The 270,757-nt window shown below is 42.3% G+C and overlaps 1 protein-coding gene across 1 annotated transcript; it reads left to right on the top strand.

The window, feature by feature from the left end:
* The first annotated feature begins 27,508 nt into the window (after nt 1–27,508).
* On the top strand, nt 27,509–247,197 carry CREB5 (cAMP responsive element binding protein 5). Its single transcript, XM_075143491.1, has 11 exons — nt 27,509–27,520; nt 31,817–31,888; nt 35,041–35,134; nt 44,180–44,301; nt 76,044–76,216; nt 178,039–178,165; nt 180,307–180,417; nt 237,340–237,663; nt 244,489–244,716; nt 245,738–245,846; nt 247,019–247,197. Exons 1-11 carry the CDS (start codon nt 27,509–27,511, stop codon nt 247,180–247,182), a joined length of 1,536 nt encoding a protein of 511 aa, XP_074999592.1. The 3' UTR covers nt 247,183–247,197.
* Nucleotides 247,198–270,757: the final 23,560 nt, after the last annotated feature.

Genomic DNA, 270,757 nt, shown 5'->3' with positions numbered 1-270,757 from the left:
GGGAAGATGCGGTGTTGGGAGTGCCGCTGAGCCACGCGGCCACGTTGCATGGTGTGGGAGCAAGCACTGCATGGCGGGTGCGAATGTGGCAGTGGAAGCCACCTTATGCCTTTCCCCACTAATAAAATTGCCAGGCACCAGGGTTCAAGTGCCTTCAGAAAGCCCAAGAAAGATTTCAAGCAAATCTCTTACTTGACTCCAGTGCTTAGAAAATACTGGTCTGTGACAGGAAAATGCCGATGTTTACGTTTACAGAGGTTTTAGTGCTATGTAGCCCCTGAAATGGGCAGGTATCACGTGGAGAATGCATTTTGTAAAATATCAATTGTTTGTAGTTCTGACATTGCAGAATTTTAACAGCAAAACCAAGGCTGCAATCAGGCAAACTGGTTTATGTGGAGGGACTCTTGCGTACAAAGTAAATGATACACAGCAATAAACTGTGCAGCTTATTGCTGGGGGAGAAAAAGGCAAAAGCAAATACTCAGTGCTATGGAAATAACAGGTCTTTGTTAAAAGCTGGTTGTGAAAGAGTGAAATGAAAATGCAGGAAGCGGTACTTTTTTAGCCTTTTATAATTCTGTGGATAGCATTTCCCTCATCTACGTAGTGCCTTCCTAATAGCCATCTTCAAAATATATGCTAAAAAAGTGTCATCCTTTTGGTTGCTGGTTATTTCTCCACGTAACGACCAACTCGGCTTAGAGCCGTTTGTGCTCTGAAGTATGGTGCATGTGAGATGGCCTCTAAAGTGGCAAGGTCCTGACAGGGCCTCCTCTCTCTTGCCAAGCCCCATATTTAGCACAGAGGGGATTTCCTTGCCGTTGTGCAGAGAAGACAGTTGGGCCACAGGGTTTCTCTGCAGCCCCATCCGATCCTGAGTTAAATCAAGTAGCAGTTGCCAGGGGTTAAGGTGGGCGTCCTGCGAGCAGTGGCTTTGCAGGGGAGTTGGTCTGTCCTATGCAGCCAAGCTGGTGACTTTTTTTGGAGGAAAAAAAAAAACCCCATACATCGAAGACTTTCACGAGAAATTCACTGAAAAATGCGGAGGCCTGAAAGTGTTCGCAGTTACAGATCAAATTCTGTGACTAGCTTCAGCCAAAATGGAAGGGGAGGAAAATATGTGAAGAAGTCAGAATAGTTGATTTCAACTTTTTTTCAAAATGAGATACATCTCCTTTGAAAATTGAGTTATATTAAGGAAGACACAAGGCACTAAATCATTCAGAGATTAATCTTTTTTTTTTTTTTTTTGGTGCTGAATAAAACCTTTCAGGTTGATGCAAACATTTTTATGTTTATCTCTCTTTATTTGTCTGTTCTCGGTTTAGGGAACTTGAGTTTCTTTACCTTTCTTGTCTGCACAATATAACATTGCACATATAAGACGGGGCAAGCTGCTGGAAAGCTGTGTTGGTTGAGAACTTCAAATGGCTGGGTAGAGGCTTTTTGTTGGCAGAAGTGCCAGATCTCCCAAATACTTCCTAAGATTTGGTCTGATCTGGTTTGATCTGACTGGGACAGAGAAGATGACTGCCTTCCCTGGAGGGCAGTGCAAAATTGGCTTCATCAACTGATGGGTTCAGAAAAAATTGGCTGAAAGAAACCAACTCTTTGTATGGCAACTTCACTGAGAATAAATTTAGTAGAGGCTGTCGTCTAAGAACACTGTCAGAAATATCTTGGAATTTTTTTCAATGAAATCATTGCATAATTGTTAAATTCAGAAATTGGAGTGAATGGAGAAATAGTCTTTCTTGGTTATGCTACTGGCTTAAGTTTTTAGGGTCTTTTAGAATTTATTTCTTCTTTAGGGGAGATGTGGATGTCTTAGATGGAAACCTATTATTGGGAATTATCTGGCGGAAGTTCTGATAAAAGGTTAGATTAATTTGAATATTCAAAAATGGATTAAGGGGGAGCTGAAGGAACAATTAGCATTTCATAGGTACAGATTTTTTGTTTGCCTTTGAGCAAATTAGTTATTCAATTTTTATCATGAGACATACTGGGTTTTGAGGGGGAAGAAATTCTTTCTTACTCTAGTTAAGTGTGGAACTGCATTTCTTGCAGCTTTTCTTAAATCATGTGGAGTCTTTTAATCTCCATGTGATGGCTCTTTAACTTGTCTTTTCAAGTGTGTTTTTTGGTGGCTTGATGGTATGTAGAACGTTTCCTTCCTGTACTTCAGCATTTCTAACCAAAATCTGAGTATGTTTGAAACCTTAGCTTATTCACACTTCCTAATCATAATCCCCTTGGTTTCCTTGTCAGCACCTTTTTGTGGTATTTCTCTGGACACCTCTATCTAATATCTCCAGAGGTTATTCTACAGAGTAACCTTTGACAAGATCTATTACTTACTACTTACTGCTTTTAACAAGGTGAAAAGAGGTCAGGCTCTGCAAAAGGCAGGCATTATTAGAAGACTGCTGTAGAGTCTCTCGGTGGCTTGTCCATCTCTTCTGGCAGCACCGTCTGCAAATCAGTTCAGAAGCCTCCTTTACAGCGCAAAGAAAATACATTTATGACTGGGTATGATCATATGTAGCTAACATACGTCCTTGGGAAAGTGGTTACTACGTGCGTTGCAAAGCTCCAGGTTGTTTCTCTGTCAAGGTCGTAGCCTACCAATGCACCCATTGCAATCTGTGAGATTTTTGCTGTCAGCTTCAAGTGTAACAGGATTCCAGGCTGTTAGTTTTTGTATGATCCATTTAATTGAGCTTCATGACCAATGCTAATGACTTTTGCTGCTGCAAGAATTGAATTGGTAATTTGGTTACCCCTCCTGTCAGAGTTCAGGATCTTCTCAATGAGAGATGGTGTTGTCTATTTCTTTAACCAACTTAAGATGCAAAAGCTACCTCTTCCTGATCTGAAAAAACAGATTGCAAAATCTCACTTTGTCGAAGAAGTAACTACACAATCCTTTTGGTTGACATACAAAATCTTAGAGATTAGACAAAACATATTTTCTCCCAAATTAATTAAAAAGCTGAGAAATTGTACAGGAGAGTTTAGGCAGATCCCAGAGATATCTAAAATGCAATTTAAAAAGAAGTCTAGTCAATTTATCTGCATGCATCCTCTGCATGCAACCATTCTAACTATGAATAAAAAAATCTTTCTAGGGAGCTTTGAAATATCTCAGTCTGGGGTTTTGTCAATGAAGGACGATGATTTTTTAGTCTGGTTCTATCAGTTACTTACCACAGCTTGCTCCTTCGTGATTTCTGTACATGTAGAACCTACAAAAACTGCTGGTCTATCTTTCAGATGCAAAGAGCTTTAGTACAGGGGGGAAAAAAAACACTATCTGAGGCTTAACAATAAATCATAAGGATTTTTCCTCTCATCCTCAAACATTGAAAACCAGACTAACCTGTTGCTAACATAGCTTTCACTTTTTGTCCAGAGTCTATCAATTAGTGACTGAAGTGCTCTGTCTTGGGGTAGAATTTAAATTTGATTTACCTAATGGGAACTAATTGCCACATGACTACCGTACGTGTATGGCATGGGCAGCTGGGGCTGGGCCCTTCGCCGAAATTAGGCATGGTAATTGTCCTCAGAATATCTAAAGGTATATAGGGAGAGCAGGGTGTCAATGTGAAATGTATATTACTTATTTTTGCTTCAAACAAGAAAATGAAAAATGAAGAGAAGTAATGCCTTTTTTCAGTATGATCACATAGAGGTTAAAATATATACTGCTAAGGCAAAAGAACTTTCTGCAAGATGAAAAAGAGGTTTCCTTGGTGTGTTATCATTCCTGATGTTCTATTTGTTTCCCATGTCAGCAACCTCCCAAAAATTCATTTACTAAGAATTTACATGTAGGAGTGTCCTGGCATATTCCTTTTTGCCAAACTCACTCTTTATTCTTCAGCATGCACAGAAGTACTTTTTTGAATTTTTTTGGGGTGTTTTTAATTTTGTTGTTAATTTTATTTTTTAATTGCATCTCCCCCTTCGGTTCAAACTGTTTGTAGCAGGACATTTAGTAATTTACCAAGTGAATTGGCCTTCAGCTTAAGCGTTAAAATTAAAAGCTGTATCCTGTGGGCAAAGTAAGGGCTCTGTCCTTGTTCAGAGGAGCAAGTGTTTGCGGAGTGTTTCTTTGAGACTGAACCCTGGAGAACGAGACCAAAATGTTGTAAGGTGCCTGGATGGACCAACATGGCAGCGCAGGAGAGGGATAAACAAATCCTTACTAATAGAGAGGTGGAAGAGCTGGGAGCCAGTTTTCTGGTCCGTTTTTGGAGCGAGAAAGGTGAAGACTATCTAGTGGGGGCTTCGGAGGCAGGAGGTGGAGTGGAGCCAGGGTCAGGCTAGCCAACAGCGGGGTGAAATCTGCTTCTTTCTCAAAGCCTTTGGGTTTTGTGGAGGCTCTGAAAAAAAGCCATGAAGTCAGCCTCCGCAGGTGGAATCCGTCCCTGCTAGAAACTGTTGACCTTTTACAGTAAACCTAAGTCTTAATACAAGTTCAGTACCACAATCCTAGTATTAGGATTTGTGCATTTTAAATTCCAGCCACCAAAGAAAGGTACTACCAGAATAGAAAGGAATTACGTTCCTCTCCCTACCCTGCTTTGACTATGATACGATGACTTACAGTTGATGAACAACATCTGATTTACATTCTGTCAGAGAAGCTTGTATATGTGCTTCTTTGTTTGTTTTATTTTTCCCCCAAACTAGCCACAAAAGCCCTACTGCCTACCAGTGTAAAACCTTGCACTGACTTAAAGGGGAATTCCATGTAGAATTGCAAAAAAGAAAGATGCAGAGCCTGTAGTGTGGGAGAAAAAAGGGTGATGCTATCTCTTTCTCTCTCTTCACATCTGCTTTCATGCTTCCTTTTACTCAAGATTTTCAAGTATTAGAGTGTTAGAAACAGTGTATGTCCCATTCTTGTTGCATTAATGCTGCAAGGTGGGTTTGCATGGATGTTACAGTTTGCCTCAGAAGAGACAGAAGACTCTGCACAATGGGCAAACGATCACTTAAAACCAAACTCCTGCTTGGCAGTTCCCTTAGCCAAGTTTTAGGTGGCACCCAGCTTTGCATCCAGCCCCCAGTCTGGTGGCTGGAAAGTCTCTCCACTGAACTACCAAACCCCTTATTAAGTGTAGAAGACTGTGAAGCTGTAAATATGGAGAGAGTGAGTACTTGGAGTGGTAGGTAAAGGTCAAAGGAGTTTAGAGGAGTTAAAAAAACACAAAAAAAAAAAAAAAAAAAAAAAGGAAAAGGCCCAGTGAATCCTTGTGGGTGCGGTGACTGAGCAGATGAATCCCCTTGGCTATTAACTTCTGTTTGTGCAGAACTTCTCTCTCTCTGGTTGGGAGAATTCAGTTCAATTTAAATTTCAGATTTTTTTATAAGATACCTGTGTGACGGTCAACTTTATGCAGATGAAATTACAGCTACAAATCTGTTAGCATTTGAGAAGCTCACAGCTCACTGCCTCCCCTCCACGTGTACCTATGATGAGACCAAAAAAAAAAGCAGCTGCAGGGCTTTCTGTTCAAAATCTTTGCTTTCATTGTAAGTTTTGCTTCAAACTTGGAAACGAGAGGTCTGCTTGGCCTAGCTGGGAGCTTGCTTGTCGCCCTGGGTATGGTTTTTTCAAGTGGTGGTTGACCACGCGCTCTGTTTGCATCAGGGGGAGCAGAAACCTGGGACCTGCTGGGAGCTGAGGATCTTCATTAAGTGTGAGGGCTGTGTTCGCTCTTGCCACTCACTTGACTCCTGCCAAGGGGGATGCGTCTGTCTTCCCTTCGCAGGTACCTGCTGGATAGGGGGAAGGCAAGTCCCCTGCCCTGCCTTTTCATGTAAGGTTCTCGGTAAGTGGTCTGCCTGGGCTCCCTGCGCGAGCACAAGCTGTGGCACGTATACCAGGGAATTCCCCCAAATCTAGGGTCATCAAAAATATGTCTAAACACGGTGCTCTACAGTGTTTCTAACAGGAAGCCCCAGCTTACCCAGAGCAGAAGGGGTGTTTGCAGGTTTCTGGAGGTATTCAGTGGTGGTAGGAGTTGCAGTAGGTGGGTGAATGTTCCTTCCCCATGAGCTGGACCCAGTTTGGAAGATGGGATTTTCCTTTCTAGCAGGCCATGCCTATGAGGAGGGAAGCTCTGTGCTCCTAGAGCAGCGTTCTGGTAGCCTCACGTGCTCAGTCTCTTCAGGCTGCTGAAAAAAATTTGGAGGAAACAGCCCCAGGTGAATTGGAAGAGGGGTGAAAGTGCGGAAATGTGATATTTCCCAATCAGTGATGTTCTCAGCCCCTCCCACATCTCCAGGATAAAGTTAATTTGCCATAAGATAAGGTAGGTTTCCTTATCATGAACAGAAGACTCCAAAACAACATTGGCTTTAATTTCAAAGCAAAGGGGAAATGTTAGTTCAGAGGAATCTGTAAGTCAGTGAAGGTGTTTTGTGTCAAAAGACAAGTTCTTTTCTGGCTGTAAACATTGTTACACTATTTACAATATAATACTGTTGTTTATACTTTAACTTTTTGCCTATTAGAACAAATTTACTTTCAAGATGATTAAATGCTTTTAATTTTTTAACATTCTTTTTACCAGATTGTGTAGTGATTATGATTTCTTATGGAATAAATGATTCAGATTAGGTGATTCTCCTGTGCCAGCTGGAATAAAATATCTTGCAGTAAATGGTATTAAATCAGATTGCTGCTGTTTCTGCTGTTGTGCTGGGACTCTGCTCTAAGATGCTTGTAATTTCTGCATTTCCAAAGGCTTGGAAAAATACTCTCATGAAAAACTAAACACAGTGGGTAATGAAGGCTACAATTATTTATACTTATCACATCAATTGGGAAATGGTCTTCACTCACTAACTCTTTTACCAGCAAATTAAGACAGCAAGTGAGTACGTCGGGGTTAGCGATTGGGTTTACTTTCCAGCAACTTCTAGTGGGCTCTAGTGCTGTTTTCTGCCTCAAACCAATGTGAGTGCATCGTCTCTCCCTCTGTGTGGGGGCTTTTCTTCTCAGTTATGTAGTTTGTGTTAAAAAAAAAAAAAAAGTAAAAAAAAAGTAAAAAAAAAAAAGTATGTGTTGTAATTTGTTGCGGTCTATCCAGTCAAAGTTCGGGTTTGTTGTCTTTGCTATCTAGGCTTTTTAAGAGTGACTGCAGGCTACGCGCATCTGCCCGCCCTTCACATCACTAAACATAGTTTTTGGTTACCTTTCACAGGTTTCTTTAGGTGAAAGTTTGAAAACCTAGAGGAACTCCTTGTCTTCTTTTCCAAACAATCAGAAGGAAGAAAATCATAGCACTTCGAAGCAAAACATCGCTCCTCGCCATGGCGAGCGTGCTGTTGCCGGTACTTAATGCTGGATACTCCCCCCCGACGCACAGATGCTCAGCTACGGTTCGCCTAAGCCGATTTAGCATTAAATAACCGGTTAAATTGCCTCCTCCCTGCGCCCGCTCACCAGCAGAGGCTGCTGCCAGCTCGCGCCTGCCGGCGGGGCGGGGCGGGGCGGGGTGGGGTGGGGCGGGGCGGGGCGGGGCGGGGCTGCGCCGCGCCGCGCCGCGCCGCGGAGCCGGCGCCGCCCCGCCCCGCCCCGCCCCGCCCCGCCCCGCCCCTCCTGGGAACGGAACATTTTTCTCCATTCCGTCTATGCTTTCTGCAGCAATATTTGGTCTAAAGCAAAATCTTTAATCAGTCAGATTGTTTCATGTATGCAAGCGTGCAATAATAACTCAAGGGACTCAAAAGTCAGACGTCTATAAATCTCTCTGAAGAGCAGGAGAGCTACCCAGAGAAGAGAGTGTTTGCAAGATCGAGATTAAAAGGCAATGAATTAATGTGTTTCTGCCATGGGGCATTAAAAACACTGTAGACATTAACAGGGATCCTAATATTTTTGTCATAGTACGCTACTCTTTAAAAAACCAGAGCATCATAGGTGTCAGTGATTATTTTGTATAGACAAACGAGCTGTGTTTTTTCCCCAGGAGTGCATGGAGTTTAATCAGCAAGATTTAGATCTTGGGCTTGTTCTCTCAGCATAGTAGTAAATCATTCCTAAATCTTAAGGAGATGCTCCACAAATTCTGCTGACTATCGGTGTAAGGCTTCACATCCAACAACATTGATTTATTTAAGTATAGGTCTCGTGCCTTTTGAGAGCATACCATCTGCTTAAATTGTATTTACTGTATGGAAGAAGTGAGCTTTTGCTGGTGAATTATAGAAAAATGATAGCCTGACTTACTCTTTAAGTGACACCTGCTTAGGAATAATTTGTTAATTGCTACTTTGAGGCCGATTCTTGTGTTCTTCAAATGAATAGGTTTAGTTAATATCACGTACTAATTTACTGAATAGCTGCTCACTCTAATGCAACAATAATAACTCGTAATTACCTGCTGCAGTTACTCCAGTCTGCTTGCAGGGTTCAGCTCTAGAGGAGAGGGAGGGAGGAATACGTGGGATAGAGAGGAGGTTATATTCTTTACCGTTGTGAAGTCACGTTATTAATTCACATCAAGAGATTGTAGTTTGTAAATCCACCACCCACTTGCTCGGTGTTGGAAGCCTTTCTCCGAAGGAGCTCTGGTGAGGTGCAGTCCTGGCTTCCTGCAGAGAGGGCTTGCCGGAGTCAGGCTACGACTCCAGTGCTGGCGTTTGCATAACTGCTGTTCTCAAGCATGTAACATCTACATTTTAGTCTAATTACAATCATAACAGCTGGCCCATGCTGAAAATGATTGAAAATTTTTCCTAGTGAGAGAAGGGGAGTTTAATTTTTTTTGGTGAAGTAATTCTGCATATTTTATTACTATGCCCAGTTTGAACATGAAATACGAATCTGACATTCTAGCAGACTACGTATATGTGTGTATATACTTTTGCTGATGTTATTTACTTAGTATACTGGAAATTTGTCAGCTCTGAATGTGGGACTTCCAGGTGAAGCCAGGCACATGACTGAAGATTGAAGGCACTGTGTTGGGCATACACCGCTCTCGCTGAGGTCAGCTGGAGCTGTCAGTGCTCAGTTGGTGAAAGGTATTTGCTTCAGACCTATGTACTGCTGCTGTAGGCCAGATTGCTGTCTATGAAAAACTATGCAACTGTAGTGAGTGCTTTTATTGGTGAATATTTAGTTGCGCTGCATAGTTTTCTTTTCATCAGTTTTCTTTTCATATACACCAGTAACACAGGCACTGCACAGTGATACCTCCCAGTTTAGTGAAGGACCCTTAAATTAACACGTGTAAGAAACGTTGCATTCTACCAATGCACAAGAAAAGGTGTAATTAGTCACTTTACTATAGGAAATAGACTTGTTTACATACAGAATTATGTAAACAAATGTATGGCAGCAAGTACAGTATGTAAACAAGTACATAGAGTACAGTACATACAGGAGAGTAATGATTGCAGTATTTGTCACTGATTTCCCAGTTGCTAGGTCTGTGATGGTAACACATTTGGCTACAAGGACAGTTGTTTTGTAGCTCTCCCCTTCTATACAAAACGTACTACTGGGAAACAGGAAAGAGACTCCTGCTGTGAAGGGGCAGTGGCCACTACAGAGCATGTGGGTATTTAATGTACAATATTCTGGGTATTAACATTGAGTGGACACCACGTTGCTAAGAGAAGCTACTTGTAGTGAGATAACTATTTACAGGAGTACCGCAGCTTTGGCTGTCATTAAATCCAGGTGCACGTAAACTGTATGCATGAGCTGTAGTCACTTGGGTGATCTCACAAGTGGGTTTGGGGTTTTTTTTTGTTTACCTGGGGGAGGCTGGGTTGTTGCTCGCTTATAACGGATGACCAGGTGCCCATTTATGGCTTAGGAGTGAACTGCTGGGATTGCTCTAGTTGTCTTAGCCGCTAGATCCTTCTCAATTTGACATACTTTTTTTTTTTTTTTTTTGTGTTTAGTTTTAAATATGACTGCTAGGCATTACTAACACAAGTCTGTGGGTGGCTAGCTTTGTTCCTGGGCTTCCCTCTTCATGTTTTTGCCCTGGCTGCTACTCATGCTTGTAGTGCCTTAGAGCTGGCATCTCACGGCTGCCTTTGCCTGTTTTCACTCTCTGGGCTTTGACTTCCAGGCTCCCCGCCACCCCCACCCCCCTGCGCATTGCTGGGTATTAACTGAGTACAAGCATCACATCGCTGATGCGTATCAAATCTGGAACGGTGGTCAAACACTCTATCCACTTGTGTCTGGGTGTTTCTTGGAGGTTTTGGATTTCTTAGGATTTAGCTTTGAGTCCCCATGTCCAAAGCAGGAAGTCATATTGCTTTTCCATTTCAGCTTACTGGTTTTCAGCCTCCTACTCCATTTGTGTTTAGGAACAATTGAAACCCGTTCTTACAGTCCTGAAATGCTTCTTCCTTAACATCTTCTTCTACAATAAGAGCAACGTTAAGACATGAGTCTCTTCTCATGTCTGGTCCAATTTACAGTAGGCAAGCTTGGTGCCCTTGGCGTTTATATTTGGTGGCCAATAGATGTGGCAATGTGCCAGATGTACTTTTATCACCATGAACAAAGATGCTCTGGATATATCTTGGTAGTGTTGCCTCAGCTGGTGCTAATGGGTTTTGACCTCCTTGCTGTGCCTTTTTTCTCAGCATTTTTGAATTACAGCCTCTGATTTTTTTTCCTCCTCTTTTTTGCTAAGGTGGCTGATCTAGTCTTTACTAGTTTCTGCCGGTACAGTGCCTTTTTGCAGGGTTGCTGGATTCAGCAGCTCTCCTACAGCATTAAAAATTCTGCATTTTAGCTTGTTTTTGCTTGGCTCTACCTTATTTTCTAGATGTTCTTGTCTTTGAAACTTAACCTACGAGTTCAGTCAGAACACTGCCTGACCCACAGTGACTATTCACCCTCAGGGTATTAGAAGAAGGAGTTGTGGTGTTGTATTGCATTCAAATCAGTGTCTTGCTCTGCCCCGTTGCCCAGCGGTGGGTGGTACTCCTGTGGATCATCTACTATAAATGCCAAATGATAGCATCTTTTGCTTCATGATGTTCTTATTGGCAGCGTCATGCATCACCAGCACTCGGTCACATTTCTCCCGCCTAATACTGCAGCTCATCACAATTGCAGTGATCATGTTGCAGCTGGCTCCACAACCCAGCTGGAATCTAGCTAGTTGTTTGATCCAGTGGCACAGTTGCAGATCTAGCTGATAGTATTTGTACATAGACGGTCTTTGCTTAAGTTACATGCCATATATTCTCCTCTTATAGGGAATTTTTCTGTCCTCAATCACTGCCCGTACAACTACATGAACTACTCACCCCCCTCCCCGGGATTACTGCACCATTAGTATATAAAGCAGTTCTGTTTCCCACAGTTGTCCATAGTCTGTGCATTTTTTTTTTCTTTCAGTCTTTCCTGATGCTTTCCAGATCCTGTGCACAGGATCAGGGTGCCAGCAATCTCAGTTAGTCTGTCTGCCCTCTAAATTCTTCAAACGTGTCTCTATGTACTTAATCTTCACTAGAACTTATCATTGTTTTGATCCTTACCCTGTGTAATTCAGCTGCCCGTGTTGTTTGCAGATATTTACCTTGGGTTAAATTTGCTTCCTTCTATTGATCGTTCTACAAATGCTCTTGCCCGAAATGATGATTTTTGTCTCTCTAAACTTAAAGCGGATGACCGCATTCTTAGGTCTCTAATGCAAGCATCCATTCGTTCTTAATGTCTCATGGTATCAGGTTGAATTTTTTTTTCTACAGTATCATTTTATTTGGAGTCATGGAACTCACTGTACACAATTTATCACTTTTCCCAATATTTCCAGTGTTTTAAACATCATTTTCTCATTTACTTTTTGTCCATTTTTTCCCTATACTCTTCGCTATTATGCTGGGGGAATGATGGAAAGTAAAGCTTTTAAAGTAAAGCTTTTAAAGTAGTAAAGCTTTTAAAAATTTGTACAAATTCAGGTCTTGCTTCTATGACTGTGCAATGCATTTTGTCTGAAAATCTAACTTTTCTGGTGGTCTGAATCCCTCTGTGTTGCCAGTACTTTCTGTTTCTAAAAGCCACATGTTGTTGTTTTTAACTGTCTCCCTCCCTTGCAACTACCCCACTAGGCTGGTTGCTGCCGTGTTTTAATGTGTAGGGTGCTGGTTGTTAATGCTAGAGAATTCTGTTTCAAGAGTGAAACTTTTAAAAAATAAAAAATAGCCTGCTACTTTTGTCAATGCAAAATGCTACGTATACCTCTTTAATTTTCTAAACCTGTGGGCAGTTTTAGTAAAGTCAGTGGGAATCAACTGCTCTTCATCTCCTGGCCTACAGGTGCCTGGGGATACCCTGCAGACCCAGTATGCCCTGGATGGGCTGGTGCAGGGATGCTGTCGTGATTTAGCGCAGGGCAGTTCAGGTCTGCGTGACCCACGGTGAACCACGCTGATGCAGACTTGGCTGCAGCAGAGCTACTCAGGCGTCTTTGGACTACCCTTTCCTGGTGCTCTGAGTCCCACAGGGGTGAATTTGATACGGCGCAAACTAGTCTGCATTGCTCTCATGATAATAGCTCAAGCAGGAGAGCGGCGTTTGAACCACCAGCCTGACCTCACAGCCCTGCCAGAGCCTCATGGGCTCCGTGTAGCACCAGGTCCAGAGTTTCTCGGTCTGTAGCATAGTTAATCCACTGAATCTGCTTCAACCACCCATGGATAATTGAGAGTTGAGAGTGCTTGTGTGTGCTGAAACTTAAGCATGCGATCGAGCGCTTTGATGAAGCGGGGCACTAATGATTACCCAAGGTGCAAACCAGTGGGGAACTGGAACCAGGATTGCTGGGACTTCAGTGGGAACGTGGCGAAAACAAAGCAAGTGACTGTCTTTAAAGCTGATTTACCGAAGCAGGTGTGCTAATCCTGCAACCCCCTTACTCACGTAGTTAGCTTGGGAAGACCAAAAATACTAATACTAATCTTGTCTTTTCTGCAAACTTGTCCCTCCTTAATTTTTTAACTTTGAAGCCTGTGTCATTTTTATCTGTTCTGAACACAAGACTTCATGGCCCATTGTCTCTTGTTTTAATTTGTTCTTGTACTGATGCCATCTCTCACCTGAAGTCCCTTTGCTCATGTGCCCTATCAGTAGAACAGAGAGAATACCACCTCCATACCTTCTGATGTTGAAAGTTTATTTATGCTAAGCTCTTTGCAACTGAAAAGTGCTTATTATGATTACAGCATTATTTTACTGTGGATCTCCTAAAAGTTCTTAACTTTTCCAAATTATTTCCAAACTTGTATTTCTCCTGCATTTGCCAAATCTTGAGACTCATTCCAGATTCAGAGCCAATAGCATTATCAGAACTGTTAGTCAGAACTTGCTTGGAAAGGGGATTTCTTCCATATTGGCCTATGCTCAGTCATGGCATCGAACACTTGGAAGGTCTTGGCCCCTTTTCTGAGCACCGTTTCAGACACATTCATGCCAAAGGAGGAAAAGTAATTGGCTAAAAACAAGTGATCATAGTATCTTTTTTAAAAGTCATTATGTTAATTTTCCTTGAGGGACTTCTCTTTGGATTGTTCTGTAACTTAATTTAAAAAAAAAAAGTAATGTTGGTTCAAAAGCTCTCTCGCTGGTTATGGAGAGGTTGGTACTTCGCTTATAATGAATTTAGCTCTTTTTTTTTTTTTTTTTTTTTTTTTGTGTGCACCAGAAGGCAATCAGTATTTTTATAAATTAAAGACAAATGAGGAAAATGCAAATATTCCCTTGTGCTGGAGGGATATATTTCCGGGGAGAAACCAGGCCAGGAGTGGCTTTCAAACTTCTAAATCTGTTTTATGTGGTGTATAAGAGATTGCTGTCATCACCCAGATGCAGGAAATACCAGTGCTGGGCTTAAGGGGGACAAAGTAAACTCGACAATGGACTGAAAAGAAAAATAAACAATCAACCAACCATTTTTACAGCTTGTTTTTTCTCTTGCTTTAACAGTAACATTCACCTTCATTTACCAGAGTTCTGTGAAACATCTGTATCAAGCCTTAAACTTGCTTGACCTTAGTTTAGGTTCAAGGTTCAATATATTCCATGTGCATGGATGGTTTTACAAATCCACGAGAGCCCTGATTCTATGCAAACCCTTTTCCCTGTCCTAGATTTGACCTGCTTCTTGCTAAATAAATCCAAGGACAACTTTCTCTCTCTGTCTTTCTTTCTCTGAAGATTGCTGCAGGGGTGCCCTTGGGGCTTGCAGGGTGTTACAGGGCTTAGGAATAAAGAGGGAAAGTTGCCTTAGAGCATGAAGTCAACCTACCATAACAACTGCCCTGGATGGAGCCTTTTATAACTTGAAGAATCAAATTTAAAGGCTTCGTTTTGCTAAATCTTCCAAAACAAATGGTTCAGCATTTGTATAATTTTAAAATCTGTACTTCTTATCTCATTTGTAAAATCAGGACAGATCTCTAAATGGCTCTGAGCAAGTCTCCGAGCTGAACAATTTCTCTCCTCCAGCTGCCTAGCTGTATTTCTTCCCAGGGCCCCCGCGGGTTACTTTAAAACTACATAACGAATGGCGGCATGTATAGCCTTCAAAATTTGGGTCTTACAGAACCTGGTGGCAGCCAAACCATGAGGCTGGAAACAGAAATTTTTACAGATTTTTTTCAGCTTCCCAACACAAGTTATATCAATAACAGTATCATTTAAATATATTTAAAAGTAACTTCTTTATGCAATAGCATACAAGCTCAATCGATATCTAAAGTGATATCTTTTACAGCTATTATCTGAACACAGATGGAGTTCGGGGAAAGAAGGATGAGAAAACACGCCTTGTTTTCCGTGGCTTAGGCAGTTTCTGCGCTGGGCTTCCCTCATAGCGTGAGATACCCCACCCTGCTCGGGGTTCTGCATCATGGTTGTTTTCCTCCTAAGGAAGGTCTGCACATACTCAGCTGGAGGGTTGTTCTTACGTGATCAGGCAGGTCACCGTGCGCAGGGTGAAGCACTCCTTTCCCCTTGGATGGTGAGGGATATTTCCTCTCGCTAATTCCTGCCAGTCCCGGGGGCGGGAGGTGCCACGTGCATGGAGGTGCGGAGATTGGAGCCAGCCTTCTGCTCTGGTGGCAGCAAAACACGATCTGGTTGCAAAAAAAAGTGATGCATCTCGGATACTTTCTTAACCTATCACTTTCTTTCTAATTTCTGCTTTAAGAATATGAATAGCAACAGTGTCATGCATTTTTTTTTTCAGTGTGCTGGCATCCGTAGGTTTAAAGGCGCTGTACAGAGAGGCAGACAGCGTTATCCTAGCTCAGACAGCTGCGGTAACTTCAGGTACGGAGGAATGGGTTTTTCTGACCACATACAGGCATCTACGTGGTGTCTGAGCTAATCCTCCAGGCTTCTTTCAGAGTTGGTAGAGAGAAATCGGCAATTCTAACTCATGATTCCTCTCTTCCCAAGTGGGTAGTGTTCATGTGCATATTTTTCTCCATTGATTATGGAGGAACTCTGGGATGATTGACTGAGGTGGAGATGCTGAGGATGCTTAAAGTCAAGTTGATTACGTGTGTGTCATACAACGCAGAAGCCTCCCAGACTAGTGTGGGTGGCAGATTTCTATCTGGAAGGGGCATATCCACGTCAGCGGAGTTTTGTGTGTGGATTAGTTAGCCCCACTGAAAGACGTGGCTGATTAGCTCAAGAGCAAGCTCTGCATCGTGCAGTGTAAACAGGCACGTTCCCTCAGAATCAGCTTGGGTATTTTGTGTGGCACAGCACAGTCATACCATTAGCCCAGGCATAACTTTTTGAGGCAACAGACTTAGAAGTTAGTTTGTGATTTTACATACCTATAGGCGTATTGTTAAATTGAAGGCTTTGCTCTCCGCAGGGCAGGAGTTTTGCTGCAGAAGCATGTAAGGCACTGGTATTTGTTCTTCTTACCCCCGAGTGGAAAATGCCTCCTTGCAGGCTGGTAGGAGGCAATTCTCCTTCTGTAATGATTTTGATGTCATGAGATGCAGGCCTTATTTATCAACACACCTCTGGGAAACTATAGATCCCTCCCGCCCTTTCATCCCCCCCCAATCAGTTCCATTTTTGCCTTGAAGTAAATAAACTTTTAAAACAAGTAGGGTTTATGGAAGAGGGTTCATGGAGCTGTGATAAAGCACTTCAGGCTGTAACTTACACTTGTTTCTGAGGCTTCACTTTTATTGCTTTAAAAAAATTCTCATATGATCTCATTTTAGAATTGGGTACTTCAAAGGTTGTTCAATCCATGTTCCTTCGAGGCTGCCTATGCAGCCCTATAATTTTTTTCCCATGTTCTGTTCTCTTTTTTTTTTTCTCCTTTCATCCTTATTAACTGGAAAACACCAAAGGGATTTTCACACACCAAAATGAGTAGTCTTGCAATATTCTGGCCATACTTCTTTAAAAGTTACTGTAAAATCACAGTCCGTGGTGGATATGCGTTTTCACGTTCATGCTCTACCGGCAAGTGTCTGAACTAGCCTTGCTATACAGGCTTGCTTACTGGAGATCTGCAGGCAGAACTGTTCTGGTGAAGCCCTCCAAAAGGGGTTTGATTTAAATTAGAAAGAATTGTTTTACCAACTATGTTTTATCACACGATTAAAGCCTTCCATCAAGAAGCACAGGTATACAGGCTTTGTGAAAAGGGATGAAGGAAAGAAGGGATCTTTGCCAGCATATATATAGTCTGATTTTTCTTTCCTTCCTCCTCCCTGTTCCCCAAGTATAGAGTCATATCCAGTAGCGAAATGGGCTGGACCTCTCTACCAGATCTTGAAATTGGGATCTTCACCGCTATGAGGTTTGACTGCTTGAGTCGCAGGACTGTGTTCTGTGTCTGAAAGTTGTGATGGCCGTACTAACGTTGCCCTGTCAACTCCTGCAAAATGGATTTTGTAGTCAATTGTGTCATGTGCGTGAACAGAAGAGCTGTTCTGGAATGATAAAATTCCCTAGAGACTGCATTGAGGATGAAACCCAAATATTTCCATAATTCTCCCCCGAACCCTGTCACACAAATGCCCTCCCCAAAATATTTTTTTTACTGTGGTTTCAGTTTCTTTTACCTTTTCTTTTTCAGTAGGAAAATAGGAGAATTGGAATGAGGTTTCCAGAGAAAGCCGTTAAGAAAAGAAGATAGGGAGAACTTGCTTGAAAAAATGAAGTGAATTCCTTAAGTTTCTTGTTATTGTGAAGGACCACAATGACTGCATTTATTTTTCTTTTCCTTTGCTCTGATACTTACCTACCAAAGTGATTCATTTGCTCCCTTGTACACCTAAGATTGAAATCTATAAAGAAAAATGTAGAGTCTACTTAAAGAGCTAAGTATTGGTGCTAGAAGCAAGACGACCTGTGAATACTTCTCACAATTAACTGGAACGAAATACTCTTTCGATGTATTTATCTCTGCTCTTCTATGTTTGTTACAGCCTAGGTAATGCTCAGGAAGTTTTTTTCCAGGTTAACTTCAAATAGAAGATGCAGCCTGTATCTCAACATATGTTTTTTGTTACTAGTGAAGTGACACCAGGAGAGATCCTTGTATTTTAGATTGGTTCGTTACTCCAGATGTTCTTTCATGAGTAGGGATATTTCGCTGCTTCTTTTCTTACCATTGCCTACATAAAGGAGCCAAGTTCTTAGGTCTACAGCCCAGCCAAGACAATACCAGAGGTGTTGGTGTAATATTAAAGTGCCTCAGAGAAGGACCTCATTTTTTTAAGCACTGTAACAACAAAATGTTCGTAACACATTGTGTACTACAGCCACATGCATGCTATGAAGTCATAGAAAAATGCATAAAATAAAATGTTATGTATGTAAATGCAAAATGAACAGTCCAAGATCAGAGGCTTCTTCACGTGAGGCCAAGACAGTATGTCAGAAAGGAGAACATGAGGGGAGAAGGAGGGAAGTGTGGCATAGGAGCCTGCTAGAGGAGGTGGATGGTGGTCCTTGGAAGGGGACTCACAATAGTCCCATTTGTTCTTGATACTCTCCAAACATTTTCTATTCTGCAGAATTTTGCAAAGAATCTTATTATTTTGATGATACAACCAAAATAGGTGTTAAGCGTTTTCTTTGTCCATTTTGACACGTGAGAAGAGAATGGAACCTATTTATAATGGCCGCTAACTGTCCTGAAAGAAAATCAAGTGGTATTAATATTCAAAAAGCTATTTGTGGCATTGATAAATGTAAAAGCATTAGTCAGTATCTGAAACTGTTCATACAAATAGCTCTCTCTGTGAAGAAAACCTAGCCTTACCTGTGAAAATATTGGATGGTATGTCATGCAAAGTTATGACAGCTAGAGTATACAGACCTAATGGCCTTCATATTGCTAGCATGTACCTGGAAAGAAGTATCCTGCAGTAATACAACTTTCAGAGAAGAACTCCTGACCCTCCTCAGGTGCCTGATCGGAGGCAGACGGTGCACCGAGAGGATCTATCAAACGCTTAGGATGAAAGTGTCTTCCAAAAAGTGCTCTGCAGTTCCAGACACTGAAGCCCGCATTTGTAATCCCTTTATCGGATGCAGTCGCTGGTATTACTAACCTGTAAAATCTGCTTTTGCAGGAATTCTGCCACCTCAGTTACGCCTTTATTTTGTGATTATGTTACCTCTCTGGCATAGGTACTCTGAAGTATAGATAGATCTGGTCTGTTGATGTAAGACACCCATAGCATGTTCGCTGTAGAGGCATATAGGTGGCAATAAGTTTAGTGATTCTGTATGCAAAGATCATGGCTCTGGGTTTTTTGGGTAGTGGGTTATATTACCTATATTATCAGGGAATGTTAGTGCTTACATTCTGATTACTTTTGAAATAAGGGTATTTTTTCACTGTCCTGGTACAAATCTCAGTGATCTTCTGTTCCTGCAAGGGGGACAAAGGAATTATGTATTCATATGCTTGCTAGACCATCAAAACAGCCTATATATGAAATCCTCTTTTTAGAAACTGAGGCAATTATATATTAAGATAGCTTTTTAGTTTTTTAAAATTCTATTTTAACTTCTCATACAAAGAATTCGTTATTCATAACTCTCTGCACCCTAGTTCAAAATGAGATAAATTATATTAATTAAAAATGCAGAAAGCCAGATCAGTCTACGCAGTCCAGTCCCAAAATAATGATCTTGTAGTTAAGCAGTACATTGTAACTATAAATATATATATATTTATTTCCTGGCTTTGCCATTAACTTTGCATGACTTGGGATAGACCATGTAAGCTAGGATTTTTCAGATGAAACTACTGATATAAGATACTTAAAGCTCCTTGCAGTTAATTACGATTTTGGGCATCTTTAAGCTCTGTTGGAAAAAAAAACCCCAGCCTTTAAATGTATGTTCTTTAGCCTCTTGTCTATAATTTTGGCACAGTATTGCGTCTTCATGTCAGAGAGAATATTGAGAGAAGAATGAACAAAATAATGTGTATGTGTCTGACCTTTCCTTATTTGCTTACTTTTTAAGATAAATATTCCCTAAAGGGATATGATTTGAAGAGGGTGTGTGCAGCATGAGTTGAAAATGAAGCCTTTTAAAGTATTTCTGATTGGACACCTAAAAACTGGAGGCACTCAGTATCACCACTTGCTCTTGAAAATCTCAGCCAAGATTTTTTCATTTTTCCCAGAAGAGCTATGGCCAGGATGGCTGAGGCTTGAAAGCTGTGTATTTACATAAGCGCAAGTTACAAATCTGTGGTTTTTAGAGATGTTTGAATTTCACCGCTTTACACTTGCAGCATGTTATAAGTTGCTGTGAGTTGTTCACAGATCGGGAATGTACAGCCTACGGAGGATTACTCCTTACGTTGCCTCCTTCTTTTTAGGAAAAGTAATATTTTTTTCACATGTGTCGTTTTTAATATTCTTGTTTGTAGTTATGGGTTGGTCACTGCCAGAAATTTGTGGCTAGTCACTGGCTGGGAATTGTTTCATTTTGATGTAGTGCCTCCTTAACGGAGGCAATAATCCATCAGCCAGGAAGGCTGCTTTTTTACTGCGATGTAGCAGTCTTCTGAGAAGAGTTCTGGGGAGTTTTGTATTACTGAAATGTACTTGCAGCCCTTTAGGAGGGAAAGAAATGTCCCTCTGCATGCTCACACCTACCCCACAGATTTGCATGCCCGTGCACACAGACAGGCACGCTGGCTCCTGCAGTGCGGGGCTCTCCTCAGCGCCCGCCAAGCAGATCTCTTTAAGGAAGAGATCCCATAGCTCATGGGAGGGTTTCATATAGTTTGCATGTGCATTTGCCTAATGATGGGCATGGCTCAGTTAATTCTGGAAAGCAGCCTCATCCCCCTGCCCAACCACTGGTAGCAGTTTGCTTTGCAGCAGCTGTATTAGTCGAGAGCAGAGTGGCAACCCATGTCAGATGTCCCCTGCCTGTCAACTGGCAGTGGAGCAATAACTGCGTTTATGTCCCTTTACCTCTGCATCCCAAGTCTCTCATTCCTTGAGGTAGGGCTTGAGATCTGTTTAGATCACAGAATCACAGAATCATAGAATCATTAAGGTTGGAACTCTAAGATCATCGAGTCCAACCATCAACCCAATACCACCATACCCACTAAACCATGTCCCTAAGCGCCTCATCTACACGTCTTTTAAATACTTCCAGGGTTGGTGACTCAACCCAGATGGAAGTACACAAGCTGTACCTGTCTGGGTTTGTGGCAGAGCCCTGGGTCCGACCCTAAGACTGCGTTGGCTTGGGAGTGCTCCCAAGGGACCAGCAGCTGAGCAGCCTCCCCGTAAGTGCCTTGGGCTGTTTAAGCCTCCAACAGGGACCACCAGGAAAGCTGTATGACAGGCATAGTGGGGGCTACGGGCTCCCTGGGGCTGGGACCACGGGGAGGCTCCTGGGGGTGTCAAGGCAGGACCTTGAGCAGGGCAGCCCCAGCCCCGGGCATCGGCACCTCCCTGCCTATCCTGGGGCTCCTCTGAGATGCTGATCTTTGAACTGCTGTTCTGGGGTACGGAGAGGGAGGCAGACTTTTGGTTCTCTCTCACACACATCAAACGTATTTGCAGGGTGTCGTTAGTGCTGGGGGCTGGAGGGGTGCCTCCGGCCCTCACAAGTACTTCTGGGGCACTCTCGCTTTTGCCCGAGTTGCGGGGAAGATAGAGATCACCGCTTTTGTGCTCAGAGCAGGCATATATTTGCACAAAAGTCTTTGAAGACCTGTGTTGGATTCTCATCAAAGTTAGCCCCTCTCTTGGGTCCAGTCCTTTAATGGTCGAGAAGCTTGACTCAAGGGTTGCGGACACATCCAGGGCAGAGGGGGACACCAGAGCCCAGCTGGGGGGTCTGTGGGAGGAGTGGGGGGAGCAGCACAAAATGGTTTGGTTTTTTTTGTTTTGTTTTGGATGTCTGCCAAGCAGTTTGTGGGCTGTCCTGTGCTCTTTCCAAGTCAGACACCTGAAAGACAGTCCTCAGCCTTTGCGCTGGCGCTAGCTGGAAGGGGTCCTTCGGTGTTGCGGGGGACTCTGTGCGGCTGGCCTTTGTCATGGGGGGAGAGGAGGGGGCTTCGGCGCTGAGCCTGCCGGCCCTAGGCATGGCTCGCCTCTCCTAGCGGTTTTGGCTCCAGGCCTTGGTAGTGGCTCCTGATTTTGGAGCCCTGGGGAGGACTCTGCATGCAGCAGGGCATCGTTTGTTGATGATACCTGCAGTGGACATGTGCCGTGATTACTGATGTTGCTGCAGGTACTCCAGGAGATTGAGGCTAAAATACCTGCCCCCACCAAAAAAGGCTTTCATTAATTTCTGTGAATTGTTCTTCCGGTCCATAGTTTTAACTATTTTGATAAGATGAAAGCCTCCAGTCGGACAAAAAATCTCCAGAAGGGCCTGGTTGTAATGTGTAAGTGGGCCACCAAAATACAGAAGCTCTTGTTTTAATATCTGCAGCTTCTCTGAGTGTATCTTTTCTTCTGAGTTACTAGTTAGTTCAAGGAAATCCTTGCTTACTGCTTTACTCGCGTACTGCCCTTTAAAGTCCAATTGCACTGTGCTATATTCAATGCAAATAGTAAGGATGATTTGGAAACAGCTTTTTAACCTGGTTCCAAAACCCAAACCCTCTTATTTTAATGAAGATATTTTAACAGTAGGATGACTCCATCTTTATATTCTTTTATATAAAAACATATGGACAAGCCTAAATCCAAATGGACAAGCCTAAATCCAAATGAAACTTGCCCAAAATAGGTTGTTATGGTGCTGTTAGTAAAACTTGTTACATGATGATGAAAAACTAAGTGACTGAAGATAAGGTGTATGTATTGGAGATTGCCGGTAGCTTTGCACATACAAAGTTTAAAGTGCTGCAAATCAGCCTGCCCTTGATTGTCAGGGCTGAAAAGAACAGTTTTTAGTTTTTTATGTCTAAGCCTCTCTAGTGCTAAGTACTGCCTGAAGGGACGTACAGGCTGCCAGTGTTCTCAGCAGAGATTTGTTACCCCAGAGGATTTTATCTTATACTAAGAATAGTGAATGTTGAAGGTTTGATTCAGGATTTTTTTGGTCATTTTGAAGAGAGAGAAGTTCCCAATAAAAAAAATTCTTTAAAAATTATAATTAAAAATTGGTGAAAGTTAATAATTAATGGCTTGTAGCTGAGTTATTAATGGCCTCATTTTTCTGTGTAATGAAAGTCTTAAGCTGTCTTGTATGTTAACTGTACAAAAAAAAAGTAAAAAGCGAGATTGGCCTTAATTTAAAATTATTTTAAATATACAGAGTTGCAGAGTTGTATCCATAAAATGTATAAAGTTGGTTTGCAGAGTTCTGGTTTAGGGATTATTTTATGTAATAAACCAGAAGGAAAATTTGGGCTGGCAGAATTTTCAAAGCTCGTGTTAAAGCCCCTAACTGCTTCTGGTATGAAAGTCAACTAAGCAGCCTTGTGTTGTTGTTTCCCCCAGGATATCTTTTATGCTTTCTTTTTTTTTCTTCCTTCCCTTTGGAAATCCAAGTGTTTATTTGCATGCAAGGTAGGTGAATTCTTTTATCTATTTGTGTATCGTAAACCAAAGCAATTAGCATACTGCAGTTACAGTACACTTAAAAAACAAAACAACCCTTCAAAACCTTCAGTCAATATTATTCCTGGAGGGAAAACTCTTAATTAAATTGTATGCAAACTACAACAATAGGCAAAGTTGTTTGGTGTTTAATAATAACTGTTGGGGGCGGGGGGAAGAGTGAAAAAAGTAAGTGTAGCAGAGAGCTTTGCATGCCATTAACCCAAGGATAGAAATGAGGTCAGCCTTTGAAGGGACGGACAACACGCTTATTTTCCAACATTGGAAAGTCCCAAAAGATTAGCTTATTTGCCAGATGTTACTGGGAGTTCATCATTGACACCCTCTGCTTCATGGGCTTCATCTCTCGCCACAGTCGCAGTTGCCTTTTCTGCCCTTTGCAGGCTTCCTGGAGATCTTCTCCAGTGCATAACACTTGAATTTTTTCCTTGAAGTAGGGTTTTTTTTTGTTTCACAGCAATAGGCATGATGAACCATCTCAACTTGTGAAGATGAGCTGAAGACTCTTTGTTTTTCTTTCTTACACCCACGATAATGCTCTTGGCATACGAACCACTGACACAAAGCATAGCGACTTCTGCAGCTCTGGGAATGGGGCTGTGGTTGTGAAGGGGTTTGTAGAAGACAGAGGACCCACCTCACTTAATAGTATTAACCTTTGGGAGATGAGTGAAAATTGGGGCAGGCTGTCTGACAGGCTAAGCATCTTCGGTTCTTTTTTTATCCTGGGTAACTAGGTAAAATTTAACTAGGTAAAATTTTTTAACTAGGTAAAATAACTAGGTAAAATTTTAAGCAGGCTGTTCTTATGTTATTAGCAACGTGGTAGTGCATCAAATATTGCACTGTGGTGGTGGTAAGTGTGTAACCCACTAAAAATTAGTAGTGAGAGAGAGAGCATGCTATCAGATCCATGTTAATAATGACTGTAAGAGCCTGGAGTAGCATTCTCTGCATGTATCTTCTCCTTTAAATCTTTCAAGAATTTGGTAGTAAATATTGATTTCAGATGATGGTGGTTTTAACTTCTGTGTATGCGTTCTGTGCCCCAAGGGACTGTGTCCCAAACAGGGAGAAGCCAAGACTTGCTCGTAAAGAACAGAGCAAATATGTTTTTCCTTTAAAATGCTGGCTGTTAGTGGTTGTCTCTTGAAGCAAGATTCCTGTCACTTGTGTTACTGCGGTTGTTTTGCAGTTTCCCCACCTTCCTTTGTGCAGAACAGTTTGTGAGATGGACAGTGACTTATGTAAAGGCAGATGTTATCACCACGTACCATAAGGAATCCGATCTAAGAAGTCTGAGGGTTCAAGCTCTTGAGATAGTTAGTAGAGAGTCCTTTTGGAGCAGACAATTGAGAGCATGTTTGAATCCTGCTCTAACATAGCCTTCATACTTTCTTTCCATTGACTATCCCAAGACCCTCAAGTCTAACTTAGCCTTCTAACATGAGCACTCAAGTTGAATGCCTGATGATACGAAGCGAGAATATTTGTTCATGTTGAGATAAACATGAAATTCTGATGCTGTTTGACTACCCATAGACGCCTGACATTCTCCCTAACATTTGACATGTTAAGTCCATAGCCCCAGATACTGGCTTTGCTTCAGTAGGTCTGGGTTAGCTATTGAATTTCCAGCACTGAAAAGCTAGCAGAAAAATTGCACGGGAATTTGGAAAATGGAGAAGTGATACAGGTGTTGTTTCTGTCTGCCGGTGTGCGAAATGTTCATTGTCGAATAGTGCCTTTTCCTTGCATTGCTTGACTTTGTGGTTATATTGCTACAGCTTGTGCTGCTGCTGCTGCATGTTCTGTTAAGCAAATCTCTGTGCTGTCAGCGAGGTTACAGTCTGGTCTCTCGTGTCGTTTCAGACTTGTAACGAGGGAGAGCAGGTATTAGGGTTGTTCTGCAAATGCCATCAGTGGGGGACAGTTGCAGAGCTACAAGCCTGGGACGCTTCCAGGTCAGGCCAGCCCTGTTTGGCCAATCGCAGAGTGCAAAATAACCACATTATTTCTCAAAGTGTTTTTCCAGAGTTGAAGTAATAGCCATCTTTCCCCTATAAAGATCTGATTTCTCCTATAGAATATTTCTGTGCTGAGATAACTTTCATGAACTGTTTTCAAAAGTGTTGGGTTTTTGTTTTTTGTTTTTTTGTTTTTGTTTTAAATTCACTATTCACCTCCATTCTCCTGTTTCCTTTTTTTGTCTTCTATTGCCTGTGCTTACTAACCCCATGGCCATTTCTGTAAAACAGCAAATCCTTTTGCTCTATACCAAGTAAATCCATGATGGGTTTCCTATACTGAAATGGAGGGCCCAAGAAATGTAATCATTTAGACTTCTGCATTTTCACTAGACTTGAGATACAGCTCATCCAGTGTAGAGGACAAATTGTGCCCTCTACCAAATACTCTGTCTTGCATGGATGATATACAGTGTTGAGCTCTCATGCTGCTGTTACGTGGGAAGGCAGGAGGTCATCTGCTTTCTATTTTGAGTTTCTTTTTCAGAGGTATCCTTTTACTCCCTTCCTCTTCCTCAGCCCAGTCCTCAGTGGTTTGCAGTCCTCACTTCCACTTTCTTTCTCTTTTCCATTTCCACTGGTGGCTCTTTGCCCCCAGCCCCTCTGGGGTTCTTCTTCCCCTTATTTCTCCCCCTCCTTAATTCCAGAGTTTTACAAACTTCATTTTTGTTCCCTTTTGAAATTTCCTATCTTTGCCACCTCTTTTTTTAGTTATCCCCAGTTCTGCTCTTTCTTTCTTGAGAAGAAAGCAGCTCTGCATAAGCAGGAGAAAGGCGGGAGGCAGCTATTTGGTTTTTCTTGATAACAGTGGTTTTTAGAAGCCAAACGCTGAGCGGGGGAGCAAAAACTCTTCTTCCTCAGCTGATTTGGAGGCAAATGGGTATAGCTGGAAGAGAGAGATGGGACAAAACCTTAGGACTGCTGGGGAGCCTTCCCAGCGCTGGATTTTTTTTCAGACAGGCAGTAAGCAAACTGAGTGGCCGTTTAAAAAGAACTGGGGTGTTTGGCAGCATGAAACAAAAATCTTTTTGGTAGTCCATTCGCAAATGATCCTGAAGCATGCCAGTGGCCAGCGACTTCCCAGGTGGCGAGGGACTAAGTCCCAGCGAGGCACCCCCCCCGTGCCTCACAGAGGGTGCTTGCTGCTGGGCGGCAGCGCTGCCAACCACGGGGAAAGGACCGAAGGCTGCTTGCTGTTGAGGCAATTCACACATCAACCGCTTTTTGAGAGCACTCGGCTCTGCCTAAAGATTTATGGGGCTCTCTTCTTTTAAAACAAATGAATAAAGGGCCAAGCTGAGTGTTTTTCCACATATAAATGTCAGAAATGCAATCACAAAAACTTCACTGGAGTACCAGTGAGGGCTCGAGCCCCAGCTCAAATGTGCATCACATTAAAGGCCTTCTTGGGGACTCCAGACACAAATTGCTTTCCAGCATCCAGAACCATTTGGAAATGCTTTAATCCTGAAATGAGGGGGTTTCTAATGGAAATGCTGACAGACCCTTCGTTGTAGCAGCCGAAGCAGGCAGGGCCGTGATAATGAGCCCTGTATGTGTGCATGTGGAAAGCATGATGCTAGTTTCAGAAAACAAGCACTTCCACTGAACAGCCCATGCCAATGAAAAACACCGTGCGCCGTTTCAGCGCAACGATACTTAAAATTGGCTTTGCTCATGCAAGGACATATTGGGAACAACCGTAGGCATTAACCCTGCATGTACTACACTTCCGAAACCAACAAGTCTTGATAACATTTGTAATAACACTGTGATTATCTGTAAATAGCACTGTACTGAATAGCCACAAGTGGCAGTTTAAAATGCTGCATACACCAATGGGGTTCTTTAATATTCACAAGTGTACCATAACCACGTCTCCTCTCACTTTTTATACGTTGTGGCCATGACCCTAAAAAATAGGTGATGCTTCATTTATTGCTCATGTCTCTGCATACTGCTGCTAATGCTAGCGACTGTGTATTTTGTACTTGTATTTGGAAATCTCTGTGACCTTGGTCACACCAGGCTGAAGAAACCTGTCTTGCAAGCCTGTGCCCAGGTGATTAATTTCAACAAACAGGTTGCTTATAAGAGTGTAATTACTCACTTGTGCAAATGGCAGGATGGGTGCACTGACCTGTATTAGACACATTGTAGTATACACCTCCCCATCGGTTCATTTTCACTGTTAATCAGAGGACTGAAAACCTTGCAACATTTAGACAGCTTGAGGTTGAAGGCTGAAATGTCACTTTTAAAAGAGGGTTAAAAAGGTCGCGCAGCTGCAAATAATAATAGCCCAATGAAAATCAGATTCTTACTGCAGCCCACTTCAAGAATAACATTGAAACAGGAAACAAGCCTGCTTGATGTTTTTACCAGTAAGGCAGTAAGATTACTGCTGAGTTTAAAAAGGGGGAGAGAGAGAGACAGAAAGGAGCTTTCTTGGTGTTAGTTGTTAGAACTATTTTTCTGATTCAGAAAGGATGATCATGGGGCTCTGCAAAATCTCCTTGAGGAGCCCGAGGACGTAGGGTACTTCCCTCTGGATGCTGCTGAGAGGGGATGTAGTTTGTCGCTGTGTTCTGAGGGTGGTTTGCTTTCTTTTGTTTGCTTTTTATTTCTTTGTTATGTTCTTGCATTCCTCACTGTGGGCTTCAGTTTTATTAATTATAATAAAAAATGTTTAGAAGTATCTTATGCAGAAATCAAGGAATAGAAGAAAATCTTGGCTTGCTGCAGAACTTTTTGTTTCTCTTCCATGTGACATGGCTTGGAGAAGTCTTTCTATGTTTCTTCTATATTTTTGCTTATTTATTTTTCTAATTAGAATACCTTAACTTCTGCTAAGCAGAGTGATATTTCAGGAGAATGGCAGGCTACAGCAGTGTAGCAGATTTCCTCACATGTATTCTGCCAATAAGGCTCTTTACATGGTCACAATAGGGCAATAAATGCTGACAGATGTTGTTAACATGTCTATTAAAATTCAGTCCCCTTTTCTGCTGCATAATGCACTCATGCCTATTGTTAATAATATCAGAACTAATGCTGACATATCAATATTAGTGCTTGCTTATATTTATAATCCTTGTTTGTTTCTTCGAAGGGGTCACAAAGTTGCAATAAATTAAGCTATTGGTAACAGAAATAAAAAATTCAGGCCTGAGCAATTTTTTAACTTTTCAGTCATCATAGATTTGCCTGATATTCTTCATGCACATTAATTGCGGCAGTCATATGTAGTACTATGAAAGGTGCATGAGTGTAACTTGAATTTTTAAGATCCCAAAGGTTAATAAGCACCTTAACTTAGATGGAAAGGTTGCTGTGATTTATTTTTATTAGGTGAAGTCGAAGTGTTGCCATTGGTTGCGTGATTTCCTTCACGTATGCTGAACCACCTGCACACACTGTGGAAAAAGGAGACTTGAGTTGTGTGGCCCAGCAACACGCATGAGCTGCGTGAAGTGAACTGTGTGCCAGAGGCTGTGTACGACTGAAGGATGGGAGATGCACGCCTGCATCTTGAAAAGGGTGCTGTGCAAACTGTGCTGTGCACAACCAAAAAACCTCTGTTGCTGAGAGCTCCCATCCTGCTGCAAACCTGGGGTGAGATTCTGCGTTGCTTGTGCGTCCGCGGCTCTTGCGGAGTTCAGCAGGAATGGGGGACGCAGGAGGTTTACACTCACAGCCCAGATTTTCAGCTGCTTGTTTCTAGTCAACGTTCAAGCATAAAGCTTGAATTACTGCCGTAAGATAGCCAGGCACCGGACACCCTCGCAAAAATTGTAGGCAGTAGGCAGCTTCTTTTACTCATTTACTATTGTGAGAGAGTCAATAGTAGTACAGTCTCAACTGCAGTGATAGCATCACACGTAAATACGAATTCTGCATGGTGCAATTTGTCTTGAGGGCATTGTACTATCTGGTAACATGTTATATGGGTCAAGTTATGCTAGACAGTATCCTGGAGGGCACACATGATATAGCTATTCTGAATTATTACTTTTTTTTTTTTTTTTTTAAGTTTAGCGTCTGCAAACGGTCTGCAAAGAGCGATTCTCGTGGGAACCAGCAGTTGCTTGTACATTTGTGGTAAACGACTAGACGTTGAATCTGAGACCTTTTCAAAGTACTGAGAATAAAACCCAAGTCCATGTTTTCCTGCAGTCGATCCCCACGCTCAGGGTTCTGGTCCTCATTGAGTATGTTACTTCGGTGTTTACTCCGTGCTTATTTATCTAGTAACCTTGAGAATCATTTAATTGTATCAGAGCATGTACTGATGGATTTAGGGACTAAAGCTCAAGCTCAGGGTGGGGAGGGCAGTTTCACACTTGCAATACTCAATAAGAAAACAAACTCCAAATAATTCCTGGTAATGTTTTGAAATTCACTTGGACACTTGGGACCAGAATTGTTACTCTCTTGTTTTCTTTAACTGAGTCTCATCCGTTGTTCTGCTGTTGAAAATGCAGTTGTCACTCTCCCCTGAGGAGGGGAGAAAGGGGTAAGAGAAACCTTTGGCAGCGCTTCAGTTGCAGGAGTAATTGAGATATCAGATAAAGCCTTTCATTATCCACACGTACCTTTTTTTTTTTTTTCTTCTTTTTTTCTTTCTGTGAAAAGGTCTTTAGGAAAGACAACATCCCGGGGTCACATCCCATAAATAGAGGTGGATTTAAAAATCAAACTTAGCTGGAGGTTTTTGTTTTGTTTTCGCGGGGGTTTGTTTGTTTAGTCAGTTACCTCTCTGCTGCTTGTTTCTTTCAGACAGGATAGCATAATTCAGAGCATTTTTATTGCTTCACCTCTGAAGAGCTTGTCTATGCACAGTCTGGAACCGAAATAACTGAAATTAGAAGTAATTTAACACCTTTAGTTATTTTAGTATAAGCCTTTATGCGAACATACTCTTTCATTTCTGATTATGAGTATCCTATTTCAGTTTAACATAGCTGTAAGTTAAATCAAAACAGGATATGAATAATCTTAAAGGAGTAAATTAGGTACAATTTTAGTTATTTCAGTTCTAGCCTAGCCTCGTGTAGATAGATAGGTTATTCCTGGGTTAGGGTCCTTCTTGACACCTGATTGTATTTGGTGCAATAAATCACTTGTCTCAGGCCAGATATTGGTAGAGATGTCCACATCAAGAAAATTGGTTGATGCTAATTATCACCTTTAGGGGGTAGTGTCCTTGTGGAGGTTAACAGGCAAATAAAAATACAAATTCTTCACTTCTGGGTGCTGCTTCTGGGAATGAGGGGAGTCAGGTAAAGGGTGCTCTGCTGCCTTTTTTTTTTCTTTTTTTTTTAGGTCACAAGTAGGAAAATATCCTGTCAGGCTAATGCTGTCCACCAGAATGAATTTTAGTTAAAAAAAAAAAGTTATCATCCAAAAGTTTTGGGTTTTTTTTTTTTTTTTGAGAACTTAGGGCACTGAAAATAATTGCTGTAAGTACAGGTCGATGGCTGATGTAAGTACTGGCTGATGTTCAGGTTAACGGTGTATTTATTGTTTGCAGAGGATGGTAGCAACTCTTCTGAAAATAAAGCTTTTCTAACAAGTGTAAGTGTGGTAAAGATATTCCTAATAATAGGAAGCAATGAACTGTAGGGTTGAGTAATTTTAGCACTTGTCCTTCTGCAGATTTTTGTAGTTTTAAAATAAAATTCTGCTTCTCCACCAAGATATTTCTCTTTGTTTTATGAAAAAATTACACAAACACAGCTCAGGTATTTGTCTAAGCGGGGCTGTGGTGAGGCTGAATTTTAAGGCATTTGAGGCATAATGTAAGCCGAAGTCATACGTTGTGCTTTAAGGTGGGTCAGCTACTATATTCTAGCTTGTAATGCCAGTTGTACCAACAGGCTCAAAACATTTCCGAAAGAAGGGACTTATTTATTTTACATCTTAGAATGTTACTGAAAAATGATGATGCTGGTCAGGGACACTGCCGTAACATTGACCCAAATTCAGCTGCGTTACTGCATTCTGAGGGCAAATGTTTCCTCCTTCAGTTTTATTCCAAACCCGGGAGCTCTCCCCCAGGCTTTAGTTCAAGGTTACAGGACTGGAACTGCTACGGGGAAGCTGCAGTTGTAGGCAAAACTTCACCTCTCAAACTCCTGAGTTGGCCTTTTAAAAGATTGGGATGCACAGTTATCTTGTGTGTATAGAGAGCGTGTACTAATGTATTTAAGATATTAATATCGAACAGTATGGATGAAGAACTTCAAAAAGTGGGTTCCTTCTCAGAGGTAACCTAGACGTCTGGTTTTAATGTTGTTCAGCAGGAACTGAAAAAGGAAAGGTAAAAACCCTTAATTCGAGATATTTCTGAGCAGACACGGTCTTATCTAATAACAACACTGAACATATGCTTTTTTCTGAGGCAGATTTCTACTGTGAAAGCTTAATGGTGGTTTTTTTTTTCCTTCCTTCAAAGTAATATGTGCTCAGGAAGGAATAATAAGAACTTAGACTGTAGGGAGCCTGCTGAATATTAGCAAATTTAGTACTCTGAGGAGGAAAACGTTGTTCTGGTCCGTTTTGGGAGTTTGAAATAAAAGCACAAACCGTGACGATTGTATGTTGCATGTATGTGTGAAGTTTAGAATGTATATATTCATAGGTTCCCTTTCTTTCCCCCTCCCCCTTTTAACATGTAGATTTATGAGGAATCAAAGATGAACTTGGAGCAGGAGAGGCCTTTTGTCTGCAGTGCCCCAGGCTGCTCACAGGTGAGTGGAGTCAGCGGTGATATTAATTGAGTCCTCAGCACTAGCTCTGGCTTGTATAATGCCTCCTGATATATTAACACATGTCTAATAATAATATGTGTGTTGGGTGTTTTTTTTTTTTCCAAGTCCTTCCTCCTCCTCAATTCCCTCCTTACCCCACAAGATATTATTACAAAATATTTAAAGCAAATACAACAGCCAGTCAAAAGTGAGTTGGTAAAAGTGCTTGTCAGGCTGCTTCTGTGCCTTCCCTCATCCCCAAGCCTAATGTTTCAAGCCAGGTACTGCAAATTCCTTTAGTGGCTAGCAAGAGAGGACACACTAGGCAGGACGCATTATTTGTCTGTCTTCTGCTTAGGTGTACGATGGAATATAATATGTTTCCTATTGGATGTGGTAACCCTTCTGATTTTTTTTTTTTTAATACTTAAATACCATGATATCTTACTAGTTTTTTTATTTTTTTTAAATCTTTGTGACAACTTCCTACTAAATATTCTCTATAGAAAATGCAGCCTGTAGATAAATTTTGCCCCAGGATGTACATTTGGGATTCCTGTTGATTGGTGATCTGCCATGTCTCTCTGAGGGTATGATCTGACCTGTAAGATTAGATGTTTAATGATCTTAAAAAACCTGAAGAGACAAGGATTTTACCTGCTGAGATTTGGAATTGGGATTTTTGTGTTTTTTTGATGATTTTGCAGTGGTGAGGGAAGTTCCCCCCCATGCAGCGATGAGGGAAGTTCCAGGTGTGGCACTTCCGACCCTAATTCGGTTTTAGTGACAAGGGTTTGTGAGTAAAATCTTCAGGCAAGGGCATCTTTTGGGCTTTTGCCACAGCCTTCCATTATGCATCTGTTTTAAGTGATTTAGCTTACCCATTTCCCAGAGTCCTCCTCTCTTATGAGGGTAATATTTCCCTGCTTTAAGTGTATGTTGGGAGTTTTCAGCTGGCTAATATTTTTACAACCCTTTAGGTTCTTCTGGTGGAACGATGGGTGGCTGTTGCTGGAGTGTAGGTGTTGATTTTGCCAAGAGCTGAAATAAGGAAAGGGAGAAGCCTGAGATCTGGTTAACAACTGGCCGAGCAGCTTTGCTGTTTCACTAAGTGGGAGCCTTTCTGTGGGTGTCAGAGTGCATCTTTTGGGTTGTCCCTCTGATCGAGGATTTGTCACTTCAGATCACCACATGCAGAGTTAAACTTCCAGCATTCTGTCACAGAGGTAGAATAAAAGTATCTGACTTTTATAGTCAAGTTTCATTTACCTTTTTGTTGACTCTTAAAACTAACTTCCACTCAGATCAGTGGACTTGAGTGTTTTCATGTCAGCTATTAATTAATTTCCTCAGTGGAGGGGAAGCTGATCCAAACAAGCTCATTTAGGTGTTCAGAGAACAGGTTTGGTTGTTGTGCTGTTACAATTTGGAAAGACAAGCAATGTAGGTGTGACTCCATCTTAAAAACCATTTAATTTCCCGTTTCAAAACATGACCTCCGTTCACTGTTCAAATGAGGACTTGACAGAAGTGCATAGCGTAGCGCTGCTATCCAGCTCAGCTGTCTGGGGACTGGCTTCTCTATCAGCCAGTGCAGATGTGTATTGAGGGCCGAGGGAGTTGACCTTCTGCCCAAGGAAGAAAGTAGACTTACAAAAAAGACAGAGAAGTCTGGGCTGGAGGAATAGCTTCTCCTCAGTTGCCCCATGCCCTCTTTAAGCTGGCTGATTTCACCCTGAAGACAGAGCGTGGCGTCCGTGAAGGAAAATCCATTTCCACGAGAACAAAACGTGTTTTTTTCCCCTCACAATTTCATTGAGCAAGGTCTTTTCACATATTCCCTTTGTTCTTAACATAAATTTCTAGTGCTGCATTTCTTCCAGATGAGTAAGCAATGAACCAGGATTTCACAGTGAGGAAAAGGTCTTTGGTTTTTGTTCTTTTTTTCTCAGAGAATTCATTCCCATTATTTATGCTGCTTTGTCTATGGGCTTAGAGAGATTCTCAGAAGGTGTAACATACTGCAACTATTTATACTATAGCCACAAGCAAAGTCACTTAGCCAAGAATATACTGTGTTGAAAGCAATAAGTCACTTTAACTCTGTTGTTGCCAGTTTTTTACAGTCTCCTATGTACCTGTTGCTTTAAAAAGCTGCTTTTAAAATTTATTTTTTTTCCTCAAGCTCTGGTGATACAACTTTTGGCCTTTGCTAGTCCTGAAATAAACCCTGTTAAAAGTGTGACAGTAGTTTGTAGCAAAGGTCTGTGTATGCACCTTCTGGTGAAGGAAACTTCACAGAAGCAGTCTGCTCTTAGAGCCCAAGTGTGCAAGTGCTTGAACATTTATTCAAGCTTGTCTCTTCTTTGTCTTGTTCAAAAGAAGCTATTTGTTGTAGAAGTCTGTTATCAGACTGTAAAACAAACTTAGCACACTGATTAGTTTCTTACAAAGCACATTTCTCCACCTTCTCTGCTTGACAAAGGAAAAGAATTTCGTTTAGTATCATAAAGGGTCATAAATAGTTGTTATATACTAAGCACCACTACATTGCCACTTTGAATCAAGCCAAAGTATTAGAGGTTTCCAGAATTAAAGATGCATTTTGCCTGAATACTTTTGGATAGGGAAAGGCTGGCTTAGTTGATTATTTTTATTGCCGTTCAGCAGATATAGGTTGCAGAAAGACACAAAAGCAGAAAAATCCAGTAAAGTGATTTAAGATATGCGGCATTACTTTGCGTTTGCCGTGGGCTAAGAGCATACACAACAGCAGTTATTGCAGATCCTCAGGCACGTGGTGACTTGTGAGGCTGTGGTAGCTGGAGCGGGTGTCTGAGACCCTTAGAATCCAAAACTTGGTCTGCAACTTTTTCAAGCAAATGCATGACACCTTGCGGTTTGCAACCCCAGAGAGCACTGCAGCAAATACGTTTCTAAGTAGAGTACAGCTATTTGTTACTCATACTCACTTGCATTTTCAAATATTCTATTTCCTGTGCCATTTGGACACATTTCTAGCTGGATACATTTCTTTCTCTCTCTTATTTTTGAAATTCTGTCCAATGCCAAAAGTTTATTAGAGAATTAAATTCTTCTTCTTTTTTTTTTTTCTCTCTCTTCCTCTCTCTCTCTCTGTGTTTGCCTGACAGCGTTTTCCAACAGAGGATCATCTGATGATTCACAGGCACAAACATGAAATGACTTTGAAGTTTCCTTCAATAAAAACAGATAATATGTTATCAGGTAAGAAGACACGAATTCAAGAGTCAAGATAACTATTCAGATGATGTTGAAAGCATGACTCCTGCTGGAAAGCTACTGGCAAAATACCTCCAAGATTGGTTTTAAAAAATTAAATAACAGCTCCAATTAAATAACAAGTAGAGATGTAATAAGCTAGAATGCATATCTTTGAACAAAAAGACAGTTGCCATTTTTATGCCTTCCCACAGGTTTGGCATGAGAGGGAGAGAAATTGTTGAACCTCAGCCATGCTGGCAGCTCTATCGCTGACTCCCGTGTCAACATGCCAGTGAAATATAGGCACTTAAGCGCATGTCACCTGGGAGCCCAGCAGTGAGCGTGTTAATGAAGTGCATTTGTACTGTTCCTATAAGACTCTCTATTTAAGTTTGACAGGCTCACTTCAGCGACTGTAACAGGCCACGTTGTATGAGTCACCTTTATGGTGGCTCAGGACCTGCCCACTGTAAATAGCCGTAACTGGAAAGGTAAACCAGCGCGTAATATCCAGTACTCTTTCCCCCTAAAGTTAACCATCTCTCTCTGCACTTCCCCTGTCATACACAGAAGTTATTTCGTATTATGTGCAATGACATCCTTTAGTTTCTTACGTAGTTTTTTCATACTCTTGTCTGAGTAACCACACATCGGTGGCTACCTGGCATTCAGTGAGTGCTGGGTAAGGTCAAGCTCGCCTTAATCTTACCACTTCTCTCCTCTCCTATTCCCTTTCCTATTGTGTATTCCTTGGGCTATAGTAATGGATTATTAAGAATAATATCACTGGGATTTTTCAGGTTGCAAAGTAATAGTAGAAGAAAACCTGTGATGCAAATGTGCGTGTGGATGTTAACCAGTGTTTGATATTTATCTTTTGAAATGGGCTTCTTCAAGGTAAATTGTGCCATTTTAGGTGCAAATATATCATGATTAAAGGGTCTCCAGCAGACTACGTCTTTTATGGATAAACCGTTTCCATTTTTATGAAAATCATAATTGGGTAGCAATTGCTTGCAAATATTTGATTTAGGCTTTTTTTTTTTTTGGTTGGGACTTTAGGCACCAGTGAGAAATCAGACAGACCTTGTCCCAAATAGAATTTATTTTTCTCTTACACTTGAAAATGCCATAGTGGACTAAGTTTAGAAAGGAACAGTACACAGCACGTTGAAGAGTAGAGCTTGTAAAGTGCCTGCACGCCAGCTATGCCTGCAGAATCCTGTGTTTGCAAGCACGAGTGAGAAAATGCTGCTCTTGCACTTGGCTGTGTCCTCTGGCAGTGAAACTGCTCGAAGACATCAGTACTATGGGCACATTCACCCTGTGAAAGTGCTGGCTTTTGTTAGAACTTTCTGTTTGGCAAGATTTTTGCTCGAGGGCAGTTTCTAAGGAGTATATTCTGTCATCAGGAGTCCCCTGAGTAGAGTAGCTCCGTTTATGTTTGGTAACTTCTATGAGATAGCTGTCCTGCTCCTTCAGTGGGTTGCTTTCCCAGGCAAAACGCTCTGACTGGCTTCCACCACTACCACCAGTAGTGGGGCCCCTAGACCTCCAGTTAGCCAACTAAGTAAATAGAAATGCAGAATTTTGTGGCCAGAAAGGCTCCAAGATTGCTTCTGAGGGACGTATTCTTTGTGCTTTGTGTATGACGATCCTCTGTAGGAATGAAAGTGTAAAAACCTGCACGTGTTCTCAAAGACTGCGGCAAACATGCCTGACCATAATGGCCTGGCAACCTGGTGCTGCTGTGTATGATTTTTCTTTTTGTGTTCATTTGGTGGATTTGTTTGGCATTTTGCAGTCCTTAGTTTGGAAGCATCATAGATCATCTACTCTCTGCAGAGAGACATTGAAAAATAGTTGTTTCATTACCCACCTAAACCCTGGGGAAATCTAAATACCTTAAAGTTTAAGATGTTTTATTCTTAGATTTCATAATGAAAAATTAATGATATATGGGGAAAAGAGACAGACTTTTCTCTTAGACATTTGTCTTCATGTCTTCCTTCTCGATTTTTGCTTATTTGACTTTTTTTTTTTTAAATTGTTGCTGTCATCAGTAGGTTCAAAGAATTGCAGCAGCAATTGCCCTATAATAAGCCAGGTGCAGTGTTAGTGTGTGGTGGAGTTTTTTTTGTCTTTTTATTAAGGTGCCTAGAAGTCAGACTTTCTCCTTTTTTCCAGTATGTTGTATACTACCTTTTAATGTGTTGTATTTGAATCCATTCATTATTGGTAATTAGTTATGCAAAATAATGGGCTGTATGCTTTCAGGTAGCCATTAGAATTATCTACGTTGTTTCCAGAGATAGCTAATACCCAGTCTGGGGTCAGTATAGTATCAGTAATATTTGACACACACTAAGCATGTCTTCTATAAACTATTATTGGAGGTGGGCGCTAAAATTGTAGGGCTGTTGGTCTTGGACCAATACAACATCTTAGAAACTGAGCAAAATATGACTTGGGAAGTAGGAACTTGTTTCTTGTGTGAAATCTGTGCTGAGTTCTGAAATACCAATTTGTAAGTGAGAGGTAAAGTTATGTTATGTGTTGTTACGTAGGTGGGGTCAGTGTTTAATAAACAAGGTTCTGACACCTGGCGGAAATTATGGGTGCTATGCTGGTTTATCATGCATGTCCAGCTAAGAGCTTCCTGGTTATCAACTAGCTCCACTATATTTGCTCAAATTTTTTTATGCTGGCTGAGGAAGAACAAGTCTTATTAAATCCAGTGACACCTAAACTAATTCAGAAACTCCAGGTACATACATGCACTAAATAGCTTTGTGTTCTCTGACTTATAATTGGAAGGGAAGTTCGCTAAAGGCATTGCATGAAAATGCAACTGATCCTTTTATTGGATAATTTGACATTCATTTAAAAAGACAGAAAAAAGACTGTAATGTTATTTGCTCCTTTTTGTGTATGTATTTTATTTTTGTTTGTTAGAAAGCCTTGTTGTGAGTACGGATAGAGAGTCATTGACGGTTTCCATTTCCATCTATCTTAGCCAAAAAAGAGCTGTTTGAGATAACACAGAATATCTTGTGTAAGTTTTGCATGCTGGTCATCACTGCAGGAAACTTTGCAGTTAGGTTGCCTGACATAGACGTCATCTCTGCTGTTGTGCTACCTAAACATTGCATTGCTTTGAAACTCTGTAGTTTGTTCTGTGTCAAAGCTTTTGTTACTTTAACACCGAAATATTAACGTCCATGGGACAGATTGTTCCCTCCAGGTAAGTACTAAAAGTGAACTGAACTTTGGGAGTTGGGGACACTGAGATTCCTGTGGTATCAAATTTGGGAAGGGAAAGAGTGACACCTTACCGTCGTCGGAGCAGGGGAAGTCCTTCCAAAAGTGCTGCTAGCAGATACAGGAGAGGCCAGGATTATCTGTATAAAAGACCTTGTTTCTTCCTGATTCTATTTACTGAAATTCGATCCTCTAGATTTTTGGTGGTAAAGCCCACTGTGGAGATACAGTCTCCTCTAGATGAAAAAGGGAATGTGCTAAAGGTAGTGCAAATGTGTTACTTTTCCCAGGTAATGCCTGTGTCAGTGAGGTACCTTACAGCATCCTTGGTTGGCTTGATTTTTTTTCTCCTTGTGGTTTACACAGGGAGGTTTATCTAGGCATGAATTTTGTGGAGTGCAAAATGATTGGATATATGGAAAAGTAATTTTGTTTGACTTCTTGTTCACTTCTGTGTCCCTTGCTTTACCAAATACCGAAATGAAAAAAGTCTTCTAAAATTCAACTGGTCAGGTTTTGAGTGACCACAAGAGATTATAGATGTGTTGTACCCAATATGTGTACCCCCACAGAAAGTCCAACCAGTGCTTTAAACAGTGAATCTTTAAGCAGTAAAGTTCTTGGGAGCCCTCCTCTGCGAGCCCCTGGGCGAGGGCAGTTCCACCGATATGACTGGGCGCACCGCTTCCTCCTCTTCTCTTCCATCACCTGCCTGAGGTGTCGTGACCTTGAGCTTGGTGCACGTGGGAAGTAACCTGCCAAATCAATGAAGAAACCTTCTTGAATTTCTCTGGACATTCCTCTTTCCTTGTGGCCGCTTGACGGGCAGCCCTTCAAATTTCAGTGCTAGGCCTATTACTCTGACTTTGTTATCATTGTGTGAAAGTATAACATGGGTAAGTATGTAACTTCAACAGAGCCCACAGCTGAACAAGCCAAATGCCTGTTATTACTGCACATCAGACTAAACTTTTTTTTTTTTTTAAAAAAGAAAGATGAAGAATCAAGTTACACACTTTGGAGCTGTGCTGTTAGATATCTCTTGCTGAATCTGAATTTTTTTTTTTTTTTCCAAAATGAAAGCTTGTTTCACATAACTGTCCTTTGGTTCTCCAGTTTTTTCTTAACTGGTGCCATGCTTTAAAGTTTTCATTCGTGCTTTGAAGGATGAAACTCTGGGATCCAAGGTAGTTTTACAAAATGCATTCAGATAAACTCTCCATATAGCAAGCTAATGTGGCACTTCCTGGGCTGTTGTTTTGAAAGCAATATATCGAGACTGAGTGTCCCTTCTGAGACTATTATTTCAGTAATTACAAAAAAAACCCCAAACCAAACAACAACAATATTTGCATAGCCAAACATAATGAATATATAATGGGATCTCTTTACTGAAGACTTCAAATTTCCCATTGCCTTATAGCATATATTTTTCAATTAGACTGGAGAATCAGGCATCATTTCAGACACTGAGGACAGGTTTTCAAAATGGTCAGCAGCAAAAATATATTCAGTATCTCAGGTTCTGGTCAGAATCTGATTGCTGAGTGCTTCTGAAGTCCTCTCCTGTAAAATACAGTAGGTTGACTTGGGATCTGCACAGGTGAGACCATCTGATCTTGCTCTGGGGCTTTTATGTTGTCCACTTTTGAAGTTTATTTAAACTTAATGTTTCTTGCAGCCTTTCTGGCATGATTATTCACCTGAGTAATAGGCTGAATGAAATATTTATTGCCTAGTTTGAAGCTTGACAGGTTCTGTGTTCAACCTGGTGGTGAAGGCGAGATAGAAATAACTTCCTAAGTAGTTGTCAGATGACACAGGTTCACCTGTGAAGTGACAGTTGGCCAGAGGTAGATGCCTCAAAGCATGGTAAACTACTTCTGGTAGAAGTTGGGGCTGGAAAGATTTTACATGCTGAGCAATGGGACTGGGTTGGGATGGCTGGTCAGTATAAAAGCCAGATACCTAGGGTTAACCCAGACAGACCTGTAGCCCAAGCTGCCCAGTTCAAAATGCAGCTTGGGCCATTATAGTCCTGGGTTGTGTGGCCAACAGCATGCTGACATGCTTCCTACAGTAACGCCTGTCCTCAGCAGGAATGCTGAGAGTGGTAATAGCTCTGTCTGAGTTTTGGTTCAGATGGGTCTGGCACATCCAGTTGCTGAAGTACAACAAATCAGAGCCCTGTTCTCAGTGAGCCTGCAATAGTTCTGGGTGCTGGTGATAGCAACAAAAGGTTTGTTTGTACCAACAGGGAACAGTGAGGTCAGGCACAAGCTGTTGGAACTATTAATGCATTTTTAAGTGCTGAGAATTAGGAATATTTTATTAATTCTGGGAGACCTGAATGTGTAACTTATGCTAGGGTCTCCTTTGTGATATCACTCTCAATTAAAACACAAGGGCTTGCCTAGTAAAAGGATTACTGTGGTGTTGAGAGTAACGTCTTCTAATAGTTTGCCCACTTCCTGAGGGAGAACTGGTGTTTTGCAGGGGCAAAATAGTTGGTTGCCTCAGGAGCAAAGAAAGCCCACTGGACTTGGTAGCCCTGAAGTCCTGAAACCAGTGGGTGCAGTGTCTGTGCTATGTAAAGTCTCAACGTTTTAAAGTCTGGATCTTTATCAGTTCTGCTCTCATCAAACACAGTGGTTTCGTGGACTTCTGGTTTCTATGAATGTTGAAGGATGAAGTATTATAAGGTAGAAAGGCAGCTCTTGGTTTACATCTGGCTGAACCGGCTTCCGCAAGGTATGTGGATGGAGTTTAGGCTGGGTGGTGGGTGGTGTTCCCTGCTCCCCCCTCCTGATTGGGAGGAGAGGAGGGCTGTCTGTTTTAACAAATTCTTATTCTGAATTCTTGCCAGTCCAATTTCTGGATTGTAGAAACTGCAGTAACCATATGGGGAGACTGAGGTAGTAATTTAAGATCACCATGTCAATATGTAGGTGTTGTAAATAGTGTCATGAATCTATATCAGCTTTGACGCTTCAGATAATGAAGTAGTTAATTGGAAGGATCCACTGTAGGCAACACAACACGTGATTATCTCAGACTGCTTGTGGTGCAGAAGATACACTTTCAGCACATGCAGAGAAAAGCCGATGAGGCCTTTGTGCATTTGAAGTTACATTCTTGCTTTGGGTTGCTTGTTTTCACTGTTAAAATGGATTTACTTCACTGAGAAAACTTTTTTTTTTGTGTGTGTGTCTGTCTAACATCCATGGAATAGATGCTGAACAGATCAGGAACTTCAGCTGCACGTGCCTGATCACCGCCTTGTTACCCATTAAGTTGCCTCTGACCTAATGTAGCCTGTTGTAGTAATGCCTGGTTTCTGGATCAGCTGTGTACCTTGATGAAAAATAACAAGACCTTATCTATGTTAGTGTATTCTCTTCTGCCCTACCCCTCAAATTCTGGGCTCAAGCAACTCTGAAAAAAAACAGGATTTTTTATTTTAGTGAAAGTGGTGCCACCAACTTCTTTATGAAACCCTAGTTTCTCATCTTGGTCATGAAATTGATACCTTGCTTATTTGATATGGATATACCACTTCTGAAAAGAAAACATTTCCTGTATTTGCCTCACATTCAAATACTAACGTGCCCTTTATGTCCAGGAAGGCTTGGCAACAATTATCTTTGTTTTTCTACAAAGCAACCGTGTTGTTCCCTAAAGTAGTATTTAATCCCTTTTGGAAATAAATTCTATTTCTCCTGCTTTTTAGTGCATTTAATTTCCAGCACAAATTCCAGTCCAGGGGCCAAAGACAAACTCTGGTGTAAAACTACTGAGTTCAGTGAGGTTACCCAAGAGATTAGTTTGGCACTACTTATTTAGGATATGGACCTGTAAAGTGCTGAGTGTCCTCAGCTCCCATCAATGTCAGCACCTCATTGACTCGGCTTCTTGTGCTGAGTTCTTGCAAGATTCTTGGAAGGTCTTCTGTTTCTGACTCTGGTAATACGGTAGTTAGCTGTGAAAACTAATAGATAAATATGTGTGCATTCCCAACACTTGAGTTTTGTTTCCTTTAAGCTCACAAGTATGATGCTCAAGCCAAAAGAAATAAAGCAGCATTTTAACATTAAGGACTTGCTTTTTATGTTACATCAATATGTTCCATCAGAAATATAAATGCAAGGGAGTGTGTTTGCCCTTAAATTACTTGAGAAGGTAAAGCCTGTAGGACCACACCTGATACAGGTGGAAATTGGCCTCAGCTGGTTTTATAATGGAAGAGGCTAATCCTCCCCCTTAATTTCCAAGTGGAAACTGTGTTTGCTTTTGTATGCATTCCTTTTATGCTGCCTCTTGTTTAGGGGTCGCTGTGTGTTTCTGTGCAGATCATGTAAAGTTGATTGTGTCTGGTAACTGTTCCCCATAAGGGGGAAATATTAGAACTTGACCCAGCTTAGCTAGGTGCAAGAAACCAAATTTTTCTTCCAGAACTCACTGAAGCGGGAAGCTGTTTTCTGAGGTCAGAATTGGCCCAATATGGGCAACTGAGATTAGTATGACAGAGTTTTCATTCTTTAAAGATGAATTTCAAACAATAGGATAGTTGTCAATGACTCTGCAGGAAATTATTTTTGAAGAGAGTGAGTCCAATCTTTCTATAAAATTAGGTACTACAAAGCAGCTTGAGCTGGAATGGGGGCTTGGGCAGAAGAAACTAACGTGCAAGAGAGGATTTTAAATTTTTTTTTTTTTTTAAATGTGTGTAGAGCTGATAGGACAGTATGGATTCTCCCTTGCTTTTGCTAATACAGTTCTGTACTGTAATTTTGGGGGCATGGGAAGCTGAGGTGGAATAGTTAAGAACATGCCTCAGAATGAATGGAGCTGCCTCAGAGCTGACTTTTGAGGAGTCCTTGGTTCCCAAGTTTGGGCTTGATTTTTCACTTCCTAAAGGAAGGCTAGGCAAGGTCATCACTGAAACAACTGAGTCCACAAGGCAATTGAGCTTGTCTCTCTTGCACGTTTTTGAAAAGAAGGCTGAAAACCTTGTACCTTCTTGAGTCCCCCCTGCCTGTGGCATTAAAGAGAATCCTGTCCTTTCCTGAATTATTTTTGAGAGGGCAAAAAATTCCTAGAGATGAACGCATGCATTAAAAATCTTTTGACTCAAAATCCCGTGGTTTATATGTATTATCAACACTTTTAGGTATAAAACACATGAGGATGCTTCTTTGTGGTCAAAGTTTAACATTTCGCATCTTTTCTCTATGTCGTTTTGCTCCTCCTTCAAAATTTGTGTTAGAAGCAGAACTTCTTGCCGTGGCTAACTTCATGCGTGTTGCAAAGTATGTGTGTTTGAGGTGGTTTTCAAAGTATCTTTGAGGTGGTTTTCAAGCACTTGAAGGCATTAATTAGTGCGTATCTGCAGCAGTTACCTGCGTGCCATGGTGTAAATGTGCATTATCATATGCACTGTGCATTGTTTTGCATGCACCTATTATTGGAGGTTTATAGACAGTGACAATGACCATTTGCACACGTTAAGGATATGCGCTTATGTTATGTGCCCTGTGAAAACCTGGCCTGTTGTCTTTCTGGTGGAATGATGACTGCTGCCTGTTTTCGGACACCGTTGGCAAGCACTGCCTGCCTGCAGCGCATAGTGTCAAAATTCAGTGCTGTGTGGTTTGTTTTTAATGATGGTGTGGTAGGGGTGGGAAGGCATGGAGAGGTTTGCTAGAACCTCTCTGTTCCTGGAAGACTATTTGTCTCCCTCTCCTTTTAATATTAAATACCAATGATAATTTCTTGTCATGTTCTCAGATCAGACTCCTACACCAACACGCTTTCTGAAGAACTGTGAGGAAGTGGGCCTCTTCAACGACATCGATTGCTCCCTAGAGCACGAATTTAGGAAGGCACAAGAAGAAGAGAACAACAAAAGGGTGAGTGTGAACATACTGAACCCTTCCTCCCCTTTTGGTTCCTTGAAACGTTAAAGGACACTGTGTGAAAGCAGACTACTACTACCTGGTAGTAACCTTTTGGTTAGAAACTAGGTGGCACTGTAAGTTGTGACATGCTTTTTAAACTATTGAAACAGTTGACAAAAATAAAACCTCCAAACCAACAAAAAACCAGCATTAAATTTCCAAAAGTGTGTAACTGTGTTTGCCAGGGTTTGATTCCAAGTCTCTGCTTTTAAGTAAACTGTAACACAAACCACACACCTCTTGAGGGAGAGGCTTGGGAAAATTATATCATCTTTGAAGTGAGGATTGCAAACTTGCTCAAATACATTACAGGGAAATGTGGATTACGAAGGGGCATTTACTTTAAAAAAAAAAAAAAGTTTAGCTCTTTCCTCCACAACACGATGGGCCCCTGGAATTATTTATCATCATTATCAGCTTTATCGTGTTTCTGTATTTCTCATAAAGTATTCATGTTGAAGGGGGAAACTTTAACTTTTAATACCTAGTAGATAATGTATCCCATTTCCAATTAGTATTCTTTTAGTCTCAGTATTTGTAGGTTTTGATTGAATTATATAGGCCACTTTGTATGGGGTTAAGTGTACTCCTGTGCCCAAAGGTTGTTAGAGGGTTTTGAGGGATCCTAAAGAGCTGTTAAAATTTTCAAGGAATTGTAAAAGAGCTTAATGCACTACAGAGGCCAGCAAGAGGTAATGCGTGAAATTTTAACTTTTCAAATAAGATCCAAGGTTCTGGTTACTTTTGAGAACTAAAACACATGAGTAATGTGGGGCTTCGTACAGGAGCATATCGCTCCCTGCAGCCCTCCAACAACCTGCCCAATGCCTCCCCTTCACAACGTTCCCTTTTGTGCCTCTCTTTTCCCCTCTCCCATTTCTGCAGCTCTTGGAAATTCTTGTGTAATGTGTCCTCTGCCATAGGAGTTCCCTAGTTATTGAACACTGTGTTATTTGGTGTAGTTCTCATGGTAATCTCTATTTGTCTGATTTGAACATTAACCGGGACCATAGACTAAAAGTAGGAAAAGGCGGCCACGAAGCAGCTACGGTGCTGAAGCCAGAGGGCACTTCTCCTTAGCTTGCCTCAGCATTATTTTGCCTTTCAGAGTGTCTGTGCCGCCAGTTGCAAGGGCTTCCTCTATAGGTACTCTTTCTTATAGCTGCTGTATTGTGTCATTTGCTTTGCCTGTTGGTGATTGCTGTCCCACTCAAAATTCATACATGCGAGGTATACGTGTGGGCCTGGGGCTCGTGAAATCCGGAGGTAGAATCATAGAATCGTAGAATCATACAGGTTGGAAAAGACCTCTAAGATCATCGTGTCCAACCGTCAACCCAACACACCATGTCCACTAAACCATGTCCCTAAGCGCCACATCTACACGTCTTTTAAATACTTCCAGGGATGGTGACTCCACCACTTCCCTGGGCAGCCTGGTCCAAGGCCTGACCACTCTTTCAGTAAAGAAGTTTCTCCTAATGTCCAATCTAAACCTCCCCTGGTGCAACTTGAGGCCATTTCCTCTCGTCCTATCGCTAGTTACTTGGCAGAAGAGACCAACACCCACCTCACTACAACCTCCTTCCAGGTAGTTGTAGAGCGCGATGAGGTCTCCCCTCAGCCTCCTCTTCTCCAGACTAAACAACCCCAGTTCCCTCAGCCGCTCCTCATAAGGCTTGTGCTCCAGGCCCTTCACCAGCTTCGTTGCCCTCCTCTGGACACGCTCCAGCACCTCCATGTCCTTCTTGTAGTGAGGGGCCCAAAACTGAACACAGGATTCGAGGTGCGGCCTCACCAGTGCCAAGTACAGGGGCATGATCACCTCCCTGCTCCTGCTGGCCACACTGCTTCTGATACAGGCCAGGATGCCGTTGGCCTTCTTGGCCACCTGGGCACACTGCCGGCTCATGTTCAGCCGGCTGTCAGTCAGCACCCCCAGGTCCTTTTCCTCTGGGCAGCTTTCCAGCCACTCTTCCCCAAGCCTGTAGCGTTGCCTGGGGTTGTTGTGGCCGAAGTGCAGGACCCGGCACTTGGCCTTGTTGAACCTCATACAGTTGGCCTCAGCCCATGGATCCAGCCTGTCCAGGTCCCTCTGCAGAGCCTTCCTACCCTCCAGCAGATCAACACTCCCGCCCAGCTTGGTGTCGTCTGCAAACTTACTGAGGGAGCACTCGATCCCCTCGTCCAGATCGTTGTTAAAGATATTGAACAGGACCGGCCCCAGTACTGAGCCCTGGGGAACACCGCTCGTGACCGGCCGCCAACGGGATTTAACTCCGTTCACCACAACTCTCTGGGCTCGGCCGTCCAGCCAGTTTTTTACCCAGCGAAGGTAGCAGCATTTAGGGATCCTGAGGTCTGCAAAATAAAGGCCCAAGAGGGCTTTTCAGAAAAAAGAGGTAAAGCTGATTGCTGAGGTGCAGAACGGGAGACGAGGCTTATAGAAAGAAGATGGGAAGGGAGTCTAGGAGTGGTTTGGTTTTGGCTTATAGGGAAGGGAGTCTGGGGATGGTTTATTTGTGGCTCATAAGAAAAGAGACTGGGACAGATAGAGGACAAGAGGAGAGAGGGTGCGGCATGGTATGCTGAGCAAGGAAAAAGAGTCCAAATGTGAGAGAGTCCAAGTTTTGGTCAGGGATTGGGAAAATAGCCCAGACTGACCCTCACAGCTTTGTGTGCAGGACAAATGCTAGGAAACAGCCACGTAATGAGGTATTTTGTCTAATAAATGTGTCTAATTTTACATTTAACGTGTTAAAACTTTGTGTCTTATGTGCTGCAGAGGGGAGTCTTAGCCAGAATCAAGGAGAACATTTCTGTGCATTCCTACTTCTTTGTGAATTAGAGGATTCCTAAGCGGTTCTTTCTGCATGATGTTTATTTTGCAGGAGTAGGAGATGAGGAGAAATCTACTGATGTGGACTTCTGTGCAGTTAACCACAGATTGCAACGCTTGATGTTGCAGAGTCCATTTCAGCTTACAAGGGGTAGTTGCACAATCTGATTAAAACCTAGACAAGGGCATCAAGTTACCTGATTATTCCAGTTGTTTAACGGCCTCTGGAAGTCTTATTCTGCCCTCCTCCTACCAACCCCTGCAGCTGCCATTGGTGATCTCCAGGGACCAAATGAGTGATTGGGGGGGAGGGAAATCATTAAAAAAAAAAAAAAAGGGGAGCGGGGGGTGAAAAAGGAAAAGAAAAAAGAAAAAAAAAAAAGGCAAAAGTCCCACTAGCTAGCTAACCTGTAACATTTGCTCTGTGTTTTCAATTAGTCTGCTGTATATTCATTCTTACATTACCGACTGACTGTCAGATAGGAATCTGAAGCGGGCCCCAGTAGGGCTTTACGCAAATGCAAGAGACAAAGGCCACGACAGAAAGGGACTCCTCGTGCGGCAGCTATCGCTAACGAAATGCTTCTAACAGCCTGTCCCTGGAATATGAGTGCAATGTAGCATTGTCTTAATGGACCTACCAACACTTGGAGACTAAGACTAGCTGCACGGAAATCTTACTCATGGCTTAGAAAAGTCTTCCAAAAATATTTTTGGTCATGCTAATTTCTCTGGACTCTGAAAGAAATAGTTTTGTTTATTTTAGTATATCACTGTGGCTTAGCACACAGCTTGACACTGAAATCTTGTAAAAGAAAAACACTTTGTCTTTTTTTTTTCCTCCTTTCGAGTCATCATTTGAAAGCTCAAAGAATAAAGTCAATTAGCTGTGTTCTTTTTTTTTTTTCTTTCTGAGTGGAAGCCCTTGGATAATCCGTGAGAATTTGTTGTGATTAAGCTGGTTATGTGGACTGGTGACATTCCAAATTAGCTGTGAAGCGCTGAGTGCACGGTTTTAGGAAGACTGTATGTACCCTTTTTGGAAAGGTAGTATTGAGGGGAAAGCATTTGCATTAATATCTCAGCTGTTTATCCAGGAACAAATCTTACTATCTTTCTGCCATAGTTGCTCATGTGTAAAGTGGGAATAGTGTCTCTTTCTGTATACCATACTTGATATGTCTTATGATTGTAAGTTCCTCTGTCAAGGACCATCTCTTAAAATACACATGGGTTAGCCTTTGCTTGGGGACCGAGTGGACTCAAGTAATAATAACGATGATGACCTCCAGGACCTGAACTGAAATGAGAAAACTAAAGTTATAAATGGAAGTGAGATTGCCAGTTTGTTTTGGCTTCTCTGTTGCTTATACCATCAAATATTAGCTGGACGTCCCTGCCTGAGGAAGGCCTGCTCCCTAAATGCAAAGGATGCTATAGATCAGCAATAAGCATATTGATAAGCATATGAGAAAGAGGCTCTTTGCATCCTCTTGACGGCACTCATCCTGACACAAGCATCCTACCTGTCAAATGCACCAGAATTAGCACAGGTAAAAGCATACCTATACTATATTTCTACTTGTAAAAGTGTAAATATTAAAGTTCTTAGGAGCTTAAGGCAGGCAGCAATTGACAGCTCAGCCCCAGCCAAAATTTGCCACCCAGATCGAGAAGGCAGGTAGTGCTGGTAGATCAGATGACCATCTTAGCCTACTAGCTGCAGGTTTTAGGTTTACACTGCTCAGAGCATTAGGAATCCAAAGCATTTGTAACGGGTTATACTTGCAAACACGTGACCTTTGCTGCTATTGGATAGGCCCTGCTGTCGCATCTTGTTTTGAGCATTAGGGTTGAGTCTGACGGAGAATAACGTCAAAGATGGGAAGAGTCAGGATCTGTTTCTGAACAACTAATTGGACCTGCTTCATTAAAATGCATCTTGTTTGACCTCCCTGCATGAAATGAGAAAGAGTGGAAATACGCTCAGTGTAGCATGTAGAGTACTACATCAAGTAGTATTTAGAAATAGTGAGTTGAATATTTTCAACATGAGGGTATTTTTAAAATCACATTCTGCTTATGCTAGAATTTGGATGTATCACTTCCTAAGGCTTGTCCTGCAATTTTGAAATCTTCTAACCAGTGCTCAATGCTGCAAGATGATATGTAAACTGTGCAAGTGAGGCAGGGAAACGGCTATTCTCAGTTACGGCTTGATTTTAATGTGGGTTGTTCAGCGTCAGCTCAGGAAGCTCATAGCCAGCAAGTCCTCTACATGGCTTAGTATTCCTGTTCTAAGTATACTATACCACTGCAGGGACCTCACTGCTAGAAAAACATCAGCAAATTGAAGTAGTCCAGTGAAGAAAAAAAAAAACCACCCACCAAAAAACAAATACAGAGCATTTAGTGGTTGAATAGGCTCAGTCTACAGAATGATTAAAAAATCTGAATATTCAGTTTAGTTATGTTAAGCAAGGGATGATGCTACAGTCTGATGCATATTTGAAAAGCATAAAGTTGGTTTGTACCTTGTAAGTTCTCCTTCTATGTTGTATGTACCAGGATAGATTTCTGTCTATCAGCATAAGAAGGTAAATAAAATGCACTTCTCTAATTTATACCACCTCACCATTTTGTGCTGAACTCGATGACTCTCTGATCTCCAGAAGAGAATGCTTGTAAATATTTTCTGAATATCATAGCTCTGTGCTGTAGCCTGTGAGTATGGGGAGGATGATCTAATTCAAGACAAGCTGGAAATGATAGAACGTGTCTTTTGAGCAGGTGTAGTTTAGTGGAAAATTTCACTTCATTTCCACACCTTGTTTAAATTTTATGCAGTGTGTACTGGTCCGCAGTTTTCTTCTTCTGAAAAGTATGCAGGCAGAAAAAACATGATGGGTTTTGCTTGATTTAAGTTTTTTTTTAAAGGAAACCTCTTACATTGCAACAAGGAGATGAAAGGTAAATACCAAATCAGTAGTCCTAACTTCGATGGAATAAGAATGTCTAATAAGCATTTCTTGTGTTGCACAAACTTGGTGGGGTTTGCTGCTGTTTTTCTTTTTCAGAGGCTTATTTTAATTTAAGGACCAAACCAACCAAAAAAGGGCCTGATCCTGTTTGCTCGTGTCATGGTGGGAGAAGCAGGCCCTGGGAGACATGCTGCTCGTTTGCAGCAGATGCCATTTTGAAATCTTCTGACTTTCCCAGTAGGATAAGCTGCAAGAGCTGTGTTGGTTGGATATAAGAAAACACTTCGTATCTTGTTTTAATCTGGTCCATCATTCCACGAAAGCAGAAAGTTCACTCCTGCATTTAATCATTGATGATACGGTAGCTGAAACTAGCAGCGCAGTAAATGGCACCCCTTACACAGGAAAGGGTGATGTTAAAATAACATGGTATCCATATATGACAAGAAAAGATATCTGTATGTTGATAAAGCATGTTGTATAAGTATTTGGGTTTTAGAGGCCTACATTGATGCATATAGTAATGTTGGCAGTGCACTGTGTTGGTGAAAGAGAAGAACAGTGATGAAAGGTTCATTATGGTGGCTGATGGACTACAAATTCAATACTGGCCATTTATGAAAAATAGCTACCCTCACTCACCTGACTCTTTCCCCCTCACATAATTAATGTGTAGCACAGAGCCATGTTTCAAGAATATGTATACATTTTTTGTCTAGTTTTCTAGGAATACAGGACAGGAGATCTGCAGATTCATTTGCTTTTAAGCATGGTCTTGTGGGAGGTGGTGTCGATGCTGCAGAGCACTGGTGCAGAACAGTATGACTTCTGAGTGTGTGCCCTACCTCTACACAATCACGTTAGCTCCAGTTTTCCCCTGTGAATACTCTGAAACCTCAGTGGGATTGTTGAGACGAATAGCGTGCTGGTAGACATTTCAGAGGCAAGTGCTCTGAAACAGCTGAATTTCGCTTGTGAAGTAATACAAACCAACAAACGCGTAAGCCTGTTCCTGGAGCACTTTTGACTTGTTGACTGACAGTCTGTACGGCAGAAGAAAGCAAAGACCTATGTTTAAATGCTTACTATTTTTATTTTTTTTAAATTACGCAATCATAAATGCACGTATATACATTCTCCCTGCATTTTTCTAAACATGATGTAAGAATGTCCGTATGTTTTCAAGTCGAAGGTCCCTCTGACTTCTTATTCTCCCACTGAGATTGAGTATCTTATGTGGTGAGTATGTTATAACAGATGCAAAATAAGACTAGGAATGATTCATGTTAATATAGTCTTAAGGGCCAGGGTACCGTTGTTGTAGGTATTGTAATAACTTCAAGCTGTTACTTTGTCAATTGGTTAAGGTGTTGAGGTGATGGCTCAAAACTCTTAAGTTCAAAGTCCAAAATATCATTCCACATTCAAAGATTTCAGTATGATAGTTCCTATACTCTAAATATGACATCTATATGTGTGAAGATGTGAGCATCTTCACAGCATAGCATTTCTTCTGGGGGATGCACTGAAGTACTGTAAAGATACATTATAACTCTGTACCAGAGTTTTTTCAATTGGTTATTCTGAGTTTTCGTATGCATTAGTTGCATCAGGTTATTGATCTGCTTTATGGGCTCACTGTTGGTTTATAAAAACCCCATTTTTCTTAATAATTAACTTTTACAGAATTCCTATGGAGAAGGGAAATGCTTTGTCTCTTATTTTCTAAGGAAAAACAGATTCCAGAGGATGTTGTTTTCCGAAGCTCCTTCGTAGTGAGACACCAAGCTCTTGAAGGAATCTCAGGCGTGGAGTGAGAATTGCAGGGGAGCTGGGTCCTCTCCACCGTTCTGCCAAGCAAGCAGCTTTCTGTCTCTTTTGGTTCCTAAATATCTTTAGCAGTGTGGCCCCAAAAGATTGATAGACATCTTCAAAGGCATTTTGGTGCCTTGCTCTCACTGAAATAAAGCAGGAGCAAATCAGTGAGCTACCAGAAAGGATCTGGGCTCAAGTGACGTGCTAAAAATTGCACAGGAAATCTGTGGCAGAGCCTCGGATTGATTCCATATCTCCTCGGTCTCCGCATAGGGCATCCCACAAACCATGTGTGTTAAAGATTTATCAGCTGTTGTTCAGTGTTGCTAAAGACAGGAAGAATGCTCTCCTCCTCTCTCCAGATGGGTAGGCTTGCTGGATTTTAACTGCTTTTCTTAACTCGCCGAGCTTTCATGGTAGACGTGGGGTGGTACATTATATTTTATATGGCAATTCTGCAGTTGGCACTTTAGTCCCCTGACTTTGTGAGTCCTGTTTCGAGCGTATGTCTATGTCCAGGCACTTATTCCGGGCACTTAATTATCACACTGAACTGTGTTACAAAAGGGACACTTTCTGCATAACGATGCAGAAAAGCTGTCAAGACAACATGACCTTGCAAAAATATTCAGAGGAATAGGCTTCAACTGAGGTTCATTGCTGCTTTACAACATCTTATCTTTTGCTGGCAGGCAGGTCTGTCTTACCTTCCTCTGTAGCAATGGACTGTGCTTGAATGGATTTATGGATTTAGATCCTCATATTCTAAGAGAAGACCTGAATGTTTTTCCAGCAGTAAGTGCCTGTATCATGCAGAAAGGCAATTCTTGAGGGCATACGTTTTTGATTGAGCTAAACCTCCCTAACCATAATCCTTCCATGTTCTTCTGAATTCCAGCTGATGAATCATCCTGCAGAGCTCAGTCAGGACGGTCCACTTTCCCTCTGCTTCTTATTGTCTCTGTCCCAAAGAAGTTGAGTCACCCTCTTGTAATGTTTGGGTTTTTGTTGTGTTTTGTATATTTTGGCTACCCCCAAAAAAAGGAGGCCTGCCTGATTTCATTCTGACATTTCTTTCACAACAACATGGCATAGTTGTGTGTTTTGCCTTGGTCTTCCTATGAATGTTTTTAATGGCACAGCTTTCTTGTTACCAGTTCAGATTTCAGCAGCATGGACCGGATGGCACATGATGAAGGGATAAACCTTCCCTGTAGTGGCGTTTTTATAAGTCTATCTCTTAGGTAAAGCCCCTAAATCTTGGCAATCTCTTTAGAACATACGCTCTGCTATTAAACACAAGCTCTTTGCTCCCCAGAGTGGACTGCAGCCTATATGGTTGGGTAGGTAATAAGATACTGCTGATATATTTCAGAGCAAGGTGCACTTTTACTTTATTTATGAAGATAGACATGCTAGTCGAGGGCTTAATCACAGCTGATAAATCATTTTAAGAAAGCCTATTAGAACCATATGCTGATTCTTTGTATTAATATGGTGTGTCTGTTTCTAGTCTAATAAGGCAGGGTCTCTTCCCCCTCTCCCTTCCCCCTGCCTGGTGTGCGAACTATTTATCTGTTTAAGTGATATCGCTTGCTTGGGGGCATTTCCCTTTTTAAGAGGTATCGTTAATAAAGCAAGGTGAAGAGAGGATAGAGGGATTCTCGCTCTCCAGAGCGAGCGAAGCTGCACATTTTCGGTCACCTTTGTTGAGGTAGAATTGCAGAGCAAAGGTCCAAAAGCTGAGATGAGGAAACCTATCGGTTAAAGGCTGGAGAACCACGGCATGGCCTTCACGGCAGCATAAGGTTGTCATTTTGGCCCAGGTGGTTACAATCCCGGAGCCCGAGAGTCGCGAGGGGGTGGGTGCGCTGACATTTTGGTTACCTCACCTTTCCCTCGCTCCGAGAGGGCTGCTGCGGGAACAGGTTCCATGGCCATCTAATGAGATCCACATTGGTGAGGTTATTCCGTGCCAAGTCCTATTTATCATTAATTGGTGGGTTCGCTTGCAGATCTTTCCTATTATTTGCTGATTATACCCCTCCACATTTTATTATCTTGCCAAAATTCAAATGCTAATAATTTCTTGATTTATTGTTTGTTTATAACTCTGTCTGCTGCCTAAATGGACGTAGTTAGAAGATTTCAAAACAGCAACAGCTCTTATGCTGACTGGGTTTCTTTCACGTTTTGCACATGGCAGTCGTCTATTTATAAACCTCCATAGGGACTCCTAAACCTTTACAGTTGGGTTCCTCCCACCACTTCAGCCCCTTTTCTCCCTTGCTCCCCCAAGGCAAGTCTTGTTTTTTTGGCATAAAAACAATGATGGTGATTGTTATGTGGAGAAAATGTCCACAAGCTATGAACCGTGGGTAAGGATCTTTAATTTGTACCTCAAGCAAAATAAATTGGAAATTAGAGACATCCGGGAGACTAAGGGTATTCTCACCATAAGGTAGGAGATCCTGATCTGAGTTGCTGGTATTCTTTAGTCTTACAAAATGTGAAACCGAAAAACTGAAAACTCGCTTTACGCCAGTTGTGTGCACTCTGTAGCATGACCCGTTTCCAGTACTGTACGAAATTACTGTATTTCTAAAAGCCCCCAAACTTGACTGTTAAATCTGAAGTACTTCGGAGTAACAAAAGGAATAGTGGAGAAGAGAAAGAAGCCAGAACAACTGAGCACGTGCCATGGCAGTAAATGAATGCTACAGTTGGATGTATAGCCTCATACATCTCTGGGGCAGTTCCATTGACTTTAATGGAATTTTAATTTTTAGCCTATTACAACTAGGCAAAGATCTGAAGGGAGAAAAGCCTTTGCTTAGAGACTAGAAAAAAAACCTGTGGTCATGAAGTGATGTGAAGTATCTGGGTACTTGTTGATGTCCTGATAATACGTAAAAATAGGGCCTTTTAAAAACCATACTGAGGAGCAAAAAAAAGAAAGTACATTTTAACTGTTTCCTTATTCTAGTCGCTCTCTCACATGCTCCTCTACAGAAGTTGCCAAGACCACTCTTATCAAATAAATATCAGCTTGCTTTCTTCCCTGAAATGTGAGTAAACTGTGTGTGGCTTGGTCTGGTCCCTGGGAAGGGAACAGACATCGGTTCGCCATGTGAATGTGCATGTCAAAGTGCAGCTCTGCCAGCCAGTCTGGGGCTGGGTGGGGGGAGTCACGGGGAGAATGAACTCAGTGTTACAAACCGTCTCTTTTGAATTTCTACAACCTATTAGTCACAGCAAGCTGCCCTTATTGATTTTGGTAAGAGAGGTCACTTTTAATCCTCTAAAGTGGAGAGAGCTGCATGCACTCTCCATAGCATGACATTAAAATTGACACAGCTCTGCATTAGTTCTATGAAAATGCCCTAAACCTAGATGGATTATTGCCTCGCCTTTCAATGGATACAAGTTGCTAACCAGAGCATGCTAACCTAGATTAGGTGTAAAAGCTTCAAAATGCTTGATAGGGAACGCACAGCCCCAAAAAGCTAGAAAATAATGTGAGCACGCTAAAAAAGCTGCCCCTGCAGAAATAGGCCATTAGTCTTAAGAGACTTTATTTTCTCCTTTTTTAAAAATTAAAAAATCAACACAGAGGAGTTGAGATTATCATATAAAAGAACAAACAAAAGCTGACCTTACTCTATGATTATGAGGAAAGCTTTACTCTGGCTGATGGCCCTTGCCGGTTTTGTTTATGTTCTTTAGAGAACTAAATCTTTGAATACAATTAGAATAGTCCGACTCGAATCTTAAGTGTGCCTCAAAATAAACAGCAGAGGTGAACTCTCAGCAGTTTTCTTTTCATCTTTGTTATCCCTGCCCTGACCCGTTTTTCCTGCCTAATGATCATTTGTGGCATACTATTACTAAGAGAAATCCTCTTGATGGAAAAATGTGCTTAATGGGGATAGGAAAATTGTTGTGAGCCTGGAGAAGTATTTTTTTTTATTATTTCTTTGGAATTCCAGAAAATGACTACTGCCTCTTTTGATTTTATGCTAGATTTTATTTGGAAATTTGTTTTTTCAAGTCTTGCTGATTTTTTGGTGAGTCTCAGTAAAAATCTAGAACGTAACGTTTAGGGAAATTTGTTGGCTTGTCATGTAAGCCTTGTGTTCTCCCTTTTCTTTAGTTGTAGCTTGCTCCAGTTACTTCTTATTAAAGGTTAGAAATTCCCTTTCTAAATAAAAGACATCTGCAAAAGGAACTGCATTAAAAAAAACATTAAGGCACAATGTTAAACTCTAAGCTGTGTAGCCTGTAAGTGTAATACGTGTGATGATGGAGGTGCTTGACTTCCATGCCATAGCACCTTTCAAAAAGCTGAAAGCACTCTACAGTTGTAGCTGAGTAGGTCTCACCTCCTTCTCAACAGAGATTAAAGTTTGTGTGTGTCTGTGTGGGCAGCGTGGCTTCCCCTCCTACGTTAAGAGAGATTTGCTCTTCCTCCTCTTCCTCCCTCACCTGAGGAGGGGGGGTATTTTCTCCCTGTTTGTGGACTTTTCAGGACACAGGGAAATTCAAAGCAGGCACAGAAAGGGAGCTGGCTTTTGGTGTCACCGCTCTCAGTAAGAAATGGCGCAGTCGTGGCACCTGGAAGAAAAGGTAAAAGCTGCCCCATCTGCGGATTGTGTGTGCTTCTGTCTGGCAGTTTATTTTTGCTCCAGTACTACTTTTTCTTTCCCTCTCAAGGCAGAAAGAGAAATAAGATATGTTGCCAGTCCCTCCTTCTTTGTGTTGGAAGAGTCCTCCCTGATGTCCAAACACTGTATGGGGTAGAGGGGAGAGAAAGGAGATGATGGGAAAGTATGGGCTGATGAAGGGAAGAAAGGAATGATAGGAAGAAAAGTACCTTTCACTTTTACTTATATGAAGAACTTATTCCTATCCCAGATCAGACTTGGTGGGGAAAATGGAAAGGAACATTCACCTGGAAGAAGAGGAAAAGCAATGTAAATCAGACGTGGAGAAAGCTGAGGGGTACCATGAGGCTGTACAAGGGAAAGAGAAAGATGAAAGAAAGAAAGAAAGAAAGAAAGAACAGCACTCATACGAGGCAGACATTAAAAAGGCAGTTCTTTGTTTTCTGAGAGTTGGGGTATTAAAATATTCCTGTGATGTATTTGTTAGCAGAATTGGATGAGCAGAGATAGAGGAGTGTGAAAAGTATAATTTCCTTTTCTCTCCCCCCTGCTCTTCCCAGAAAAAAATGAAGGGGGGGGGGGGGGGAAGAGGGAAACTTTGCTTCGAGGAAATTGAATTCGTTTCTCTGCTTAATGTTGAATTGAGATGTCAAGGGATGTGGCTGTACAAGAGAAGAGGAGAGATGGAGATGCTCATTTGATGTTGGGTATTAGAACAGTTTTTCCCTGAGAAAGAGGAAGGGAGAGTCAGCCTGGATGCTGTTCTTTCTGCTTTCACTGGTCTTTATAAAATATTCTTTCTCTCATCACACTCCTGTCTTATCTCTGAGATCTATGTGTATGTTCCTTGGGATGTATAGATCTATGTAAGGCCTGTTTCTCTAATGATAAGTAGTTACCATAGTTCTCTCCCATTCATGCTATTTTTTTTTCCCAATACAGTAAACTCAGGCAAGTGTAAATGCCAACGTATATGTTTCAGGAAAACCAGGAAAGCTATTAAGTGTATTACACCTCTGCACATAAGTTCTTATTTTGTGGATTATTGTTTGGCTGGAATCTTTTTCAGGTACAGTTCTCTTATCCCAATTTCTTTTCTTTGCTTCATCCATCTCAGCCCGTTAAATCTGTATATAACTGATTTTTCTGAAATGGGGCCAAAGTCCGTGTACTTCAATAGCTCTTAAACATGTGGTTAACTTCAAGCATGTGTGTAGGGGTTTGCTGAATAGAGATAGTTTGCTGAATCAGGACTTCCCAACACTAAGATTTTAAATTGCAAACAATCCTCTGTTTGAATGTATTTTAACTACTGCCTCCCATGGACTATAGGTAACTGTTGTTACTTGAGTCCTGCAGGTAAAGAAAGTTATAGTTGACTGAACAGCAATTTAAGGGTAAAAACAACCTTTCTGATACCCTGCTATGACAACTATTTTTTTAATTCCTCCTAATAACTAACTTAATTATGTTACATGAAAAAGAATAGTGATTGGAATTTCATGTTATAATTAAAAACTTATTTTTCTGGAGCAATAAAAATGATCTGCTACTTTAAAAAAAGTTAATTTGTTATAGCTTTTTTTTCATTTTTTCCCCCTGAGATTTCTGTACTTTCTAACAAAAAGTGGTACTGAGATGGTAGTATATGTATGCCATATTGACCAAATAAACATGAGGCACCTATCCAGTCTTCTGGATACATACATTTGTGTGACTTCTTGAGAAGGTACTTCTGAAGAATAGTAAAAGTGGAAGGAAAAAAACCCACCCAAACAAACAAAAAAAACACACCAAAAAACCCCAAACCAACCAACTCCTCCTTCCCCCCCCCAAAAAAAAGGGAGGAGGGAGAAAAAGAAAAGAAAAAAAAAGAAAAAAAAAGAAACAAAGAAAAAAAAATCCAGTTGCCTTTCTCATTCACTTCCATCCTTCTGTGTGCAGGGATAAATGTGATAGGGCTGCCTGCCCCGTGTTGTTTTGGTTTTCTCCATCCTGGATCACAGGTAGGTGGGGTGGAAAGTAGGTTCCACAGAGCAAATGCATCTATTGGAAGGTGCAGGCGAGGAGAAATCAGCAGTGAGGGAAATGTGCCTTTCAAAATACTTAATATGCTATTAGTGATGGAGTGCTCAAATTGCCTTCTTGATGACAGTCGGGGAAGAAAAAACCCCATATTTTACTATTGTAGTTGATACACTTAATACAGTGTTTTAAAACAAAGTGCTCTTCCCTTGTTTTTATGTAAGGTGGTAAGACTTAAAAATATAATTGGGCTTTCCCCTTCTTTTCTTACTACTTTTCAATATTCGCTTCCTCACATTCCATCTTCAAACCAGCTAATCTGTATCCCCTTCTTCTTGAATTGCATTATCCTGACAACACAGCAGTGAAAAGAGCCGAGACTGCAGGACTTCTAACAATGCCGGAGGGCCCCAGGAATAGGAATGCCCTGAAAAAAATGTGCTCCCATCCAGCTGCCCTTCATATTGTTGTCTCCCTATCCAATTTACTAGAGAATTTCCCACTGGCTCTTGGCTCATTCCCAAATGAGAATGTAATCTTTTAAAGATTACACTGCATAATGGAGGGACAAGGAGCTCTTTATTAACTGGGATGGGGAGTCACTTGCTGTTAGGCAAGGGAGAGGGATGGGCTGTAGTGGTGTTTTGTGAGCTCTGCTTTCTGCCCCTTCTTGTCTCCTCAGCGATAGGACGGCAGGTTGGGAGTGGGAAACCTCTGCAGCTGCACTGTAGCAAAAGAAATAACTGAATGTAGGTTATGATTATGGCAATTACTCTTATAATGTGAGGGATTATACCGTAACTATTATATTGCCAACAAGATTAAATTACTAACCTAATACCACAGCATGTTTTCCAAGAAAATAAAAAAATCTCTGCTTGTTCCAGAGTTGATGCATTCAAAGACTATTAATACAGTGTGAAAGAGCTGAGCAGCTAAGGAGCCTAACGTGCTAGCTGTACAGATACTGTCTGGATCAGATCCCTGTCACTTCGACTTCCATGAGCTGTGCCAGCTAGACACCCTCACCCCTTTTGGGATGTAAAGCAATGTGGTACTCTGGTAATTTTAAATGCTCCTTCTCTCTCCTGTCAAGCAGATAAGCTTCTGCCAGTAATAGTGTATAAAGAGATAATCAGAAGTTATTCTTGCAATGGAGAAATTTTAAAAACTTCACAAAGGGACCAGGGCTCATGTAAACCCGCTGAGCTGATCGGAAAGCTTAAGCTTCAAAATATTTTCATACTGTGCTCTCCTTTTGCTACATCTTTTGTTGCTTAATACAGAGGATATATGTATATAAAACAAGGTAATCTTAGGTCACTGATACTATGAGGTCAGTTTTGCTGAAGTTGTTGGGAGTCTGCAGTGTGGGTGTTGTTTGGTTTTTTTTTTTTTTTTTGCCTGCATGCATAGCAAGGTCATAGATGAGACTTTGTCATATAGATAGTACAGATATAGCCTTGTATAGACTGTTCATGATAGGAGTATAAGCTAAGTTAATTATGCAGGAAGAGCAGTTTCCTTTTGTTCATCAGCTGGAAAATGAGTAGAAAATTAAATTTTGGAGACTTCAGAAATATGTCATGTGTTGATCATCACCAGCAAATTAACTGGCTTTATGGAAGAGCCAATGTTCTGATTCTGAAGAGAAATGTAGGCGAACAATATAATTCTATAAATATTTTTATTAATTTTTTATATGCTATGTGCTGAATGATATCTTAAGCAGTTGATTTCATTTTTGTTGTATGTACATTTAAGTCTTCTCACACTGTTGTGCCTTATGAAAATACCTGTTATTACACAAAGCTGTTTGATACATTCAGAAAGACTGGACATGCATTTGGAAATCAAGCTTTTTTTCCTTCTTTTCTTTTCTAGCGAAGAACTGGAGTTATGGATAACAAATTGAAGTAAATGGGAACACTTTACTGTTTTTTTTGGCAAAATATAAAATCTCTGAATGGCAAGCTACACCTTATTTTATTCTTTTTTCTTCCTTCCTATCTTCTTTCTGAGTGTTTCATTTACAGAAAAAGAAGGGAATCTGATTTCATGGTGCTCTTATGCTGAATCTTTGTGTCTTACAGGTTGCAGGTCTGAGCGGTGCCACATAGGAACTGTTTGCCTCCATGACGTGGGTTCTTTGCTTTTTGACCTTGCTATTCGTTTGAGCTTGAAAGAGTCACCTTAGGCAAAAGGTGCTCTCAGTTACCTTCTGGTGTTGAGAGCACTGGGCACTGTTAAGAAGTTAGTTTCATAATTTCCTTGTGGTGTCTAACCAGGCTAACAAGGTTACATCTCTATTTGCTAACTGCAAAGTGTCTTTTTGTCAGGTGAGGGTATCTTTCCATTCCCTCCCTTGGCTTATATCACTTTCAGACACAGTCCCTATGTTCCCAGGGAAACATCCTGTATTAATCTCCTCCGAGGCTTTGTGGGTTTGTCCCTGGTTCATTAGAGTCTCGCTGGTAGGAACAGTTGCACAAGGAATCGACTTGTTTTCTTATGTCTGCTATGCCAGGGCATCTTACTAAGTCTTTGGTTGCTGCTTGCTTTTAGAAAGGAGGTCAGTAGGGGTTTATGGCACATCTGCCAGTAGGTTGCAAATGCTAGGTCCTCATGGCGACATATATGCCCACCAGGCAAGTGTTACCTTTCTCAGACTGCACGGAGGGAATCATAACCTATGGAAAGGGGCCAGCCAAACTCCCGAGGGCCATACCTCGAGCTGTCATAGATGCTTCACCAGTTCTTTCTGTTCGTTGGCTTTCCTGACCTCTGTGCATCATGTGCTTAAGCACCTTCTTAAAAGTCATAGACTATGGCTCAGGGCATTAACTGCAAGCAGTAGCGCAACGTGATCTGCTGGAAATTGTAAAGTCAGTGATACAGATTTGTGTGCACTTCTGTATGTGCCCTCTCACTGTTAATAGGTAATAAAATACTAACATTTCAGTGAGACGGGGGTTTTTTTGTTGTGACCCTGTGTTTAACTGCCATAAAGACACAGGTGTAAAATTTTTGAAGTTATATGAGAAGTACTGTAATACCACCTAGAGCTACTGGTATGTTCAGAAGCTCTTGCAGTAAAGTTTGGGTGGTTTTCTTGATGATGTTGATCCTAGAATATCATTTTTTCTTTCTCTCTTTCTTTTCTACAAACATCCCAGTGGAATTATTTTTAGAGCCAAGGGGAAATTTCTGTAAGACCTTCTCATAAGCCACGTTTTTGGATTTTTCTTGTTTTTCTGCTGAACTGTCATTTCCCTAACTGTCTTTTTAACACTTTGAAAACTGTCTGCATTTTTATGTCTGTTTCTATGTCAGTTGATGTTGAAATGAGTTTCAGAACCACAGCTGGAACTTTTATTTACGAAAATATTAACTTTCAGGTTAGCCTGGCCCAAGACCAAATCCATCTGAGTTAAAGTAGCCCAGCAAGTTAGCTTCTTTTTATCTCTTCTGACATGTGACTGGCCATGCGAATACTCTTAGCTTGCCCTAAATATTATGGAGGGAGGAGGAGAAGCATGTAAAGGTCATTACTATGGTTTACTTGATGGACAGTAGTTTATTATAAACTGCTGTGACTCAATTGTTTTTGATACTCTGTTTATCATATCTCAACTGAAAGATGTTATGGAAGCTTCTGATCTTTCCAGCAGTTTAGAAGAGCCACATCTCATGAGGTTTTTTTTTCATGATACAATATGGCCTGTAAACGGCTTGCATGAAGCATGCTATTTGCTACATGTGGGCAGAAGACCAATGTTTTGATCCCATCTTTAAGTAGTACTGTAGTGCACATAACTCCTAAATTATGAGCCTGATTTTTACATTGAATTTCTTCAGCTGGATGATTTTTTGTTGCTTTAAAACAATAGGTATTTTTGTAATACATGAGTATAACATAGAAAACGTATTGCAGTTCCTTTCGATGATTTTGTTGCTTGATATAGTGACATGGCACTAGCGTCTAGCAAGCGAATACATTCCTGTGGTGTTTTCAAAAGCATATGAGAAACCATATGTTTTCATAGGAAAACAGCTGTTACCAAGCATATGCTTTCTTAGATAGAGTGACAGTTATTAAAAGGGCAAGGTAGGACCACGGCTTGTCTTTTAAGTTCAGTAAAGCTGGCAATAACTGTCGCTTTGAATGTGCAGTGGCGCTGCGTGTAGATATTGCCGTGTAGAGTTGTAACTGGAAGGAGAGAGAGAGATTAACGTCCATAGTCTGCAGCTTGGAAGAGACAATATAAATCTCTGTCCTGCTTTGAGCTGTGAATGCCTCTGTAGGAGTTATAGTAACAGACAAATTAGCATAATGTAATTGGCTGGCAAGGTCAGCCCCTCTCCAGGAGCATTAGCAATGTTTACTGTAAGAAGAGACAGACCAAGTATTGTAGGGTAGTACGTTGTCTGTCCTTTTTGAAGGAAGAATAATCATTTTGGACTCCCTACATCACAGACTCTTTACCATATCTTATTAAAATTCAGACTATCATATTTCAGCCTTAAAGCAAATCATCTAAAAGACAACAAAAAATATTCTGTACTATCACATAAATCTGTATTCATTTTTTTTTTGCTTTGAACCTCATTATGTTTACATTTTTTTTTTTTTTTCTTTCTCTGTTGAATAGCTTTTCTCTGAATGCTAAACTTACATACGCATCCCTGCCAATACCTAGTAAATCTTGTTGGGAGGATTAAAATTCCTGGTCTTACTACATGGGTCACAATTAGTAAATGCAGACAAACTTATCAGCTTTCTTGTTTGGATCTTTTGAAAGTGTGAAACTCTGAGCAAAATTCTGGGCCAGCTCTAGCAATCCAGACTCACTGGGTTCAGCTTTGCAAACCCTTTCACAACTGTGTGTCAGAAATGTGAGATGGTGCCCCACGTTTTGAAGGAGACCTTGCACTGAGTCACAAACAGCACTGGCTTTTTAGCCTTTGATCTCAAATCTGACAATTTGTGCCAAGTATTTGAAATGAGTTCAAGCATTCAGTTATGAGATGTTTGGGAAATGGCTTTCAGAATATCACACAGGGGTTGCATTGCCTTTTCCTATATACTAATCACCAGAAATGCTGAAGGTTATGCTATTTAGAAACTATCTTCAACTTAAGTCTTTAAAATACTGTCTGTGACCAGGAATTGCCACAGTAATTTTCCTAGAGAACTGGCAGACAGACTAAAACATGCACAGAATCACCTTCAGAGCACTATCTTACTGGAAAACCTATTTCCTTGTGCTTAGATAGTGTGATCCAATGGATTTCCAAAGCACAGTCCTTTCCGTGGTCTTCTGATGATGAAGAAAAACCAGTCCAGCAATTCCTGGACTCCACAGCAGCTGTATTTTGAGTCTTGTGTAGTAATAACTTCCAACCTAACTGTAAGTTAGGTAGGTTTAAAATGAGCAGTGTTGTTATTGTGTTCAAGGGTAATTTGCTCTTGTTTAATGCTGATACCCTATTAGCTAGCTGCTTTTGAGAACGGGATCATGGTGCTTCTCGTGCCAGGCTGGCATTCCCAACCCTCTCCCTGTCCCTCAATTTTCAGGTACCAGGTTGCTTGGGTTGTAAACATCCCACTGACATCCACTTTGTAGGCAGAAGCTGCTGTGTGGAGGAGAGCACTCAGAATAGCAGTTCTTCATAGGTTGTTCCTCAAGGATGCACGCCTACCCTGTTTCATTTGTGGCTCAGCTGAAACTCCTGCTTTCCATTGCCTGAATTATGTTTTGCCTCCTTGCATGAAGTTGTCTGTCTGGCTGGGTCACACCATTACAAGAGGACCAATTGTTTATTACTTAGGAGAATGAGCGTTGTGGTTCCTCAGGTGGCGTGAGGCCTCACCGAGGCATTTCAGAAGCGTGTGGTACTCTAAAGGAACAATATGCAATTTCCCCAGGATGGCTCCACATCGCATTTAATTAGTGTGACTGGAAGCGTGTACATCTGGATGATTGTCTGGTAGCATTATCAAATACAGTGCAGCTTGTTTGTTGTTCTCTCCGTTTACTCCAGTCAGAAAAGAAGCTGAGCCAAATGTGCCCTGCTTTTATAATTGAGAATTCACCCCCTCCACCACCACCGCCATATAACCTCAGTAAGATTTTTAGCTTGACTCTTCTAAAATGGCTTGCAATTTTTAGTGCCCAGATTTGGATGTACAGCCAGGAATGCTTTAATTGGATCCGATTTTCTGCAGACAATGAGCTCCCCTCCTCTGAAGAATAGATCCTGCAATGCTATCTGGACTTGAGCGTGCAGTCATTCTTCGCTCTTACTAATTTACATGTCCTTCTCTGCTCTTCTGTTTCTAGTTTTGCTATTCCAATGGTATTCATCATATAACTCTTTTCTGTATTGGTTAAAGTATCTTGGTTATGATATTTTGTCATTTCTGTGAGGCTGAAATTCAAATGCATGCTACTCTAAAGTCCTGCGGAGTTGTTCTCTTACCAGAAAAACCCCTTCTGCTCTGTCACTGCTATATTATATTGCCTTCCTAGGTATACTGTGTTGTCTCTAAAAGCTATTCACTTCTTGTTACTTCCAAGCACTCTGTAGTTGTTGAAGATACTTGTTCTGTTTTAGAAGTAAGGCAGAAGAATGTGAAGTAATTTGCTCAAAGTCATGCAGTAGATCTGTAGCAGAGTGAGGAAAAGGACAGCTATGCAGTTCCCGGTGTACCTGACCTGCAGAACACCTTTGGAGTCCAAGGAATTATATTTCTGATCTCTTCCGCTATCCCAGTCCTGGGAAGCTGTATGTCCCAACTCCACACCAGCTTGCTTACTTGGTTTATTTCCTGTTAACAGTAGCTCTTCTTTCAGCGATCCCCAGCAATCTCTGCTTTAAGACCAAAGTTGCATGCCTTCATCAATGGATGGTCAACTCTGTTTTTTGCAGGAAGACCCCTATTGGTTTCTCCTTCTTCCAAGCGTGTTTGTTCTCCTAGTCTTGTTAGTGTTTTTTCCTGCCTGTCTGCCACTGCAGAAGGTAACTGCTGAAACCAAGGCAGAGATGGACAAGGGCAGCGTGTTTCCTCTTAACCAGACTGCAGAATGTCAGAAACATCTTTGAGGATTCAGAGAACACTTCCTTGTAATACCTGTTCGTCGGTAGCCCTTGCTGTACTCACTGAAAGTGAACTTTTCTTAGCTAGAACTGTATTTAACTTTTTTGCCTTCTGTGTAGACAGTCTGATTGCCTTCCTGAACCCTAACGTTTTAAACTCTTATGGCTACAAAGATGGTTAATTTTGTCTGAATGCTTCCAACTGATGAACCTAATTCTCTAAGTTCTTTCAGTCCAAGATCTAGACTAAACTAGCTCTCCTTTCCCAAAACATCGACCTAAAATTGACTGAAACAATTGCGGATGCTGCAAAACTGCATGCTTGCCTTTGTGATTACTTCCCAGGAGGTCTGGTGAATTAACTTGATCCCAGCTTGATGCTTCGGTGTTCCTTCTATGATTTTCACTGATCAAAACCATTTTCCTACCAGGTCACTTGTCAATTCACTCCACTGGTTAGACCTATGATCCCTTGTATGTAGCAGATGGTCGGTCTGGGTGTTTTTTGAGACCACCATTGGCCTTGACTCCTGGACCTTTCCCAGCAGTTTGTTTTAGTCCCCATGCAGTACTAGCCAGCCTGGCCCAACATAGCTGCTGCAGTGGATTGGGGTTAAAAGAATATTTAGGAGATGCATTTTATTACCAGGGTAGCAGCATTTACACTTGACGTCTTAGCAGAAAAGTTAAGCCTGCTGGTTTTCTGTTTGAAGCTGCCTGAATGGAAAATCACTGGCTGTTTTGTTGCTACCATCCTTGCTCTCCTTTACCAACTGCTCTGTCTAAAAAATGTTCTGGTCATTGAATGCAGTCAAGCAGCCATTGCTGTAACTCATGCATGATGCCAATAACTTATGCCAGTGAAATCAATGATGAGAATTTCAAGGAAGCTTTAAATAAAATATAACAAATTTAAATGCCAAAGTGCTGTCTCTGTGAATTTGCTATTAACAGATTATAAATGGTTTGCATAATGTTGAAAAGCCTAGTGCCTTCAGTTAGCGGTATCAAAGGCTTGTTTAAAGCAGTTCCTGGAGGATTGCCGCCCTCCCCCCCCAGCTTTCTGTTTCACGATGGATAAAAACAAAACTCCTTAGAATAAAGAAAGGAAAGCCAGGTTTTCAACTACCCTCTGACTGGCCTCCAGATCTGGCAGCTGCTTTTGGATGTCTAATTGCTTGTCCTGCAAAAGTTGACATGCACCTACTTTGAGAAGGTTCTTTGAGTACCCACTTTGTACGGGCATTCTGTCTGATTTACAGAAATGAAATGATAGTGCTGGAAGAAACTCAGAGTAGAGCTTACAATTTTGTTTTTTCTTCCTTTCCCCCCCCCCATGTATTTATTATTTATTTAAAGTTTCCTGGTTTTCTGAATTCATAGATAGGTATTCGATGCAGAGAAACAATGCAAAATAATGGGTAAGACACTGGACTGGGAGAACAGAGCCCTTCCATTGAGTCCTGATTTTTGGCTACACAAATCGCTTTCTCTCTTTCTTCCTTCCTTTTTCGTTGCTTTGTTTCTGGACTCTAAGGCTTGTGGGCAAGTGTAGTCCATCAATGTGTCTATACAGATTTTAGCACAATAAGGCCTTGATTTCAACTGAGGCCTCTAGGAATTACACCTAGTAAGTATACTGGCAAATCGCTTTTCTTCCTTTTCAAGTTTCTTACTAGCCCTTCTCCATTTGAAATTCATGGCAAGCTCCCTTGTTTACAGCAATCTAATGGGACCATAATTGGGTCCCCAAGATAACGTTACAGATATAAGCCAGTTTTTCCTTAGACAAAGTTCTATGGAGAATGTATTTTCTTATAAACATGCTTTTTATAGAAGGGTTTGTTGTTTTGTGTTTATTGGAGTTCCATCTGCTCTAGAGAATACATTTGAGAAAAACTCGCTCCAGCATGGCATATAATGTTTCATTAGCAGGCATAACCTTGTTTATTTGCTTTTTAAAATTGTATTTAGAAAAGGAAATCAGTTTGCACCATTGACATGCTGCCAGGTTCCTGTTTATAAATGTCACAATAGGCAACTTGGAAGAAACGAAATAGTCAGTTTATGGCTTTTGCATAAAGTATGACAGAACTGGGTAGAGCCAGGCAGCCAGTTGTGCTCCCCCTGTTCTGCAGCCTCCCGATTAGCAGGACATAGTGTGGTGTTAGCAGTGCAAAACACCCAGAGTGACCCGAACTGGGCTGTGCACACTTAGTGTTAGTGACGTTTATTTGAACAGAAGCAGCTCTTTGTGCTGTGTTGCTTAAATGGCTATCTTGGGCAAGTGATTGTGTATGAAACAAGCAACCCTGAGGAAAATGGGAGATATCTGTAGGAAACTTCAAGACATAAGCATGCAATCTGATGTCATCTTTTCCCATAGAGAAGCTATTTCCTTTCGAACTCTGGTGAGACCAGTCTTCCAAAATTTCCTTCTTTAAAATATGTTCATTGCATTTCCTTTATGTCATTTTTTTCCTTTCCCCTAGTAAATGGTTTATCGTGGGTACATCTGGTACACACCATATATTACTTACTACTATGTAAAGAAGGCTTCATATGTCAAAAGCATAGTCTGGACAGACATGCTGAAAAGGGCATGAGGAGGGTAGTGGGGGAAGAGGGGAGGGAATCGTGGAACACAAGGGTCATCTTTCAGTATTCATTTCTACTGGTAATTAGAGGGCACCACTGAATGTCTGTAATTAGATCATGTCACAAAAATTAAGATAAAAGACCAAAAATTCCAAATCTCCTGCATTTTGTTCATAATATCAGAGGAGTTGGCGCATTTGCTTAAACCAGCAGCCGAAGTGGAGGGCAGGCAGGGAGGCTTTACGTGCCCCTGGAAGAAGTTCATGTGCATTTTCCCCAGGAGGTGCGAGGAAGAGACCAGAGGAGGTGACTCTGCACTCCGGGCACCCAAGGGGCAGAGGCCAAGCTGAAAGGCACGTCAAAGGTTGGCCCGCAGCACGAGCTGTGTTGCGGAGATTTTGTGTAGGGCCGTCACCCTTCAGGCAGCAGCCTTAAGAGGATTAGTAGCGCTTAAACGGGCCCTTCGGACTTCGAGTTATGGTGGTGACTGCTGCAGCCTTGAGATGGCTTATACCTGGCTTAGCACTTCATGTCCCTGTCCATGTCTTGTGCCATGCTTTTTAGCAGCTCCACATAGTTCGCTGGAGATCAGCAGACTTGAGGTTTCATTTGCATTACTCGGTGTATCTCAGAAAGTCTTTCTGATAAGTGACAGCTATTGAAAGAAAACAGGATAAAAAGAAAAAAAAAGACTATTTTTTGTTTGTGCCTCTTTAGTAGCAGCCTGCATGGCTACGTTTAAGAATAATTCATCCTGACTTAAAACAAAAAGGAAGTGTCCCTGCATGTTCTACCATAGATATTTAGGATAAAAGTTTGCAAAACTCCTGCCAGCCCCAGTACACGAATCTGATCTATTAATTAACAGTAATTGTCCAGTAAGGCTCCAAAAGACTAAAGACATTTTAAAAAAAGGACTAGGGCTAGTTAAGTCTGTAGATACCTTTAGAAATGTTATCGTTATTGTCAAGAAATTCTAGTCACGGTGCTCTGAAGCAGTATTTGGGCGGCGGTTAAACGCTGGTCTGTGAACTGCTGGTGGTCGCAAAGCTGTGGTAAGTCATCTGCAGCTGGTCTGTGGAACCATCTTGCCTTAATTACACAATTTATGATAAGAGCACAGAGAGCTCTGTGAGATATTCAGAGGGTTGACAGAGGTCTGTGATCCAAAAAATTGGAAACCAGTGGCCGAGACTGATAAGTACAGATTCAAAGCTTTATGATTTCAGTGAGAGCTTTATGATTTCAGTGAGAGCAATTTCCCCCATCTGCCTATCATTACTTGTCATTTTTGAGTAAGGAGTTTGATTTTTCTTTACATTTTTACCCCTAAGGAGATCAGGTTGATAACATTTGACTGAGTGGCGGTTCCTGGGGTTCAAGAAGTCAGATATACTCGTATTGCTCCTGGCCTTTGAGTCTCCAGCATCGTGTGGATAGCGAGCTGTGTCCAGTTCAGGGGTGGCGCTTGGACAGGACCTGGAGGCAGGGAAGAGTCCTTCTGCATTCTGGGATATATCAGGCCTGCTTTTTTTTTTTTTTAATGTGCCATTTTTATCAGGTAGCTGTTAAGTGAGCATTTGTCTGTCTTTGAAATGTTTTGAGGAGTAGAACCTTTGGCATCAGTTCTGTATTTTTACGTGTCAGCCTCGTTCAGTGACTTCATACCTTTTGCTAAGTAAGGGAGTTAAGTGGATTTTAGCAGTCTGCAATAAGATCTTCCTAGTGCTTTGTCCCTGTGCTTAATGTTACTACACAGCATTTTCCAGCAGTTCTTTTCTGTGTCCTTTTTTCTGCTTTAGTGCTTTTTCTCATTTAAGCTATACAGATGTTACAGCTTTAAAAAAGAAAAAGTATTGCATTTCAGTCTCCACCAAGTTTACGCTCTCCCATCTCTTGCATAATGGAACTTTTTCCTTTTTTCTTTTTTTAAAATGTAAATCTTTGTAATAGACTTTCTTTTTCTTGTAATTCTTCAACTGCATTAGTAATATGATTCATTTTTTATCTCCGTTTTCTTCCCTAGTTCCTCTGCTGTGTTTGCTGGCATTGGGTGGACAGCGAGCTTAGTTCTGTGCTTATGGCAGTTCAGATATTGCGCACTAGTAACACATGAAGCAGTTGTGAGGGGCTGGTGTGAGGGTGTTTTCCTCACACATTGGTCTGAATAATGAGAAAATAAATGGGTTGGTGCTGTTTCTGGGGAGATTTGATAACTTTGGTTTTGTGATCTTTCTGTCAGGAGAGAATTCATAGAGGCTCAGTAATTTTGATGGAGATTGTATATGATTAAAATAATTTTGACGTGTGCCATTATTTGCCACATTTAGTCTATAATTTTCTTTACAACAATGTCTTCCAAGTCTCTAAGTTGTTTTTTTTTGAGGGGGTTGTGTGGGCAGCATGTGCAATGGAGGAGTGTGTCACCGGTGGCTTCCACTCATGTGTGTACTATATGTATTGTGGAGTCATGATCTCCATAATCAGGCAAGATGCTACTGTACACTCCTTAAAAATGCACAGGTAGCTGCCATTTAAATGTGTATCTTGGTTGCCCTGTGTGTCTGTAGAGCCTTCTAGAAGACTTTAGGGTAGAAAGACATGTTTTCTTTCCCCATAAATTGTAAAGTGCCTGAAAGTGAGACAGCTTAGAATATTTCTCCTTGTTAAAATTAATTCAATTTCTCCTTGTTAAAATTAATTGAGAGGCCAGGCTATATAAATTCTAAAATATTGCTGTTATTTGGTTTCTTCCCCCCCCCCCCCCCCCCCCCCCCGCTTTAGTTGGTGCTTTTTCTCTTGACTTATTTGAAAAATATTTAAAGTAGCTGCTTGGGAAAATACAGGTAATTATTTTTTGCAGAAAACAGGAAACATACAAAAAGGTGCTTTGGTCTTTGTTTAGATGAATTGGATTTTTCTCTCATTTTTTCATGGCAAATACCTTCTGACTTTAGAATCATATAATAGTCTGCAAAATATATGTACAATTGGTTGTAGGTGACAGCTCTATTGATCTAAAAGCTCACTCAGAACAATCCTGAATGAATCTTCAGTTTGTATAAAACTGGTATTTGCAATTTTCATTAAACAGTTAAAAAAAAAATAGGAAAAGGTAAGCTGGCTTCGGTTCAGAAACTAGCTCTGACAGTTTAAAACCACAAACAAATGTGGTCTGAAACTGAGAATATTACAATGGATAGTAAGGGATGGATCCATCTTCTTCATCCTTTGCCTTCAGTAGATGGGGATGTGTGATACAGGTGGTGACATGGAATGGGTGTTTCTCTGGAAGAACCGGGGTTTAGTGGAAATGGTGACTGCCTGGAGTCATGGGGTGTATTTCGGCTGTGGCTGCGGAGCCGTCATTTCTCTGCTGTGCTTGCCAACAGGGTGTGTGTTCTTGTGGAGCCGTGTGTAATCCTCTCCGCCAGAACATGGAAGCATGACTTCAAGAAGTTTTTAGCCTTTAGAAAAAAGAAGCATGTTGCCTATCCAGAGTTAAATGGTTGCATGTGGGAGAAAAATGCTCAAGTGTTTTCTTGAAAGTCTGATGCTAAAATGGGGAGTACAGTGTAACTGGGGAGAAGTCAAGCTGATGATGATCTATTCCCTTTCCTCTTGCAGCTGGAAAGGTTGAGAATGAGCACGTTGATTTAAAAGCGGTCTGTGGATATGGCTTGTTGTTTTTTCTTTTATTTATTCGAATGTTAAATACTGCTGGAGAGTACAGTATAAGCACGTAGGCGAGGGGAGCATTTCTATAAAAGTTTTTCAGTGTTATAATCCTAGTTTCTGCTTCGGTGGGAATGATTGGGAACTTTGGTGAGGATGAAACTTAGTCCTAGAGGAAATAAATTTCTCTTAATTTATTGGATCTTAATTAAGATCCATTAAATGAATCTTAAGGGCAGGGGATGTCTTTTGTATCTTTACAAGTCCTGACATGCAGGTAGCCTGTTCCCTGTATGAACATTTAGGTTCACTTTAATAAAATGAATAATAATAATAAGCTCATATGGCCTCTTCTAATGCTGAAGGACAGTTGTGAAGATCTCTAAGAAACCTCTGAGTGTGTGTCATACTCTCTCAGAGTATGGACAGGTCTTGGGAGTGTTAAAAGCAGAGGGAGAACTCTGTCTGTGTCATGACTCCTGTCGACTCATTCTCTGAGCTGGTGTGCTGGGAGCTCCCAGCACATAGCAGCAATTAATCTTAACCATTGGCTTAAGAGCTGGAGAAGAATGAAAAGGGGAGTCAAAATGAGATGTTCTTCATGGATGGTGGGAGAGCATGCAGAACTCCTTAAAAGGAGAGCTGGAAGCAGCCTAGCCAAATAACAATTCAATTATAAAGCGGAGGTCTCAGTTTCGGCCAACGTTGCTGAGTTTGTCCTGTTTCCGTAAGGGCCCAAAGTTGAGTCTGCAAGGAACTTGTTAATATCCTATGCAGATCTATTCAGAATCAGGTGCAGAGCTCAACACAGCAAGGCCATTTTGGGAAGACCGTCTGCATCACACGTGCAACGAGCCTAGTCTTGATGTGCTGGTGATATAGAGTCATTCTGCATGTCATGATGCATATGACTTGATCAGATAGGCTTAGTGTCAGATCTATTGTGCATTACCTTCCTGCCGCCTTTCAAAGCGTAGGCATTGTCATTTAAGTATGAACTTGCTTGAACTTCTCTGTAAATTCACAAGCATCTCACTGATGTAAATTATTCTGTTATTGCCAAATCCTTTTCTTATGAATGTGAGAGTCATGCTGAGTTTGACATTTTGTTGGGAAACCTTAGGCTTTCTCTTGGCAGCGTAGTATAAAGGTATAGTTCCTGCCCAACAACAGCGCTTGCATTACTGAGAAGAATGGATGCATTGACAGATTTTCATTCTGTTTTTGCTTTCCATGCATCACATATTCAGCCTACTTTCTGAAAAGATACAGTTTATTGGAAATAGTTAAAATTCTGAACCAGCATTACAAGTTTATGCATGTAAGCTAGCAATTACAAGCTCTTATGCGCAACCAAAATCTTTCATACCCATTATAACTCATATCATTTGTACCTTAGAGAGCTCTTGAATTTTAGGAGAAAAAAGGAAAGAGAAGGAGAAAAAAAGGGCAATACTGAATCTAGGAGCACAGGAATCTGATATTAAATCTTTAAGTTCTGCCCTGCCACGTTACAACAAAGTCCAGTCAAAATCTGGGCAAGTGCTGGGGTACCACTTGTCTAAAGCTCATGAAGGATTTGCATCCTGTCCCTTCCCAAGCCTCGTGGACTCGTGGCACCATCCATGTTTCCTTTAAAGATCCTTCCACGTAGCAGATCAGTGTTCCGTACCTCTTGGAAATCTGTGGTCTGGAGTCTGTAATCTAGAGAAAGGGTTTCTGAATCCTGGACCGTTTCATGCCAGTGCTCTGGCTTCGTGCAGACAGCCCTCTTTGGAAGCAAGGCACGCGTGTGCAGGCAGAAGACCTGTGCTGGCAATGGCAGGGGGCAGTTGTGCAGCACTGCGGAGTAAACTCATTGTGGGTGACTGATGCTTTTCTTTGTTGCTCCCCTATGGACCCAGAGGTACAAGTACTGTATACCTCTCTTGCAACTTAATATTTGCTCTAGTGAACGTACCACTGAAAGCAAACAGGAAAAACAGAAATATTTGGAAGGATTCAGAAACTGTGGAGGCGATGTAAAGGAGAAATTAAATGAGGGTGAACTTTGAAAAAAGTCGATATCACATATTGATAGGTTTTAATTGAAACACATGCATTTAATATAAAGGGGAAGCTTTAGGAAGTGATAGTGCTAAAAGATTTACTTGCAGGTGGATAGATTATTAGACCTGGTTTTGCAAAATCTTGTAATGATCAAAAAAGTCAGTGTGGTTTTGAATCCCGAACTAGATTTGGAGAGATTTTGCATCAGAAAACACTCATCCATTGAAGAAGCGACATTTTTGTAGGAATGTGGTAGGTGAGGGAGAACTTCTTTTGGAAAAGATTCCGTATATCTAAGGTTATTCTCTCTTTTTGCCCGATGGTCATGACATACTACTGGGCTATGAAAAATTACCGTTAAAGCCCTTGGTCTGGCTTCCTCTTGCAATCCATGCTCCTAAGTGAATACTGGCTGTTCTGCTGCCGGACCTGTGTAAATTATTTACCGGAACAGGAACTCAGAGGTGGGTCTTCTTCATACTGGGTGAGTGGTCTAACCATGTGTCTGTAGGCAGCACCTTTATATGATTATGAAGACTGGAACAACTTCTATAAAAGAAACGGAGAGATCCCTATGTCCACAGCAGCCTGAGAAATCACCTGAAATATATAAGAATTGGGAGATAGGGGAATGACAGCTAAAGCCTTTATGTGGGTCCTCTAGTTATTGGCTCCTTTTCCATGAGGAATGTCATCTAAAGGATTTATTCTTGTTTTGGTTCAGAATGCAATCTTTCTTTTAGGTCTGGGATTCAATACGTTGTCTGCCTCTCCTGTCCTCCACATTTGAGCAGAGTTCTGAGTTTCCTTTCTCACTAGCTTTATCTATCATTATCTTGTGTTTTTTATGTGTTTCCTAGCCAAATTGGCTCACAAATTGGAATTGTGAATGAAATTTAACTTCAGTTTTCAATCCTGAGTATTGCAGTGATCAGGAAGATGCTTTGCGTGAGTCCTGGTGGCAGAGTGTGCGTGTAAAGGTGGGGTTTTTCCCCCTTTTCCTCAGCCTAGCGTGAGGTGACAATGGAAGGTTTCTTTTAGTCTTACTGCTAACAATCCACATGTTGATGCCTGATAGGAAGAACAATGCTGTCAAGGTTACCATATTTTTCATATGTATACACTGTGGGTTATCTCTGGCTTGAGAGTTTTGTTTGTTTTTAAACGCGGGCCAAGTCAAACCCTGCGGTTTAGCAGCAGCGTGTATTGTGTGTGTAGGGATAATAGGAGAGAAGTTTTATTCCAGGGCTCCTTCCTCAGTAGTATCCTGGTCTCTCGTGGCTTGTTCGCTCTCGCTTGTTCTTGGATATGAGTTATCTGTGAACTCTTTTTTTTTTTTTTTTTTTAGAGAACTTTTTAAGGGCTCCAACTTACCTGAAGCAGAGTTTATATATGTGCAAATACAGTGCTATTATTCTAGGCCTCTGGGATATTATTGCTCTACAAAATATATGGAGGCTAATAGAAATGGCTGTTTCGTGACGTACCATGTACTGTTTGTTACTTTGGGACTATAAAACTTGATTTGCTTGTCAGTCTAAGCAGACCTAGTACACAGTAAACAACCCATGTAGTAAATCAAGGTGCTATGCACTCACCACAGAAGTCATTTTCAAACAAAATATATATCGCGTTCAGTTAGGAGAATATGTGCTAAATATCCCCATTATAAATCACGAGTCAGAATCACAGAAGAGTGATTAGTCAACTTGCGGGTATTTTTCCATTTATATTGCCCTGTAAAAGTAAATAGTTATTTTTCATTTCTTTATCGTTATTGGTTACAACAAGATCTATTGACTTGGGATTTACCAGGAGCCAGTACCTTTTAATATTGTTGATACTTTCAGATTTCTAATTGTATTCCTATAGAACACAAAAACAAGACAAGACATTTATTTCTTTTTCATTTTCTTCCACCATCCCCCATTTCCCTTCTTTTCCCAGAATATCTCCATGCATAACACAGTTGGAGGAGCAATGGCAGGACCTGGATCTCACCAGCTGACAAATACAAGGATGCCAAACCACGACACCAGCGTTGTGATTCAACAAGCCATGCCGTCTCCACAGTCCAGTTCGGTCATTACGCAAGCACCTTCCACAAATCGACAGATTGGGTAAATCCATTTCCATTTTCTCATTTCTCCAGTTTTCTGGCTCCAGCAGCTGCATGTAGGACCAGATGTTGTCCTCGTGGTTCCTGAGGTTCAGCTGCACGCAGGACCAGATGTTGTCCTCGTGGTTCTTGAGGTTATGGAGCTCGCACTTGATCCTGCCAGCATGTGGCAAGGACCCCTGCAACATGCGTTGCAGACTGGGGGGGAATGGCCAGGACACTACATCTACTCCAGACCTGGCGCTTCAGTTCAAAAGGGGCAGAGTGCTGTTCTTGCAGGAAAGTCCCACTTTCTCCTTCCATTTTTTTGTTTTTATCTGCTTTCATTCAAAGTTCATGTTCTTTCTATAGCTGCTCTGGGAAGAAAGACAGAGTATTTCTGAAGCTGATCCTTTCACTTCCTTAACGGGAATTCTGGGTGCTCACTGGGATTAGGCTATTGCCTAGGTACTCTGTTTAATTGCAGAATGCTAGAAGACAAAATAAAAAGACCATCAAGATAAATGGAGTTTGGCACAGCCACCTCTGTGAGCAGTTGCTCAATTTGTGATGACGGATTGATATTTATTCCCATAGATTGACAATATGGATGCTTATTGTATTGGCTTGAATGCCAATTGTGTGCTCACGTTTGGAGAACTGCATGTACAAAAACAGACGTGTCTTGTACACTTGGTTACTTCCAGCAAACATGAGGTCCTTATAAGTCACAATATCTTGTTTTTAATTATACAGAAACTGCCCAGATGGTTTGAGGGTACATTTTTTTTTCACACAAGTCTGAGAATTTGGGGGGCTTTATGCATGAAAACATGTGGACAAAAAGATAAATCAGTGGACTGAGAATGAAGCAGCGATCTAGATTCATTATCTGTCATTTATAATTTGGTCACATCAATTATATGATAAGTGCAAAAGCAGTTTCTGTCCCCAGTCATTGTCTAAATAATTGATGAGCAACTTGCAATCTCTTCAGAGTAAAACCAAAAAGTGAAATCCTGGCACTGAAAACTCAAAATCCAGTTATTCTTAAGTTTTCTTTCAATACTCCTGATGGGGCAGGATATAGACCACAGGCTCTCTGTCTGCCAGTGCCGTGGTGGCAGGGATGGCCCGAGGCACTGACCGCTCCGTAAGGGTTACCCAGCCACGCACAGGACATGGATTCCACGCGCTGCCCCAGTTTTGTGCTCCTGGCAAAGCTCCTCTACTTTCCTTGTTACTACTATTTTAGGATTTGGTTCTTTTAGCATAGAAATCTGATAGTATGGGTAAGGTAAACATATTTGATAGATGTGCCTTTGTATATGTTATGTATTGACAAAACACAGCGTTCACTGAGATTTCACGTGCAATACCGTCTGCCTGTGAATCCAAGCAAGTTGTTGTTATCAATGTCCCATTCTGTTCAAAGACAGGGGCCTGGGAGAGAGAGAGGGAGGAAGAAACACTTTCTTTTTCAGTTTTAGAAAGAAAAGCAGCTAATGTCATTATTTGGGTTAAGGATGATTAAGCTCCTGTTCAAATTCTGACTTAATAGGTCTAGTGGTAATTATGATCCTAATTAAAAACAAAAAAAACCCCAAACAACTTTTAATACTCAGTGGTGAGGTGTTTTATATGGGACTGTACTTGGCTTCCAAACAATTGTTTCTATATAATGAGAAAAAAACTGCATGTGGTTTTGCAAGACCCTGTCAGTCAGGTTTTAGGTTTGCGTTGGTTCAGGGCCATGGTGATTAGAATCTCCAAAGTTGGAGGGGTTGAGGATAAAAAGGCCTATTTCCTAGTCAGTGGTGAGCGTCTCATTTGGGAAACTTTGTCATGACAGATCTTAATTCTCCCCTGTGATTGAATCACACAAATGTTTCCTAAGTCTGAGTCTAAAGCTGCTCTATTGGGAGGCAATTGTCAGCATTTTAGTCTCTGTGTGAGTTGGTGTGTGAATGAGACTTATGGTGTGACCTCCAGCATACTCTGTTCCCCATTCTTCCCTCTTCCTAGGAGGTTTTGTTTTTTGTTCATGGTGTGTCCTAGGAGATAATTGCTGCATTTTGGACTTCATCTACTTGCCAAAGTGTTGAGCATCCTTGTTGTTTGTCTTCTTTTCCTTCGGTCTTTTCCCTGTGGTGCCTGTTTTATTTATTCAAAGAACATATCTTGTCATTTCCATTTATCTTCATCTTATCCTTCTAAACATGCTAAGAATTATATCCAAGACTCATTCACGAGGAATAGAGATTGGACAGTGGTTTCGATATTAGGCAACTGAAGAAAAATCCAGATGGATTTAGAAAATGAGTTCTGCACAGTTTGGTGGTTTTGGTTTGGCCTTACAAAGTTGAGATGGTTCAGTTTTTTAACAAGCGCATGTTCTGAGGTGCTCAAATCAGTGGTTTTGGGTTGGGTTCCCCCCCTTTTTTTTTTTTTAAACATCTGAAGCTGCCCCAAAGCATAGATGAGTCCTTACCATGGAGAATTGTGCCAGGGAATATGCCTTTTAATGAGCAATAAAACCAGCAGAGAGCAACTGGGTAAAACTCTGATTGAGTTAGTTCTGTAAGAGCAGAATCAAGCCCTAAAGGTTATATAGAACCATCTTGTAGCAATATTCAGATTTTTATCACAACCACAAATATTTTAGTGTCAGACTATGGCCAAGCCACCTGCAAATGTTTGTGATGGCCCTACTCCAATGAAAACAGGGAACAGCAATGAAAGTCTTCATTTAGACCCTGCTTGTAGGCTGTGCTCCAGTAACAGAGAATGGGACCCACCTGTGCCCGCACACAGCTTGTTTCATGGGGAGGAGTGGGCGAGTTCACAGCAGCTGACATTCCCGAGGGATGTAATTTTTCCCTACTTTCTTCTCTCCTTCTCTTCTCCCTCCCTCTCCCTCCATCCTTCTCCCTCCCTCTCTGCCTCTCTCTTTTTTCCTATCCCCTCCTCTGGCTCTGGGGGCTTGCATATGAAATGGGGTATTGACAGAAGGCATGGGAAAACATGACAGAATGAGCGTTGGGCAAGCCTTACTGGCACAGTGTGTACATACACATTGTTTCAGGTATTAAGCTTCAGCTACTACTGAACAGGCATCCAGCCAGATTAATCAGAAAAAGGGAAGAGCATGAAGGTTAATAACTTAAAAAATAAGGCAGGGTGCAGTCCCACTTTCCTCCCACCACGTACCTGGTTGAGAACAAACAGCAACATTATCGTTACAGCAAACTGGCAGGCTGGTATAAAGGTCCCAGCGAGTATTTCTGTGGTGAGGCAGTCTCTAACCTTCTTGCCATCCCTCCTCCCTCCCCCCCAAGCCTTTAGCATGTGGGAGGAATGCTGTAACTAGTAACTACTTGTGCTGATGAAAAATCAGTTGAGGAACACTTAGCAGTGAAGGGTGTCTTTGGCTGATTAATAGCACATCATTTGGAGATAAGATACATGGAGGAAAAGCAGTAAGGCATATGGAGGAAGGGGAGAAAAAATGATATAAGACATACATTTGTCAAAGGTAAAGGAAGGCAGATAAGCTGAATCAGCTCAAGATACGGGACTGAACTAGGCCGTACAATAGCAGTGTTTGTCTTCTTTTTTTAAATAACTCCGTTATTTCAGTGACTGAGTATTCAGCGATGTATGTGAAAATTATGGTCAGACAAATTGGTGACAGCACAGTACACTGCGTTGCTTTATCTGGGCACGTCTTTTGCTAGGTAAGATGTCTTTTTCAGACCAGCAAAGTCTGTAGGTGGCTGCAGCCTACCACCTCAGCGTTCCTGGAGAAAGTAACCTGCTGCTGTTTTTCCAGCTAGTGGCAGACATGGCTAGTAATTATTCCAGCTTGAAACTCACTGGTATAGCTCTGTAGCTGAAAGGGAACACAGGAGGATTCAGGGTTGTCACAGATCCAGCAAGTTGTTAACACTGTACTAAATGGAGAGGGAGACATGAGTCCAGTTTCAGTGAACTCAGGCTCCAAAGTGGACATAGACCACTAACCATGTGATGTAGATTATGTTTTCAAAATGTTGTAGAGCATTTTAATCAAGATAAGATGGTCTCCTGGCACAGCATCAGAAGGGAAAAATTGCAGCCACGTTTGGTGAAATGCAGGCAGGTAGGAGAAGGCAACAAGAGGGATTTGGAAGATGCCTCTGGTGCCTTTATGTATTGAAGAATCATGGTACCAGTGGGAGGACAGCCTTTCAATCCCCACGTGCATCATTCATTTTGACACTTATGTGTCTTCTTCCTGTTCCTCTCTCTTCCCTTTCATGATGCCATATGTCTCTCTCTGTTTCCAGTTTATCATCTTTGCGTGGGGTTAAACGCTGTCCAAACAGAGGGTCATGGAAAACGCAGTGGTCACAAAAACTGCCTGTAATGGGACTAACAGAGGTTCGGTGACACAATGAAGAGCAGACTCATTGTGACTGGCCTTGGGGATTTGGAAAATGAAAAAAAAACTTCTCAGCTCTAGTCTTGATCTGAGGGACCTGAGATGGCAGAAGGACAGGGCTCCTCTCTGGCAAGCACTGGAGTTTTACCATAGCAGCAAGCTACCTGAGGCTGCACCTGCTGGTTGACTTCTCGGAGTATCCTGCTATCATCCTTTATAGCTTGAGGAAACAGAAAAGTCTCCTGTAAAAGATGTTCACGGGCAGGAACCCTTCCATAATGCAGCTAGTTCTAGAAGGCACTTGGAATAGGCTGGTGACTCAGAGGGATCTTTGTACATGCCAGAGAAAGTCTCTCTTTAAGCTCCCAATAAGTTGGAGGAGTGTGTGGCATCAAAGAGGCCATGGAAAGATGTGCTTTTATTAAATTCAAAGACCAGTTTCCTTTCCAGGAAACCTGGGATAAAAGCCTCTGTTCCAACTCATGTATTTGAACTGAAGCACCACAGTATGTTGTGGGATGAGAAGAAATGTGCAGTGGGAGATGAAGTATCAAATGACCTCTTGGTTACTTGATCAGGTCCATTCCGTAGCCTCGGTTGTGCAGGATGTAAGAACATCCAGTTAGATCACTGGAAGGGGAGGAAGAGGGAGAGGTGGGAAAAGAGAGCATCTGACAGTGTTGTTCTGTCCAAATTTTTTTTTTCTGTCTTTGTACTCAAAGTTGGGCTTTATTCCCTGTTTAGTGCGCCTGTTTCTTTTTCTTCTGTTTATGCTAAGACATGTTTTCTGTAGCCCCTTCTACTACGCTGACCATGGCCAACCTTAACATGGAATCCCATCAAGCCACATCTGCGCAGCAGCCACAAGTCTCTGGGAAGCTCAGGTGAATTACTTAGGAAATTATTACAAGCAAGCCATTCACAGAAACAAGTTGTCTCATAGCTTACGGCTAATAGACAGAGTGATGTGGGAGAAAACGGAGTCTGATAGATGGATCCTTTCAAGCCGTCTCATCCCTTTTAGCTAGCAGCTGCCCAGGTCCACGTGTTGACCTGCAGACCGAACCGTGCCGCTCTGCGTGAGACGTTTGGAAGCTCTGTCTGCTCCCCAGCCTCCCCTGTTGTTGTTTGCAGCGGCATGTTCAGGAGCTGCTGACTCAATCTCTTCTGCCACTGCTGAGTCAGGAAGAAAAAGAGCGAACAGCACCGGTCCGTGTGTCAGACACAGCACAAAGGGGTGATTGTTCACAACATCTCGCTCCTATCCCCAACCACGTACTCCCGTGCCTTCTCAAAAACGCTTTCTTGCTGTAAGGTCTAGGGAGGGGTTGGAAAGTACTGACATATATCAAGATGACTTTCAGGAGACTGAAAGGAAGATCATTAGCCAGGTAACAAATAGCCTGTCAACCAGGAATGGAGATGGTTTAGTGTGTTTCTTATCTGACTTGAAGTCAACTGTTATCCTGAAAATTATGTGCTTGTTATACATGTTGGTTAAATTTATTAATGAATGCATTATCTTATGCCTCATACTTTCTACTTGACAAAAATCCTAAGCTTATTAGAAATGTTGCTTGCTCACAGCAACAACACCCAAAAAAAAGCATCAGGGATATTGTGTGACTTGCTGGCCACTGACTCTTATTAGGATTGTTGCCTGAAGTTACGAAGAGAAACCAGCCCTCTCCCTCTCCTGACGGCTGTTTCAGATAGGTAGCGAAACCACACTCAAGCCAATTCTTACATAAGGGGTTTCTAAGAAATGGATCGTGATGTTTCCGTTCTGGAAAGCTCATCCCACCCAAGAACTATAGGAAAGCAAAGTCAGAATAGTGTACTGCACCCAGAACTGTGAACAGAAATAGCGAGCTTTCATAGGCATAGGTTGGCTCTCACATCAGAGTAAGTCATAAGTAGAATTCAAATATGATATACAGAACTTGGAGAATACAGCATTGATTGCTTCATTTTAGTGGTTGGTATCTCTTATGTACCTCCCGTGTATATATATATAAAATACTCACTGTATAAATCTTCTTTAAAGGTGTCATCAAAATTTATAGTCAGAGCTTCTGATTTATATGATTCTTTGAACTGAAACAGATGTAAAATCATTTTCGGATGGAAGAGGATCTCAGAGTTGCTGTGGGTTTGATGCGACAGATCAAGCTTTCTTAGACCAGAAATTATCATTAGAGCTCTGCACAGCCGAATCACGTAGCTCTGCTCTTCATCACAGGGTTGCACTTAACACGCCCTGATGCATGGTTCCAGTGTGTGTTTTATCCAAGTGTCAGCCTGTTTGACAGGTAACTAAGCTGCAGTAAAACACTAACTCAAACAATATAGACTTTGTTTGGTGTAAGGCCTCTTTTTATTTCTTTCTTTTCTTTTTATTTAAGAGACTAATTTGTAGGTTCCAGAGAAAGAGCAACTTTTGGGATGCCGCCTCACATGTCAGTTCAGAGAAGGGCTTAAATGTTTGCTGGGGGTGGCACAATGGCTATAATGATGGAGTAGAAAGTGAAGACCTTTATGTGCAAAGAACTCTAATAAAAATTTAGTTGCTCGCTAAGAAGTTATGTTTGTATCTGTTTCAATAAGGGAATTGACATTGATGTGGTGAACAGAAACCACTTTGATTTTACATGGTTTGTTCTGCCAGTGTATTTTTTGAACACTTTCAAAGGGATATAAAAACATACTGTAAGTTAGTAAACTACTATAAGTTAGTAAACTACTATAAGTTAGTAAAGTATTAATGTGGTTTGGGTTTTTGGTGTTTTTTTTTTTTTTTTAAGCTGGTACCTGGCTGAAAACCAATGACAATAGTTCAGAGGAAAATCCCTGGGGGAAAACACAGAAATTATAGACTATGCGTAAAGTGTATGGATTCTATTTTACCACCTGTAAAAGTAGGCGTCCCTATTAATTGATGAATTGAGTTTTAGAAATCAGTGGTACGGTATGTTATACTTATGGACAGGCCAAATAGGCATTTGAAAAAAAAAAAACAAAACCCAAACCAAAAACCCAATACAATTTAAATCAAAAGTATAGATAAATCTAAGACGACAACATCACCAAAATGACTTATTTTAAACAATGAAATGATGCTTGATTTAGAGGGAAAAAATAATTTAAATAAATCGGTAATTTTGGAGACCTTCTAGCAAAGTTCCGCGGGGTAAATCATAGTTTTAAATTCTCTTAGCCATGTTTAGTAACAAATTGCAAGGAGCTAGTGCCTAGACAGAACCTGCAGGTAGATTGAGAAGAATTTATTTTGATGAGGGCATGAAGAGTGTTCCTTGGAAGAAGGAACAAATTAGAGAGTGTGTTTTAGAAACATTTGCTGCTATGAGCATCTGTATTCTGCCAAGAGACCTTTATTCTGAGCTCACATAAATGAAGTGGAATTTTGCCAGTAAAAGAAGGGGTTGTGTTACTCCAGTTGTAGGATCCAGGTCCTAATTGGTTTATGAAATGAAGGGGGCAATCTTTGAGCTATTACCAGCTTCCTCTGCTGCAAGTGAAGTGAATCGCAGCTGTTCTGATAGGGTCCATAAAAACTTGGCGAGGTAATAAAACGTTTTCAGTGGACAATTCTCCAAATGAGTGAAATCCAAATCCCTCGCTTATTTGACAGTCTTCAGAGAATTGTATATACTTCCTGGGGAATTCTGAGTTATATTATGTTACTTTTATCTAGTTCTTTAACCATAGCATCCAGGCTGACTGGTGCTGTAAATGTAAGGGCTCAAAGTAACATTCTTACTTCTTTTTAACCCTACAAATTGAAATACAGTGTGTACATATCAATCATTTGATGTAGAAAAAAGGTTGTGCCTGTTCTTCGTTTGCTACGTTTTTATGTTTTCTTGCTTGCGTCTTTATACTTTTTTGTCTCCCCCATCTCTCGCTCTTTTTTTGTGAGATTAAAAAAAAAAGGCACGGTTAGCATCAAATGATCCTAGACAGGAATTATTCTGGTGCTTCTAGTCCCACGATTTCTTTAATGAAAATAGTAGCTTTTGATCTTCCTAAGTTTTCTTCAAGCAACTTAAAATTTTCTAGACCTGATCAGAAGTCAGATATGTTAATCCTGACTTCTTAGCAGAGCAGTTGTTCTGAAACATTTGTTCCACTCATGGTGGTTTTGAGAGTGATTATGTACGTCTAACAGTCCCTAAAGATCCCTGGCGCGGGTTCAAGTACAACCTGACATTTTTGGTATCATTGTATATGTTGAGGAATTCACAATTTTCCGTGAAGACTGTTCAGTATTCATTTAGAATTCCATTCTTCTTCTCAGCATTCCTGGCATCAAGCATTTTTACTTAGGGCCTGGATGTCTTTAAACATATCTTCCTCCCCCCTCCCCAAATGTCTGTGATTTCGCAGGCAAAGATGGGATGACCCCACCTTTGAAAGTAAGATGACCTAAAAAGAATACAAATAGAGAACATAATGAGAAGTTTCTTAAAGAGTAATGAACTGTGTTTCCAGGTTGGTTAAATTTCAGCTGATTGGGCTTAAAGCTCACACTGCTGGGAGCATCTACTTTCACACCCGTAGCTGGGCGTTTATACAACATACCATCGAAGCTTCTCCCTTTATATTAGTCCTCGTATGGTGGATGTTGCTTGTCCTATCTTAGATAGGCTGCTGCCTCTGCTGTCTAGAGGGAGACCACGCCACTGCACTGCAGCTGCAAGGTGCAGTCTGGGCAGCCTCTGATCTTAAAGGAGTGCGACTAGGAAGCAAGTGCTAGCTACAGCTGAGTGTCTGGCTTCCTTTTCTGACAGGTGGTTTCTCATACCACATGTCACTGGCTTGTAACATGCAGTAGGGTTGTCCCACGTATTGCATAGGAAGATGTTTATGAGATGCACCGATCTGAATGGCGATGCTCTCCTGGAGCATCTGGGCAGAGCTGCATGCAGGAAGCTTCCCTGATGGACTCGTGGGTAAAGCTTGTCTTCTCAGCAAGTGTTTTTGCACTGTTACTGGAAACGGCCCCTGGGGAGATGAACTGCTGACTTAATGTGCCTGAAGGAATCTCTCTTTGGATATGCTGGACTTCATTAATTCGTTTTCCCCGCGAGTTGTTGATGCAGCTTTTTTGGGCAGCACATGAAAGTGGGCAAAAGGCAGCAATAATTTTTAGATACTCAGTCAAACAAGAAGGTCTGTCAAACTCAACAGGCTGTTAATAGATAGCTGATCATGGTTGAAATGTTGCACAACAATTGAAGAAATGAACTGGAGCTGGTAAACAAAGTAGACCAAATTTGAACCAATTTCCTATTATTTCTCTCAATTTATGCTTCTTTTGAGTGGTTTCCATTGTTTGAGGTTACATGGCACAGGTATTAAACTAAGTCCATACTGAAGATATGTGGTCAGTAGATGATAAAATCAGAGCTGGTTAATGCATACACCAAATGGAAGGGTTGTGTGGAAAACTTTACCTCCTTACAATTAATTTCCTTTTTAGCCTGTTTTAATTTCTTCTTTCTCTGCAGTCCATTTCAGGCCCACAGAGGAAAGAGACCTAGAGTGTCTTTGAATTGTTTCTGATCTGTGGGGAAATAAAATAGGAAGCAGGATAATATTTCTACTGTGAAGTAGCAAAGAAAGCTGGAAGAAAGCAACTAGTGAGTTCCCTTTGTGCCATACTAAATGGATGTGGAGAAAGATATGGATTCTGGGCTCCACGACAGGGAAGAAAATCCATACTTGCTTCCAAATTTTCCCCTGGCCTCTATATAGTTCTATTGTTCCAATAAGAAATTTGTGACTCAAAGGATTTATTCAAAATCTATATAAAACATAATAGGCAAAGTTCATTCCAGAAGCCATCAAGTGAAACTATATTTCTCTGTGGGGAAAGCTGGGGTCCCTTCCAGTCTGGTCTTTTTCTGTACACAGCCTAGTAGCATGGAGCTTTTTGTTGCACGTTAATGCAACATAAAGGGTTGTGGGGCCCTAACTCCTATAAAGCAAATGCTAGAAACAATATTGGACCCAAGCAGAACCCATAAATGCAGAGGGAAGCAAAACCCCGTATAAAAAAGAAAACAGGGTTTGAGAACAAAAGCAAAAAACCACATTTCAAACCTCAGAGGAAAAAAATCAATTTTTGTTTTGGAGGAAATGTCCTTGGAAATGTTCAATTTTCCTTATGACCAAGTTGGGAAGCTGTAAGATGTGTCCTTGAAGACAGTGTAAATGACTCCAAGCCAAAAACACTATTCCGTGTTGACAGTAAAAACCCACCACTGAGGTACACATTTCTTCTTACTCCTCCTGCTTGCCCATTGTACGAACAGGAAAATAGAGACACCCCTGCCTTGTTTACAGTCCCTGCCTTGTTATTTGTATGATGGACAGAGCGCTAAAAACTGTATTGCCAACACTGCTTGTTGGAAAAACCTGGAACTAATTAAGGGACCTCATTTGTTAGTGCTTATATGTTCACCGGTGGAAATTACTTGGGAGAACAGTTCTACCAGTAAAGAACAGTGCTCTGTAATAGAACTGTAGAAAAATGACAAAGGCAACAACAGCTTTGGGGGAATAGGATGAAAAATATTAACCTAAAAAAAATTTACTACATTGGCTTTGAAAGTCAGTTTTTCTTTTGTCTTCCAGTGGGGAAAAGAGAATGTAATTTGCCTGAACTAGATGATGACTTGTAGTGTTTCTACTTGTTAATGATTTACTTACTTGAATGAAACTTATGAATTGCAGTGGAAGTTTTAGTTGAGTAATTTTCAATATTGGGTTGTGTTATTTTACTACTGGGTCTGCTGAGTGTTCCTTTCTACGGTGTCTTCTTCCAAGACCTATGAGCACTGTGAATCTTTTTCATGGTATTTTTTCAAAACCTGTGCATTCCAAAATCAAGAAAACAAGCTACCCAGGCAAAGGGACTTTTAGCATTTCAGCACGCTGCTCCCTTTCTCTCTACATTTCTCCTGAGCTGTCTGCTTAATTCCAGATCTGCTCCCACAAGTTAATACGGGTCTTTGTTTACAAGTCAGGTCACAGGATACGAGGTGAGTATACCTGTTGTACAGTGCCTTCTTTGTTGTTGCTGTGATGCGATGTGCTGCTTTGGATGGGAAGCAGCAGTACTGTTGTTTCACCCCAGCAAGGCATATAGCACAACACGGTGCAACAGAGAGGAGAGTTGATAAGTAAATGATGAGTCATTGTCATTATGGCAACAGAGTGTATTGTCAAAAGAAAAAAAACATACAATCCGAAATCGGTTGAAGATCAATCTCTGAAGATGTCAGGCTTTGTTGTCATTTCTGTTTGCAGTCGCTTCTGTATCATGTAGTGTGTGTTGGATGCATTCTCTGTTTTGATATTTGCTGTGACAGTGTAAAGCATACATACGTACATATGCTCCTGCAGTTTTTTTAGGCTACGCGATCACTTGTGGTTGCACCTAGATGCTCCCTTTCCCTCCGGTTCTCTAGTTTCGCAGAGTTGCAAGGGGACGTGATCTTTTACTACAAGTTGTGACATTTCCATTCCCCGTTCAGTGGTGGCTCCAGGGTTCAAACTTGCAGCCTAAAAATGAACGAGGCTAAGGGGCCGTTACTGTCAAGAATAAAGCCATGTACTGTAACTGACTGTAATCAGTTTGGATCACATTCGCAGATTCTTTGTATTAGTTTTATCAGGTCGGGCCATCAGAGAGCAGATAGACAGGTAAGACCGAAAGACCTCTGAACCCAATTAAAGTTGTACCACAAAGAAATCAAATTCATGTGGTTTACATTTCAGAAAGTTACATTTGGTGGGCTGTACTTACTTTTATTCTGTAACCTAATGCAGACCATGTGAACATTTGAAACGCTTTTAACAGTTAAACCAGCTCAAATAACACAGAACCAGAGCAGCAATAAAGAGTGAATTAAGACTGATTGCAACTACAGCCAAATTTTTTTCCTCTTAAAGAAATATAAATGAGTGATATATTTAAAAACTACCATATATATAGTAATTTTGTCTTCAGCTTTTAGGGCTACAAGAGCCATTCTCTTATCTTTTAAAATAAATGTTTGGTTTAAAAAGCAATCCTAAACCCACAGTCTTTTATTTGCAGTGTTTCAGGGTGAGTTTGGATGTGCTGTGGAACACTGATATTCCCATCAATGCACATAGTTTGGGGATTGGTCATGAGCTCTGAGATAATCCTGAGGAGCTGACATTTAAAATACTTGGCACAATAAGAGCACCAGTATGTGAGGATAAGAAAATAGGTGTTTTATTGGCAGTCCCCTTTCTTAAAACCAATAGATGCGCGCGCAGCTTTTCGTTCACAAACAGTCCTCGCTCGCTGATGTTAGGCCTTATGTGTGGAGCAAATAGAGGTTCAGCTGGTGCAGACTGGTTTCTCTATTTGCTGAACGAAGAGACTGAATGAAAGTCCTGAAGCCTCCAGAAGATCTGGCTGGAGGTGGATGGTGCCAAATGTGCCTACGTCCTGCATCTAACTTCAGGAAAGTGATGTGGTTTACAACCAGAGGGAACAAAATGACTGGCTTAGTTAGCACCAGGATCATGGAGTGGATCAGTTTCCTCGTTTTTGCTCTGTAACAACGATTTTCCAGGACTTTGGGAGGTCTTTTGGGCCTTGGGGAAAGAGATCAGCCCACAGCTCTTGTCTGTGTTACATTGAAGGAAGAACTTCCTAGGGCCCCAACCCTTTCCTAGTATCTCCAAGACACCGAAATGCAAACCTCGTGCCATTCTGCTTTTTGGCACAGAGCCACTTGGCTATCAGCAACTGAGCCCAGCTTCCTGGCTCCGGAGCACGACTGCTAGCCTGAGTTGGATATAGCTCATTTCCCCCAACAGCTGTCCTGATGTGTCTGTGTGTGTAACAGCTTTCCTCGCTGCTCCTCGTGCAGAGCTGGCCGCTCTGTTGTCTTTGTCCCCCCCTCCCTTTCCCGTAAGCTTTTGGGGCCGATGTGGCAGGGAGCGTGTTCAGGCACGGGGCTCTCAATTTGGCATGATGGAAACCTAAGGTTGTGTATCACCGAGACTTTTTTGTGACTGATCTTCTTTCCACGGATCACAGGCAGCAATTCAGAAGCTCCCCTTCTCTCCCCAGGGTGAACAGCTTGAAGATCTGCTCTCATGCTTATTTTCCAGAAGCAGACAATTAGAGAGGAAAGATCTGTGTTGATTTTTTTTTTTTTTTTTTTTTTACATCTCAGTTGAAAATGCAGCAAAACACTTGTTTTCTGTAAAGGACTGCCCCTTGTATCACCATTCCCAAGCAGTGGCTGAGGTACTGCTCATGAAATGCAAGCTGCTTCAAAGTGTTAATGCAGGGAGCTGGGGCTGGCGTTGCTAATTCACAGAAGTGGTGGGACTGGAAGAAAATCTCCATCTGCACCAATGCACAGAGACTGTTCTGCTGTGTGGGGACCAGAACTGGTGGAGTGGAAGGAGACACACTCCCTGCTCTCTCTCACTTTTGTTGGATACTGGGCTTGGCAGGGGAGTTCAAGATGCTTGCATCTAACTAGTAAAAGAGGGGTATATCCTGGGAAGGTTAAAATGGAAAAATGGCTGCTACTTCTAACACTGCCCTCTATCACTAAGAAATGAAGAAAAACAGAAGACTTTGTCAAGTTCTTTGGAGAACAGACACTGTAAATGTGGAAAACACTTAAGTTCTGATTATAAGAACAACAGAAAGTCCATCAATGAATAGATCAAATCAAGTGGCTGTTGGATGATGGACAGAAAGCAATGTCAGAGATTATTAAAGTACTAGCTTGGACTTGGGAGAGTTCACTTTGGTTTCTTGTTCACCACTGATTTCTTTATGATCTTTGGCAAATTTCTCAGCCTTTCTCAGCCTCAGTTCACCAACTGTAAAATAAGGAAAAAAATACTCCCTCACCTTACAGGAATGTTAAAAGGAATTTAGGTATTACAGGAGCAGAAAGTAAATAGGTTCCTCTGATACAACGTCTTGAACATTTGATGTAATTAAGTATCAGGAATTTTTCTGGATATATAGTTTTTTGCCACAGAAATAAATAAGAATGATAGCATTATGTAATCATGTCTAAAATAATATACTATTAATTTCCTGGAAGTTAAAATGTACTGCGGAAGATGCTTTAAACAGAGTGAGAAAAATCAGAATGCTTATACTAGATTTTCTCCAGACAGCGAGATAATCTAGTCTCTGCCATGGCAGAGGGGTTGGACTAGATGATCTTTAAAGGTTCCCCCAACCCAAAACATTCTACGATTCTATGATTTGCAGAAAATAAATTGAAGTGGGAGTTAATTATCAGACATATTTTCTAAAGGCAATAGGATGCTAATACACACAAGAAACATAACTAAAAGTAATTTCCTCTAACTGTTCAAAATCAAGATAAAACAAGAGCTAATAAACATTAAGATTTGTTTCAAAGGAGTTGAACATACTCAAATGTAGGAAGACTTTCATTTTCTTTCTCTTTTTTTTTTTTCTGTTTCAATTAAAATAAATTTGTTAATGTCCTGTTGAATCAGACATTCACAAATCGTGCAAACACTGATTTTTCTTTTGAAAAAGTATTATGCTTCAGTTATTTTTTCTCATTCTGGTTAATTAATTCTATTATAGTAGCCCCCAAAGACTCTAAAACAGACTCCATTCTTTGCAAAATGCTAAAAAAAATGAGGTTTATGTCAAGAGAATTACAAGCCTACAATCCTCTTCCTTGTCTTCAATCTCTCTATTGCATGCTTTCTTCTCTCTCTTTAGAAGTTATCCATTCATTCATCATCTTTTGTGTGTGTGTGTTTTCCTTGTTTTCCCTAGACTGGACTATGCAAACTGTCTTAGTGGCAGACAGCCTCTGAGGAGGCTTTCCATCCTAATTCCTTTCCATTAATGAAAGTTATGAAGTACTGTCAGCGTGCATACTGCCTGTATAACAGAAGTAAAATGAAAGCAATACGCTTCCCTAACCCCTCTCCTTCCATGGGGCGAATCGGACGTGCAACAGATAAAAGTGACACTATGACAGAAAATGTTGGAGGCATATCCATTTGGACTATTTAAATCAAAGTGTTTTTAGAAAGGAAGGGAATTAAGTTTCCCCATACACCCTAAGGAACTCCTTTTGCTCCCCCGCGCTGGAAGGAGCACGCTGAACTCCACGAGAGTTCCTCCATGGCCTTCAGGGGACCGCCTGCAGCGGCCTCACAGGGCAGCGGGAAAGGTGATTAGAGACTGTAGAAAAGTGCTTGCATGCGCTCTCATACCAGCAACCTTGAGCTTCTCATTAGGGTATGAGAATACCAAGCTAAAGGTGTAGGAGAGGAAATTCATTATGCCATACCCTGGAAGTAGCCAGCTTCTATGAGCAGGGACGCACCAAACACAAACACTAGATTGTCCAGCAGCCCTTCAAAGTAAAAACCTTTCTCCAATAACTTCCACCTGGTGTGCTTTCTGGGCTCTTAGAACAGATTACTCCAAGAACACTTCATGTCTTTTGTTTTTTTCTAACAAGCTATTCACAACAGATGAAGAATAACACCCTCCAAACAATTAATGCAGCCTGGGGCCTAACCAGAAAATCATTATTTCCAAAAAGTCCTATTGACAGAACTGCTGCAGCAACCTTTCAAAGCTGCACCCACATCCCACGACAGCAACAATAAAACACTGTGCTATTTTTCTTACCTCGTAAAGTTGTCATCTCAGCATAGCTAAACATCTTAGTTGCCACCCAGCCCGTAAACATCCTTATGTGGGGAAGGTTATCAAATAGGTCATTGAGAAGCAGCTCTCAAATTATCTGGAGTATTATCTAGAGCCCTCAGATTTCCTGGAGCCCTTTCAATCTGGTTTAAGACATGGTTATGTTACAAAGACCCAGCTATTTCTTGGCCATTGCTAGTCTTCCTGATTTATTAGCTTCTGCTAATGGACAAAGACTAAGTGCTCAATCTAATCTGACCTTTCAGACATACTGGCTGTCAGAGTGCCTTTGCTGGTCACCCCGTCTATTTTACTGGTGTCCCTCTAGGAAAGTGTAGCAATCTAAGAGGGAGAGTACATTCCCTTTGGGTTACCAGCTTTAATTCTGTGCCCTTCATGACTTCTAGTATTCAATGTGGAATATGGGGCTGCTGCTTCTGGGAACAGGACCAAGCACTCTACTGTCCTAATCCCTTTCTAGCAGGCACCCTTTCAAAGATGCCCTTAGTGAGAGACAGGTAACAGTCTGCACGGCATTTACACCCGTTTGGAAACCTTCTCTAGCCTGCTGGCTGCCAGTCCCTCCTTCCTCTGCTTTCTTCAAGGCTACTAAAGCAAGGACACTGCACTGTCCTCTTCTGCAGATTCACTTTTAGAGGTTCTATAATCAAGTTTTGCTGACATTAACATTGAAATTACATAAAATATGGATGCCTTGAAGTATTAAAAAATGAAGTGGTGAGGGATACTATCTCTAAAGATCAGCTTTCCCCATTTAAAAGCAGTGTATTCCCAGATTCTGGGTCCCCTTAAAGACCTCTCTCTGCACAGCCAAGCGCCTGCACCTCATCAGCAAACAATGGAAAAGAATCACGTAGCAGGATCCTGCCCAGTTCACATTTATTTAACCCTTTGTCACCACTATATTCTTTTCACCAGGCATCCTCTTTCTGCCTAAAACAGATGCTGGGATTGCTGGTGCCAGAGAGTTAATCTTATTAATAGTTTCTGTGTTTATTGTCAGAGGGACTTGGTTGCACTCTCCTCTCTGGGCCAGTAGGTCAAGGGGTTCAAGTTCCCCACCGAGGCTTGGAGTGAATCTCGGTGCTGACTGTGCACATTGGCCTGGGAGCGAGGGAATATGCTGCACTGGTACGGACCCTGAATTTCCAGTAAGACATTAAAGTGAGGTCTCTCCTATCTTTTTCAAATATGCTCCAGGTAGAAATTACTGAACCGCTTCCGCATTAGGGTATTTGGGAGCTTTTTTTGTACCACAGGATATAGACCTGGTTCCCTGCCCATTTCCGAGGGACGCTAAACACCCGTATCTGCCTGTCTGTGAGTGCTGCACATACCACGACACCGTAGATTATAGTGATGCAATGTTGTTGTCCAGCATCTTGCTTTGTTAAGCACACTTTTTTCTTTAAAGTTGGGAGAAAGGACAACGCAAAAAAGAAACTCAAGAACAAAAAGGGAAAGGTTCACGTGAACACATTACCTGACAGCTTTGTTTGGGCTCTGTGAACTTGTAACCTCTGTAGTAAGATGAATGTATTGGGTATAAAAGCCAAATGTTGGCAGCTGCACTTCACTCCTTTCAAAGAACGGAAAGATGTGAGTTTGTATACCCCACACCAAGCACCAGCTCTGGAGAGGGGAGGGCAGTAAGGCTAATTCAGCACACTGCCACCCAGCAGGAACGTGTTCTCTTCCCTTATGTCCCTCAGAAGGGATGGTGGAAAGGCGCAGTAAGGCTAATTCAGCACACTGCCACCCAGCAGGAACGTGTTCTCTTCCCTTATGTCCCTCAGAAGGGATGGTGGAAAGGCGAAGTTTTAGGTGTCAGGGAGGTGAGCCCGTGCACTTGAGGTGCAGGGGACCGACACACTCGCTTCAGACTAGCAGTTAAGTACACAGATTTATGTTGGGAGCAGGCAAGAACGATGAGTCCAAACTCCTTTTCATAGGATGGCGTGATAATGAAGCTCAAAAAAGGAGAAAGGAAAGGAAGGGAAAAAAGCTGAGCAGAATGTTTTCTTTGGGCTTTCACTGGAACTCCCCCTTTGTCTTCACTAAGTAGAAACTTCAGGAGTTCATCTCAGCCTTTCACCCACCGCTCCTCTGCGCTGGGAGAAAGCAGCAGAGGGGGTAAGAACGGAAAAGTGCTTGTGCTCAAGTGTTTCCAAATGTTTCACAGCCATACACATTTATCGGTTCTCACCCTCCGCCCTATCACCACTCCCTTCGCATAAAATCAGACACTGAGCTCAGGCATCCAGGCAAGAAGGAAGCCTCCTTCTCCTTTCGTAGAAACCTGCGTGTCCCATTGCAGTGTTTCTAATGCACTAGGATTCAACTAGGACAACTTGCCAGAGAGGTGCTGAAAGAAATGCAGTTCAAAGATTTCCCAGAAAGCCAGGTCATTCGGTGTGGGAAGCAGGCAATGGTCCTTTCTGGGCTCATGGACATAGGGAGCTTCAGCTAGACTGAAATGAAGGATTAGCAAAACTATTCTCCCACCGTACCCCCTGCCTTCGCTACAAAAACAGCAGTTACTTTCCACTCCACTCTGTGTGCAAAACAAGGCTGAAATATGATATTTAAATTATTCCCAAGGATGCATCTGCTGAAAAGGAAGGCACGAGCCAGATCCTCCCTCGTGCTTGTTCTTTGTCACAGTCTTGAATTTTGGATCATTAAAAGGAGGGAGAGAACACACTAATTCCTAACACTGCTAGTGTTTCAATGAGCACTGCTATCAATCATTTAGGTTCTCACTCTTTCTTATTATATTTGGATAAGTAAAATTGCCAATAGTGCAACAAAATCAGCCAAAGTCAGCCCGCAGAAAAAAACAATAGGATTGAATGTGCTCCATTGTCTATTTCTGTACGGTACAGAAATAGTAAACCAGCATGAGCGTATGAGAAGAGCTCGTGCTTAGAAGGAGCCATGGCGCAACGGATGCGGGGCTTATAAATACAGGCGGCAATCCTGCAGTACTGCTTGGCTGTTGGCTGCTTGAACGGCTGGTTGTGTGGCCTGGTCATTTAAATGCTCTGTGCCTGAATCCGGCCGCACTGCCACTGTTCTGTCTGCTTTATACGGACACTGAGAAGAGCCGTTTGTTTATATATCAATACAAGCATAAAACAGACTTCAGAAACTTTCACTCACATCATTATTTTTAGAAAGAAAGTAACTGCCACAAACTGCTCTACAAAACATGTGTTTTCTTCTTTCAAAGTAAGCCTATTGCTGTTCCTAATATTGCCAATAAAGGGAACAATATTAGAATAGCTATTAAATTTTCATATGCAAGATCTCAAAAAAAACCTGAGACTTTAAGGGCTCAAGAAAGACACCAGAGCTGGGTGCCCAAACCAGGGTACTCCTTGTCACAGCATTGCCCACGAGTGATTTCCTCGCACATCTTGCAATTTGGGGTTCATTTAGTGAAGCCCCAGCTTCCACATTTCTGCACCTATAGGAGATGTTTATCTCCCATTTTCAAGACATTTCAAATCCTTACAATTGGAGAAAAATCTTGAAAACATGACCCAACAATTCTCTAAGAAGAGCAAAAAATGTTTGCTTGTTCTTAATCTTTCTGGCTCTAATCAAGAGTAAGGCACAAACATTAATAAAATTGATAATAAAGTAGGTGTTCCTTTTGCTTGACATCTTTTTCATCCTGTAGGGGTATGTTGAGACATGCTTTCAAGTCATGCTTTCAAGGTTTTCTCTGTGTCCATGAGGGCTAGTAATGGAAGTTTTCTTTTTAAACAGAGCATTAAAGTCTTTCAGAGCCAGTATTTGAAGAAAAGAAAGACACGGTGAGGCTCACGGTAATAATGCTGACATTCGAACTGGAGAGATAATAATGGAAGGCAAGAAAGGGTCTCTTATCATCTTGGCAGTACTCAGTTACCTCTTTTCTCAACATCTGTCTCGCTACTGTGATTACTTTCCAGCTCTACTTGTGTAGCTTTTCACATCTTTTTCACAAGTGGCAGAACCAAATGAACTCTTATAGATGAATGACAGAGAAAAATACATTGAATGGTTTGACCTAACTCTGAGATTTCACGATGCCACTCTACAGTTTCGGTGTGGGCCTTCCAGTGAAGTTTCTGGGTTCACTCTCCCGGTGGTGGCAGCCATCCCCACTAAGGGAGCCGTGCCTGGGCGAGGGGCTGCTGCCTGGATGTCTGTTTTCACCAGCAAGTACTTACACATGAAGAAAATCATGGAGGCTTTTGCTTGTGTTACAAATGCTGGTGCCTCTTAACTCCTGATATTTCTGTAAGTGCAGGATGTGTACATATTTTCTTTCTGTTTAACAGTGGTAAATTGCAGTTGCGGGGAGGGGGAAGTGTAAATGATGTTAACTAGCGTCAAGGTCTTCGGCACACTCCTGGAAGCCTGTCTGCTGTCCGCATCGGCGTGAAAGGTAGATGGCATTGAAATTGGGTGCTTGCTTTTCGTTGTTGCTGTTGCCTACCCCAGTTAAGGAGCTTTCCACCCACAGGAGATGACAGAATGGAAAAGATGGTGACCCTGCTTTAATACGTGCTCTTTCAAAGAAAAAGAACGAAAAAAAAAGCTGGTGAATAATCCTTGCCCTGGCGCAGGGATGCCTGGAGTGCTGCGGCTGAGCACAGCCTGCCCCTTTGGGCAGGGAGGGACGCGCTCTGGCTGACACGCTGGCACTGGCAGGCTGCTGAGGGACCCGTGTCCAACCTCCCTTGGCTGGAGGGGAATTGACTGGGAGAGTCATCAGGCCTTTGGAGATGGGTGGGAGGGAGGGAGGGAGGAACAGCCTGCTAGCGAACACATGGTAAAAGGCTTCCACCTCTCAGCTTTGGAAAAGTCTTGAAAAGCAAAGTCCCATGTGTGTGGCGTTCGCATAGTAATGCACTAAGAAAGTACAAAAACTTTGGCTGGGACATAAATTAATACTTCTTTTTTAATGAATGTATGTGTTAAAACTCCTGTGGAGAGTTTGGAGGATAACTAATGTAGATCTAATAAATATCTCAGTGTTTTATTGAAGAAATGATTTGGAAGTCAACTTCTTCAGCTGGTTCTTAGTCCCAGCGAAGCTATTGGCGAAACTTTTATTGGTTTCAGCGTAGCTAAGACTTCTCTGTTACACACTGCATCCTTTTTTGTCGAGCAGGTTGCCATAATCAAATTTACCAAGACTATCAATTTTTGTGAGAGCTGAGCACTGGCATCTGCATTTTAAAAGGCAATACACCTAGAAAGAACATTTTGTGCTGAATAAATAGATTTTTCTTTGGCAGCTTGGTTTAGCAGAATTACCACATACCGCTTCCTGGTCTTTTCTTCAGAATGTGCTCTGTGAAACACAAAATAGCACAGGACATAGGATTTTCTGGGCTATGTCACTGGTCGAGAGAATTGTTTATCAGTTCTGTTATAGGGGCATAGATAGTTTCTTATATTTCTTCATCTTGTCCTGGAAAGATTTCCCTGAACCTCCTCTGCTTTCCTTCTCCATTCATGTCTGCCCTTCCTCTGTAGCTGGAATCAGGATGTGGATTTCTTCCAAGTGCCTTTAATGTGCTTTTTTTTCCTTTGTTTTGTTCTTGTTGCTTCTTAAAAGGTTGATAAATCTGAAAGTTAGAAGAGAGGAAAATATGAGAATTAAACCATGTTATCCTGAGCAGAATGAAGCTAAATTATTGGTTTAAATTTTGGAAAATGGAAGATGAATGCTGGAAAATTTATTAAATGGTGACTTTGATAAATGCTGACAGATTTGGGAACAAAATAAAAGCGTGTTTTAAAGAACCAAAGTTCCTCCAAAGAATTACTTTTGGACTGCAACTGAGTTTGCCACAGCTGACTTCTTCCTCTCAAATCATACTTCAGACTTACTCTTTCGCTTCCCCAAAGCCCAAGTCAAGGACTGGCACGTGTGGTGCTTATTATAGCTTCAGGACCTATATCTGAAGATCGAGACGAAGCCAGTACAGCACTTCATTCTCCCCTGTTCACCACCACTGCCCACTGAACACCGTTTCTCTAACCTTAACCGTGCCCACTGTTTTGCCTTGAAATCTCTAACTGGACACATTGGTTTTGGTTTGTGTCTTGCTTGTGGAAAGCTGGGTGAAGGTTTCCAAAGAATTTTGTCATGGGCTGAAACTTGTCAGAAACAGGGGAGCAAGTGTAAAATGGTGTAAGATTTAAGTCAAAACTATTTTTGAGGCTGTAGCAAATTTGTGTTTCACAGGGGCTTTTTCTCTCCAGACTTTCCCAGAGCTAGGTCCATGTCCAGGTCCGATGCAGCTGAAATCGGCTCTTTTCAGTTTTAAGGACATCCCGCCAGGACACTGTAAAGACTTTGAGATGAGCAAACTTCACACATTCTGCTGACTTTGCAGCACTACTTACCTGCTTGCAATGAAGCCCAAGCTGAAATAACTTACTGCCTCAGAGCTATATCCTACTGTTTTGCAAGAACTTAAGATGTACAGACTTACTTGTGAGTAGTCTCACTGCCTGAGGTATGTCAAAGCACTGAATTGAAGGATATTCTTGAGACGTTTGACGGTGCTTTAAAGAAGTTTTTTAACGTCACTGAAAATTAATTGATTATATTCCGAAATAACTTCTGAAAATGAATTTACTTATGTCTACTGAGCCGTAACCCTAATCCTGCATTTACCTAATTTGATGTTCATGTAGTCACATCTACTTCCACATGAACAAACTTAATGCAGTTGAAATCACTGTGGCTAGAGAACTGAATTTAAATCAATCAGCTGCTTAACTACCCTCCTTAAGCAGGGTATCTGCAGTAAAGACGAAGAAAGCAAAATCTTCTGCCTCCCGTTGCAAGGGAACTCCCCCTGCCATGTCAGTGGGATTGGTACCTAAGCGTCCACGATGACAGCCAGCTGCTGCAGAGCACGTTGCCTGGTGCCGGCAGTGCTTTCCTCCCTCTCCACTGTCCTTGCTTTTGTGATAGCTGAGGCAGGCTATCACTGTGCAGCATACCTTATCTCGCTCTATCAGTGCCAGCTCCATAGTGCTCTCTGACCTTTTCCAGTCCTGATGTTTCTGAGCTGACAGCAGCTTAGGTCTAGCTTGTGCCAAGCTGGTGTTTTTTTTGTTCTGTGATGATGGACGAAACATGATGTAGCTCAGCCTCGCGCTGTGCTCCTCTGATCTGCACGGTGAATGACACTGAACTTGTCAGAGGTCTAAGAGTGTCGAATTGGTTTGTAAATAATGGGAACAGTTATTAATAGCAATTAAATACTTTCTTTCCTGCAGTTCTGTCATCTTCTTTTTTTTCCCCTTTTTTCTCTGCTCAAAGCCAGAAACTAGTAAACAAGTAAAACTGCAGGTTTCTGCAACATCACTTTGGTCAAATTAGAACCCAGTACCTGAATTTAACTATCTTTAAGGGCTTGGTTGCCATATGAGATATTTCAGTTTACGGAGTCTACTGAATTTCTTTAAGCAGAACCTGTCTTAAAATGAGACTTTTCCCCACTTACCCTGCCCTCTGTCAGGAGCCCGGCTGCGGAGCACCAGTGGTGGTTTAGTCTCCTGCAGGCAGCTATTACTGTTGCTCCGTACCCTACCGTACACATCGGCCCCAGCCCACAGCTGCTGTGTGCCCCAACCTGCTGCTGGGGAGTTAAAACTGGTGGGGTGGGACGGGGGTGCCGGGTTGGGTGCCGGTGGGTGGTGGCCATGGGCAGAGAGGAGCAGACCGGCGGGAGGACGCCACTGCCAGTTGCAGAAGAGCTCCGTCATACAGCAGGAATCTCTGCCCTGGGTGACGGACAACGCTGATTAGAAAAAGGCTAAATGTCAACATTGTTCTGAACTGGTAATTGGAAATTTTCCAAGAGCATTTTAGACACGAGACTTTGGAGGTTTTCTCCTCCCAGGCCGCTTTCCCTCCTCCTCCTCCTCCTCCTCCTCCTCCTCCTCCTTCCCCCGCTAACCGCTGTAACTCATTCTGTCAAGTACTGAGTGCTGTCCCTTCAGACCTTCAGATAAATCCTTTACAGCAACAATTTTAAAAGCTGCCGTAGTGTCTCTTTCTGTCTGTCTGTCTTTCCGTCTTGCCTTCCTCCTTACTAATTTATATAGTGGTGAGGGGAAGGTGGCACTATGAAGAAAATTAACTCTATGCCAGCCAAAACCAGCACAGGGGTGAAAGCCGTGTTTTGACACATGTGGCTTTCCATTTTTGCAGAGGTCGTTAGCACTCTGCTTAGTGACCGCAAGTTGATTACAAACACTACGTAGCAGTGATGCTTTGCCAAAACGCTTGGAGAGGAGACCTGTGTTTTTGCTCCCCTTGTCCAATTCGTTTTAAAATATATTATTACCAAAAAGATTTAAAGAAAAATTTATTGCTTGCAAAGAGGGACCCAAATCCCCAGGGCAGAATAAATAAAATAAAAACATGAGAAGTGCATTTACAGTCCTCCTGAAAATAAGAGTGCAGTCTTAAAAAGGTTTCCTTAAAATGAAAAATGGATGACTGAGTTGCCAACTGCTACTAATCTAAAAGTTAGTGCTTTTGATAGTGATGGCTGTGCTGCTAACTCTTCGTTAGCAAGGGTATTTAGTTGTAGGATAAGAGGGCTTTATAGAACATTTGCTCCCCTGTGGTTTAGAAACTAGCCTGTATATGGAATAAGTGAGCAAAGATGGAACGTATTTTCCATTGCCCTAGTTATTCCTATGCATGTGTGTGTGTTGGTGTGCTTTTGCATGTGTGTGTGCACGCACTAATAGCTTTATGGTGATGATGGAGATGATCAAGATGATACAGAATGGAAATACTGTGTGATTTTCTGGAGTCAGCCTTTTAGGACTCCCTTTAAATGGGAAAGGCAATGATTTCTGGAAAGCAGGTTTGCCAGCAGGCTGCAGTTAAGATCCTCAGTCGGTATTTACTGCAGAAACATACATTACTGTGATGTGTTTGAATCTGGAAATAATTTTTCCCACAAGGGAGAAACACCTTGTCATAAAATATATTTTATTTTACTTGTTTATTCAGTGTTATGTCTTTCTAATAAATTGTGGACTTAGCCTTGTTTGCATTTATGTCAGTGGAAGATTTTTGCTTCAATTCAATCTAGTCAGATCAACTGTACCTAGCTCTGATGCCCAGCGTGAGATTTGTCTTACAAAGCTTGTACTGGCACTTCTGAGAGTCAGAAGCTGCAGCTGTTCCTCAAGCCATCAGCAGCAATGTGAGTCCCAGCAGCAAACCTGTAAAACTCTTTCTCCTACATTAGTTGCTGCTTTTTCAGCCTGTATCATACTTTGCCTGAGAACTATATCCTCCACAGCAGGAGCAGAGACATCGAGGTAGGATTACACCAGAGTTTTCCTCCAAGACTTGCAGAGAAGCAATGCACGCCGGTGGGGGCAAGAGCCGGGAGAACTACACGGGCAGGACTTCAAGTTCAGCTGCCAGATCTGTTTTTTAAGAGTGGCTGGCAGTGGGGAAATGAGGCGTTCAAACTGATGAGGGTCTTGCTTGTACTCTAGAAAATGGGACTGTTTTTTTCTAACTATGCTCTACTGAATGGAGTATTGTTTTCTGCTCTTCCCTGGGAGAAGATCTAGAAGAAACCCCATTTTTCTGTATTGTTTGTTGAGCTGTCCTCTCTGCAGGTGAAGTCAAGTCTTTCCCTGTGCCACTGTACACTTAACTCACCTCACCCTCTTTTTGTCAATTGTTTACACAGTGTTGAACCGACGAATGGCTTGTGCCCTGGGGCAATTTCTTAATACTATTAAAAATAATCCTTTAAACAAAATTCATATTTTTTAAATTGAAAGTGCTGATAGCAATTAAGCAAACCTCTCATTAGGAACCGCAGTGGCGTATAGCCTTGGGAACAGAAGGAGGTCTCTTGGAGAGACTGTACTTACAGTATCATGCCAGCTCCATTTGCTGATTTCAGTTATTTTGTCTCAGAGTAACGCTGGACATCCTTGGCAGAGTGTCAGCGCAAGCCTTATTCGTTGAAACCCTTCCCAGCACTGCGGCCACGAGAACACCCCAAGTATTTTAAGTTAGCTACGTAGGTCCTATTCTTAACTTTCCATCTCATCAGATACTTTTCTTATTAGAACTTGAGAGCCTTCCCTCTAAGGTAATGATGATGTACATTAAACCTCCGTGATCAAGTCCTAGCTTGTGCGTTTCTAATGTGTTATGACTGTGATCTGTGCAATAGCTGTGCTCCAGCCTTGCTGGGCCATGTGACATAATGGCGTTTTTAATTTCCTCCTTCCAGTCCCATCGTCTGTTCACATGTAGGAAATTACTTTGTTTTTCATGTTAATTGATAGCACGACCTGTTTCAGCAATTCACCATCTCAAAGGTATGTCTGAGATCTCCAAATGACTCACTGACATAAAATGCAGATGAGCTAAAGCCACTTGTGTTACAGCAGGGCCGAAAGCCAACGCGGAGTATCTTGATATCCGAGATAGCCTTTTAGCCTGTCGGACCGTGAGCCCGTGGCCCGCTTTGTTAATGACCACATTGAAGTCTAGTGGCAAATGGTAGGTTGTAAGAGGCAGCTTGCAGGAATAGTCATGTTAAATTCATGGCCTCTAGCTCACTTGATCAATTGCGAGCTGGTAGACGTTTATTTAAAATTTATACCACATGAATGTCTGAGGTAATAGGTGAATACTGTAAAGGGTTTATTTAAAAGAATATTTGACCAGTAGGGTCTTTGGAGATCAAATATTTCATTTTCAAGGGTGTCCTGAGTATTCAAAGAGAAGGAGGGGGAAGTAAAGAGGGATTTGGATAATGCGAAATACCACAGAAAGCAAGATTTTCCAAGGAAAACACCAGGAAGCTTGGTATGAGCATTTAATGTATGCTGGAGTTTTTAAAAGGAAACATTAATGGTGAAACATGCCCTCAAAGGACAAGCCAGCAATAAATTTTGTGTCACAAAATTACCTGTCAGTGAGATTATGTTTAAATAACGTAGAATTGTTCCTGCTTCTTGAGGGGTTGGGAGAAACTTCACGGGAGAGTGTTCAAAGTATTCAGAATTATGTGCACAAATCCCATTAACAATAATGGGATTTGTGTGTTCAACCCTGCTCAAATGGCATTGAAAAATGCGGCTGTTGGTTGTTCTTCCCCAAAGCATAGACATGGCAAGGGAGCAATGAAATCCAAAATATTTTCTCTCAAGATTTTTTTTTTTTATTACCTTCCAGACACAGAGTATCTCACTAGCAGCCTGTGTGTACTGCATCATGATTAAAGCATACAGGCAATTCTCCTTTTCCCTCCGTCAGGGGTGGGGTGGGAAATAACAGCAACAACAAAAAATCCCACCAAACAGATTTGACGTGTCAGTGTTCCCATGATTTGTGACAATGGGAACATTATTGCATAAAAATTCAGCAGGACCGTGAGCATTTTGAATGAGTGGACTCCAGGTTTTGGTGTGGGTTTTGTTTTTTTTTCCCTACCGTCCTTGCTTAAAAAATCAAGGTCTGTGTTTTGATGTATTGCAGATGAGACTAAGTCCTTGTAAATTAGAGAATAGTATAGGGCAGAGAATGCTCTAAAGGTGGAAGGCAGAGGAAGAAAGGGGAAAAATACACAATTAAGACTTAAATATGACTGAACATGTTGCCATGGGATTTGATCTTATCCTATTTACAAGAGAAAACTTATGACTCATGGGTGCTAAATGATCGAGCCATTACTCATTTATGGAGTAAAAAAAATGGATACCTTTTATGGGATTTTTATAAATAATGATTACTTCCCCATATTTGTGAATACTGAGCAAAGACATGCTGCAGTCATAAAGCTCTCTGCATGCTCCGCTTCTGTGCAGACTTTTTGAGAAGTATTTAGTGTTAACTGATTGTTTCTCTCTTCAGAGTTTTATTCTCCATGGTGTTCTGCTCATTGCCCGTGCTGAGTTGTAACCCTTATTTCACAACATCACAGAGGGAAAGCAGGATAGGTTTTGCCAAAATCCAGATAGACGACACCTAAAGACCCTGTAGCGCAGTTCAGGATGGACATGTAAAAGGTATTTTTTCAACTATTTTCTTCCCATCTAAGCCTGAGGGCTCTGCAGGATTCCAGCACTGCCAGTTGCCAGTGGTCTGTTGTGGTGGTCATGGTGCTGCTTACCATGTACTTTTCCCTAGTGAAGACTTTTCAGCTTTGCCCGAGGAGCTTAAAAGACATTATCCTGGCCCTGCACCCTTTCGGGACACTCTTGACTTGTGGGTTATCACCCTGTGGCTATCTGGTCCAGCTTTAGTGCTGTTTTCTTCTGCTGGTCAGTGTTTGGTACAGTTAGTGCTTTCTTTTATCACTACCACTGCCCTCACTCACAGGGTTATTAAAGGGTAAACAGTGTAATCTGTTTTTGAACTCTGGCTTTTTGCCCTAGGAGGGATCCATGCTTTTATCATGGTGTAAGTAAAGTGTTAACCTTTTGTGCTGCTAACCTTGCTATATGGGTTTGAAGAAGTGCCTGTAACCATTAATAAGAAAGAGATATCTGCATATCAGATTAGAATCTGATTCGGGGAGAGAGAAATCTGTTTAAGAGCTTGGATAATGTAGACGGTCTCAGAAAAATTGATCTTTTTAAAAGTTTTGTTGTGTGACAGCTGGGCAGACATATTAGGAAGATGGATTTTTTGAGTGGAGCAATTGTATTTTTTGATTTTATTGTTTTATGCACAGCCTGTGCAGTAACATTTCTCCTTGGGTGGGTAGTAATTTTATGATGGCCCACAACTGGCTTCTGACTGAGTTCAAGATCAAGAGTGTTCAGGATCCTAGAGGTCAAGCCAAATTATAAACTTTGCATTTGAAGTTATGCATGTTTTCCTGGGGGGCATGTGTGAAGAGGAGAGGATGTGGGAGCAGTGAATGCTACATTCAAATCTTGGGTTACAGTCTACCTATGATATCTTTCCAGTTGTGTTTGCGTATCCATTTTCTTCATATCCATGAAAGTATCTCTCTCTGGAAATCAGAGAGACGTTCTACAAAGAATTCATGGATGTGAATTCTTGAAGCAGCTGGCCATAGTATGGAGATATGTTTCCAAGGCTTTACTTTATCCTCTGGAGAGGAGAAACAATTGGAAGAGATGTATAAAATCAGTACGCTTGTACCACAAAGACATCCCATGGATGTAGACATGAGAAAACCCTTGATCACATTAATTCTCACCACCCGCCTAGCTGTACAGAGATACACAGGGTGTATTTTTAGGTAAATTGACACTGGATGCCAGAAGAAAGCGGCCTCTACTTTCTTGTTAATTCTGTTTCTGTGCCAAACTGTGTAAGTGTTTGAGGGAGATTATGGCTTTTAACATACTGGGCAATAAAACCTAGTATTTGACTTGGTATGATTCTAGCTGGCCTATGACATCCTAAGTGTTACAATAACATTCACACATTTCAGGGGTTGCTCCAACTCCTACAGCCAGTCAAGGAGAGCTACATGCTGCCCTTGACACAGAGAAACTGTCCCAGCTAAAAATGAGAATTAGACATTTATATTTTTCCCTCTTTTCTGTATATATACTTGTATCATTGAATTGCAAGCTGTAGAGAATCCTTTGAAGGAAATCAAAATTACTACTTATGGGAAACGACGTACAAAATATAATACATTTGTAGAGAAAAAAGAGAGAGAATACTTGCCGCCTGTCTTGAATAGAAGACATACAAAACATTCACACAGACTTTGCTGCGATTTTACTCTCAGAAGCCTGTCAACATTGCGTTCTCTTCCATGGGACATATCTATTACCAGCTCTGTGGTTTTTGCCGCGCTAGGTCAGAAAATGGCCACTACTCAACTGGAGCTTGTCGCACTTAACGCTTGTAGCACTTACACGGTGTAGTGTCCTTACACATGTCGATGCTGCTGATAGCTCCCTGTTGGAGGTGTCATCCTGTTCTGTCACCATGGCAGGTCTGACCCATTTATCTTATGTGCAGCAGAGTGGTGCACATCGCTTTTCTGAACACCGGAGTCTAGGGGAGCTGCAGAGTCTGGGTTAGCTGTTCGGTGACAGGAGCCCATGGGATGGTTTTTAGGAAACAATATGGGAATCGGATGCAGTGTGGGAGCTGAGGGGGCGCAGCCTTTGCATGGAGGAGCTTCGCATTGTGCGAACTGTGGGATGTCTCCATTAGTGCGACTTGGAGATGACATAAAAAATCCATTTGAGCTCAAGGGGTTTTGTCAGGACAGAAAATATTGAGGGAGCCCCTTGTTTGTTGTTGGCAGAACATCACTATATCCATGTCGTCTGTCGATCACAGGCGCTGAGAAATTGTTCCTTAGCAAATGCTTTTTAGTTCTAGTATTCTTTTATTGGCACTACCCAGTGCTCAAAGAGCCTTTTTGTAAGTAAAAGAAGCATTAAAACTTCACACATGCTTTAACTTGAGGATGTGGAGAGAATTCTGGACGGCCGCATTGTTCCTGTGAGTGAAGCCAATAAACTATTACCCAAACCCTTCTTCTGCTTTGGTGTCATACAAGGAAATCAGCCAAACTGCTGGACTTATCTGGCCTGTATTGGGTGTCAGATATGAACAAAATCTTAATGCCAGCTACCAGAGTCATATCTCCTATCTGCTCTCAACAAGTTAGATCAAGAAAGCTGGGGTTTTTTTAATCATTCTGCTCTGTGCAAGTGAGCTAATGTTAATTGCGTTCTGGATGGCTGTTGGACATCACAGCTGTAACAACAAAAAGTAAGATTTTCTTTTTAACATCATACTTCAAAAGTTAAATTAAAAATTCTCTTGCAAAAATAAGTATAATAAATAGAGTATGCATCAATAAATGTATCAAGGAAGGGCAATCTGCACCTGATATAATAAAAGTATTTCTCACGAAACCTCTGTTCAAAGTAGTGTAGCATTTAATCATGATTGGTGACTTCTCTATAGAATTTTAGAATTCACCTACGGATGGAATTTCCGTTATATTAATGTCCCATTTACACCATTTTGGCTTCATAAAAGGTACTTAAATATATATGAAAATCTGGCCTACAGAACTGTTCTGACAAGAATTCTTTATTAAATTTTACAGGTTGCCACAGTTTTTGGGTCCCTTTCTGTAGAAGTTAGAAGTTTTAATAATTGTTAGTGTAAAATGGTAGGCACCTGTTGCTTTAATTCACAATGAAGCATTCAACACTTCCCGTTGTATAATTACACTTAAGTTTATTCTTAATTTATGCTTACAACAGCACAGAAAGATGCTGAATTATCCTGCAAACACTTGGCAGCATTCAAACTATATTAAACCAAAATCCTGCTGGCCTGACAGAGGTGATTCTTCTGGGTTGTAAATATTTAACATGCAGTAAAATACTTGAGAGGAAGGTATCTGACCTTGCACCAAGTTGGTGTTTTAAGCTAGCTTTTGCTTTCTCTCTCTCTTTTGGTTCCCCCCTTGTGGTTTTCTAAATACTTGTATATAGCTCTTCAACTACAGACAATAATATTCCAGTTTAGTCTTTGAAAAACACTCTGGGTTTAAACCTACAGGTCATATATATGAACAACTGGCTATGTTGCATGAAGTTTCCGATACCCTTATTTATTGAGAAATTGTATTTTTTTCTTGTAAGTGAACACGTTAAGTTATATTTTTTTTAATACAGTAATATATTAACTACTGTGCCAGCCTGCTGTGAACAAACTGCAGATGTTCATGTTATGTGATCTGAAAAATATCTGTGTGGAGTTAATGGGGTGTTCTGGATTTGGAAAGTACACACAATTCTGCAAACTGAACTAGAATGGTCTAGCACCTTTTAATCAAGAGTCACAGAGCAGTGACATGCAATAATCACTCTTTTCTGGTAATTATCAGGTGTACTATGTTGGCTCCTATAACAGTAATAAATACCATATCAGGATAAACCAAGATACAGTTTTGATGTGTTGTAGAAACAAGATGTGCCTTGATAACAGAAATGACTTCTCAAGTGTCACAAGATTTGGTTTCCACTTATTAAATTAACAAAGCTGAAGAACTATTGCCTCTTAATACAGGTATTGCCTGTGTAAGTGGTAAAAATGGAAATGCCTGATTTCTGCTGCTTATACAGGAACCATTGCTACAGGAAAGGTGTAAAAAGGTGTGAAGTTCTGCAAGCATGAACCAGGTTATACATCTTCTGCTAACCTCTTCATGTGCTTGAAATTCTGCTTACACACATTACTACCCATTTTGAACAGGGATTATTTAAGACAGGAGAGGCAAATCTTTCATAGTCAAACAGCCAAGAAATGAAGTAAAGGATAATGAGGAGCTATAGGCTAGTGTCAAAATTGGAGAAATTGCCCCCCCTGCATCTCCCATGGCTCCTACCTCTGTGCTTGCTATGTCCCGACTCCTGCCACAGCATCGCTTCTGTTTATCCTTGTATCTTCAGCTCTAACTGAATTTAAAGAACTTTTGATTTATTAGTTATTATTCTTATTTATCATTATTGTTACCTTTTTCTGCTATTGCTGCATTTTCTTCACAGAAGAGCAAGACATGGCTCAGAAGGTGCTGGTTTTCATCCCCTTGCTTAAGGATTTCTCTGTCCTTCCTCCCTCTCCTCTGTGTCCCCAAATTATTATGCTGAGAAAACTTGTCTGTTCTGTCTACAGAGATAGCCTTTAATTCAGGGTAAGGTTTACTTCATAGCCTAAAAATGGCTCTTACTCCTTGATCTGACTCACTGCGTTACAGTACAGTCACTTATAGATCAATTTATTTTTAGAATCTCAAAGAAACAGATTCTATGGGAAGCATTTGTTTCTGATCAAGAGATGGCTCCAAACTGAATTATGCTGCTGGAGGGAATACCCTTTCAACTTGACCCTTATTATAGGGACCCTCTGACTGTTGTTTCATGCCTTTTGAATGTCTGTTGCACCCTTCTGCAAACTTTTTGTGATCAGCTTAAGCAAAAAAATGGGCAAATGTAGACAATCCCATGTTCTGTGAGGCATGTGAGTTTGTTTCCTGCTTTTCTTCCTATATACAAGGTAATTTCATTGGGGGTGGAAGGTTTTGCTCCTACCTGCTCTCTGAATTTTCTTTTTCTAAGAGGAAAGATGGGTGTGTGGAGAAAGAATGTGGATCAAAACCCACATTGTCATGGAGTCGTCACTCAGCGTTTAGCAATTTTGAAGATGGTTTTCTTTGTTTTTCCACTCAAAAGTGGAAGGGTTGGGAGCACCACGGTGCACTCTGTGCTCGCTCAGTCCTACCTGACAGAAGTGGCTAATTAATGCTTCTTTGTACGTTACCTGACGTTTTCTTGGTTTTTGGAAGGACAGTAAATACTGCAGAGAGTTTGTATTGATGTATCATCACTACTGGCATATTCCCCTTAATATTCTTTTTTTTTCCTTTAATTTTTGTCTTTCGCATTTTTTAAGTAGTTACTAATGAGAAGATGTTAGCATGCATGGTAAAGTAACAGTATGCTGTTACTGTCGAAAAGGAGGGAGTCCCTGGACCTACCTACTGCAGACCTCTAACGTTCAGCCAAGCCCCATCCAGAGGCTGGTACGTGATTGGATGTTTCTGTCTGCTGGATCCCATACAGGCAATGAAACGATCATGCCGTGCAGTAGATCCACTGGGGAGAAAAGACATGTACACATCTAATTAAAAAAACCAACAACCCCTAATCCTGAGTACAGCCCTGTGACGCTCACTCTATTTTAGCTGAGGGTTTTGTGCTGTTGAAGGGTGTGAGGAATGCTGTAGCGGTGTTTAGGAGTATTGTTCTTCTGGAAGGGCACCTGCTTGCTGCAGGTGAAGTTGTTGTGATCCTAGGCTGTATTACTTACAACAAGAGTTACTACGAAAGTAAAATGTAAGGAAAACTTCTTGTATCCTGGCGGCGTATCTAATTATTATTCTCACAAGTTAATGTTAGATTTAAAATGTTATTCTCGATATGCTAAGAGGATAACAGCAAGACAATCTAATTTTACCCCTTCTTGTGGAAACTATTGCTTCAGCCTTGAGCTGTGAACACTTTTTTAATACCAGGGAGACACTCAAGGATCAACAGCCTGAGCTTGCTGTAACTGGTAAATAATTTTAAAATTTTTTTTAAAAAAAGGAACAAAAAAAGACAACAGTTTGTCTCTTCTTTTTTGAAGAAAGAAATAGAAAAGGAAGGAAAAGAAGGAAACAAAACCAGCCATGCCTTTTCCTCGTGAACAGAAGTGCAGAGAAACATTTGTCTGATAAATATGACTTTTGAAAGCAATTGTTTTCCTTAGAAAAGAAAGGGAACAAAACATCTACAGCAAGTTTGCCTACAGATTTTCCTTTAAGCATGTGAGGGAGAGCACATATGGATTTGCATTCTTGTATACTAGCCTTTTGCAGTCCCCCTGGCTCTCACAGAAACTATTCCCTTCTAGTTGTCCTGGTATTAAGTACCCGAATGTTTGGATTGAGGACCATGCCGGGAGCTGCTACATGCTGACAAGTGGTCGGTGAGGTTAGAATGAAGCACTTGGGCATCACGCAACACGTGCTCCGCAGATAACCCAGGAGGAATTTTGGCTGAGTTAGGATTGTCCTTAGGCTATCCCATAGCTTACTCCCTATGCTCTTTTCAGCTAATTGTAAGAGATAATGCTCTCTCCAGGCTTTTAGTCTTTTTGTGTATCCCCACAAGAGAATCTAATTAATGCCTATTATAGCATCGCCTCTGTGAGAAGTCATTTAAAAGAGGCTATCAATCTGCTGTCCAGCTGTTACTGATCCAAGCTGAATTTGAATTGACAGCAGAGCCTGAGAGGAGCTGTTTATCTCTTTACCAGTTTCTGAGGCATCACTTTAAAAGTGTGCATGGCGATACATAGGGTTCCCAAATCTATGTTCAGGAACTTGCTTCCAAAGGAGGTGAACACCTGAGGCTTTCACTGAGTTGCACTGAAATTGCAGATGATGCCTCTGCAGATCAGGCCCGCTGGAATTCTTGGAACGGGATTTCAGATGCGTGCTCTATGGGCAACTACATCCAGGGATCCTTCTTGATCACCATTGCCTCTCTCATATACCAGCAGGCTTACCACAACCACCTCTTTCCCTTCACACAATTAAAAATGGGAACTGAGATCCCTCAAGAAGCAATTCAGCTTCCCCTTCAGATGACTTAAGCTTCCTTGATGCAATGGTTGCCACTCGTAGAGTAGTGTGACCACCTTCCTTCCGGCCCACACTTCATTAAGGCCTCCTGTCACATACTACGCTAATTTTTGAGTTACAAGGAAAATCACAGAGGTTTAAGGAGGTCAGGGCTAGAAGCCAGCAACTGTAGTAAATTCAACTCTAAACAGGGGCAACGGAAAGGATATCCACTAGGATGTGAGAAATAACTGAGCAAGGGAATTTTGAAACAAGTTAATGTATTTACAAGGTTGCCTGTATTTTGGGCTGTAGGCAGTGGGAGATGGGAATGGAGGAGAGGGAAGAGTAGGAAGCTAGTGAATTTTTTAAAGAAGTTTTTGTTCTTTCCTAGACTGTGGTATTTTTCAATGGTCAAATTTCAGTTACCACCCATGTGCTAGTGCTTCAAGCGTATGGCATTTATCCTTATCCTTGTCTTTTGCAGTGATCCGTTTGATAATATTTGTGATCCTTTTCTGTCTGTGATGTACTTCTAGAGTACTGCTAATAAGCTTTGGGACTTGCTTAGGGAAAAAATCCTTTAACATCTTCAAACTATGGACAGCTTTTGAGGTGGTGGTGGTGGTTGAGTCTTGTTACTCTGGCTGTGATCTAAAGCCTGTTGAAGTGAATGGGAGTCTTTTCACTTACTTCAATAGGCTTTAGATCTGTATCCCTCCCTGTAAGTGGAGCTAAGTCTAAAACATTGAATATTTGGAAGAAGACAGCAACACAGCTTACATTTCCTGGCTCTGGAGTTTCCTTTGTGTTGTCCTCAGTTCAAAACCTGTCTTCAAATTCTGTCTCTGCAATGTTTATTCCCACAAAAGGAGATAAGGGTCTTTGTTCCTCTAGAAGTCCCTAGATGACTAGATTGAACAAACAGAGCAGTAATGTTCTCACTGTTTTCCATCACCTACTAAAGTGCAGAACCTTCTCCCTCCCCCAGCGTTTCCATTTCCTCTACTTCCTGTCTTTGCAGATTGGGTAACAAATGCTGAATATTTCCTGAAGTTGACTAATGACAGGACATTGATGTCTGCAGCTGAGCAGTCTGGCTAGTGCTGGGTTGAATTCTTGACTGAAAGGAGGTGCTACGGCTGTGTTTATGCAGCCACCCCTCAGTATGCTTCTGTCTTTTTAATACCTTTAGGGTATCGTATCAGCCCAGTCTAGGCACCCTGCAGCAAGCATACTTCAAATGACTTTTAATTTATTGCAGTATTATTATTGCCTTAACAAAAAGAAGATTATCGCAGGCCAAATCGAGATACAGTACTGTGATTATAAGTCCTTTTCCACATGTTCTGCTCAACAAAGACCATTAATGATTGGGAAAATCCATTATTTGAAATGAATGGTCTTTAAAAGTAAGAGGAAAAGAGGATAAGATCTTCCACAGGTGGAAATCACTTTGGGTTTGGTTTACACAAAGTTAGGTTATGCATCCCCAAAATTAAGAATGTTTAGAACTGGGTTTCTTAGGTCTCCCAGCTATCTTTTAGGAGAGTGTAACTGCCAAGAGGGGAAGGAATTTAATGAATTTTATTTTGTACCTTAGGCTTTTCTTCTGAAATGGCTAGACTGTCTCTCCTTTTGGCTGAGGGATTTCTTTCTCATTATGTCATTAAAACTTTAATTGCTCTATTCCTTTTGTGTTGACTGAGATGCATAGATCTGTGTTTCTGTATGTATCAAATTATAATGATGTTCTATGACAAAAAAGTCAAATATCCATGTATCCTCACTATATCTCCCTTGGCCTGATTAGTAATAGTATTGATGTGAGCAGAGTGTCCAGCAGCAAAGAAGAATAGACTTACAGATTATTTCCTTACCTGACATGCAATGGCTGTCGAGTCCAGTGTCCTGAGTGCTATCATATATGCTTGCTTTGGAGCTAGAAGCACCTCTTCAAAGTTGGACAAAGATCAGCAACCAAAACAGCGGGCAACAGGAAGAATTAAGCTTCTAAATAAGGAAGGTGGAAAGATGGGATAGAAATGAGTTGTGTAGTGATACGAGGGTCAAAAGGAACAAGGAGTCACTCCCATGTGGCAGCAATGCTACATGGATCTCCGATCTAGAACCAGATTATTCCTTTGTGGGTGAATCTAATTGATGTAATCCACACCTAAATACCTGCTGGGAAATAGATCTCTGAAAAAATCTTAAAACAAGTGGGTTCAACTCCTGACATACTACAAAAAGCTATTTCTTTAACACATATGCTTACTTTGATGGCATTGGCTTGTTCTTGGCTTAAATAGGATGTTAGCCTTGTTTGGTGAATTAAACTAGAAGACATATTTGAGTTTTTATATAAGTAGTGAAAGATTAAAGTCCTCTAAATTTGGGATACATATAGAACCCTTATGACTACTCCTGGGGCATGTTTTTGCTTCTATAACCACCCATTCTTTTTCAAATTGAATAATATCATTGCTTTTAAATATATTAAATTTCTGTATGTTGAATATTGCAAAATTAGAAAAAATGGGCATCAATAAAAAAAACACACAACACAAAATCCACAATCCCTTTCTCCATCTCTTCCCTTACTGTTATTGTCTTTCTCCTTCGCTGTATTCTGATTCTCCAGCGTGGAGACTTTCAAATGAAAGTTAACAGATGCTCTTCCACACAATCTGACTGCTCCTGAGGGGAGCTTGTTCCCACCAGACGTTTTACAACATCTGTTTGAAGCTGACTTCGCGCTCCTTCTGTTCCATCTCAAATTGGAAGCCCCAATGAGAAGAGATGAGAAGGTACATGTACCGAGGCAGGGCTTTGATCCGCAATGCCACACACTGACTGACATTTCCACTTACATTGAAACATGCTGCTCTCAGATATATGGTAATAAACAGGACCGTTCAGCTGGGTAACAGAGATGCTGTTGAGACAGCAGGAAAAAAAATTCACCTTTGTTCATAGAAAAGTCTTTTTTAAAATCAAAAACTCAGAAATATATTACATTGTTTATACAGTGTGTTTAATCTTCTGTATTTTATTCACCTACAGCATGAAACATCGTGATTTTACTGATATGCTAGCACTATTTTCCTGTTGGGCTTATTGGAGTTCCTAGGCAGAGCTTCAGGATTTTTCCCTATACCCAATTTTATCACTTCAAATTTATGCTGTTATAATGTGCAAATCTAAAATTTTCTTCATTAGAGCAATGCAAATCTTTCTGTTCATATTAAACTTTGTCATCCCAACAATTCTGTCTTTCTGTTCTTAATTAAAAACTCTTGCCTTTGAAATTACACCATTCAATGCTGTCTCTTTAAAAAAAATAGGGAAACAAAGATACGCATTTTTCAGAGGGGAGAGGATATTGCAAAATTGTTTTCACAATTGTTCAATACATCTAAAAATATAACACTGCAGAAACAAAGAAATGATTTCATTTCAGTGACATAATATTAGCAGATCTGAAGTTAACTCATAATTTTACTAATACTGATGAATAGAGTTCTCTAGAGCTCTGTCTCTTTTTTAACGTGTTATCTTTTGAATGCTGATCTGGGAGAGTAAAGACATTTTATGCAGCATTTAAAAAGCTTTGATAAGATGTAACTTATTTTCCTTTTTTGAAAACTGTATGTTTTGTTATTTTAATCTATAGGCTGAATGCCATAGAAAAATGGTGAAAGCCTTAATTTATTCTGGGCATTTTAAATAAAGGTACTGAAGGTATATAAAAGCTTATATACTTTGAAAATCAATACGAATTTTACCCCTAGACTTCTCCCTGCCCAGTGATCATGTCATCTCTCATTCTATTCTGGCTCCTCAAGGTTTCATAAGCTGTTGAATCTCTAGTCCTCTGAGATAGGAATTTAGGAATAAATCAGGTCATCTTTCAAAGTAGTAGTGTTGACCAAGTAATAATTTTGATAGATTTCAGTGATTCTTCATGAGACTCTCTATATCTATACTGAGATTTGACTTGTAATGCTTGAGACAAGATGGCCACACTCTGCAGGACAAGGAAAAGTTATTGGGTGGAGGGAAGAGCAAGAGTGTTGTTTCGTCAGAGTCCAAGAACAAGCTTCTGGGAGACTCAGTTAGATGTCATAACCAGATCAAATGTCTTATCTTTTTTAAAATGCTTCAGAAGGGAAAGGACCAGAGATTTTTCCTTCCTTGCTGAACTTGAAATATCTCCCTGGGATATAATTTGGAGTTTTCAGTAAACATAAAGAAAATATTCATATACTACTATGGACTCTATTCTAGTCCTCCTCCTTTTCTCAGATCAGTCATCTTCCTCACTTATTATCTACTTTGTTGTGTTGTGTTAGTGGCTGCTGGAAATAGGGCTTAGTCAATGAAATAGCAACCCTGCCATGCCTGTGAGGGTCACCATACTTTCCAGACTCAATATTTGAACTGCTTCTAGTTGAAACATCTCTTTTAAATTGTCTCCCAAAAGGTTTGAACACATCCTCAAGGCTTCCCAGTTGCTTATGTACTATATTGCATGCATCACGTAACAGTGATTGACTGAGTATCTACTTGAAGATCATCACTCGGTCTCACTATGATGGACACCGAGGGACACAGGAAATCCAGTGAACTCTCGTATTTTGTTCATCCACAAACTAAATAGATCGGCACAGTGGTATCTCACAAGATCAGTAGTGCCAAATCGCTGAGCCAGGCAGGGGAGGTTGCTCCCAAATGTGAGAACCTGATACAAGATTTTCTAATATTTTAGGCTATTTACATTTGTTTTCCATCTCTTGGGAAAGAGTCAGAAGTTGGGTTTTGAAAGCACCAAGCACCTTAGTAGAAGTATCTGACAGGATGAGGCCCAAGTGAATTTCCCCATCTTCTTGCAAACCTTTTGTGAATTACTGTATCATGGCAGAGAGAAAGTGTGGTATTATCTTCTCCTTGAGATTCAGCCTCCAAATCCACAGCTCCTTCCCATCCTAGATGGCTGACTCCAAGAAAGATTGGAGGTTTAGACAGTCTGGTCACATCGCTTCAGATTCATGGTGGTAGGTCTAGCGTCAGTGACACGGATGAATGACTTCAATAAAGAAGTACAGTGGAACAGCATCTTCCACAAACCTATTTGTACCATATGTTATGCCCCAAAATGCTGTTTTAGTAGAACCCCCAACCTTGGGGCCTTCTGTTTGTTATTAGTAACATTTGCTTTCAGTTCCTCACCAATTTTTGTGGGGGGGAACACGGAATATCTGAAAACAATAACTCTTGTTCATTGACATAAACCGGCTGTCAGTTCCTTGTGGGACCCGGGCTGATAAAAACCAGGGAAAAACTATTTTATTTGCAATGTAAGGAATTTTAGCCTGTGGAGATTTTTAGTTCAACAGCAGTAAAGGTAGGGACAGCAACCAGTGAGGCTGTTAAAGGTTACATTCTCTCCCGCCCTCTCTTTTTCCCAGTCCCTTGAGTCATAATTAAAACTCCAGAAAGTGAGAAGCTGTTACTAATGCTAACATACAGTTTGGCACAACAGAATCATGCATTTATTGACTTGTGTTTTTTATTTCATTTCATTTTTTATAGGTCAAGCTGAAATTTTACTTTACTATTTGGTTTACAAAGGGCTTTTCTGAATCTGAAACTTTTAATTCGATTCGAGAGTTTCCCAGGTATAACAATAATGGAAACAAACATCTTGTTCAGCAGGCTGACAATAATTATCTCCTAATGGAACAATCAGGCACTTTAATCAGATGTGAATTTAGTGCTCTCAAGTTGAAAATGCTGGAGATGGTCTCTTGTGCTTTGTACCGCTTAGGAATTCTCCAAAGAGAGTAGCTGGACACAGAGATGAGCTAATTACCCTTCATATCTTTTTGAGAGCTGTCCAGATTTGAAGGAGCAGTTACATAATAAAGATATTTATACACCATCTTTCCCAGGACTGAAACACTATACAGGGTTACTTAGAAGACCCCTACCCAGACAAGACTTAGTGAATTTGGTGGGTAAAGACTGAGAAGCAAGTTTAGGATTTTTGTAGTACTGCCACCAACCATGTCCTTAATGCTTAAAAAAGTTTTGCGACTTGTTTGTAAGAAGGACCCTCTGTCAACACAGGGCTCCTTTGAGTACCTGTTGGGGAGGTTTATTTACAAGTCTTTATATCCAGTCATGTCTTAAGTAACTACTCACAGGTCTTAGAGAGCCGTTCTTCATCAGAAGATGATTATTTTTTAAGACAAGTTGAGGTGGAAGGGTATTGCTCAGCCCCGAGACTCTAGTGTATGAGCTTATACTTCCCATGTACAAATACCAGCGAGGCAATTTAAACTGGTCAGCGAGATCCCTGGAAAATCTCTCAGTGAAGGAGAAAGAATTATTGGCACCTGTTGGATCGTCATTGCCATTTCTTAAAATACATAGCCCCTTTTAAGGTCATCTGTTAAACTACTGGCCACCCCTGACCTTGCAGTCTGGTGTGATTTCAGCCCAAGGTAATATGAACTAGTAGATTAAAAAAAAAGTCTCCCTCCTGCTGCAGATACGTTTCAGTGCTTAATAGCCATTTGTGTTGTCTTTTTTTTCCTTTCTTGTCGATGGGGTAAGCTGCGTGCGGTCTCAGAAAGCCTTGGACCTCTGTTCACCTGAGGGTATACTGTTCCCAACAGATCTCATTTTCTTCTTGCATACTGAGATCACAAAGTTTAGATCAGCCATTCCCTGTTTCCTGGTTTGGTGTTGCTGTGCAGGACATGGCTTACTGCGAGGCAGGAGTTTTCTTGGACTTACTGCAAGATCCCTTATCTGTGCAAGAACCCAGACGTATAGATGAAAAAACCAGCATCTTTTGAAATGCAGCTATAATCCTTCATCAGCTGCCATCCTCACAGTATTTCTTGGTGTTGCTATCTCTCCAGGACGATACCAGAAATGTGAATTGTGGAGAAAGCATACCTTGTTTTCATTCAACGGATAGCACATAAGGGCTAAGTCTTCTCCATAAATTGCAAGTAACCAAAGACTATTAGATCAAGCTGCTTGCAGAGAACAAGATGTAGCAAATTGTCAAATCGAAGAGTACTTCCCCTGTAGTTGTCTAGATAACATACCAAAGTGTATCTGTTGCCATATTTAATAAGGTAGAACTGAAATTTTGCATTCAATTATAAGATAGAAGCCCAAATATAAGTGCTTTTTATTAGCTTAGCCACTAAGATTAGAAAAGAGAATAGAATTACTTGAGAAATTTACCTGTGCTGTTGCTTGATGGAGTACTATTTTTTCATGTTCATTTTCTACAAATATCCATTCATCCATTTTTAATAAGAGCAAAACTCAGACCAGGATACCAACTTCCCAATGTATTTTTGCTATCCTGGGGAATGTTTATTTTCATTTTGAAACAAAGTGAACTTTACGATCACTGAATATTTTAAATTCAAACAAAAAATCTCAAACGATGTATTGACACAGTGCACTTGTTTCTAAAACCTCAGAAGAAGCCAAATAAGTATCCATACTGAGTAAACAGATTATTTACTTTTTAAGTATTTTTAGCCTCTGGTACTGCTCCCAGTTTGATCTCTGGCATCTTGATTATTGAATCCTGAGGGTAGGGTCAGAGAGCCAGATGTTCTCTCTCTTGCTTTAGGTCAGGAGCTGGGAATACTTCTTTCATGTCTTCATGGTTTGTGACCTGTAGACACCACCATAATATAAGTAATAATAAACACACTGATGTGCACCTGGTGGAACTTCTCTGAAGCCAATGGGGTTATGTTAGTATAAGGTAAAAATTAGGTGATTATTTGCCTTAGAGGCATCCTACACTTTTATATACCTGTAAATATTACTAACAATTAATATGTGGGTAGTATTCAAAGCTGTGGTGCCGCTATGGTCCCATGGTGCAGCTGCATGAGCTTTTTCTGATGGTTTTCATCTTTGTCCATGTCAAAATGATATTTAAATGTATGCCGTCATGGAGGATTCTTGGTGCATCCCCAATATTGCTGAGCACCTTCTTATTCTGTAATGCAGCAGCATTATACATGGCAGTCTCTAGTGCCATTTACAGTAGTACATCCCAGGCTCCCAGGGCTGTTCATCTACATGCCATGACGGGAGATGGTGCTTGGATTGACATTCCAACACCTTTCTTGCCCGTACAGCGAAGCTCCAGCATTGCCAGCTGACACTTTCTTTTCACACTGGAATTTAGTAGTTATAACTCAGTCTGTTTGCACGTCTCAGCTTCTATTTTTAAGCACCGCTAATCCTCAGCTAAGGGCCGGCCTCCATCCGGCCTTACAAGGGTGCGCGGTGGCCAGGGAGGTGTAAGGAGCCTTCCCAGACCTTGTGCCGTCCTCCTGAGAGCCAGGCGCAATGGTTGCCTTAAAAGTGGGGACAAGGCAAGATGCTCTGGCCTCATCTCCCCCTTGAACGCAGAGACGGCAGCGGCTGGAGGAGCTGTGCCCCACCACGTCCCACGTGCGCCAGAGGGAGAATGTTGCCTCTCTGAAGGACGCTCCTCAAATGGCAATGTGAATCTAGTGCTCTCTTGTATCACAAGCGTTGTCTGAAGCGCGCAGCTGGACTTCGAGGTGGTCAGATATGTTTTTTTAAAACTGTGAAGGCGCTCACTTTGTGTGCTTTCCCTCAGGCTAACAGTTGTCAGTTCACTCAACAAATTAGGGCTGTAGTCTGTGCAGACCTAGCCTTGCATTTGTTGCATGTTTCCCTAAACAACAGGAAAGTAGAGATAATAGAGTGGAAGTCATGGTGCAAGCTGAGCAAGCAGCCTGCGCGCTGCTGAAATGGGTGAGGAAACAGTCTTCTACCTGTCAGAGGGATGCTGTTTCTGCTAGAAAACTCTGTCGGGAAGGAGTCAGGGCACCGAGACGGGGGCACTTAAACAAACAAAGAGTTGTTCGCTTGAGAGGACCCGATTCTTATATTTCTTTTGTGTGGTTTTGCAATCCACCTCCTCCACCGACTCCGCGAGGACATGGAAGGAGACTTTCCTGCCACAGACTCTTTTGGCTGTCCAGCTGCTGTTGCATCCAAATAGACCGTGGAGACTGGAGGGCTGGTTTTATAGTCTTTTGAAATAGCAGCCTTATTGAAGAAAAGCAGGATCAAGCCTGCTTTCTTGTTGCTCCTGGGAACGTTAAGACCCTACAAATAGGGTCTTAACGTTACCCTTGCCAAAGAAGAGGGTCAGTACGTGCTGTTGCTTCCTGGTGAAGGCTCTTGTTTGCTAGGTAGCCAGCAGAAATCTAACTGCTAAAGCTTGAAGAAGACATGGTTTCAGTGTGCTTTTACAATCAAAGTAGCTGAGAATGATGTGGTCTTTTGGGGTTTTTATTCACCCTCTGTTTACTCGATATGCTTTAGTCAGGTGTTCAAATCTGTCTCCTGTTAGTCTTAAGCAGTCCATCTAGGTCCGGAGCAGTGTTATTTTGGTAGGGCAAGGCCTTTGGCTAATAGCAGTTGGAAGAAGGATGGTGGTTTGGAGGACATGCATAAAGAAGATCTAATCAGTAGTGGTATCAAAGGATGTCTGCCAAGCCGGTCTTGTAGGAGGTGTAGTGGCTATAAGACATCACGCTTACTGTGCTGAAGAGGCCTGACATTGCCATGCTTCTAGGTTTAAAAGCGTCTATCCATTAACATTAACCTTTTGTGCCAAAGTAAAACACATTCAATTAACTTTTTCTTTCAAGTTAGGATTCGCAATTAAATGGTTTTTCATCTCTCTTTCTATTTGTATATGTTAGGGCCCACTTTCCATCTTGTGCCTGGATCCTTGATATCTCTTAAGGCCAGCTGGGGAGGTCAGCCACAATGCAAATCCATGTGCCATGCGTTATATGCAAAGCCTAAGAAAGAGGGGCAGTACGTCCTGTGCAAGTTAAATAAGTTTATTTTCCAATAAATATCTTTCCACATGTGCCAAGCAAGTATCTTGAGAGACTCCAATTTTTCCATTACTCACTTGCACTGATACTTAGCGGGATGGTAAAGGTTGTCGTACTTGTTGCGCACTTGTATTGATATTGTTTGGCTTTATTCACTCACTTCAGTTATGGTATTTCCTTGAGTAATGTTAAGCTTGTATGAAATTGTCCAAGTTTGGACCTAAGTGAAACGTGCTCTTTAGTATCTGCATCAAATCACATTCGGTGGTGAGTAGCACACAATGTTCTGAAAGCACCAAGTATCGAAACTTTATTTTTTCATTTTTAACAGTAGAAATGAGAAAAGGAAATAATTGGCACTCTGTGTATGAAGAAGCTATTAACAATTTTTTGTTGTTTATTATTTTACTTTATTATTAGAGAAACAAAATATACTATACATTTTGTTTTGCATGAAATTATATAGGCAGTAAAAGTTTGTGAACGAAGAAACACATTTTGCACTAATTCCACAGCACTTCTATTTCATTTTATGATTTTTTTAATTTCACTTCTGAGAGTACTTCTACTGAATTCAGGGAACAGTAGGAAACCCACCCACCGGCTAATTTAACCTGTAAAAATTGTCTTTCTGCAAGTGGAAAAAAAAAAGAAGTAGCCTGCTGACTATTTTATATATCTCGTTTCTATTTCCAAGATTATTCATTCATATCCTGTTGAACTTTGATTTTGTTTTGGTTTTTTTCTCCGTTAATTTTGTAATGTATTTCTGCTACTACTCTAAACTAGGAAAAAAGGGCAAAATTATATATGTGTTTAGAAAATCAATCAACAACTTCGCAAAAAAGATGACCTGTACCTACAGATGTGGAATCTGTAAAAAAAAATAAGGAAAAAGGCCAGCTTTTTTACTGGTCAAATGAAATAAGACAAAACTAGACTGGGGGTGGGATTCTGTAAACCAAAGCATTCTAAAATAAAGGCATGCAATCGTTTAACCCTATTTTTGTATGGTTGGTCTCGATGTTTATATAGTGAGCCTTTATTGACATGCCTGCTTATCTAGGTAAGACATCTTTATATGGCTTAATTGCCCTTTTACCAGTTGTCTTTTAAACTCCCACGTGACATATTTTTGATCTTCTGTTATAATCCTGTTTGATGCTTATCTGAAAGCATTTCTTCTTTTCATGTAGAAGGTCTAATTGGAAGGTGACTGCAATCTTTATTTTACTTCACAATGATTTTACTCAAATGTTCGGGTTACTTCTTCAGAGCAGAGTTTTCTTGTAGCTGTTTTCTTCATTCAGTCACTGTAGATTATGCTAATTGGATAATCACAGCTATGGAGTTACAGAGTGAAGGGATATTTTCTTTGAATCCAGAAGAGAATAAGGGTTTGAGTTTTGCATTTAGTTGACATCTTTACACAGCCCTTTTCTATTACTGTGCTTTAGTCTGTGATTCCGATTCATTTAATTTATCATAAGAAAAAAAATGCTTCCTTGTTCTGCTCCTCTTACAGACACATGCGTTTATAAGGCTTTGAGCCATCATGTCCCTTCACATTATTTATGACCTGAAGAAAACATGCTTATTTAGAAAGTTATGCGACTTAGACAGCAAACGCTGTTCAGTATCCAAAAAATAAGCTGTGGAGACAAAAGCATTTTTATTTAAGAAAGAACATATTTGACAGGATATTTTACTGAATTCCTGAAAAATTCTTGTTGTTGGGCTGAGTTAAAATCAAAAAAGTTTGCGACTGCATACAGAAGAAATGTATGTGAAAATGCACAAGTAATTTACATACGCAGTTCCCTCAACCCTGCCTACTGGGCTCCATCTGTGCTTGCACTGAAATGGGGAATTATTGTGCCTGTATGTATTAGTGCATGTGCAACAGGTGGAGGTTTGACCCAATCAATTACACATGTGATATTAATACAAGTTGGGCTGTGTATTGCACTCCTTACAGGAGTAGGAGATTTATACTTCTGACAAAGATGTATTTTAGGGTGAATTATGGCATGGTTCCCGCCTAGGTTTTATTCTTTGCTTTTATTGTGTGTCAGACTTCTTCCTTTTGCACTCCAGGACAGCCGTGTAGCTGGCCCTGCTACTTTGCCTGTTCCTTTTTTCAACCGCACAGGTAAAAGTCGATGTTTTGTTGATGGTTGAGCGTCTGGCTTGGGGCATGAGGCTGAAAGGAATAGTGTTTCTCCTTTTTCTCAGCACTCTGCCCTGCGTTTGTGTCAAGGTAAGCTTAGCTTAATAGCAAAGGAGCCTTGCAGAAAAGCAGTCTGCCACTCTGGTATTCAAACACCATGGAGCAGTGGGAGGTTTCATGTGTAAGTTTTGGCTGTCCAAGAACTTATTTTGTTCCCCACCACTCACCTTCAGTCCTTTGAATTATTTAGTGTCATAAAGAGTAAGCCTTGTGTGACTACACTGTGGCACAGCAGATGGTAGGCCGGTCAACATCAACAGTTTAAACTCTGGGATTAGGGGATGTTGTACCTAATTTATCTACAGAAGGATTCTGTGAAGAGAAAAATATATCTGAACTAGTACTTAACATTGAGAATAAAGTGCTAATTGTTAGTCTTATGAAAAATGATGGTAGAAGAGCATAATTGCCACTCTAAGTGGTGTGGACTTCAAATGTAATCTTGCAAAGCCCTGCCAAAGAGCTCCTAATACCAATACAAGGATTTGACTTGTAGTCAGTTGACATTCAGCCAGTTTTGAGTCAGAGGGTAGAGTGCTACTGACTGAATTGTTAACACTGAGCAGTTGGGTTTTCCTAGGAGCCGCTAAGCCAAAAATGTGATCTTGCACAGCAATGCAGTACCTAATGAAACATGATGAAATCATAATTTCATATGCTGTGATTTCCTTGAGGCTGATAACTGTTAGGACTTAGTTGGCCATCAGATCTGGGCTAATTACCTAGACTTTCTAGACTATGAATTGTGATGACTGCAAGATTTGCTTTTCCACTATTCGCAGCTGTTGTCCAGCTATGACTGTTATCTGTGGGCTGGGAACATCGATTCTGTGGTTCATGTTACTTTCAGCAGGCTGGCTGAGCTCCTGTCATCTCTGCAGGCTGTGCCGCATGGAGGTCCAGGGGGTAGTCCATACTACCCGCTTTACTGTCGTGACTGTGTCGCTTACAGAGCCTGACCTACGTAGCATCAAACCGACTCAGCATACTCTGTGAGCTACAGTCAGTAGGGACTTAATCCAAGACTGTGGTGAGAACTACTTGAATCAATCCCAATCCCAAAAGAATCCAAGTCTGGCATCACTGTAGCTTTTTACCTTGAAATATTTACTTTTAAAACCAAGTTCTTTGCCATGTCTAAGCTATTTCTTTATGGTCATTTTATGACATGGCTTTTTAGCTATCAGTGCACGTGAAGCTCATGTTCGTGTTTTGTGTACTGACATATATTCAATATCTCTTTCTTTGCAAGGATTCCCCATCATTGCAGTGCAACCTGTTTGGCAGCTTAGGCTTTTTTCCATACGCTGCAGAATAAATGACTAGTATGAAGGATCAGCAGAACACTGATCTTCAAATATAGCTTGCCAGATTAATACATGAATGATCTAAAATAGAGCCTTGATTCATACCTTCTAGTATTTTACCCTTTCATCCGGAGGTCTGGTTCGGACTGTGCGTCTGTCTAATGTTATGGTGATGGTGGGATAGTTCATTGTCATTTGAGGCTCTGAGCTTTTGCTTGAATAATTCATTTTGCAAAATTCTAGCTGGCCAGTCTCCTGTGTAATATAGTGGAACCAATCAGCCATCTTAAACCGGCTGGTTGGATATATGCTGGCATAGCTGTTAGCGCAGTCACACGCTCATTCACTGAAATATTGTGGGAGATGGTTTTGTTGCTTTATTATGTTTGTAGATCTCTTTGCGCACACTGAACACTGATTGAGCAGAATGATCAACTGCTAGTTATAATTTCTGGGCTGTTTACTGAGCAGGCGTAATAGCCTGGCTTATGACTCTCTCATACTTTCAAATCAGCTACTCCTGATGACATCCACTCTGCATCTATCACCTCTTTAATGAATAGGCACAAAATAAGGTACGTGGACAGGCCTGTGTCATGTGCAGCTTGAGCACTGCCAGTGGTTACTTCTAATGAAATAACAGAGCGTGATGCCAATCTTCTGGCTGGACACCATCTCTGTAGGCAGTTGTCCAACTGCATGCTTCCCTGTACCGAGATATATTGATTATCTCAGGTACTAGGAGTCCAAAAGTAAGCCCAATTTCAAAGACTGCATCACAACATGGATAAGAGTGGCTGCCAATTTCTATACATAACGCTTTTGGAAGTACTTCTCAAATGTGCTCCCTTGTCATGCCTGGCCCCTGATTGCTTTTTGCTCTGCACCTAGTGCATGTGCATGCATGTGTATCTTTTCATGTATCTTTTCTTTTTTACCCGCTCTGTATCTTCTTTATAAAAGATCGTTCAGATCTCACAGCTGTGCTGGAGGACTTTGGCATGCACCAAAAAGAGCACGTCTGCACTGATTCACACAGAAATGTAGAAGACGGTATCAGATAGACAGCTAGATGAGGTCTAGCCCACTGGCCCACAAGCAGCTCATAGTGCTCCCAGGAGGACTTAGGCTGGGTTTCTCAGGCTCCAAGCTGATTAAAACAAGAGGTAATGTTAAGGCCATATCAAGTCTCGATTCTGGGGTTAAGGGAAGAAGCTGACAGCTGTCTTGCAACTGGAGGTAAAAGGGGCACAGATAGCAGCCGCAAGTATGGGAAAATCAACTTTAGGGAGAGATAGTAAAGAGCAAACTAAATTCCAGTATGCCTGTGTTTTTCTTCAGAGTATGCATATATTCACAAAATAGTCATTAAATTACTGAATAGACTTAGAAGGTCAAAATTAGGCACCAGAATGCTGTGCTTAATGTCTCTTAAATCAGGGCAGTTGCAGTAAGCAAATTTTAAGTATAAATAATACTAATGTACTGAACACCATGAGCACTTCATGTTGAAGAAGACACGTGATATAGACAGCCCCTGTCCTAAAGACCCTGTAACATAAGCAGCGTCTGACACAAAACAGGCAGAACTCAGTGGGAATAAGTAGGATACGTACTTACATGCGGTGGTGTTTATGTACTTTATAGTTGTGATTAGGATTGTCACAGAAGATCCTTTTGAAAAAAAGTAATCTGCGTGGTTTGTCCCTGGGCACCATGTAAAGGTATTGCGTCTTTCTGAGGGGCATGGGTAAAAAGAGGCAATGTGTTAGGGAGTGGAAAGCAGGTACTGGTTTGGGGAACTACAGACACGCTCATAGGGAAAGTAGGCTTGGATATTGGTGCTTTTGGCATATCATAAAAATAGAGATAACTGTCATTGTAGAAACAGAGGCATATCATCACAATAACATCTAGACCTCATCTCTTAAGTTTGCAAAATTCATATTTGAGATTGGTTGAGGTCTTTTTGCCTTACAAACGTAGAAGTCATAGAAAACTCAAATTCGAAAATTTACTATGACACGGGGTTTTTGTAATCGCATTTCTTCCCTACAGCTCTTCTCCTAAAATGTCATTGTTACATTGCTGAGTGCCTGATAGCATTTACCAAGGCTCTGGGCAGAATTTTAAGGCAGGTAGTGAGGCCTGTTGAAAATGTATGAATGAGATTTTTTGCTCAGTTTAGCTCATGTTAAGTCGTGTAAGGTGAGAATCTTTTTGAGAATTAGTAATGCTGAATCTGAGGAATGTATGAAGTTCAGAGGACTTTCAGAAAGGATTTTGATTCTATAATGCCTAGCATGTGAAGCTACTAAATCCTATTTGTCAGACTTTGCAATTATGTACTTTCTAAAAGTCTCATCAGTGACTTCAGTCAATAGGACTTACATAGAAAGTTAGGCATCTCTGAATTTGAACCCTTGGTTTTTTGTTTCTTTAAAAGTTGGTGCCTAACTTACTTTCTTATGATGGACCATATGATACAGCTCCTCCAAAAAGTACAATGAATTAACTGTAGTGATAGACAGCTTGCCAAAGACTTATTCATTTGCTGAAAGTATTCTTTCCTAAGTGATTTGCCAGTGTCCTTTAAATTTTCTGCTCTGAAGATTGTTTTTACAGGTAAATTCGAGATTGTGTGACTTCAGTGAGATTATTGTACAGTTTGTAGGTAAGGATGGGCTGAAGTCACTCGGGCTGTAGTCCTGGGCTTAACTCAGCACCCATATAGTCCAGATTTAACTGCCAGAAAATTAAGCAACGTATTGCATACCATCCCCTTAATTATCTTACCTGGCCCTTTAGCTGACTACATAATGGAAAAGAGGAAGAATATTGACTCTTTCCACTAACCTCTTGCTCCTTGGCCACTTATTCTTTATAAAATGAAGTGCCTTGAGCTGCTGAAAATGAACACAACAGCTTGAATGTCTTTCACAGCAGACAGATCAGTAGTTGCTCTGTCAGGTTACAGGGACTTAGGTCCATAAAACACTTCTTTCTCCATTCTATAGTTCACTAAAATCACAGTGAACTCTAGAATCATTCCACCAGTAATTAAGCAGGCTTCATGTCAGCTCTTTTAAAAATAAATGTATTTTTTTTTAAAAGAAATCCATAATCAAACATTGGATCTAAAGATTAGTTGCTAGTGTAATGGACTGTTGATATTAAAAGAAAAAGAAAATTATTTTGGCTGATTTGAGTGCAAATTTCTACTGTACTTTCCATGCACTTCTATTAAATCCTTCAGGTTCCAAAACCCTTTTCAAACTGCAGCTGAGCTTTGTATGCTTAATTTAAGATCCCTTTGACATTGAAATATGAGCAATTTGGTGCTGCAAACCCTGTAATAGGATCACTATTAGCATCACTAATACTCCGAAGTAGCATACATGACAGGTAATAGGTACCAAAGTAATAACTATTAGAAATTTTAAGAGAACTTATGCCAGAGAGTGTAGTTTCCTGAGCTGGATCTGAGCTGTGGTATCAACCAGGCTGTCTCAGCAGAGCGGTGTAACTGTGGGGTCTATTTCTATGAACTTTTTTTTTCTCAGGAATAAAATAAAGCCAAAAATTTCAGTGGGGAATATCTGATTTCTCATTCAACACCCAACAGTATTGCAGTGTCAATTTTCTGCTGGGCTGGGGAAATAAATCAGGACGTTCTTGTGGAAAGCAAACTTTTTCTGTGAAAATGAGAAACTACAAAAGTTCTAGTTTTTCAAAGGTTCCTCCCTCTCCCCAAATTTAGTAAAATATTTTTAACCATCCCTTACCCATTATTAATGTTGTAAATAACTGTTATTAACATTGGCGTGGGTTCTTTAGAGATCAGAGATAGACTCGGTGGTGTCTAGTGGACAATGTGGATGACATGCTTTTTTTCTAGCTTCATATCTTTTCTGATAACTTAGTATCTTTCCTGATACTGTGCTCTGAAAGCAAAACAAATGTTTTTGCCTAGTCTATGCATGTATGAGGCTGATTGATGTGGCTGGGATTTCTCTCAGAAGCAGATGTGCGGAATGGGAAACACTGCTGATGAGAACTGTTGCCCGCAGGGATGGGATGTACATATTCTGGGGATAAAGGAGTGGCTAAGCTCCTTCCTTAAAAGGGAAAATGTACCCTAAAGTGATTTTTACAAGCTGTCATCCTGAAAGGAGTCATGCCTCATTTAGGAAATAGATCTTTAAAAGCAAGGAAAATATATACACCTTGGACTTTACGGAGTATTAAAGAAGCTGAAACAGAGCTGAGAGACTGAATGTTGCTTTGAAGAGCTTGGCAGTTTTTGTCACCAGTGGAACTTTTCTGGAGGCTGAAATAAATCTTTCTCCTATGCGGTGCTACAAATGTGGTGTTATTTAGTTAGCAAATCTTTGAAAATAAGGAAGACCTTTCTCTTTTCCAAGTTGCACATTGACATGGTGTATGTTTGGGAGAAAGTAATTACAGTCACGTCATGCTCTGGGTGTAACTTCACTGCAGAGTGCAGTGGGAAAGGGTGGTACCTATTTCTTGAAAACCCAGCAAGTACAAGAGCAGTGGACTTTAAAAAAAAATGCTTCTTTTAACTGAGACATCATATATTGAAATGTGGAAGCATAGTCATTGATTTGTCAGTATATAGTTGGTCTCGTACATCTATGTTAGCCATTTCATACATGTGCAAGCAATTTAGGCATGCTGCCCTGTTCACTTTTGCAGGAGGAGAAGGCAGTGGCGTTCCCATGCATGGACGCCATCACTGCCTGCACAAGTGACTGTCCACAAATCCACTGCAGCACCAGGGGCATGCATGTTTACCTGACTGCCTTGGTGTCTTTAAAAATATGTCCGCAGGAGATTTAGTCTGACTTTCTACAAGGCGGTTCCCAAGGTTCATGTTCTGGTATTCTTTCTGCTTATTTTGAGGATTTTCTCCCCCCATTAGAAGGGTAAAGCTATTCTGCAGGACAAATTGCGTACATGTTGAGAGGGAGGAAATTAGTTCAAGGGCACATAAACAACAGAATATTACTGAAGTGAGTTTGAGTTTAAAAAAATAAGCAAGAATTTTTCTTGCACCTTTCTGGTTATTTTGTTTATATTAATAACCAACTAATTGATTTATATTTCCGATCATGTTTTATGCTGACTGGACTCTATTTTTCTCTAGCATGACAGCACAGGTCATATTTTTCTGTTGTCATTCTTGAATTGCTACCCATTTTATGTTATGAGCTTTCCAAAGCACGTTGTAAGATAAGCCATTTATATTAAAACCAAAGCAAGAATCCCACATGCCTATACGTGCATATAAAAAACACTGAAAAAAGGAAAGTTATGAGCAAATGATAGTTGCCCTTGAAACAACAGGCAAACCAGCCAGCTGTGAAGGAAACTAACATGATGTACTAAAGCAGAAACACAATATAATGGGGAAATGCGGTTCTTTGTTCAGATCCGTTTCCTATTAACACTTATAATGTTATGCTTGTGCATGCCATCCCCTGAGGACCACTTGGTCAGCCTTAAATGAATAACAGTGGAATATGTAAAAACTGCTAGATGCATAAAACTTCTGTGCACCCCTAGCCTGTTGTGTGTATGTGTTCCTTTTAAAGGAAATCTGAGCTATTTATTGCATGGAAGTTTGAGTTAAAATGCTGTTGTGTTGCCAGGGGCCAACCACTAACAGTGATTTTAAAAGGTGAGAGTAGAGTGAGATTAGGGCAATTTGAGTGTGATACTTAAGGTCTCTCTAGCTATTAGTGAAGGAGAAAACTTTTTAGTATCAAAGGAGGGGAAACAGACTTCGTAATGCCACTCGGCTGGGCTGATAGCAGTGAGAAAGGCTTCTGCGAGGGGCCGCAAATTCGATGTCATCTGTTTCTTTGCTCTGAAGGGTACTGAAGCAGATGCTAGTCAGGTGCGTGATGGAGGTTCACGGGGAAGGTTGCTGTGAAGCACTCTTTCCTGCTGATTCGAAGCTGAGGTGGAAGATTTAAAATAACAGTCCATATGTCAGATCTTATATCCTTTGCCTAATTTGGGGATAGCTGTTGAAGCCAGAGGAGCAAACATTTCTCATTTACGAAAATGTGTTCAGTTGAGGGAGTGTGGGCATGCACACAAAGAAGATAATGTGGATAAATGTAGGAAGAGCCGTTTTATTGACTACTTTAGGTGCAGAACTTCCCCCTGATATAAAGAGATCATAATTTCAGGTATTTAAGCATCTATCATACATCAGAAAATTAACACTGTATACACTGCAAAATAATTCTGAAAGAAGCTGAATGTAACAACCTAAACTATCATTGACACAAGAGCTGGCATTTATATTCCGGAAAAGTAATTGAGTTTGCTAACTGGTACATGGGTTGTTGCACTGGGAGGACATCCCCTGGCTGTGGACTGTCTCCTAAGCCCATGTGGTGTTTTTAGGACTGTCCCGCTCAGGGCATCACCGACGCTCCTTGATCCAGAGCTGTGGTCTTCCCTGAAGGGCTCTCTGATCACCGTGAGAGGATATAATACCCATGGTCTGGATGTAAATTGTTATTAAAAGAGGAGGATTTTTCTTTGTTAGACAGCTGCATGGCTTACTTAAAAAAGTAATCGCTGGCCTTCCTCCTGGGGAAAAAATGAATTTATAATATATTAAAATAATAAAATCTCATTTTGCTGTTCAGTCGTATCCTAATGAGGGAGGGAGCTGGGAGAGGAAGCTAGGTATTAAAAATAAAACAACGAACCCTTTTAAGTGTAACAAACTTGGGATCGCAGCGTCTGTAAGAGCAAAAGAAGTGCATTTTGTGTCTCAGCTTGTTAACTACCTTATTTATATCCCTCCCAAAAGCACAGCTTCAATATGGCTGTAATTAAGCAGAACTACTCCCCTAAACCTCTCTTACCACAAGACATTCTCTCAATGTCTCCCTGTGCAATATTTCTGAACACTCATCATGTCCATTTCTCCACCCTGAGGTCTGACTAGTTGAGACTGATGAAGTCTGAACACAGACTTCGAGGGATTTCTAATGGGATAATCAGGAGGTGGGTGTTGAGCTCCAGAACATAAGTCATTTTCAGGCTTCAGTGTTTGTTTTAAATCCTAAAGGGCACCTTAGGATTCCTAAAAGATTAGCGAACAGGGCCTCCCAAATCTGCGCTAATGCTCTTTTTTTGACAAAATTGACAGCACAGTCGAGAACCTGTCAGGTAAGGGAGATAAATACAATGGAAGAGCAAACAGCAGGAGAAAAGAGAACTTGTGTGATAACATATTCTCCCTGGGTGTCATAGACCATGTGCAAATAATGAGCACACTGAAAGAAAGGCAGAACCTGGTTAAGTATTGTGTCAGGAGAGCCTGTGATCTCAGGCTATTAAATACTACAGCGCTCTTTCAGAGCATCATAATTCAAAAGGAAGGTGACAGTGTGGTAACCGTGAGCTGCTGCCTAGCATCGGGCTGGAAGGGAGGGGGGGAGCAAGACCAGAGCCGGCTTTGGGATGAAAGGAGGTTATCTCATTTTCATAAGGAAGATCGCTCAAATACCTGCTTTGACCTCTGTGTCGGAGCATGAATTTCAATGAAGGGATAAATGGTGACGTCTCACCCGTTAGCTAGTTTTTGAGGATCAGGTTGTGTTATATTAAATCGTGCTTGGAAATCTCTGGTTAATACGTTTAGAGAAACAGCTCTCAGGAACATCTACCTCCCTTCCTTCCTCCTTAAAACAGTAATGAATCCAAATTGCTAGTAAAACATAAGAGCTCAAAGATGTTGTACACAGACCGTGTTTCTGGGCTGGGTATTTTTTTAATGTCAGTTTTCCCACAGCTGTTAAAATGTTACAGTCATTAAGGTATCACGACTGTCTAGCCAAGAAGAGGAGAGACTTTTCTTTCTTTAGGCTCTTGAATTGTTTGAATGTTTTGTTTAGAAGGGCTCCATTCTTTGTTTCTTTCTGTGGAGAAAGTAAAGCTTGTAATCTGTCTGTACTGTAAATCTCAGTTAAGAGCCATTCGTTGAAGAATAAACTATGCCTTCTCATGTGAGGCTATTTTTCTTACAAATCTGATTATGTGCCTGCCAACTAACAAAGGCAATTAGCAGATACATGTCGTCCTATCTACATTTTGAAACTGTTTTCCTAAATCGTAGGAAAAGCGCATTTTAAGGTTTATAAGAAATTTAATTTACTGACATTCAGGTTTTTTTCTGCTTTGACAGAGGTTGCCAAGGAAAACCTGAGGGGCTGTATTGTAGTTCCGAATTAGAAAAGGAATTGTTGAAGGGATCGGGAGTATTTTGAAGTATATATATTTACTGCAGGAAATGAGGTCCTTTTCTCGTGAGCGTGGGGAGCAATCAAAGGACCAAGGACGGCTTCCCCTCTGCAGCCCCAGACCCCTGTACTCGGCATCCTGACCCAAAAGCATGTTTTTTCTCAGGGCCACATGCCAGTGCTGCTTGGGCTGTGTTAAACCTTTCTTCTTCTTGTATTTATATGCTGCCTCTTCATCTCTCTCCAATGTGACAATGATCTGCCCACATGGCCTTCCCCAAAAAATAACTTGGCAAAAACCTCTTCCCCCAGATCATCCAAATTACTGAGTAGCTTTGTACCTTTTTGCCTTTGTTCAAAAGAGAAAAAAAAAATAGGGAAAGGAAGGGAAGTTTCAAGGGTGTATAAGCTGGACTTCAGCAATATATTCTCTGGGATTATGTTCATCTTCAGCTTTTTTAATGCAGGGTGCAAGAGGCCCCATCAGCTAAGAGGGTTATCAGGTAATACCAGCACTGTAACTTTTGCTCCAGCAGGGAAGACCCAAACTACCCTGAACTCAGCAGCTAAACAGGTACCCAACTGATGAGGAAGCCTCCAGGAAAAGTTGGTGTGTTTGTTGAGGTCATACTTATGCTTCAGGGAATGTCTTCCTTTTTCCCTTTTCCCCTATTTTTCCCCTTTTCTTCTTTAAATAAAAAATGATCTGATACTTCTCCAAGCGTTAGTAGATTCTTCATCGTTCATGGCATTGCTTGTTGACTCAGATGTGAAACTGGCTCTTCTCTGTGACTTTTCAAGGAAAGAATTGTGGAAAGCTCTGGTTATGTCCATATAAAAGAGCAAGATCAGAAGATTAATTTTGCATAAAATTTTTAAGAATGTGTAATTTTTGCTGTCATCCCCCTAAAATCATGGCACAGTTTTTAAGGCTATCAAATGTGATGTGTTTTAGGCTTCTTTTTTTGGTGGGGTGGAATTATTATTATTTTAAACTTAATATAAATAGGAAGAAATCTGTAATGCCAAAGCTATAAATCTTCTGCTTTCATAAAAATTATGGAATCATTGAGCTACATGGCTGGAGGGGACTTCAAATGTTCATCCAATCCTCTGTCCAAAGTAGGATTAAGTAACATCTACATCATTTCTGACAGAAATATCTCTAATGTGTTTTTGACAACCTCCAGAAATGCAGAGCACACATCCTATTGCTGTGCTTAACTGTATTCGCTTTGAGACAAGTTTTTCTTTCAGTGTAACCTGAACCCTCCTTGATGCAAATTTAAGTTCCTTTTATTTTTGGTTCTCCTCAATATAGATGGGGAGAAAGATACTATTTCTCCTTTCTGTCTTCAGCAGCCTCTTGTGTATTTGGAAATGTATTACGTCTTCCCTCTGTCTTGTCTTCTGTAGACTAACCAGCTTGCTCAGTCTGTCCTCAGTCCTCTTCTAGACTTCAGGGTGTTTCTCTAGCTCTCCAAAGGGTTCTCTTTGGCTGGCCCACCTTTAGCTAGGAACAGTACCTAAAAGTAGATGTGGTACTTCAGATGGGACCTAGCAATGCAAAGGAAAGGATTCACACACCTAACTGTGTAAGCACTATGTTTAAAAATGTGGGTAGGAGATAAAAAATTTGCTTGGTATTGGTGAGGACCAAGAAGCCGAGCAGCACTTACAGATGGTTCCCATTTGAAACAAAACGTTTGCAACTGAAAAAGCTAGAAAGAAATTCTTTCAACTTCTCCAAACTAAAGGAGCTCTGCAGAGGGAGAACTGCTCAGCAGCGACGACTTCTTTGTTTTTAATTGCAGAATCCATAGCATCACTAATAAATCATGACAGTGTGACAAATGACCAGTCTCAGCTGAGGGATCCTGCCCGAAATCCCATTTGGTTAATTGCGTTGCACCTACCAAGGTGTCCCTTGGAGTGGCTGGTTCAGTGCTGACTCCAGGGGAAGTGTGCCACCTACTGAATCACCAGCTCTGCTTCCTGAAGCACCCTGGGATTTCCTTGGAGGGCTCCCAAATGCACTTGGCCAAGACCAACCCTGTTTAGCTTATGAGAGCAGACCAGATCACAGCCTGAGGCTGTTATGGCTGCTAGCCATATTACTCATTGGGGATGTTTAGTCATGTATTTCTATGAAGGGAGACCATATTGCATTAAATGTCTCAAGTTAGTTCTGCGTATATTGTTTGTAAATTGCTTTGTGACCCTTTCTGAGTGGGAAGAGCTGCATATGTATAAAATATTAAGACTTAATGGAGTGTATATAACATGTATGCGTACTTTCAGGTAATTTTTATAATAACCTTTCATGTTATAGCTAGATGATTGAAAATGTAATAAAACAGATTGGGAAGGCAGCCTCTTTTTAAATTCTGCTGCTTTAGTACTGAATTATTCTGATTTCACTGCTGAAAGTCTGTTTCTGATACTTAAATATTGGTAAATCTTCACCAACATGGTTGTTTAACAGTAGTGAGTACTAGGATCAACACTATCCAGCTAACATTAATTGCAATGCAATTCCACTTGACTGCAATAAGTCCTAACTGATATTTTATTATTAATATATTTACAAATGGTAGATGGCTTTGCACAGAACACCTCATTTTCTCATTCTAAAACAGACCCCGAATAGGTGGCTTACAGCAGTATTGGGTAAGTCTCCCAATATTAGGAGGCGTTATAATCTGAAGAGTGGTTGCTGCTATATTGTATAAGGTATTTACTCCCTCTCTCTAGTTTTTGTAGGGGATAAGATCTAGACAAAACAGACATTGGCAGCTGAGTATCCTCACTATAGGCTGGACTAGTATAGGTGGCCTGATTTCAAAAGTACGAACAAACTCCAAACTGGCACGCTTTGTGTCTCTGTACAAATTACTAAATCTGACCTTCATCTTTTTTTTTTTCTTTTCTTTTTGAAGGTGCTAGTATGTGCCTGAGATCTTGTTCTCTATGAATGCCCTCTGATCCTGGCATTAATACCCCTTATGACTTCCCTGTCTGAAGTCTTTACCTCATCGTACCCCTGCTTTGAGTGTGTACAGCAGGAATTGAAAATAAAAAAGCATTAAAGAACTGCTGGCACCTTGTGGTAAATGTTTGAAAAACATTTTTAGCAACAGTTTAGACTGTAAAACATATGAATTCTGAATTTTCTCAGTCATTAAGACTATTCTCATGAAAAAAGGATCCTTATTATTTTATTCTATTTATATCCCTTCTATGACCCTTCAGTCCATTTTCTGCCTGCTGCCTACAATGTTACCTGGCACAGGCTAAAAACATGTTTCTTAAAGCAGTTTGTAAAGGTACGGTGGGCCTGGCTGTTTCCAAATGAGATAATTTTGTTTGCAAGACTACGGAGTGAGAGGCAAGACTGCTGAGCAAGAGAAGAACCAAATGCAGGAAAGAAAGCTTAGCTCAATGGAAATATGTTTAGGCAGAGGAGATAACTCAGATGGTCCCTTGTGCTGGTTTTGCCGCTTATTAGTTCCACGCAGATAGGCAATATGAAGGATGTGAGTTAGGTGGGATTTGAAAAAAGAAGAGCAGTGGTTTGGTGAACTGAGTTGGGAGTTTTTCCTCACGAAAAAGAAGAATGAGACTTCAAGGGGCTGGTGTTTTTATTGCAGGGGAAGAGATGGGGTGGAAGGGAGCAGAAGGACTAGGGAGGTCACAGATGTAGCCTGGAGTAGGCTGAGTAAGTGAGAACAGGAAGAATAAAATTGGTATCGTAGACTAGGAGAGCCAACAGATTAGATCAAATATATGTGTGAGGAAGACAAAACAGAAAGCTCTTATATGAAAACATTTCTTGCGAACGAGCTGAGCTGAGTTCCAGACAGTATATCAGCCTGTCTCTCATCCGTGCTTCTTTCTAAATTCACTAGCACTCTGCACTTTACAGACCTTTTTCTTAGTCCCTATAAATTTTTTATGGAAGCCAGGTTAGCTGAAATGAAAAATAGAGTTGTTTTTCTTAGGTGCATGATTTAAAGCTTAGCAAGAAAACTCGTGGAAAACATAATTGGCCTAAACAAAACAAAACTTTGAAGGGCTTCACCACGTAAAACCTAATTTTTATCAATGCACTCTAAAGCATTTTTTTTAGTGGGCTGTTTTCATGGCAAAGTTCAACTTTCAGTTCCCAGGGTTTCTGACTGTACGACTCTTTACACTTTTCACTGTCCTTATAAAAGACAGACAAAATGGTTTAAGGAAATATTTTTTAAAATATTCATTATCTGGCAAAGACCAAGCCTGCAGTATTTCAGCCTAAAAAGGGAAAGTTTTGGAAGGCTTTAAAAGTATCTAAAAAAGGGAGATAGAATGAAAATGAAGATGCAACTGTAAACATAAGTTTTAATGTCATTCATCCTGCAATACTCCTTTAAGTCAGCTTTATCTTTTTACATAGTCACATTTATAATATATGTATGATGCTTTCTATATGATAATACCTTTTATGTTTGTGTGTGTGCAATATATACCCCTATATACGCGTATGATGAGCACAGCAGCGAGGCAGGTGAAATCACATCAGTCACATCCCAGAATTAATTCAGGTTTTGCTTTGTGTTTACCTGATCAGCTCCTAGTATCTTGACTAAATATCTTTAGGAGTAGTTGTTAGTATTTAATACCATTTTGTTTGAGCACTCTGAAAATGCCGACCAGCTAAGGCATCAGATGAAACTGAATAGGGATTTCATGAATTGGCCTCCAAAATACAGAGGAACAAGAATCGTATGAGCTGTCCTGGGTAAGAGTTAGATGATGACTGTGATGGCTGCCCATCCTTATGTCTCTTTAGGCTGGAGACACAGAATAGCCAACATGGACAACCAAAGCAAAATTAAAACACAGCAAAGTGAAAACATATTAACCGACCAATAAAAATAATAACATTCATGATAATCGAGCAACCCGACTGTAGCTTGTGCTCTGAACCTTGCCAAATTTGGGGCTGCTGGCAGGCCACCAAGATTAGCAAATACAACAGATGAGGGCCCCTCATCTGAGAAAAGCTCGCTGCAGTCCCCGGAGAGCTTTGCCCTACGAACCGACGGCAAGAGCATCCCAGCCGGTCTGAACAGACAGCGTGGAATTACAGCGTGAGATGGCTGTGAAAGCAGATTAAGCTAAACTTGCGTTTTGTGTGAATTGAGATTAAATGAAGGGATTCAGTTGTTATTTAGTAAAAACAGTTTCCTAGGTTACCTTGGAGTCGTTTTTACTGTGATGTAATCGGCTGGTTTAACGTTCAGAGCTAGTAAAACGTGCGTATAAATTTTTTTAAAAAAGGATCTGCCTAATCACTTTCATTTTGCAGTCACTTAGCTCAATATTAATAGTTTGCATTGGCTGAGGACTTACAAACAGGCTTAGGAGTGTAACGGTCTAGATTTCTACATCTGATGGCCTGAAAGTTAGAGGGAATGAAGAGTTTTGTCAGACTCCTAGATCTTTCCTCCCACACATGCTGGCCACCAGATAAATCATGTGTATGAGTTTATAGTGGAGTCAGTGCTGGATGTTAAGCAACACCCAGAAGTGAAGTTCTTGAAATAATTTCCTGTGAAAGCAACAGTAGACAGATTTGTAATCATAGATCACGGCATTAATCAAGTAAACAAACCATCCATTTTTTGCTGTGGCATTCCTGAAATCCCTTTCAGGAACACCGAAAATTCTACATAATGATACTGCCTAATAACGAGCGTAATCAGAGCAGAACGGCATGCAGCAGCACAGGGGGCTTCTCGGGTCTGTGGGGCACAATTCCTCTGATAAAAGTGCTGAGAGTCGGCAGACATCCGAATTGTTGCTTAAATATTTCAGTAGTATTAATACCACTTATTTCCATTGTAATTAAAACATTTCTCCTCTTCACAACTTTCCAAAGGATTGCTTATCCCACTCTATCGGCTAGGAGAAATTTCAGGCAGGGCTGGGAGTGAATCAGTAAATAAGGGTAAACTTTGTCCTGCGCTGTTATTCACGCTGACAAATTCCCACTCAGTAAAAGCTGCTGACAGCTGCGGACTGCTCAACAACTACAGCTAATGTGGGGGAATCTGCTGTAGGAAACAGGGCAGGTAGGCTTCGTTCAGCGTGCTTAAAAATGGGGTTGGCTGGAGGGGAAAGAACCGGGTGGCGTTGAAAAGGAAGGTGTCAGGTTGGAGGAGGCTGCTGGTGGAGCTACACAATGTTCAGTACGGTCCTGATTTTGTTCAGCATTTTCATCAATGACGGTGATGCAGGTATAACAAGTACTGCTGGTGACGCAGGGTTTGGAGACATTGGCAATACAGAGAAGGACCTGGATATCATACAAAAAAGAAAAGAAAAAGAAAAACCAACCCAAAAAAACCTGGATGAGCTTTGAGTACTGAAGTAATGGCAATGGAATGAAATTCAATATTAAAAAATGCAAGGCTGTGCCTGGGGGGACTAATAAAAATTTCTAGAAGAAGAAGAAGAAGCTGGGAGCTCATCATCCGGAAACGGCTATGGAGGAGGAGGGCTCATGGACAGTGGTAAGTGGTCATGGAGTGGCAGCAAGCTTCTGTGGTGGTCTGCTCATTTCCCAGGGACCAGCACTCTAAAATAACGATGCATCAGGAAGATGGCTTTCCAGAGGCATTGGGAGGTATTAGACTGGCATGGTGGACTGATCTGGAGCTAACTTTTAATACTGATGAAAACATGCTAGGGAAGGTGGGGGGAGGTTGGTTACCAAGGGTCTTGAAAATGAAACTAAGTAACTTCAGGAGGAAAGACTGAGCTGATTAAGGGATACACGGAGAGAGTTGGCATGTTCAACGCAAAGGGTTGGGAAAAAAGTCTTTGCAGCGGAGTCTGGACAGATATGAAAGAGGTGAAATTGCATTGGTAAAAGCCAGAGAAAACGATGTTGCAACTATTGACGTGCAGGGTGGTGAGACATATGTTCCAGTTATGAAGCAATTACAAGAATATATAAGCCCCGAAGTGGTTTCAAGCTGAATTCAGATTGGCATCTCTATGCAGAATAATTAACACACAAAAGCTTGAACATGAGCGAGAAAGACAGTAGAAAATTTTGTTATCCTAAGATATTAAATTCATGCTACTTGGAAGGAGGAAACCAAAGGAAAGTTTTGGGGAGACAAGAGAGAAACAGTAAAGGCTCAGGGTTTGGAAGGTTAAAAAGCAGGGAAACTGATTTACGCGCTGCTTCTTTTGTATCAAAACTCTTCAGCTATATTCACAGAAGTGTCCACTTACGTTAGAGGGCATCTCAGGCTGTAAGTGAGCTCTGCAGGTTCTCAGATGAGTTAGTCATCATTGTTTTAATTTGTTTATCCTGTTTCCATAATAAATCTTTTTTTTTTTTTTCATTTAAACAACTTAACAGTCTAGTTTGTTGGGGTTTTTAAAATTGAGCTGACTGCGGTTCATTTTTCAACAGAAAATTAATCTTCTGTCCTTATGTGAAAAGTCACCAGGGATGCCAGCATGCCAGTGAGATTTTTCCAATACAGAATTTACAGAAGTGCCTCACTGGCATGGGCTGTGGTCACTAAGGACAAAGACAACCATTTGGTTTTGCACAGTGGCAGGAACAGGCTAGCATTAGAGGGTATCCAAGCAGACGACTGTTCCATGTGTAAATCTGGTAGGCACAGTTTGTGTGGAATATGTACTTACCCACTGGGTATTTCAGTGTACATGCATATTTTGTAGTTAGATTTTTTAGTTCTGGGTTTGTTGGGTTTTTTTGGTTTTGTTTTTGGCTTTGTTTTTTTTTTTTAATGCAAGACTAGAAAAGCTGTATGTTTTGATTCATAGAAACTGGTGTTAAAAGTTAAGCCGCATCCTGCCCCACAGAATGTGGAAGTGAAGTTAGAAATAATTTCTCTTTCATTTCTCATTACAGCAAAACTGGTGGTGTAACTCTGACTCTGATGTCAGTAAAATGCAGATGGTTTCCTTTCAGAGTCCTGAAAGGATTTGTGTGAGTGTCTGTGAGAGATCTGTTTGTTTTTAATATGTTTAGAGATAATAGATGGCCATACTTTTCCAGAAGAAAAGCATTGGAGGACTAAACATAGTATGTAAATCCTGAAAATATAAGTGGGTACAGATGGACCTCACTTGATTTCAGAAATGAGTCTGTGAGTCTGTGACTGGAGAAGTTACTATGAAGGAAACTGAACTAGGATTTCCTGTTTAACTCCCATTACAAAAAAAAAAAAGGAAAAAGACAATACTTTTCCCTTTTAAAATAAAATGTCTAATTGTGTAATAGCTTTATGTCGTCAACAATAGAGTTTAATTCTTATGGCTGACTTGTTACACTGAAAACTTTACATTACATTATGTTTCAGTGGGAGTCACTGCAAATTAGGGAATTGCAGACTGGCCCTTAGCTGTGGCTGCATCTCAGTCTGTGTTGCAGACCTCTTTGGTTTTTAAGAAACGATCTTGAAAAATTCTAATATCTGTACTAAAAGAGGCTGGCATTTAGGTGTCAAGATGCTGGATGTAAATCAAATCCAGATCTTTGGATAGAGCCAAGTTAAAAGTGGTACCACTTGGATAATGAATTCTCATCCTAATAGTGATTGAATGGTGTAAACTCTGTGCCTGAGGATGAGCCAGGACTAGCAGAACTACTTGGCTACCCGTAATTCATGGAACTTCAAAGCTTACGTCAATTTGTCCAGCAAGAGTCCAGCAAACATTTCCTAGTGGTCAGTTATAGCTGTTCATTTTCATGGAGGAAATATTGTACTATTGTACTGGATTACTAGCAAAAGAGGACGTATCTTTAAAAGCAAGTGATGTGTATGTTCTTATCAGATAGCACTGTGAATCTATAGCTGCTGTAATGAGGGTAATGTGGGTCCCAGCATTCTCCTTTTCCAATTGGAACCGAGTCCCAGAGCTTTGCCTATTTTTTTTAAGCTTCATTAGAATATTAATTATTTTTATCATGCTGAAAAATAAAGATGAGGGCTAACAAAAATGCATGAAGAAGACAGTTTAGGAGAAGACTAAAATTTGTTTCAGAGCTAATCCGTACTATTATTCAGTACTTACCATACTGTGCTCCGCAGCACATATTCAATTACAGCATATGAGTTTGCTCTTTTAATCCAGATTTTGCAATTTCAGCTTACTTTTCTGTCTATTAGAAGCACAATGGGGAAAGAACATAAAAACCAGATCCTTTTCCCTGTTAGAAGAGTTGAGATGTGACCATATGTGATACAGGTTTTAAACTGGGTCCAAGGTAAAGTCTTCAGTTTCACACTAAAGATTAAGATATCTGAGGTCTGGGGTCAAAATATTTAGGGTGCACAGATGGCTGTTGTGGTTTAACCCCAGCCAGCAACTAAGCCCCACGCAGCCGCTCGCTCACTCCCCCCCGGTGGGATGGGGGAGAGAATCAGAAGGGTAAAAGTGAGAAAACTGGTGGGTTGAGATAAAGACAGTTTAATAGGTAAAGCAAAAGCTGCGCACACAAGCAAAGCAAAACAAGGAATTCATTCCCTACATCCCATCGGCAGGCAGGTGTTCAGCCACCTCCAGGAAAGCAGGGCTCCATCACGTGTAACAGTTACTTGGGAAGACAAACGCCATCACTCCGAACGTCCTCCCCTTCTTCTTCCCCCAGCTTTATATGCTCAGCATGATGTCATACAGGATGGAATATCCCTTTGGTCAGTTGGGGTCAGCTGTCCCAGCCGTGTCCCCTCCGAGCTTCTTGGGCCTACTCACTGGTGGGGTGGTGTGAGAAGCAGAAAAGGCCTTGACTCTGTGTCAGCACTGCTCAGCAGTAACGAAAACATCCCTGTGTTATCAACACTGTTTGCAGCACAAATCCAAAACATAGCCCCATGCTAGCTGCTATGAAGAAAATTAACTCTATCCCAGCCAAAACCAGCACAGTGGCAAAGCATCTTCAAGCAACTCCAAAAATAGCAGTGGCTCCACTTTTCAACCAGCACATGCTAATTATCCATTAGCGTAATTAGAATCACACTGGGGGAAGGGAACCTCCTGTTCATTATGCATGAACATTAAAGATTACATGGCATTTTTAAAATAATTGCAGCTGTTTACTTCTGTCCTTAGTTAACATCTCCCCTCTGCACTCCTGTGCCGTTTGCTGGCTGGCTGCCATCTCCCATGTCAAGGGTGATTGCATTGCATGACTTCTTACAGCTGGCCTGCAAGGTGCTTTGGGATCTTTCAGGGTGAAAGGTTCTAGAGAAATGTAAAGCATTATTTATCGTTTTGCATAAAGTGCTGCATTATTTGTCTTGGGTATTTGTGGTTTACAGCTGTAATAAAATAGCTGGCTACTCAGACTGGATGACTCAGTGATACGTAATTGGACACAGAGCTCTTCACTTCCAGGTCAGCCGCTCATCACTGGCCCACAGCTATTTGGCGAACATATACTAAGTAGGCAATTCCATTTCCTAGTGGTTGAGCGGCCCCAGCACAAAAAACATGATCCCAAGTGGCATCAATGTGCTTAGGACTGTCAACAGGGAAGGGTTTCTTATCCTGAGATCGTTCTTGAAGATTTGGGTTAAAATTCATTGCCAAGATGTTGTGGGGAAGTCTCCTGGCCATCATGCCCATTGCACATCTGCACGGATTGTCACAGAACACCGGTCTCCAGAGCCGTTGGACCCAAACTCTTGCTAGTTCTTCTCCCTTAAATATTCTCAGTAGAGAGTTTCTAACTTAGCGGCACGTTTGTGCATATGAGTGACAGAGAGAGATCTTTGTTCCGGGATTCATTTAGACCTAGTCCAATCCAGTTTCTTACAGTGCTTATGTACAAGAAATCTGGGACAGTTCTCACAAAGGATATTTCCAGATATTCTATCTCATAAGAGATAGAGATCTCATAGAAAAACCAGCTCTACCTCTGATACAGCTCCATGCTGAGCACTTTGATCTGAGTCTCCTTAAAGAAAAATGGCTTTTTCCGAAACGCCCAAGTGACTTGGGAACATGCGTCCCATTATCTTATGAGCAACGTGAAAAATCCACTCTTAACCCTGCCTTACTTTAGTTCTGCTGAAACTGGTGGAACTATACATTCTTATGTCCTTGCTAGTGACAGCCTGCTCAGACCTCACCGTCTCCCTGTGCAGGCACTTGTGCAGACAGTCCCTCTGTCCACTACGAAAACACGGGACACCCAAGTTGAATGGAACACTGACTAACACCACATGGGTTTGCAGTGGTCTGTAACTGAAAAGGTTCACTGGAAGCAATTTGCAAAGAAATCCTTAGGAAACCACCTGGATGGTTATTTTAAATTAAAAAAGGAAGAGATGCCACTTTAAAAAAATAATTTTTAATACTAGGTTTAAGGTTCCATACATGTGATAGTCATTAAAGCTTATTTAACCCTGAAATTATCTGGCCTCTCTAATTCCACAGGGACTGCAAGGCTCTTGGGTTAGAAATGAAAAATAATGTCAGAATGAAAATGAGACTTTCCTGAGTGTAGGACCATTATTACAGAATATTTTCTTAATCAAGCCTCTTTAAGAGCCAAGTAGCGGAGAAAAAAATAATCAGGCTCTACTGCTTTCATCCACAGGGTCTTTACTGATGCTTTGGGCCACTGATCGAAATAGGCAAAAGTCAGTCCCAAAGGCTGTATGTGATACACTCACCTAAAATGCATGTAGAACTGATGATTTGTCCATCCACAATCTCAGCTGTAGTACACCCAGTTCCTTGTTACAATATGCTTTTGAGATAATCCCAGTGCGCTCTGACATGCGGGCTCTCGAAATTCAGAGCGTTCTCGTTGTTCAGACTGGAAACTTTCAGCAGGAGCAGTGATTTTTGTCCAGTTTCTGTTACACCAAACATCTGTGGTGTGCCCCACCACCCTTTCCCCAAGGATGAAACATGCTGCAGGGAGGGTGTTGCAAGCATTCCTGAACTAGACAGCTAAGCTGGAGTCATAACTGTGCTGGCCAGGGCGCTACTTTGAAGAAGGCTCCCATTAGAATTAAAACATCCCACAACTCTCATCACAACAGCCCTATTCTTGAGCGTGGCTGAACATGGAAATTTAAGGATGGGGGTGGAGTGGGGAGAGAAAGAAAAGACAGACAAGTAAACAGATAAAGAGGGAGCTCTTGCATGCAAGTGGAATTTCCTCTGAACACAGGACATTCTTTATCATTAACTGGTCTGTCACAGGAAGGAAAATGGGAAAACTGTGTTTCCTGTTAGGGGGAAGAAAAAATCAATAGGCCTTGGAACTACCTGCCTGGAAAGAACTTTTTGTATCCCCACCAGCAAGTACAAATAAGTTTTTAACTCCTTTGGAGCATGAGCTCTGTTTTAAAGCAGTTTGCTTCTTGAAATGGGACGTCAGTGTAAAGACATAATTTAAAAATGATTGGCAGTTCGGGCTGCTTGGATCTTTCTTGTTTGTTTCAGAAAATGCTCCAACTCCTGGAAGTATCTTCTGTAAGACAAAGGCTGTTTTCAAGACACTTGAATTCTTCTGAGTTTGTGTCTATGAAGGTAATAATAATTACAAGGGCCATTTCCCATAAAACTGCAGTCACTCCTCTAGTATTTTGATTAAGAAGCTCACAGGTGGACAACGGGTCTGCTCTTGCTTCTGGTAAACAAAGTTTTCTTTAGGAAAGAGCACAGTTGCAAGGCAAGCGCTTGAAGGCTGAGAAGGACAGTGAACTACCCTGCAGGTCCTGCATCACCTTTTTGGTTGCATTTTGCTCTGAATACAGCAGGGTGGTGGAAGTGTGAGTCTTTCAGAGGAGTGAGAAGAGGCTGGTTCACTGACAAAGGCTGCAGGAATGGATGCATATGCACAAGCAGCCCCAGGGTAACCTGGATTCCTCAGGATAACATTTTTTCTCTTTGGTGGCAGCTTCCTTCCTTCCAAAGGTGGGCCTGGTGATCTAAGTTTGTGCCTCGGTTGCAGCCACATTCCCCATCAGTTTGAAGCTGTTCTGAGCCAGGGATCTGTCCTGGGCCCAAAATTTATAACGATACCAGTGGCATAACTGGATGAGCAGAAGCTATGTAATCCAGCAGTGTAAATGTAAGACGACAAAATAAAAGGAAAGGAGGGAAGATGACCTCTTAGACATGCACAGAAAGAGGGTTGGAAGTCACTTTTTTTTTTTTTTAAATAGAGAGGGAGAAGTGGGCTGAGCTTAAAATGAAACGATCAGCAAGGCTGGAATTAAAAGAAAGCTTTAGGAATGATCTAACTTTTATTTTATTACATTACAGAAGACAAAAAATCAATAGCTGGTAATTCAGACATAAATGAGTTATACAGGCCATTGACACAATGGACCAAACTTTATAACAACCACATCTGATGCTGTCAAGCCACAGGCTTCAGTGGCGCCAGTAATAATTATGGCTGATCACCTCTAATTCAGAGCTGCCTTGCTTGATAAAGGTGTCACTCTGAGTGGCTGCAGCATCAATATCAATTGGGGATGTCATCCAGCAGGTCAGCCTGCTGCGGAGAACAGTGTTTTTTTAATTGAATAGGATAAACCCTTCATTTTTCTCCTCCTCTCATTCTGTCTGCAAAAATCATATATACCTTAAACAAAAATAATTTGAATTCATGACTGAAACTTCTTGAATTCAAGACTAAACCATGACTGAAGCTAACGGTGTTGATCTATAGAAATATATTCTGCAGATAATTTATGACCATAAGAGTATCCTCAGGAGGAGACTTTAGTACTTTACAATAATCTCTGTTGCGTCATTGCATTGATCAATTAATGAGTCCGCCTCCCCCAAAAAACTGTGTGGTAAAATGCTGCTAGGCAGTAGAAATTGCTTTTCCATAAACTCACATTATTATAAGGAAGAAAACACATTGGCTTTGATGTTTTCCTGTTGTTTTCTGAATTTTGAGGGATAGGTGTGTCCATTGACTGTCGGAAAACTGAATTTCACTCTGAGACATGGGCTGAAGTGACTTTGTAAAATATGCTGAAGTTCTTGATCTATAAAGAAAGGAGTCACTTTTAAATACCTCTCCGGTGTTTCAGGTGCCGTTAATGCTTACACCTCTGCAGTTTGACATTGAAATTGTTAGTCTTTGGATTTCTGAGGGATGGTATGTGTGCTTAGACATTTTCATTTATTACTACTACTACTAGTAGTAGTAGTAGTAGTAGTAGTAGTAGTAGTAGTAGTATTGCTTAGGCTTTGCATTCTTTTGTGGAGCAACTGTTTTGTACTGTGTTGACTACAATTAATTGTGAGTGATGAACAGTGAAAACCTCTGTGGAGGAGGATATGGGAAGTATTTCAGCATTTAACATCAGGAGGACTTAGAAACTACGATACGATGCAGCAGAGCGCTTTGCACCACAATAGCTTATGCTTGCACATGTGAAAAGCTTCTTCTATTTTGAAAAATTATTACTAGTTCCACTTAGAAACATTCTCTGTCCTTAAAAAAGTCACGAATATCAGACTTGGGAGATAAACACCAGAAGGGAACGGTTTTAAATGCGGGGTAAGCAATAGCAGCAGCATCGCAGCGAGTCGGTTCGTAAGCTTGCAGTGCTGTACGGCTGGGGGCTTTTCTGGTACTTTTTAAGTAGTGGAGAAGGAAAGAGCCTTGCACCTGTACGTTTGCAGGCGCACAAAGAAACAGCGCCGTAGTTATCCTTCAAAAATGCGGGGCTCGATTCCAGCCCTGCGCGGCTACGGCAGAGGAATCCCAGTTGAACGCGTAACCTGTAAAAGCAGCGCTATTCATCCTCCCCAGGGCCACGCAAACACGCTGCGGCCGCTCCACGGCTTCTCCGCTGCCCTCCTTGACGCCGGCTCCATCTCCTCCCTTTCCAACTGCCGGATCTTCCCGAAGCCCGGACCACGCGGGCATTCGGGAGCGAGCGCGTTTGTGTGCAATATCTTCTGATCAGCCCCAGTCAATCATGTCAGCCCCGTCCCTGGGTTTTCCTGTGATCCGGCAGGCAGCTGCGCAGGCCCTTCAGAGGCGGCACTGTTTCTCTCTCTGTTTACTCGTTTCCAATGGCAATTGCACCACCGAGTCTCAGTACGTCTGGAACTTGGCCTGGGGCTGTTTTGGTTACATTGAAGTTTTTGCTTCAGCTCTGCCAGATTTAAATGGTGACTTCACCAGCACTGAGCTAAAAAGGAGAAAAGGGGAGGAGGGAGGTAGTGTAGCGAGCGGGAGCGAGCGAGGGAGAGGGCCAGAGCATTACATCATCACTTGGACGGGAATCAAATGGGAAGGATATGACTCACTCGGGCTAGTTAAGCTTTGGCTCAAGTTCTACATACACTCATTCCAGGGCTCTCATGTTCTGCACCTCAGCAGGGAATTCAGGCTCAGTGATGTCCATGAGGTTTGTTTTTAATTTTCTTTTCCTTTTCTGATTTCTATATACTTTCCCCCCCTCCTCGCCTTCCTCCTCCTCTCCTCCTCCCCCCCCAGTCCCCCTTTCCCACTCTCTTCTCCACTTCGACAGAGTTTGTTTTCTGGTGCGTGTAACCTCGACTCTTAGCAGCAGAAGCTGGTTTTTCGACCAAACCAAACCCAAACAAGGAGCACAGCAAACTTGAGAGAAGTTTGGTGGTTTGTTGTGGTTTTTTTTTCCCCCATCATTGTGTTGCTCCTAATCGGAGGAGACAGGGAGAGAGTTAAAATGCAGGAACCAATCGCTTGGACGGTGATGTAATGCTGGGACTGCAGGGTTGTTAAGTAATGTGAGAGGAAGGGGGTCAGGGTTGCAAAGCATTTACCTGCTGTCAAGGGGCTTTAAGTTTATTATCAATTGCACTGACTGTAACTGGCTTCAGACTGCACTCTCTAATTATTCACAGACTCCCCTTTTTTATCTTTTATTATTAAAAGTAAAACTATATTACGGTATTTTAAAAAATGTGATATTATCACAGCTGCAAATTATTTTCCACCAGGGTTTTTTGATATTTTTTAAATGCCTTGAAACTGGGTGTCTCTTTCACAAAAAGCCCAGAGAAAGCAAAAAGAAAAGAGAAAGGCAAAAGGCAAAAAGGGGTGGTTCTTCGGGTGTAGCTGGCGAATTTGAAACTGCTCAAAGAGAGCAGTTCAGCCTCTGCCTAGCAGAGTGAGTAAAAGCTCCTACTGTTAGAAATCCGCTGTAGGAAATAAAACATTTAAGTGAGGCAGTTTGCGGAGCTCATCCCGAGGAGCCTCGGCGTTTCATCCCTAACACTTGTCAGCAGCGTTCTCATCCTTAGCTCGCCCCGGGCTCTTTGCTCGTTCCATGGGCTGCTCTCTCGCCGTCGCTGGGACCGCAGAGGTCCCGATCCTGCACAGCAGATCCCCCTCCTGTCATGGTTCTGCTCTCCAGAACTACCTGGGATTTGGGGCATCTGCCCATGTGGGTTTCCTTTGTGGGACAGAGCACTGTGATTGTCTTACTAAGTCTGTCTGTCTCCCTACAGACCTTTTAGTCTTTTTTCCACGTAGCTAACAGCCTCTAGGTCCTGGAGGAAAGGAGAAAAGGTCCCTCTTCCCCAAGTTCACCGTGAGTACATTACCCTTAGGGTGGGCCACGCAGAGTTTAACACTGACTAAGCCCCTGCTCGGGCATTGCTTGTGTCTAGATGTGGGATGAATGTGAGATACCAGGTGTGTGTTGGTGTCCTCAGGATACCCGTTCTGCTCGGAGGAGCTCTGCATCAGGTTTCTGTGTCAAGAGCTGTCTGCTCGTAAGATACTGCTCTCAGAAGTGCCCCCTTCAGGGAATTTCTGTCGTGGAGGGAAGCACTGTATTCGTGTCCACTGGATCAGCTGTGGACCAAAGATCTGCTTGGCTAACTAAAGATAGCCTTAAACACACTCTTGAGGGTTTGGTGATTTTTTTAAAAACCTGTATTGGGGCCTGACTGAGCAAAATACCAAACAGTGTTGTTCTGCGGTGGTGGCAAAACCTCCCCATCTCCGTCTGAACAAGGCGGGAGCCCCTGACCAGCTCCTGCCTTCCCTTCCCTCCGGTAGTCCTCTGCAAAGCCATCTTGCGTTTTGCTGTTACGTCCCCACACTTTACTCACAGGTTTTTCCTAAATGCCCTGATTTCCAAGCTCCTCAGTCAACTGCTCAAGCACAAACAATTGCTCATGTGCCAAACTTTTATCGTTTGAGAGCCTAACGTAAGGCCGCACCCGGCTCTGGCCCACGTTGCAGTGCAGATATACCATATGGATTAGATTGCGCAGTACTCTGTTGAGGATGTGTGGGTTGTGGAGGGAGCTGTGCTGCTGCAGGAGTTCCCGTAGGATTTCTGACTCATATTTTCTCCTAGAAATATTGGGAAGTGCAGCTTCACGGACCATCAGAGTAAAGCAGAGTAGATTCTTCCCTTTGCCTGCCCACTTCGGGTGCTGGGGTGGACTTGTCTTCACTCTTTCCCTTCCTGCCTTTTCTGGCTGGAGACTTTGTGCAGGAAAAGTCTGCCAGTGTTGTCCTAGGATAGCGTCTAGCCATGTTGGCAAGATACTGGGCAGAGGATGACAGACTTTGTCACGCTCCATCTTTGCCTACGCAGAAATGCATCCTTGCTTTTTCTCTTATAAAAACACATATAAAATACGCTGTGCAGTGTGGCGTGGAAGTCTTTGGGCATCAGGTTGCATTCCACGGGGGATCGGAGTCTCCCTTGTCTGGTACTAGCTATTAACATTTCACCTGGCTGGAGGGGCAGCAAAGGAGAACATCTTGGTGCTTTAGTCAGTGTGGACTGACTGATGACCCTGCCTTGTGCTCGTGACTTTCACAGAACAACTGCATCTTCTCCACCCTGCTGATTTGTGCTTGGTGAAGTTAGGTAGAGGGTGTGAAGATGTAAATCTTCACTTCCAGAAGTGCATTACAACTTTAAGTTCCAATTTACTTCTGCTACTTAACTGATTTCAACACAGCACCACAGAAAAAAAAATTTTAAAGGCTTCTTTCAAAAGGTTGCAGTTGTAAATTCCATATACATACGTGTGTGTGTGTGTGTGTATGTATGTATGTATGTGTATCTCCTATTGAAGCAACAAAGCATATAATTAATGAGGTATAACTGTCCTGACGAGAGCCAGACAGCTCCGGTTGTGGTTGACACAGGTGCTTTGGAAATGCACATTCATCTTGGACAACAAAAAAATGAAAGTAGCTGCCCATTTTGGATTCTTCCACTGCTAGCTGTCCATCTTGCGCTACCTTGGAGCCAATGTACAGGTATGCCTGTGGACTTCCAGCTCCATGGTCAGAAGTCAACAGCTCTGACCGTCGGCCTCAACACGTTTGAAGCCGGGCCTTCTGGCAAGAGGATTTTCTTATTGAAGGATGATATCTTTAGGGACCTAATTTTTAAACAGCAGCCAAGAGAAACGTTAACAGCACTCTGAAAATGAGCATCAGAAGATATATTCAGAAGCACATGTAACCTGTCAAACAAACCGGAGGCCAAACACACCAGAGCTGGGAAGCGATGTTTGCACTGGAGAGCCGACCGTGCGTGGTTGCCCTGTGAAGAAAGGCAATCTGCTCGGAGCAGAGCCTGGCTGGAAGAGTCCCAGTAAATTTTCCCCACCAAGATCCCGAGTAACATTTCCGCCTGCATTGTTGAATGTGTGCATTGGCAGAATATCTGCTCTATAAGCTGTGTGATTTTAAGCCGTAATTTGGTGCTCCTTAGCTGGTCTCTGCATGCACAAAAGAATTGGCTCTGCAGTTGCCGTACAAATGCAAGAGGTAAAAATCAGAGAGCTTATTTTTATTTCAGTGAATGTGACCCCTCTGCCCCTGGATTCCTCCATTTTTCTAGCTCTACAGTGAGACTATTTCCCGTAAACAGTTTTGGAAGACTTGGCTGGTATTTGTGAAGCCCAATGAAGTTTTCAGAGTTGGCGTGGTGAGTGCTGGGGTCAGAGCAGGCCAGGTGTTGGGCAGAGACGGTGGCAGGGCTGGCCTCACGTCACGTTTTGGACATGGCGGGCACGAAGACCAAGTTGTCTCCCGCAGTTGGGTGAGGGTGCTGGTGCAGGAGCGGGCCTCCTCCTCCCTTCCCCGTCTCTCTCTGCTCGCCTTCCCACCCTTCTTTTGTTCGTCCTGCACATGCCTGGGCCGCGTTCAGCCCAAACTGTTGAGATCAGCTTTGCCGAAAATTACACTTCAGATCAAAATGTGAGTTAGGTTCCTCCAGTGTGAAGTGAATGCTGGGTCTTTCTCTGCAGCTATAGATAAACCAGATATGAAGGTAATTACATCTCATTCCTATCTGACTCTCTTATTTGCCATAATCTCTTTTAATCCCTTTGATACTCATCATAATAATGTTAATCTTAATGAACTCATTTGGTATTAATGCGGATGTGATTTGTAAGTTCAGAGCAGGCTTGCCATCCTTGTTTAGCGTTCATTAATATCCACTTAACTGTGTTTATGCTCCCTTTCTCCTGCAAATGGACTTGCGTGTCTCTGTCTTCCACCCAGCTGATGTGGCAATTCCTGTAGTGGAACTCTCTTTTCACGCTCACGTTTGTATTTGCTTTCTATTCCTCTTCCTACTTATACGATCCCAGAGAAAGGAGCTGATGGAAACACTGCATCCATCTGCTAGTGGCTTTCTGTACCCCATCGCTTACTCATTTCTTCCACTTTTGACATCAAAATTGAAGGAACCCTTACCCTCTCGCTCCTCATTCATGTGGCATTCCTCCTTAGATTGCCTCAGAGATATTACCTTACTATAGCCTTCATTTTATTGTCTCAGAGGGTGAACGAGTAGGAGAGACAACCCCTAATCTTGGCAAAGAGACAAATTATTTGTTGCTTACTACCGTACTCTGCCCGAGCACTCTGTTTATGGGTGGGGTACCTTGCCCAAACAGTTTCCGACGTGACCAGCCAATTCTAGTGAGGGAGGACTACGCTTGGGTGTTGAACCTGATCCAAAGCTTATTGCAGCGAATGGGAGTGCTGCCTTGACGGGCTCTGGCTAAAATCTGTAAAACTATCCTTTTTTTCATTCCTTTGAGCACCCACGTATTTTTCAACATCTCTAGCTTTGGGATGTGCCCTCCTGAAAAACTATTTGTTCAGCCACAGTGATCCCAGAGATTGATGAACCTTGGATCCCTGTTAACAGGTGATTTCCTCTCTTTGTGGGTGCTTGCGTTTGTTTTTAAACGTGGCATGGAATATCTGTGTTGTGGTGCTTGCTGTCTTCCCTCTCCACTTCCTCCAAACACATTTTTAAGGGTTTGATTGTCAAATAGCATGAATTATTTTTCAGCCCCAGTGACACACATTTTGCTTTTTAGGGCTTTTGGATCCTGACAGAGCCAGGAAAGTGTCATTTACTTAGCAGAACACTCTTTATTCCATCCCCACTTCCATTCTTTATTTTATGTCCTGATGTTTCCTTGTAGCATCAGCTTCCTATGTTAAAATGGGTAACTGTACTGAAAACATCTAACTTTCAATTTACTTAAAGATTTCTGCACGTTATAATAAAACCAGCCACTGTCTTGGTAAACTTACTAGTCAAGAGTGAGAATTGTAGTCTCTCAGATCGGTACAAGCTGTATTTGTGTGGTGGTCTTTATTTTAACATAATGTCTTTCATTCAAGAGCATCACAGGGTGTTTTGCAAATTGCAGCCATTAGTCAAACATATTAAGTCAAACATATTAAAGCTTTTTATTACTATGAATACAAGATGTATTCATATAAATAACAAGGTAGAGGGTTTTACTGCAGATACCTACAGCTCTTGTGCTGCTCCATGACCATAAACAGTATGGGCCAATGTGGTTCCAATGGGCACTGTTTTCTAGAGAGCAATAAATCTGTGCCCATTAGCAGCAGCAAAATAATAATAATAATAATAATAATAATAATAATAATAATAATAATAATAATAATAATACTTCATTACGTTTTCTCTAAATGTCAACTAGTTATCACAAGCCTTGTCAAAAATAATACCAATAGAATGTTTTACTGCACTGGAAAAGCCCATCAGCACCAGTAATTTTATATGTCAGTTTTAACATGAGGTAGTTTTTTCCAAACTGAGTCTTAAAAACCAGAACAGAAAAAAAATTACTGGACCAGATCCTCTCTTGACCTCAGTTTGAGGGCACTCAGTGTCACATTAAAAAAGTTCCAATGCTGTGTTCTTTGTTGTCATTCGGTTTCCAGATCTACGTGAACTTTTCTTTCACTGCAGCTAAGGGTGTATTTCTGTATTTCTCTTGCGCTGTCACTCACAAGACTGCAGGAACTCTCATTGCTCTGAACACTTTTTAGTTTTCTTTTGTAAATTCACGTAGGAATAAGATTGACTGAAAATTCAACATAAAGACTAAATTAAGGTTGAGTTTACAGATTGCCTGAACCAACAGGCTCCTTGCCATTGGAATCCGGTGTTGACAAGTATCTCCCGTGGCCATTTGTATGAAGCAGGGATGTAGTACACAAAGTGCAGATTAGTACAGAAATGTCTGTATGTATGGATCTGTATGTGTATATAGTCACCCTACCCCTCAAATATATTGGAGGCTGCAAGGCAAAATTAACTTCTGTTATTCCTAAGCAATCCTATCAGAAAGAATTTATCACATGAATAATATTCCAAGTTGCATGACTTAAGGCGGTGCTGTAGATACATACATTTGAATGACAGTGTCTTTCTTCTTGAAATTGAAACTGTATTAGCACCCCTCAGCTCCACCTCCCATTTCAAGTTTTTTCAGAATGAGAAATCAAATCTTGGGCAAAAATTTAAACAACAGTTAAAAGAGAACATTGGTGTGCATCACTAAGTGTTTTGTTTGGTTTTTTTGCTGCTAATCTTGTGCAGTATGGAATTTTTTCCATTCATAGCAAAACCTGATGCAGCTACTGCAATTCACTAGATACTGTAATATGTTGAATGAACAAACAATATGTAGCAAATTCCCTTTTAGTAATTAATTTAGCCATTTTTTGGTTTAGTTTAAACTATTTTGACAAGACTTTGTAGTGCCCTATGAAAGAGCTGCAGCATACTTCAGGAAAAGTACAAAACCTTACTAGCAACATTTATAAAAATATAATGAGAAAATAAATTAATATTACAGAAAAAAAAATGGAGTATAGAGTTAATTGGAAAAGCATGGATTTATAAAGATCTATTTAGAAAAGTGAAATGTGGTTGATTGATGGAAAAGTTTCCAACAAGGTTCAATAATTGTTAAAATTGGGCTTTTGACAAATAACAGTTGTTTCAAGGGAAATTGGGAATTGTTTCAAGAGAAAATGCTTTCCCTTACCTAACAATTGGTAATTGTTTTTGCTGAGGAATTTTTTTTTGTTGTTATTTAAAAAAGGTCTTGAAAAAGAATAGCAGTTTCTCACTTGCTGTACGCTGAAAGGTGATTAAGCTTTGTACATTTTATTTTCTGTTTGATGGCCAGTGTCTCTTCTAAATGGTAGTGTTACTTCTGATTCGTTTCTGTGGGAAAATGTCCAGAAAGTGTGAAGAGTAGCAAGTGATAAAACAGGCAATAATATTCTGGGAATCGCACATGTTACATTCCAGAGTTTTAAACTTTGGTCTCACCTGGTGCCTGGGACAAGTTCTTGACTGATAGCACAGCCAGCAGCAGCGCTTTAATGTCTCCTTTTTTTCTCCTTAAAAGAGTTCTTTATCTCGGGGAGACTTGTATTAAAGAAGCAGTGCTCCAATAACAGGACTTTTTGGAGTGTAGATCGGATTGAGCTGGATATAGGAAGGGTATGAGTCTGTTGCTTCCCCACGCAGCGCTGAGCACAGGGGCGCTGGATTTCAGCGGCACATCTGCATTGGCATGTGTCTCTTGCGCACAGTAATTACCAAATAGGACAAACATTAAATATAATAACTAACTGATTGGCTCAGAGTCAGATATTTGCGTTCGCTCAAACAATCCCCAGAGGACTTTGAAAGATCTTCTCTATTGTGGGGAGAATAAAAAATCTTTGCACCCAGCCAAAATCTTGGGCAGTTTAGGGGGAAATCTCTTTGCGCTGTTGAATAGCTCCAAGCAAATGGGCACCCCAAAACTGCACACATGTTCCTAGGTGAGCCTGCAAAGACTTACGGCACTGCAGCAGAGGAAGGTGGGTGAGTTGCACAGGGGACAGATGTATTACTGCCATCTTCCCTACGTTGAAGGGAGAGAGTATCAGGAGAAGCAGAGAGCAGGAGAATTCCGTTTATTTAGCCTGGGAAGAGATGGCTAACGGGGGATCTAATTGCAGCCTTCAGTTACTTATAGGGTAGTTAGATAGGAGACAGGGTCTGCCCCGCTTTGCAGCATGAAGACAAAAGACAACAGTCACAAGTTTCAGCGAGAGAAATTCCCGTGGGACCTAAAGAAAGAAAGGTTCCCGCAGGAGGAGCGTGGCAAGGCACAGCAACAGGCTGCAGAGAGGTGGTGCAGGCTCCGTTGCTGGAGATTTTCACACTTTGTCTAGAAAAGGTCCCCAGCAGCCAGCTCTGATACTGCATTTAGCCCTGCTTGGAGCAGGAGTTGGACAAGGTGACCTTCAGAGCTGCCTCCTGACTGAAACTGTTCTCTGGTCCTGCACTGGGCAACGATGGCAGCACTGGCTATCGGTGCAGGGTGGGGAAGCAGGAAGAATTTTGATGAGGAAAAAGCAATAAGAAAAGCAAATGGTGAGATAAGAACATAATGTCATCTCAAGCATATCCTGTGCCTCCTTCTGTCCACCTTGTTTTGAGAAGTAAAGAATGTATGCACCTCCTGTAAGAGGTGTAACTGTGGACTCTGAATTGCTGCTACTGGGGAGAGAATGAATTATGCTTCAAGGTGCTTCGTTTCCTAACTTTCCCACCACGCTGGAAGTGACGGTCAGCTAAGTTTTAGGAGATGCCTGATAAACACGCAAAGATAAAACAGGAATACTGACAGCCAGCCATTTTTGGCTAAAATGTGAGCCAAAATGAAGCCAAATATCTTTTCAGTTTATAGACAGCTGAATCAAGTCTTGTTCCTTGCTCAACTAAGCATCTGTATTTTCTGCTTATAGTCAAGAATTGCAAGAGAATTCTAAAATGCTATGAGAAAATCCATCTCTGAGGTATTTCCAAACCAGTCAGCTGTTTAAAGTACCACTTTTTGTTTTTGTTTTCCTCTTTCTTTTTGCAAAAATAGGGGAATTAAACCATAACAAACAAAACTTCTGGCCCTTCACGGTAATTTTCAGCATATTTTGCAAAACTAGGAGACAAGCTTTGTCCATCACCATGTGAGGGATCCATTTGTTAATATCCCTGTAAGCTCAAACGTATGTTTTACAGGAACTTAGCTAGCAAAAGCTGTTCCCACTATAAAAGTAATGGCACATTAATGCCTTTTTGCAATGAACTCCCTGTATACCTTATCCTGCGTTTGTATTTGTCCATTAACTAATGCCTATCCAATATGCTGTCACTAATATCACATGTAAAATCATGCTTTGCCCTTCTGCATGCTCAGTTATTTTATTATTGCAAAATTAATAATTTATTATGGAATATAACATAAAGACTGAGGAACAGTCACTATGAGTTTTCACTGACAAAAGCCTGTGCAGTGACACTGACTCAATCTTAAATTCGTCTTGAGCTCAAAGGCTTAGAGAAGAATACCGTTCATATTTATGAAGTTTCAAAAAGTGCAGTCCTAGAGCATACAGCCTGGCTCTCACTACGCCACTGGCACATTCTTTACTGTCATGCATTCACCTTGTTTGCATCCTCTTTTCTTGTAATCAAGGCAAGCTTTGTCCTTTTAAAGTGCTGTGCCTGACGCTTCGGTAAATGTCAAAGATGATTTTGTACCACTGTCAGACGGAGAGCAAATCACTGAATCTGGACGTGTGGCAAAAACTTCCTGGCTGGAAGAGCTAATTCCCTCGGAAAACAAAACAAAAAGTCCCATACTTTCCTGTAGAATATACTATTTTCCCTTTGCCTTGAAAACAGCATTCCTACCCGGTGAATGTATTAATTAACCTAATCAGTCTTTACGTAAGATAGTTTTGAAAATATCAGCATTAGTTCTGTTTTTCATTAATATATCGATATTGATGTTCAGGTTTCTAACTAGTTGTTAAAATCAGTTAGGAAAAATCTAGGAGAGAAGATACAAAAGAGAGGAATGAGTTGGAATATTAGGTTGTTTTTAGTAGAACAGGAAATGAAGAAAAACTGACAGATTTAAGGTTTCTTTTGTGTCATTGGTGTGTTTGTGGCAGGTGAGCTGTAACGGTAACTAGTTCTATGTGAATAACAAAGTTGTTGACTTAGTGTCTGAAATTAAAAATAATAATTTAGGTTAACTCAGTATGACTTAATTTCTTAATTATTCTGTGCAAATGAAAAAGAGCAAAAAAATTTTCAGGTTTACAAGAAAATTAACTCTTTAAAATGAGTAGATAACTTTCCAAATTAATATGTGATTTCAAACTGGAACATTTAGAAATGTTAAAAAACTCTGCTTTTCCAAATATCTATTCTTCTCCACTTACAAGATTTATTAAATATAATTTATTAGTGAATTTAATAATTTTGGTCAACCTGAAAGTGCTGCTTTTGGTAAATTTTCTATTTGACTGGGGAAGAAAAAAAGTCCAGCTCTAGCTTTTGAGCTTGGCTGCAATTTTCTGCATAGATCATGTCTGTTACAACGCAAGTGAATTCACTGCGATAGAGAGAGTATATTTAATTTGCACATACTCTATAGATAATTGAAATCTCTATCCTCATACAAGTTTGGAGTTTGAGTTGATGTCAGGAGCCGCTAGAAAAAGCTTTTTGTCATTTCTGACATGGGCACAGCACGATTCATGTTATAAAAGTAAGGGGGTTGGTGCAGAAAAGGCTTTTGCAACTTAATTTTTTCTGGTGTGTCTTTGTCCTCACCCAGTGTGGGCTGCAGGGCCAGCAATGCACTGTGCTGTACTTTCGTCATCTCTGCCATCGGTAGAACTAGCTACGAGTTACAGTGGCTGAAGAAATCTTGCAAGGTTTGTAAAACTCGAGAATATTAAACAAGGGCGTGTAAATTCATGTAACTAGGTGCTTGCAGGAGTGGAGACTCGATGTCCATAGAAGATGATTGAAAAAACTTGCTTTCTCACCCGTGACAGGTTAAAAATAACTCTCCACTTTAAGCTGCCTCTAACACCGTTTCCAATCTTGCAAGACCTCTGGGAAAGAACTTCTTTTTGCTTCAGCGGAACCTTGTGCGTGGTGACCTAAAGAGTTAAATTTTCTGTTTGGTGCCTGTATTCGCTGGAGTTTCAGTGACTTACCATTTAGTCTGTCTGGGTTTTTGATGATTTAAAATACCAAACGGAGCAGGAAAGGTTTTCGTTGTCACATAGTCCTGAGGACTGGTGGGCAGTAGGGCAGGTGTGACTGGATGCCCAGAATGATCATTGCATTTGAAAATCATGTTTCTGTTTTGATGGGAAATTTCTCAATTATTTTTTCTTCTATTTTGTTCAGGGGAGAGTCAGAAGTTAATGAGGAAGCCCATAAAACTCCATTTTAAGGTTGCATTCTTTAAGTCATAAAATGAAGGTCCTTTGGGTGAGACAAAATGTATTAAATATTAAACGCAGCATTCAGGATGTCTTTTTTTTAATGGACATTTTCCTCAGAAGAGAACACAAATGAAAAATATGTAATCCGAAGTCTAAGAGGAAGTCTGTCAAAACCTGCCATATTTGCAGGAGGTTTTGTGTTTTGTGAATAGCAAGGTTCTGGCTGTGATGCACTTTCAATTGGTATCATTTTTATGCAGTGATGCGGGGTTCTCATTTGGTTGTTTCTCTTTGCGCTGATCCTTGATATGTTGCTTAAAAAAAAAGAAGTCTGAGCAGTTGAACCATATGTTTATATCATAGCTCCTAATGTCAAGATTTTAATTGATTTTCCCATATTCGGGGTTAGGAGGGGGCTGTATCATGTTCCACGACGTCATCAAAACAAAAATATTTAAAATATGTTTCAAATAAAATAAGGGGGGAGAAGAAAAAAATGCTTAACTTAGAAAAGATGTGGGATTCATTAACAAAGGAAAATACTGGCCACGGACCAACGGCAAGCCAAATGTTTTGCCAGCAGTTTGCAGTTCACAGTCATCATTGCATGTCACTCTGCCTCCTGCACCAGCCCCTCCAACCCTATATGCCTTCCTTTTAAAGAGAAACCTGTCTGGTTTGAGTTGAATAAATTAATTTGGGTTTACTTAGTTTAAAAACAAAAATATAGAGGGCCCAATTTTATTTCATTATGCCCGTGGGTAAAGCAGTCCAAGGTAATTACAACCGCAGTGCTGGTTGCTCTATCTTAATTAAAGAGGGTTTTTTTGCACATAGGTTTTTGCACAACATAATAAAATAGTTTGTGGTCTGGCTAGCCTCAGTGTCACAAGAGTGTGCTCACTTGAGAAATTGTCCAGCTTTTCCAAAAGCTGAGGCCTTTCCATACGAGGGGAAGCGTGGAGCTGCTCAGCAGAGCACGGGTAGTTTACAGTCCTTCCTATTTAGTGTGAGGGCACCGTCGTAAATCATGCAGCAAACAACCTTTCATACAATCTTGTACACTAAGTGGCATGCTTGTCAGCAGCAGTGAATGTGGGCTTCAGTAAGTCTTTAAGCAATAACGTGCTCTAGAAATGTGCAACACTGGTTACACACCTGTGACCAAACCTCTTCTTTTTCCAAACTTTCCTAGTAATGTTTTGGGTTGTTTGGGATTTTTTTGGGGGTCTCCTTTGCAAATAAATATGATTAATTGCGTAGCAAATCCTTTTAAAGAAAAGGCATCAAAGACATTTAAATAATGTACTTGGGATGATGATTAAAAAAACCCCAAACTCAAATCCCAACAAGCATGGCTAAGATGGTCTGTTATTAGAAGAGTCAAAGGAGGCATGTTTGCTAGTTGAATAAATCAAGTAGCGTTGTAAAAACACTGTCTCAGGGATGATTAAGGGTAAGTGATTTTCATTACTACATTAAGTTCTCCTTTCTGTTGTGGTGCTTTTTATATCACATCAAGCTTAGCTATTTACTTACGCTGCTTTAAAAAGCCCCAGCGCCTCAATTACTTACATCATGACACGGTGCATTGATTCAGAAAGATGGCAACACAAGCTAGCTTTACTTAATGCTCAGGAACCTGATTGACACGGGCCCTTTCTTTGGGTGCTCTATCTCATACAGCTGGTAAAACTGACTGAATTCAGTTTTGCAAATACCAGTGGAAAGGTGAAGGGCCTGGAGCACAAGTCTTACGCGGACCGGCTGAGGGAACTCGGACTGTTCAGCCTGGAGAAGAGGAGGCTGAGGGGAGACCTCATCGCTCTCTACAACTACCTGAAAGGAGGTTGTAGCGAGGTGCAGGTCGGTCTCTTCTCCTAAGTAACAAGCGATAGGAGGAGAGGAAACGGCCTCCAGTTGCGCCAAGAGAGGTTTAGATTGGAAATGAGGAAAAATTTCTTCACCAAAAGGGTTGTCAAGCCTTGGAACCGGCTGCCCAGGGAAGTGGTTGAGTCACCATCCCTGGAGGTATTTAAAAGATGTGTAGATGTGGCACTAAGGACACGGTTTAGTGGTGGACTTGGCAGTGTTAGGTTTACAGTTGGACTTGATGATCTTAAAGGTCTTTTCCAACCTAAACAATTCTATGATTCTGTGACCAGATCCCTGGGTGGCTCAAGTCAGTAAAATTTCGCTGCCTACAAGTTCCCCTCCCCACCTGGTGCTAGTGCTTTCCTTTAAGTTGCACAACTTTCCCTTTTCTTACAGTCGTATTCTTAGATAATTAGGGCCACCAATTGTCCTTGACCCAGATCGCAGTTGTGCTACCTTACTCATTTGCAAGGGCAAGGTTCACGAATATTTCTGAACCTTGTAAGATTCCAACCTCAAGGTTGGAATAAGGAACATTCAAAGGGCCCTAGATGCTTTTCTCAGTGACCAGCAGTGGATTTTGTTTCTCTCTATTGGGGATCTGGATTCTCCTGTGGAGGGGCAAGCAAGTTTAGCCTCAGACTTAGACTGACACAGTTTCACCTGAGCTTGCATTTATGGAGGAGAAAGTGCCAACAGGTTGTGCATTGTACCCCAGCCAGGACTCCAGCCAAGGGGAGGGCAGCCCTCAGCTGCGTTTGGGCTGCTCTGAAGCACCGCTAGCAGTGGCTGCCCGCGGGACGAGGGGAGCTGGAACATGTGGTGCTTGACAAAGCTGCTCTTCCAGCCACCCTAGGCATGGCCCAGGTCCTTGGCAGCACTGGCTGCATAGGGCTGCAAGTGTGATTATAGGCATCTGGGCTTTCTAGAGGTCTTCATGCCTAGAATTAGGCATGTGTAAATAGGGAGAATTAGCCTAGAGGTGGATCAGAGAGACTCCACCCCCCTGCTTAAGTTCAGAACATGAAAATACTGATTTACTTCCCACTCTGTCTGGTGATACTGAAGCAACAACATCCAAATATGCTTCTAGGATGCAGCTGCCAAAGAAACATTTCACAATGAACACGGAGGGGCATCCCTGTGGCAGCCTCAGCTGAGGTGCTAATGATTTCATAACCTGTTCTTTTATTATGCAAGCTATAAAACCTGCTGAGACAGTTCGGCACGGGGGTGCCTGCTGCCAGGGCAGGAGCCAGGGCGCAATGGTGGATCGATAATGGGTTTCCATGTGGAACAGATCTGCACTGTGTGTTTTACGTACATGGCTTTGAAACTACAAGAAAACAGCCACTTTCTATTTCCATTTCCATTAGAGACTTTTCATGAATATCTGAAATAGACATTTATTGTGACCATAACCCTACCACAAATTAAAATCAGATCCCAAGTCCCCTGTGAAAAAGAAGCTCATTATAATGTATGGAGATGTCAGAAATGATACTAAATGACACTTAACTTTAAACCCCAAACACTACGCTTATCCATGGCTTAGGGTTAAATCTACAGTGAAAATAAGACCAGGAGCTAAGCAAGGTTTACAGGGGTGGGGGACGTCCCAATAGATGTATAGCCACAAGCTAAAGAACAAACAGCTGGTTGTATGTGCCTGCCAAATGCAAAGTGTCTTGCATATACACTGCTGCATTTTCTTCTCTTAAGCCACAGATTACCTTTGTTACGTATCCTACATAGACCGGGCCAGATTTATATGAGGTGTAATGTTGTTGATTCAGACGGTTTGTTGCTATCGAGAAAGAGATAAAGGCAGATTTCTGTGTTGGTCTAAAAGGTACACATCTGAATCATTCTTCCTAAACACAGTTTTTCATCAAATTTTATGCATAAGCCATTTTAAGGACTTGTTATCTGGTAGGCTAATACCAGAGCTAAATCCGTGCTTCACAAAATAGAGAGACCAGGGGAAAAAAACTCAAAACATGCTGACCTTCAATCTGACTTTGCCACTATTCTTTGCATTCATCATACTTGCCTTTCCTATTTAAAAAAATGAAACGGAACGACAACAGAAAACGCAGAGCGGAGCGAGTAAGCCATGGCTTCCGACCCCTGGAAATCGGCCATGCTCACTGCTGTGCAAATTCCTGCTGCTCTCTGAGCTGAGATCATTCTGTTGGAGATGGCAAGTGTATAGAGCACAGATCTGTATCTTTCTTCCATTGCTAAATATTAACAGTAAAAAATAAATGCAGGTGATGCAACAGGCTGTGACCGGGCCTATTTATGTGAGTGTTGAGATATTTTAACCAGATCAGTCAAATGTCTGGCTCCCTGTGGGCCAAATCAAATAGATCTGATGTTATTGTAAACTGAGTGGAGCTGTTTAGGTAAAGTTAACATTTTTTTACATGTTCACCTGCACTGTATCGGCGTGTCTCAGGGTTTGTGTGTGACAAACACTATGCTTATTTTATAGGAGACATCTAGAAAAGGGCACGTCTTCTCCTTTCCATTCTCCCTCTTGTGCCTCTTCCCCTTCCTAAGCTGACAGTCCTTTTCCTCGGCCCTCCCTACAGCTCCAAGCAAACAGCTTAAAAAAAAAAAAAAAAGAAAGAAAAAAACCCAACAACTAATGTTTCTTGAATGTCAGCATGCTCTGACTTTGTCAGGCCAGCAGGAGAAACAAATTACATTGTCAGAGGCCTTCCACTGACAACTCCAGGGTACCAGTTCCCACAGTTTAAATCTGGAAACGCTTAATGCAAACGCTGCAGTTGACTCCAATGGCTATAGTGGCACTTCACTGAAAAGTGGTACTTTGGAGTTCAGTTTCACAGCATCGGGCGCTCAGTGCGAGTTGAAACAGTGCTCGTGTTCCTGGATGGGCTGTTTTCAGCGTGTCTACAGGAGACTGGGGCCATGTCTAGACGAGGGGCATTACTTCAACCCTGCAAATGCCACTAGAGAGGTCCTCCTAGCCTGGTTAGCCTCGTCTTTTTAAACTATTTTATGCAATTGTATTGCTGAATTGTAATGCTGAAAACTGTGAGGTGCAAAAACTTAAAGTTACCCAGTACCCTCAGAGTTTCAAAATTCACCAAATTCAGTTTTTGACTCTGCTGATCATACTGCTGCTTTGTTACTGCCCCTGGCGTGGCAGCTTTCTAGCTAAAGCACTGTTTCAGCCGTGGTTCTCAAAGGGAAAGTGGAGGAAAAAAGAAACAGTGCAAACCACAACTATTCATGGAGTATGTGTGAACACTTACGGTTCATGTTAAAGACATATGAAATAAATAATCAGAAAAAAAAATTAACAGTGTGTTAGTTCATACTACAGAATCTTGGAAGTTGACAGGATGACCTGAGCTTTTTGCATGACTGCCTACTGACCATTAAGCCCTTTTTACTCTAAATTGGTGCAGTGGATGTTGTCTTAATCTTCAACACAAAGTTCTGGTTTGGGAGAATGTTTCCTTTTTAAGACAACATGTCTCTCAATCCAGAAAAAAACACAACCAAAAACCAGCTGTGAAACACTAAACCGGAAACATCAGTACAAATTGTAAGGTAAAGATGTAAAATAAACCTATTTTCTTAGTGTAATGTAATGTATCATTAACACGCACAAGTCAGCATTTCAGGGTATAATTTAGGAAGAGATCTTCATAAGTGTCATTCATTTTTATGGGCCTGATTCTGTTCTAAATGACTGTATTAGCAGCACTCCTGTGAACTTCAATGGCAAGAGCATTGTGCCCAAAAGAACATCTGCCACAGTAGGATCAACTTCTCCTTGTCTTTCTCAACTGTACTGTACGTGCTGTACAAGGCAAATACGATGAATGCAAAGAGTAGTGGAAAGCTGGATTGGAGATCAGCATATTGGCTTCAGTGACGGGATCAAGAAGAGCAGCAAGGGTAGAATTTGGCCACTGCTTTCAGGAGAAATGCTGTGAATATTATGGTGATCCTCCTGCTTCACTTCATAAGCTGATCACCACCAGGAGTCAGGAGAAATTACTTGGTAGTAGTCCACAGAAGTCAAGGTGTAAGGTGGGGATTTTCGTTTTCTTTTGAAGCATAAGACATTGATCACTGTCAAAGCCTGTTTTACAACTAGATGTAATGTATGTTATATACTATGTGTTTATGGAGTGTGCGTGCATGTGTGTGTATGAGTGAGATTCCCAGTTGGTTTAAATCCATTGTCTTTGGCAAAGCTGCATGCTGTACACCATTGAGAATTGGCTCTATTGCTGTTGACATGTTCATGCTTTTCTTATTGTTTTCTCAAATTATTGTGTTAACTGGGTTACAGCTCGTGAGCTGTCTTTATTTTTCAGGTTCATATTTCCTCAGTGATATTTTGCTCATAAACAAGCACATTTTGAAGGTCAGCAGGTAGACTAATGTGCGAAGCTCTTTAGGACAAAAGTTTTGAATACGCTTCTGATTCTTTCATTCCAAAGAACGATTCAAAAAAGAACAGCAAATTCCCAGTAAAAAAAACCTAGAGATATTTGCCTTTTCATATTCTATCCCATTTCTACTTGCTTCTACTTAAAACATTTTGTAATAGTAAGTATCATTTCTGCTTCAAGCGGGAGAGTCTTAAAAAAATGTGCCGGGTATTTGACATTACCGACCACTTAGACATGCTGCTTTTTATTATAAGTATTGGCTGGTTTGTATGCATATTTTTAAAACTAAGATTTAAGATTTACATGTTATCTGGAACTTGATCTATAACTTGAAAGGCTACTGTAGCCACAATAAGAATGAAAATAACCCTGAACTGTTGAAAATTCAACTCCGAGCACCCAAAGTGGTAATGACTGCAATAGTAGTTTTGTCGATATTTATAAATCAATGCAAACCAGAAACTGGATGTTTTAATTTACTACAGTTTCAATGTAACTGATACCCTCAAGTTTAGAGCTTTAAGCTTTGTGAAGTGCAATGTTATTGCAGGGCATGCATCCAATTTTTAAAACATTATATAGATTGGAGACAGATGAGCTTTTCAGAATTATTTTAGGCCTATTTTGATTGAATGCCTGAGATGCATTTTCCAATGGAAATTAATTGCATTGATGTGAAAACAAATGAACTCCAACCTCAAAATTAGCTGCAGGTTCATGCTCAAATCAGTACTTAAAAGGGAGGGAGTGGGCACAGATAGGGAGTGGGCACAGATAGCGACTGGAAATTACAATGACAATATACACTTTGTTGCAAGAATAAAATAACCTTTTTTCAGTGCCTGCTCTTCTTTGCTGTCTCTCTTAGCGTGCATACATGCATAGGGAGAGAAATTTTCCCATGTATCTGTGGTTGCACATGAGTGGACAATGGCTTTTACTAGCTATCACTTCTTCCCCTTGCACGCTGCTGGAAACCTTTGCTGACCTATGTCGGCATCTAAGTGTCAGTGACATCTGCAGCAGCCGCTACCTGTGCTGCTTCTGTCATTGCCATGGGACATTTCTGGAGCACACCGCTCAGTAATGTATGCTGTTCTGGGGGACTTTATTAGCAAATAGCAGCTAACGTGATTTCCACCCTTCAGTGAAATTTGCTGTTTGTGCAACTGATGCTCTCAATCGGTGGTAACTCCCATTGACATGTAGGCAGAGAAGGCAACGTGAGCTCTTTAAATAACGAGAGCAGTCAGCACTGCTTGGAGCTGATCTCTGTTGAAGTACAGCTGCAGCAGTTCTCCATGATTTTGTTCTTTCTGCCTTGAGATTCACCTCTTCCCCGTGCTTCTCATCATTTGTACTAATACAGCTGTCAGTTGGGATTTTTAGCATGTTTAAGAGATGAAGCGCGTGCAAAGGTTCCTGCCAGGAAATGGCATATATTCATTTTGATCTTTATGACAGTTCGAAAGGAATCAGCGAAGTGGGTTGAGGGTGGGAAGAGGGTCACTGAAGATATATAGCTATTTGGCAGCTGTAAGATATTTTTACACCTGGAGGTGACTTGCTAAACAGATAATTGGGAGCATACCCTAATGTACCTACTCCTCTCCCTCCCTCCTCCCCCACTGCCACCCACTGAAACAACCAGCAGCTTTGAGTCACTGAGCACATTTGGGGCTGTGACCATGGTGGGCCACGCACAAGTGCTAACTTTTCTCTGGGCTGTAGAGAGAGCTTGGCACCGCAGGTGCACGTGCTGATGGCAGAAGTGCTAGGGAAGCAATGAGCGTTAAAAAACACAGAGTTTCTCTGTGATATTCTTGTTAAAAGATGGGATTAAGAGCTGGACTGGTCTGCCACTGATCTCCTATTTCATCTGAGACTTTTCCAAGCTTCTAATTTTCTATTTTACTTATTTGGTATTTTCTATAAGAAATCATGTTTCTATTTTCTCAAATAATGTCTTTTTTTAAAGATTTCTACAGCATGTGTTACTTTTATAGTATTTTTGGTGTTGAGGGTAGAATTTAGATCTCAGTAAATAAATGATCTCAGATGTATATGCCGACTTGTTTTCCTCACCAGTGACCGTGGGCAAACTTGCTTTCCATAGTGCATACAGCACAGTTGTGCCTTGTCAGCTAGACAGACTAACCCTGCCAGTGGCAGATGCTGGAGTGTTTTTCTTTCACCGAGACTGTTTTCATTAGTCGGTCTTTTTCTGGCAAAATTGTGACCAAATCGATGCCACAGGTCCAACCATAGCGTTATGGCTACGTGTGCTATGAGTGGTATTGCCACATGGCCTTGAGACCCAGCAACGTTCGGAGCTACTGCCTTTGGCTTTGTACAAGCCCTAGACTGACGAAAATGAATGAGAAGCTGATGGATAAAGTTGTATTCATTTTCACGGATATGGAGCTGAAGAAATGTAAAGATTCAGAATCATCCCTTTTTTTTTTTTTTGAAAAATTGCTGGAAGCTCCTTTTTTGGGGTGCACTCTGTCTTTCTGTTGACTACCCACAGCAACTAAGTTTCTGTGGGGACCTAAGTTAAGGTGCCTGAAGTGAATTGGCCATGATCAGAAACCAGCCTGGGATTTAAGGCCTGTCTCTTAAGTAGCAATCTGGTGTTTCAGTTCAGGATCCTTTTTCCAACCTCCTTGGGCACAACAGCCTTCCTGCTCTAACTTCTACAACATCGGGTGTGGGGGCAGAGGAGGGGACATTGGGGAAGAAGAAGTCAAGAGACGTTAAACCATCTGAAGCTTAAGGTCTCCATAGCAGTCGTGTCTGCCTGCAGGCGTATGAGAAGATCAGCAAGTACATCTTTCTTAGACACGCAGGCAGGCAAACATCTCCGAAACACAGGGGCATGAAACTGCTGCCGCGGCATCCATCATCCTGTGGAGGACAATGAAAACATGTGCTGTCATCTTTGACATTTTAATTGAAAAGAAAGCTTACACAGATTTCGACCTTAAGCAGTGTGTTTATACAAGTGTATACAGAGAAATAATCTGTCAGTTCAGAGCAGGCTCATTGCTATAGGAGTTGGTTTAGTAACTGAACAATCCAACATTAGCTCACACACCTTGCCTTGTTCCATGCCTCAATAATTTTTAGTAGAAATACTTTGCCTAGAGGCATGCAGTTATTAAAAAAGAGGCTCAGCTTGCTTAAAGTCTGGAATTATTAGCTCATGGTAACAAGCCTGCACTGGAGAAACTGTTGGTTCTTTGTTTTCATGACTTTGCTGTAATTCACCGTCTTATTTTCAGAGACAAACTTCTGCTTTGTTTGGGAAGTTAAAAAAAAATTAACAAAAAAAAGGAAAAATAAATCACTTCAAAAAGATTCTTTTTTCATTTTTATTATAAAGTAAGGTTTACAAAGCTCTTTTATCTTAGAATTTCTATTAAATTTCACTGGTCCAAATAATAAGGGTGAATAGAAAGAGAATTTTAATTGAGAAATTTGTTTTACCATATTTCCAGTATAGGGATCTGGTGGTAGTAAGTACTCACCAAGAGCTCTCCAAATACCCTCTCAGCCCTTTAAGAGTAAAATGGACTTTTTCTCCATCCTTTTTGCAACCTACTATTCTTTTCAGATGCAAAGTTATGAAAGTCAAATAAAAGCCATTTTCTGTAACATGTTTGCGAATGGAGTCACTTGAGCAAATGAAGGCTCCAGCACCTTCAGGTAGCACAAACCTGGCAGAAGAGTTACTTGGTGTTCAGTTGTCACTTTTGTCTGGATGCTGGGGTTAGGTTTCTTTCCAGCTGTTTAACCTGTTGACATTTTTCCTCGATGAACCTTAAATTTTCAAGTTTTCTTGAATTTGCTTGCCAGGCTGGAGCCTGACCCTTAAAAAGAATGGACACGTTAGAAAGTGTTTGTGTAAGCTTTATTGCGGTTATGATTCCTGGTTTTAAGTCAGCTGCCATTTGGTATGTTTATTGCCACCTTTTTTCTTCAATGAAAACTGATACACCTTTATTTGTGGTGGTGCAAAATAATTTATTTTCCTGAAGAATTAAGCTTTTGGTCCTGTCTGAGCTGGGAAACCATGACGACAGTGGAATCAGTTTGACATCATTGCTTGCTTTCATGATCAAATCATGTTTATGTTGCAGTTTTTTGTTTTTATCCCACAATTTTTTTAATTACAATAATGTGTTTTCATATGAGCTAGTTCTTTATAATTCCTTGAATCTGCCTTTCGCAGTGTTTCCTTGTTTTACTTTAACTATGCCATTATCCTCCACATATCATTTGTGAGTTCCAGCTGTGTGCATAACACTGTGCAGAATATAAACTTCTCCGAGGAGGTTATAGTCTAAGAAACCATTCTAGCTTTTCTTATTTTTCTTGTAATGGGTCAGGCAATAAGACCCAGTGAAATATTTAGAGGGAAGGGAAGATTGAAACCAGCAGTTTCTAAGACCTGTAAGAGCCAAAAGGCAAATGTTAATGGGTTCTGTGAGGCTTCCAAGGACCTGCTGGTCCTTGTACTTATGCTGAATGTGCAGAGGTTCCTTAAGCATGTGTTCAGGAAATATAGGGGGCATTAGCACAATTGGAGTTTCTAAAGGCAAGATTTATCATTGACTAAATCTTTAAATAAGAGTTTGGCCCACTAAACGCATTACAGCAGTGGGGCTGCTGATTTGTGGGGCTTTTCTCCTGCAAGCTCGGGTGAAAAGTACAGAATTCTTAACAAATTTTGGAAGCATTTTTCCCACAGGTTTCTAGTATTTTACTGTACATATATCCATTCCCTGTCCTTTTTTTTTTTTTTTTGCTTATTCTTTCCGTTCAGTTAGATGTTCTGTCCCTGTGAATTAAAGCAAGTGAGCAAGAAGGCATTTCTGATAGAGTTGCTTTGTTCCCAGTGAACGGCTTCTCAGGTGACATCAAGGGATATGTGAATTGAGAAGTAACATCTCTTTGCTTGCTTTTGACTTTGTCCATATCATTTCATATCTCTGCTGCATCTTGCTCCTTTTGTGATGCTTGTTGCTGAATTTCTTCTACCTCTGTGCCAATGTATAGCTTGTTATCTTAATTGTGCCAGCTCTCCTCGAACACTTACATTGGCTTTCTCTTCACTTCTCAATCAAGCTTCTTGTCTTTAAGACTTTTCGCAGCTTAGCCTTATCTTATCTCAGTCCTCCAGTTTCTCATTACAGTGTCAAGCACATTTGCACTTTGCCAGTGTCTTTACCATCAGCTAGTTTCTCTTTCCCAGGCTGAAATCTCTTCTTGTCCAACACTGGGAAAATGCCTTAAGGTAACACATGTATGAAAATATATGCACACTCGGTTTAAAAATCGCTACAGAAAGCATAGCTTTGACTGCATGCTCCCCAAATCCTCTAAGTTATGAGCCACAATTTTCCCTCTCTAGAGTATTGCCCTTCCTGTGTCTCAATCTTAGTTACTCCCTTCCTCTTGCAAACTTCCTCGGTCCTGTCATTTCTGAGCATACGAGTTAAATAAAAAACAGAGAGAGAAACAAAAAAGCAACCAGAGGAGTGCCACTAAACTGTCTCCAATTCTTTAGCATATTTATTTGCTTGTGTTTTCTATCCCCGTCTTCTACTTTTCATCTGTTTTGTGTCTCCAGATTGTAAACACACTGTGTAAGAATTGTCTCTTATCTGTGTTTGTACAGTGCCAGGCTCAATGGGGTCCCGGTCCCGACTGGGACCTTTGGGCACCACCACAGTATAAATGTCTGCTACTGATAATAATAATCTACCCACATCATGCAGATGCCTGAATTGTCTGAGAAATACAAACAAGGATCTTTACTAGGTTGGCAGAGAGCCATTAATTTTAGGTGCCAGTTTTCTTTTCCCCTGAATATGGTTTGGCTCTCTGAAAAACCTGGCGACACAAACCTCCCACTTCTTGGAAAGCTTGGCTCTCTGGTGATGCTGTGATTAAAACATCATTAAACATGGGATACGGCGGGTCAGGTGAGGTCCCTGCAACTATGCGAGGTATTCCAAATACTTGTCTGATGCTTTGTTGTTGCTTTCCTTTGTGTTTGTTTTTTCTTTCCTCCTCTGAATGACAAATGAATACATTGAGACTAGACAGAACTGCCCTACTTTTGGGGGGGAGGGAGCACCTCAAATAATGGGCCACAAACGAAGAAAGCTATAGTTGGATTGATAGGCTTAAATAATGGCACTGTGGATCAAACAACAGCAGACCAGCAGTAAGTGAGGCAACCCCTCCAGTCAGTACACTTTTCTCAGGTTAAAACATCCCCTGCACGTCTTTTCTTCAAATATTGAAGCCAAGGACAGCCCTTGGGTCAGGTACTCTGGCCTCAGTGGCTGCTGTGGGATTGGTTTGCAGCTGGTCTGCAGAACCACATGCTCTGGTGAGCTTACTTTTTGGCAATGAAAAGTTTAATTGCGACAATACCTGGTTGTCCATGAGGCATTCAGAGGGTAGACCGTAGCCAGCTGTGCTCATTCTCAGCATGGTAGGCTACTTGGGTGCTTCAGCCTGAAAGCCACCGAAACCACATGCACATACTGACATACCTTGAAAAGATCCAGGCTGCTGGTAGGCAGTGGTTGCTCCTCATTACATTGATCATAACGGTATCATTGCTGCCTTATTCACCCGTGTCTCCCTATTGCTTCCACTCGCTCTCCCTCATTTTATCCTTGGTCTATAGGGGTCAGGACCTCACCCAAAGTTTTTAAACCAAGGCTTCTAGGCACTGTTGTTATAAATATATATGTACATACATATATATTCATACATATATATATAAATGATGAAAGTCTGGGCAAGTCTGTGTTGCGTAACTGGAGCGTGGTGCAGAAATCTGTGAGCCAGTGCTGACCCAACATGGCGAATTGCCACAGCACAACCAGCCACCTGTGGGCTGCTCCTGTGTGAGCTGGCTGGGTCTGGAGGCCATAGAAAGTCAGGAGATGAGTTCTTTTGCTCCAGTGCAACTCCTTATACTTACGGCTTTACTTTTTCCACATCAGAGCTAACTGAAGTAGAACAAACTGGGTTGTGGTGTAAGTATTCTTGCTGACCTTGCATGAATGCTACAAGTAAGGAGCAGGAGAGAGGTCATGGTAAGACCCATTGACCTGGAGTGCTTTACCATAATAGAAAACATACTGCAGTGATACTTTAAATAGCATTAGTCCTTCTGCACGTAGCCCTTAATGGTCTAGGTCAGTATGAACCTAATCTCATGAGACCTCAGCAGCAAATTGTCATCTGCAGAAACTGTCCTTGAAGACTACAAGTTAAGGGAAGCCTAGTCTTTTAATAGACAAATGTAGTGTGTAGTCATCAGACAATCTAGAAAACTGGGTCAGATAGGTTTTGCATCAGAGCAGACAGAATATTTGGTATTAATCAAGAAGGCACATAGCGAAGATATTTGATTACATTAGTGGAGTTATCTTTAATCATTGGGTAGAGTCGCGTGATGGAACATGATCGAGTCACCATGGCTTAGCGGGGTACCGCCCATCTGTTTAAATGTTAGTAAGGATGACTCACGGTGTTAGCACGACTGTGCAGAGGGAGGGGAGCCAACGTGGTCAGTTACAGCAGCTTGGCTAACACGTGGTATTTTACTAAGCCACCGTAACGCTATCCATCCAGGCCCCGTACGCCCAAAGAGATAGTGTAAAATGCTGACTGAGACCCCATCGTGTCCAACAGCAGGCTCCTGCTGGAACACAATGAAAATTCTTAAATTTGGGAAAAACCCCACGGATGGCCAGATTTTCAGTGAGGTTGAGCACTTGCCAGTTCTCTATCTTATCTGTCCTTTATTTGTGGGCTGTTTGCCCAACAACCCTATTTATTTAGCAACACAGGTGCCAAGGACTTAAAATCCCTCAGTCAGCAATATTGACTGACAGGCTGCAGGCAGCACCTTCTCAGCATTTACAAAGAGAGGAGCAGAGTCAATGCGTCCAACATTAAAAATAACAATTATAAACTCTCACTGACTTTCTTTGCTGCAGGATAGAAAGCAACAACAAAAGAGATTGTGTTGTCCTTGGAAGGAGAAGTGTCTTAGACAGATTGAGTGTCTCGGCCTGTACGGTTCCGTGCCATACACGTTCCCTGAGCTCTGTGCGAGTGAGTGCTCACGAGGACGTGCTAATCGATCACCTGTATTCAATGTGGAAGCAATAGAAGTATCCGTGAGTACTGGCCAACGTCAGCTTCCCCGATGGGGAGCGGAATCTGGTGTGCGTTACGTAGCACTTTTATTGGTGGCAGGAGCAGTGCAGGCTTTTAAACGAAGAGGGTCGACCTTGAGGCACAACGTTTCTCTGACTGCTCTGCGCCTCTTTGCAAAAACACACTTGGGAACAGACCAGCAGGAGCATAGCAAGAAAAAATACCTGAAGTACTGAGGATTTTTTTCCTCTAGCTAAGTGTAAAGTATATGCAGACCCCCAAAGCGAAGCAGCATTGAAGGTGAAACTGGGGACAGCAAGGAAGCCTCTCTGCCATTTTAATAAATACCAATAATTCCCTTTTGCCCAAGTCCCATATTCCCAAACTCATTAAAGCAATTTTGGAAATTTTTTTGGCTCTGGAACATATAAGCAAAACTCAAACCGTGCAGTCCCTTGAGAATCACTTGCACAAATTGCATAGGTCAGGCCAAAATAAGTTTCTGTCAAACAGCCTCACACCTAAGCTTATTATGAAACTGGTGAATTGTACAAAGGGTCTGTATGTGGGACAGTCTCCGAATGAATAAGGGGGGGGGCTGTTGTCATGGTACTTGTTTTACTTTGGTCCCACTGAAAACTCAAGTGGTATTTTTATTGAATGCATTGCTCCTGTTAGCCAGCGCAGTTCCTGTAGGCTGTGGACCCAGAGGCCTCCAGAGCTCCGGCGGGCGGGGGGGTGCACGCCTCAGCCTCGTCCCAGGAGAGAGCACCTGCGCTTTCTCCTGTCCTGCCCGCTCCTCCCTGCCCGCTCTCCCGGGAGGAGGCCCAGGGTGCGTCCCCGGCAGGGGCTGCAGCACACTCCGTCCTGCTCCTCAGCCCCCCCAGCATGGGGGTCTCAGCCCTTCCGTCCGGCGGCTGTCGCACGGACTTTAAAATACGAGGTAGAGGAGACCTGTTTGAGCTTGTGGTCTGCTGCCCTGCAGGGCTGTAGTTGCGGTGAGGATAGGCGGTGGGAAGTGGCCTCTGCTTGTGGGGGTCACCACAGCCTCTGGAAACCAAACTGAGATCGTTCTCCTCTCTACGTTCAGCCTGGCATCTCCTCACTTTTTTCTTTTCAAAGGATCACTGAATCTGCTTTTCGTGCTATTTTGACCCTGTCCTGATGATTCATCAGTCCTCTGGTGTAACTGAGTGCTGGTACATGGAGCAGCTGTGTTTTAAGTGGAGAGCAGGATGGGCCAGGGGCTGTGTACTTTAAGTACATTTTCTGAGCTCATTTTTCCTGCTCTGCATCCATTCCACTTACACCACCTCCACTGCTCCTCAGGTGCTGAGGTGACCATAGGGTCCCCTCTTCCAGAAGCTGATTCATGCTCCCTCACAGCGCTTCTTGCACCCTTTCACAGGGTTACACCGTTTATTTGGAATACATTGTCTTGAGTTTCTTTGGGGGGGTATGAAGAGGTAAAGTACATCATATTCCTCCATCAGCAGATAACCAGGGAGGCATAGGAAGAGCTTCTTGTCTGTATCTGAGATACATTTGTTGTTGTTTTGGGTTTTCCCCCCCCTTCTGAATAAGTACTGTACGTGTCTGGGAGGATTTTTTAAAACATCCTTCAAAACACAGGCTTTTATTCTCCATGGAGAACCAAGACAAAAGGATGGCTTCAGTCATGTGCAGCTGCTAAAGAGAGGGCAGCTGCGGGCAGAGGGGTGGGAGGAGCAGGGGTGTCTGGGTACGAGGGAGCAGGCAGGGCAAGGACTTTGAGGTGGCATTTGTTGGGACAGAAATGTTTCTGGGGGGAACGGGCTTGAAGAGAGGAGGATTGAAGGACTAGAAGTCCAAGGATGGGAAATACTGGGGAGTTTTAGGGAAGAGTGGATTAGGTGGTTTGAGCTCTGGGCAGAAGAGGATGTCTTGCAGGTCAGAAGAAGCTGGTGTTGTCATGAAACAGGCACCTCTGCTTTGGGAGCCTGGATGAGGTGTCCTCCATACGAGATGTCTGTGAATCCCATTGCTCACAGCCTTTGGCCTCTGCTTGTTGTTGGATAAATGGAAGTGACAGCTAAAGTTAGAGGAGGGGTGTATGTATTCATGATTGCCAGTATCACTTAGAATTGGAGGGGCAAGTGTAAAGCCCCATCATTTAGTGTGGCACGGTTCAGACCAAGTGGGAGAAGTGACTGTCTTCCCCCTCGCAGATCTGAGGTTATGATTCTGCTTGCCTGACTGGCCCAGCCTGATTTTGAAGCTTTCATGGCTAGCTGTGGATTCGTCACTGAAGCAAAGGATGCTTCTGCCAAGGCTGAAAATCAACCCTGATGTTTAGAGGCTCTAAACATCTTTAGACTCTTTCCACGTTCCCCCCTGCAGAGGCTCTTCAAGCCCCTGGACTATGCCCCCTTCTCTCCGGTCCTTCTCATACCTTTAGGGGTGTCTCTCCTGCCTAATAAACAGTGTGAACCACGTACTATACTGCAGAGCATCCTGCTCTGTGAGAGTTTAATGTACCAACTTCTACTAGCAATGTTTGTTGAGGCGCTGAATGTGAAAGCTTTCTTATTTTCATGCTTTTTGAAAAGGTAACAAGTTATATTTACCCCAAACTTTAAGCAACTCATACCCTCTTCAAAACTAATGAAAAACAAAAAAACAAACCAAACTGATTAATTTAACTGACTCCCAAGACCACATTCTTAAAGGCTATTTTCAAAGAGTAGTCCCAGCTTTGTTTAATCCATTAATTTTATGATACTTCTTCTTTGTGAGTGGGCCTGCTTTCTCACATGTACTCTTTTCCCTGTGCTGTACTTAGAAAAATCCTTCTAAATCTTTTGAACTCCTTTTGCCAAAATAACTCACTCTGCTTTTTTATAGTCAGTACTTTTTGCCTTTACAAGCTACTTAATCTGAATGTAATTTTGCTAATTTTCTTTCTTTTTTTTCCATTTTCTGTGCCCTGGTGACATGCTAACTGGTAAAATCAGGAACCTTGCTTCGGAACAAAGGCTTGGTAGAGTTTCACAGGAGAGAATATCAAGAGCGAGATGAAATACTATTTTAGAGTAGTTTATTTACAGGTGATAAAATTTCAAAATTAATTTCAGCGTGTTTAATTTTCTGTCATAGTCTGCAAAACTATCATCCAGATATTTTTGTTCCCGAGGGCTGAATTTACAGGAATGCACTGATGTGGCATGCCAGGAAATTTTCCTGCTTTGTCTGTAGAAATCCTTTGCTGGCCATTGTAAGATGCAGAGGTGCACAGACTGAGACCAGCTGTTACGTTTACATTCATATTCTATCAGATGAACTATGCTGGTGCTTTAACTGATAAATAGTAGAGGGAAGGTGATTCATTTGTTTCTTGAACACTTTCTCTTCTACCAAGTTGTGCAGGAGAGGACAAATGCTGGATTGCCTTACCTATGCCTGCTCGTCTAGAGTTGCCTGTGCCTAGCAATGGCTGGCCGGTAAGGCTTGTTTTGGTCTCCGTAGCCCATGACAGCTTTCTTTCCTTTTCTCCTAGGCCTGTCCCAGGTTCTCTGTCTTCACTATTGCACCTACACAACCGACAAAGACAGCCTATGCCTGCCTCTATGCCTGGCACCCTGCCCAACCCTACCATGCCTGGATCTTCTGCTGTTCTCATGCCTGTAAGTTTTTTGGTTTGGGTTTTTTTTGGGGGGGAGGAAGGTTGGTTTTTTGCTCAGTTTAACCTATGCAGAGGTGAAAGTCTGCTGGATTTCCTAAAATATCAAAGTGTAATGAGTTAAGGAACTTGGACCTTTTTCACTGCTTCATCTTACACAAGAGTATTTCTGGTGCAGTTAATGGCATGTTAATTAGCGTGAGAGTGATTAGAAGCGGTTTACATCAATTGCTGGTTCTCACACTTGGTCATGTAGGTGAGAACAGTTTGTCTGTGCTGGAACAAAAAGATTTTTCTGAAGTCAGAAAAGCCAGGTACATAAGTTATGCCAGTGAACTGAACTCTAAGTAATCCTCTTGTTTGTGGGAGATAATCAGCTAACAAGAAAGAAATGTGACTTCCTTTTCCAACCTGGTCACTTGCACTTAATTAGAATTTGGTCATGATCGCTGCTCATCTTCCACTCATTTCTGGAGAGATGGGAGTATTTCCCATCTTCTGGGAGACAGATGGGCGCTTTGCCATTGTAGCTTCAAATTCTTAAATGATTTTAACAACCTTTTCAATAAAAGACATTTGGGCAGATTAGGAGTGGAGATGAGTAAAGATGGCACAGGGAAGAGGGGATTGGAAAAGGAGAAGTTTCTGTTTCATTCCACGATGTTCACTTTGGAAGACAACTGAGAGCGATTGACCATGGGAGGCAGGAAAGCACTGCTTGTTCTGGCTTTGCTGGAACAAGGGGGACATTCCACAGGGCTACAAAGATTCAGGTTTGGCTGCTATTTGAGCAGTCATTAGTAAGTTATTAATTACTAACTTGTCAATAAGACTCTCCTGGAATATTGACCAGGAAGTTCAACAACAAAAATATAGGACATGTCACCGTGGGCAGTTTTTTTCTGGCATGATTTCCTAAGGAACCTGAAATGGAGCAAACATCCTGCATCAGTGTAAGCTCAGGGGCTTCGGGTTGCTGCTGGGGAGCCCTTTGAGCAGCTCTGCTTGCAGACAAGCAGGCGTGCTCTGGCTGAGAGCCCCAGAGACGTGAGCATGGAGGCGAGACAGACCCTATCTGCGCTGGCTGCCCCGGCTGCAGCCCCTGCCCCACAGCCCTCCTGAAAGGGCTGCAGAGGAGACGGCAGTGGGAGCTGCTCCTGCCCCATGGAGAGGGTGAGGGGCCCTGGCGGAGGCAGCTTCTCCCTGCCAGCGGGCAGTGGGATATTGTCCTCTCCCCCAGGCCCAGCACCCATTCTTGCTGGGACCAGGCAGGGTGGGAGTCAATACCTCACTACAGGGCACAAAAAATAGCTCCTGTGCTTGGAAGAGCTCAGGAGGATCCAAAAGCTGCTCTCTTGTATGAGCCAGGGATTCAGGGGACTGGCCCAAAGCAAGGCAGAGGATGCTCAGCTCTGGTTGAAAGCAGCACCATAACCCTACTTATCACCCCTACCAATGACTAGCGGGGTAACAAGGCTTGCCTCTTTTCAGGGAAGACACTCCAGGAAATTATTTTATCCAGGCCTTACTGCCATTAGGTTTTGTTTGAAAATTGTGTCCCTCCCTCCAGCCTAGTGAGATTAGCTTGCAGAAAGGGCTCTGAATAGCCAGGAGGAGTTCTGCTTTGTTTTTTGCTATCTCAGCAGTACATGAAAGCTTCCCTTACAAGACATATGGAACACTCTTCTCAGCTGAGCAGTCCGAATGAAGGAAAAAGAGCCAAGTCGTTTTCCATATACTCGAGATTGTAGATTTTTATTTATATTTTTAACAAGCTAAGTTGGGCTGCACTGACAGGGGAAGCCACAACTTTATACAGTGATGCTTTTAAAACCACTTAACTCCGAGTGTTGTTATACTGAAAGGGAGAAAATCATTACAAAAAAGTGCAAACCTGGGTGGCTGCTACATTTGTTTAGTAAAGAACCCTTTTCTTTATAATTGGCTGTGAGTTTTCAGGACCGATTCTGATGAAACACACGCTTGCGTGCGTACACAACATGCAATTCACGACACAGATTGTTATTTTTCCAGTCATGACTTGAAGAAATAAAGCTGAGTCCATTTAAATAGAAACCGAGCGTAAATTCTTGCAAATGTCTCCAGACGTTTTCAAACCTTTTTTTTTCCTTTTTCTTTTAAAAGATGGAGCGACAAATGTCAATGAACTCCAACATCATGGGGATGCAGGGGCCGAACCTCAGTAATCCGTGTGCTTCACCTCAAGTCCCCCCAATGCATTCAGAAGCCAAAATGGTAAAAAGAAAAAATAATTTTAAAATTATTCTATTTTCTTATATTGCTCTTGCATACTAGTTACCCAGACAGTGGGGGATGTAGCCAGACACTGCTTACTTCATTCTTAGTCATATGTTATACTCTTTTTTAATATGCTGCAGTAAATTGCCTTTGTGTCAGTTTAGTCTATGAACTTTCAAGATGTTCCTAGTCCTAGCTGAACTCTCGGTGAGAGGGAGCTGAAGTGAAGGGTGGGCTATCTGATCCACACTGTGTTAAATAAGATTTTTGGTGCAGATTAGTAGAATTTAAGCGAATGGTCTGGCTGGTTCTCTGACGGTGTCTGTGCTCCACAACTTGGCTTAAAGAAAATTGTCAGTTAATAAAAAGTGAAGTAAAACGTATCTGATGTGGAGGGAATGTACATGGACTTTGTTTTTTCCGGATAGGCGCATGGTGTGTCGGGGTAATGGCAGTGTTAGAAAAGCAGACTGAACGATGTATATAAAACTGTGATGTTTTCTTTTGCTTGAATGCAACAAAGGTGTTGTCGTCAAAAAGAAGATTCAGAATTTGGACAAAAATTGTTTAGTTATACAAGTCAAATGTCATAGTGTTTTTAAAGTTGTTGTATGTCTTACAAGGTCAAGGCTTCTCAGGCATATGTACTGGTATAGGATTAATGTAGGTAAACTAAACTACAATGGGCATTTGTAAGTTTTCCCCAGCTTTTTATGCATTCTCATGAAGAACTCGGCACCAACGTCTCTGTAACCGAGTTCATCAATGTAGAAACACTTAGGCTTTTTCAGTTTCAAAACTGCCATTTGCTGGCTGGTGGAAATACAAGGACAGAAGTTTGCAGTTTAACTCTGTAGGTTTTTATCCTCTCAGGATATCTAGTGGAAAACAGGAATAACTTCATTGAACTTTTTTCAGTGGCATTTCGCCAAGGTAAAATTGTCGTAAGTGAGAGAATGAAATCAAGCCGACAAAGATTAAGCAACCACATGTTTTTATAGATTTCTACTTTGCATGACTGGTAGAGCTTTAAAGTTGTTGTCATCTATCCTGAGGCAAAGAAAAATATCTTCTCGTGTATAGGTATGGCGCATGCAAGAGACTTCTGGTTAAGAGCAACAATATATACAAGCTTATTCTATCTCTGTTTTCTTAGATTGGATAGGTCATGCCTTTGCCTCCCTGTTGGTCTGGGTTAGGCTGTTAACCCAACCTCTGTTAACACCCAGTCTAAAACCACACTCCGTAAACATGCAGCCAGTTGGCCAGAAGAAGAGCGATAGCCAAAAACACTGGCTCCCCCAGCCAAGGAAAACCTGTGGTCAAGAGTTCTCTCTCTGCTGTACCACACAGTGACGGTGACATGCCAAATGGCAACAGCATCTGCAGCAGAGCTTGTTAAAAACTTTTTGGAATAGGCGAGTGTTTTTTCAACTTAAGCATAGCTGAGCCAAGCTAAATACTCCTTGGCTGAATAAATCTAAAACTGGCATCTGTTTTGGGGACTAAAGGCTCTGTAGTTTACTCTCCCCCTGCCACCCCCTGCTTTTTTTTTACTGGAAGTGTGAGGCTGCTTAAGAACAAGATTAAATTATTGGTGCATATGGTGAGAATTCTGTGCTTTAATAGCTGAAACTGTACGTTAATACAAATTACTTTTTAATCTGGATAAGCAGGTTTTGTCCCTAAACCTAACGTATGAAGGCACGGTTCTTTCAGACAGAAATTGCTATCAGTTCCAAAACACAGCACAGTGAAAAAGCAGCCCCTTCGCTTCTCAGGGGCTTTCTGCCACTCTTCCAGAGGTGGAAAAATCCACATCCATTAACTCTTAAGAGTAAGAGGCATAATTGAGAGCTCCAGGACCTTTCTTCTTTTTAAATGCAGGGGTTTTTTTAATATCCTATATTCTAGTTTTATACTTAATTTCTGTTTAAGCACACATGTAATGTAAAAAGCCTCTTCGTTTAGCCACTGCTTTGAAAACTACAAATCTATTAACAATACTCTGCATGAACACAAAGTGGAAAAAACGTAGGAAATATTCAGAGCAAAATTATTTCTTACATGTAAGTTCATGAATTTTAAATCTGAATCATCTGTATTACAGACATGTTTGTTCTTATTATTAACTATTTCACTTTGCTTCGTGCTCAAAGCATGAGACTTCGCATACTCTGGCGACTTTTTTTAAAAAGTGGAAAATGAGGGTGCTTCGTACCTGACTGGATTGCATCCTGCATTAGGAAGGAATTTCAGATTTCCCCAGATTCTGCTAATGCCATTTCTGCTGGTGTATCCAGCACTGCATATGTTCTCTTCGGCTGGCCCCACTCTGCGAAGAATATATGCGTTGAACACTAGGTAGAGTCATCTAAGCTGCTTGCAGCTAATGGCTGCAGTATCCGGAGGGGTTTGGGGGACTTTGGGCCTGATTCGTCAGCTGTCCAAATCCGTGGCAGATGGATCAGCATTTTCTTTCTGCCTGCATGAGAGAATGCAGGACAGGCTCCTCTAGATGTGAGACCCAGATGTGAGACCGAATCCTTCTGGCCTCATGCACGTGAAAGTATGTACCTGAGCAATGCAAGCGTGATTTGGTATGCAGCAGTTGTAACACTATTTGGTGTCTCATGTGCCTTAATTTGCTTCTGTAAAGTAAGTATGCATAAATAATACAAGTATGGATTCTGTGTGATGCCAGTTTTTTTAGAGAAAGCAGATAGATGGCAAAAGAGTCACACCCTCGATTGGTCCCTAATCAGTTTGCAGTAGGAAATGGAAGCCAGTCTGATAAATACATACATATACGAGCACATACACAGACACATATAGAATGTGTGTTGCATTAATGTTTCTATAATATGCAATTTATTTATCTATTCGTATTTTAATCAGCTTGTATTACCTGGCATTTATAGAAAGCCATATTCTGCCACCCAAGATGCTCATTTCCTGGTTTAATTTTTTCAGGAGAACGTTACTTCAAATATTAAAGTATTGTAGATGACATCCCAGAACTGATTTAATTTATCACAACAATCTCAGTTTCCCTCACAGTGTGCCTCTCGATTAGGTTATCACCTAATGCTTTAAAACTGCCTTCGTAAATGAATGAGTGAACATCTAAATCAATACTGCTTTCGTCTTAGATTCAGAGCTGAGTGGATAAAACCTTTCTGCTGCCCACCAAAAACACACATTGATTTTGTATTAAAATATATTGCATTGGAAAGTGGAGGAAACATATAGGTGTAGGTGTACATGGTAAAAATATGCAGAATAGCACGTGTAGCATATTAACATGTGGTTCAGTAGGCTGAGAATATTATGAACTCGGAATTGTCGGCGGTGCCTTTGCCTGAATATACTGCTTACATACAGTTTGGTTTGCAGTTTCAGAGTGTTCAAGGTTTTATAACTCGGAAGTGCAATACCGTGTGGATTACGGGAGTGAAAGATAAATAGTGTGCACTGAACCGCTGGAAGGCTGCATGAAGGCAAATCTTTTCGGTGGAGCTGATGCCTCTTTATCTGAATTTTGCAAGGCATTGATCTTTACCTGTAGAGATTTATGAGCTCTGAAAGGAGGTATAAAAAGCAGCCTGGCGATGAAAATAATCTAACTTAAAAATACAGTTTTCAATTTGACCTGTTAATTTTTTCTTTTACCCTCTCCCTCCACCCCTCGCTGGATACGTAGTTTTATAAAATTTAAATAAAATATGTGTGGCTTGGCTGTGCCTGCATTCCTGACAGAATCTGTATGGTTCTTTTGAAGAAAAGAAAAGAAGTGGTTTCCATATCAGGGTTGTGGGCTATTGTTTTGCCTTGTACGCATTGCTAGGTTGAACAGTAATAATAAGAAAATTAATTTGAAAGTGTCTATCAGATGTAAGAGTGAAAACATACCAGAAAAGAAAAACAATAAACCAGTAATGAGCATGTTCCTAATTATAATAGTAAAATATCCATATTAACTGAACCTCATAATTTACTTCAGAGTGCTGGACAGCTTTGGCAGAGGCGGAGGAGAGAGGTGAAAGAAATTGTGGTTAGCTATTGTCATCAGCACTAATTTTTATTCGACTTAACGAGAGTTGAGGGACCGGATCCTGCTGGTGGCTTTGAAAATCCCGGTCCAAGCGTCGCTCAGCTCTCCATCCCAGCGGAAAGGCAGGACTGGCTGTGGGGACCTGGGTGCATTTCGTGTGGCAGTCAGACAGGCACTGCTCGCTTTCTCCAGAAACCCAGCACGTCAGCCAAGCGGGAAAGGCTCGGCCGCAAGGGTGGCCGGCTTTGCTCAGATGCAGTTTGGGGTCTGCGTTTGGATGGACTCTCCTGCTGCTGCTTCTTTGACAAATAACGTCCGTTTCCGTGCCCGTGGTGGTGCAACTGGTGCAACGGGAGAAACTGCTGGAGTAAAGCTCTTACCCCTGGCCCCAGTTTGGTACTCGGCTCAGCCGCTGCAGCAGCCATTGGATGTGGAAACTGCTCTAACGGCATCCTGGGACAGCTGGTGGCCTTGGGAGGGACGTCCCACTGGGTACCAGCTCTGGGCCCGGGTCTGCGCGGTGTCCATACTGCTTTCAGGCAGGAGGCTGGCACAGGCAGTCGGGGCAGGATCAGAGCCACTGAAGCTCTAGGTTCAGCTACTTAACACTTTATGACTGAAGATATTTTAACGGTTTGAAGTCTGTGTTTTCCTATCAAGCTGGCCGGGAAAGCAATCGCTTTAGTAGAGCAACACACGTTGCTTCAGGGCCAGAAGGCTTTTCTTCGCACAGATTCTGGACTACTGAGCAGAAAGAAAAATGTCGCATCTCTGCAGAGCTTTCAACAGCAATTTCTCATTTTGTCCTTCACAATAAAGCAATGAAAGCAGCATAAGAAAAAAAAAATGTGCCAAGTGAAGCCTTCCAATTTAAAAAAAAACAGACTTGTGACAAAATTTCCTGTATCGGTAACTGAGAAATGTTTTCAAGGACGGGACTGTAAAATAGTTAAAAAACACGGTGCTTCTGCAACTGTTGACAAAACTCGCTGTTCTGAAATTGTTTCTCCTGTTACATTTGGGCTTGTGTTTTAAAGTCCCCAAAGCCAACCTTTCAGTGTGCTCCTGATCTACGCTTTAAAATCCTCCCCAGGCAGTAGCTTTGCCTGCAGACAGTGTGCCTTGCTGTGGATTAAGGTATTAACGTGATGGGTGAAGCTAATCATATTTTGTTTTGTTTACTGAAACAGGACCTTGTACCCGTCATGCCTAAATGCTGGATTATGAACTAGACTGGGTAGGAACTAATTCTTCTTAAGCTGTCAGTGGCTCAATAAGTGCAATAGAGAAGCGAGGCGGTTCAGTTACTCATAGCTGCTGCGAATACGTGTTGAATATTTGATCTCGCTTCTCCCGAGTGCATACAAATTGCGTTGCTTGTTGCAGACGCAAGTTGTAACAATTCCTCGCATTTTTCTTTCTTTGTGTCACTTTATCCTGCGGTGATCTTATCAGCACTATTTCCCTAGAAGAACTTGGATTTTTATTATTTTGTTTGCCTTTATTCAGCTGGGTGTTAAGATGACCTCGCTTTCTCCCCCACCCACCAGCCCTCACCCTTTCTCTTTCCCTCTGTTTCTCCACCACCCTCTCTTTCCTCAGAGGATTTACTGTCTTTGTAGATTTGTTTCTCTTTCTCCTTTTCCCTCCAGTGTCCACCCTGATTTTGTAACCATAGCAATAATTGAAATACAATCCTAATATTTGCTTGCTGTAGCTATCGTTTAGCCCAACACACGAACTGCTGGCTTTTGTGCGTTGTAAGGTTTTGAAACTTAAGTCAGATGCATCTGTATACGTGAGGGAGACTTGTTTGGTGCTGAACCTTCCCTTCTGGAAAAGGTTTTGTTTGTGTAAAGTTGTGTGTCAGTGGGAGCCGGTGCAAGTAAAAGCAAGTCCTTATGGTGGCAAAGCCAGGGAAAAAGGAAATTGTAAAAATAAAAACAAGGTTGCGTTACGGGGAAGTTCTGCTTCGCATAGATATATTTCAGTCTTTTCCTTGGAATTTGTACAGCTTTCACTTTCCAAGATTTCCAAGATGAATAATGAACGTTGTTTTGCACTTCAGGCCGCTGCACGTTAAGCCCAGCGTTGCTCGGGAGGTACGAGTGCCTCTCATGACAGGCGATGGGCTTTGGGGCGGGGGGGTGGTGTTACACGCTTTACCAGCTCCGTATTTTAACTATCGAGGACACAAGAGCTGGAAGCAAAAATCTCATGGCAATAAATCTCTCCTTTATGGACCAGCTTAAAAAGCATTTTCTAAAAACTATCCAGTAGCTAATGAAGCAGTTTATTAATTATGATAGCATTCCTGTGAGATAAATAATTTTAGACTGTTGAACTGAGAGAGGAAAGTGAAGTGACTCACTAGAGGCCACACAATTTGTCAGTGGAAGAGCTGAAACAAGCACAGAATTTCTGGCAGCCGCTTCCAGAAAACACAACTTCTGTCTGAGTACAATTTATGTATATGTATTTATTTTTTTTAATATTAATTATTAATATTGGTAATATCAATATAATTGTTGAAATACAGTATTTTTTCAGGACTAGTGAAACAATGGGGAGACTCTGAACTCCTCAAGTGTACAGGGGGTGCAGACTCAAATTTAGGATTCAAATCCAAATGAAGGTGATGGTTTGTGTTTGGATTTAATACCCCTGAAACTTCCTGAACTTTACTGATGAGATTTTGGCTGAGAATGACAGAAGTTAACTGATCTTCTGAGACTTCTGTCATCTGAGATGATGGAAGCCTTGTGAGATCAGCTTCCCTGGCATCGTGGCTTTCACTGAAATCTCAGGAGAGCACTTACTTTCACATAATGTCAACCATATCCAAACCAGGACTAACGAATACCCCTGTAGAGCTCCTTCTAAGATCACAGGCATATTTGAAATACTGCTACAAGCTGTGTTCAGTCTGAGGAAATGCTCACAGCATTTGCTGTTTCTTCTGTCAGATACGGCCGGTGACACTGTTCAGCAGTGGGAGGGTTATATACTGTGTTCCAGATGTTCATTAGTGCAACTTCTCTTATTTATGTTCAGAGAGTTATCAAGGAGGTAATTTAAAAACTGGGACAGGCTGGGTCTCCCACCCTGGAAACACTTACGCAGCAAACTTTGCTCCGCTTGCGGTTTTTACTAGCAAATTGCTGGCCAGTAGTGTTTATCTGAGATTTCAGTGTCTGAAATGCTATGAATAATCTTCCCAAACGTGCTCTGTAGTCAGACTGCATGGGACGTAGAGTAGTTGGTCGTGCCCTCGGTGCTCTGTATCCTCCTTATACTACAGTTACTGTGCAGCCCACCTTACCGGACCTCCCCAGGGGACCTCAGCAGTCTTTACTCCCAGCTTGTTGCTCATGTGCTTGAGGACTGATTGCAATTTCTCTGGCAATGTGGGCACCTCCAAGTTACTCTGCTTTAGATAGTTTACCCCATTTTAAGTGACTTATGTTACAAAGAAGACAGCAAAATACTTGATAATAACTGAAATCATTTCCCATTAGTATTGCAGCAGCAGGGGGAACATGGTCTTTGACCAGCTAAAGATGAACTTTAAAGATTTGACTAAAAGACTATCAGTCTTTTAGGAATAGAATTTAATTTATGCAAAACCTCCCTCTTCAAGCCATGGATGTGCTATTTTTTCTCCTATTTTGTATATTAAAGTCACACTGAAACCAACTCATTACCATATTGAAAAATGTTCTAAAAATCTTATTTTAAGATAGTATCAAGTTCTTCATTTAGTAACAATATCAGTGTGGAAGTACTTTAATTTAGGATTGTTACCTTCATTATATTACATTTTCATTCATGAAAGCTTGGTCTTAAAATTATGTTGAAAAAAAAAAGAAAGCTTTTGTAAAATAGAAAAACAGCAGCCAGGATTCCTGTAGCTTTGTTTTTCAGTCTACTGGAAATGATTTAAAACAAAATAGCCACCTTTTCACTGCAGCTCAACTTCTCTCCTCTCCTCTCCTCTCCATTTTAATTTTCCACAATAAGTGTTCAGAAAGGAAACAAGCCCCATAAGCAGCTTAAAATAGAGTTCCACACTCCTCTAGCTTTAAAAAATCAGAGGCAACGGTTTTGGTATAGTCAATGATTACTTTTAAAATTCAGCCCTGATCCTCAGCTGCTGTAAACCGGTATAAATTCATTGACTTCAAAGGAACTGTGTGGTTTTTGCATCAACTGAGGACCTAGTTTATACTTCTGAATCTCAAAATTTTCCTTTAGGCAAGCTCTGGCCCTTCCACAGTTTGATACTGCCAGGTAAGCATTTTGTTGGTTTTGGTTTTTGGTTTTAATGTTATTCTTTTATTTAGAATACAGTACATATTTGCCTCTTCTTTTTGCACACTGATGTTTTGCCAACTCTTCCAACATCTTATATGACCTTTTTCTGACTTAATTTTTCAACTCTCTTTCCTATAGGTGTTCATTACATAATATTTAAAGATAAATTATTTTCTCTAAGCCCCAAAATAATATCGGGAGTTTTTTTATAATTGATTCATCATACCAAGCAATCTCTGGGAGTTTTTGACTCTCCTATATCAGTCAGTGACAGGTATTGGTACCTGTCCCTAATGATTCATAGTGAAAAATTGCCAGATATTTCTTTGAAACTGATGGATGATTCATGTTGTTATATTTAGGCCACATTATTCTGGAATGTTTAAATTAGACTAAAAGCCACCTCTGAGTATACATAGAGTGCAAACATAGAGTACATTTTTAGTTTCCCATCTGGAAAGACATATAAAGTCCAGGGCTGTTTTCAAGTTGCAAGAAATATTGTTATATTTTTATTATGGTATTTCAGTTCACACTCATACTAATATGAAAAGTTTAGTAATGGCATATCCTCAATACTGCCCTCAAATGCCAAGGTTACACATGAAGTCCAATGGGATCTAGCAAATGTTTAAACTTTTATTAAAGCCCAAAGCCCAAAATAGACTTTACTAGACCTGTACAAATTATTTTAAATTATGTAAATATTTTTAATATGTCTGGCTTCTGACAGAACACCACTATACACCAAAGTATGACATTTGCCTTACTGTGCCAACTTTTTGCTTTTTTTTTTCCTTCCCAAAATACCTAGCATCATTACTGGACTTGACTACAGTCTGCTTTATGTGCTGCTTGTGGTTCAGGAGAAATATATGTAAAGAGGATGGACTGTGCTCCCCGACTGTTAACAGAAGCTCTTTAGCATGAGCTTAAGCGTGAACTTTGTTTTGGCTGCCAACATAGCAGGCAGGAGATACCCAGGATGAGGGTGGGTGAAGTCCTGATCTGCTTTCCATCTGATGGACATGTACAGCTGCTCTGAAAGCTGGTGTTGGTGTGCAGTGTGTGTGTGTCACAGAAAACTGTGTATTTGGGTTTTTGTAACAGATATTGCTCTAGCTTCATCTTCTAGGAATCCTCTTAAATTAAAAAATCCTGCCAAAACATTAATATCTGGATGTGTATGAAATCTGGACTGAGTCCTTCATTTAAACAAGAGGCAGTGGTAGGCGATAGTAACAGCTAACAATCGGAAGAGCTCCAAGCTTTGTTGGTCAGGCGTCTGCAGGTGTACATATTTGTGCACATGTGCGTGTGTGTAATTTTTTTTTCTTTTCTGTGGTTTTGGTGGTGTGTTTTTTCTTCTTCATTCTGTGCACTTTTACTGTGCAGGCATAATCTTATCTATGTCTATTTGGCTAACTTTGTCCATTTATTTATGCATTACCTTATTTTTTGTTAAGAAACCACTTTTCCTGAAATACTTTAGAATGTTGAAGAATAATAAATAACTGAAAATCCATCTGTATTATCCAAAAATCACTTACTAACATTTAGGATGACTACCATTTGCATGAAGAATGAGAAATTTGTTCTGCTACATCAATTTGCAGAGAGTTGTCAGTCTTCTAAATGATGTTAGTGGTGGATTAGTTTGATTGGAAACTTGATCCAAACAATGTTTGAATTAGTTGAATAAAGAGTTCCCAGAGGTAATCTAGGGTTTATGTGAAAACTGGTATATAACTGCAACACTGCTGAGAATTAAAATAGGAATGAATTGCCCTTGGTGAAATTTGTGGTTACTGGGATTGTCCAAGGATACCCAAATCCTTCATTTCAGAAAACAAGGTAGCTCGATCCCATTTTAAAGATTTTAGAAAGTAAAACTTCCCTTTCTTCTACACTTAAAATTCAAGATGTGGTTATACTAGTCTTACTAAAACTGGTATATGTGAAGCTAGTTTAATACTACCCACAAAAATCTAAATAACATAGCTGTGACTTGTAGTACCCATCCAGCATGTGCTTTCCTCCTAGAGGTGGAGGTAGGCTAGCCCTAGGGCTCCTGACCACCACAACCTGGGCAATGACCAGCTGGATGAAGTAGCTCTGGAGTTCCTCACTTTACTAGTTCCCATCTTTGGTTTGTCCCCTCCACAATGAAAACAACAGAGACCATGAACATGCATTTCTCTGGAGCACGTAAGATCTTTCTGCAGAGATTTTTAAGGTCTCAAGCAGAAGTGAAGCTCTCTTGAGAGCTGCATGTGTGAAGGAGATGATAAGCAACCAGGATTAATTCCTGGATGTCTTTAATCAGAGATGCTGTAGATCGTGCTGAGAGCTACATTTCCCAAAGTGTCTTTCTTTCAGAAACACACTGCCGGGCTCCTGGGCAGAAGACAGGAGAAATCATGATGTGCACATGGTTGGGAAATGGCATTTGCCTGAAGTCGTGGGCTGCCTGCAGGTCGGTCTCCATCCTTTGTTTCTCAGCAGGATGTTAGCATCACGAGTGATGGACCGATATCCACGCAAGGCTAATGGTGACAGCATGTATGTCAGGAGCCTCCCTGCAGGAGCCTCGGCAAAAGGCAAGGAGAGGAGCCCAGCAGGCTCCATCCAGGCTCCAGGCGCTCCCAATGTCAATACTGGGCAGCCATGTCCACTGAGGAGAGAGGGTCTGCAGTCCTGGTGCTCCTGAAGTGAAGGAGCAGGGCCTCTTTGCAGGGCATAAAGCAAGACCCCTTCCCCCACAGTGTTTGTAAAACACCGTGAGAGCCACGTTCTCACCAGCAGACATCTCCTGCCCCTTCCCAACTCTTGGTGGAGGGCAGGCACTGGTGTTGGGCTTTGCTTCGTGGGGAGCACGTGCAGGAAAGCTGGCAGTGCCTGTGTCTCTGTGGCTGCTCTTCTTTGAAAGAGAAAACCCCACAAGACACCCCCCCCCCCCAAGTCCCTCTCCTCTTCATTTACACACCCAGTAGGTAATGTTAGCATGGTATCAGTGAACACTGTACCTGTCCACTCCAATCTCCACATGGCATTTGATGTATCTCCCATAATAAATTATGTACTTCAAGGAGCAATAACAATAGCTGAGATTCTTGAGACAAGAAGAGTCACGTTACCAAAAGTACCAAAAAGGCTGATTAAAATTAAATCGTAGCAGACAACAGTTGTGTTACAAAGGAAGGCTCGATTACGGCCAAGTCACTTTCTTTGCTAACCCCTGACTTATTTATTTCTCCTGCATGCTGCAGTCTGCATACTCTTTCTGGTTGTAATGAGCATTAATTGATTAGCTGGATCTATGAAGAGCTTGAGCACTCGTAAGTACTATCCCAGTGGGTACACAACTAAATAGTTTATGAGGTAATTAGTATTTTAATGCCTTTTCTAATGAGCCTTTTCAGTAATGAAATCTCATGAGGACATTATTGGTTCATATATATTTCTTCAGACACAACAGAAGGTAAGCTAATGCTATTAAGAGATTTTAAAGCTAGTTTATAAAATGGTTTTTAGTAACTTATTTTTGAATACTTGCCTTGGTTCGTTTTGCGTTATTAAAAAAAAAAAAATCTTAATTTTTCCCACCGCTCTGTCTCTTGCACTCCTCTCTCCTGATGGAATTTTTACACTATACTGCAATTTCAAATAATTGGGATAATTTCTGAGGCTGCTACCCGATCTCCTAAGCTCAGCTGTAAGTAAATAATACCATACTGTCTGAGCGTGTTGTTTCAGATGTGTTCTCATCCTGGGAAAAAAAACAACTCTGTGCCTGGCTGCACAGTGCCTTGGATTTATGACTGTGTCAAGTTTGAGAGAATGACCAACCTCTACAAAGCTTTTCAATGTCAAGCTGAGCTCTATTCTGGAGGCTCGAAAGCAGCACAGAGCTTGCAACCATACAGGCAGTCTTACTTCACCTCCTCCTTCAGTTCATTGGATGTACCCCCTTTACCCAGGTTTAACCCATAGTGCGAAGGGCAAGTCCTCTGCCTTACATTTTATTTCTCCAGTACCTGAAAGAAGACAGCTTCAGATGGCTTTGCTGGGAAGAGTATTTCGGTGTGCGAGTGGCTCATTTTATCGTTGGCCATGGGGACAGTACTTGCTTTTTGTTCTCTGGAGATCACAAGGTATCAGCAGCTTTTTATGTTCTCATCTCTTAGGGCTCACTTCTTCCAGCTGGGAAGTGCAGTCTTGTCCTGAGTGGGACTATGGCCCCAATTTAACAGCACATAGCGATGCTGTGAAACAGCCCGGGACAAAGACAGAAGCATGTGTGTTTTGGAAACCTGTTTCATAAATTAGTTTTACGTAGTCTAAGTGATGTATGCCTTAAAATACTTTGGAAACTTCATTTTAAGCTAGGGATGTACAAATCCTATTTAATACTAGAAGCTGTAGCAGTAAGACTGCAAGAAATTCCCCTATACAGATCTCATTATATAATGTAAGATGTAAGGAGTCTAATTCATCCTTGGGGTGTCTTTAATGGTGTCAGCACAGTTTCACGAAGGATGGATTTGGCCTAGGGACACCACCACCATAAACCCTGACTGTCTTCCACTGGTATTTCTCTCTCTGTCTCCAAAGCTTTACTGAGACATGTCACTGTGATATATTAATAGTCGAGTACTTTTTGATGATTCTAAGTTATTAGTAGTAAGTGTATTGTTTTCTTCAAATGACTATGAAAAGCCACATTTTCAGTCAGGGTAACTGTAAAAGCCCCCTCCAGAACATACAGAAATGGTGTCCTTTGACTTCACCTATTTGACCTTGCTTGCAATACCATGCATTAGCAACGCTTAGGAGATGAAGAACGCCCAGCATTGACCACTGCTTTCCACATTGCCTGCCATCTCCACACCCTTTTGCAACATGAGACCCAACAGCACAGGAGAGGGTAACGCCTCCTGCGTCAGCTCCTAACAGCACCCGCAGAGTCTTGGGTTTTCAGTGCTCACCTGTGCGGCACGGTGGAGCCCTCTCCTTAAGGCACAGTCCGACACGCTCTTAGGATGGAGGCTGAACAGCCTAATCTGTCCCCTCAGCTGAGATGTCGTAGCTTCTTGAGTCCATCTTCATGGTCTGTTTAAAATGCAAAATAAATCAGATTAGCCTGAATTGCTTTCAGAGGTGAGCCAGCTACCCTGGCTGCTCTGAGACCCTCTGCAGGGTCAGCAACCCAAGGGACTGCGCCCATGCCAGTGCCCAGAGAAGAAAGTTCAAGCGAGAAGGTGCACATCAGGTTACCAGACCAAGAGTAGAGGAAAAATATCCTCAGAGAAATATTTTGGTTTCCATTCTGGAAATTTCGTAGAGGGTGTTTCTGCTCTATATTCAGAAACTTCCTTAGGGGAGAAATGATCCGTGAGCTGTCTGAGGGTAGGAGCTCTGAACTGTCTGTCTTTGATGGCCTTTGGACTTTGCTAAAGCCATCTCTGAACACTAATGGAGCACAGTCAGAATTAAATTGGGGTGGTGGGGAGACTAGTTGCCAGACGTCACTTTTGATTTTGGTAATATTTCTTTTAAACTTGAAACGGGCTGGAGTTGTTTTGCTTACTTTTTTGGAGACACTCTATTTTTGTTTGTGCTTCCTGAGTCATCACCTGTCTTTGCCAAGACTTTATTACATCTAACAAAAGGTATATTATTGATGCACTGTGGCATGCACAAAGCTTTTCTATGAACTTCACTGGACTTGTGGTCCTCCCAGATTCATTTTTCTCTCTGTCTTCTGCTCCCGAGCAGGACCATGCTCTATGCTCTGTTCTGACAGCGTGTAAATGCTGAGCGGGCTTTGACACCTCATCGGCTAAAAACCACAGCTTTCTCGACTTCTGATGCATTTAGATCAGTCCTCTTACCTTTCATTCTATAATAACATGTGTATGTATATACATAGATATAGAGAGAGTCTCTTTGGTGATTGCTAAAAGAACAGTGGAGAAGTAGGCACTGAAGAAATGTCTTGCCTCTATTAGAAATACTTGGAAAGAGCAAAAGGCACTTAGAAGATAAGTTTGGCACTTTCTGTTTCTTTCTCCTCCTTGTGTGTACCATGAGGTCATGATTAATGGCTTTTGTGATGTTTGGAGGGCAGAAATCACTTGTATGTTCAATTCAGGAAGACCTCTGAATCGGCAGGGCCCAGGGGAACCGGCAGCTCCGGGCCTGGAAGGACCCGTGATGTCATCTCGCGGCCACAGGGCATGCAGCTATTACTTCTTTAGGCATTATTCTTGGATAGTACTAAGGTGTGTGGGTTTTTCTGGCCTCCCAAACACATTAATTCTGCCCTGAGCAATGGAAAGATTCCCCACCCTTGGAGGAGGCTGTTTAGGGTGGGGGGGAGTCTTAATGTGCAGGGGCAGGGGGCCGTTGGGGCTGCGCATGCAGTAGGACAACCAGAGAGGACTCTAGACTTTACAGATACACTTCTAGTGATGAAAACTGAGTTCAAAGGAATGGGAACCTGTAAATGAAGTTTACTTAAAATAAAGCTACTATGAGATAGAGAAACATACACAATAGAGAAATAGGATATTTTGACATTTATTCATGGCTTTCCTGGGGTGTCTCGGACTGTATAAACTCACTGCTATTGTGTTAGTGAAACCCTAGATTCCCTGAGGCCATAACTGTGACTGGAATTTAACTTCTTTTGCTTTGAAGAAAGAAGAGAAAAAGTAAATTTATTACACTACTGTAACTCCTGTCAATTCCACACATAAAGGAATTATGAACAAACACATAATTTAAGAAGTTGTCGACAAACTCATAATTTCCTGACAATTTCCTTCCAAATGATGTGCATTATGAGAATATATATTTTCTATATAGAAGGAGGAGTGGAGTTGAATGCCGCCTTTTTCTTCAGTCCTTTTGTTTCAGTAAAAGAAGATGCTATTGAAGACATGTTGGGTAGTCTGTCTGGTGTCATTGATGAGCTCTGCAAGAGATATGCTGTCTCTGCTTTGCTTTTAAGCTAAATGAATACATTCAAAAGGCATGGATAGTTTAAGCATCGTATTCTCAGGATCTCTTATTTTCTTGCAATCTACTAAACTTAAATTCAGAATTGTGTGTTGTATTTACAGTTCAATTTAGATAATGTTTACGTATTTTTACAGATTGTGCCTGGCTATTAGATGGCAGATATAGAGTGAAATTAAAACATAGAGAACCCAGACAATAAACATCCCAGTTCACAGTTAGACTACAAGTCTTTGTGTTTTTTCATAGTGTGATTTCAGCATCTAATTAAGCAGATGCTCAAGTAGTTTGGGGAATCAAGTCTTAAATTGCTCGATTAAATTACTTTTCTCTATCAGCATGAGCTTCAGTGTCTAAAGATAAATTTGCAATTGGGAACAAATATTTAGGATGAAAAGCATGACATAAATTAAACCACCTCACAAAGCCAGAAATAAACTGTTAGGTAACAACACGAAGCACAAACTGGAAATGTAGGAAAGTACAGTATGTCTTACTACAGGGTTGCCTATTTCGAAAAAGATAGAGCAAAGGATATGCCTGAATTTCATCAGTTCTGAATTGTTTTCTGGGAATATGCCACCATTTTGCATTTAGGCGTTATTCTCATTACTAAGCTGGAACATTTCCTTTCCCACCCCTGTCAGTCACATTCCAATCAAAAATTTTTGGGGACGGGGAACAGCTAGTGCCATATAATTGAAACTAAGTAGGATAAATATCCTAGTTTATGTGTAAATAATGTAAAAATCAGAGATGTCTTATATGGTTAAGTTTCTTTACGAATATCACTGCTTCAATTCACTAACAGTTTTACTCCTGAGCAAAAAAAAAAGATTTCTGGATTCATAAATGAAGCTGAAACCATGGGGTTCGCAGTATGAGGGCCACCCCGAGTACAATGTTCGCATTAATCTTTGCTCCTTGCACAGGAGGCTGGAGCTGCCTGCCAGAGCTAATGAATGGATTCTGACTCCGCCACGTTAGGCTATTACCAAATACAAAGGCGGGTCACAAATTATAGTTTGTCTGATGGCATCAGATATAAGCATTAGAAAAACATTTGCTTAACAGTAATAATTAGTCAGCGATAGAGGCAAGTTTTACAGATTGCTTTGGAGCACTGAGGCAAATGTGGCTTTCTGTGGGAAAAAGCCTGTTGCCTGTCTAGTGATTCATAAAAAGCAAAAAAAGGTGCTTTAGTTACAGCTCTTCTAAAGGTGAGACCAAACCACAGCGTTTCTACAAAACCCAAATAACCTCAGTCTTTACTGCAAACACTGTAGTGTTTTAGAAGCACTACCTTTCCTCAATTAAACAAAAAAAAAATCTTATTGGAGAGTTGTTCCTGGCTTGGATTAGGATCATGGTTGCATGGATAGAGCGCTTCACCGAGTGGATTTTCTTAGCTTAAACTTTAACAGTTAAATTAGAAGAAAACTCACAACTGGCGCAGAGGAGCTCAGCAAATCACCAGGCAGCCTGGGCTGCTGAGATGCTTTCGTTCTTTAGCAATGAACTCATACCTTGGGCTTTTGTATTCTCGGGGAGAAGAATCCATAGTTCAGAGAACTGCTAGAAACAGGATGGTTAAATGAAGCCCAACAGTAAGCAATTCGTGTTACTGAAGCATGTCATTGAAACTTGGCACAAGTGCTAGCTCTGAGCTTGTGCTGTGGAATGGTTTTAAGTGCTTGTCATCCCATAGATACCGCTGCAAATGTTCTGTACTGTCTCTCCTTTCCTGCGCTGTCTGGGAGAGTGAGTACAAGAATAAGTCTATGCGTTTTCATTTGTTTGACTTTGAGTTTTCTGTGCTTTGGTTTCAGTAGCGTGGCTATCAGATGAATGAGGTTGTATCCATGCCAGGAGAGATGCAAAACAGCCCATTACTTCATTGTGTGGTTGACTTGCTTGTTTGTTTTAAAAGTTTGCATGTACTAGTGAATGCAAGGGGATGATAGCATCTAATAATTGTAGTGCTGGCAGGAGCGATGCAAGCTCACCCACACGGCCTGCCAAGGTACCTCTAGTCTGGCTTGCAACACCTTTTTTTTTCCAGCGGTTGTCATGTAGCACAGCACCAGAGAGCAGCTTTAAAGTGCTCACAACTGGTATATGCAGTGAGACCACCGAATTAATTTTCCTTTTTGATGTGATTAGTTTTTGACTGCTGTGTTGGCATCTCTTGTGCCAAGGTATTTAACAGGGGGTTCCTGCTGTGAAAGTCCTCATTTCCACTTTTGCGCTGGTGCAACTAAAGGGATATTATTCCCTTCCCAAGCTGATTGTTCTGCAAAAGATTTTGAGAGGGTTCTGCCAAGAGCAGAAAGTATGACTAGATTAACAAACGCTGGTAATCCCTGGGCTGCAGATAGATGGGCTTGATTGCTTTATATTTGCAGGCTTGTGTCAATAGTGCAGAGAAATGTAAGAATATCCTAAAAAGCTGGTAATAGTTTCAGTGCGTATGGTTTGCTTCAGTAACTGTCGTTCTACAGTTCTCAGTATTAATTAAAGGTATTGTGATGAGGGCTTCCTCCGGTGCCCGTATCCCCTCGGCATGGACACCGGCATGGTAAGGACTTCAGTGGGGCAGCCTGTTACTGTGGCTTCTGTGATCTCGAACAACAGAGGATGGTTGGTCATTAAACAATCGGGTTTTTTTAAGAATGCCTTTACCAATGCTAATTAAAATATCTGTAATTACTAAATTATCTCATTAGTTAAGATAATCCTCCAGGTTATTTTCTGTTTACTGGGTTGCTAGGGGTACCTAATACATCAATATGTGTAGAAGTGTTCAATGAGATTGCCAGATTTTTTGAAAGATAAATAGTTTTACATGCTTCAGAAGTAGACTCCAATTGGCTAAGGAATTGGCCAAAGACTAAAAATGTGACATCATTCTTGGCAAGTGATAAAGATATATTTTTGTTAACAGACACTATATAAAAAGTGCACTATACTACTTCTAAGCAAAAATCTGTGTCTAAGAATAATGAAATGTCTTTTAGTCGAGAATCGTTTTTAAAAGAAATGCAATTTACTGACCAGTCCTGTGTATGAGTCTGCTTAATGCAATGGATTTGTTCTTCTATATCCTTTTTTTATTTAAATAGGGTTAATCCTGCATATGAATACATGTGAATACTTTTAAATCAATACCGTTATTTAGCAGATAAATATAATTGTTGCCTATTAATTCTTCCATCAAATCCATGTTTGTGTAATAGACATACTGTAATTGTCTTCTTGAGTCCAATCATGTACTTCAACTTTCAGCAATTATGTTTTAACTTAATTCCAATGACTGATTAAAACCATGTGTATTCAGGTTTAGATAGATGTGCTTACTACGGGATTGTTAAACCTGCAGAAAATATGTTTTTAATAATCCATTAGTATTTAATTAGCATGCAATAACTGTCTTATTAAATCTAAATTAAAACCTTATTTGAGGCATGTAATTGAAAGTGCCACTGGGTAAAATCTAATCTGTCCAGGATGAATTTACATGGAATAACAAGGCCAAATTTTTCTTTTCTGCAGTTTTCAGGGTCTTCCCAAACATTCGCTTAATCATCACAGTGGAATCTTGCAACAATCAGTTTTCTGCAAGTGCAGCATTTGAAATGCTTTTTGGGTCAGAGTTGTCATCTTTTGAGAGTTCATCTCGATTTGAAAGATGATTCTCTGGGTGGAAGATGAGGAATTCTTAAACCTTTACCAGATGCCAAAATGTGTGTAGGGACCCAGTGAATGTTTCCCACTAGCCGGTGAAGAAGGAGAGCTGCTTTGCAATGCACACCACATGGTTAGGTGTCCCTCAGCACCTCAGCATACGCTGACAAACGTGAAAGGAAGAGGGGGGTTTGTGTCTCTATCTCTTTATAATAGAAGAGTTAGTATCACGTGTTGCTGCGTACGAGCAGTCACACAACACAGATGGTGAGAGCAAATTGCAGCAAAATTTACTATTTACAGAAAATGTGACACTTTTCACTGTTCCGGGATAAGAATGATCCAGAATCCATCCAGAAACGTAAATTCATAAATGCTACTGGTGGATTTGCTTCAGCAAGACAGCTGAAGGAGTCTGTGTAAATTATCAAACCAAACTGCTTGTAAAATTCTAAACATCATTGGTTTGAGATTAATAGCTACTCGGATCCATGTAAAGATGTGTTTAATTAACTGGCTAGCAAATTTATAGCAAAAATCTCCTCTCAGATCTGCTTTGCGGAGTCCAAGTCTGCTGTTCCCCTTTCTCATCATAACCCCGTCCCTCCTTGACAGTAAGTGGGAAAACTGCAAACGCAGGAAGCACAAGATATAAGAGCTGTAATTTAGCAGGTGAATCGCAGGAGGTAGTTTTCCCAGAATGTTTATATTGGTGCTTAGCCATTGTCAGCCTCAGTCTGCTTTGGGTGCTAGTCTCCATGGACTTCAAGGTCCCATTTGGGAGTTAACCATTATCTTGGTCATATCATTATTGTTAATTTGATATTAGCAATGTTCTCATGAACCAGAGGCAGTTCAGCAGATTAGGATTTGGCTGCAAAGGATGGGGTAGATTCCAGATGTTGATGGGGCTGTCTAGGGATGCAAGACTGTGGTTAGGAAGGGAGTAAAAGATTACCATGGATGGAGAGCAGGGAGGAGCGGCAAAATATTTTGCTGATTCCCTAGCCAGTGTTGGCCAGCAACGCCTAAAGTGTTGACAGACCTCAGTTCCTCAGTTGTGGTGGACAGTTCTGTCCCTTCCCAAACTGCTCACAGGACAGAAATTCAACTCACTCTGTTTTTATTAACAAGCTGGGAAGGATGAAGGTAGGAGACCATCAAAGAAGGATGTAAAACAAGGAAACTTTCAAAGGGGAAGGAAGAAACTTGAGAACAATCTCAGCTACCGGCAGAAATGTGGCCTTTGAAGGATGGGAATTTGCAAAGACAACATGTACAGTGCAGCAAGGTGAGGTGAGCACAGAAGGGCATCAGGGCTCACTTGAAGAGGGCCAAAGAAAATTATGTATCAGTGATGGGAAGAACCCCTAGGACTACCCAAGTCAAATTAAATGGTTCCTTTTACTTGTAATACGTTTATGATTAGGCCACACATGAATAGCTGTCATGGTGAATGCACTATGTGTGTAAATTGTGATCTGTTTATTTGAACTTAGACTCAAAGTGTTAATGCAAAACTGGAGTGCTCTTACCCGGGAGCAGTGAAAAGTGTCACAATTTCTGTAAATAGTCCTATTTTGCTGCAATTTGCTCCCACCAGCTGTGTTGTGTGATTGCTTATACAGAGAAACATGTAATAGAAATTTTCTCATTATAAAGAGATACAGCAAAAACCATGGGCAGCAGAATTCAGTAAGACCACCTAAGCCCTGTAGTAGTAACCACCCAAGTACATGAGAATAGTCAACACAAATTACTATACCCCATGTAGTTGTTCAGAATCAACACTGAGATGTTGACATGGCAGGGAGGTGGCTAAGGCTGAGAACTGCTGAGCAGAGGGAATAGGCTGCAAAATTATTTAATTGCTCATCTTCTTCGTTTGAAATTGGTGGAGTGTCAGGTCTAGCTATGGAAACTATCTGGGGTTTATTTACATAGCCCGATTTGAGACACCTGTCTAAATCAGGAGCCAGAGCTCCTGATAGAGTTAATGGAGCACTTAGGTTAAGAGCTAATTACAGCCTAACGTTAGGTTCTCTGAATGGCTTTCTGGTGGCACCACAGGACTGGGGGCAGCCGAGGCTCCCCAGCCAGGTGACTGATTCAAGTGGTGTAAGCACTCACACCCCGAGCTTCAGAAAGTTCAACGGTGGAATATCCTATAGTGTTCATCACTATAGTTGTGCACGGTTAAAAACTGTGCAAGACACAGTAACCACTTAGTGAAATAACATATATATAGCAGTTTGGGGTTAGAGTTTCAGCAAGGAATAAATCTAGTATCTGTTGAGCTATGTTGACTTCAGCAATACCAGTTTACACTTGCTGAGAATCAGACTCAGGGTTGTTTTTTTAAAATCAATCTTCTGTCTTCTCTTGGAGCATGTTTGCATGTGCTCTCTTCCCTCTCTCGCTAATATTTTTAAGCAAAAGAAGCTGCTGTGGGATCATTGAGGACAAGGATATTAACATGGTTATCAGAGAAATTATTACATGTGGTTCATTATATTGTTTTCCAATGCTGGCCTGTAAAATCAGGATTACTAAAAAATAAAAGTCTCTCGCAGATTGCAAAAAGTAGAAGTATTTGGCTTTCGTTTCTAATCAAACAGGCTAAATATTCATGTTTATGTGCCTAAATGAAACTTTTGTATGCAGTCTTCCACCCCATCTGCATGAATAGTAGCATTGTAACAGGATGAGGTCACTGCAGAAGGGAAAGTGAGGTAAGAACGCAGCTGAATCTACAGCCTCTCTGCTACATGGTGCACCAGCTTGTGCTTAAAGGAACACAGTGCTTCTGCCCGAGCCAGAGTCGCCGCGGGCACTGCCTGCGGAGCTGAATGCCTCTCGCAGGGCTCTAGATGCATTCCTGGCTCTACTGTATGGTCTGATGCACAGTATACGGTTTCCTCTGCCTTTACAAACTGCTCTTCAGAGACCTCTTTACACATCTAATATAAGTGAAAATCCATATGGTTTATTTTAAAGCCTTCATTTAAAAAAAATAAACAGTTATCAGGCCTCATTCTGCTCTGACTTATGTGGCATAAATCCTGAGCAGTCCCTTTGTAATACTCACTGATGTTCAGGATTTATGCCAGCATCAGGGGGAGCAGCGTTTGGCCCATCAAAGGGCTTTTTCCCCCTCATTCTTTTAAAAAGAAATGACTCAACTTTATAAAGACTGATGGCTTCCTATCGGCGTCACCTTTGTACCTAGTGGGAACTCTTACAAATATACAGTATGGCATATCGTGGTGCGCGCCTCTGAGAGCTGGGCAGTGGAAGGGTGACATAGCAAAGCGGCGTTTGAAGGAGTGCGAGATTTGCTAAATCCGTATGTCAGTTCATATTTTACCTATTCCTTGTATTAACTTTAAAGACCATATAAACAGGTTGCCAAGGGTACACTGGCAAATCGCCTCTCCTCACCCACCATCATACTTAGAGCTCTGAGAACTTGGAAAAACCTGCCTAGTGAGCAAGCCCTTCTCGCCCTTTTTCCACAAGCCTCTCCAAGCTCACAAACCTGGGTAGACTTGGAGCAGCTGCTATTTCAAACAAGACTGTCCATCCCAGCCTCACCACCCAGCGCGGGAGCCAAAGGGGCTCTGCTTTCATCCCGTGCCGTCTCTTGCTGCTTCGGCTTCCCAGTGCGGCTCCATGAGTTCCCAACGAATTTGTCCGAAATAGAAATACCTTCTTGCTCATGATCACCTTTGCCACTTCGTGCGGCAGTGAACCCACCGTTCGTCTTGACCCAGAGTTATCGGAGAAGTCTTTTTCTATCTCACATATGAAACTCTTCCGCTCAGGCAGCCACTGATAACCTTGAGGTCAGACCGATACGCCGTCTGCTGTGTCCGGGAGCAGGGCACTCAGGACTACATTCCTGCTGCTGAAGGTGTCTGATGAAGCCAACAGCAGGGTTTATTCACCCATTTTGACTCTTTATTTTTTTTGCTTTGGTTTTTTTTTCCCCTCACCTCACAGGCAGTGCGTTGAGCCACAACTGTTATCAAAGTAAAATCGTAAAAGATTTAGAAAGACTTTGTGGCTTATTCGGTATCCTCATCTTTGCCCAGCATAGGGAAAACAGGTAAGAGCTGGTGACGCAGGCAGAGAAATTGTGAAAGCCTTTTCCCTGGGAAAACTAGCCATTTTTTGGTTACTTGAGCCAAGACCTCGCTCAGCCTGGGTTGCCAGGCAGGACAGCCAACCACGAGTGAGGGTCCTCCCTACAGAAACAGCAGCTCGGGGGCTCTTTTATCTCTGGTCCATGCATCCCCCAAACACCAAAATAATTTCTGTTTTTCCTGCCCCCACAACATCCAACTTACTCATAGGCGTTGGAGCCGGCCCTCTCTCACATGTAGTTTCAGATCCACGTGGAGTCAGAAAATCTGACTGCGAGGCAGCTACAAAAGGCAGGCTGCGAGCTGCTTGGCTTCACCACCGCTAAAAACCTGCTGCTGGCCTGCCCCGGTCTGGCCAGGCTAACATTTGTGCTTCTCCTCGCCCTCTCAGCCCCAGCTGGGAGTTTGGGTTGGTGGCAGCACGAGGAGTAGAGGGAGGAAGAGAGAAGAGCCCAGGTGATAAGAGAGTGAATGAATGAGAAAGCGATAGTGGGATGAAAAATAACATAGATGTAGGGGAATAAATGAAGCAGAAACTAGAAAAGGAAAAAAGCTATAATTGTATACAGACCCGGCAAAAGGAGAACAGTGTCCGGAGAGATGTGGGGAAAAAACCAAGTATCCTGGTAGTGCTTCAAATAGCGACATTCAGTCTCTGGAAGCTGGACATGCAGCACAAGATGTTTTTATTGGGAGAACACAGTAAAAGCGACACGAAAGAGTAAATGCTTTGCTTCTTTCCAATTCTGGCCTTTGGTGTAACTTGCATCTGACTTTATTGTAGGAAAGGAAGGGTTATGGGGCACAAGCAAGAGGAAACTTGCAGGGCTGACGGAAGGAGCGGGCACTCTGCTTCCCCTCCCTCTCCTCCTCCTGCCCTTGGCCACCTGTCTGCATCCCCTCGCCTCCCCCATCATCCTCACTCCCACCAAAACCTCCCGTTGTCTTAATGTGCATTTTAAAGCCCGGTCTTGTTATGCTTTAATTATATTTTCTAGTGGCCGTTGCTTCTTTCCCAAATGTCTGTGTCCTGGTTTTGTCTGACTTCAGACAGGCCGGGAGTCAGAAAGTGGAGGGGGAGGAATCCAGGCTCTTGCACCCGAGCATAAATGAGCCTTTTGCTTCCAGGTCAGTAGTTCAAATCCAGCCCACAGAAGTTGAGCTGGAAAGTGATAGCTGCTTTGGAGCCCGCGTGTAAAGCGTTAGTTGGTGGTCTCATGTGGGTTAGGAGCAGACAGGTGTCCAAATCGCTGCCGGCCCTAATTGGCATCTTTGCTGGCAGCTTCAGAAGCGGGGCCAAAGACTGCGTGGGCACCGAGCCCACGATACCCTCGCCTGGGTGGTCCTCCTAAGTCGGCGTTAAAGCAAGCTGGCAAGGTAGCCAGGGAGGGCTCAGACTACTGTTGTCTGTGTTGTACCCGCTCTGTAAATAAACAGGAATATTCAGCTTTGAGTGCTGTTCCCGCAGCTTTGATTTCACTTTTAAGAAGATTCTTTTGCTCCTCTTTGCATTCATGTTTTTTTTTTTTACCGTTGAAGTAATTACGCTTTGAGGAAACTAATGGATTAGGAATATAGAACTAAATTTACAAAGAGGGAGTTCAGGGAGGGGCCCCATTTTGGGGGAGCTGATGGAGATGGATAAACTGGTGTTACTGGGAACAGCCTCTGTTTAGGGCAATTTAAATTATTTTTGTCTACCAAACAGTCCCAGCCAAGCTACCTGCCTGTCCTCAGTGTAACCGCCCTTGTGCTAGTACAGGATCAGTGAATGTAATTTGGAGCAGGATTATGTCTTGGTCCGTGATGTTCCTGCACCATCTATCTGTTTCTACCTGCATCATAGCAGCTTCCAAAAAATAAAGCTCTGTAGGATTTTTACCTGCATCTCTGGAAGCCTCAGAGAATCTTACTTTAAATATGTGTACTTGCATCCTTTGGCTTCCCCCTTCTTATTTGCTTTTGCTTTTGTATTTATGCAGACATCTCAAGTCCCTGGAAATCAGGTGCATGAGGCTGTGTTATGCTGGTCTGTGACGAGAGCAGGCATGCGGGTGCAGAGTTGTGTGATGGCATCCTCCAGACACACTGATCCTGTGGTGGGAGAGGGTACCAGGCTGTTACTGAGGAATACGATGTCTTTTAGTGGTGCCTGGTTGCTGAATAACCTTCCTGCTCCAACACCCTGCATGGTCAGCAGGTCAGGTAGCTGCTGCAGGTGAGCGTGAGGGATGCAGCGGTGCCCGGATGAAATTCCCTGAGACCCTGGTGTCCCCAGACAGTGGAGCAGGAGGTGAGGCCGAAAGATTTGAGGCACATGGGAACTGGTGAGTCTCTGTGCTTACAGAGCAGAGCAGGGTCGGTTCCCCCGGCCCCAGTGCACAGGTCTCCCTTGCCTAGCTCACCTCCAGGCCATCAGGACGAGCTGTAAATGGATCCCAGTGAACCCCTCGTCCCCAGCTCGTCTTGGGGATGCCTGGAGAACTCTCACCTTCTTCTGCCCATGTGTCCTGCAGCTTTGCCTGCCGCGGCTCAGAGCCCTGCTAGGGTCATGCCTGAGCAGCCTGTGGTCTGGGAAGAGCCGTGTACAAGCGTTACAGAAATGGGGAGAGCTTGGAAATGTCGCCCGTGATGCGCTCAACATCTTCAGCCGCTCTTGCAAATCATACACAGTTTTATATTCCCAAGACCGATGTAAATTGTCACTGTTCGGTTGACTTCAGTGCGCTTTCGTCCACTCGCTCCAGGTGCGGTTCTGCCCCATAATCTTTAAAACAGTAAAAACAAACTCAAAAAATGTTCCCCACCTTTGCTCTGCTTTTGTGAAGCTGTTAATCCAAATTCTGTCTGGGCCTCACTGGGTCCGGCTGCTGCTGTTGGATTATTTAACTCTTACAGTGGTGCTGTCATTGCAGGATACTGTAAAATTTTCTTTTTGCCTTAGTCCAGGTTATTGTTGCTAATTGTACGTTTTCATCTACAAGTGCCAAGCGCCTGCTTTAAAAAATAAAGACCTAACTCCCCAACCATATGCTAAATTCCTAGCTGCATAGTAAAGATTGATTACATGTGTTTATGTGTAATTTAAAAATGGTTCGTTCAGGAAGTGTATGGTCTCTTAAAGGCAAGTTTAAAAACCTTCAATTTTACATAAGTTTATTTATATTAGGGAAAAGGGCCTGGAATACTAAGCAAGACCCCATGATATATAGGGTTCAGCCTGAGAATTCTCAGAACTATTTTATATATTTTTATTCTATCAATATGCTCTTTCACAGCTACTAATTAGTTTTGTTAGTTGACTTACAGAAAAGCATATATAAAATGAGGAGTAAGTAGTTCCACAGCACTAATAGTATTAATGAAAAGCACGAAGTCTGGAGGCAATTGTAAAAACACTAGTTCAACCAAAAATTAATTCTCATTTGAATTAGCATGATTAATTACATAGCTTTTCCTTGTCACAGTACACTGCAATCGAAACAGTCAGGACGTTTTAAAGCTTTCAGTGTATAATTCTAGTATATGTTAAAAAAATGTACATAGACACTGTGTACATATGCATAAAATAAAGCTATAAATAAACAAGAAACACAGTAAACTTCAATTCTACTTTTAGCTACTATTTTGACTTAAAAGACTGTTTAATTTAATTGCATAGGAAAGCAAACGTGACTGTAAATTGGCGTTGGTTGCTCCTATGTGATGCAGAGGGGTGTTCGGATACCACCGCAGCTTTTGCACTACGTGCCTAATCGGTTTACACGCCGTACGCATTCATGCGGCTTGAGCTATTTTGCCTGGAGGGGTGAAAGAGGAATCACCCTGTTTGTTTCTTTTGCATACTGACTATAGCATTTGCTTACTAAATACTTTGATTCTAAATACGCTGCTCTTTGCTGTTGCTGAACGTGGGCTGAAGGAGTGCTTGCCGGTGCGTACAGAGGATGGCAGCGGGTGCCATCGCTCCCTGCCTGTGCATGTGCAGCCCCAGAGTGTGAATTGTTCTGCTCTCAAATAGCTCGCATCCTCGCAGTGTTCCTGACATACCCAGGTTCCCGTAGGCCTGCGGTATGCCATGGGTGTTTATTATGTGGAAAAAAAGGCAATCCTGCCAATCCACATCACTAATGCAAGTTTGTCAAATGACATCAGCAGCAGAGGAGAATTTAGTTCCTAACCACATGCAAATAGGTCCCAGACTGTTGGTTATGCCATGATGTCAGCTCTGATTCCTCGTCCATTATTTGATGGGCTTCAATGTATAAATGCCAGATATGTTCCCCCTCCCTTTTCCTCCCCTCCCACGCAGAACTTCTGGGTTTGTTTTGATTTTATTTGTGGAAAATGTGTTTTGAACAACAAACATACCTCCTCAGGAGAAGTTTATTTCAAGGGTGATTTCCTACGCAAGCTTTCCTTGTCTTTGTTATCATTCTGCATTACGGTGAGCCGTTAATTACTAAAACAGTTCAGATATTTTCCCAAGGGATTCAACTAAGTATGGGTAATAGTTCCAACGTTCTTTGTCATGAATTGGCATTAACTTTATTAATAAAAGCTACTGTATCATTTTGGCGGCGTGAAGCATTAAAGCATGTCAGCCTGCAGGTACGCTAAGGCACAGCAGCAAATCAGGTCATGTCATGCAGGCTAATGTCAGGTTAGATTTTACGGCACGTATGTCCGCTTAAAACGGCACGGGCCTCCAGACTCTGTAATTTGGGATACTGGGGCATGGAACTTGTCACTGCCAGGTCTCAGGGTCAAAGCCAGCTGAGCTATTAAAGGTGTGCCTCTTGTTGCCTAGCATTAGCTGTCTCGTTCAGCCTGGACTAAACTCCTCCTGTAAGCTGTAATCACTTCCAGGGGGTAATTCATCCGCGAGACATGGGATAGTTTGCCTTGTGCAGAAATAATCTAGATATGTATTTTAGACTGCTGACCCTAATTTTAGATTAATTCTGACCTCCAGGATCTTACTCTCTAACTGGCGTTCACTGCCATTTAAAAACCATTTCATTCCAGTTTCCATTTTACTAGTACCTTTCCCAGAGGCACTGGCACCTTCTGAGCATGGGCTGCGTCCCTCTGTCTGGCTCTCCGTGTGCCTCTGCCCTAAAAGGACGCTGCATTAGTTGCACTTTCAGCGAAGAGACTGAGATTTGGACTTGGGAGTTCTTCATGACTTTTGGATTTAGCCTGGGTCAGGTTTTTTCGGAGGAGAGCTTAGACAAGGTGGGAAATGGGGAAACTTATGCAGATGTCGCCAGCAGTTTAATTTGGTTTCTGGGTCTCTTAACTTCACACAGTTCTGCATACATCAGTTCAAACTGTTCCCTTATAAGGCATTCTGTAAATAATATTTCCAACACAAGGGAGCTTAAGTCTATTTGCAAAGCTACTGAATAAATATACAATACCAGCACAGAAATCAAATTACAGGGGCTGATGTCTTTCTAACGATGCTTAGTTCAATAACGGAGGTATTACAGGCAAGTGAGAGATCCCCCCAAATCACACAGATGTAATTAATTAATGTCTACATTGCCAAAAAAAGGAAAGTATTTTGACAACAGTTATTTGGAACAATTATGAATTGTTCTTTCTTACAGCCCCAAAAGGCAAAAGCAGGAATGTAACTACAATACATTGCCCTTTTTTCCCCTATTTTTTCTTTCTGATCAAGTCGTAGAGCTCACATATTGAGTAACTGGGAGACAAGCCAAAAACATTCCCTTTACAAGTGACTTTAAACTATGCACGAGGTGTGTTTTTTCCTTTTGTTTCATGGAAACATCTCTGTTGTTGGCAAAAGGTTTAAGTTAGGAAAGTTGGTCTATAACGCTGTGTTGCCAAGGTTTCAAGACCAGGCCTAGATGGTCCATAAAACGGTTTCCTCTTAAGCAAGAGTTCTGCCTTATTAAAAACAGAGGCTGTGGTCATCCCTTGCCTTTCCCCGATGGCTAACTCTCCCTTCGGGGGTTGCACAGACGGTGGGAGGTTCGGCGGCCCCGCGTCTGCCCCTTCCCCTCGCTGCGGCTCTGGGACCTCTGCGAGGTTAGTGCTGGGCTCTGGGCAGTGGTGGGGCAGTGTGGAGGTAGAGGGGGGCGTTCCTGTCCTTGGGACCCTGCTGGTGGTTTTGGGGATACTTAAGGAGGTCTTGAAGCAGCGGGCGTCTCCTCTATCTGCTGTCGTGCTGTCGTGATGGGGACCGTGCCAAGGGCAGCGTGCTTTTGGGGAGGGAGCTGCTAAAAGAGCCGAGGGGGGACAAATCCGTCGCGGCCCTTCCCTTCAAATCTGCTCAGGCGGAAGCGTTCGTACCTAAGGCCTCCCCCAGGGGAGGAGATTCGAGGGAGAATCAAACGAGGGAGGCGAAAGTCTGCAAGTAATGGGGCGTCAACCGAGCGGGACTTGGCCTCCAGCTCCGGTTGGCAGGTCCCTGAAATCGTATTCTGAGAACTGACTGCAAGCCCTGGCTGGAGCACCGCTCGCTCTCACCGCCTGACAGACGGTAGTGCCCTGACTCACCGCCAGCTCACAGGCAGCCAGCGCCCGCCTCGCTGCCTCTGCACAGCTCGACGGAGGTGCAGGTTTAGGAAATCGTGGTAAAGCTGCTGGGGTTGAGCTGTCCCTCAGCAGAGCCGTCGGTGCTCTACAACCCAAACCCCTACCAGGGGCTGGATCTCTGCTCTCCTTTGCAATCCCAAATTTCCTTTGGAACTGAGAGAAGAGCTCTGTTTACATCCCCCCACCACTTTCTTTTCCCCAAACTTCTTTTCAAATTGATAAGTAATTGCCAGAGCCGAATAAACCTCTGCAGATTATTGGTTCAACTAATTCAACCTAAACAAGCTGCGTGATTGAATGAAGAGAGCTTTGTTTACATAAGAGCCAGAATGGTAAATGGGGGGTTTGGATGTTTATTTCGCAAACTTTGTATGGTATAGATACAGATTGCCGGAGGCTAATCCAGGATAATGCAATTAACCCAGGAAAGGAATTCAATTTAAGAATTACTCTCGTGTCTGTTTCAAAACTACCTGGAAGAGCTTGTTGGGCACTTTAATTGAAAGCAACCTTCTCAGGGGTATTTGTCCTGATCTTGACAAATCGACTCAGTGGCACATGGGCTATAGGTTGAGGTTGCCGAGGGCATCTGTGAGACAGCTGTGTCTTGTATTTTAACTTCTCAGGTATATAGAAGTTGATTACACCCCTGCCTGCATATGCAGAGAGAAAATTTGGTCTCACCGTGGTTTTACACGCTTGCAGCCTTGCTGCAATTCTTCTGGATTTGTTCTACCATACGTAAAATTCAGATCATTTTTGTGATATGAACTCAGATGAAAATATCAGTGCTTGCTCTATTTTGAGGGGGAGGAGGGGAGAAGCTGATGCATATTGGGCTCGATCCAGACTGAAACCCAGTGATGTTGTTCCTCTATAATTTATACAAAAGAAATATAAAACCCATGTCTGTTGTCATCTTTTTATATAAAAAGAAGAGACATGTTTCCCTTTTCTTTTAATTTGTCAACTTCAGGAGAAATTTTGATACTGGCAAGAGCAGACAAAATGAATCAGGCTAGACAACAATGCAGAAGGACTGTACAAACTTGTGTGCTTGCGAATGCCAGCAAATTATGACTGACCAAAGTAGTTGCCAGGTCCTCCTCTCTGCTGCAGAGCTGGGCACACCTTCTGACCTGCTGCATTTCAAGTGCAGATGTCCCAAGCATGATGGGATGAAAGAAATGTCAGGAATAGGTGGGATTAATCACTCCCTGGAAGTGCCTGTCCCTCGCATAGACTGTAAAGGATGCTTAGGTGACAGGTTTAGAAAAAGTTTGTCATTGTGGAAGTCAAGGAAGATAAATCCTATTTTTATGAGACTGCTGCTGAATGAAATGGGCCAAACTAGTACATTTTACGCCCATGCAGCCTGACTGTTAAGATGGAAGATGTCTGTGCAGGAGATGATTCCTGCCTGCTCGTTCATTTTCATTGAAGTTCTAGGTGTTTCATCTGGCTCCGAATTTAGAGAGGGTGAATGCTGTACATTTATATTAAAATTTTTACCTTTTTTTTGTTTATCTGTATATGCGCATTCATGCAGGAGAGTATACATCCTTAAGAGTCACTGTCTCTGTTAAGAGTCAGTAATTCTGCTATTACTTCTCAGCACCTCAGAAAGGCTGTGTTAAAAAACAATTGGTAAATCCATATTTAGAATAATTTGTTTCATGTGTTATTTCACTTATTCCATTCCCATGAAGGTTGGAAGCAAAATTCGAGCTGATGTCAGTGGGAACAAAGTCAAGTTTATTATGTGGAGTTCAGACCCAGATTTCACTTCCTGTGAATATGAAAAGAAGTTCAAAGCAGTAGATTATAAAGTCTTTACCTACCATATTACTCGCTATTTTCTCTGATGCTCTTGTCATTTAATAAAAAAATCTTTCATACTTTACCTAGAGTAATTGGAGACTGGAGATCTATAATGCTCCTGCTATTTCCACATTTCAGTTGTCACCTAGGAATTTATATCTATACTTAGGGTAATGAGATTTAGTGGGGTCATTTACACTCAGTAAGCATTATATAAATCACCATTACCCATTTGTGTATCGTGTGGCTTTTACCTTTTCTATCATAGATAAATATTTCATACAGTCTGTTACTATTCATATTCTCTTTATAAAATTCAGCATATACTATTCATTTAGACAATGGCAACAACATGAGATAATGTCAGGTTTTGGCTATTGCAGATTACTCATTGAAGTGCTGTTTGGGGTTGTTAAATCAAAAAGAACTGAAAGCATAGGTTGCCTTTTAGTGCTCTATTTATTGTTTTCAGATGTTAAAAGAGCTCTTGCTGTAATACAAGCAATGGTTACAAGCACTTGCTATCACTAGTGAGACAGTTAAAGCAACTGCATTGTCAAAATTGATTTTAAAAATCAAAACAATATAATAAGTTGCAGTATGTGTGGTCATTCCCTGAATGGCTTTGTTAAATAGCCATTGCAATGCACTTGATTATGTTCTTCCTTTTTAATTTATCTTTTTTCCTTCAAATGTAAGTGATGAAAATCTCTTTTCCTGCTCTTTTCCTACCTAAATGAATTCAGAAAGTCCCTTTTAAGCTCTTTACCATCTCTTTTATAACTCTGATCCTAGTAAAGCAAGTGGGTAAACAGATTGATCCTTACACCAATTCCATTTCATGCATTTGTCCTTCTTGGCCTGGGTTCCAATTTCTAGCTGAGCTGTACTTCAGTACCATTTGCCCAGACATTGTGGCACATAGGAGCACTAATTTTGATTTGGGCCAACTAGACTCGCACAGGCAAACATGTTTGCTAGCAGGAGAGATGAGAAAGCACTACCCCTCCAGCTGGGTTCTGCAGTCTTCCCTGATTTGAGCAAACTTTATCATTGCCTTCGTGTTCCCAGCTAGACTAAAGGGTTGAGTTAGGAAGACCAGCCTGCACCAGGGGCAGTGGGGGCGGCACACGTGCAAAGTATTGACCAGAGCATCTGACCACAACAGCTAGGTCTGACCTTGTGTCCTGGCCCCGTTCAACGCCCCTGCATTCCCCTCACCCCCCACCAGGATCTGCAAAACCCAGCTTGGGCTAAGGAGGGAGCATTGCCCTTAACTCTGTATTTGGTCATTTGTTGGTGATCAGCGCTGGTTTGAGCCAGGTTCTTGCTCTTCCTTTGCCATCTCGTTTGCAGTTAGAAATAAAGAGAAAGAATCAGGCAAAAAGACGTGCACTGACAGACATTCAAGGGATCCGAAACTCCTGCTTGCATTGTATTTTGACAATAGTCCTATTAAATGTGAATCATTCTGTGTATTATTCTTATTACTCATTCACCTCATATAACAGGCTTGGTCCAAGCACTGCTGAAGTCTTTCCACTGACTTTTCTGGGAGTGGGATCAGGTCCTCAATGCCACATTAACTGGGCACTTTCATGGCCAGTTGTAAAGCTGTTCCACATAGCCTGGAACAAAAATACTGAAAACTCATCTCTTAATATTAGCTAGGTTCTTTTTACCTTCTTTAGTTTGGCTCTTTTGACCAATGGAGATACATTAATATTATTAATAACAAAGAAATGTATTCTCATAGTGATCTAATTGTTTAAGTATTATAAAGTACAAAAACACTCTAATGACATTCAGAAGGGAAATGGGTACTTTGGGTTTTTACCATGTCCTGCTTTGACCTCTGTAGACAAAAATCAATAAGGCTCTGGATAAATTCTCTCAAACTTTGAAAATGCTGTACTGGAGTAAGTCTATTGAAATTATGTATTTGGAAATATTCAAAAATAGTTGTTGTTAAACTGAAATGGTGCAAGTCTCTACACAGTAAAGATATCACATCCAAGAATTAAACCATATAAATGAAAATTGATGTACACTTTAGCAATATCTCTCTGAGACATCTCTGCATGTAATATCCTTCCCTGAATTTGTGTCTTTCTTTTTACAAAATAGGGCCAACGAATTGTGCCCATTAAATGCTAAATTTACTAGCTGGTGTTTGCTGAATCTGGCCCTTATTAAATGTCCAGACAAGCTTGTTGTAGTTTATTTTGTAGGACGTCTGGTTAGAACATTAAATGCAACAAGGAAAAATAAACTTAAAAGTAAAATGGTTCAACCCTTGCCCTACTGGGAATTTTTTTCCTTGATTGGATGGAAGCAGAAACAGGTCACTGTTTCCAAACGAATTAGCCCAAATTTTAAAATTGGATCAAATAATTTTTGCGAGGGTAAACCTTACCAAGAAATGCTAGAATTTTTTTTTTCTGGTTCATGTGGAGTGATTAGATTAAAATATTACCTCTAACTTTATTCTTAGTGTCTTCAAAAGGGAAGATTTTGCTATAACCACCAACATTCGACAGTAAAAAGATTTTTTAAATAGCCTTGCAGTATCACCCAGTAAAAATTCTGCTTCTATTCATTTTTACATGTTATGATCAATGTTTTTCCCCCAACTGGGGTTCTAGCTATAGTTCTTTTTAAACGATCAAGTGAAAATTGTAGCCTCTAAAAGACGATATTGCATATGAGAGTGTGCCAGCCCATGACAGGCTGTGCATGTGCCACTGGAAAAAAAAGCTGTTTCTTTAATTTTTTTTTTTTCTCTTTTTCTCATGGTCTGATGTCCTCAGCAAATTTTTAATTTCTCATCAGAGTCAGCAATGTTAGCAAGGAGCTTCTTTATTTCCTAAGCAGTCTAGCAGAAATTTCCACATTAATTTTAATTACTCACAGATTTTTAACAATCTGAGATCACTGAAAGTCAGTATTTTCCCCTGTTACTACACAGCAACAGTGATAATATCATTCTAATTCCCAAGCTTAGCATTTCTCTGTATTAGACTGAAGGGGATTGGGTTGTCCTAGGTGCCCTGGTGTATTATATAGGTAGTTCATTGACGAAAGGTCTATAATACAAGCCCTGTAGTCAAATTTTTTGAGAACTCCTCAGGAATATGGAGTTACTATAAACTTCATGTGTACTAGTACGCTCAGCAAGCTGTGATGTTTTCAATAATGAGGCTCTGGTACATTGTGTGCTAAGATTTGCTATATCCCAAAGCAAAAGCCAACAGAGCAGTTGCGGGGAGGGGTTGCCTGTTCTGTCACCCCCTCCCCTTCCCAATTTCGATTCTGATCCTCGGGACATGTTTGGTTTTGGTTGTTTTGAAGTGGCAGGTTTTGTTAACTTACTGCTCCATCCAGTCCTAATAAACATCAGCTGTCAGCCACCATCCTGCCAGGCTGTTCCCATCTTCCCCTTGCTAATCTTCATGATATTTTTAATGCTTTGCTTACAGTTGCAAACACTTTCACATGATGTTGAGCAAATTGGGTGAAATGTAGCTGTTTCATGGTTTTGATTAGACAAAAACAAAATTAAAGACTCCTTTCTATCAAGAAGTGGGCTTCTGAGTCACGCTCTACTGAAAACGAAATGTTTCCCTCTTTGATGGAAATTAAAATGTATGCGGTGGTAACAGTGCTGGGCTTTTCTGTACATGCGTCCCCCATGCCCCACCGGGTCCAAAGTAGCATCCTCAGTTGGCCAGATGCGGCACTCTTGGTAGAGCTCAAATCTGTTGCTGCCCCAGCTCAGGAGTTGCTGGAGAAGGCAGGGTGGGTATGCAAATGTATAGTAATGTAATTATTATGTATCAGTATTGTCATAGTGCCTGAAGAGCCCCATATATTGTTCGGAGAACCTGTGGGCGGATGCTGAAGTAATAGGAAATTACAGTGACTGTGGGTGGTAGAACAGAAACCCAGAGGTGCAAATCCCATAAAATGGGAGGCGTTCATACTGGCAGGATGAACCAGGAACACAAGCCTTTACTGAAGCATCCCCCAAATGTTTCTGTAGAGCAGTGATTCTTCACATTTTTAAACTGGAAGGGCATCTCACCCTTACGAACAAACTCTGTAGATAATGTTGCATCCCACTGTTGTTTAGCTGTTGGGCAGGGAAGACAGTGGTGGCAGTGGTGTGATAGATGAGATATGCAGCATTTATTGTAAAATAAATATTATTTTGTGACACTATATTTTTTCTGCTGTTATTACAAACATGTTAATCAGACACTAACACAAATTGGGTGCTGACTCCCAGCTAGACCCTGCCTATAGACACTGACCTCCCAGCTGCACAGGAACATGTGTATGTGTTTCCAGAGATTTCAAGGACCACCTTCTGATGTCTTGTAGACCACCAGCTAAGTAATACTGCTCCAAGACGTACTGGGTCTCATTCTATGGGCATCTGGCATTGACTTTTTACACTTACGTAAAATGCAATCTTCATTGCTCAGATGGTGGGATGTTGCATTTTACATGGGTCCAAATAACTACACAAGATGCAAAGAGAGTTAGATGTGTTGTATTTCACGGCAAAGCCTTTAGCGAGCTTGAATGACTTTTTATACTAAAACCCTTTGAGGTGAAATGTTGTGGCTTCTTATAGAGAGTATCCAATCCACTCAATACCTTAAAATGGGAAAGAGGAGGTGTGTTTTGGATTTGCAGGCATAATTTTAAGGATGTAGAATACGAATCGGTTAGACTTTCACCTGGGTATCTCTTTTCATGTGACTGTTCTAGGTAAATTCTTATGGTCCTTCAGTGATTATAAGTGACCCAGGCTTCGGTTTAAAAGAAGAAAGTAAAAAGTGCTTTTCATCACCGAATTCCTGCCCCCTCACCCACCACGCAATGCTGGGTGACTGTTTTTTGCTAAAAAAGAAAGCAGCATGCCAGCTGGATATCTTCCTGCGGTAGCTAGGTTTTCCTTGGAGGTTTCCCATCTCTGTACTAACTAGGCTTGACTATGCTTGGCTTATGAGCTTTTGCAAACATCCTTGCCAAGGTGGGATGACTGTAGGCAAAATGAGTGCAGGAGGGAGACAGAGGCAAATAAGTAGGAGCGATCAAAGTGTAGAGATTTGCTGGCAGACGCACCTCCTTCCTACGCTCTACAGCCAGTGGGTCCAGTGCTTTCCCCTTCTCCTACGTATGAATCAACACATCCAAGCGAGTGGTGCCAAAGCAGGGGGTGGGTAGGAGACAGCCTTAGCACTGTACAACAGCTGCTGTTTTGCCAACATCTTCAGTAGGAAATTCAGAACAAAACTCGCCTTTTGGACCACGAATCTCATTAAAGTTCACCAATGGCACTGGAAAAGAGAGAACTTAAAAGGTTTGCTGATTTTTTTTTTAATGCTGTTACAATAGAAGACACTATGTAGATTTTATAAAAGGCTGGCTTTAAGGTTTGGTGAAGTTTTCTGCCGCCAGTCCTAGTGAGACGCTAGAGGTGGTAAAAAAGTGAATTTGCCAGCAAGAAACATTTATTACTGCATGGCAGAAAGTGCTTCCTGTTGAAATGACAGATTGGCAGAGGCACTGAACCTAATTCCCTTTAGTTTCTTCACCAGGGTTTTACAGGAAGGTAACGGTGGGAGCCGATAGACGGTAGGGTAGCGTCGCTGGTCTCTTAGAGTTTCTTTATTCTTGTTCTTCACTCCTAAATTCAGCTGCACGTGCATATATTTTTAAGGCTTTTCTTTTGTGGCAAGGACCTTAAAAAACAAAGTTAACCCAAAATGTATAAGGAAGCCTTTAGCTGGCACTGCATGCAATGTTATAGTGCCAACTGCCAATTTGCTGGGCGGTTAGTGTTTGATTTATAGTTTCACATATGTGTTTGAGTGGGTGGGTCACAGCTTTTTGGTGCCTTATTTTCCTTATTTTGTAACTTTGGTTAATCATTTCATTCGCTGCAGTCACTGTGTCCAACAGCAGAGTCCTACCCTTGATGGGCGGCATGTTCGTAACTCTTCAAGCGCTGAGCTCCTCCGCAGTGGTAGATCCCCGCCTTCTCCCCCCCGTTCCTGTAATGTCTTTTCCTTGCGAGACTGGAGGAGGAGGAGATCCTGTGCCAACTCTTTGAGCTCTCGCTCAGCTGCTGCCTTCACAACAACTATAAACGTTACCAAGCGCCCCTGTTGTTTTCATACTCCATCCGTATACTCTATACTCGCTTGGAAGTGAACCTTATGGAAATTTCGGGCTTGTGAAGAACCTCGCAGATATTTCCACTTGAACTGCCATGGTAGCAATAACACACTGTGCTTGCAGCCTGCTGTCCACCTAGTGACCTTGAACTGCTTTGCAGCGGCTGCAGAGTGAGATGCTGAGATGGCGGGACCCCTGCCCAGGGACCTGCGAGGGGCTGAACGGGGACGCGCAGGAGAGTTTTACAGGCGGGCAGGTCAGAGGGGGTACAATGAATAAGGCACGCACACGTAGGTGTGTGCACAAATGTGCAATCTTGAGCCCAGTCAATAAAAGCATGAAGGGAAAGATGGAGAAAGAGACTCGGTTCAACTACTGTCAGACACATATGCAGCAATTCACCTCTGTAATCTCTATGCGCAATCACTGACAACACAAATCATCCATTCTCCTTCACTGTCCTAAATTCCACAATCGTCATTTGCAATCTAATATCGCATCTCACCGTCCTTCCAACGCTAATGCAAAACCACAACAGAGCAATGTGCAAAGTGACCCTGCAAAATGCATATAAACTCTGCGTCACACCATTAGTATGAAAAGTTGAATTTCTGGGATGCTTGCTGGCACTTTGGGCTGAGCTTGGGCTTGCATGGGACATCTGTAATAGAGAGCCATAACCTAGCCGAAAAAGTTCGTTTTGGTGGGAATGATACACACAGAGGCATACATAATTCTGTTCAGTTTGCCGCACCTCTTGCATACAGTCTATACAATTCAGTGTAATGTACACAGACATAGCTTTTGTGAAATAAGCACAATCGTGCTCAAATTCTGTAGACTACATAAAGCCTATTACCCAGATTGCTCATGTTATCTAGTTCATTCCTGTTTTTTGGTCCAGGATACTGCTTTAGCACAGTATTTTGAGGAAGAAATTGAAATAGGGGAAGATAAAAGGTGTTCTGTGGTTTCTTTTTAATTGGAGACTGGAGGCAAAGTGCCTCCAGATAATTTCTCAAAGAAAAGTCATTGTCTTCTCCCACTCTTGTCATTAATCTCTAAAATTATTGCACAATTTCTGTTTAATGTGTTAAGATTTCTTAATATGTTAAGACAATGTGGAAAGACAAATTTGAACAGGAGGGAGCATGTTTCTTTGAATGCATAATTTTTAAATCTTTGTCTGAAGTCTTCATTCGTCTTGCCAGGCCTTTTGCAGTGAAAAACTTAATCAAACTCAGTACGATTAAAAATACGTATTTTTATAAGGGCAATTCATCAAGAGAACTGGAAATTGCTACAAATACTGAGAGTGATGGTCATTCAGATTTTGTTGAAACGTAAATTCCTTATGCTGTAGCTGTGTTAACCAACGCTGAAATCGGGGATTCCCAACATATGGCTCACATGCTATTTGCAGTTCCCCAATTTTCAATGTGTTACAAAGGACTTAATACATTCACAGTAGCGAATGTCAATGTATGTAGCGCAACATGTGCTTAAATGTAATACCATGCGAAAATGCATTGCAGTGCATGTATCTTTTGCTGCATTGCATGATAGCCATCATATTGTTTCCATAGACAAAAATCTGGGTTCCCTTGGTCTAAACGATTTCTGATTCTATAATTTTGTGTGATGTTGCATTAGTGTAGCCCTTTTTCACCAAGTGGAGTCAACAGGCCGAAGTTTGAAGTATGATGTGAATCCATGGGGTCCTTGTACAAGCTTTTTTGCATTATCTGATTAATGAAGCTTAAAAGGAAGAATAGAAATTAAACTGAAATATAAAAAGCCTGCAAAGCCATCACTTTTTAATTTGGAAAATTACTCAAGCCGCTCTTTGATATTTCCCAGGTATTTCTTTTGTATTTACCTCCACTCCAGATTATTTCCATTGGCAGGTTGACGTGTGTAAGAGAGTTTCCTTCTCTACTATTGAAGGCTTTGGTCAGCTCTTTCTGTGCTTTGTGCATTACAGTCACCAGGCAGAGCTGCTGATACTGAATTCTGGCCATATTTTGACCCTCATGTTAGCGTGGAATAACTCACTCGGTAGTCTCAGTGAGGAACTCTCAAATTTCCAGTAAGAGGGTCACCAGCAAGCTGTTATTTTCCATTCCAGTTCTGGTGTCGCAGCCCAAGGAGTCTTCTGGTTTTTGTCAGCACATCACTTTGAAGTTTTGTAAGCCTGTGCAGGTATCCGTGTTGACGATCTGGTGTTAAGCATCGCAGCATTAAGAAACTCTGGCTGTTTGAACACGACGATGGCATTATTTGCAAATGTGGTTACTGTGGATTTTTTTTTCCCAGATCACTTTCCTATTCCCCAGATTGTTCTATGTCCAGCTCAGAAGGACATATTTATAAGACTTGTTATTCTGACTCACTTAGTCGAACAGTATTACACAACTATGTTTCTGTCAGTCATGGGATAATATTGCCAAAACCTCTCTGTATCTTTTCCTTTGCATTTGCTGGTTTTGATGGATATTCTACTAATCAGCAAGGTGGGAAGTATTGAACGGGCATCAAAACACAGCCCCTGCTGCTGCAGCAGGTTACTCATGCAACACTCTATAATTTAGATTCTTGGTAATCAACTCGGGGCATTGCAACAGTTTGAGTTGTTTTTGTTAATAGAGATGAAATTATGGGTGTAACTAGCTGGCAGTCTTCAAACAGACTTTTGCAAGCTGTTTACTCAGCTGTCCCAGGGCAACAACTGCATACGTGAAGCGAATTCTTCCAATATCTCTGCTGTGGTATATTTAATTTAGCGTATTCTGCCACAGTGTGAGAGAAACAAATTTTGAAGAAGGTAGGATTCATGTCAGATCCTACACTGCATAGTTTGACATCATGGGCAAAGATTTTGTTACTTCAAAGTATACTCTTACTTGTTTTCCAGTAATTTAAACCTCCAGAATCAAAAGGAGGAAAAAGACCAAAAAAAAAAAAAACACCACCACCCACAGTATGTCTACTATACGGACAATGGTGAGTTTCATTTTTAAATCAACATGGCTAATAATATCCTCTGGAAGCAGCTTCTGCGATTTGTCTAAATCTAGTTTAAACTAGTATATGCCTAGTTTAAGGGGATATAATTTGGTCCACCTAAGCATGTACCAGTTTATGAAACAGTTTTTAAAAAAATCATGATTATTCTTTTTGTGGGAAAATCCTATCAGATGTATGTTGCTCCTGATAACATTACTTCTTACTCAAAATTACACTGATTTTAAGATCAAAAAGACACATTCGTCTGTGTCTTGATGGTTTTCAGTCAGAAAAAGATAATGGAAAAAATATCCTTTTGGAAGTATAGACTTTGAAGACTAGTGAAATGATACTGGACCCTCCCTTAAAAAAAAAAAGATGTTAAACAAATGAGTGAGGTCGTCTCTGAATCTTACTAAAATATTGCAGAAGGCTACTGTAACGGGAAAAAGATGTTGATAAAATTGACAGGAAAGAATTCAGGAAAATTTTAAACAACTTACAGGCAGTTTTAGCTACCACCGAATCCTGTTACATTTTCCTATCCACCTCAAACGTCATGTGAAATAAAATAGTAATGCAGTTCTTCAATAACGGCAACAGAAAAGGGCTTGAGGTAGGAAACAATATTACGGTCTGATTCAGAGCTGTGCAGAGCAAAACTGGCTGTAACACTTAAATACAGAGCGAGCGTGGAGCCCTGCTTGCTGTCCTGTGAAGCCCTTTGCTAAAACTGCATAGGGGACTTGATGGATGTTGTGGTCTGAGCCATTTCTGGGGCAGGGAGGGAGGAGGGGAGAGGGAGAAGGGAGAAGGTGAGGCAGTTATAAGGAGTGAGCCCAATCGATCACTCCTATCAGCTGCATGGAAAATTAACTACTTTACAATTCACTGGTGTATATAATATGTCATATTCCTCAGCTCTAGAGCAAGAAGGTGTATCACTGCCGCGGTTAGGGCCGAGACTAGCTTACTGTCTTTGGCTTGTGACCAAGTTCATTTGAGCATGTGGAGCTGTTGCTGATTTTTTAAAAAAATAACTCAGAGAAGTTTTAGTGGGCTGCTTTCAACATTGTTTTTTAAAAGTTGGTAATGTCTAGACTGATTTCTTACATTGCAAAACACACTGAGTGTCCCTTTTGCTGCAAAAAGTTCCTTGTGATTCATAGGTCCTGGACACCCCCTTTAAGAACTGGAGCACTCGAGCTATAGATTTTCACTGTCATAAAGGTGATAAAATGTATTAACCTAAACAAAAATGTCTCTGGCTGGCTTCTGAGAACTCAAACACAACCAGATGCGGTGCTAACCGGCAGCTCTGGCATGGACTCGGATGGACGGGGCCAGATTCTCAGCTGACATATATCAGCGTAGCTCCCCTGCAGCCGCGGGCCGGCTACCATCCCGCTGGGAGGGGAGGGCAAGGGAGGGGGGCTGCCTGCCTGCCCGCCTGCCTGCCGCACTTGGTCTGCCAACGCTGGCTCTAGAGAAAAAAACAAATAAGGGGCAAAAGATACAGGCTCCTTGCTTAGCTTTACTTTTCTTTGTGAACAATTTATGAACTGCTTTTTGACCGCTGAACAGTTGTTTATAAACCAGGGAGAAAAGAGGGACAAACAAAACGAAAAGGGAAAAAAAAATCAAATAGCTAACCACTCAAATTCAGAGTAACTCTGTGCTGCCAGGTGATGAGAGAGTTGCTTCAGACTTTCCCTTTGAAGGTGCGTAGCTTGCTGTACTGGCCAGCGAAGGAGTGAATTTATTAACTGCTGAGAGAGCAGGGGTACCTCATTCAGAAGAGATAAGCTGGCAATCAGAGGAGAAAGTTGTGAGAGAGATCTTTTCTGTCCCAAAAAAGAAGCTCCTTCTCAAGTCCATCTTAGAGCTTTGGGGAAGCACAACTGCTGAGCTAAGAAGGAAAGGATAGCAGGGAAGAGAAATTCTTTCTTGAATTATATGTAGAGCAAAGTACATCCCTACATACGCCCCCATGGCCCTATCTACATCCCTGTGTACATGATCTACTTACCTGAGTAATTTGTTTAGGTCTGTGGCGCGTTATGTGAGAAGAATTATACATTCACTGATTTGTTAGATGAGTTGTATCATTGGATTTTTGTTTGCATGAGATTAACTCCCCAAAGCAACCACACAGTTAAAGCTAAAGTGTAGATTCAGTTTTTCTATTGTCTGTTCATAGATGTAAGTAGAGTTATTGCCTCTAATAAGGCACAAGAAGGTAGACCCTTATTGCATCCTGGGGACTCGCAATACCATCGGCAGGGAAGAGTTAAAGGGAGCAGAACTGTTCCTTGTTTGTAAGCAAGTCAGCTCTTGGACTGTGTTTCTGGCTCTGCCACTAAGGGTTTCTATGATATTGGGGCAATCTCAGAGTTTTAGTTCACTGATCTGTAAACTGCGTCTCCCACATTTAGTGACATTGGGTTCATCTTTAAAGCAGCGTGAGGTGCGGCAGTACGGGCCCATGCAAAGAGGGCGGGCAACTTCCACAGTTGGGTCCGATGTTTACAAAATGCTTTGGGATTCCTGGAAAGCGTGAAGGCTTGTTGTTCGCTCACAGCAGATTGTGTCACCGATTCCCAGGCCAGTTGCCTCATAGACCTGAATTAACCAACCAAGCGCTTGGAATATAAAATATTTTAAGTAGCGTGAAATTGTGCTGGCTATTGGGGAAAGCTGATAAACCTTCCAGCAGAGCCAGACTCTGCGACTGCTGGAAGGTTCCCTTCTGCCTGCTCTGTCTGAAGATTATCACCACCACCTTCCTCACCTAAGTTAGGTCTTTGCTAGATGGCTCTTTATTTTACTTCGGTGTCTGCCTGATGTTTGAGTGAGCAATATGACTACACACGAGTTTATTGAAAGCCCAGGCTGCCGCTGAACTGAATAAAATCAGCGCAGGCCCGGAATTATATAGGACAGCTTTGCATTTAATAGTTTAATTTCACATTATGCTGCCACACATACCAGATTTTCTGCAATGTGACGGTAAATGCTTGTTTCTCTTCTTTTTCTGCTGTTGGCAATGCAATACCTGTAAACTTACAGTTTCTTTGGGGCGGTTGCTTATATTTATGATGGCAAGGAGTAAAACATATTGAAACAGTCGTGGTTACAATATTTATAGATTCTGAATGCATATTAAATTAGAAGCAAAGGAGAAGCGGAATTACATTTGTTTTGTAACACTGTACAGTTAAGGCCAGAACCGTTCCTGCCAACGCATCTGCAAATGTTTTAGCTCGTAGCTGAGAATCAGAGCAACATTGCTAAACATGGGTGGATGGTATAGTGCAGCCCAAGTGTCACCCATTGAATGAAGAACCCCACAGAGAATCTGGCTAGAGTAATTAATGAATCCATTTGGAAAAGTCAGTGCCCTTCAATTAGCCTGAATGTAGCGAAGCAGATGGGATCCCATCCTCCAGGGAGAAAATTGAGAAAGATCCTAAGAAATACTGCATTGGACTGATTTATCTGGGTAATTATAAGCCTCATTTGCACAAAACTGTTCAATATGGCTGCAGTGAGAAAATTAAGAATTTATAAAATGTTGATATGTGGCCTAAACTATCGGTGGTAGTGGAATCATCTGTCAAGCAGGATCTTGGTTCAGAATATTGTACTAATCATCAGCCAGGAGAGGCTGAAAGGCAAACTTGGCCGTGGAGCAGGGGGGTGGAGGGGATGCATTTCTAGCAAACCTTTTGTTAAAGGCTCCTGTGAGCTCATCTGCAGTGGAAACATTCGCTGCTATCCTAATTTGATATGGTGTCCTGCCTTGAAACATCCTGCAAGATTTCAGAAAGTGAAAGAATGCCTCTGAAGAAACTTAAAGGAAAAAAAAAAAGAAAGAAAACAAAATGCAAATTTTCCTTAAGCATCCAGTGGCGGAGGAACAAAGTGAGAAGAGTGATGATGGCATTTGAGAGCGTGTGCGTCCTAGCCTTATCCCAATGAGACCCCTCTGTCCTTGCCAGCAGTCTCATTTTTAAGTCAAAGCATCGCAGGACTTAGTGTATGAATGGGAAGCCGCACAGTGTCTTTTAAGGGCTAACCTGGAAGCCACTATATCTATATTCTAACTGTGTTTATGTGTGATAGAAAAGGAAGCTGGACGCTTTACAGAAGCAGCAAAAGAAAAATAAACGCTGTTTATGACAGCATTGACATTGCGTAGAAATTACGGTCTGCAGTTTCTAGAGCTGAGAGGGTTTCTTGAGTATAGGGAAATTGCTCTCCATCATTATGGATTTTTCACATGCTTTGTGTGGTTAGAAACACCTTGGCTTAGATAGCTCCAAGCAGCATTTTGCACAGTGTTTTCTGAATTTGGAGCTTTGTCAGAAGTCTTGGCCTTTTAATGAATGGGAAAGAAACCTAGTAGTCCTAGATAGGCAGCCCCATAGAGCAAAGAAGTGGGCCGTGGATGGAACAGGGGAGACTGGACATGAGTCAGAGCAAAGTTGTGACGATACCTGGCACTGGCCAAACCCAAAGCAATATTAACCCTGCCTGCAGTTAGAGAGCAGGGAGGCCTTGCTCTAACCTAACCGCTATTCCAGCCCTCCGAAATGCTTTCCTAGTTCAGGACACTTCTGTGCCATTCCAAAGCCAGCCTTTTTTTGACCCTCTGTTTTCTTCCTCCCTCACAAATGTCTACCTTTCAAAGATGGCAAATGTTGGTGGGTGCCTGGGCAGCACCCTTCTTGCCCTCTCCTACCCCCTCCAGCAGCTCGGCGCTGTATTGCTGTGTTGGTCTGAACACTGTCCCCATTGAACTCAAAATTCAAAGTGTATTCATCCATTTTAATGAATTAAAAAATCAGTTCTGGGCAGAATGTCAGATGTAACAAATACTTTCAGGGCACTGAAGTGGTGGCAGCAAAGTCGTGCGGCTCTGGTTGTAAGCCTGCCTTGCGCATTCATTGATGCACATAATGTATGCTGTTAAATTTTGTATTTTTTTTTCTTTTCTTACCTCAGGAGGCCTGAGATAAGTGCACTGGCCAGAGCAGCCGGGGCGGGATGTTCCCACTCCCGGTCGTCCTCTCGGCCCGACAGCAGGCGGTCTGAGACTGGCACAGTTTGGCCTGTGACTGCACCTTCTCGCCCTCCACTGATAAATAAGCAGGCTAATTGAATTAATAAACAGATAGCTCTTTTCCCTGCCAGCTGGAGCACCATCAAAATGTGTGATAAATTATCTGTCAATGCTTTAACCGCAGGGAAAAAATGAAAAAATTAGCTGCCTCAACCTTTCCTCTCCAACTCTTCTCCCCCCTTTCCCCCTTCCCCCATCCACCCAAGCCCCCAGTTTGGTTTGCTTCCACCCTCCTCGCCCCTTGTCTTTTCTCCTTTGGCAGATCTCCAGAGAAAAGTAGCCGTGAGAGAGAAACTTATTTGGCCAGGCTGCTAATGGGTTATTAAGGCTGTAGGCGGTGGTGGGATGCTGACATTCCCGTGGCTTGGTGGGAAAGACGGACGGAGGCTGTGGGAGCGCAGGGCACGTGTTTGGGGCGAGACTGCCCATGCTTCAGCTGCCAGCACACAGCGATTTCTTAATTGCCCTTAAATTGTGAAATCCTGCAGCTGAGAGAGAAGCTGCATACGAGGGGCAAGGAGGGGTGCAACCGAACAGGAGGAGGCAAGGCATCAGGAAGCCTTACGCTCACTTGCTGGCGTGCCAGCCAAAAGGGGGAACTTCATCATAACCCTTAGTCCTGAATGCCACGGAGGTGGGTAGCGCATCAGACTTTTTAGTTTCAAAAGAGAGGAAAACAATGGGACAGAAGGACTCGGTGATTTCCATAATACAATCAGGATGTCCCTGCCATCACCTCTCAAAGTGCTGTTCCCTTCTGGAAATAACACACATCTACGTAGAGTCCCTCAACAGCCCTAAATAACAGGAGACGAGAAAGATTTTGCTGCTTCACATGCTAGGTAGGAGCAAATAGCTGAAGTTTCTATTGCATTACCTTGATTTCCAACATACTTGTGTAAGTGCTTGTGTGCCTTTGCTGGCCTGGTTTCCCTCACCGCATCTCGTCTATAAGTTTCCCAGTGAGCATGTTGGAAAAGCTTCCCAGTCCCTCTCTTTCTAAAGCAGCAAGAAATGGGAGGTGCTGTAGAGTCGCTGAGGAGACTGAGATGGGAATGAGATCACAGCGTTATGATCTTGTGCAGAACATGACATTTTTTTCTGGTGCATATGTCAAATGAATCAGACAATGGTGGTGTCAGGAAGATGGATAATGCTGTCGGCAAGGCTGGGAGAGGAGACAGGAAGATGTGTTAAGCACCAAAACAAAACGGTATTTATGCCTTTCTCCCACACTCAGTAGAAGTACACAAGAAATATTAAAAAAAGGAAGGTAGGGCAATAGCAGGAGCAGCCGGATCCCTGACGTACTTTTCAGAAGACTCGTCCGTGCTGTGAAGCACAGTGAGCACGGACAGATAACCGGTGTGCAGGAGTTGCCTGTTCCTGTGATCCTGGCAGCTGCTTCTGGTAGGTGGGAAGGTGTCTGGGTCTAGCATCGCCCTGTCCCCATGGGGGATGCGCACCTGACACACGACCCATTCTGCCTCCCTCAGGGTGCAGGGTAGTGTGGGGACCCTCTGCCTGCCTGTCCCCAGGCAGGGCACCTCTGCCAGGAATTTGCCCTTAAGTGGTTACTTCTGCCCTTTTTTCCCTTGGGCAGGAGGGACAGGGAAGAGTCCACAGTCAAGCGAGGCAGGATACTCTGTACCTGTCACTCAGTACTGGAAAGGAAATCCTGCTTGTGTGACAGCCACCGCAACTGTGGGTCTAGCCAGGCCCCTGACCCGTGCAAATTTGTTCTGTATCCTGTGGCACGTGCTGCGGGAAAGCCAAATCCAACTGTCCAGAAACGGCAGGATGAGTCAATGGCTTACCAAGCAGGCAGCATCCTTCCCTTCCCTGGGGAAGGTTGTTTTTTGGTTTGCTCTGACATGTTGCTCTGAAAACCAGTATTGCCAACAAGTAAGCATAGCATGTGCTAGAGAGTGAGCAGCTGAAATACTGCATTTTAGTAAGTCATTGCTTGTCAGCTGAGGCGTGGGAAGTGTGTGAGGATGCATTTCTAGCCCCTTCGAACACAAAGTAAAGCTTATTAGTAAAAATCATTAATTCAAATAAAAAAGAATAGTTGGGGGGTTGATTCTTTTTATCTCGTTTCACACTGTAGCTATCTTAAAGCATATTAAAAAAACCTCGTGGCACTGACAGAGTAGCTGGCTGGTATCTGGTAGAGGGTTGAGATGTTGCTGTTCCTGGAGCCTCAAATGGCTTTGAAATTCAATGCATCTGACCCAAGATACTGCTGTTTAAAAGCAGCTGATACACGTGGGGTGGTGAAAAACAAGGCAGCAACTTGAGCTGTGTATGAATGGAGGGGATGGTGTTGCAGGTGACGAACAAAGGGGGCACGGTGGAGGGCAGCAGCCTGAGGGATGAAGTCAAGGAAGAATATGGGGAAAGGTGGGAGGACGTAAGAAACCTTGCATGAGGGTGTAAAAGGACAGTATGTATCAATACTGATATGTTGAATCCTGAATATCCGTGATAGCCGTGCAGATAACTCTCAGCATAGATTATATTTATTTTAGAACAGGGAGAATTGACACAAAGTGAACCTGTTCACACTCTTTATGGTTTGTATCTATGTAATACATGCCATACCTGAGTGCATGTATTTAAAAAGTCAGTAGTCACTAGGTTTTCATAGGCAGATAATTGAAAGCTGTCTGCTGAATTAAAATGTTATTTTCATTTTTTTGGGTCAAATGCTGGAATTCAGCTTTAAAAAAATGTGAAATAACCCATAAGAACATTCTCATTTTATGTGTCCCTGTACTGTACTTTAAATTCTAGTCATTTCTTCAGGGAAAAAAATCCATGAATGCTTTAAAAATGTTTCAGGAATCACTTAACTTTAGAAATGAAGGAGAAAAATAACTTCACCTGAAACTACGTGGTAATGAACCAACGTCTAATTACCTGCATTGAATTCTCCAGTCAGGCCAATAGGCTAATGAACGTCAATACTCTTTCACAAAGAGCCCTGGGATGCCTAATGGCTGTAAGTGGTCAGGGCTTTGGTTTTACGTTTCAGAGCCTGGTTGGTATAATCTTGAAACAAAATCTACAGATCAGATCATATCATATCCTCTACGCAGTCAGTGTGTGTGTGCGTGCGTGTGTGTGTACGCCCTTGAGCACCGCACATCTGGGATGAAATCAAAGCACTTTTAAGTGCACATGTATCCCATTTCTGGCTTGCTAGTAGCCCTTTATATGTGCTGGGTTTAATCCAGGAAAAACGAGTATTCAAAAATCACACCAGTGAAGGAAAAAAAAAACACCCAAGTTTTATATACTTGGATGGCATTTTTCTTTGAATATGAATGACTTAATCATCATCAGCCTTAGTGAGAGGTGGGCGATGAAATTTCGGAAATCTTCTGACAGGGAAAGACTTTGGACCTGCTTTTCTCATGTCCTTGGTGTGAATATTATGCTCGTGAGAGGGAAAAGAAAAGCAAGCAACTTGCATCCTCAGCAAGAAACTGAAGTCACTCTGTAAGGGGTCTGCAGGCTTCAGAGCAGTATTCTGCAGAGAGAGTTTTGTGGTGCTAATCCTGTTTGATCTTTGAGTGCAGATTAAAATACCCAAACCCACAGTGTTCTTTCTAGCATTAAAGAGTGCTCTGATTTGCGGATTTGCTCCCTATCTGGCTTGTAGAGGAAATTCCCCAAACTTCCTCTGAAATCAATTCCCACTTTTCTCATTTAATACATTCATAAATGTTCATTGTGGGCTCAGGCAAGATATATATATAGCAGTGCAAGCGCTGAACAGGCACTTCCCACTTGCACTGTACTAGAAGATGGGAACATGATTTTAGAAACTTGGTTACAGCGTTTGCTTGCGGGAGTGAGGAAGACCTGAGCTCCAGCCCCTTTGCCCGAGGCTTTGCCGAAGTGTTTTATGTCCAATGTGAAGAAAGAGTCCATGGTCTCTCAGCTCGGGAATGAGCTGTAATACAGGCGTTAGAGAATATATCTGGAAGATGGGCAGTACAGACTCAGGTCCCCTCGAGCTCGAGTTTTCCCACTTTCCTGCAGGGTGCTATTAACACTGAGTGATTTTATTGCCACCTCCTTTTTCTGTTTTTTTTCACAGGTGACAACCTAGCATGCATGGGAATACCCCATAGATCAATCTGGCAGAGTAACTAAGCAAAAGACTGTCTATTTGGAGAATTAGGGTGCCACTTAGGTACGTGCCTGCCTACTGATAGCAGGCACAGGCAATTAATCCCCAAAGTGTCAGGCATTTTGCTGTCAGAAACCTGCCTCTCCAGGGGTAGGTAGCAGCTAAGTAGCAGCTTTCCTTTTGGACTCTGGCACGCAGAGGGGAAATCAGGCAGAAGTTGGTTGTATTTTTTGGATCCTTCCATTGGTATTGTATGTTGAAATTACATGACACCATTTGCCAGTAATAAATCACTTTGCTGTCTGTTGTGTGATTACATAATTAAATATCCCTTGTCACGGATACACATGCGGGGATCGGCTTAGACTTGGTGGGAATTAGGGGTTTGATTTTTTGAACTTTACATTTCCTGACTCCTGTGCAAATCAAATCCAGTTGTTTAACACTGCATTGAGAAATGATTCATGCAAGAAAGAGCGTATAGTGAGAAGCAAACTGTACTTTCAGTGTATTTGCTGTCTTGATTATAATTTACTTGTTCATTAAAAATGCGTGTAGAATAGGAATGAAGAATTTAGTATTTTTCTATTTCTAATCCATAAAAAGGTGGTGCATTGCACGAGGATAATGATGCTTATCTCCTTTGCAAGGTGCTTTGAGATGAGCGGAAGGAAATTGCTGGGTGGAGATGGGATGTAAACTCACTCGCGTTTTCGGCTCTCCCTGGAGCCGTGACCATTCTCAATGAAATGCCGTGATGGCAGTTCTGGCAGAATACCCTTGGGCCACCCTGGCTGCGACTTGCATTGGGCTACTTAAAACGGCCAGTCATCCGGAGAGGTGTCACTGGTATTGATATCTCCGGCAAGCGTGGCTGCTCGGAGCAACTCCGTGCCCTGCTTCAGGGACACTGAAGCAGCTCTTGCAGCTGACCCATCCTTGAACAGCATGGTGTCTATTAATTTTATTGCCGCTTTGATTGTTTGCAGTTGATTCTCGCTGCTTTCTGCTGAAGTTTAATTCAGTTTGCATTTGGAAGGACAAGGGAGCAAATTTGTTGTTTTTATTAGAGGCTAAGCTGCACTGAAGGCTGGATGATGATCCATTGTTCGTATTGTTACAAAATCCGACTAAGTAGGGAAGAAAGCACAAAGGAGGGGAAAAGTATAATTCAGATTTGCCAAACAGCCTGAGAATAATTAGAAGATTAGCAGTTTGGCGCTGTTTACTGGCGAGTTGTGAATTAAATGCATCCCCCTTTTCTCTTTACATTAGTTTAATGTGTCACTTCAGTTCTGGATTTCATGTCCTTCGCACACCTCTCACTCCTCCTTCGGTCAATATGCCCAAGTAGGAGCGAGCATTTAATGTGGCATCCGAGACTTCTAATCACCAGTCTCTGAAATGTGCTCATAAGTATCTGCAGTTCACTTATTGGGTGGAGATCAATCGCCTCCAGTTTGCTTTTATGAATGTGAGTGGAACATTTGCAAAGAGTGGTTTCTGTTATTTACACTGCGAAATGCTTGTAAGCAGCCAATTATAAAAGACCTGAGTGACATTTAGGCTTAAGTTCTCTCATTGCAGTCATAGTTGGAGGAAAGGATAAAATTCAGTGTGATGCTCTGAAATAGGCTGGGTGAAGGAAGTTCTGTTTGCAGCTTTAGCTGCATTCATCTTGGGTACGATGCTTAGAGGAGCACGAGTGAAAAAGAAAACCTTACCATCGCAGTTGAGAAAACAGTATTAGTACCACTGAAGTCGATGGTATGCTTGCCATGAAGTTTGGCTAATCAAGATTTTTACCCTGAGGTTGCTACCTAATTGCAGATGTGGGGGGATGCTTGATGTGTGTATTTTTTTCTGTTTTCCCACTCCTCTCTAGTCTCTTCTATCCCCTGTGGGGAACTATTTTCACCCCTGTATAATAGGGACTAGAATCACAGTCGCTAGTGCAAGAAAATGTCTTTGAGATCATATTCCATCTGCCTACAGGGCTCTGATATAATCTGATAAGAATACACCAGACATTAAGCTGATACTACAACTGGTCTTGTCTCTTCTCTAATTCAGTGGGATTTGGGCATGCAGACCAGAAGGGGAAGAGAGTTTTTTTCTGCGTGCAGCAATGCATGCTTATTCAGAACAATTCAATCTTATTCAAAACCAGCACTCCATGTCTGTCCCAACCTAAAATTCATCTGATATAATAGCTTATTGTTCGATGCAAGCACAGACCACTCAGGTAATAATATCTGTAAAATTGGAGGAGATTTTTGTCATTTCTCCACTGAGGAATAAATGGGAGAAAGTTGTAGTTTATTGTCATACACAGATGGCATATAATATAATATTTATAGCCTGTTGTACTATAAATATAACATGCTATTAATACTATAAATATTTATATACATATGAAAACCCTCAAATTATCTGAGTTTTTAGTTGTGGGAAAAGCAACCTCCAAATTTACAGTTTTATTTATCTTTTTTCTTCTTTCTCCTAACAAACTGAAAAAATGCTGTCTGTTTTTCAAACTGAAAAAAATGGTGAAAGGTGGGGCAAAAACCAAGGCAACCAATGTCATGATAGAGAAAAATTAGAAAGCAGCAAGATCCTGAACTGCAGAAGTGTTAGGGAAGCTGATACTATTTTTCATTCATGATCTCAAATGCTTGTAGCCCATTTTTGGCAGACTTAGGGTTTGCCCAGAGATGTTCAGTGAATAAATTATGATCTCTGTTGATAAAAAGAAACATCAAGCAAAATTCACTGCACCATGATGTCAGGCTTCAGATGGAGGAAGCACTGTGAAAACTGTCTGTTTCCAAAAAAAACAATATTCCAGGTACAATAATAACTTTTTTGAGGTGTTAACTTCATACGACATTCAATGGGGTGGCTTCAGAGTAAATGTGTCAGTTAGGGGCGTTACCATGAGCAATAGGGAAACCTGTGGAGCACTAATATCCAGTGTTTCTATTTCCTCGTAAGCATCAAAGATGAGAGTTTATCTGCTTCTGGCTTCCTGTAGGATCAAAAGAGAATTTTCTTTATTCACTTGATCAGAGGCAAAGCAGGCTGTTCTCTGTGAAAGATTTCTCATGTTGTCTGTGTCACTGACAGCCATTAATGGAAATGTCATGATCGAGTGGAAATCAGCTGTAACTGATGTTGGTCACTATGTTACTTTGACGAAATAATAAAAATTACCAGTAAGGGCCAAAAGCCAGGTAAGATGAGCACCTCTTCGAAGGTTTCCTCTTCGCTTGAGGTTGATGGGAATTTTTTTAAAAAATGCACTGTAAAAGGGAGAGAAGAGGGATTGTGCCCTAAAAAACACTGCCACTGAGGCTAGCAGAAATTTCATTTTTTGGTGAGAGCAGATCTCTCTTTTGAAGAGAGTGATCCCTCTGTTTCAGCCCCAATTTGTGAACTGCCAGGTACCCGCAGGCTCTGGTGAAGTCAGTCACACAGTTCCTGAAAAACTGAACGGCCGCAGGATCGGGTCCTGGGCTATCATTTCATTCTAGAGGGGATTTGCTAATGTAGTCAGTCCAGTAAGCTCAATTTTGATACCATCGCATTTTATTTGACACTAAACTAAAACAGCTGCTTGCAATTAGCACACATAAAAAGAACAATAACAAAAATGCAGCCTGCCCTTCCAGCTCTACACATACTCAATGCAAAGAGTTCACCAAGTTCTGGTGATTTTCCCTCCCTGTGCTCTAACTAAAACATCCAAAACAATTGATCTCGCTGAAGACCAAACGGAAAAAAAAAATGTTTATCGTTCCCCAAATGTTTCTGATGGGCAGCAGCGACTGGTTAATGGAAGATAAACGTTGCTCCGGGTGCGTGTGCAGGCAGGGCTCTCGCTGCTGCGGAGCTGATCTAAGCACGAAGTTAAAGGGCGGCGAGGGCTGGGCGATGGCTGTTGCTGTGCTGGGACAGGATGAGGTAGAGAGCTGGTTTCTTACCAGGACTGGGATCCAGGGCAGCTGGCCCACCCTCCCATTGGGAGCAGTGAACAAGGAGCTTGTAAAATACACAGACCAAATGGAAATGACCCCTATTGACTGAAACCAGCTGCATGTCAGACCTCTCACTGTCTCTCTTGATTTGCTATCTCAAATAAATGGATGTGGTAGAAGGGGCTATGGAAAGAAAACAAAATAATTTATTCTCCTTGAAGTCGCGCCACACTAATAAGCCACAGTTTTTACAGCTGAAAAAAAATGTTTATTCGCAGATTAAGTTTTTCCCTCCTTTTTTTTTTTTTGGCTTTGAAAGCCTGCAGTTTAGAGTAAGACATGCTGTAGTTCAGTTTCAGAGGTCTTTGACAAATATAGTATTGGTAGATTTTGTTAGGTATTCATCACACAAAACTGCTGGCTAATGAGAGCTTGGTTTTCTTGCATTTCGATTCAGAAAACAAAGTTACGACAGCTTTTGTTGGTGCTTTAGCTTAGATCTGCATGGTGGCTCAGCCCCATGAAAAAGGTCTTAGCGAGTTTTGAAGAAGAATGACGTGCAGAATGACTTGACTTATTCATGTGTAGTTTTCCATATTTTTCCTAATACACTCCTGACTAACACCAGTTATTCTGAGCATCGTGAAGAGCTGCTTGCAGTAACTAGGGTAGCACTTGAATTCGGAAATGTTAAGGATGACAGCTGCTCAAATCCTCCATTTTATACCCAGGATGGGTTACTGCTATTGATGTTAGATTGAGCTCTGTCCTGACTTTAGAGGTAGGGAAGGAGGTATTTAACCTCGTTGCCATAGTTGCCTCGATCTCTTTTTGAGAAGATCGTCAGGTTGTGACACATGCCGTAGTAAGGTCATGGTTTGATAGGCTTTCGTAAGGAAACGTCTTAAAAGTCATCGGTCTAGTTTTCTTTCACACAAACTGAGGGACTGATATGTTTTGCAAATGTATCTTTTCTTTTTTTTTAAAGTCTTGTTCAGCCAATTGACCGTTAGTGAAATAAGCCACCAAATTTGGATTAATGGATCTATTAGAGTGTCTCGGTAGAATGACCTTCATGAAGTCTGCAAAAACATGTGGGATACAAAAATTTGAGGATCATACTTTGAATTGACCCTGTTACTTCTTTTTGCCATCCACAACCTTCTTTTTTTTTCTCCAATATTTTTCTTTTTTTTTTCTCCTTAAGAATTTGTTTCTTCCTCACTCCCAGGTGCACAAACACAACAGGGTAGCAGCTTTGAACATAGGAGGCTTTACCTGTGGCCTTGCAGTGGAGTTGCAGAGACAGATGTTATTTCACTATCAATTGGATCGAAATTCCCGTCTATAGGTTCTGAGTGTCCTGGCAGTCACTCTCTTTGCTTTAAAGACAGAACCAAAATGCAGCTCAATCTGGTCATTGCTCCTCCACTGGCAGATTTTAGCCCTGTTGGCTTGTAGGATCTTGTGACCGTCATCTGTGACCCACAGATATTGCTATGGGGAAAGGCACACCTCTGTTCCTGTACCACTACTGTTTCTTGCTGGCTGTACTATAGGTGGCATCTCTTACTGATGAGCTATCTGCTATTCATTATATCCTCTGGCTGCATAATGAATTACGAGCTAGTTGATGGGTTATTCAGGTCATGCTAGTCTGGCGTCAAGTGATACCGTGGACCTCCTTCCTTCCATTTTTATCTTACAATTTTCCGCTGACTAATTACTTGCATTGGTGAGAGTAAACCAAGCTTACGCTGACTTCTTAAAAAATGTAAAGAGGTAAAGAGGTCTTGGGTGGCTGCCTGTAAAGAATTTCTATGTTGAGCAAGATGCAGAACCACGGATGCGAAGGAGGTTTCCATGGGTTTGGAAGGAGCTCTTCTCCTAGTTGACATCTGTCAGGCTCTACCTTTGGCACACTCTTCTAGGATGCCGGTGATTTCAGCAGTCCTAGGGTAGGGTGACACCAGTGAGGTGTCTGTATGCCAGTACAGCTCACAGCTTTGGGATGACCCTCTAATTGCGCTGAAAGGGAACCTTTTCTTCTCTGTATTTCAGCTATAGCTTTAGTACACAAGGGCCCTATCCTGCAGTCCAAAATGTGGCAGTCCTTCCCATTGGCCTTTGGTGGCGTTCAGGTAAAAGTGAACAAATCCCATTGATATTAAGAAGGGGCTTGCCCTGGTCAGGACTCCAGGGCCCAATCCGGTGACAGTACAAAACATGAGGAGTACAAAACAGAGAGAGGGATTAGCATGTGATAACAACACAGCAGATGTTTGAATTTTCCGGCAAAGAAGGAGGGTCAGGTTGAGGCCACCCTCGTTATTTTCCTGCCTTTCTGATGAAAGACCAGGTTGGGTGCTAGTACAACTGGAGAATATATTTGAGCCTGAATTTGAAAAACACATCAATGCAATATATTTATCAATGAGTCTTTTAAATAATATCTGTAGTAAAAACAAGAGGGGAACTTTGTTTCACCTTTATTTTAATCAGACTTTCCTTTTTAAAAGTTGCAAGAATACAAGCTTGATGAAGCTAACGATACTGAGCTGGCCAAAGAGAAAAAGATGAGAGCCAGATATTTTTCCTCAACAGCACAGTAGGAAATATATAAATGTTAAATTTCAGTTCAGATGTTTGTGTCTTTACATATTTACAGTGGAAAACTAGATTAGAGACCAAGAAAATGTTCTTTCTCAAACTGAAATAAGGTGCCTCTTATCAAGGGAACAGCAAGAAAAAAACCTAAATAAATCTCAAAACACAGGACAAGGCACTGTTTCTACAACAGCAGAAATCTTATTCTGATTGCTCAGATCATCATGTGTGAATGTTGAATTTTCTGCCTTGTTCTGTTCCAGAGACTGAAGGCAGCGCTGACTCATCATCCTGCCGCCATGTCGAACGGGAATATGAACACCATGGGCCACATGATGGAAATGATGAGCTCGCGGCAGGACCAGACGCCACACCATCATATGCACTCACATCCTCATCAGCACCAGACGCTGCCACCTCATCACTCATACCCGCATCAGCACCAGCATCCGGCACACCATCCTCATCCTCAGCCTCATCACCAGCAGAATCATCCCCACCACCACTCCCACTCGCACCTTCACGCGCACCCGGCACATCACCAGACCTCACCGCACCCCCCGCTGCACTCAGGCGGACAAGCACAGGTAGACCTTCATGCCATGCTGCAACGCTGAGTTTTGCTGTTATGTGGAGTTAAAGCCCGATCCTTGTATTGTTTGTTCTTGCACGCATGTCTTGTTAGATACAAGCCCCTCAGGCTTCTCATAAATGTCCGCTACTGGTGGGGGAAGCACAAACTTTATTCAGAAAATGGAGTGAAGCAACAACTTCTTTTGTTGCTTAATTTGCTAGACATTTGTAATATCTTTCTTAATAAGGACCTCCAAGGTTTTTCAGTGCTCTGAGCTCTGCAGATTGCCACATATCTTTTTATGGACGAGGTATATTATGGAGATTAGCATATTTATATGTTGCTTGATGTGCTTGAACCTAAACTTCTCAGGCCAAGATTTAAAGAGCTGTATGTGTTCTACCTGCAGAAATACATAGCACTTCACTTTAGTGAAGTAAAATGGCACTGGTGGGGGGAGGGTGTGGCGGGGGGTGTGTGTGTGTGGTTTCTTTTTTTCAAGACTGGAGATAGTGGAGGTAGCTTTAAGGTAAGATACATTGGCTTAAAGGAGAAGAAGAAAGGATCCAGACCCTGTGAAGGGGATAGCAGCCCCCGGCTGCAGAGTATGAGAGAAAGCCAAGATCAGCAGGGAGTGCAGGCAATAGTTGGTGGATGTTGTGACAGGAGAAAAAGATGATGAAGCCAGTCCAAGGAGAGAGATTTAAACCGGGAAGGCAATTGTGATTTGGATTCCGATGACGAGAACTCAGTGAAGGTCTTCGTTGAATGAGATGAAGGTCTCAATTTTTGGACCAGGTATATTGGCTTCAGCAATTTGGATAATTCAATATCTGAACTGAATGTTTCTTGAACTAATGAACTAGTGAGCATGGATTTTAGCAGAGCCGTTTTTAAGAGGAATTCTATTAATGTCTTAAGACGATAGGCTTCTGCATAGGATCACACAAGAAAAATAAAGCTCTGGGGCCAGTGACTGTAACATGTCAGGTCAGGGGAGCGAATTTAAGGAGGACAAGCGGGCAGTGCATAGAATGAGGACAAAGAGGAGTGCCAGCCATAAGAAGTTCAATCTGTGAAGTATTGTGTTGCTTGCAAATACCTTTCAGACAAGCTCTTAGAAAACATTAAAGAAAATGAGAGGATTTGGCTGACATCCCAGTGTCCCACAACATTAACTATTTACTAACATCTAGCTTTATTATTGCAGAGGCTGTAAGCACATGGGATTTCCCTAAAGCATTTGCTAATGTAAAATGAATTGTCAGCTTTAGAGAAACAGTCTAAATAAGAGAGCAGCAGACTCCCCTGTGAGAAGATGTCCAGAGCTTTCCTAAGTTTAGTTCAGTTTTTACTTTCTGAATTCAATTATTTTCCCATCTGTTAATGAGTTATTTTCCTTGGAGTTGTTTAAAAACTCCAATAAAAAGACATTATCTCATAACAGAGAAACCAAAAGTAACCTGATGGCTGTCTTGGAAATCCATGAGAGAGTAAGGATGAAGTTGTGCTTAGCAGACTGAGGACCCCATGGATGAGATGGAGGAAGTCACTTAACCTCTCTGAGGCTTTTAAAACAAGGGTAATAGTACTGACACCTCACCGAGGGGTTGGGAGGATAAACATGTTAATGCAGGTGAGGGAGTCAGATACCACAGTATGGAGCACTGCTGCAAAACATCCATATTACCACTTTTAACAGGTGAGGAGAAAACACCTACAAGAGAAAACAAACCTCCAAAGTTTAAGGATAAGACATCGGACACTGAGCCGGTGTGCTGCAGCCACCTACAGAAAAGAATAGAATAGAATAGACTATAGAATGGACTATTTCAGTTGGAAGGGACCTACAATGATCATGTAGTTCAACTGCCTGACAATTCAGGGCTGACCAAAAGTTAAAGCATGTTATTAAGGGCATTGTCCAAATGCCTCTTAAACACTGACAGGCTTGGGGCATCGACCACCACTCTAGGAAGCCTGTTCCAGTGTTTGACCACCCTCTCAGTAAAGAAACGCTTCCTAATGTCTAGTCTAAACCTCTCCTGGCACAGCTTTGAACCGTTCCCACATGTCCTATCACTGGATCCCAGGAAGAAGAGATCAGCACCTCCCTCTCCACCTCCCCTTCTCAGGAAGCTGTAGAGAGCAATGGGGTCGCCCCTCAGCCTCCTTTTCTCCAAACTAGACAAGCCCAAAGTCCTCAGCCGCTCCTCACAGGACATTCCTTCCAGCCCCTTCACCAGCTTTGTTGCCCTCCTCTGGACGCATTCAAGGACCTTCACATCCTTCTTAGTGGGGCCCAGAACTGCACACAGTGCTCCAGGTGAGGCGGCACCAATGCTGAATACAGCGGGACAATCACCTCTTTTGGCCGGCTGGTTATGCTGTGTTTGATGTGTCCCAGGATGCGGTTTGTCCTCTTGGCTGCCAGGACACACTGCTGGCTCATTTAGAGCCTGATGTCGACCAGCACCCCCAGGTCCCTTTCTGCAGGGCTGCTCTCCAGCCACTTCTCTCCCCGTTTATACTTGTGCCTGGCGTTACTCTGTCCTAGGTGCATTTGGACTTGTGAAATTTCATCCCATTAATCATAGCCCAATGCTCCAATCTATCTAGATCCCTCTGCAAGGCCTCTTGTCCCTCAAGAGAGCCAACAGCATCTCCCAGTTTAGTATCATCAGCAAACTTGCTAATGGTGCCTTCAACTCCTGCATCCCGATCATTGATAAATGTATTGAACAGACCTGGCCCTAGAATTGAACCCTGAGGAGCACCGCTGGTGACCGGTCGCCAGCCAGGTGTAGCCCCATTCACTACAACCCTTTAGGCTCTGCCCTTCAGCCAGTTCCTCACCCAGTGCACCGCAAACCCGCTCGTCCCACAGTTGGACAACTTGTCCAGAAGGATGCTGTGAGGGACAGTATCAAAAGCCTTACTAAAATCCAGAAAATCTACATCCACTGCCTTCCCTTCATCCACTAGGTGGGTGACCTTATCATAGAAGGATACCAAATTAGTTAAACAGAACTTTCCCTTTGTGAACCCATGTTGACTGTGCCTGATGATTGCACTGTTCTTTAAATGCCTTTCAATAGTACCCAGTATAATCTTCTCCATAATTTTTCCAGGAACTGAGGTTAGACTAACAGGTCTGTAGTTCCCTGAGTCTTCCCTCACACCGTTTTTGTAAATTGGAATAACGTTGGCTACCTTCCGGTCAGCAGGGACCTCCCCAGACTCCCAAGACCTTTGGTAGATGATCGAGAGGGGTCCTGCCGTAACATCCATCTCTTCCTCTTAACTTACGTACTGCTGAAGACAGGTTTGAGTTATTCCACTTAGGACAGCCTTGACTCCTTATGCTTTGTATTCGCCGTTAGCTAGGCACCCCGAAAGATTCGCAGGCGGGCAAGAAGAAATATGGGCACCAGGGTAGGTAGGCTGACTGGCAGCCACAAAGCTATGTCAGATTCACTCCAGTCTCGAGCCGGGCCTGCAGTCAGATGAGCTTTGCCATGCACAGCATGTTGCTGGAGGCAACGGGCCCCATAAGGGATCAAGGAGGTCTTCACCTTGTCCATAGGTGTAAGTGTCTCCAAGAGGATGGGGCCAGAGGGTGATGGCTGACGAGGCTGCGCAGGACTCCTAGGGTCAGCGGCTTCCCCGGGCAACAGAGCTCTTGCTGCACGCCTGCTCCCATGGTGCGAAGGCAATAGTGATTTCTGAACAGATGCATTAGTGGGGAGAAAAGAAGGGGTTGCTGAGTAATAACCACATGTTATTACTTTCTAAGCTCATCCATAGTCCCCATGGTAATGGCCTCTTTGGGGGTCAGATTGCTCCAGCAGACGTTAATTTTATGGTGCATTTTACTAATTATTAACCTCCTTATTCTTCTGAGCCAGTTTCTTCCATTCCAAACCACCTGCCAAATGACAGCATGGTCCACGCCGCTGTGAGCTGTGTGCTCCCATGCCGAGACTGTTGTTATTCTACACCACACCCTTCTGTAATGCCAGAATTCATTTCATGCTTTTCAGCTACCATTTTGATACACAGGAGCCCAGTGAATTATGCTTTCGTAGAATGAATGAATGGGTATTAGTTTTGTAGTAAGTTGCAAAGAACAGAGAGTACTGGATGAAGGATAAAAGTAGAAATCACCTTCTGATAGGTATCTTTCTGAGAAAGAGAGGTATTTTATCAAGTTGTAGCTGTGTTGCCTCAGCTACTACAAAAATGACACTATTATTCTTGTGTTGGTCCCATGAGGGTTTCTTCGTATCAAACTTGCCAGAGTGATAGCTTAAGCAGAGTAGGGGTTTGGATGTTGTTTCATTCTGTTAGCTGTCCTACGTTTGTCTTCATTATGGATACGTGATTAGCATCCTCTAAAAAAAATATTAACCTCAATTTTAATATATGTTCATTTTCTTTCTTATGTCCCTAGGCAGGGCAGCAAAATCCTGCTAGAGAATGATACTTAGACAGTTACTAAGATATAACCTAACAGATTTCAGGGTTAAGAGCTATCTAGTAAGAGTCAGTTAATTATCCCACGTGACATTATTAGTGACGTAATGGCAACCTTTATCTGCCAGAGGTAGAGAGAAGATTTTGTTGTTCTGAAAATGCGCTCTGACTGCCCAAAGACTGACTGCTACATTCTGAAAACAAAATGACTCACTAGCTTTTCAGCAGAAAGTGACGATATGAGGGGAAAGAGGAAAAAAAGAAATCTATAGTTACCTTTTTCTGCCTGCGTAGCAGACCTGACTGGGAGAGTTAGGAAACAAGAATTTTTAATGCTGGATGACAAAGGAGAGAAATGGGATAAGGAAAGCTTTTGGTGTCCAGAAACGTAAATAACAAATCTTTGAAATTCCGAAAGGTGTTGTGTGTGAGAAAACAAAAGGCCTTTGATGAGACGTTGACATTAAAAGGGATCTCTGCGGCCTCTGCTCAGACATCTTGCTAAAGAGGCAGTGTGCCCAGCCCCGGTGGAGGGGAGCAGCTGGCATCCCTCGGCAGCGATCTCCCGGAGGCAGTCTGGGGATGCTGGCAGGGACGGGGACAGGGACAGTGGCCGGCGGTCCTGCACGGCGCTGGCTGGTGATCCTGCGCGGCGCTGGCAGCTGCAGCTTCTGCAGCTGCCATAGCCCTGGGACTCCAACCCCCGGTGTGGACAGAGGGTTGGAGATTTTAGCAGTGAACATACGGACTTAATACAAGCTGAAATTTTAAAAATCAATCAGAGTGTGCAGGGTGGCTTATTTATTTTTAGAAGGTTATTTTTTTAAAAACAGTTTTCTGCTCCTGCGAGAGAGATTTCCCTGACTGTGCAACATAAAGCTGGGAATAAATTCGACTTTATGCAAAAAGCGTTATCAGATGCACAGAATAATTACACATAAAATTGCCACTCTAATTGACACAAGTCAGCTGGGGGAGGGAGCAAACTCTTCTTCGCAGTTTGTGGCGAGATTCTAGACAGAAAAGCGACCTCGCAAGACGATAGTATCATTTTAATTGAGACAGACAGAGGTGTTAGGCAAATACATGTTAATTGCCGCAATTGAAATTCAGGGCTCAGTCTGGCAAAGCGCTGAGTACGTCCACTCCCTGGAGTCAAAAGGAAGCACCTTGGAGGTTTGGGCCTCTGCCAGAACAAGAGGGTTAATTTTGAGTCAACAATTCAGGTTTCCAGACTGTTCCAGGCTGTGCCGGAGCGGCGGCAGCAACGTGAGCAGCGGCAGCGGCTCCCGCCATGCGCGAGCAATGGGACCCGTGGGTCGGGCTGCCGAGCCCCCAGCACAGTCCAGAGCCCCGTGGCCTGGGCGCCACAGGGAGGCAGGGCAGAGATCCAAAAGCTGGCTATTCCCAGGCAGCTGCACATTAAGTCTGATGCTGGTTCCTGACAGGGACATGGGCATGTGTTTTATCCACTCAGGAGTGGGAGCACAGACTACATGGAGCTGCCCCCGCCACCTGCCTTTTCTGTAATGGCATAGGTCAGTTACTCCCAGGAGCAGGATCAATACTCTCCCGCACTTGAAAAAGCATAAATACATATTTTTCCATAGTTTTGTAGCAGCGGGACTGGATGTGGTGTGCCTTTGCTGTCAAAGCCAGGCTGCTGAAAAAAAAGGAAGTACAGCGTCCATGGGGGTCAAATGGAAATGCCTGAGAAGGGGAGTATCCCTTCTCCACGCAGTGCAGGGATACCAAAATGCAAGTTCGAGTTCAGGCACCTAAATCCTTTCTTTTGCCCCCAGCTGAGGGGCACCAAGGTCTGCTGGCCTTGCCCCATCCCAGCCCGCGGCTTCCCAGCTCCGCTCAGGTGTAAGGAGCGCTGCAGCTCCTGTCTCCAGAGGTGGTAAAGCATGAGACAGAGATGGAGGAGCCTGTGAAATAGAAATGTCCTAAAATTTTGGAGGCAATTTAAAAAAAAAAGAAAGAAAGAGACAGAAATAAGGCCCCTACAGTCTTCTGCTTTGATTAAAACAGTTGCTGAGAGAAACTTGACATTTCAGGTTTGAAATAGGTGGTGGCAGAGAAAGTACCTAAGTGAAATGTTTTTAATAACTGTAAGGGGAAAAATATTTTCCCTACTAATATTCAGAGGATCATTTCAAAAAAATCTCCCCTTTGACCACGGCAAGGATCTGCCAGCAGCTAATTTCAGTGGCATCTGGCGCAGCCTTTCGCCTTGCGCCTGTTGCAGACCTCGCCGGGGAGCAGGACGAGCGTGTGAGATTTCCCTTCCCCTTTCAGCATCCCCCTCCACAACTTTCCCCCCTCACCACCCCCTGCCAAACCTCTTCTTCCCCGCCAGGTTTCGCCGGCGGCACAGCAGATGCAGCCCACGCAGACGATACAGCCGCCGCAGCCGACCGGAGGTCGCCGGAGGAGGGTGGTGGACGAAGACCCGGATGAGAGGAGGCGGAAATTTCTGGAAAGGAACCGAGCCGCCGCCACGCGCTGCAGACAGAAGAGGAAGGTCTGGGTGATGTCACTGGAAAAGAAAGCAGAAGAGCTCACCCAGACAAACATGCAGCTTCAGGTGCGAGCCACTGTCTGCGCCCCCGAGGACAACAGAGGGGCTCTTTGTGCTCGGAGGGGCCGGCGGGGCCGGCGGGCCCTCGCCGCCTTCGGGGCTGCCCCGGCACAGCCGGCTCCTAGCGGGAGCGCAGGCATAATCAAAGTCGATTAATCAGGATGTGTGTGCTTCAATTAAAGAAATAATTGCATTTTAGCGGGATAAGCCAGGAAAAAGCTGTCTTGGGATTTAGAAGCCTGCGCTGGACAGAGTTGTATTTATTTTCTTTTCTTGTCACCGCTTTTTGTGGGGATTTTTTTTGGAAGTGCCATTAACTCGGCTGTAAAAGACTTCTTCAGAGCAGGGCATGTAGCTAAACCCTCATTCAAAGCCATCGAGATAGGAGCGTAAATAGATCGGTCTACCAGTAAGGAAAAGAATGAAGTGGATGGATGAAAATACCCTGACTTAATATAATAAAAGCCCTTCTTACCGTGGTGCCCTTCTTATGGTGGGCACAGTACTTCTGCCCCATCCAGAGGTGTGCCTGTGTGCTGCCAAGAGCAGAAAGACCATTCGCATAATGGCACCCCCCCAAAACACCGAGGTGTGAGCAGCACCCAGGCGCCGGCCGTGGCGGAGCCGTAGGTGACGTGCTGTAGGTGACAGCAGCCCTGCCACCGCGCCGCCCAGCGCGGCAGGCTGCCATTTCCCCCCACAGGTCTGGCCTCCCCGTCCTGATGCAGAGAGCCAGAGTATTTCCCGAGTGGATTAAAACACTGACTAAAGTATCTCTGGTGCTGTGAAGGGTTAGTTCGCTTGTCAGCTTAAGTCATCAAATCTGGAAGCCAAATTGCCTTCAGAAGAAGTTATAAAATAATGTCATGGACAAATGTTAACGTAAACCCAGCGCACGAGCACCGAGTGCCATTTTTGCTGAGTTCTTCTGAAGTTGTGGAGCAGCGTCTGTGTTCTTGGGTTTAAACTTTGCAGAAGAGCCTGGTTTAAGCTTTGTGGCAAACCAAACCCTCTCTTTCTTTTCTAGAACGAGGTTTCCATGCTGAAAAATGAGGTAGCACAGCTGAAACAGTTATTGTTAACACATAAAGACTGTCCGATAACAGCTATGCAGAAAGAATCGCAAGGATATCTAAGTAAGTAGCTGGTATGTTTGCACTGTCTCCACACTCCTCACAGGAAAGCAAAGTTTCTAATTCTTCCCTCCAGAACCCCTTCTTGGTCATATTCTCACTTGAACCCGTCTTCTCAAACATCATCCGAGCCGTCCAATCTCCTGCCCTTATTTATCCAGCCCCGCTCAAAACCAAAAAAGCCCTGGTTTGCATCCCACACAGCAGAGCTAGCCTTCCCCACCCCTCCCTTCGGCAAGGAGATGCACACGGATGGACGCTCGCTCCCCCGTGGAGGATCCCGCTTGAACTCACAGCTCCAAACCTGCAAGAGTCCTCCTGGGCGCAGCACTGCCAGCACCTTAAAATAACTCTCAAAAGGAAAGTTAAAAAGGAAAACATTACAGTCCCCTCCAGCGAAAATGGTCCTGTGCTCTGACAGTGGCACAGACCAGGCGTGGCGCAGGTTTGCAAGGTTTGTTAACTCTTTTTTAACTCTTATCTTCCATTTTTTTCAAAAGATCTCATCTAATGGAGACGTTGAATTGCTTCTGTCTAGTTGATGGATTTTAGGAGTGTAGTAATTTGGGGACAAATTCTTTGCTTGGCTCTAGAATGGCTCAGAAGAGCCTCGGGGTTAATATTTGCTAAATTGCGGCATTCTCTTAAAATAGAGCTCATTTCTGTCTCCTCTGCATCACTATGCATCTGGCTCTTTAACAGTACTCAAAGAAAAAAATACATAATTGCATTACATGCCTATCAACTGTTGCTTGAATTAGATTTTCTGTGCTGCAGTGCACTGCACTCTAATTTTGATTCTTGCTGGAGCGAATAAAGCATTTAAGCATCCCAACTGGTTTTATAGACCTTAAGATATCGGACCTTTTATCCTGACATTGGTTTCATAATCATTAAGGTCTTGGACTTTTTTCAAGGTCCCAACTCCTCAAGTCAGGTTGATATCAGAGAAGCTGGCTTAAAAAAAAAAAAAACCAAAAACTGCAAAAGATCAGAAGACAGGCAGTGTTGGATAACAGTGTGTTTTGAAATCCTGGGACTTGTGCATGCCTCTGGTTGTTAGTATTGCTGCCATAGTAGTACATCCCTTTTCCAGGAGTGTCACCCAGCCTGGGCTTGTTACTCGGATGGATAATTGAATGTGCGTTGTCTCTGTCCCCTCATCCCCTTCCCAGGTCCCGAGAGCAGTCCTCCCGCGAGCCCGGTCCCAGCTTGCTCCCAGCAGCAAGTCATCCAGCACAACACTATCACAACCTCCTCCTCCGTCAGCGACGTCGTGGGAAGCTCCACTCTCACCCAGCTCGCCAGCCACAGAACAGACATCAACCCCATCCTTTAAAAGTGGTTGATCAGAAACTGCTAGGGGAGTGTGGTAGCGTATCAAAGCGTCCTCTGTGCTAAGAACATTTGCAACCGTAACTCAAGCCTGGAAGATTCCTCAGTTCTTGAAAGACTCTGGCTTTCATTTTTATAGTTATTAAAATGTCTTTTATACTTAGTTACATAAAAGGGAGTTATGCAATTAATATGCTATCAGCTTGAGAAATGCTTTGGTGCTTTCTCCGGTTTTTTTGGTACCAGTTACTTGTTTATAAACCTAACTGTTTCTGTACATAGTCACGTTTCCTTCTCACCAGTCTAGCCTGAAGCCTCAGAAATAGTTGTGTTAAACTGCAGCTTGTTAGCCAACGTGAGGCATGAAAAGTATTAAACAGAGTCATATGTAGGTAACTAGGAGTAATTAGGCTATAAATACATATAGAGAGGGTATCTGCTGACAGCATAATAAAAAATGAGTTAGCATTGTGCTATCAGCAGACCCCGTCTTGCATTCAGAGCCTCTTTCAAAGCGGTTATATAGGATGTGGCTATCAGGACAAAATCAAGCCCAAATAACGCGCTCTTTTGTCTAGCCCTCCCCCTTCTCCTCTCTCTCCTACCCTGCCCTTTTTCTCCTCCAGTTTTTCTTACACCTTCCTTTTCCCTTCCCAAACCCTTTTCATCCCTCAGCTTTTTTTCCCCTGCTTTTTTTCATTCCAAGGCTTTCTCGCTTCCCTCTCTTTTTCTCGAAGAACAGTGATGAACAAGCAAAACCTCAAGCCCACCTAAAAACTGTCGACGCGGCTGCTGCTTTCACTAGCTCTTCACCCGCAGCTGGGCTGTGCCGAGCGTTTGGCTTTGAAAAAACAGAAATGCTCCTGATTTAGTGTTTTTAATAAACAGCGAAAGGCGAAAGCAGTGCAGCCCCAGGTGAAGCGGGATTGAGAGCCAGCTGTGTTGATGCTAGCAGCCCTGTAAGCTTCTGTGGCGCGCTACAGGCGTAGCGAGCAACACCTGAGAGTCACAGCAATTCTTTTGCACTGCCAGTCGTTAACATAGAAAAAACCATGTAGTATATAATAATTCGGTTCCCTAACCCGGTTACGTTGTTCTAGCACCGAAAGCTAACAGCCTCAGGTTTCACGGGCTATAAATGAGAAATAAGTCAGCATAACGGTTCTGACCAGCTGGAAAAATGCCATTTTTAATTCCCAGGGAAAGACCTGCTCTCTGCAGGCGTTCCTTTAAGCATCCACAGGCTGATCCCGAGCTGGCAGACAGCAGTGTAGCTTCACTGACTTCAATGGCACTTAACGCCCGTTTACTGCGGGTAAGGAATTGTCTCATAAGGACGCTAAATAATTTTTAGAAGGCATGCAGCCGCTAAAAAGTGCTGCAAGAATGGCAAATCCCACTGCACTCTGGATAAAATTCAGTCCTGCAAAGAGGGTCTGGAAAAGAGCCTTATGCCACAATTAAGGTTTTTGTTTGGACTCTGGGCCTGCCCCTCAGCGCGACTGATTTGCATCCCCGAGTGGTACCAGTGATTGATGGGAAAATCAGACGGAGATGATGCCAGTTAATTACGCTGCCTTGCCGTATATTGGGACCTGATTTTGCTCTCAAATCTGTCAGCGGCAAAACCTCCCGCTGCTTACCCGGGAAGCGGGCTCTGAGCTGGTGATAAATGTTCAAACATTTTCAGCTGCAGCTTTAATAGCAAAAGCTAATTCACGTTATTCCTGGCAAATCCTCTAGCCCCGAACACGCTTTGTTCTGAAGTGAAGTTCTCCTCCTCAAAGGCTGTGTCTTTGGTTTTCAGAGGAGTTGTGGGTTTTAAAAGGGTGGCTCCTCTCCGTGCAGGAGGGAGAGTGAAACAACTGAAGCGTGAGGCACTGTAAGGAGCCAGCCTGCAAGGGAAAAGCAAAAATTCTGAGGATCACTCATTTCCGAATTAGTTCTTATCTTGGTAGCTAACTTTTTATCAGTATTCTTTAACAGCTCGCTTTCCATTTATGCAAATACATTCAAAAGAAGAAGATTTTTAATGTACAGTGTAAATCTTGACTTGATTGTATAGTCTAAGAACCAAAAAAAAATTACGAAAAAATACAAATGTAAAGGATTTTCTATTATATTTTAGACAAACATATACTTTTAAAGTGTTTTAAATACTGAATCTATAATTTTTTTTAACCTCCAGTTGTAATAGCTAAATGGTTTTACTTCATCACGGCTCCCAAGGGAACTTTTTTCAAATATGCAGTCGAGCAAAATGTTCCAGCTGAGTGTCCGCTATGTAAAAAAACCCAAATAAGCATTTCCCCTGTGTCTGAATTTCATCATTCACCATGAAAAAGAAAATGCCATCGCAGGGTTAATTTAAAAAACTTTCCCGCTATATGGGTAGCACTTAAATACATTAAAAAATAAAAATCAAAGTTGCTGGTAATATTAGAATACCCACTTGAGCTACACTGCACTAGAATTACAGTTTAGCTTCATTTTATTCAGTCTCCTCAATTAAAATATTTAGCTGTTAAACTGAAAGCCTCTACATTAAAAAGAAAAAAAAAAAGAAAAAAATACAAAAACCTTGCCTAAGTTTTGTTAAATTCAGCAACTTGTCAGTTTGACTGATGTGTATTATATATAGCTCAATTATTTCTTTTTTTAATGCTAACTAGGCAAGCCAACCACACATGTTGGCCTAAATGTATAATTACAATGAAATGTCTCCTCTCTATACTATTGGCCTTTAGGTATAATCCTTGCTAGTGATGTGGAAATAAGTAAAGGATGAAAAGCTATTTGCTATTGCTTCTTGTAACTCTGTCGCAGGTTCACAGGCCAAGACAACACGCAGCATATTTATATCGGCTATATCATTGGTAAAAGGACCAACCGTACCAGGCACCTTATATCATTCATCAGATTCGCTTCCACATTAAAATGCTCTTGTTTTCTAGGGGAGTGATCCTGCAGCCTTTCCTCAAGCTGCTGGTCCGGCCGGGCACCGGAGGCTGCCTGAGGAAGGGCTGCGGGAGAAGCCCCTGCCCCTCTGTCCCCGGGATGCCCCTCTGCTGCGCCGTCGGTGGCAGCGGCCTCCTCCTCAGCACGTCACTCTAAATGCACCTCCCGGGCTCTTTCCGTCGAGGAGAAATCCTGCTTTTCCACGAGCTACTACTGGAGACTGCTCCGCTTTCCTTCCACCCCGCAAATCCAGCCCGTTGCCGGGCTCGCCAGGCTCCGTGCCCCGTCCCGCTGCCGCCGGATGACTCGGACCGCTTCCCTCGCCCGCTCTCCCGGGCAGTGGCAGGGCAGCGAGCCTCGGCCGGCGCCTCGCTCCGGAGGAGGTATTTCTGCGGACAGCATCTCCCATCATGCGACATCGGAAGCACGTTGGAAATCTCAGCCACGGACAACTGCAATACTTCAATTGGAAAGAAAGGATGCTGTGATCCGGTTCCTTCATCCCTGGCCCCCCCTTCCCCGAGTCAATTTTTGCAAGCCATATTCATAACGCTGCCTGTGGGAGACAAGTAGTTTGTGTGCTATCATGGTGTGTTTTATAAGGACGACGATGATGATGATGATGATGATTTATGGAGAATTTCACACTCTTGGGAGTTAATTCCTGCTACGAAGCTAAATGTCTGCTGCCCATCTTCTGAATAGTGGAAAGTCAATGGTTCAGTGCCTCAGTGCGTGTGGATTTAGTGTGTTAACTGACTCTGTCCTGTTAACTAACAAGCCAGCTATAACTGTTGTTAAATGCCCAACTTTTGAGGATTCATATTTTTTTAAGCAACAATATTTAGTGTTGAAAACTAGCCTTTTAGTTTAGGCAAAATGTGCTTTTTAGCAGCTAATACCTTTTTTAAAAAAAAAGCGTATAGAGTGAATTTATGAAAATTCATGAGGACCAAAGCAATTTTAAAACAGGAATCTATTAATTTAGTATTCACATAGAATTTTATAAAGTATTTATTAATAAATGTTATTTTAACACATTCCATTTGAACAGTATTCTTGTACAGAATCTGTTTGTTTGTTTTTTTTAAGTTACAATATTAGTTTTGCAATAAACTACTCTAGGTGTGTGTGCATCTTAATCTTTCAGGGTCTCAAGCAGAAGTCATCCATCTAAGATGGAAAAGCTTGCTGAGGTCAGTTGTACAGAAATTCCTAGAATTAAATGTTTTCCTTAAAGCAGCATCTGCTTTTTTTTTTCTCTTTTTTCTTTTTTTTTTTTTTCCGGTAACAGCAAAACAAATTATGAACCTTCAGTTGTTTCCTTTGTATTGGAAAATGTGCTCTCTCATTTTAGAAAGCATGGGTCAACATAGAACTGGAAAGCCTGTCTTTTTTTTTCTCCTCCTTTTTTTTTTTAAGGCTGATTTTCTACATCACCATGGAAGACCTAACCCCATCCTTGTTTCTTTTCTAATATCACATAGTGAGTTGCACTATACTGCCTTATCATTGCCTCTTCTGTCCTCTTACTAAGCAGTGTTCCTTAGATTTAGACCATTGAAACTCCATTATACATCAGAGAAAATTACTGGAGGGGGAAGAAGGGAAAAAGATTGATCTGTAGACATAAAAACTAAACTGTGCCTATAAAACAAAACCAGTTACAACTAATTAGTATCTTATTTCTACGTTTCAATTATTTATATTATTTTAAAATTGCACTTTAGCTCTCACTCTCTTTCTTGCTCTCCCTTGTTGAATCATTTATAAATACTCTTGTAAAACGTTTGCACCAGATACATTTATATGCTTTCACTGGTGGCATATCTACAACTTGTCTCTCACACCTGCCCGAACGGAGAAGCTGAGAACAGCCAGTCTGCAGTGTGACTTAGACTTTACACCCTCTTCATGACAGCATATAAATGTTTTATTATGCAAAGTGTGTGAGGCAGCATCTAAGCTACATTTGTAATCTCTCATCCCGAGAACCAAAGTGTCCTGTATATCGTAAGGTCAGGAGACTGGCTCTGTTGTGCATTGTCATGCACTTTGACTGTTGTCCAACCCACGGTAGCTGCGAAGCTGCAGTGATAACAGTGGCCATACTATGTATTAGAGTTCTGAATCAATAAAATATGTTGCCTTATAACTTGACTAGGGACAGCACCTTTAAAAAAAAAAAAAAAAGAGAAGAGACTAAAAACTTCTAAGGACAAACAAAAGCAATAAAATCTCAAGTGATCTAAACACCAAAAAAAAAAATTGTTCAACTTGTCATCATCTGAAATAATCATCTTACTGCAAAGACAAAAGACATTGTTTACATCCGTAACCTCTTTTTTTCCAGAGCTTACCGTTATCTCCGTTTTATCAGTGGCTTTACACTTAAGAGCTAAATTGCTTACCATTATTGGTTTTCCGTAGCTTTCAAAACGACTTTATAGCAAGTCCTAAACTGCATGAGGCCAAAAATGTCAGTGTTCACACAGACTCACAGACAAGATTGATTCTCTAAGTGGAAATCTGATCCTTTCCCAGGCTCTCCTTGGACTGGAATCAATAATTGCAACTGGCTATATTTAGACCAATGTGTAATACCTGGGATTCAGGATCTCCAATTCTGTATTTATGCAAATTAAATGTTAGTGACGTTCAGTTTCACCTGATGGTGGAACTGTTCCCGAAGCCCACCGTAACATCATGCCGTCTTAGATCCAAATCTCTTTTTCAACCAAAAATCTGTGCGACAGCCTTCTGAATGAAGACTGAAAGCTCCTTCTGGCTTTGCTGAAACTGCAGCAATGTCAGGAAGCGAGGGAGGGGGGGAGGGCTGATAGGGCATTTCAAGGGAAATGTTTTCCTTTCTGGAATTTAGGAAATTCCAGAGAATTTTTCCCCCCACCCCTCTGAGGGGGAGCTGAGATTGCAGAGAGATCTCTGTCAGAGGCAACCTTTACCATGCTTCCAAAAGACAAAATATTTTGCACGAAAAGTGTATTCGCTCTTCCGAATAAGAATAATTGCCACTGAGAGTTTTGCCAAGGACTTTTATCATTGGAACCAAGTGTTTCCCAGCCCATGGCCGTGAGCTCTGTACCCCTCCCTGTAACAGCTCCGTTCAAACACTGGGTAGCACTCACCAGTGAACGTTGCTTCTTTGGACTATTGTCGTCGTCCTGGTTTTAAGGAACTTTTAGCACTGCTTGGAGTAAGCCTAAACTATCGAAGTTTATATATAAATATATATATATTATATTAAAAAAAGGTGCTGTCACAGTAAGTTTTGGGCTTGAGGTTGTTTGTATTGTATGCAAAGGTTTTGTGTTTGTTTGTCTGTTTGTTTTATTCTGTAAAGCAACCACCTTCCTTACTGGAGGGAGATAATTTTTTTTTTTTTTTTTGGTACATAAGTGTAAATACTTGCTGCAGCATTTAATATGTTTAATTTTATGTTAAGCTTTTTGTTGCATTGTGAACCCATTATTGTTACAAATGGACAATGAGTTCATTGAGACTGTTCAACTAGGTCAGATTTTTACATCTCTTTCTAGCTAGAAGAGACAGGAATTTTGTGCATTTGTACAAATGTTAATAATATCACCGCAATTCCAATATAATAAAGCACTCAAATACAAATAGTTCCAGTAGTTTGGCTGTGTCTCTACCCTGAACATTTTACGGTACAGATAACTCCTGCAATTAAACCAAGCTACTCTTCAGTGATTTCTATTCCGAGCTGCATCCCTCATCTCCCCCAAAGTCGGCGGAGGACCACCGAGCTGGGCATCCTCCTGTCTGGCGGTAGCGGCGAGGGGCTGTGCAGACCTTACGGCTCACCTTTGCCCGCCGGCAGCCAAGGTGACTTTGCGAGAACGAGTTCTCTGAACCTTTTCCACGCAGGGAGGCTGCAAAGCCTCAAACAAAAAGACTTACGTGGTGGAGCCTGACGTGAGGCCTCCGCGTAAGGATGAGACAAGCTGTTATTTTACTTTTCCTTGCATCTGGAGTGTGCTTATATCAAAATACACTCTATGCTTGTTATCCCGCCAACCTCGCCTCTTGCCAAAAGCTGCCTGGAAATGGATTTCCTGCTGGGCTAATTAGCTCTAATTGTGATGCCCCTGTTATCTTGCCAACCTCATTTCTCACTATAAATTGGTCCAATGCAGACCTTGGCACAATAACGTGTAAACTGTAATCTAAAGTTAGTCAGGATGAACCCATCTCTCCAGCGGGAAAGCCAGCTTTAGATTAATGCAACTTGATGACCTTGCCGGCAGTCCCGGAGGGATGGCCTGACCCGATGGGGTCCGAGACCTGAGAGGTGCAGCCTCGGCTACAGGGACCAGCCCGCCCAAAAGCACTCGGTCCTGGTGTCACACTGCAGGAGAGCAGCCCCGTGCAGCACGACCGTCCTTCTCCCTTGGAGGCCCTGGCACGGGCACAGCTTCTGCTGCTCTCCCCCTGGTTTTCAAAAGGCTAAATCTGGCCAAGAGCATTCACCCTCCTAAAATGGGTAGGAAAAAGGCAGAGCCATGCCCCTGTTCCCATTCTCCCTTTGTAAAAGCTGGAAGTGGGCACACGTGGCTCCCTCTTTAAGGGGGTACAGCAGAAGTTTTCCCCAAACATCAAGGCATGGCATTAGCTGGAGCCATTTCTGAGGCCATATACTTCTGCGTTGCCTTTAAAGCAGGGCTGTCATGCCACAACTTAACCTGTATTTATACAGCAGGGCTCTTGCCCTGCTGAAAGAGTATCATCCGATCTGTAAAAATAGATGCCTCTCATGAAGGCATATCATAGGACTATTTTATTGTCCACACAGTTATAGCTACATCTGACAGTATGAGCTAAGCAAGATATATTCAAGCTGAGGTAACGCTGCCCTTTACAGCTGATTCATGGTTTCCCAAACCTGATGGCAGTATTTGTTCCTCTTCCAAGCAGTCCACTGTTACTATTGCTCTCTCCGGGCTGCTCTGCACATCATAACAAAGTTATTATTAGAGAAAAAATGAATCAGTGTGAGCGCACGCTCCTTCCCCTCTCCTTTGCAAGGATGCAGCCAGAACTAGACTGAGCTGAGGACGCTCTGCATCAGCAAGAGGGTTGCCCCAGCTTACATCAGTCGGAGCAGTGGTGCAGAGAGACTCCTTCCCCCTGCCAAACCAGCCCCTCGTGCTTTGGCCGGACCCACTTTGCCTCTCAACCTGCCCCCAGCTTTCTCCCGACCCCAGGCTGCAGCCTCAGCTACTTGCTCTAAGGGCACTCAAAACTAATGGCAATGTAGCACAGAGTTTGGGGAGGGATGATAAGCTAGCACAGAGGGCACCGTATGTTCCCAAAAGCATTGGCACAAGGCAGGCAGCCTAACAGATCAGCAACAACCACCTGGAGAATGCAGACACCCAAAAAGGGGTGTGGGGCTAGGGGAGGGGGTCAAACTCAAAGGAGGCCAGACATAAATGGAGGCAAGAGCTGAGAAATTGGAAGTGGACTGGTGCTAAAGAAACCTTTCAGCAGGGGGGATGGAGAAGCAGGCAGACATGAGTGCTTTTTTGTTAGTTTTCGGGTGATTTTTAAAAAATACTGGGATAGAGAGAACACTGAACATGCAAGGATGCAAAGCTCTCCGATATCACGCTGGCTTTCAGCATAAAAGAGCCGAAGCGAGTCTGACCCCCTCCTGGGGAATCTCCCCACACGCAGCACTTAGGGACAGTCTCAGAAATGGTGCAGTTGGTGATGCTCCCCTCATCAGCAACCCTTGCCACCCACAGCTCTAGCAAAGACTTGCAGTACAGACCTAGCTCTCAGCTCTCCCTGCCCACCCTGCAGCCAGCATTGCCCCGGCTAAAGGCAGGCAATGGGCTGATTTAGAGGGAAAACCAGTCTTCCTCGCCGCAATAGCTACTGAGGGCTGCTGAGGCCCCAGTATGGGAGACTCCAGCTCTGGGACTACCCCCAGAATTATCCTGTTGCACCCACTTTCTTTACAGAAAGATTTTACTCACAGTCATTCGAGAGTTTGGCCCAGTGGGAATAAGCACAAGATTAAACACAAAATTTCCTGAGAACTAGTTTCAAGGGAGTAAAAAAATTAAGCCAGTAAGAGTGGGAAAGGAGGGATCAAAGTTAAACCAGGATTGTCACCACCCTTCAGATCAGAGCTAGCAACCGAGGGTTTGGGGCCATTTGCTCAATTCCTTGGTCTGCTTTGTTAATTGCAACTGCCCTAACTTCTTTTTGCCTTCCACCTGCACTGCTGCAACAGGGACATTTGTTGTAGTGGCTCTAAGCAGGGCATTAGTGCTTGCCATTTGCTTAAAACCCTCTTTCTGCAGCACTCGAGCACCATTTTTCCTCCAGCCTGCTCTATTCTCCAGTGCAACACAACGCCACGATATGAGAATGACCCCGCAAAGCTGATAAAATATTTAAGACGCGTGTTCTGATTGTGTTAGGTAAGCAAATACCACGAGAGCCCGACCATTAGTGAACCTGATCAGCCCATTCCCCCAGGACTTGCCGGCAGAGCAAGCCAGAGCAGCCTGAACTAGAAGCAATGGGGCAGCTGCCTTTCCCAAAAGAGGGGGGAGCTTGAAGGTGTATTTTGCAGAGGCTCGAGGAATTTGCAACGTCTGTGCCCCACTGTAAAAGCAAATAATATATAGATACAGATTTAGATATAGAAATAGATTATATAGTTTATATAGATACAGATACAGATGATATATAGATATAGAGATAGAGATAGAGATAGAGATAGAGATAGAGATAGAGATAGAGATAGAGATAGAGATATAGACACAGATACAGATATAGACATAGACACAGATACAGATACAGATATAGATAGGCAGACATAGATGATATAGCTACATATAGACGATATATAGATGGAGATCGTATAGATGTGTGCATGTGTGCATGTCTGTGTATACACAGCAGGTCAGCAGGTGTTTTCACAGGGCATTGCATTCAGCTGACAGCAAGTCAAGTTAAAAGAAAGAAAAATACTTGACAGAACTGGCCAGTCCATGTAGGAAATTGAGTCAAGAAAAAATAAATAAAGGCAGAAACAGATTAGTTTAAATCTGGGGCCCTCTGTATTATAACGGATCACATAGGAAGACAGGAGGCTTTGTATGGAAGGACTCTATATCCTCCTCGCACTTTCTCTTTTGTTTCACTAATCATTTTCATTCTGTGTTATAAGGTGGCCGAGCCAATTCCAGCTTAGTAAAAGTTTTTCTTAGCTTCAAGAAGCTGTGCTGCAAAGACAACACGTAGCTGTGGCTGAGAAAAAGGAGCCGTCTGCTGCAGGACATGGCCGTGGACTCCAGTTACGCAGGATTGTGTTTGGTATCACAACACCGGCCGTTGTTTTGGCTTGGTTTTTTTGTTGTCATGGTTTTGCTGTAGCTATTCCCTGCACTTTGATCTAGAAGTTAAATTTTCAGAATTAAAGTTAAAGCCAGGCAGTTTTCACAAGCCGAACAGGGAGCATGAGGGAGCGCTAGCTTTCCTTTTGTCGTGTCGCAACGGTGACTCGCCTTTAGAGGCAAAGTTTTTATCATTCAGCTGGAATATATGCAAGCTGCACTGCCTGACACCCTCTTTGTCCCTAATTCCTGCAATCCTCCTAAGCCCATCCCCTAAAATAGCTGAGAGACTATTAGCCCTCTGCGAAGGTGTTCCTGCTACCTCTTTGGGCTAGCACTCCATGGGATGAGGTGGAGGACCTGCAGGGACACCCACAGCCCCACGATTTCCACAGCAATACAATGTGATACTAAAGCACCCTGGCCATGCTGGCAGCGAGGTTTGCAGGGGTCCCGCTGGGCTGACCTGCTCAGCTCCAGCACTGCAGGTGACTCTGCCACCACACCGAGAGCTAAACCAAGGTCCTGTCGTTTGCCTGACTGTACCTCAAGCCGATCTGACTGACTAAAACGGGAAAAATGCAGCAGAAAGGTATTTATGGTGTTGCCAGCTTAGCAAACTGGTGTTGTGAACAAGCAGCTCGCTGTATGAGGAGCCCCAGGAGGGCAGGCAGAAGGTGGGTGGGCAGGGAGCAAGCAGAGCATGGGGAAGGCGGTAGGTTGGAGCTGGCCAAGATGTTCATGAGCTGCTGCATGGTGAAGCTGTACTCCCGGGCTGTCCCCAGTGCACCAGACAGAAACTCGAGAGAGATGGTGTCCACAGCTCGTGCCATCAGCAGTCCCTTGGAGGGTTTACCCACCTGAGTGCACTTCTGATGCTGACCCACCAGCAAGGCTTCACCCAGTTGTCCTGCCTCTCCAAAGCCCACAAAGCCAAAAGTAGCTTTAAAACATGACCAGCTCTCTGCCTTCAAAGAGTCAGTAAACCTCACTCTGCAGATAGAGGGAAAACAATGCTGCTGATCAAAACAATGTTTTTTTTCTTCTTCTTTTTGCAGTTGCTTTTCAGAGCAGAACCACATTTTTAATTGCTTCGGAGGAGCTTCAGATGTATCTTCAATTTCCTCTGCCATGTTATGCTGCGTGTCACTCAAGGAGAATTGCACAAAGTCCTTTTTGCTCTCACAAAGTCCTTGCTCCTCTCACAAAACCGTTTCTCTTTCTGTTATGGTTTAAACCCAGCCAGCAACTAAGCCCCACATAGCCGCTTGCTCACTCCCCCCGCCCCGGTGGGATGGGGGAGAGAATCAGAAGAGTAGAAGTGAGCAAAACTTGTGGGCTGAGATAAGAACAGTTTAATAATTGAAATAAAATAAAGTAAAATAGTAATAGTAATAATAATAAAAGAATATACAGAGCAAGTCATGCACGATGCAATTGCTCACCACCCGCCAACCGATGCCCAGCCAGTCCCCAAGCAGCGGTCACTGCCCCCCCGGCCAACTCCCCCCAGCTTATATACTGAGCACGACGTCATATGGTATGGAATATCCCTTTGGCCAGTTGGGGTCAGCTGTCCTGGCTGTGCTCCCTCCCAGCTTCTGCACCCGGCAGAGCACGGGAAGCTGAAAAGTCCTTGATTTAGTGTAAACACTACTTAGCAACAACTAAAACACCAGTGTGTTATCAACATTATTCTCAAACTAAATCCAAAACACAGAACTATACCAGCTACTAGGAAGAAAATTAACTCTATCCCAGCTGAAACCAGGACACCTTCCCTTGCAAGCCCTGGCTGAGCGCAGGGAGCACGTGGGGCTGAGCCCTGCTGAGGGACGGTCCCGCAGGAGGAAGCATGACACCCAACAAGACCCTGGCACTCACAGCTTCTTTCTGGGGTGGGATGAGAAAGGCCCATTTTTCTGAGTTGGAAATTAAGCCTCCTTGGCTTGCCGAAGCCACGAAAGACGTCAGGAACAAGGCAGTCCCTTTTCCAGGAAAGCTCTGCTCCTAACGTGGTGTGAGAGCAGTAGGATCCCACCAGTGCCGCAAAGCGGAGCTCCGGCAGCCGCTGCTGGGCTAATCGGAGCCAGCAGCTGGGAGAGGAAGCCAAGGACAGCTTTTAAATGCACGCGGCGGAGAGAGGAATGAAAAATATTAATTTTAAATGGATCGACGCTGGCCTTGGAACTAGGCAGGCAAACATCCAAACCTGTCAGGAGGGAGTAATGAGGGCTGTTAAATTAGATGTGATCACCTATCTGTGGCTGCACAGAGTATTTGCTGTGTATCCCCCGTACCTTGGGGAGAACCGCAGACACGTAAGGTTACAAGCATGCTGTCCGTGTATGGGCTCTTTCATCAGAGAGTTTCAAGTGCTTCTCAGGCTTTAATTTAGTGCCTTAATTACCCAGGGACTTAGGTAAATATAATTGTCTTCATTTTTCTCAGCAGCATGCAGAGAGGAATAGACTGACAGAGAAACCAGAAAACGTGAGCACGGCCCCCACTTTCTACCCCCCTTTCCTGCTCTTGCCAACAGCCCGTACATCAGGGCCCCGCCAGGAGACTTCAGGCAGGCGAAGCTTTACCTGCTGAAAGCATATCCATGCAGTCCTCTCTAGAAATTGTAATCCTTGCCCTCAAGGAGAAATGAGCTGTTTTACTTTCCATTTGTCTTCTTCAAAGCTCTGGCCAAGCTCGTCCTCATTAAGAGGCCATTAAACCACCAATGTTCTTCACATTATGATTTCCTCTTGGATTAGATGGGAAGATTTTTAGACGCTGTAAAAAGATTCTCCGGTTCTGACATCTCTTTTTTTATTTGCCCAGACCAAAATCTTGCGAGGAACAGGAATGGGAAACCATATCGGCATTCAAATAAAATGCCACAATCATCCACAGAGGCGAGGGGAAAGCCCTGCAGTCTCATTAGCCAAACTTGCACATGGTTATAATCAAACGGGTGGGAGGGAGACATTCCCTTGGCCACGGATACCACCGATTTTTTCCTTAGGTTCCAATTCTGTAACTCTTATTCATCCGAAGGCTTTTCAGGCGGGGAAAGAGGGCTTTGGGACCAGGCTCTAAGGCTTTTCATGTATTCACTTGTCACTTGCCTTTTACATTCAAATTCTGATGGGTCAGACTTCCTAGACGGTGTCTTTCAACACCTAATAACTCACCCTGCAAGCTCCAGTGCTAATACAGACGTCTTCTTATCAAGCTTGAAACAGGGGTTTTTGGGGGGATTATTTTAAAGACACTTTTTGGTGCTCTCTCCCTCTACGTTTATACTGACTCCTTCACAAGGATTATTTATGTGGCATTTCTTTCCCATGACACAGTTGAAAACATCACCTGTTTTAGCAGGAGATTTCTGGGGTGAGTGCAGAAATATTTAGAGGAATTTGGTCATCGCCATTTGCTAATGGAAAATCTAGTAACCGAAGTGGGTTTTTTTTAAAACCACAATAAATTTTATATTTGTTACTGCTGGATTCCCATTAAATGCATTAATTACAGGAATGTTTAATGAAGCAAATAAAAAAAAAACCATTATGTATAGAGCACTGTGAAAAACAAGGTATTCAGCAGAGTGTGCTCCTATATACTCTTAATAAAAGACCTTACCTTAAGGTAAAACCCCAATAAAATATGCCATAATGTGCTATGGGACCCACCGTTGATTTACAATGCATTACTCCTTTAGCAGTAAGCAACTTTTGCACAATACACAGCAAGCTTTTATATATTTATATATAAGACCTTTTTTCTTCTAACAAAGATTTATTGAATTTCCCCAGAGCATATTCATTTTCTAAAAAGTTCTTTGTTTTGCTCTACTATATTAGTTGTAATAAAGGCAACAATCTCCTTCCTGATTGACGCTTGCGATATTAAAATTACAAAAAATATGAGAGTCAATATCACAGTACTTTATATAGAAATATTACTCTCTAGTACGCTCTATGAGACTAAACGCAAACGGGGTTTTGCTAATATCTGGCATTTTGCAAAACCATAGCACGTTGGGCGAGGTCTAGAAATACATGGTGAAATTATCGTAAAGTCCCAGTTTCCAATTCCTCTGAGGAACTATAAATGAGTAACTTTTAAAATAAGTTCATACACCTTCTATTCCCCCAAATTTAACTGACGAATATGTAAAACCCATACCAGCAAGTTCAATCTAACCGCCGAGAAAGTTAAATTATGCATAACATGATGAACATGGGTTGAAATCCTTGAAGAAATAAAGGACGATTCCCTGAAATGCACTTGCCAATCCTTCGCATGTCATCAAAGACTGTTTTTTCAAGCACGATGTAATGTCTCATGATATAATGGAACAGTTCTCGGTGTTCCCTATTAGTCACACTGATTATTATAGTTGGCACAGGGTCCTCTCCACGTTCGTTCCTCAGAGGTATGTTTGCTCTCCGATTCCCATTCATTCCACTATAAAATCCCCTGGTTTTAAAAGGGCCCCCTTCTGCCTCAGCTTCACCTGTAATAACGGGAGGGGAATGTGCCAGACCCTCGTCCCGCAAATGCACGCACACAGACATGCAGAGGGACCGTCCTACTGAAGTCCTCAGTGGTTTACCCCCGTGTGCACGTTAAGATACGCAGAACTGGGGCCTACAAGTAGAATAAGTGCAAGGGCTTTTGAGAGAAAAAATGCCTCTCTGCTTGCCTTGGTCACCTGAGAAAGGTGTGCTTTGCAGACAGCAAGTGTCCTCCATGTTCACACATCTTTGGGGCAGCAGAGCGAGGAGGAGACATCTCTTTCAACCGCAGAGCCCAAGGCTGGCCGAGGCATTGGGCGTGCAAAGGGCCGGTGCGGGTGTGGCAGCGTGTAAGAAAACTGCATCACCACCCGCACCATAGTGACCGGATTTCTGCAGTTTAGTTTCTTTCTTTTAGGTGCTTTCTGGGGCGTGAAAAAGCAACGGCTCCTCCCGCGATGGGCCGAATGCACTTTGTGTGTGTGAAGAAGGTCAGGGTCCATACACAAAATCAGGTTTACATTAATGGTTACCAGAGCTTTTCAGCACCCCCCCTCAACTACAGCAATGTGAAACAAGCCAACTTCTCATTTATGCAGGCCGGAGGCAGGGGAGGGGAAGGGAAAGGAAGGGAAGGGAACCTGAGAAACGCCTGCTTTGCAGACAGCAAGTGTCCCTCATGTTCGTACATCTTTGGGGCAGCAGAGCGGGGAGGAGACGTTTCTCTGCCTTCCACACTTCTTCCAGCTTCCCCAAAGGCCTTTGCCACCCGCTCCCAAACTGCCACGCTGATGGTGAGTGGAGCATTACGAGGCCCCGCTCGCTTGCTCCCTCGCCTGCTGCCATCCCCATCCACCATCCCCAGGGCACACGCCCGGCTCCCACCCAGGCCAAACAGGCAGGTGGCCGAGGACGAACCCGGAGAGGCCCCAGGTTTTGCAAGATCTCCTGCAGATGGGTTTGCTCGGCCAGGCAGCCCAGGCACCGCCGCACCGGCCGAGCCGCGGGAGGGGGTCAGGGCGCGGCCGCCACAGACGGGACATCTCCCCGGGCCGGGCGGCCGCGCCGGTACCCGCCGGCGGCGACGGGGCCAAACCCGGGCTAAGCGGGACGGGCCGCGGCCGGCTGCGGCACGGCGGGGCGAGCGTCGCTGGGCACAACGGGACGCGGTGGTGGTGAGGCACGGTTCGGCTCGGCTCGGCACGGCACGGCACGGCTCGGCTCGGCTCGGCACGGCTCGGCTCGGCTCGGCTCGGCACGGCTCGGCTCGGCTCGGCACGGCTCGGCACGGCACGGCTCGGCACGGCTCGGCTCGGCACGGCTCGGCTCGGCTCGGCACGGCTCGGCTCGGCACGGCTCGGCTCGGCACGGCACGGCACGGCTCGGCACGGCACGGCACGGCACGGCTCGGCTCGGCTCGGCACGGCACGGCACGGCACGGCACGGCTCGGCTCGGCTCGGCTCGGCACGGCTCGGCTCGGCACGGCACGGCTCGGCTCGGCTCGGCACGGCACGGCACGGCTCGGCTCGGCACGGCTCGGCACGGCACGGCACGGCTCGGCTCGGCACGGCTCGGCTCGGCACGGCTCGGCTCGGCTCGGCTCGGCTCGGCACGGCACGGCACGGCACGGCTCGGCTCGGCTCGGCTCGGCACGGCACGGCTCGGCTCGGCACGGCTCGGCTCGGCTCGGCTCGGCACGGCTCGGCACGGCTCGGCTCGGCACGGCTCGGCTCGGCTCGGCTCGGCACGGCTCGGCTCGGCACGGCTCGGCACGGCTCGGCTCGGCTCGGCTCGGCACGGCACGGCTCGGCTCGGCTCGGCACGGCTCGGCTCGGCACGGCACGGCTCGGCACGGCTCGGCTCGGCTCGGCACGGCACGGCTCGGCTCGGCTCGGCACGGCACGGCACGGCACGGCTCGGCTCGGCTCGGCTCGGCTCGGCTCGGCTCGGCTCGGCTTGGCTCGGCGCGCTGCGTTCCCGGTCCGGCCGTGCCCCCCTGTGGCGCACCCGGGAAGCTCAGGCGGCCGCCGCCGCTTGGCCCCGGGCAGCCCGGCCGCGGCGCCGGCTCTGGGGCGGGGGCCCGGCGTGACCGGCTCGGCAGTTCGGGCCCAGCGTAGGGTGACGGCCCGTGTCGGTGTCAGCCCTCGGTGTGGGTCGCTGTCAAAACCGGTGGTGATGTTTTTCCTTCCTGCCCTAGGACAGGTGGCTACAGGGCAAACTGTGAGCTGATCTGATTGAAAATTAACTCATCAAAATCCAGCAGAGTCAAAATTACCACTGAAAGTTCTGGAATTGTTTCCTGCCCATGTCAGCCACCGCCCTGGCTGCACGGTCACTAGGGCTCACACCAGGAAGAGACAGTGCAATACTTTTTTTGCAGGAACAGGGAACAGTGTTCATCAGTTTGGTGGCAACCCCACAGTACACCAGGTTAGCAGCAATGGGGAAATGCTGCCCTGATTCAGGTAACGGCTGTCCTTTCGCGGGGCCACTCCTGAATCTGAGGGAGGGCACTGAAAAAACCCATGGGTTCAAGGGGCTGGCATCTCATTCTTCCTGCAATGCTACCCAAAGAGAAGGGAAGGGAATTGCGCTTGTGGTTTCTTCCCTTTCCTATTTCCAAGCTGACAATTTTCACTATCCTCTCACGTACCTTACTACACACCCAAAATTGCCGTCTGCTTCTATTTTTCAGCGAGAAACCAACTATGAAGATGCAGCTGTAGGAATGTGAATGAAGAATTCCAGCCAAAGAGTGAAAACAAGGGAATTAAAAGAGTTGTTGTAGGATCCTTACTCTTTTAATATATATATCTCAGCTGCTTTCTCTGGGGACTGTGCTATTTCTGTTATCAACTTCAACCGTTGTAGAAATGACAAATTGAAAATTTGACAAGAAAATGCTCAGCTGGAGTAAAGCTCCAGAGCTTATAAAGAGCATACACACAGCCATGTGCTGTGAATAATGCCTCTCTCTCTTCTGTACAGCAAGGGCAGCCTTCAGCTTTCTGAAGCTTTTCCCGTTAAAATGCTAATCCCGAAAGAAATTAAACGAGCAGGAGGTCTCTAGAGAGGGGACGGCACAGCCTGCAGAAGGACGCTGTGCGCTGGGCATAAATGGCAGGGGGTTGGTAGCAGGGGATGGCCAGTGTGGAAAGGAGGCCATGAAGAGTCAAGTGCCAAGCACAGCCATCTCTGAAACACGTGAAAACACCCCATTACCTGCCAAAACTTCTGCCCATCTGAGGAGCGCATGGTGCCCTGACTCAGACATATTTAAGAAAGCAAGTAGCAGCCTTCAGGGACAAGTGATGCTCTTGGAGATGGAGGTGCTGTAGAGGAGGCAGCTGGGGAGAGAGGGGCTTTCGGCTGGAGGCACTCCCTGCCATAGAGGGGGACACCGTTGAGGGACCATGGCCTGTTGGCAACCCACACTGGGGCAGGGACAACCCTGAGGGGCTATGGCCAAGGGTGACCCAAGTAAGAGGCAAAGAGCAGCAGAAGGAAACCAGCAAAAAGCATGCAGAAGCTGAAAGAAACCAATACACCCAGCATGGCAGATAGAAACCAGTTGCTTCACCGAAGAGATTGGTACGGACCGAGTGTAACCTGCCTGGGAAATCAGACAAGCTGAGATGAGGCAGGGCTAGAAGAGGTGTTTGACCTAAGCTGAGCATTGCGAAGGGGGAGGAAAGCTGTTTACTTCAGTGTTTAATTGTTGGTGCTTTGTTTTTCTCAGTACCCTAATCAGTAATCAGAAATTTATATCATATGGCAATAAATAATAAAGTAAAAATTCCACAAATCGAGGCTGTTTTGCCTGTGACACCCTGAGCACATTATGTTGGCTGACTTGAGTAAGGAGGCCATAACCCCTTATTACCCATTCATGCTGTAAATCTACCCCAGTACAACATACTCTGCACTCACCATCTTGAAAACTACATTATTCGTCGCAAAAGTTACTTATGCATTTCCAATGATATAATTCATCTCTGGACCTATATCTTATGGGAATGTGGCAAATTATCATTTAGGTTATCGACGCTTGAGGCATCAATGGGAAGAGCAGGAACTGAGAAGAAATCCAAATCTTTTGGTCACATGGGACTTCTCAAAGAAGCCAGGTAGGTTTTGTATAAAAATATTTGTAAGTTTTCAGGCCACGTGCAAAGATTTCAGTCCGAAGGCGTGCTCATGCATTTTAGATAAAACCACTAAAACAAGGGAGTTAGAAGGTAGAGAAATCTCAAATATCTGAATAAAATTCTGAGTTGCACATGTCTTACAATTAAAACATTGTAAGTAAATAGGAGAGAAAAATACTGTTATTATTCACCGGTAAATTGGTTTTCTCCATTTTGCTGTGTGTTCCAGCAACTCCCTTTTATTGAAGGGATCCTTAACAACCTGGCGCAGCTATCCTCCTTAATGCCGTTGTTTAGAATGAACGTCTGAAGCGGACAACCCAAACAAATAAAGCAGCCCTTTGAATCATGCTACCCAAAGTGGGTTTTGCTGGAAACTACTTCTAAAAAAACAGTCATTAGGTTAAAACCAAAGCTGAAACCCTCCTTCTTCATACAGATACTCCAACACGGTACAAAAGCTACCTGTGCACGTGCTGATTTTTATGCCTATGCCTAACTTTTAGTACCGTGGGACTATTTGTAGTAGTGCAGATAAGCACAAGCATGAGTGTTTGCAGAAACCGAGCTTATCTCCAGCCCGTATTAGCAGGGTTCAGGGTACTCGAGCAGACACACACTGCTTTCTCTCAGGAGCCACGAGGTGAATAGCCTCCCAGTTTCAGATCTCCTTTTCCACTCTAACTTGAAAGTTAAAACTTCAAAAGTCTGCAGTAAGAACCTTCGGGGATTAATGTAATTCATTCTTTCCTGTCCAAGTTTTACATTGTGAGGTTATTACGTTGCTCACCACAACTGCAAGCTCTTGGCCAGAGACAACTGTTTCAGTTTATTTTAACAGGGTGTTTACCTTATTAAAGTAATAACAAAGAAGGATGATTGCATTAATTACTACATCAAACTAGCTGCCATGGCACTCCCCCGCCAACCCTCAAATCAATTAGTTGCATCTGTAAGTCGAGTGATTGAAGGGTTTTTTATTATTATTCCTTTTCCCCTCTTTTTTTTTTTTTAGATCCATTTTGCCATTAATAGTGTCTCTTCGAGTGAAAGCTATTGTTCTTCTCTGAGAGAATGGGAAGATTTAGATGGTCTCCTAACATGCGGTAAGAGGTTCGAGGCTTGATTCATGGTTACTCAGAACCTTCTGAAGTGATATATACCCCACAAAGTGATTTTAAAATGCTACTATTTTCAACTGATAGCAGTTTAAACTCGCCTTCCCCTGGTGTAATTGGTTACAGGGGTGCCCAAAAGCGGTAAACCTTTGCGGTTGTCATATCTTTGAGTGAGTGGCATTACTGGTGTCACACTAATATAAATCCAGCATTAAGAACATGACCAAAATTAGCTACATTTCTTGGTTTTATGTTTAGATCTGGTTTCCTAAGGAAACGATGGTTACGCACTGTATGCAGGAGGGTGAGTGTACACCTTTATGTCCCTCCTAATAACTTTTGAATCCGTTGGACAACTCCAAAAAGTCAGATGGTCAGCAGCCACAAAGCTCCAACCAGTTTCATGAAAGGAAAGGGCTGGGTAATGGAGAGAGAGAACACTTGCCCCACCGGCGAGGGAGAAGGCGAAGCCGTGAGCACAGTCCCCCCCATCCCCAGGTGAGGCACAAAGCCACGGTTCCACCACTCCCGGCCAGCGTGGACTGAGCATGTTAGTCTGGTAGGTTTGGAGACACCGACTCTTTGCTTCCCCCCACACAGATGGTTGCAGACGAGCACCCAGGGCGTTTCTTTGCCCCTGAGACTCTGAAGGAATATGTGCAGGATTTTTTAGGAGCAAGAGTTGATCAGAGAGGGAGGGAGCACCTCTTCATTGGAAGCTGCCTGCAAGAGACGGCAGTAGGCACAGCGCAGCCTCCTGCGTCTCTGACGGGGATAAGCAGCAAGTCCCTGGGCATTTTTAGCAGTACCCTACAGCTGCCAGTTGCAGCTATAAGGTAGAAGGATGACAATGGAGCTGGCTGCTGCTTCCCAGTTCTAATATTATCTAAACCAGATCATGAGCTGTTTAAAAAAAAGCCTTGGGGCTGCTCTAAGCTAAACCAGCTGTTTATCAAGAGCGCACAAGGGCAGAGGACAGCAATACTATTCCTGTCATCTCCTGTCTTCAGCGTTCTGCCTGCCACCAGCTGCAGAAGCCACTGGGGCTAAAGATTTCCCAACAACGGAATGAATTGCACGGTGGGAAGATCCATCTCGTTCTGGTCCCATTGTTCTAACAGTACAAAATGTCTCAGTGCAGCAGAGAATCTGGCTCTTCGCATCTCTCCCAGCTTCTAATAGGTTTCAGCAAGAAAATGTGTTGCTTGTCCCATTTTATTGAGAGTACATAATCACAGTCAGAGACATTCAAATGGATTTTTTTGGGGAAAACAATGTTGCACTTCGGACATGTCAGCATAGGTTGCTTGAGATGGGAATAGGGGAAAATACAGGAGAGACCTCTGCCTGTGCCATAGGGGAGATCTTCACAGCAAAATTACCAAGGCGGGGAACATCACTTTTTGACGTAAGTAACAACCTCAGCCTCACCATTGCAGTCAATTAACAGGACTAGGAATTTCCCTGGTATCTCTGGGTCAAATTCTGCTAGTGGATGCTCCATTTGGCTTCCATTTCCCTCAGCTGGGCCTCACGTATGCATCTAAGAGTAGCATTTGGCCCAGAAAGAGGAATCGGCACTTCTGTTATAAGCAGAAGCATTTGGTATGCCTCACCCTGGGATTTCATTCCTGGGTGGAAAAGTCTGGGGAGATCAACAGGGTTCCTTTGTTGCCCAGTGATTTAAGGTGTGTTGATTTGCATGACTTCATCTTCCACCTTCCAACACTCATGAGGCTTTACTGAATTAACTGAAAGGAAAGAGAGGCAGCAGAGGAGTGGGAGAATGGGACCATCCCACACGGATCGTTCATGTGTGCTGGTACTTACAACATTAGAGAATTCCTGTGTTGAGCAAGAAAAAGAAAAGAGCCCACCCACCACCGCTGCACCCTGGTGCTTATGGTATTACGCCATGCAAGTAATAGAGGATATGTTTGTATTTAAAAGTGTGTTTCAAAGCCAAGTGTGGTAAAGAAAATACCTAGTGTGATAATAAATCATTTAAGATGTTTGCAATCTTACAAAACAGGGATTGTTGAAAATTTTCATGTTTCACTCCACAATTTCTTTCAAAGGGATGGGAGGAGAGAAAGTTTTCAATTTGTCTTGCAACATGTAATTTTCATGTTCGTGTTAGGTCTTTAATTATGTCATTGAGAAGCACTCAGCAGAATTTGCTTCCATTGCAATACCTCTGAAATGAAGAACTGTATTCCATGCTAGTTGTAATGATAGGAGAATTTTCATCTTCATAAGGAAAAACATGTTCGTGGCCAAGGCATTTGACTGGGACTCAGGGCACATAAAGAACAATTCAAGTGCCAAAGCACAGGCACTTAATGCAGTAGATGCAAAGTAGCATTTGATGCCCTACGGTTCCAAGACACCTACCTGAGGCTGGCAAATGTGACATAGGACTTTACAGAACATCTGCAACCTCTGGCAAGGCAGGTGAACGGCAGGCTGGGTGTCTAAAATGGCACTGGTTACCATTGCTTAGGCTCTGGAATTGCTATGCACTACTGTCATAGATTCCTGCATACCTTTGAAATTCTTCTGATTCTGGATTCGATGGGAAACACAATGCATGCATTCCTGTCTTACTTGTTATATCCTACTCTGTCTCTCACCATAAAGTAAGTTCTGGTATAGACTGAGGTCTCTTTTGTAATACCATAATACTACAAAGGAACTATTATAGCAATGTTATTCTCAGTAATTCATCACAAATCCAAAGATTACATCTTTTAATGCAGGCAGGTAATCTTATACAACATCAGATAATATTCACTTACTGTGATGTTTTTTTCCCCAGTACTGCATGGTACATAACACTGATGATTAAGTGACCAACAGGTGTTTATTTAAAGGCTGCAAGAGCATAAGCCTTTGAAAGTATGGATGAACAGCAGACTGACCAAAGCAAAGGCTGAAATTGAGCTCGGGTGTATTCGATGACATTAACATGCACCCTGAGAAGATGAATGTACTGAAGAGCTTATGAAAGAATATTGAGACATGGAAAGACAGAGGCAAGAGAAGCTGCTGGCAGGGCAGGTGTTGAGAGTGATGGTGGTTGGAAAGAATACAAGTCGATGTAAAATAGGAGAGGAAATAACAGAAGTAGATAGCAAGTAGACTGGACAGAGTATGGTTACACTGTAGTCACTCTAGAGTAGACATACATGAGCAAGAGATGCACAGAAATGACGCCATAGTGTTTATTGGACTTCTCCTTCTATCTTACTGACAAGATGAAGATCCATCAGGAGTTAGCTGCATGTGCGAAATCCAGAGCAAAGTCAGGGAAGTAAAGGATGCGTGAAGGCATAAAGATAAATTCAGGAGCATTGGCTTCATCTAAGTTACCTTACGAAACCAGTATGTTTCAATTGACAAGAGTCATTCACCTTCACTGTGATCTGAGGAAAAAGAAGTCTCTCCACTTT

This window comes from Calonectris borealis, chromosome 2, assembly GCF_964195595.1.
Source record: "Calonectris borealis chromosome 2, bCalBor7.hap1.2, whole genome shotgun sequence".
Classification (NCBI taxonomy): Eukaryota; Metazoa; Chordata; class Aves; order Procellariiformes; family Procellariidae; genus Calonectris; species Calonectris borealis.
This window is presented reverse-complemented; position numbering and strand designations above follow the sequence as displayed.

Coding starts and splice junctions, on each gene's coding strand:
- CREB5 (XM_075143491.1), top strand. Junction 31,889..35,040: donor GTGCCCCAGGCTGCTCACAG/GTGAGTGGAGTC, acceptor TTTGCCTGACAG/CGTTTTCCAACAGAGGATCA. Junction 180,418..237,339: donor TGCATTCAGAAGCCAAAATG/GTAAAAAGAAAA, acceptor GTTCTGTTCCAG/AGACTGAAGGCAGCGCTGAC.